This window comes from Hyla sarda, unplaced genomic scaffold (assembly GCF_029499605.1).
Source record: "Hyla sarda isolate aHylSar1 unplaced genomic scaffold, aHylSar1.hap1 scaffold_318, whole genome shotgun sequence".
NCBI lineage: Eukaryota > Metazoa > Chordata > Amphibia > Anura > Hylidae > Hyla > Hyla sarda.
The window spans coordinates 6,307-287,794 of record NW_026609912.1 but is presented as its reverse complement, the minus strand read 5'-3'; the positions used below and the strand labels follow the sequence as shown (position 1 = coordinate 287,794).

The window sequence follows — 281,488 nt, the reverse complement described above, 5'->3', positions numbered from 1 at the left end:
CAGCAGCAAGGCCCACAGGGCTGGCTAGCTGGCTAGCCAGCAAGCAGGTAGCAATGAAAGTAGGAATCTTTCTTTTTAACCCTGTAAGGGGGTGGTGCACTGTACCCGAAGATACTGCCATATCGGGTCAATGCATAGGGCGACGGAAGCAAGCTTCGAAATCGGCCCCCGTTCTCAAAAATCCATTTAATATATGGTCCCCAGATAGGGGACGTATCAGATATTAAACTGATAAGAACAGATACTACACTTGATCTTAGCCAAAAGGCCGAGAAGCGATAACCGTGAAAGGGGCGGGCCCAACAAGGTCCCCTTCATGGGCACTATCACTGCTTGCTGTCAGGGAGGCTGCCAGACAATTTTCCATGCACACTCTGGGCTGGGGGGCAGTCAACCACCAGTACACACAGCAGAACCTAAACCCATACCATTATTGCTAAGCAGCAAGACAGGGGCCCATTGCACTCCCACGGGGCCTTTTTAAATGCAATCCATAACCCGGATTTGCCAGGAACCCTTCTTACTCCTCCTACTTGCATGTGACACTGGGCTTAGGATCTGCATAGGAAACACACACACAAGCACACACCTACCTTTGTTGCCTGCAGATGCCTCCTTGGCTGTCCCCAAACGGTATCAAACCAACACCCACGGGAAGCTGTAAGCATAGAGGACATGCCTGCACCCCATTGGACTTACCTGTGTGGGTTAAACCCGGGTTATTTGACAACCTATGGCGGTGATGGTTCTGCTCAGGCAGAGCAGTGCTGATGCTCCTCATAAAGCTGTCGCTGCTGTGAAGGTTCTAGGTGACATCACAAATCCCTATGGTTACATACACAACAAAGCTGGGTTGTTGTTGTTTACACTCTGCAAGGCCTGTGGAAGTGAGTGACATCATAGCACTGTAGTTCTGAGGGTTCTAGATGGATGCAACAATCTCCTGTTGCTTCTATGAAGGCCATAATAGACGACATCACCAAACAGCTCCATAGTCACATACACAGCAAAGGAGAGATGTTGTTTACACCTAGTGATGTCAGTGGTATTGAGTGACATCACAGCACAGTGCTAAGGCTCCTGGGCCTGGACACAGCAGCGGCTGCAATATCTCAACGGAGAATACGTTTATATATATGTGTGTGTGTGCGCGTATATATATATATATATATATATATATATATATATATATATATATATTTCTCCGCCGAAATCACTTTTAAACCCATTTCCACCTTTTTTTCCCTTCTCTTCCTCTTACTTTTTTTTCACGTTTTTTTACGTTTTTCTCCTTTTCGCCTCTTTTCTGGGCGTATTATTCTTCTTTTTCTTCTTTTTTTTCGTCTAATGCATACCCCATCAGTGCAGCAATGCTTATTCAATACCGCCAGCAGATGGAGACACTGGGGGATAATTTTCTAAGGATTTATACTGATTTTTCCTGTCTGAATTTGTCGCACAGAAAGTTGCAGGCCAAATATGTGTGACATTTCTGCGACTTTAGCTTCTAGAGCATTTTTACAACATTATACATAGGTGCTGAATACATAAAAAGCGACTGTTCAGCGACAGACAAGTCGCATCGGCTGAAAGTAGGCCAGAATGTCAGTCCATGTTGGAGCAGGTTTAGATACAGTCTAAAGCATAGATCTCAAAGTCTGTGCACAGAATTTAGCAAGGGCCTCGCACCTTCTGATGCATCAGGTAGGTGCACAATAGCATAGCCTAACCCTCTGTACTTTGGTCTATATTGATGCGGGACATAGACAGCCAGCTGATGACCAATCCATTAGTGCAATGGATGGCTGGAAGCATTTGTCTTTGCCTTTGCAATACCACAGAAGCAATGCATGGTCAATGTACAGCAATGACACACCTGTGTGAACAGCCAGGAGACCCCCCCCCCCCCATGTTATGTTACATAGTTACATAGTTAGTACGGTCGAAAAAAGACATATGTCCATCAAGTTCAACCAGGGAATTAAGGGGTAGGGGTGTGGCGCGATATTGGGGAAGGGATGAGATTTTATATTTCTTCATAAGCATTAATCTTATTTTGTCAATTAGGAACATTCAGCACCCACCCGCTATCAAGGCAGCTGCCTATCATGTCATGCCCTACCTGCACAGGTGTGCTGGCTACTCAAATGATCCAATTAAGGAGGCCATTTAGTCAGCAGCAGCAGAAGTCCTGTGCCTGGACGCTCCAACAGCGGCCAGACACAAGCAGAAGCAGAAGCAGCAGCAGCACCACCTTTTGTTTTTTGGCTGCAGCAGCAGCAGCAGCAAGGCCCACAGGGCTGGCTAGCTGGCTAGCCAGCAAGCAGGTAGCAATGAAAGTAGGAATCTTTCTTTTTAACCCTGTAAGGGGGTGGTGCACTGTACCCGAAGATACTGCCATATCGGGTCAATGCATAGGGCGACGGAAGCAAGCTTCGAAATCGGCCCCCGTTCTCAAAAATCCATTTAATATATGGTCCCCAGATAGGGGACGTATCAGATATTAAACTGATAAGAACAGATACTACACTTGATCTTAGCCAAAAGGCCGAGAAGCGATAACCGTGAAAGGGGCGGGCCCAACAAGGTCCCCTTCATGGGCACTATCACTGCTTGCTGTCAGGGAGGCTGCCAGACAATTTTCCATGCACACTCTGGGCTGGGGGGCAGTCAACCACCAGTACACACAGCAGAACCTAAACCCATACCATTATTGCTAAGCAGCAAGACAGGGGCCCATTGCACTCCCACGGGGCCTTTTTAAATGCAATCCATAACCCGGATTTGCCAGGAACCCTTCTTACTCCTCCTACTTGCATGTGACACTGGGCTTAGGATCTGCATAGGAAACACACACACAAGCACACACCTACCTTTGTTGCCTGCAGATGCCTCCTTGGCTGTCCCCAAACGGTATCAAACCAACACCCACGGGAAGCTGTAAGCATAGAGGACATGCCTGCACCCCATTGGACTTACCTGTGTGGGTTAAACCCGGGTTATTTGACAACCTATGGCGGTGATGGTTCTGCTCAGGCAGAGCAGTGCTGATGCTCCTCATAAAGCTGTCGCTGCTGTGAAGGTTCTAGGTGACATCACAAATCCCTATGGTTACATACACAACAAAGCTGGGTTGTTGTTGTTTACACTCTGCAAGGCCTGTGGAAGTGAGTGACATCATAGCACTGTAGTTCTGAGGGTTCTAGATGGATGCAACAATCTCCTGTTGCTTCTATGAAGGCCATAATAGACGACATCACCAAACAGCTCCATAGTCACATACACAGCAAAGGAGAGATGTTGTTTACACCTAGTGATGTCAGTGGTATTGAGTGACATCACAGCACAGTGCTAAGGCTCCTGGGCCTGGACACAGCAGCGGCTGCAATATCTCAACGGAGAATACGTTTATATATATGTGTGTGTGTGCGCGTATATATATATATATATATATATATATATATATATATATTCTCCGCCGAAATCACTTTTAAACCCATTTCCACCTTTTTTTCCCTTCTCTTCCTCTTACTTTTTTTTCACGTTTTTTTACGTTTTTCTCCTTTTCGCCTCTTTTCTGGGCGTATTATTCTTCTTTTTCTTCTTTTTTTTCGTCTAATGCATACCCCATCAGTGCAGCAATGCTTATTCAATACCGCCAGCAGATGGAGACACTGGGGGATAATTTTCTAAGGATTTATACTGATTTTTCCTGTCTGAATTTGTCGCACAGAAAGTTGCAGGCCAAATATGTGTGACATTTCTGCGACTTTAGCTTCTAGAGCATTTTTACAACATTATACATAGGTGCTGAATACATAAAAAGCGACTGTTCAGCGACAGACAAGTCGCATCGGCTGAAAGTAGGCCAGAATGTCAGTCCATGTTGGAGCAGGTTTAGATACAGTCTAAAGCATAGATCTCAAAGTCTGTGCACAGAATTTAGCAAGGGCCTCGCACCTTCTGATGCATCAGGTAGGTGCACAATAGCATAGCCTAACCCTCTGTACTTTGGTCTATATTGATGCGGGACATAGACAGCCAGCTGATGACCAATCCATTAGTGCAATGGATGGCTGGAAGCATTTGTCTTTGCCTTTGCAATACCACAGAAGCAATGCATGGTCAATGTACAGCAATGACACACCTGTGTGAACAGCCAGGAGACCCCCCCCCCCATGTTATGTTACATAGTTACATAGTTAGTACGGTCGAAAAAAGACATATGTCCATCAAGTTCAACCAGGGAATTAAGGGGTAGGGGTGTGGCGCGATATTGGGGAAGGGATGAGATTTTATATTTCTTCATAAGCATTAATCTTATTTTGTCAATTAGGAACATTCAGCACCCACCCGCTATCAAGGCAGCTGCCTATCATGTCATGCCCTACCTGCACAGGTGTGCTGGCTACTCAAATGATCCAATTAAGGAGGCCATTTAGTCAGCAGCAGCAGAAGTCCTGTGCCTGGACGCTCCAACAGCGGCCAGACACAAGCAGAAGCAGAAGCAGCAGCAGCACCACCTTTTGTTTTTTGGCTGCAGCAGCAGCAGCAGCAAGGCCCACAGGGCTGGCTAGCTGGCTAGCCAGCAAGCAGGTAGCAATGAAAGTAGGAATCTTTCTTTTTAACCCTGTAAGGGGGTGATGCACTGTACCCGAAGATACTGCCATATCGGGTCAATGCATAGGGCGACGGAAGCAAGCTTCGAAATCGGCCCCCGTTCTCAAAAATCCATTTAATATATGGTCCCCAGATAGGGGACGTATCAGATATTAAACTGATAAGAACAGATTTTTTTTTTTTTTTATCTAAAGCCGAGGAACGTGCTTTCGATTCACCCAAAGTGCAAGAAAAAGTGCAAACGTGTTACACTAAAAAAAACGTGCACAAAGGATGCGGTCTATCGCAAGCCCTTCTCCGATAGGAGAGAGGCCCCCCAACAAACCTTACCCTTCGCCTCCGGACCAAAAGGTACCTGCGAGGTTCCAGGTTCGATGTCCCTTTTCGCCAAAGCTACTAGGGGACCACAAATGCTCCCGGCATCCCCCTTGGCGTTGGCCAAGGTATCTGCCCGCAGAGCCGATTACGGTAGGTACCCTGCCAAAGCAGGGGTACCCGGGGTGTTTGCAGGGAGGTGCGGAACCTAATGGCCACACACACCTCCCCTAGACCGCCAGGAGGGACACCCAGAAGGGCTACCGCATCCTGACAAATCCTGTGAACACACAACACGCAAAAAGTGACACAGTGAGACAAAAAAATAAATAAATAAGTGAATGTGTGCAGATATACTGCCCGGACATCCGGCCGGATCTATAAAAATTTCTCTGATCCTAGCCAGAAGGCCGGGAATCAAGAGGTGAGTGCCACAAGGTGAAGAGATTATGGTGCCCGTGCTTCAACTCAGTGAGCCTATTCTCCCAGTGAGTTTCGGCACCTCGGGGTCACCACTCCCCGAGGCACAAAAGTACCTCGGCTCTAGACCCTCTCAGCCTCATGGCGAGACCCGGAGGGAACAGGTCACATCGGGGCAGCCGTCGAGCTGATTCCTCAGAACCAGCCCCGGAAAGCCCTGGTACACCTGCATCCTCCATGCAGCACCCATCCCCACCAGCATGAAAACTGATAAGAACAGATACTACACTTGATCTTAGCCAAAAGGCCGAGAAGCGATAACCGTGAAAGGGGCGGGCCCAACAAGGTCCCCTTCATGGGCACTATCACTGCTTGCTGTCAGGGAGGCTGCCAGACAATTTTCCATGCACACTCTGGGCTGGGGGGCAGTCAACCACCAGTACACACAGCAGAACCTAAACCCATACCATTATTGCTAAGCAGCAAGACAGGGGCCCATTGCACTCCCACGGGGCCTTTTTAAATGCAATCCATAACCCGGATTTGCCAGGAACCCTTCTTACTCCTCCTACTTGCATGTGACACTGGGCTTAGGATCTGCATAGGAAACACACACACAAGCACACACCTACCTTTGTTGCCTGCAGATGCCTCCTTGGCTGTCCCCAAACGGTATCAAACCAACACCCACGGGAAGCTGTAAGCATAGAGGACATGCCTGCACCCCATTGGACTTACCTGTGTGGGTTAAACCCGGGTTATTTGACAACCTATGGCGGTGATGGTTCTGCTCAGGCAGAGCAGTGCTGATGCTCCTCATAAAGCTGTCGCTGCTGTGAAGGTTCTAGGTGACATCACAAATCCCTATGGTTACATACACAACAAAGCTGGGTTGTTGTTGTTTACACTCTGCAAGGCCTGTGGAAGTGAGTGACATCATAGCACTGTAGTTCTGAGGGTTCTAGATGGATGCAACAATCTCCTGTTGCTTCTATGAAGGCCATAATAGACGACATCACCAAACAGCTCCATAGTCACATACACAGCAAAGGAGAGATGTTGTTTACACCTAGTGATGTCAGTGGTATTGAGTGACATCACAGCACAGTGCTAAGGCTCCTGGGCCTGGACACAGCAGCGGCTGCAATATCTCAACGGAGAATACGTTTATATATATGTGTGTGTGTGCGCGTATATATATATATATATATATATATATATATATATATATATATATTTCTCCGCCGAAATCACTTTTAAACCCATTTCCACCTTTTTTTTCCCTTCTCTTCCTCTTACTTTTTTTTCACGTTTTTTTACGTTTTTCTCCTTTTCGCCTCTTTTCTGGGCGTATTATTCTTCTTTTTCTTCTTTTTTTTCGTCTAATGCATACCCCATCAGTGCAGCAATGCTTATTCAATACCGCCAGCAGATGGAGACACTGGGGGATAATTTTCTAAGGATTTATACTGATTTTTCCTGTCTGAATTTGTCGCACAGAAAGTTGCAGGCCAAATATGTGTGACATTTCTGCGACTTTAGCTTCTAGAGCATTTTTACAACATTATACATAGGTGCTGAATACATAAAAAGCGACTGTTCAGCGACAGACAAGTCGCATCGGCTGAAAGTAGGCCAGAATGTCAGTCCATGTTGGAGCAGGTTTAGATACAGTCTAAAGCATAGATCTCAAAGTCTGTGCACAGAATTTAGCAAGGGCCTCGCACCTTCTGATGCATCAGGTAGGTGCACAATAGCATAGCCTAACCCTCTGTACTTTGGTCTATATTGATGCGGGACATAGACAGCCAGCTGATGACCAATCCATTAGTGCAATGGATGGCTGGAAGCATTTGTCTTTGCCTTTGCAATACCACAGAAGCAATGCATGGTCAATGTACAGCAATGACACACCTGTGTGAACAGCCAGGAGACCCCCCCCCCCATGTTATGTTACATAGTTACATAGTTAGTACGGTCGAAAAAAGACATATGTCCATCAAGTTCAACCAGGGAATTAAGGGGTAGGGGTGTGGCGCGATATTGGGGAAGGGATGAGATTTTATATTTCTTCATAAGCATTAATCTTATTTTGTCAATTAGGAACATTCAGCACCCACCCGCTATCAAGGCAGCTGCCTATCATGTCATGCCCTACCTGCACAGGTGTGCTGGCTACTCAAATGATCCAATTAAGGAGGCCATTTAGTCAGCAGCAGCAGAAGTCCTGTGCCTGGACGCTCCAACAGCGGCCAGACACAAGCAGAAGCAGAAGCAGCAGCAGCACCACCTTTTGTTTTTTGGCTGCAGCAGCAGCAGCAGCAAGGCCCACAGGGCTGGCTAGCTGGCTAGCCAGCAAGCAGGTAGCAATGAAAGTAGGAATCTTTCTTTTTAAAGCCTGTAAGGGGGTGGTGCACTGTACCCGAAGATACTGCCATATCGGGTCAATGCATAGGGCGACGGAAGCAAGCTTCGAAATCGGCCCCCGTTCTCAAAAATCCATTTAATATATGGTCCCCAGATAGGGGACGTATCAGATATTAAACTGATAAGAACAGATACTACACTTGATCTTAGCCAAAAGGCCGAGAAGCGATAACCGTGAAAGGGGCGGGCCCAACAAGGTCCCCTTCATGGGCACTATCACTGCTTGCTGTCAGGGAGGCTGCCAGACAATTTTCCATGCACACTCTGGGCTGGGGGGCAGTCAACCACCAGTACACACAGCAGAACCTAAACCCATACCATTATTGCTAAGCAGCAAGACAGGGGCCCATTGCACTCCCACGGGGCCTTTTTAAATGCAATCCATAACCCGGATTTGCCAGGAACCCTTCTTACTCCTCCTACTTGCATGTGACACTGGGCTTAGGATCTGCATAGGAAACACACACACAAGCACACACCTACCTTTGTTGCCTGCAGATGCCTCCTTGGCTGTCCCCAAACGGTATCAAACCAACACCCACGGGAAGCTGTAAGCATAGAGGACATGCCTGCACCCCATTGGACTTACCTGTGTGGGTTAAACCCGGGTTATTTGACAACCTATGGCGGTGATGGTTCTGCTCAGGCAGAGCAGTGCTGATGCTCCTCATAAAGCTGTCGCTGCTGTGAAGGTTCTAGGTGACATCACAAATCCCTATGGTTACATACACAACAAAGCTGGGTTGTTGTTGTTTACACTCTGCAAGGCCTGTGGAAGTGAGTGACATCATAGCACTGTAGTTCTGAGGGTTCTAGATGGATGCAACAATCTCCTGTTGCTTCTATGAAGGCCATAATAGACGACATCACCAAACAGCTCCATAGTCACATACACAGCAAAGGAGAGATGTTGTTTACACCTAGTGATGTCAGTGGTATTGAGTGACATCACAGCACAGTGCTAAGGCTCCTGGGCCTGGACACAGCAGCGGCTGCAATATCTCAACGGAGAATACGTTTATATATATGTGTGTGTGTGCGCGTATATATATATATATATATATATATATATATATATATATTTCTCCGCCGAAATCACTTTTAAACCCATTTCCACCTTTTTTTCCCTTCTCTTCCTCTTACTTTTTTTTCACGTTTTTTTACGTTTTTCTCCTTTTCGCCTCTTTTCTGGGCGTATTATTCTTCTTTTTCTTCTTTTTTTTCGTCTAATGCATACCCCATCAGTGCAGCAATGCTTATTCAATACCGCCAGCAGATGGAGACACTGGGGGATAATTTTCTAAGGATTTATACTGATTTTTCCTGTCTGAATTTGTCGCACAGAAAGTTGCAGGCCAAATATGTGTGACATTTCTGCGACTTTAGCTTCTAGAGCATTTTTACAACATTATACATAGGTGCTGAATACATAAAAAGCGACTGTTCAGCGACAGACAAGTCGCATCGGCTGAAAGTAGGCCAGAATGTCAGTCCATGTTGGAGCAGGTTTAGATACAGTCTAAAGCATAGATCTCAAAGTCTGTGCACAGAATTTAGCAAGGGCCTCGCACCTTCTGATGCATCAGGTAGGTGCACAATAGCATAGCCTAACCCTCTGTACTTTGGTCTATATTGATGCGGGACATAGACAGCCAGCTGATGACCAATCCATTAGTGCAATGGATGGCTGGAAGCATTTGTCTTTGCCTTTGCAATACCACAGAAGCAATGCATGGTCAATGTACAGCAATGACACACCTGTGTGAACAGCCAGGAGACCCCCCCCCCCATGTTATGTTACATAGTTACATAGTTAGTACGGTCGAAAAAAGACATATGTCCATCAAGTTCAACCAGGGAATTAAGGGGTAGGGGTGTGGCGCGATATTGGGGAAGGGATGAGATTTTATATTTCTTCATAAGCATTAATCTTATTTTGTCAATTAGGAACATTCAGCACCCACCCGCTATCAAGGCAGCTGCCTATCATGTCATGCCCTACCTGCACAGGTGTGCTGGCTACTCAAATGATCCAATTAAGGAGGCCATTTAGTCAGCAGCAGCAGAAGTCCTGTGCCTGGACGCTCCAACAGCGGCCAGACACAAGCAGAAGCAGAAGCAGCAGCAGCACCACCTTTTGTTTTTTGGCTGCAGCAGCAGCAGCAGCAAGGCCCACAGGGCTGGCTAGCTGGCTAGCCAGCAAGCAGGTAGCAATGAAAGTAGGAATCTTTCTTTTTAACCCTGTAAGGGGGTGATGCACTGTACCCGAAGATACTGCCATATCGGGTCAATGCATAGGGCGACGGAAGCAAGCTTCGAAATCGGCCCCCGTTCTCAAAAATCCATTTAATATATGGTCCCCAGATAGGGGACGTATCAGATATTAAACTGATAAGAACAGATACTACACTTGATCTTAGCCAAAAGGCCGAGAAGCGATAACCGTGAAAGGGGCGGGCCCAACAAGGTCCCCTTCATGGGCACTATCACTGCTTGCTGTCAGGGAGGCTGCCAGACAATTTTCCATGCACACTCTGGGCTGGGGGGCAGTCAACCACCAGTACACACAGCAGAACCTAAACCCATACCATTATTGCTAAGCAGCAAGACAGGGGCCCATTGCACTCCCACGGGGCCTTTTTAAATGCAATCCATAACCCGGATTTGCCAGGAACCCTTCTTACTCCTCCTACTTGCATGTGACACTGGGCTTAGGATCTGCATAGGAAACACACACACAAGCACACACCTACCTTTGTTGCCTGCAGATGCCTCCTTGGCTGTCCCCAAACGGTATCAAACCAACACCCACGGGAAGCTGTAAGCATAGAGGACATGCCTGCACCCCATTGGACTTACCTGTGTGGGTTAAACCCGGGTTATTTGACAACCTATGGCGGTGATGGTTCTGCTCAGGCAGAGCAGTGCTGATGCTCCTCATAAAGCTGTCGCTGCTGTGAAGGTTCTAGGTGACATCACAAATCCCTATGGTTACATACACAACAAAGCTGGGTTGTTGTTGTTTACACTCTGCAAGGCCTGTGGAAGTGAGTGACATCATAGCACTGTAGTTCTGAGGGTTCTAGATGGATGCAACAATCTCCTGTTGCTTCTATGAAGGCCATAATAGACGACATCACCAAACAGCTCCATAGTCACATACACAGCAAAGGAGAGATGTTGTTTACACCTAGTGATGTCAGTGGTATTGAGTGACATCACAGCACAGTGCTAAGGCTCCTGGGCCTGGACACAGCAGCGGCTGCAATATCTCAACGGAGAATACGTTTATATATATGTGTGTGTGTGCGCGTATATATATATATATATATATATATATATATATATATATATATATATATATATTTCTCCGCCGAAATCACTTTTAAACCCATTTCCACCTTTTTTTTCCCTTCTCTTCCTCTTACTTTTTTTTCACGTTTTTTTACGTTTTTCTCCTTTTCGCCTCTTTTCTGGGCGTATTATTCTTCTTTTTCTTCTTTTTTTTCGTCTAATGCATACCCCATCAGTGCAGCAATGCTTATTCAATACCGCCAGCAGATGGAGACACTGGGGGATAATTTTCTAAGGATTTATACTGATTTTTCCTGTCTGAATTTGTCGCACAGAAAGTTGCAGGCCAAATATGTGTGACATTTCTGCGACTTTAGCTTCTAGAGCATTTTTACAACATTATACATAGGTGCTGAATACATAAAAAGCGACTGTTCAGCGACAGACAAGTCGCATCGGCTGAAAGTAGGCCAGAATGTCAGTCCATGTTGGAGCAGGTTTAGATACAGTCTAAAGCATAGATCTCAAAGTCTGTGCACAGAATTTAGCAAGGGCCTCGCACCTTCTGATGCATCAGGTAGGTGCACAATAGCATAGCCTAACCCTCTGTACTTTGGTCTATATTGATGCGGGACATAGACAGCCAGCTGATGACCAATCCATTAGTGCAATGGATGGCTGGAAGCATTTGTCTTTGCCTTTGCAATACCACAGAAGCAATGCATGGTCAATGTACAGCAATGACACACCTGTGTGAACAGCCAGGAGACCCCCCCCCCCATGTTATGTTACATAGTTACATAGTTAGTACGGTCGAAAAAAGACATATGTCCATCAAGTTCAACCAGGGAATTAAGGGGTAGGGGTGTGTCGCGATATTGGGGAAGGGATGAGATTTTATATTTCTTCATAAGCATTAATCTTATTTTGTCAATTAGGAACATTCAGCACCCACCCGCTATCAAGGCAGCTGCCTATCATGTCATGCCCTACCTGCACAGGTGTGCTGGCTACTCAAATGATCCAATTAAGGAGGCCATTTAGTCAGCAGCAGCAGAAGTCCTGTGCCTGGACGCTCCAACAGCGGCCAGACACAAGCAGAAGCAGAAGCAGCAGCAGCACCACCTTTTGTTTTTTGGCTGCTGCAGCAGCAGCAGCAGCAAGGCCCACAGGGCTGGCTAGCTGGCTAGCCAGCAAGCAGGTAGCAATGAAAGTAGGAATCTTTCTTTTTAACCCTGTAAGGGGGTGGTGCACTGTACCCGAAGATACTGCCATATCGGGTCAATGCATAGGGCGACGGAAGCAAGCTTCGAAATCGGCCCCCGTTCTCAAAAATCCATTTAATATATGGTCCCCAGATAGGGGACGTATCAGATATTAAACTGATAAGAACAGATACTACACTTGATCTTAGCCAAAAGGCCGAGAAGCGATAACCGTGAAAGGGGCGGGCCCAACAAGGTCCCCTTCATGGGCACTATCACTGCTTGCTGTCAGGGAGGCTGCCAGACAATTTTCCATGCACACTCTGGGCTGGGGGGCAGTCAACCACCAGTACACACAGCAGAACCTAAACCCATACCATTATTGCTAAGCAGCAAGACAGGGGCCCATTGCACTCCCACGGGGCCTTTTTAAATGCAATCCATAACCCGGATTTGCCAGGAACCCTTCTTACTCCTCCTACTTGCATGTGACACTGGGCTTAGGATCTGCATAGGAAACACACACACAAGCACACACCTACCTTTGTTGCCTGCAGATGCCTCCTTGGCTGTCCCCAAACGGTATCAAACCAACACCCACGGGAAGCTGTAAGCATAGAGGACATGCCTGCACCCCATTGGACTTACCTGTGTGGGTTAAACCCGGGTTATTTGACAACCTATGGCGGTGATGGTTCTGCTCAGGCAGAGCAGTGCTGATGCTCCTCATAAAGTTGTCGCTGCTGTGAAGGTTCTAGGTGACATCACAAATCCCTATGGTTACATACACAACAAAGCTGGGTTGTTGTTGTTTACACTCTGCAAGGCCTGTGGAAGTGAGTGACATCATAGCACTGTAGTTCTGAGGGTTCTAGATGGATGCAACAATCTCCTGTTGCTTCTATGAAGGCCATAATAGACGACATCACCAAACAGCTCCATAGTCACATACACAGCAAAGGAGAGATGTTGTTTACACCTAGTGATGTCAGTGGTATTGAGTGACATCACAGCACAGTGCTAAGGCTCCTGGGCCTGGACACAGCAGCGGCTGCAATATCTCAACGGAGAATACGTTTATATATATGTGTGTGTGTGCGCGTATATATATATATATATATATATATATATATATTTCTCCGCCGAAATCACTTTTAAACCCATTTCCACCTTTTTTTCCCTTCTCTTCCTCTTACTTTTTTTTCACGTTTTTTTACGTTTTTCTCCTTTTCGCCTCTTTTCTGGGCGTATTATTCTTCTTTTTCTTCTTTTTTTTCGTCTAATGCATACCCCATCAGTGCAGCAATGCTTATTCAATACCGCCAGCAGATGGAGACACTGGGGGATAATTTTCTAAGGATTTATACTGATTTTTCCTGTCTGAATTTGTCGCACAGAAAGTTGCAGGCCAAATATGTGTGACATTTCTGCGACTTTAGCTTCTAGAGCATTTTTACAACATTATACATAGGTGCTGAATACATAAAAAGCGACTGTTCAGCGACAGACAAGTCGCATCGGCTGAAAGTAGGCCAGAATGTCAGTCCATGTTGGAGCAGGTTTAGATACAGTCTAAAGCATAGATCTCAAAGTCTGTGCACAGAATTTAGCAAGGGCCTCGCACCTTCTGATGCATCAGGTAGGTGCACAATAGCATAGCCTAACCCTCTGTACTTTGGTCTATATTGATGCGGGACATAGACAGCCAGCTGATGACCAATCCATTAGTGCAATGGATGGCTGGAAGCATTTGTCTTTGCCTTTGCAATACCACAGAAGCAATGCATGGTCAATGTACAGCAATGACACACCTGTGTGAACAGCCAGGAGACCCCCCCCCCCCATGTTATGTTACATAGTTACATAGTTAGTACGGTCGAAAAAAGACATATGTCCATCAAGTTCAACCAGGGAATTAAGGGGTAGGGGTGTGGCGCGATATTGGGGAAGGGATGAGATTTTATATTTCTTCATAAGCATTAATCTTATTTTGTCAATTAGGAACATTCAGCACCCACCCGCTATCAAGGCAGCTGCCTATCATGTCATGCCCTACCTGCACAGGTGTGCTGGCTACTCAAATGATCCAATTAAGGAGGCCATTTAGTCAGCAGCAGCAGAAGTCCTGTGCCTGGACGCTCCAACAGCGGCCAGACACAAGCAGAAGCAGAAGCAGCAGCAGCACCACCTTTTGTTTTTTGGCTGCAGCAGCAGCAGCAGCAAGGCCCACAGGGCTGGCTAGCTGGCTAGCCAGCAAGCAGGTAGCAATGAAAGTAGGAATCTTTCTTTTTAACCCTGTAAGGGGGTGGTGCACTGTACCCGAAGATACTGCCATATCGGGTCAATGCATAGGGCGACGGAAGCAAGCTTCGAAATCGGCCCCCGTTCTCAAAAATCCATTTAATATATGGTCCCCAGATAGGGGACGTATCAGATATTAAACTGATAAGAACAGATTTTTTTTTTTTTTTTTTACATTTTTATTGAAAAAACTCAAAAACTTAAATACATCACAAGAAATTTTTACAATATATCAAATACTGTTTTCCATAAATGTAAATTCCACATAGCTAATGCTTTTTTCTGCCCATATCTCTTTTTATCAATTAAATAGTACAAGTAAACTTCACTGTATATCATCTTCAAACATTCTTTTTCACAAATAAAATCTCTTTTGAAGACAAGGATATTACGAACTTTCCATAATACATTTTTTGTACAGTTGATAAAAATCCACAAAATTCTCTCTTTTTCTTTCGTAACTCCATCACTTTTGCCATATAAAACAACTTCATGATTTAAAACTTTTAGACCTGTTAGGAATTTCAATAAAGAACCAATTAGTCTAAAAACCTTTTGTGCAAAATAACAATTCCAGAAAAGGTGCAAAACAGTTTCATCTATATTGCAATTTTCCCGGGGACAGACACATACAGCATTTAGACCTCTTCTATATTGGAAAAATCTTACCGGAAGACACTCATGGATAATCATCCATGCTAAATCCTTGTGCTCATTAAAAAGATATGGCTCATTTACCTTTTTCCATATTTGTACACACCTATTATAAGAAAAATTAGAGACCATACATATTTCTTCTTGCAAATTTAACTGTACTTCTATCTTGCGAGCATCCCTCAAGGTTAACAAGTCAAAGTCTTTAAGGTTATACATACGTATAATTTTTTCTAAGATGGCATAATGTTTAGGCGGAGTTAAAAGTACAGGAGAAGATAATGATAAAAACACCCATTTTCTTCTTCTAAAAATATGTCCCGCAGAGTACTTTAAAAAACAGGACCATACACTTTTCATAAAAAGTCCCCTAAAACACCAACTAAAAAACCTTAAGTATAAAAATTTTCTAATACAGGGAACCTGTTTTCCTCCATTTTTTTGTGACTTATACATAATATCTCTTTTTAATTTTTCTGCTTTAGAACTCCATAGAAACTCAAAGAGAATCCTCTGAAGTTGCCTAGACATAAGTTCATTAGGAGGATAAATCATATTTAAATAGAGCATAATGGGTATAAGCATAGCCTTAATCACCAAAATTTTACCTTCTAAAGATAATTTCCTAAGGGACCAAAAGTCTACCTTCTTCTTTACCTTTTCTTTTACCATTAGCCAACTTTCCTCACCATTGTTATTTTTATCAAAGATGACTCCAAGGATTTTTATTTTTTCTGACTGTAATTTTAGGTTTGGTATTTGCACGTTTTCCCATTTACCTATATAAAAACAGTCACATTTAGATAAATTAAGTTTAAAAGCAGAAGCTTTACAAAAGAAATCAGTAACATCCACAACTCTTTGTAAAGAGAAGGAACTTTCACAAAAAACATTAATATCATCCATATAGCCACACACTTTAAGGGTGGCACTATTACCTCCAGGAACTGGCACTCCTTTTATTATTTTATCATTCCTTATTAAGTTTAACAGAGGTTCTATTGCACATATGAACAGTATAGGAGACAGAGGGCAGCCTTGCTTTACCCCTGATGATAAATTAATAAAATCCGTAAGGAAACCATTTATTAAAATCCTGCTAAAAGAACCTTTATATAAGAGAGCAATTTGCTTAATAAATATGTTAGGAAAACCCATGCGTTGTAAAACCATCCATAAAAAACAATGTGATACTCTATCGAAAGCTTTATGAAAATCTAGAGATAGAATGGCTAGATTTTGATTCCGCTCTTGCTGATACCATATGACGTCCCTAATAGCATTTAAAGGTTCAGCTACACTCCTTCCTGGGACACCACATACCTGATCCACATGGATGACCTTGTACAAAAAAGGCTTCATTCTGTTAACAAAAATTTTTGACATAATCTTATAATCAACATTAAGAAGCGTAATTGGTCTCCAATTTTCTAAGCTGTTCCTATCCCCCTTTTTGGGGATCAGAGACACTATACCACTCCTCCAAGATAAAGGTAGAACATCAGAATTAAAAGCCTCCTTAAAAATATTAAGCAAATCATCTTTAAAAATTTCCCAAAAGGTTTTATAAAACTCTACAGGAAGTCCATCCGAACCTGGTGTTTTACCTGTGGATAAACTTTTAGCAGCAATTTCTAATTCTTGGCATCTTACTTCTGTGCAAAGTGCATCTTGGTCCTCCTTACTTAAACCACAATCTAAAGTGCTTAGGAGAAAATTAGCAGCAGATATATCAATGGGTTTCTCATTAAACAGATCTTGATAAAAGGATTTAGCTTTGGATAACATTCCTACATTAGTAGTTTCATCCTCAATGTTAATCATTAACTTTTTTGTTTCCATTACCTTTTTAAAAAAGAATCTTGTACACTTTTCATCCTTCTCTTTACATTCAACTTTGGAGTTAAAAATTATTTCTTTCCCTTTGTTAGTTATAGCCTTCTGAATATCACTTTTAACACTTAAAATCAGATCGTCTACATATACACCCAGCTCTTTGAGTTGATAATAGGTTTGTAGTTTTGTGTTAAGATCTCTATACCATTTCAATTTCTCTTTTGTTTTTTTAACACCCATCTTAATAAAATACTCTTTAAATTTTACCTTGCAGAATTCCCACCATGCTAAAAGAGAATTAAAATTAGTCTTTGAGGTCTGCAATTTTTTAAAAAGATAGATAAAATTACATTTAATTTCTTCATCTTCAAGCAAAGAGACATTCAGACGCCAGACTCCTTTGGCTCTGCAAACCCCATCAAACTTACATGTAGCAGATAGAATCTTATGATCTGAAAAAAAGGTAGAAGTCAATTGCATATTCCCATAAAATGCAAATCCAGAAGCAAAAATATAATCAATCCTTGACATATAAAGGCTATTCCCCCAGGTATACCCAGGGTCATTAGGGAAAGAGGTTCTCCACAAATCTTTTAAATTAAAATCAACTATAAAATCCTTTAGTTGTTTTTCAGTCTTATCTTTCCTTTGTTCAGATCCTCCAGCCCGCTCCTCTCCTGCCATTATACAATTAAAATCACCGGCGATGATAAGCGGGGATGAACCCGGTAAATAAAACTGAATTTTCTCTAATAAATCAGATCTTTCATCCTTATCTGGAGAGGCATATACATTTAAAAGTCTCATATTCATGTCATTATAAATAATATGAACGAGCAGGGCTCTACCGGGTACAATGTCTGTGAAGGAGGTAACTTTATACTCACTGCTCTTGAACAGTATGCCAACACCAGTCACTTTCCTCTCATTATCCCCTGACCACACAGACGGGCCAAGAGTCCATTCAGATCTCAAAGATGAATAATTGATATCATAATCAATGGCACATTCCTGTAAAAATAAAATGTCTGTAGGCAAAGAAGACAAGAAAGAAAATAAAGCAGCCCTCCTCTCTGGGCTCTTCAAACTCCTCACATTGAAGGAGGAGATATTAACACTTGGTAGCTCCTGGGTCATTCATTATCCTCAGACAAAGAACCCCAATCTGTAGGTGGTGACACAAATTCCTCAATATTAACAGGGTCGGATGCTGTTATAACCTTTTGGCAGACAATCTCCACGTTCCCCTCGTCCGCACTAACTCGACCACTCCTTTTGATGTTAAGGCCCTTTTCCTCTTTCTGGTCTCTGCTTTTCCTCTTTCGCCGTTCTTCTACATCCATCTCCTCTGTATCCCTTCTGGGCGGTCCAGGACCTTCAACTTCCATGAGAGGAGAACCCCTCACTTCTGTCTCAGGTCCCACGACCTTCCCCGGGGACACAATGCTTTTGGAGACATGAGCCACAGCAGGTATCACAGGAATTCCGGTAGCAGAAGACTCAGGCGTCACTTTCAGGGTGTGGGTCTTAGGCACAGGCACAGCATCCATGGAGCTCTTCCTCATCGAGGGACCAGCCGACGTAGCCACAATATTGGCCCAGGAGCGTTGAGGACAATCCTTAAAAGCGTGTCCTTTCTGCTTACACACATTACACAGAATCTCATTTTGACAGTCCAAAGTGGTGTGGCCTTTTTGGCCACATCTTTTGCAAATAACCACTTCCTCTTTGCAAGATTCTTGTGTATGACCATATTCATGGCATTTCCTGCAATAATACGGCATCCCAGGGTAGAATAAATAGCCACGTTTACGCCCAATTAAAAAATTTGCAGGTGGGCGACACAGACCTCCAATTCCTCTCACATCTTCTCTGAACTTAACAGCAAACTTATGCTTTCCAGTCCAAAAGTCCATTGCATTCATTATTTTATGAGAGTATTTGACTTCCGCACAATATTGGTTTAAAAATAAGACAATGTCTCTTATATCCACGTATGGATCGTGCATAGTAACCACCAGTGGAACATCGCCATTAGAATATAGAGCAATGAAAACAAGTCCTTTCATATCCTCCTCATTGGCAAGCTCCCGAACTTTCTCAAACATATGGTCACATGCAGATGCGGAAGTCAAGGTAAGAATGAAAAGTCCTTTACCTGGGTCTTTTAGGCAAAACACATCTTCTCTCTGAATGTGCAATAAATCCAGCATAATTCTCTTGACAAAAAATTCCAAAGTCATCTTCTCCTTTTTCTCCTCATCCACTTCAATACGGAAGGTGTTCTTAATCCGAGTTTCAGTATGCGCAGCAAACCTAAGGGTCGCCATGGGGGATCGCCTTCCCGTTCTTTGTAAGTCCTCCTCCTATAGCAGCATGAGGCTTAAGACGGCTAAAAAACCGCCGATGCCTCAAGGCCGAAGGTTCGACGAACTCAGAGCCCCTTGACAAGATACAAGATCTTAGCCAAAAGGCCGAGAAGCGATAACCGTGAAAGGGGCGGGCCCAACAAGGTCCCCTTCATGGGCACTATCACTGCTTGCTGTCAGGGAGGCTGCCAGACAATTTTCCATGCACACTCTGGGCTGGGGGGCAGTCAACCACCAGTACACACAGCAGAACCTAAACCCATACCATTATTGCTAAGCAGCAAGACAGGGGCCCATTGCACTCCCACGGGGCCTTTTTAAATGCAATCCATAACCCGGATTTGCCAGGAACCCTTCTTACTCCTCCTACTTGCATGTGACACTGGGCTTAGGATCTGCATAGGAAACACACACACAAGCACACACCTACCTTTGTTGCCTGCAGATGCCTCCTTGGCTGTCCCCAAACGGTATCAAACCAACACCCACGGGAAGCTGTAAGCATAGAGGACATGCCTGCACCCCATTGGACTTACCTGTGTGGGTTAAACCCGGGTTATTTGACAACCTATGGCGGTGATGGTTCTGCTCAGGCAGAGCAGTGCTGATGCTCCTCATAAAGCTGTCGCTGCTGTGAAGGTTCTAGGTGACATCACAAATCCCTATGGTTACATACACAACAAAGCTGGGTTGTTGTTGTTTACACTCTGCAAGGCCTGTGGAAGTGAGTGACATCATAGCACTGTAGTTCTGAGGGTTCTAGATGGATGCAACAATCTCCTGTTGCTTCTATGAAGGCCATAATAGACGACATCACCAAACAGCTCCATAGTCACATACACAGCAAAGGAGAGATGTTGTTTACACCTAGTGATGTCAGTGGTATTGAGTGACATCACAGCACAGTGCTAAGGCTCCTGGGCCTGGACACAGCAGCGGCTGCAATATCTCAACGGAGAATACGTTTATATATATGTGTGTGTGTGCGCGTATATATATATATATATATATATATATATATATATATATTTCTCCGCCAAAATCACTTTTAAACCCATTTCCACCTTTTTTTCCCTTCTCTTCCTCTTACTTTTTTTTCACGTTTTTTTACGTTTTTCTCCTTTTCGCCTCTTTTCTGGGCGTATTATTCTTCTTTTTCTTCTTTTTTTTCGTCTAATGCATACCCCATCAGTGCAGCAATGCTTATTCAATACCGCCAGCAGATGGAGACACTGGGGGATAATTTTCTAAGGATTTATACTGATTTTTCCTGTCTGAATTTGTCGCACAGAAAGTTGCAGGCCAAATATGTGTGACATTTCTGCGACTTTAGCTTCTAGAGCATTTTTACAACATTATACATAGGTGCTGAATACATAAAAAGCGACTGTTCAGCGACAGACAAGTCGCATCGGCTGAAAGTAGGCCAGAATGTCAGTCCATGTTGGAGCAGGTTTAGATACAGTCTAAAGCATAGATCTCAAAGTCTGTGCACAGAATTTAGCAAGGGCCTCGCACCTTCTGATGCATCAGGTAGGTGCACAATAGCATAGCCTAACCCTCTGTACTTTGGTCTATATTGATGCGGGACATAGACAGCCAGCTGATGACCAATCCATTAGTGCAATGGATGGCTGGAAGCATTTGTCTTTGCCTTTGCAATACCACAGAAGCAATGCATGGTCAATGTACAGCAATGACACACCTGTGTGAACAGCCAGGAGACCCCCCCCCCATGTTATGTTACATAGTTACATAGTTAGTACGGTCGAAAAAAGACATATGTCCATCAAGTTCAACCAGGGAATTAAGGGGTAGGGGTGTGGCGCGATATTGGGGAAGGGATGAGATTTTATATTTCTTCATAAGCATTAATCTTATTTTGTCAATTAGGAACATTCAGCACCCACCCGCTATCAAGGCAGCTGCCTATCATGTCATGCCCTACCTGCACAGGTGTGCTGGCTACTCAAATGATCCAATTAAGGAGGCCATTTAGTCAGCAGCAGCAGAAGTCCTGTGCCTGGACGCTCCAACAGCGGCCAGACACAAGCAGAAGCAGAAGCAGCAGCAGCACCACCTTTTGTTTTTTGGCTGCAGCAGCAGCAGCAGCAAGGCCCACAGGGCTGGCTAGCTGGCTAGCCAGCAAGCAGGTAGCAATGAAAGTAGGAATCTTTCTTTTTAACCCTGTAAGGGGGTGGTGCACTGTACCCGAAGATACTGCCATATCGGGTCAATGCATAGGGCGACGGAAGCAAGCTTCGAAATCGGCCCCCGTTCTCAAAAATCCATTTAATATATGGTCCCCAGATAGGGGACGTATCAGATATTAAACTGATAAGAACAGATACTACACTTGATCTTAGCCAAAAGGCCGAGAAGCGATAACCATGAAAGGGGCGGGCCCAACAAGGTCCCCTTCATGGGCACTATCACTGCTTGCTGTCAGGGAGGCTGCCAGACAATTTTCCATGCACACTCTGGGCTGGGGGGCAGTCAACCACCAGTACACACAGCAGAACCTAAACCCATACCATTATTGCTAAGCAGCAAGACAGGGGCCCATTGCACTCCCACGGGGCCTTTTTAAATGCAATCCATAACCCGGATTTGCCAGGAACCCTTCTTACTCCTCCTACTTGCATGTGACACTGGGCTTAGGATCTGCATAGGAAACACACACACAAGCACACACCTACCTTTGTTGCCTGCAGATGCCTCCTTGGCTGTCCCCAAACGGTATCAAACCAACACCCACGGGAAGCTGTAAGCATAGAGGACATGCCTGCACCCCATTGGACTTACCTGTGTGGGTTAAACCCGGGTTATTTGACAACCTATGGCGGTGATGGTTCTGCTCAGGCAGAGCAGTGCTGATGCTCCTCATAAAGCTGTCGCTGCTGTGAAGGTTCTAGGTGACATCACAAATCCCTATGGTTACATACACAACAAAGCTGGGTTGTTGTTGTTTACACTCTGCAAGGCCTGTGGAAGTGAGTGACATCATAGCACTGTAGTTCTGAGGGTTCTAGATGGATGCAACAATCTCCTGTTGCTTCTATGAAGGCCATAATAGACGACATCACCAAACAGCTCCATAGTCACATACACAGCAAAGGAGAGATGTTGTTTACACCTAGTGATGTCAGTGGTATTGAGTGACATCACAGCACAGTGCTAAGGCTCCTGGGCCTGGACACAGCAGCGGCTGCAATATCTCAACGGAGAATACGTTTATATATATGTGTGTGTGTGCGCGTATATATATATATATATATATATATATATATATATATATATATTTCTCCGCCGAAATCACTTTTAAACCCATTTCCACCTTTTTTTCCCTTCTCTTCCTCTTACTTTTTTTTCACGTTTTTTTACGTTTTTCTCCTTTTCGCCTCTTTTCTGGGCGTATTATTCTTCTTTTTCTTCTTTTTTTTCGTCTAATGCATACCCCATCAGTGCAGCAATGCTTATTCAATACCGCCAGCAGATGGAGACACTGGGGGATAATTTTCTAAGGATTTATACTGATTTTTCCTGTCTGAATTTGTCGCACAGAAAGTTGCAGGCCAAATATGTGTGACATTTCTGCGACTTTAGCTTCTAGAGCATTTTTACAACATTATACATAGGTGCTGAATACATAAAAAGCGACTGTTCAGCGACAGACAAGTCGCATCGGCTGAAAGTAGGCCAGAATGTCAGTCCATGTTGGAGCAGGTTTAGATACAGTCTAAAGCATAGATCTCAAAGTCTGTGCACAGAATTTAGCAAAGGCCTCGCACCTTCTGATGCATCAGGTAGGTGCACAATAGCATAGCCTAACCCTCTGTACTTTGGTCTATATTGATGCGGGACATAGACAGCCAGCTGATGACCAATCCATTAGTGCAATGGATGGCTGGAAGCATTTGTCTTTGCCTTTGCAATACCACAGAAGCAATGCATGGTCAATGTACAGCAATGACACACCTGTGTGAACAGCCAGGAGACCCCCCCCCCCATGTTATGTTACATAGTTACATAGTTAGTACGGTCGAAAAAAGACATATGTCCATCAAGTTCAACCAGGGAATTAAGGGGTAGGGGTGTGGCGCGATATTGGGGAAGGGATGAGATTTTATATTTCTTCATAAGCATTAATCTTATTTTGTCAATTAGGAACATTCAGCACCCACCCGCTATCAAGGCAGCTGCCTATCATGTCATGCCCTACCTGCACAGGTGTGCTGGCTACTCAAATGATCCAATTAAGGAGGCCATTTAGTCAGCAGCAGCAGAAGTCCTGTGCCTGGACGCTCCAACAGCGGCCAGACACAAGCAGAAGCAGAAGCAGCAGCAGCACCACCTTTTGTTTTTTGGCTGCAGCAGCAGCAGCAGCAAGGCCCACAGGGCTGGCTAGCTGGCTAGCCAGCAAGCAGGTAGCAATGAAAGTAGGAATCTTTCTTTTTAACCCTGTAAGGGGGTGGTGCACTGTACCCGAAGATACTGCCATATCGGGTCAATGCATAGGGCGACGGAAGCAAGCTTCGAAATCGGCCCCCGTTCTCAAAAATCCATTTAATATATGGTCCCCAGATAGGGGACGTATCAGATATTAAACTGATAAGAACAGATACTACACTTGATCTTAGCCAAAAGGCCGAGAAGCGATAACCGTGAAAGGGGCGGGCCCAACAAGGTCCCCTTCATGGGCACTATCACTGCTTGCTGTCAGGGAGGCTGCCAGACAATTTTCCATGCACACTCTGGGCTGGGGGGCAGTCAACCACCAGTACACACAGCAGAACCTAAACCCATACCATTATTGCTAAGCAGCAAGACAGGGGCCCATTGCACTCCCACGGGGCCTTTTTAAATGCATTAAATGCAATCCATAACCCGGATTTGCCAGGAACCCTTCTTACTCCTCCTACTTGCATGTGACACTGGGCTTAGGATCTGCATAGGAAACACACACACAAGCACACACCTACCTTTGTTGCCTGCAGATGCCTCCTTGGCTGTCCCCAAACGGTATCAAACCAACACCCACGGGAAGCTGTAAGCATAGAGGACATGCCTGCACCCCATTGGACTTACCTGTGTGGGTTAAACCCGGGTTATTTGACAACCTATGGCGGTGATGGTTCTGCTCAGGCAGAGCAGTGCTGATGCTCCTCATAAAGCTGTCGCTGCTGTGAAGGTTCTAGGTGACATCACAAATCCCTATGGTTACATACACAACAAAGCTGGGTTGTTGTTGTTTACACTCTGCAAGGCCTGTGGAAGTGAGTGACATCATAGCACTGTAGTTCTGAGGGTTCTAGATGGATGCAACAATCTCCTGTTGCTTCTATGAAGGCCATAATAGACGACATCACCAAACAGCTCCATAGTCACATACACAGCAAAGGAGAGATGTTGTTTACACCTAGTGATGTCAGTGGTATTGAGTGACATCACAGCACAGTGCTAAGGCTCCTGGGCCTGGACACAGCAGCGGCTGCAATATCTCAACGGAGAATACGTTTATATATATGTGTGTGTGTGCGCGTATATATATATATATATATATATATATATATATATTTCTCCGCCGAAATCACTTTTAAACCCATTTCCACCTTTTTTTCCCTTCTCTTCCTCTTACTTTTTTTTCACGTTTTTTTACGTTTTTCTCCTTTTCGCCTCTTTTCTGGGCGTATTATTCTTCTTTTTCTTCTTTTTTTTCATCTAATGCATACCCCATCAGTGCAGCAATGCTTATTCAATACCGCCAGCAGATGGAGACACTGGGGGATAATTTTCTAAGGATTTATACTGATTTTTCCTGTCTGAATTTGTCGCACAGAAAGTTGCAGGCCAAATATGTGTGACATTTCTGCGACTTTAGCTTCTAGAGCATTTTTACAACATTATACATAGGTGCTGAATACATAAAAAGCGACTGTTCAGCGACAGACAAGTCGCATCGGCTGAAAGTAGGCCAGAATGTCAGTCCATGTTGGAGCAGGTTTAGATACAGTCTAAAGCATAGATCTCAAAGTCTGTGCACAGAATTTAGCAAGGGCCTCGCACCTTCTGATGCATCAGGTAGGTGCACAATAGCATAGCCTAACCCTCTGTACTTTGGTCTATATTGATGCGGGACATAGACAGCCAGCTGATGACCAATCCATTAGTGCAATGGATGGCTGGAAGCATTTGTCTTTGCCTTTGCAATACCACAGAAGCAATGCATGGTCAATGTACAGCAATGACACACCTGTGTGAACAGCCAGGAGACCCCCCCCCCCATGTTATGTTACATAGTTACATAGTTAGTACGGTCGAAAAAAGACATATGTCCATCAAGTTCAACCAGGGAATTAAGGGGTAGGGGTGTGGCGCGATATTGGGGAAGGGATGAGATTTTATATTTCTTCATAAGCATTAATCTTATTTTGTCAATTAGGAACATTCAGCACCCACCCGCTATCAAGGCAGCTGCCTATCATGTCATGCCCTACCTGCACAGGTGTGCTGGCTACTCAAATGATCCAATTAAGGAGGCCATTTAGTCAGCAGCAGCAGAAGTCCTGTGCCTGGACGCTCCAACAGCGGCCAGACACAAGCAGAAGCAGAAGCAGCAGCAGCACCACCTTTTGTTTTTTGGCTGCAGCAGCAGCAGCAGCAAGGCCCACAGGGCTGGCTAGCTGGCTAGCCAGCAAGCAGGTAGCAATGAAAGTAGGAATCTTTCTTTTTAACCCTGTAAGGGGGTGGTGCACTGTACCCGAAGATACTGCCATATCGGGTCAATGCATAGGGCGACGGAAGCAAGCTTCGAAATCGGCCCCCGTTCTCAAAAATCCATTTAATATATGGTCCCCAGATAGGGGACGTATCAGATATTAAACTGATAAGAACAGATACTACACTTGATCTTAGCCAAAAGGCCGAGAAGCGATAACCGTGAAAGGGGCGGGCCCAACAAGGTCCCCTTCATGGGCACTATCACTGCTTGCTGTCAGGGAGGCTGCCAGACAATTTTCCATGCACACTCTGGGCTGGGGGGCAGTCAACCACCAGTACACACAGCAGAACCTAAACCCATACCATTATTGCTAAGCAGCAAGACAGGGGCCCATTGCACTCCCACGGGGCCTTTTTAAATGCAATCCATAACCCGGATTTGCCAGGAACCCTTCTTACTCCTCCTACTTGCATGTGACACTGGGCTTAGGATCTGCATAGGAAACACACACACAAGCACACACCTACCTTTGTTGCCTGCAGATGCCTCCTTGGCTGTCCCCAAACGGTATCAAACCAACACCCACGGGAAGCTGTAAGCATAGAGGACATGCCTGCACCCCATTGGACTTACCTGTGTGGGTTAAACCCGGGTTATTTGACAACCTATGGCGGTGATGGTTCTGCTCAGGCAGAGCAGTGCTGATGCTCCTCATAAAGCTGTCGCTGCTGTGAAGGTTCTAGGTGACATCACAAATCCCTATGGTTACATACACAACAAAGCTGGGTTGTTGTTGTTTACACTCTGCAAGGCCTGTGGAAGTGAGTGACATCATAGCACTGTAGTTCTGAGGGTTCTAGATGGATGCAACAATCTCCTGTTGCTTCTATGAAGGCCATAATAGACGACATCACCAAACAGCTCCATAGTCACATACACAGCAAAGGAGAGATGTTGTTTACACCTAGTGATGTCAGTGGTATTGAGTGACATCACAGCACAGTGCTAAGGCTCCTGGGCCTGGACACAGCAGCGGCTGCAATATCTCAACGGAGAATACGTTTATATATATGTGTGTGTGTGCGCGTATATATATATATATATATATATATATATATATATATATTTCTCCGCCGAAATCACTTTTAAACCCATTTCCACCTTTTTTTCCCTTCTCTTCCTCTTACTTTTTTTTCACGTTTTTTTACGTTTTTCTCCTTTTCGCCTCTTTTCTGGGCGTATTATTCTTCTTTTTCTTCTTTTTTTTCGTCTAATGCATACCCCATCAGTGCAGCAATGCTTATTCAATACCGCCAGCAGATGGAGACACTGGGGGATAATTTTCTAAGGATTTATACTGATTTTTCCTGTCTGAATTTGTCGCACAGAAAGTTGCAGGCCAAATATGTGTGACATTTCTGCGACTTTAGCTTCTAGAGCATTTTTACAACATTATACATAGGTGCTGAATACATAAAAAGCGACTGTTCAGCGACAGACAAGTCGCATCGGCTGAAAGTAGGCCAGAATGTCAGTCCATGTTGGAGCAGGTTTAGATACAGTCTAAAGCATAGATCTCAAAGTCTGTGCACAGAATTTAGCAAGGGCCTCGCACCTTCTGATGCATCAGGTAGGTGCACAATAGCATAGCCTAACCCTCTGTACTTTGGTCTATATTGATGCGGGACATAGACAGCCAGCTGATGACCAATCCATTAGTGCAATGGATGGCTGGAAGCATTTGTCTTTGCCTTTGCAATACCACAGAAGCAATGCATGGTCAATGTACAGCAATGACACACCTGTGTGAACAGCCAGGAGACCCCCCCCCCCATGTTATGTTACATAGTTACATAGTTAGTACGGTCGAAAAAAGACATATGTCCATCAAGTTCAACCAGGGAATTAAGGGGTAGGGGTGTGGCGCGATATTGGGGAAGGGATGAGATTTTATATTTCTTCATAAGCATTAATCTTATTTTGTCAATTAGGAACATTCAGCACCCACCCGCTATCAAGGCAGCTGCCTATCATGTCATGCCCTACCTGCACAGGTGTGCTGGCTACTCAAATGATCCAATTAAGGAGGCCATTTAGTCAGCAGCAGCAGAAGTCCTGTGCCTGGACGCTCCAACAGCGGCCAGACACAAGCAGAAGCAGAAGCAGCAGCAGCACCACCTTTTGTTTTTTGGCTGCAGCAGCAGCAGCAGCAAGGCCCACAGGGCTGGCTAGCTGGCTAGCCAGCAAGCAGGTAGCAATGAAAGTAGGAATCTTTCTTTTTAACCCTGTAAGGGGGTGGTGCACTGTACCCGAAGATACTGCCATATCGGGTCAATGCATAGGGCGACGGAAGCAAGCTTCGAAATCGGCCCCCGTTCTCAAAAATCCATTTAATATATGGTCCCCAGATAGGGGACGTATCAGATATTAAACTGATAAGAACAGATACTACACTTGATCTTAGCCAAAAGGCCGAGAAGCGATAACCGTGAAAGGGGCGGGCCCAACAAGGTCCCCTTCATGGGCACTATCACTGCTTGCTGTCAGGGAGGCTGCCAGACAATTTTCCATGCACACTCTGGGCTGGGGGGCAGTCAACCACCAGTGCACACAGCAGAACCTAAACCCATACCATTATTGCTAAGCAGCAAGACAGGGGCCCATTGCACTCCCACGGGGCCTTTTTAAATGCAATCCATAACCCGGATTTGCCAGGAACCCTTCTTACTCCTCCTACTTGCATGTGACACTGGGCTTAGGATCTGCATAGGAAACACACACACAAGCACACACCTACCTTTGTTGCCTGCAGATGCCTCCTTGGCTGTCCCCAAACGGTATCAAACCAACACCCACGGGAAGCTGTAAGCATAGAGGACATGCCTGCACCCCATTGGACTTACCTGTGTGGGTTAAACCCGGGTTATTTGACAACCTATGGCGGTGATGGTTCTGCTCAGGCAGAGCAGTGCTGATGCTCCTCATAAAGCTGTCGCTGCTGTGAAGGTTCTAGGTGACATCACAAATCCCTATGGTTACATACACAACAAAGCTGGGTTGTTGTTGTTTACACTCTGCAAGGCCTGTGGAAGTGAGTGACATCATAGCACTGTAGTTCTGAGGGTTCTAGATGGATGCAACAATCTCCTGTTGCTTCTATGAAGGCCATAATAGACGACATCACCAAACAGCTCCATAGTCACATACACAGCAAAGGAGAGATGTTGTTTACACCTAGTGATGTCAGTGGTATTGAGTGACATCACAGCACAGTGCTAAGGCTCCTGGGCCTGGACACAGCAGCGGCTGCAATATCTCAACGGAGAATACGTTTATATATATGTGTGTGTGTGCGCGTATATATATATATATATATATATATATATATATATATATATATATATTTCTCCGCCGAAATCACTTTTAAACCCATTTCCACCTTTTTTTCCCTTCTCTTCCTCTTACTTTTTTTTCACGTTTTTTTTACGTTTTTCTCCTTTTCGCCTCTTTTCTGGGCGTATTCTTCTTCTTTTTCTTCTTTTTTTTCGTCTAATGCATACCCCATCAGTGCAGCAATGCTTATTCAATACCGCCAGCAGATGGAGACACTGGGGGATAATTTTCTAAGGATTTATACTGATTTTTCCTGTCTGAATTTGTCGCACAGAAAGTTGCAGGCCAAATATGTGTGACATTTCTGCGACTTTAGCTTCTAGAGCATTTTTACAACATTATACATAGGTGCTGAATACATAAAAAGCGACTGTTCAGCGACAGACAAGTCGCATCGGCTGAAAGTAGGCCAGAATGTCAGTCCATGTTGGAGCAGGTTTAGATACAGTCTAAAGCATAGATCTCAAAGTCTGTGCACAGAATTTAGCAAGGGCCTCGCACCTTCTGATGCATCAGGTAGGTGCACAATAGCATAGCCTAACCCTCTGTACTTTGGTCTATATTGATGCGGGACATAGACAGCCAGCTGATGACCAATCCATTAGTGCAATGGATGGCTGGAAGCATTTGTCTTTGCCTTTGCAATACCACAGAAGCAATGCATGGTCAATGTACAGCAATGACACACCTGTGTGAACAGCCAGGAGACCCCCCCCCCATGTTATGTTACATAGTTACATAGTTAGTACGGTCGAAAAAAGACACATGTCCATCAAGTTCAACCAGGGAATTAAGGGGTAGGGGTGTGGCGCGATATTGGGGAAGGGATGAGATTTTATATTTCTTCATAAGCATTAATCTTATTTTGTCAATTAGGAACATTCAGCACCCACCCGCTATCAAGGCAGCTGCCTATCATGTCATGCCCTACCTGCACAGGTGTGCTGGCTACTCAAATGATCCAATTAAGGAGGCCATTTAGTCAGCAGCAGCAGAAGTCCTGTGCCTGGACGCTCCAACAGCGGCCAGACACAAGCAGAAGCAGAAGCAGCAGCAGCACCACCTTTTGTTTTTTGGCTGCAGCAGCAGCAGCAGCAAGGCCCACAGGGCTGGCTAGCTGGCTAGCCAGCAAGCAGGTAGCAATGAAAGTAGGAATCTTTCTTTTTAACCCTGTAAGGGGGTGGTGCACTGTACCCGAAGATACTGCCATATCGGGTCAATGCATAGGGCGACGGAAGCAAGCTTCGAAATCGGCCCCCGTTCTCAAAAATCCATTTAATATATGGTCCCCAGATAGGGGACGTATCAGATATTAAACTGATAAGAACAGATACTACACTTGATCTTAGCCAAAAGGCCGAGAAGCGATAACCGTGAAAGGGGCGGGCCCAACAAGGTCCCCTTCATGGGCACTATCACTGCTTGCTGTCAGGGAGGCTGCCAGACAATTTTCCATGCACACTCTGGGCTGGGGGGCAGTCAACCACCAGTACACACAGCAGAACCTAAACCCATACCATTATTGCTAAGCAGCAAGACAGGGGCCCATTGCACTCCCACGGGGCCTTTTTAAATGCAATCCATAACCCGGATTTGCCAGGAACCCTTCTTACTCCTCCTACTTGCATGTGACACTGGGCTTAGGATCTGCATAGGAAACACACACACAAGCACACACCTACCTTTGTTGCCTGCAGATGCCTCCTTGGCTGTCCCCAAACGGTATCAAACCAACACCCACGGGAAGCTGTAAGCATAGAGGACATGCCTGCACCCCATTGGACTTACCTGTGTGGGTTAAACCCGGGTTATTTGACAACCTATGGCGGTGATGGTTCTGCTCAGGCAGAGCAGTGCTGATGCTCCTCATAAAGCTGTCGCTGCTGTGAAGGTTCTAGGTGACATCACAAATCCCTATGGTTACATACACAACAAAGCTGGGTTGTTGTTGTTTACACTCTGCAAGGCCTGTGGAAGTGAGTGACATCATAGCACTGTAGTTCTGAGGGTTCTAGATGGATGCAACAATCTCCTGTTGCTTCTATGAAGGCCATAATAGACGACATCACCAAACAGCTCCATAGTCACATACACAGCAAAGGAGAGATGTTGTTTACACCTAGTGATGTCAGTGGTATTGAGTGACATCACAGCACAGTGCTAAGGCTCCTGGGCCTGGACACAGCAGCGGCTGCAATATCTCAACGGAGAATACGTTTATATATATGTGTGTGTGTGCGCGTATATATATATATATATATATATATATATATATATATATATTTCTCCGCCGAAATCACTTTTAAACCCATTTCCACCTTTTTTTCCCTTCTCTTCCTCTTACTTTTTTTTCACGTTTTTTTACGTTTTTCTCCTTTTCGCCTCTTTTCTGGGCGTATTATTCTTCTTTTTCTTCTTTTTTTTCGTCTAATGCATACCCCATCAGTGCAGCAATGCTTATTCAATACCGCCAGCAGATGGAGACACTGGGGGATAATTTTCTAAGGATTTATACTGATTTTTCCTGTCTGAATTTGTCGCACAGAAAGTTGCAGGCCAAATATGTGTGACATTTCTGCGACTTTAGCTTCTAGAGCATTTTTACAACATTATACATAGGTGCTGAATACATAAAAAGCGACTGTTCAGCGACAGACAAGTCGCATCGGCTGAAAGTAGGCCAGAATGTCAGTCCATGTTGGAGCAGGTTTAGATACAGTCTAAAGCATAGATCTCAAAGTCTGTGCACAGAATTTAGCAAGGGCCTCGCACCTTCTGATGCATCAGGTAGGTGCACAATAGCATAGCCTAACCCTCTGTACTTTGGTCTATATTGATGCGGGACATAGACAGCCAGCTGATGACCAATCCATTAGTGCAATGGATGGCTGGAAGCATTTGTCTTTGCCTTTGCAATACCACAGAAGCAATGCATGGTCAATGTACAGCAATGACACACCTGTGTGAACAGCCAGGAGACCCCCCCCCCCCATGTTATGTTACATAGTTACATAGTTAGTACGGTCGAAAAAAGACATATGTCCATCAAGTTCAACCAGGGAATTAAGGGGTAGGGGTGTGGCGCGATATTGGGGAAGGGATGAGATTTTATATTTCTTCATAAGCATTAATCTTATTTTGTCAATTAGGAACATTCAGCACCCACCCGCTATCAAGGCAGCTGCCTATCATGTCATGCCCTACCTGCACAGGTGTGCTGGCTACTCAAATGATCCAATTAAGGAGGCCATTTAGTCAGCAGCAGCAGAAGTCCTGTGCCTGGACGCTCCAACAGCGGCCAGACACAAGCAGAAGCAGAAGCAGCAGCAGCACCACCTTTTGTTTTTTGGCTGCAGCAGCAGCAGCAGCAAGGCCCACAGGGCTGGCTAGCTGGCTAGCCAGCAAGCAGGTAGCAATGAAAGTAGGAATCTTTCTTTTTAACCCTGTAAGGGGGTGGTGCACTGTACCCGAAGATACTGCCATATCGGGTCAATGCATAGGGCGACGGAAGCAAGCTTCGAAATCGGCCCCCGTTCTCAAAAATCCATTTAATATATGGTCCCCAGATAGGGGACGTATCAGATATTAAACTGATAAGAACAGATACTACACTTGATCTTAGCCAAAAGGCCGAGAAGCGATAACCGTGAAAGGGGCGGGCCCAACAAGGTCCCCTTCATGGGCACTATCACTGCTTGCTGTCAGGGAGGCTGCCAGACAATTTTCCATGCACACTCTGGGCTGGGGGGCAGTCAACCACCAGTACACACAGCAGAACCTAAACCCATACCATTATTGCTAAGCAGCAAGACAGGGGCCCATTGCACTCCCACGGGGCCTTTTTAAATGCAATCCATAACCCGGATTTGCCAGGAACCCTTCTTACTCCTCCTACTTGCATGTGACACTGGGCTTAGGATCTGCATAGGAAACACACACACAAGCACACACCTACCTTTGTTGCCTGCAGATGCCTCCTTGGCTGTCCCCAAACGGTATCAAACCAACACCCACGGGAAGCTGTAAGCATAGAGGACATGCCTGCACCCCATTGGACTTACCTGTGTGGGTTAAACCCGGGTTATTTGACAACCTATGGCGGTGATGGTTCTGCTCAGGCAGAGCAGTGCTGATGCTCCTCATAAAGCTGTCGCTGCTGTGAAGGTTCTAGGTGACATCACAAATCCCTATGGTTACATACACAACAAAGCTGGGTTGTTGTTGTTTACACTCTGCAAGGCCTGTGGAAGTGAGTGACATCATAGCACTGTAGTTCTGAGGGTTCTAGATGGATGCAACAATCTCCTGTTGCTTCTATGAAGGCCATAATAGACGACATCACCAAACAGCTCCATAGTCACATACACAGCAAAGGAGAGATGTTGTTTACACCTAGTGATGTCAGTGGTATTGAGTGACATCACAGCACAGTGCTAAGGCTCCTGGGCCTGGACACAGCAGCGGCTGCAATATCTCAACGGAGAATACGTTTATATATATGTGTGTGTGTGCGCGTATATATATATATATATATATATATATATATATATATATATATATATTTCTCCGCCGAAATCACTTTTAAACCCATTTCCACCTTTTTTTCCCTTCTCTTCCTCTTACTTTTTTTTCACGTTTTTTTACGTTTTTCTCCTTTTCGCCTCTTTTCTGGGCGTATTATTCTTCTTTTTCTTCTTTTTTTTCGTCTAATGCATACCCCATCAGTGCAGCAATGCTTATTCAATACCGCCAGCAGATGGAGACACTGGGGGATAATTTTCTAAGGATTTATACTGATTTTTCCTGTCTGAATTTGTCGCACAGAAAGTTGCAGGCCAAATATGTGTGACATTTCTGCGACTTTAGCTTCTAGAGCATTTTTACAACATTATACATAGGTGCTGAATACATAAAAAGCGACTGTTCAGCGACAGACAAGTCGCATCGGCTGAAAGTAGGCCAGAATGTCAGTCCATGTTGGAGCAGGTTTAGATACAGTCTAAAGCATAGATCTCAAAGTCTGTGCACAGAATTTAGCAAGGGCCTCGCACCTTCTGATGCATCAGGTAGGTGCACAATAGCATAGCCTAACCCTCTGTACTTTGGTCTATATTGATGCGGGACATAGACAGCCAGCTGATGACCAATCCATTAGTGCAATGGATGGCTGGAAGCATTTGTCTTTGCCTTTGCAATACCACAGAAGCAATGCATGGTCAATGTACAGCAATGACACACCTGTGTGAACAGCCAGGAGACCCCCCCCCCCATGTTATGTTACATAGTTACATAGTTAGTACGGTCGAAAAAAGACATATGTCCATCAAGTTCAACCAGGGAATTAAGGGGTAGGGGTGTGGCGCGATATTGGGGAAGGGATGAGATTTTATATTTCTTCATAAGCATTAATCTTATTTTGTCAATTAGGAACATTCAGCACCCACCCGCTATCAAGGCAGCTGCCTATCATGTCATGCCCTACCTGCACAGGTGTGCTGGCTACTCAAATGATCCAATTAAGGAGGCCATTTAGTCAGCAGCAGCAGAAGTCCTGTGCCTGGACGCTCCAACAGCGGCCAGACACAAGCAGAAGCAGAAGCAGCAGCAGCACCACCTTTTGTTTTTTGGCTGCAGCAGCAGCAGCAGCAAGGCCCACAGGGCTGGCTAGCTGGCTAGCCAGCAAGCAGGTAGCAATGAAAGTAGGAATCTTTCTTTTTAACCCTGTAAGGGGGTGGTGCACTGTACCCGAAGATACTGCCATATCGGGTCAATGCATAGGGCGACGGAAGCAAGCTTCGAAATCGGCCCCCGTTCTCAAAAATCCATTTAATATATGGTCCCCAGATAGGGGACGTATCAGATATTAAACTGATAAGAACAGATACTACACTTGATCTTAGCCAAAAGGCCGAGAAGCGATAACCGTGAAAGGGGCGGGCCCAACAAGGTCCCCTTCATGGGCACTATCACTGCTTGCTGTCAGGGAGGCTGCCAGACAATTTTCCATGCACACTCTGGGCTGGGGGGCAGTCAACCACCAGTACACACAGCAGAACCTAAACCCATACCATTATTGCTAAGCAGCAAGACAGGGGCCCATTGCACTCCCACGGGGCCTTTTTAAATGCAATCCATAACCCGGATTTGCCAGGAACCCTTCTTACTCCTCCTACTTGCATGTGACACTGGGCTTAGGATCTGCATAGGAAACACACACACAAGCACACACCTACCTTTGTTGCCTGCAGATGCCTCCTTGGCTGTCCCCAAACGGTATCAAACCAACACCCACGGGAAGCTGTAAGCATAGAGGACATGCCTGCACCCCATTGGACTTACCTGTGTGGGTTAAACCCGGGTTATTTGACAACCTATGGCGGTGATGGTTCTGCTCAGGCAGAGCAGTGCTGATGCTCCTCATAAAGCTGTCGCTGCTGTGAAGGTTCTAGGTGACATCACAAATCCCTATGGTTACATACACAACAAAGCTGGGTTGTTGTTGTTTACACTCTGCAAGGCCTGTGGAAGTGAGTGACATCATAGCACTGTAGTTCTGAGGGTTCTAGATGGATGCAACAATCTCCTGTTGCTTCTATGAAGGCCATAATAGACGACATCACCAAACAGCTCCATAGTCACATACACAGCAAAGGAGAGATGTTGTTTACACCTAGTGATGTCAGTGGTATTGAGTGACATCACAGCACAGTGCTAAGGCTCCTGGGCCTGGACACAGCAGCGGCTGCAATATCTCAACGGAGAATACGTTTATATATATGTGTGTGTGTGCGCGTATATATATATATATATATATATATATATATATATATATATATATATTTCTCCGCCGAAATCACTTTTAAACCCATTTCCACCTTTTTTTCCCTTCTCTTCCTCTTACTTTTTTTTCACGTTTTTTTACGTTTTTCTCCTTTTCGCCTCTTTTCTGGGCGTATTATTCTTCTTTTTCTTCTTTTTTTTCGTCTAATGCATACCCCATCAGTGCAGCAATGCTTATTCAATACCGCCAGCAGATGGAGACACTGGGGGATAATTTTCTAAGGATTTATACTGATTTTTCCTGTCTGAATTTGTCGCACAGAAAGTTGCAGGCCAAATATGTGTGACATTTCTGCGACTTTAGCTTCTAGAGCATTTTTACAACATTATACATAGGTGCTGAATACATAAAAAGCGACTGTTCAGCGACAGACAAGTCGCATCGGCTGAAAGTAGGCCAGAATGTCAGTCCATGTTGGAGCAGGTTTAGATACAGTCTAAAGCATAGATCTCAAAGTCTGTGCACAGAATTTAGCAAGGGCCTCGCACCTTCTGATGCATCAGGTAGGTGCACAATAGCATAGCCTAACCCTCTGTACTTTGGTCTATATTGATGCGGGACATAGACAGCCAGCTGATGACCAATCCATTAGTGCAATGGATGGCTGGAAGCATTTGTCTTTGCCTTTGCAATACCACAGAAGCAATGCATGGTCAATGTACAGCAATGACACACCTGTGTGAACAGCCAGGAGACCCCCCCCCCATGTTATGTTACATAGTTACATAGTTAGTACGGTCGAAAAAAGACATATGTCCATCAAGTTCAACCAGGGAATTAAGGGGTAGGGGTGTGGCGCGATATTGGGGAAGGGATGAGATTTTATATTTCTTCATAAGCATTAATCTTATTTTGTCAATTAGGAACATTCAGCACCCACCCGCTATCAAGGCAGCTGCCTATCATGTCATGCCCTACCTGCACAGGTGTGCTGGCTACTCAAATGATCCAATTAAGGAGGCCATTTAGTCAGCAGCAGCAGAAGTCCTGTGCCTGGACGCTCCAACAGCGGCCAGACACAAGCAGAAGCAGAAGCAGCAGCAGCACCACCTTTTGTTTTTTGGCTGCAGCAGCAGCAGCAGCAAGGCCCACAGGGCTGGCTAGCTGGCTAGCCAGCAAGCAGGTAGCAATGAAAGTAGGAATCTTTCTTTTTAACCCTGTAAGGGGGTGGTGCACTGTACCCGAAGATACTGCCATATCGGGTCAATGCATAGGGCGACGGAAACAAGCTTCGAAATCGGCCCCCGTTCTCAAAAATCCATTTAATATATGGTCCCCAGATAGGGGACGTATCAGATATTAAACTGATAAGAACAGATACTACACTTGATCTTAGCCAAAAGGCCGAGAAGCGATAACCGTGAAAGGGGCGGGCCCAACAAGGTCCCCTTCATGGGCACTATCACTGCTTGCTGTCAGGGAGGCTGCCAGACAATTTTCCATGCACACTCTGGGCTGGGGGGCAGTCAACCACCAGTACACACAGCAGAACCTAAACCCATACCATTATTGCTAAGCAGCAAGACAGGGTCCCATTGCACTCCCACGGGGCCTTTTTAAATGCAATCCATAACCCGGATTTGCCAGGAACCCTTCTTACTCCTCCTACTTGCATGTGACACTGGGCTTAGGATCTGCATAGGAAACACACACACAAGCACACACCTACCTTTGTTGCCTGCAGATGCCTCCTTGGCTGTCCCCAAACGGTATCAAACCAACACCCACGGGAAGCTGTAAGCATAGAGGACATGCCTGCACCCCATTGGACTTACCTGTGTGGGTTAAACCCGGGTTATTTGACAACCTATGGCGGTGATGGTTCTGCTCAGGCAGAGCAGTGCTGATGCTCCTCATAAAGCTGTCGCTGCTGTGAAGGTTCTAGGTGACATCACAAATCCCTATGGTTACATACACAACAAAGCTGGGTTGTTGTTGTTTACACTCTGCAAGGCCTGTGGAAGTGAGTGACATCATAGCACTGTAGTTCTGAGGGTTCTAGATGGATGCAACAATCTCCTGTTGCTTCTATGAAGGCCATAATAGACGACATCACCAAACAGCTCCATAGTCACATACACAGCAAAGGAGAGATGTTGTTTACACCTAGTGATGTCAGTGGTATTGAGTGACATCACAGCACAGTGCTAAGGCTCCTGGGCCTGGACACAGCAGCGGCTGCAATATCTCAACGGAGAATACGTTTATATATATGTGTGTGTGTGCGCGTATATATATATATATATATATATATATATATATATATATATATTTCTCCGCCGAAATCACTTTTAAACCCATTTCCACCTTTTTTTCCCTTCTCTTCCTCTTACTTTTTTTTCACGTTTTTTTACGTTTTTCTCCTTTTCGCCTCTTTTCTGGGCGTATTATTCTTCTTTTTCTTCTTTTTTTTCGTCTAATGCATACCCCATCAGTGCAGCAATGCTTATTCAATACCGCCAGCAGATGGAGACACTGGGGGATAATTTTCTAAGGATTTATACTGATTTTTCCTGTCTGAATTTGTCGCACAGAAAGTTGCAGGCCAAATATGTGTGACATTTCTGCGACTTTAGCTTCTAGAGCATTTTTACAACATTATACATAGGTGCTGAATACATAAAAAGCGACTGTTCAGCGACAGACAAGTCGCATCGGCTGAAAGTAGGCCAGAATGTCAGTCCATGTTGGAGCAGGTTTAGATACAGTCTAAAGCATAGATCTCAAAGTCTGTGCACAGAATTTAGCAAGGGCCTCGCACCTTCTGATGCATCAGGTAGGTGCACAATAGCATAGCCTAACCCTCTGTACTTTGGTCTATATTGATGCGGGACATAGACAGCCAGCTGATGACCAATCCATTAGTGCAATGGATGGCTGGAAGCATTTGTCTTTGCCTTTGCAATACCACAGAAGCAATGCATGGTCAATGTACAGCAATGACACACCTGTGTGAACAGCCAGGAGACCCCCCCCCCCCATGTTATGTTACATAGTTACATAGTTAGTACGGTCGAAAAAAGACATATGTCCATCAAGTTCAACCAGGGAATTAAGGGGTAGGGGTGTGGCGCGATATTGGGGAAGGGATGAGATTTTATATTTCTTCATAAGCATTAATCTTATTTTGTCAATTAGGAACATTCAGCACCCACCCGCTATCAAGGCAGCTGCCTATCATGTCATGCCCTACCTGCACAGGTGTGCTGGCTACTCAAATGATCCAATTAAGGAGGCCATTTAGTCAGCAGCAGCAGAAGTCCTGTGCCTGGACGCTCCAACAGCGGCCAGACACAAGCAGAAGCAGAAGCAGCAGCAGCACCACCTTTTGTTTTTTGGCTGCAGCAGCAGCAGCAGCAAGGCCCACAGGGCTGGCTAGCTGGCTAGCCAGCAAGCAGGTAGCAATGAAAGTAGGAATCTTTCTTTTTAACCCTGTAAGGGGGTGGTGCACTGTACCCGAAGATACTGCCATATCGGGTCAATGCATAGGGCGACGGAAGCAAGCTTCGAAATCGGCCCCCGTTCTCAAAAATCCATTTAATATATGGTCCCCAGATAGGGGACGTATCAGATATTAAACTGATAAGAACAGATACTACACTTGATCTTAGCCAAAAGGCCGAGAAGCGATAACCGTGAAAGGGGCGGGCCCAACAAGGTCCCCTTCATGGGCACTATCACTGCTTGCTGTCAGGGAGGCTGCCAGACAATTTTCCATGCACACTCTGGGCTGGGGGGCAGTCAACCACCAGTACACACAGCAGAACCTAAACCCATACCATTATTGCTAAGCAGCAAGACAGGGGCCCATTGCACTCCCACGGGGCCTTTTTAAATGCAATCCATAACCCGGATTTGCCAGGAACCCTTCTTACTCCTCCTACTTGCATGTGACACTGGGCTTAGGATCTGCATAGGAAACACACACACAAGCACACACCTACCTTTGTTGCCTGCAGATGCCTCCTTGGCTGTCCCCAAACGGTATCAAACCAACACCCACGGGAAGCTGTAAGCATAGAGGACATGCCTGCACCCCATTGGACTTACCTGTGTGGGTTAAACCCGGGTTATTTGACAACCTATGGCGGTGATGGTTCTGCTCAGGCAGAGCAGTGCTGATGCTCCTCATAAAGCTGTCGCTGCTGTGAAGGTTCTAGGTGACATCACAAATCCCTATGGTTACATACACAACAAAGCTGGGTTGTTGTTGTTTACACTCTGCAAGGCCTGTGGAAGTGAGTGACATCATAGCACTGTAGTTCTGAGGGTTCTAGATGGATGCAACAATCTCCTGTTGCTTCTATGAAGGCCATAATAGACGACATCACCAAACAGCTCCATAGTCACATACACAGCAAAGGAGAGATGTTGTTTACACCTAGTGATGTCAGTGGTATTGAGTGACATCACAGCACAGTGCTAAGGCTCCTGGGCCTGGACACAGCAGCGGCTGCAATATCTCAACGGAGAATACGTTTATATATATGTGTGTGTGTGCGCGTATATATATATATATATATATATATATATATATATATATATATATATTCTCCGCCGAAATCACTTTTAAACCCATTTCCACCTTTTTTTCCCTTCTCTTCCTCTTACTTTTTTTTCACGTTTTTTTACGTTTTTCTCCTTTTCGCCTCTTTTCTGGGCGTATTATTCTTCTTTTTCTTCTTTTTTTTCGTCTAATGCATACCCCATCAGTGCAGCAATGCTTATTCAATACCGCCAGCAGATGGAGACACTGGGGGATAATTTTCTAAGGATTTATACTGATTTTTCCTGTCTGAATTTGTCGCACAGAAAGTTGCAGGCCAAATATGTGTGACATTTCTGCGACTTTAGCTTCTAGAGCATTTTTACAACATTATACATAGGTGCTGAATACATAAAAAGCGACTGTTCAGCGACAGACAAGTCGCATCGGCTGAAAGTAGGCCAGAATGTCAGTCCATGTTGGAGCAGGTTTAGATACAGTCTAAAGCATAGATCTCAAAGTCTGTGCACAGAATTTAGCAAGGGCCTCGCACCTTCTGATGCATCAGGTAGGTGCACAATAGCATAGCCTAACCCTCTGTACTTTGGTCTATATTGATGCGGGACATAGACAGCCAGCTGATGACCAATCCATTAGTGCAATGGATGGCTGGAAGCATTTGTCTTTGCCTTTGCAATACCACAGAAGCAATGCATGGTCAATGTACAGCAATGACACACCTGTGTGAACAGCCAGGAGACCCCCCCCCCCCATGTTATGTTACATAGTTACATAGTTAGTACGGTCGAAAAAAGACATATGTCCATCAAGTTCAACCAGGGAATTAAGGGGTAGGGGTGTGGCGCGATATTGGGGAAGGGATGAGATTTTATATTTCTTCATAAGCATTAATCTTATTTTGTCAATTAGGAACATTCAGCACCCACCCGCTATCAAGGCAGCTGCCTATCATGTCATGCCCTACCTGCACAGGTGTGCTGGCTACTCAAATGATCCAATTAAGGAGGCCATTTAGTCAGCAGCAGCAGAAGTCCTGTGCCTGGACGCTCCAACAGCGGCCAGACACAAGCAGAAGCAGAAGCAGCAGCAGCACCACCTTTTGTTTTTTGGCTGCAGCAGCAGCAGCAGCAAGGCCCACAGGGCTGGCTAGCTGGCTAGCCAGCAAGCAGGTAGCAATGAAAGTAGGAATCTTTCTTTTTAACCCTGTAAGGGGGTGGTGCACTGTACCCGAAGATACTGCCATATCGGGTCAATGCATAGGGCGACGGAAGCAAGCTTCGAAATCGGCCCCCGTTCTCAAAAATCCATTTAATATATGGTCCCCATATAGGGGACGTATCAGATATTAAACTGATAAGAACAGATACTACACTTGATCTTAGCCAAAAGGCCGAGAAGCGATAACCGTGAAAGGGGCGGGCCCAACAAGGTCCCCTTCATGGGCACTATCACTGCTTGCTGTCAGGGAGGCTGCCAGACAATTTTCCATGCACACTCTGGGCTGGGGGGCAGTCAACCACCAGTACACACAGCAGAACCTAAACCCATACCATTATTGCTAAGCAGCAAGACAGGGGCCCATTGCACTCCCACGGGGCCTTTTTAAATGCAATCCATAACCCGGATTTGCCAGGAACCCTTCTTACTCCTCCTACTTGCATGTGACACTGGGCTTAGGATCTGCATAGGAAACACACACACAAGCACACACCTACCTTTGTTGCCTGCAGATGCCTCCTTGGCTGTCCCCAAACGGTATCAAACCAACACCCACGGGAAGCTGTAAGCATAGAGGACATGCCTGCACCCCATTGGACTTACCTGTGTGGGTTAAACCCGGGTTATTTGACAACCTATGGCGGTGATGGTTCTGCTCAGGCAGAGCAGTGCTGATGCTCCTCATAAAGCTGTCGCTGCTGTGAAGGTTCTAGGTGACATCACAAATCCCTATGGTTACATACACAACAAAGCTGGGTTGTTGTTGTTTACACTCTGCAAGGCCTGTGGAAGTGAGTGACATCATAGCACTGTAGTTCTGAGGGTTCTAGATGGATGCAACAATCTCCTGTTGCTTCTATGAAGGCCATAATAGACGACATCACCAAACAGCTCCATAGTCACATACACAGCAAAGGAGAGATGTTGTTTACACCTAGTGATGTCAGTGGTATTGAGTGACATCACAGCACAGTGCTAAGGCTCCTGGGCCTGGACACAGCAGCGGCTGCAATATCTCAACGGAGAATACGTTTATATATATGTGTGTGTGTGCGCGTATATATATATATATATATATATATATATATATATATATATATTTCTCCGCCGAAATCACTTTTAAACCCATTTCCACCTTTTTTTCCCTTCTCTTCCTCTTACTTTTTTTTCACGTTTTTTTACGTTTTTCTCCTTTTCGCCTCTTTTCTGGGCGTATTATTCTTCTTTTTCTTCTTTTTTTTCGTCTAATGCATACCCCATCAGTGCAGCAATGCTTATTCAATACCGCCAGCAGATGGAGACACTGGGGGATAATTTTCTAAGGATTTATACTGATTTTTCCTGTCTGAATTTGTCGCACAGAAAGTTGCAGGCCAAATATGTGTGACATTTCTGCGACTTTAGCTTCTAGAGCATTTTTACAACATTATACATAGGTGCTGAATACATAAAAAGCGACTGTTCAGCGACAGACAAGTCGCATCGGCTGAAAGTAGGCCAGAATGTCAGTCCATGTTGGAGCAGGTTTAGATACAGTCTAAAGCATAGATCTCAAAGTCTGTGCACAGAATTTAGCAAGGGCCTCGCACCTTCTGATGCATCAGGTAGGTGCACAATAGCATAGCCTAACCCTCTGTACTTTGGTCTATATTGATGCGGGACATAGACAGCCAGCTGATGACCAATCCATTAGTGCAATGGATGGCTGGAAGCATTTGTCTTTGCCTTTGCAATACCACAGAAGCAATGCATGGTCAATGTACAGCAATGACACACCTGTGTGAACAGCCAGGAGACCCCCCCCCCCCATGTTATGTTACATAGTTACATAGTTAGTACGGTCGAAAAAAGACATATGTCCATCAAGTTCAACCAGGGAATTAAGGGGTAGGGGTGTGGCGCGATATTGGGGAAGGGATGAGATTTTATATTTCTTCATAAGCATTAATCTTATTTTGTCAATTAGGAACATTCAGCACCCACCCGCTATCAAGGCAGCTGCCTATCATGTCATGCCCTACCTGCACAGGTGTGCTGGCTACTCAAATGATCCAATTAAGGAGGCCATTTAGTCAGCAGCAGCAGAAGTCCTGTGCCTGGACGCTCCAACAGCGGCCAGACACAAGCAGAAGCAGAAGCAGCAGCAGCACCACCTTTTGTTTTTTGGCTGCAGCAGCAGCAGCAGCAAGGCCCACAGGGCTGGCTAGCTGGCTAGCCAGCAAGCAGGTAGCAATGAAAGTAGGAATCTTTCTTTTTAACCCTGTAAGGGGGTGGTGCACTGTACCCGAAGATACTGCCATATCGGGTCAATGCATAGGGCGACGGAAGCAAGCTTCGAAATCGGCCCCCGTTCTCAAAAATCCATTTAATATATGGTCCCCAGATAGGGGACGTATCAGATATTAAACTGATAAGAACAGATACTACACTTGATCTTAGCCAAAAGGCCGAGAAGCGATAACCGTGAAAGGGGCGGGCCCAACAAGGTCCCCTTCATGGGCACTATCACTGCTTGCTGTCAGGGAGGCTGCCAGACAATTTTCCATGCACACTCTGGGCTGGGGGGCAGTCAACCACCAGTACACACAGCAGAACCTAAACCCATACCATTATTGCTAAGCAGCAAGACAGGGGCCCATTGCACTCCCACGGGGCCTTTTTAAATGCAATCCATAACCCGGATTTGCCAGGAACCCTTCTTACTCCTCCTACTTGCATGTGACACTGGGCTTAGGATCTGCATAGGAAACACACACACAAGCACACACCTACCTTTGTTGCCTGCAGATGCCTCCTTGGCTGTCCCCAAACGGTATCAAACCAACACCCACGGGAAGCTGTAAGCATAGAGGACATGCCTGCACCCCATTGGACTTACCTGTGTGGGTTAAACCCGGGTTATTTGACAACCTATGGCGGTGATGGTTCTGCTCAGGCAGAGCAGTGCTGATGCTCCTCATAAAGCTGTCGCTGCTGTGAAGGTTCTAGGTGACATCACAAATCCCTATGGTTACATACACAACAAAGCTGGGTTGTTGTTTACACTCTGCAAGGCCTGTGGAAGTGAGTGACATCATAGCACTGTAGTTCTGAGGGTTCTAGATGGATGCAACAATCTCCTGTTGCTTCTATGAAGGCCATAATAGACGACATCACCAAACAGCTCCATAGTCACATACACAGCAAAGGAGAGATGTTGTTTACACCTAGTGATGTCAGTGGTATTGAGTGACATCACAGCACAGTGCTAAGGCTCCTGGGCCTGGACACAGCAGCGGCTGCAATATCTCAACGGAGAATACGTTTATATATATGTGTGTGTGTGCGCGTATATATATATATATATATATATATATATATATATATATATATATCTCCGCCGAAATCACTTTTAAACCCATTTCCACCTTTTTTTCCCTTCTCTTCCTCTTACTTTTTTTTCACGTTTTTTTACGTTTTTCTCCTTTTCGCCTCTTTTCTGGGCGTATTATTCTTCTTTTTCTTCTTTTTTTTCGTCTAATGCATACCCCATCAGTGCAGCAATGCTTATTCAATACCGCCAGCAGATGGAGACACTGGGGGATAATTTTCTAAGGATTTATACTGATTTTTCCTGTCTGAATTTGTCGCACAGAAAGTTGCAGGCCAAATATGTGTGACATTTCTGCGACTTTAGCTTCTAGAGCATTTTTACAACATTATACATAGGTGCTGAATACATAAAAAGCGACTGTTCAGCGACAGACAAGTCGCATCGGCTGAAAGTAGGCCAGAATGTCAGTCCATGTTGGAGCAGGTTTAGATACAGTCTAAAGCATAGATCTCAAAGTCTGTGCACAGAATTTAGCAAGGGCCTCGCACCTTCTGATGCATCAGGTAGGTGCACAATAGCATAGCCTAACCCTCTGTACTTTGGTCTATATTGATGCGGGACATAGACAGCCAGCTGATGACCAATCCATTAGTGCAATGGATGGCTGGAAGCATTTGTCTTTGCCTTTGCAATACCACAGAAGCAATGCATGGTCAATGTACAGCAATGACACACCTGTGTGAACAGCCAGGAGACCCCCCCCCCCATGTTATGTTACATAGTTACATAGTTAGTACGGTCGAAAAAAGACATATGTCCATCAAGTTCAACCAGGGAATTAAGGGGTAGGGGTGTGGCGCGATATTGGGGAAGGGATGAGATTTTATATTTCTTCATAAGCATTAATCTTATTTTGTCAATTAGGAACATTCAGCACCCACCCGCTATCAAGGCAGCTGCCTATCATGTCATGCCCTACCTGCACAGGTGTGCTGGCTACTCAAATGATCCAATTAAGGAGGCCATTTAGTCAGCAGCAGCAGAAGTCCTGTGCCTGGACGCTCCAACAGCGGCCAGACACAAGCAGAAGCAGAAGCAGCAGCAGCACCACCTTTTGTTTTTTGGCTGCAGCAGCAGCAGCAGCAAGGCCCACAGGGCTGGCTAGCTGGCTAGCCAGCAAGCAGGTAGCAATGAAAGTAGGAATCTTTCTTTTTAACCCTGTAAGGGGGTGGTGCACTGTACCCGAAGATACTGCCATATCGGGTCAATGCATAGGGCGACGGAAGCAAGCTTCGAAATCGGCCCCCGTTCTCAAAAATCCATTTAATATATGGTCCCCAGATAGGGGACGTATCAGATATTAAACTGATAAGAACAGATACTACACTTGATCTTAGCCAAAAGGCCGAGAAGCGATAACCGTGAAAGGGGCGGGCCCAACAAGGTCCCCTTCATGGGCACTATCACTGCTTGCTGTCAGGGAGGCTGCCAGACAATTTTCCATGCACACTCTGGGCTGGGGGGCAGTCAACCACCAGTACACACAGCAGAACCTAAACCCATACCATTATTGCTAAGCAGCAAGACAGGGGCCCATTGCACTCCCACGGGGCCTTTTTAAATGCAATCCATAACCCGGATTTGCCAGGAACCCTTCTTACTCCTCCTACTTGCATGTGACACTGGGCTTAGGATCTGCATAGGAAACACACACACAAGCACACACCTACCTTTGTTGCCTGCAGATGCCTCCTTGGCTGTCCCCAAACGGTATCAAACCAACACCCACGGGAAGCTGTAAGCATAGAGGACATGCCTGCACCCCATTGGACTTACCTGTGTGGGTTAAACCCGGGTTATTTGACAACCTATGGCGGTGATGGTTCTGCTCAGGCAGAGCAGTGCTGATGCTCCTCATAAAGCTGTCGCTGCTGTGAAGGTTCTAGGTGACATCACAAATCCCTATGGTTACATACACAACAAAGCTGGGTTGTTGTTGTTTACACTCTGCAAGGCCTGTGGAAGTGAGTGACATCATAGCACTGTAGTTCTGAGGGTTCTAGATGGATGCAACAATCTCCTGTTGCTTCTATGAAGGCCATAATAGACGACATCACCAAACAGCTCCATAGTCACATACACAGCAAAGGAGAGATGTTGTTTACACCTAGTGATGTCAGTGGTATTGAGTGACATCACAGCACAGTGCTAAGGCTCCTGGGCCTGGACACAGCAGCGGCTGCAATATCTCAACGGAGAATACGTTTATATATATGTGTGTGTGTGCGCGTATATATATATATATATATATATATATATATATATATATATATATATTTCTCCGCCGAAATCACTTTTAAACCCATTTCCACCTTTTTTTCCCTTCTCTTCCTCTTACTTTTTTTCACGTTTTTTTACGTTTTTCTCCTTTTCGCCTCTTTTCTGGGCGTATTATTCTTCTTTTTCTTCTTTTTTTTCGTCTAATGCATACCCCATCAGTGCAGCAATGCTTATTCAATACCGCCAGCAGATGGAGACACTGGGGGATAATTTTCTAAGGATTTATACTGATTTTTCCTGTCTGAATTTGTCGCACAGAAAGTTGCAGGCCAAATATGTGTGACATTTCTGCGACTTTAGCTTCTAGAGCATTTTTACAACATTATACATAGGTGCTGAATACATAAAAAGCGACTGTTCAGCGACAGACAAGTCGCATCGGCTGAAAGTAGGCCAGAATGTCAGTCCATGTTGGAGCAGGTTTAGATACAGTCTAAAGCATAGATCTCAAAGTCTGTGCACAGAATTTAGCAAGGGCCTCGCACCTTCTGATGCATCAGGTAGGTGCACAATAGCATAGCCTAACCCTCTGTACTTTGGTCTATATTGATGCGGGACATAGACAGCCAGCTGATGACCAATCCATTAGTGCAATGGATGGCTGGAAGCATTTGTCTTTGCCTTTGCAATACCACAGAAGCAATGCATGGTCAATGTACAGCAATGACACACCTGTGTGAACAGCCAGGAGACCCCCCCCCCATGTTATGTTACATAGTTACATAGTTAGTACGGTCGAAAAAAGACATATGTCCATCAAGTTCAACCAGGGAATTAAGGGGTAGGGGTGTGGCGCGATATTGGGGAAGGGATGAGATTTTATATTTCTTCATAAGCATTAATCTTATTTTGTCAATTAGGAACATTCAGCACCCACCCGCTATCAAGGCAGCTGCCTATCATGTCATGCCCTACCTGCACAGGTGTGCTGGCTACTCAAATGATCCAATTAAGGAGGCCATTTAGTCAGCAGCAGCAGAAGTCCTGTGCCTGGACGCTCCAACAGCGGCCAGACACAAGCAGAAGCAGAAGCAGCAGCAGCACCACCTTTTGTTTTTTGGCTGCAGCAGCAGCAGCAGCAAGGCCCACAGGGCTGGCTAGCTGGCTAGCCAGCAAGCAGGTAGCAATGAAAGTAGGAATCTTTCTTTTTAACCCTGTAAGGGGGTGGTGCACTGTACCCGAAGATACTGCCATATCGGGTCAATGCATAGGGCGACGGAAGCAAGCTTCGAAATCGGCCCCCGTTCTCAAAAATCCATTTAATATATGGTCCCCAGATAGGGGACGTATCAGATATTAAACTGATAAGAACAGATACTACACTTGATCTTAGCCAAAAGGCCGAGAAGCGATAACCGTGAAAGGGGCGGGCCCAACAAGGTCCCCTTCATGGGCACTATCACTGCTTGCTGTCAGGGAGGCTGCCAGACAATTTTCCATGCACACTCTGGGCTGGGGGGCAGTCAACCACCAGTACACACAGCAGAACCTAAACCCATACCATTATTGCTAAGCAGCAAGACAGGGGCCCATTGCACTCCCACGGGGCCTTTTTAAATGCAATCCATAACCCGGATTTGCCAGGAACCCTTCTTACTCCTCCTACTTGCATGTGACACTGGGCTTAGGATCTGCATAGGAAACACACACACAAGCACACACCTACCTTTGTTGCCTGCAGATGCCTCCTTGGCTGTCCCCAAACGGTATCAAACCAACACCCACGGGAAGCTGTAAGCATAGAGGACATGCCTGCACCCCATTGGACTTACCTGTGTGGGTTAAACCCGGGTTATTTGACAACCTATGGCGGTGATGGTTCTGCTCAGGCAGAGCAGTGCTGATGCTCCTCATAAAGCTGTCGCTGCTGTGAAGGTTCTAGGTGACATCACAAATCCCTATGGTTACATACACAACAAAGCTGGGTTGTTGTTGTTTACACTCTGCAAGGCCTGTGGAAGTGAGTGACATCATAGCACTGTAGTTCTGAGGGTTCTAGATGGATGCAACAATCTCCTGTTGCTTCTATGAAGGCCATAATAGACGACATCACCAAACAGCTCCATAGTCACATACACAGCAAAGGAGAGATGTTGTTTACACCTAGTGATGTCAGTGGTATTGAGTGACATCACAGCACAGTGCTAAGGCTCCTGGGCCTGGACACAGCAGCGGCTGCAATATCTCAACGGAGAATACGTTTATATATATGTGTGTGTGTGCGCGTATATATATATATATATATATATATATATATATTTCTCCGCCGAAATCACTTTTAAACCCATTTCCACCTTTTTTTCCCTTCTCTTCCTCTTACTTTTTTTTCACGTTTTTTTACGTTTTTCTCCTTTTCGCCTCTTTTCTGGGCGTATTATTCTTCTTTTTCTTCTTTTTTTTCGTCTAATGCATACCCCATCAGTGCAGCAATGCTTATTCAATACCGCCAGCAGATGGAGACACTGGGGGATAATTTTCTAAGGATTTATACTGATTTTTCCTGTCTGAATTTGTCGCACAGAAAGTTGCAGGCCAAATATGTGTGACATTTCTGCGACTTTAGCTTCTAGAGCATTTTTACAACATTATACATAGGTGCTGAATACATAAAAAGCGACTGTTCAGCGACAGACAAGTCGCATCGGCTGAAAGTAGGCCAGAATGTCAGTCCATGTTGGAGCAGGTTTAGATACAGTCTAAAGCATAGATCTCAAAGTCTGTGCACAGAATTTAGCAAGGGCCTCGCACCTTCTGATGCATCAGGTAGGTGCACAATAGCATAGCCTAACCCTCTGTACTTTGGTCTATATTGATGCGGGACATAGACAGCCAGCTGATGACCAATCCATTAGTGCAATGGATGGCTGGAAGCATTTGTCTTTGCCTTTGCAATACCACAGAAGCAATGCATGGTCAATGTACAGCAATGACACACCTGTGTGAACAGCCAGGAGACCCCCCCCCCCATGTTATGTTACATAGTTACATAGTTAGTACGGTCGAAAAAAGACATATGTCCATCAAGTTCAACCAGGGAATTAAGGGGTAGGGGTGTGGCGCGATATTGGGGAAGGGATGAGATTTTATATTTCTTCATAAGCATTAATCTTATTTTGTCAATTAGGAACATTCAGCACCCACCCGCTATCAAGGCAGCTGCCTATCATGTCATGCCCTACCTGCACAGGTGTGCTGGCTACTCAAATGATCCAATTAAGGAGGCCATTTAGTCAGCAGCAGCAGAAGTCCTGTGCCTGGACGCTCCAACAGCGGCCAGACACAAGCAGAAGCAGAAGCAGCAGCAGCACCACCTTTTGTTTTTTGGCTGCAGCAGCAGCAGCAGCAAGGCCCACAGGGCTGGCTAGCTGGCTAGCCAGCAAGCAGGTAGCAATGAAAGTAGGAATCTTTCTTTTTAACCCTGTAAGGGGGTGGTGCACTGTACCCGAAGATACTGCCATATCGGGTCAATGCATAGGGCGACGGAAGCAAGCTTCGAAATCGGCCCCCGTTCTCAAAAATCCATTTAATATATGGTCCCCAGATAGGGGACGTATCAGATATTAAACTGATAAGAACAGATACTACACTTGATCTTAGCCAAAAGGCCGAGAAGCGATAACCGTGAAAGGGGCGGGCCCAACAAGGTCCCCTTCATGGGCACTATCACTGCTTGCTGTCAGGGAGGCTGCCAGACAATTTTCCATGCACACTCTGGGCTGGGGGGCAGTCAACCACCAGTACACACAGCAGAACCTAAACCCATACCATTATTGCTAAGCAGCAAGACAGGGGCCCATTGCACTCCCACGGGGCCTTTTTAAATGCAATCCATAACCCGGATTTGCCAGGAACCCTTCTTACTCCTCCTACTTGCATGTGACACTGGGCTTAGGATCTGCATAGGAAACACACACACAAGCACACACCTACCTTTGTTGCCTGCAGATGCCTCCTTGGCTGTCCCCAAACGGTATCAAACCAACACCCACGGGAAGCTGTAAGCATAGAGGACATGCCTGCACCCCATTGGACTTACCTGTGTGGGTTAAACCCGGGTTATTTGACAACCTATGGCGGTGATGGTTCTGCTCAGGCAGAGCAGTGCTGATGCTCCTCATAAAGCTGTCGCTGCTGTGAAGGTTCTAGGTGACATCACAAATCCCTATGGTTACATACACAACAAAGCTGGGTTGTTGTTGTTTACACTCTGCAAGGCCTGTGGAAGTGAGTGACATCATAGCACTGTAGTTCTGAGGGTTCTAGATGGATGCAACAATCTCCTGTTGCTTCTATGAAGGCCATAATAGACGACATCACCAAACAGCTCCATAGTCACATACACAGCAAAGGAGAGATGTTGTTTACACCTAGTGATGTCAGTGGTATTGAGTGACATCACAGCACAGTGCTAAGGCTCCTGGGCCTGGACACAGCAGCGGCTGCAATATCTCAACGGAGAATACGTTTATATATATGTGTGTGTGTGCGCGTATATATATATATATATATATATATATATATATATATATATATATATATATATTTCTCCGCCGAAATCACTTTTAAACCCATTTCCACCTTTTTTTCCCTTCTCTTCCTCTTACTTTTTTTTCACGTTTTTTTACGTTTTTCTCCTTTTCGCCTCTTTTCTGGGCGTATTATTCTTCTTTTTCTTCTTTTTTTTCGTCTAATGCATACCCCATCAGTGCAGCAATGCTTATTCAATACCGCCAGCAGATGGAGACACTGGGGGATAATTTTCTAAGGATTTATACTGATTTTTCCTGTCTGAATTTGTCGCACAGAAAGTTGCAGGCCAAATATGTGTGACATTTCTGCGACTTTAGCTTCTAGAGCATTTTTACAACATTATACATAGGTGCTGAATACATAAAAAGCGACTGTTCAGCGACAGACAAGTCGCATCGGCTGAAAGTAGGCCAGAATGTCAGTCCATGTTGGAGCAGGTTTAGATACAGTCTAAAGCATAGATCTCAAAGTCTGTGCACAGAATTTAGCAAGGGCCTCGCACCTTCTGATGCATCAGGTAGGTGCACAATAGCATAGCCTAACCCTCTGTACTTTGGTCTATATTGATGCGGGACATAGACAGCCAGCTGATGACCAATCCATTAGTGCAATGGATGGCTGGAAGCATTTGTCTTTGCCTTTGCAATACCACAGAAGCAATGCATGGTCAATGTACAGCAATGACACACCTGTGTGAACAGCCAGGAGACCCCCCCCCCCCATGTTATGTTACATAGTTACATAGTTAGTACGGTCGAAAAAAGACATATGTCCATCAAGTTCAACCAGGGAATTAAGGGGTAGGGGTGTGGCGCGATATTGGGGAAGGGATGAGATTTTATATTTCTTCATAAGCATTAATCTTATTTTGTCAATTAGGAACATTCAGCACCCACCCGCTATCAAGGCAGCTGCCTATCATGTCATGCCCTACCTGCACAGGTGTGCTGGCTACTCAAATGATCCAATTAAGGAGGCCATTTAGTCAGCAGCAGCAGAAGTCCTGTGCCTGGACGCTCCAACAGCGGCCAGACACAAGCAGAAGCAGAAGCAGCAGCAGCACCACCTTTTGTTTTTTGGCTGCAGCAGCAGCAGCAGCAGCAAGGCCCACAGGGCTGGCTAGCTGGCTAGCCAGCAAGCAGGTAGCAATGAAAGTAGGAATCTTTCTTTTTAACCCTGTAAGGGGGTGGTGCACTGTACCCGAAGATACTGCCATATCGGGTCAATGCATAGGGCGACGGAAGCAAGCTTCAAAATCGGCCCCCGTTCTCAAAAATCCATTTAATATATGGTCCCCAGATAGGGGACGTATCAGATATTAAACTGATAAGAACAGATACTACACTTGATCTTAGCCAAAAGGCCGAGAAGCGATAACCGTGAAAGGGGCGGGCCCAACAAGGTCCCCTTCATGGGCACTATCACTGCTTGCTGTCAGGGAGGCTGCCAGACAATTTTCCATGCACACTCTGGGCTGGGGGGCAGTCAACCACCAGTACACACAGCAGAACCTAAACCCATACCATTATTGCTAAGCAGCAAGACAGGGGCCCATTGCACTCCCACGGGGCCTTTTTAAATGCAATCCATAACCCGGATTTGCCAGGAACCCTTCTTACTCCTCCTACTTGCATGTGACACTGGGCTTAGGATCTGCATAGGAAACACACACACAAGCACACACCTACCTTTGTTGCCTGCAGATGCCTCCTTGGCTGTCCCCAAACGGTATCAAACCAACACCCACGGGAAGCTGTAAGCATAGAGGACATGCCTGCACCCCATTGGACTTACCTGTGTGGGTTAAACCCGGGTTATTTGACAACCTATGGCGGTGATGGTTCTGCTCAGGCAGAGCAGTGCTGATGCTCCTCATAAAGCTGTCGCTGCTGTGAAGGTTCTAGGTGACATCACAAATCCCTATGGTTACATACACAACAAAGCTGGGTTGTTGTTGTTTACACTCTGCAAGGCCTGTGGAAGTGAGTGACATCATAGCACTGTAGTTCTGAGGGTTCTAGATGGATGCAACAATCTCCTGTTGCTTCTATGAAGGCCATAATAGACGACTTCACCAAACAGCTCCATAGTCACATACACAGCAAAGGAGAGATGTTGTTTACACCTAGTGATGTCAGTGGTATTGAGTGACATCACAGCACAGTGCTAAGGCTCCTGGGCCTGGACACAGCAGCGGCTGCAATATCTCAACGGAGAATACGTTTATATATATGTGTGTGTGTGCGCGTATATATATATATATATATATATATATATATATATATATATATATTTCTCCGCCGAAATCACTTTTAAACCCATTTCCACCTTTTTTTCCCTTCTCTTCCTCTTACTTTTTTTTCACGTTTTTTTACGTTTTTCTCCTTTTCGCCTCTTTTCTGGGCGTATTATTCTTCTTTTTCTTCTTTTTTTTCGTCTAATGCATACCCCATCAGTGCAGCAATGCTTATTCAATACCGCCAGCAGATGGAGACACTGGGGGATAATTTTCTAAGGATTTATACTGATTTTTCCTGTCTGAATTTGTCGCACAGAAAGTTGCAGGCCAAATATGTGTGACATTTCTGCGACTTTAGCTTCTAGAGCATTTTTACAACATTATACATAGGTGCTGAATACATAAAAAGCGACTGTTCAGCGACAGACAAGTCGCATCGGCTGAAAGTAGGCCAGAATGTCAGTCCATGTTGGAGCAGGTTTAGATACAGTCTAAAGCATAGATCTCAAAGTCTGTGCACAGAATTTAGCAAGGGCCTCGCACCTTCTGATGCATCAGGTAGGTGCACAATAGCATAGCCTAACCCTCTGTACTTTGGTCTATATTGATGCGGGACATAGACAGCCAGCTGATGACCAATCCATTAGTGCAATGGATGGCTGGAAGCATTTGTCTTTGCCTTTGCAATACCACAGAAGCAATGCATGGTCAATGTACAGCAATGACACACCTGTGTGAACAGCCAGGAGACCCCCCCCCCCCATGTTATGTTACATAGTTACATAGTTAGTACGGTCGAAAAAAGACATATGTCCATCAAGTTCAACCAGGGAATTAAGGGGTAGGGGTGTGGCGCGATATTGGGGAAGGGATGAGATTTTATATTTCTTCATAAGCATTAATCTTATTTTGTCAATTAGGAACATTCAGCACCCACCCGCTATCAAGGCAGCTGCCTATCATGTCATGCCCTACCTGCACAGGTGTGCTGGCTACTCAAATGATCCAATTAAGGAGGCCATTTAGTCAGCAGCAGCAGAAGTCCTGTGCCTGGACGCTCCAACAGCGGCCAGACACAAGCAGAAGCAGAAGCAGCAGCAGCACCACCTTTTGTTTTTTGGCTGCAGCAGCAGCAGCAGCAAGGCCCACAGGGCTGGCTAGCTGGCTAGCCAGCAAGCAGGTAGCAATGAAAGTAGGAATCTTTCTTTTTAACCCTGTAAGGGGGTGGTGCACTGTACCCGAAGATACTGCCATATCGGGTCAATGCATAGGGCGACGGAAGCAAGCTTCAAATCGGCCCCCGTTCTCAAAAATCCATTTAATATATGGTCCCCAGATAGGGGACGTATCAGATATTAAACTGATAAGAACAGATACTACACTTGATCTTAGCCAAAAGGCCGAGAAGCGATAACCGTGAAAGGGGCGGGCCCAACAAGGTCCCCTTCATGGGCACTATCACTGCTTGCTGTCAGGGAGGCTGCCAGACAATTTTCCATGCACACTCTGGGCTGGGGGGCAGTCAACCACCAGTACACACAGCAGAACCTAAACCCATACCATTATTGCTAAGCAGCAAGACAGGGGCCCATTGCACTCCCACGGGGCCTTTTTAAATGCAATCCATAACCCGGATTTGCCAGGAACCCTTCTTACTCCTCCTACTTGCATGTGACACTGGGCTTAGGATCTGCATAGGAAACACACACACAAGCACACACCTACCTTTGTTGCCTGCAGATGCCTCCTTGGCTGTCCCCAAACGGTATCAAACCAACACCCACGGGAAGCTGTTAAGCATAGAGGACATGCCTGCACCCCATTGGACTTACCTGTGTGGGTTAAACCCGGGTTATTTGACAACCTATGGCGGTGATGGTTCTGCTCAGGCAGAGCAGTGCTGATGCTCCTCATAAAGCTGTCGCTGCTGTGAAGGTTCTAGGTGACATCACAAATCCCTATGGTTACATACACAACAAAGCTGGGTTGTTGTTGTTTACACTCTGCAAGGCCTGTGGAAGTGAGTGACATCATAGCACTGTAGTTCTGAGGGTTCTAGATGGATGCAACAATCTCCTGTTGCTTCTATGAAGGCCATAATAGACGACATCACCAAACAGCTCCATAGTCACATACACAGCAAAGGAGAGATGTTGTTTACACCTAGTGATGTCAGTGGTATTGAGTGACATCACAGCACAGTGCTAAGGCTCCTGGGCCTGGACACAGCAGCGGCTGCAATATCTCAACGGAGAATACGTTTATATATATGTGTGTGTGTGCGCGTATATATATATATATATATATATATATATATATATATATATATATATTTCTCCGCCGAAATCACTTTTAAACCCATTTCCACCTTTTTTTCCCTTCTCTTCCTCTTACTTTTTTTTCACGTTTTTTTACGTTTTTCTCCTTTTCGCCTCTTTTCTGGGCGTATTATTCTTCTTTTTCTTCTTTTTTTTCGTCTAATGCATACCCCATCAGTGCAGCAATGCTTATTCAATACCGCCAGCAGATGGAGACACTGGGGGATAATTTTCTAAGGATTTATACTGATTTTTCCTGTCTGAATTTGTCGCACAGAAAGTTGCAGGCCAAATATGTGTGACATTTCTGCGACTTTAGCTTCTAGAGCATTTTTACAACATTATACATAGGTGCTGAATACATAAAAAGCGACTGTTCAGCGACAGACAAGTCGCATCGGCTGAAAGTAGGCCAGAATGTCAGTCCATGTTGGAGCAGGTTTAGATACAGTCTAAAGCATAGATCTCAAAGTCTGTGCACAGAATTTAGCAAGGGCCTCGCACCTTCTGATGCATCAGGTAGGTGCACAATAGCATAGCCTAACCCTCTGTACTTTGGTCTATATTGATGCGGGACATAGACAGCCAGCTGATGACCAATCCATTAGTGCAATGGATGGCTGGAAGCATTTGTCTTTGCCTTTGCAATACCACAGAAGCAATGCATGGTCAATGTACAGCAATGACACACCTGTGTGAACAGCCAGGAGACCCCCCCCCCCCATGTTATGTTACATAGTTACATAGTTAGTACGGTCGAAAAAAGACATATGTCCATCAAGTTCAACCAGGGAATTAAGGGGTAGGGGTGTGGCGCGATATTGGGGAAGGGATGAGATTTTATATTTCTTCATAAGCATTAATCTTATTTTGTCAATTAGGAACATTCAGCACCCACCCGCTATCAAGGCAGCTGCCTATCATGTCATGCCCTACCTGCACAGGTGTGCTGGCTACTCAAATGATCCAATTAAGGAGGCCATTTAGTCAGCAGCAGCAGAAGTCCTGTGCCTGGACGCTCCAACAGCGGCCAGACACAAGCAGAAGCAGAAGCAGCAGCAGCACCACCTTTTGTTTTTTGGCTGCAGCAGCAGCAGCAGCAAGGCCCACAGGGCTGGCTAGCTGGCTAGCCAGCAAGCAGGTAGCAATGAAAGTAGGAATCTTTCTTTTTAACCCTGTAAGGGGGTGGTGCACTGTACCCGAAGATACTGCCATATCGGGTCAATGCATAGGGCGACGGAAGCAAGCTTCGAAATCGGCCCCCGTTCTCAAAAATCCATTTAATATATGGTCCCCAGATAGGGGACGTATCAGATATTAAACTGATAAGAACAGATACTACACTTGATCTTAGCCAAAAGGCCGAGAAGCGATAACCGTGAAAGGGGCGGGCCCAACAAGGTCCCCTTCATGGGCACTATCACTGCTTGCTGTCAGGGAGGCTGCCAGACAATTTTCCATGCACACTCTGGGCTGGGGGGCAGTCAACCACCAGTACACACAGCAGAACCTAAACCCATACCATTATTGCTAAGCAGCAAGACAGGGGCCCATTGCACTCCCACGGGGCCTTTTTAAATGCAATCCATAACCCGGATTTGCCAGGAACCCTTCTTACTCCTCCTACTTGCATGTGACACTGGGCTTAGGATCTGCATAGGAAACACACACACAAGCACACACCTACCTTTGTTGCCTGCAGATGCCTCCTTGGCTGTCCCCAAACGGTATCAAACCAACACCCACGGGAAGCTGTAAGCATAGAGGACATGCCTGCACCCCATTGGACTTACCTGTGTGGGTTAAACCCGGGTTATTTGACAACCTATGGCGGTGATGGTTCTGCTCAGGCAGAGCAGTGCTGATGCTCCTCATAAAGCTGTCGCTGCTGTGAAGGTTCTAGGTGACATCACAAATCCCTATGGTTACATACACAACAAAGCTGGGTTGTTGTTGTTTACACTCTGCAAGGCCTGTGGAAGTGAGTGACATCATAGCACTGTAGTTCTGAGGGTTCTAGATGGATGCAACAATCTCCTGTTGCTTCTATGAAGGCCATAATAGACGACATCACCAAACAGCTCCATAGTCACATACACAGCAAAGGAGAGATGTTGTTTACACCTAGTGATGTCAGTGGTATTGAGTGACATCACAGCACAGTGCTAAGGCTCCTGGGCCTGGACACAGCAGCGGCTGCAATATCTCAACGGAGAATACGTTTATATATATGTGTGTGTGTGCGCGTATATATATATATATATATATATATATATATATATATATATATATTTCTCCGCCGAAATCACTTTTAAACCCATTTCCACCTTTTTTTCCCTTCTCTTCCTCTTACTTTTTTTTCACGTTTTTTTACGTTTTTCTCCTTTTCGCCTCTTTTCTGGGCGTATTATTCTTCTTTTTCTTCTTTTTTTTCGTCTAATGCATACCCCATCAGTGCAGCAATGCTTATTCAATACCGCCAGCAGATGGAGACACTGGGGGATAATTTTCTAAGGATTTATACTGATTTTTCCTGTCTGAATTTGTCGCACAGAAAGTTGCAGGCCAAATATGTGTGACATTTCTGCGACTTTAGCTTCTAGAGCATTTTTACAACATTATACATAGGTGCTGAATACATAAAAAGCGACTGTTCAGCGACAGACAAGTCGCATCGGCTGAAAGTAGGCCAGAATGTCAGTCCATGTTGGAGCAGGTTTAGATACAGTCTAAAGCATAGATCTCAAAGTCTGTGCACAGAATTTAGCAAGGGCCTCGCACCTTCTGATGCATCAGGTAGGTGCACAATAGCATAGCCTAACCCTCTGTACTTTGGTCTATATTGATGCGGGACATAGACAGCCAGCTGATGACCAATCCATTAGTGCAATGGATGGCTGGAAGCATTTGTCTTTGCCTTTGCAATACCACAGAAGCAATGCATGGTCAATGTACAGCAATGACACACCTGTGTGAACAGCCAGGAGACCCCCCCCCCCATGTTATGTTACATAGTTACATAGTTAGTACGGTCGAAAAAAGACATATGTCCATCAAGTTCAACCAGGGAATTAAGGGGTAGGGGTGTGGCGCGATATTGGGGAAGGGATGAGATTTTATATTTCTTCATAAGCATTAATCTTATTTTGTCAATTAGGAACATTCAGCACCCACCCGCTATCAAGGCAGCTGCCTATCATGTCATGCCCTACCTGCACAGGTGTGCTGGCTACTCAAATGATCCAATTAAGGAGGCCATTTAGTCAGCAGCAGCAGAAGTCCTGTGCCTGGACGCTCCAACAGCGGCCAGACACAAGCAGAAGCAGAAGCAGCAGCAGCACCACCTTTTGTTTTTTGGCTGCAGCAGCAGCAGCAGCAAGGCCCACAGGGCTGGCTAGCTGGCTAGCCAGCAAGCAGGTAGCAATGAAAGTAGGAATCTTTCTTTTTAACCCTGTAAGGGGGTGGTGCACTGTACCCGAAGATACTGCCATATCGGGTCAATGCATAGGGCGACGGAAGCAAGCTTCGAAATCGGCCCCCGTTCTCAAAAATCCATTTAATATATGGTCCCCAGATAGGGGACGTATCAGATATTAAACTGATAAGAACAGATACTACACTTGATCTTAGCCAAAAGGCCGAGAAGCGATAACCGTGAAAGGGGCGGGCCCAACAAGGTCCCCTTCATGGGCACTATCACTGCTTGCTGTCAGGGAGGCTGCCAGACAATTTTCCATGCACACTCTGGGCTGGGGGGCAGTCAACCACCAGTACACACAGCAGAACCTAAACCCATACCATTATTGCTAAGCAGCAAGACAGGGGCCCATTGCACTCCCACGGGGCCTTTTTAAATGCAATCCATAACCCGGATTTGCCAGGAACCCTTCTTACTCCTCCTACTTGCATGTGACACTGGGCTTAGGATCTGCATAGGAAACACACACACAAGCACACACCTACCTTTGTTGCCTGCAGATGCCTCCTTGGCTGTCCCCAAACGGTATCAAACCAACACCCACGGGAAGCTGTAAGCATAGAGGACATGCCTGCACCCCATTGGACTTACCTGTGTGGGTTAAACCCGGGTTATTTGACAACCTATGGCGGTGATGGTTCTGCTCAGGCAGAGCAGTGCTGATGCTCCTCATAAAGCTGTCGCTGCTGTGAAGGTTCTAGGTGACATCACAAATCCCTATGGTTACATACACAACAAAGCTGGGTTGTTGTTGTTTACACTCTGCAAGGCCTGTGGAAGTGAGTGACATCATAGCACTGTAGTTCTGAGGGTTCTAGATGGATGCAACAATCTCCTGTTGCTTCTATGAAGGCCATAATAGACGACATCACCAAACAGCTCCATAGTCACATACACAGCAAAGGAGAGATGTTGTTTACACCTAGTGATGTCAGTGGTATTGAGTGACATCACAGCACAGTGCTAAGGCTCCTGGGCCTGGACACAGCAGCGGCTGCAATATCTCAACGGAGAATACGTTTATATATATGTGTGTGTGTGCGCGTATATATATATATATATATATATATATATATATATATATATATATATATATATATTTCTCCGCCGAAATCACTTTTAAACCCATTTCCACCTTTTTTTCCCTTCTCTTCCTCTTACTTTTTTTTCACGTTTTTTTACGTTTTTCTCCTTTTCGCCTCTTTTCTGGGCGTATTATTCTTCTTTTTCTTCTTTTTTTTCGTCTAATGCATACCCCATCAGTGCAGCAATGCTTATTCAATACCGCCAGCAGATGGAGACACTGGGGGATAATTTTCTAAGGATTTATACTGATTTTTCCTGTCTGAATTTGTCGCACAGAAAGTTGCAGGCCAAATATGTGTGACATTTCTGCGACTTTAGCTTCTAGAGCATTTTTACAACATTATACATAGGTGCTGAATACATAAAAAGCGACTGTTCAGCGACAGACAAGTCGCATCGGCTGAAAGTAGGCCAGAATGTCAGTCCATGTTGGAGCAGGTTTAGATACAGTCTAAAGCATAGATCTCAAAGTCTGTGCACAGAATTTAGCAAGGGCCTCGCACCTTCTGATGCATCAGGTAGGTGCACAATAGCATAGCCTAACCCTCTGTACTTTGGTCTATATTGATGCGGGACATAGACAGCCAGCTGATGACCAATCCATTAGTGCAATGGATGGCTGGAAGCATTTGTCTTTGCCTTTGCAATACCACAGAAGCAATGCATGGTCAATGTACAGCAATGACACACCTGTGTGAACAGCCAGGAGACCCCCCCCCCCATGTTATGTTACATAGTTACATAGTTAGTACGGTCGAAAAAAGACATATGTCCATCAAGTTCAACCAGGGAATTAAGGGGTAGGGGTGTGGCGCGATATTGGGGAAGGGATGAGATTTTATATTTCTTCATAAGCATTAATCTTATTTTGTCAATTAGGAACATTCAGCACCCACCCGCTATCAAGGCAGCTGCCTATCATGTCATGCCCTACCTGCACAGGTGTGCTGGCTACTCAAATGATCCAATTAAGGAGGCCATTTAGTCAGCAGCAGCAGAAGTCCTGTGCCTGGACGCTCCAACAGCGGCCAGACACAAGCAGAAGCAGAAGCAGCAGCAGCACCACCTTTTGTTTTTTGGCTGCAGCAGCAGCAGCAGCAAGGCCCACAGGGCTGGCTAGCTGGCTAGCCAGCAAGCAGGTAGCAATGAAAGTAGGAATCTTTCTTTTTAACCCTGTAAGGGGGTGGTGCACTGTACCCGAAGATACTGCCATATCGGGTCAATGCATAGGGCGACGGAAGCAAGCTTCGAAATCGGCCCCCGTTCTCAAAAATCCATTTAATATATGGTCCCCAGATAGGGGACGTATCAGATATTAAACTGATAAGAACAGATACTACACTTGATCTTAGCCAAAAGGCCGAGAAGCGATAACCGTGAAAGGGGCGGGCCCAACAAGGTCCCCTTCATGGGCACTATCACTGCTTGCTGTCAGGGAGGCTGCCAGACAATTTTCCATGCACACTCTGGGCTGGGGGGCAGTCAACCACCAGTACACACAGCAGAACCTAAACCCATACCATTATTGCTAAGCAGCAAGACAGGGGCCCATTGCACTCCCACGGGGCCTTTTTAAATGCAATCCATAACCCGGATTTGCCAGGAACCCTTCTTACTCCTCCTACTTGCATGTGACACTGGGCTTAGGATCTGCATAGGAAACACACACACAAGCACACACCTACCTTTGTTGCCTGCAGATGCCTCCTTGGCTGTCCCCAAACGGTATCAAACCAACACCCACGGGAAGCTGTAAGCATAGAGGACATGCCTGCACCCCATTGGACTTACCTGTGTGGGTTAAACCCGGGTTATTTGACAACCTATGGCGGTGATGGTTCTGCTCAGGCAGAGCAGTGCTGATGCTCCTCATAAAGCTGTCGCTGCTGTGAAGGTTCTAGGTGACATCACAAATCCCTATGGTTACATACACAACAAAGCTGGGTTGTTGTTGTTTACACTCTGCAAGGCCTGTGGAAGTGAGTGACATCATAGCACTGTAGTTCTGAGGGTTCTAGATGGATGCAACAATCTCCTGTTGCTTCTATGAAGGCCATAATAGACGACATCACCAAACAGCTCCATAGTCACATACACAGCAAAGGAGAGATGTTGTTTACACCTAGTGATGTCAGTGGTATTGAGTGACATCACAGCACAGTGCTAAGGCTCCTGGGCCTGGACACAGCAGCGGCTGCAATATCTCAACGGAGAATACGTTTATATATATGTGTGTGTGTGCGCGTATATATATATATATATATATATATATATATATATATATATATTCTCCGCCGAAATCACTTTTAAACCCATTTCCACCTTTTTTTCCCTTCTCTTCCTCTTACTTTTTTTTCACGTTTTTTTACGTTTTTCTCCTTTTCGCCTCTTTTCTGGGCGTATTATTCTTCTTTTTCTTCTTTTTTTTCGTCTAATGCATACCCCATCAGTGCAGCAATGCTTATTCAATACCGCCAGCAGATGGAGACACTGGGGGATAATTTTCTAAGGATTTATACTGATTTTTCCTGTCTGAATTTGTCGCACAGAAAGTTGCAGGCCAAATATGTGTGACATTTCTGCGACTTTAGCTTCTAGAGCATTTTTACAACATTATACATAGGTGCTGAATACATAAAAAGCGACTGTTCAGCGACAGACAAGTCGCATCGGCTGAAAGTAGGCCAGAATGTCAGTCCATGTTGGAGCAGGTTTAGATACAGTCTAAAGCATAGATCTCAAAGTCTGTGCACAGAATTTAGCAAGGGCCTCGCACCTTCTGATGCATCAGGTAGGTGCACAATAGCATAGCCTAACCCTCTGTACTTTGGTCTATATTGATGCGGGACATAGACAGCCAGCTGATGACCAATCCATTAGTGCAATGGATGGCTGGAAGCATTTGTCTTTGCCTTTGCAATACCACAGAAGCAATGCATGGTCAATGTACAGCAATGACACACCTGTGTGAACAGCCAGGAGACCCCCCCCCCCATGTTATGTTACATAGTTACATAGTTAGTACGGTCGAAAAAAGACATATGTCCATCAAGTTCAACCAGGGAATTAAGGGGTAGGGGTGTGGCGCGATATTGGGGAAGGGATGAGATTTTATATTTCTTCATAAGCATTAATCTTATTTTGTCAATTAGGAACATTCAGCACCCACCCGCTATCAAGGCAGCTGCCTATCATGTCATGCCCTACCTGCACAGGTGTGCTGGCTACTCAAATGATCCAATTAAGGAGGCCATTTAGTCAGCAGCAGCAGAAGTCCTGTGCCTGGACGCTCCAACAGCGGCCAGACACAAGCAGAAGCAGAAGCAGCAGCAGCACCACCTTTTGTTTTTTGGCTGCAGCAGCAGCAGCAGCAAGGCCCACAGGGCTGGCTAGCTGGCTAGCCAGCAAGCAGGTAGCAATGAAAGTAGGAATCTTTCTTTTTAACCCTGTAAGGGGGTGGTGCACTGTACCCGAAGATACTGCCATATCGGGTCAATGCATAGGGCGACGGAAGCAAGCTTCGAAATCGGCCCCCGTTCTCAAAAATCCATTTAATATATGGTCCCCAGATAGGGGACGTATCAGATATTAAACTGATAAGAACAGATACTACACTTGATCTTAGCCAAAAGGCCGAGAAGCGATAACCGTGAAAGGGGCGGGCCCAACAAGGTCCCCTTCATGGGCACTATCACTGCTTGCTGTCAGGGAGGCTGCCAGACAATTTTCCATGCACACTCTGGGCTGGGGGGCAGTCAACCACCAGTACACACAGCAGAACCTAAACCCATACCATTATTGCTAAGCAGCAAGACAGGGGCCCATTGCACTCCCACGGGGCCTTTTTAAATGCAATCCATAACCCGGATTTGCCAGGAACCCTTCTTACTCCTCCTACTTGCATGTGACACTGGGCTTAGGATCTGCATAGGAAACACACACACACAAGCACACACCTACCTTTGTTGCCTGCAGATGCCTCCTTGGCTGTCCCCAAACGGTATCAAACCAACACCCACGGGAAGCTGTAAGCATAGAGGACATGCCTGCACCCCATTGGACTTACCTGTGTGGGTTAAACCCGGGTTATTTGACAACCTATGGCGGTGATGGTTCTGCTCAGGCAGAGCAGTGCTGATGCTCCTCATAAAGCTGTCGCTGCTGTGAAGGTTCTAGGTGACATCACAAATCCCTATGGTTACATACACAACAAAGCTGGGTTGTTGTTGTTTACACTCTGCAAGGCCTGTGGAAGTGAGTGACATCATAGCACTGTAGTTCTGAGGGTTCTAGATGGATGCAACAATCTCCTGTTGCTTCTATGAAGGCCATAATAGACGACATCACCAAACAGCTCCATAGTCACATACACAGCAAAGGAGAGATGTTGTTTACACCTAGTGATGTCAGTGGTATTGAGTGACATCACAGCACAGTGCTAAGGCTCCTGGGCCTGGACACAGCAGCGGCTGCAATATCTCAACGGAGAATACGTTTATATATATGTGTGTGTGTGCGCGTATATATATATATATATATATATATATATATATATATATATATATATATATATTTCTCCGCCGAAATCACTTTTAAACCCATTTCCACCTTTTTTTCCCTTCTCTTCCTCTTACTTTTTTTTCACGTTTTTTTACGTTTTTCTCCTTTTCGCCTCTTTTCTGGGCGTATTATTCTTCTTTTTCTTCTTTTTTTTCGTCTAATGCATACCCCATCAGTGCAGCAATGCTTATTCAATACCGCCAGCAGATGGAGACACTGGGGGATAATTTTCTAAGGATTTATACTGATTTTTCCTGTCTGAATTTGTCGCACAGAAAGTTGCAGGCCAAATATGTGTGACATTTCTGCGACTTTAGCTTCTAGAGCATTTTTACAACATTATACATAGGTGCTGAATACATAAAAAGCGACTGTTCAGCGACAGACAAGTCGCATCGGCTGAAAGTAGGCCAGAATGTCAGTCCATGTTGGAGCAGGTTTAGATACAGTCTAAAGCATAGATCTCAAAGTCTGTGCACAGAATTTAGCAAGGGCCTCGCACCTTCTGATGCATCAGGTAGGTGCACAATAGCATAGCCTAACCCTCTGTACTTTGGTCTATATTGATGCGGGACATAGACAGCCAGCTGATGACCAATCCATTAGTGCAATGGATGGCTGGAAGCATTTGTCTTTGCCTTTGCAATACCACAGAAGCAATGCATGGTCAATGTACAGCAATGACACACCTGTGTGAACAGCCAGGAGACCCCCCCCCCCCATGTTATGTTACATAGTTACATAGTTAGTACGGTCGAAAAAAGACATATGTCCATCAAGTTCAACCAGGGAATTAAGGGGTAGGGGTGTGGCGCGATATTGGGGAAGGGATGAGATTTTATATTTCTTCATAAGCATTAATCTTATTTTGTCAATTAGGAACATTCAGCACCCACCCGCTATCAAGGCAGCTGCCTATCATGTCATGCCCTACCTGCACAGGTGTGCTGGCTACTCAAATGATCCAATTAAGGAGGCCATTTAGTCAGCAGCAGCAGAAGTCCTGTGCCTGGACGCTCCAACAGCGGCCAGACACAAGCAGAAGCAGAAGCAGCAGCAGCAGCAGCACCACCTTTTGTTTTTTGGCTGCAGCAGCAAGGCCCACAGGGCTGGCTAGCTGGCTAGCCAGCAAGCAGGTAGCAATGAAAGTAGGAATCTTTCTTTTTAACCCTGTAAGGGGGTGGTGTACTGTACCCGAAGATACTGCCATATCGGGTCAATGCATAGGGCGACGGAAGCAAGCTTCGAAATCGGCCCCCGTTCTCAAAAATCCATTTAATATATGGTCCCCAGATAGGGGACGTATCAGATATTAAACTGATAAGAACAGATACTACACTTGATCTTAGCCAAAAGGCCGAGAAGCGATAACCGTGAAAGGGGTGGGCCCAACAAGGTCCCCTTCATGGGCACTATCACTGCTTGCTGTCAGGGAGGCTGCCAGACAATTTTCCATGCACACTCTGGGCTGGGGGGCAGTCAACCACCAGTACACACAGCAGAACCTAAACCCATACCATTATTGCTAAGCAGCAAGACAGGGGCCCATTGCACTCCCACGGGGCCTTTTTAAATGCAATCCATAACCCGGATTTGCCAGGAACCCTTCTTACTCCTCCTACTTGCATGTGACACTGGGCTTAGGATCTGCATAGGAAACACACACACAAGCACACACCTACCTTTGTTGCCTGCAGATGCCTCCTTGGCTGTCCCCAAACGGTATCAAACCAACACCCACGGGAAGCTGTAAGCATAGAGGACATGCCTGCACCCCATTGGACTTACCTGTGTGGGTTAAACCCGGGTTATTTGACAACCTATGGCGGTGATGGTTCTGCTCAGGCAGAGCAGTGCTGATGCTCCTCATAAAGCTGTCGCTGCTGTGAAGGTTCTAGGTGACATCACAAATCCCTATGGTTACATACACAACAAAGCTGGGTTGTTGTTGTTTACACTCTGCAAGGCCTGTGGAAGTGAGTGACATCATAGCACTGTAGTTCTGAGGGTTCTAGATGGATGCAACAATCTCCTGTTGCTTCTATGAAGGCCATAATAGACGACATCACCAAACAGCTCCATAGTCACATACACAGCAAAGGAGAGATGTTGTTTACACCTAGTGATGTCAGTGGTATTGAGTGACATCACAGCACAGTGCTAAGGCTCCTGGGCCTGGACACAGCAGCGGCTGCAATATCTCAACGGAGAATACGTTTATATATATGTGTGTGTGTGCGCGTATATATATATATATATATATATATATATATATATATATTTCTCCGCCGAAATCACTTTTAAACCCATTTCCACCTTTTTTTCCCTTCTCTTCCTCTTACTTTTTTTTTTACGTTTTTTTACGTTTTTCTCCTTTTCGCCTCTTTTCTGGGCGTATTATTCTTCTTTTTCTTCTTTTTTTTCGTCTAATGCATACCCCATCAGTGCAGCAATGCTTATTCAATACCGCCAGCAGATGGAGACACTGGGGGATAATTTTCTAAGGATTTATACTGATTTTTCCTGTCTGAATTTGTCGCACAGAAAGTTGCAGGCCAAATATGTGTGACATTTCTGCGACTTTAGCTTCTAGAGCATTTTTACAACATTATACATAGGTGCTGAATACATAAAAAGCGACTGTTCAGCGACAGACAAGTCGCATCGGCTGAAAGTAGGCCAGAATGTCAGTCCATGTTGGAGCAGGTTTAGATACAGTCTAAAGCATAGATCTCAAAGTCTGTGCACAGAATTTAGCAAGGGCCTCGCACCTTCTGATGCATCAGGTAGGTGCACAATAGCATAGCCTAACCCTCTGTACTTTGGTCTATATTGATGCGGGACATAGACAGCCAGCTGATGACCAATCCATTAGTGCAATGGATGGCTGGAAGCATTTGTCTTTGCCTTTGCAATACCACAGAAGCAATGCATGGTCAATGTACAGCAATGACACACCTGTGTGAACAGCCAGGAGACCCCCCCCCCCCCCCATGTTATGTTACATAGTTACATAGTTAGTACGGTCGAAAAAAGACATATGTCCATCAAGTTCAACCAGGGAATTAAGGGGTAGGGGTGTGGCGCGATATTGGGGAAGGGATGAGATTTTATATTTCTTCATAAGCATTAATCTTATTTTGTCAATTAGGAACATTCAGCACCCACCCGCTATCAAGGCAGCTGCCCATCATGTCATGCCCTACCTGCACAGGTGTGCTGGCTACTCAAATGATCCAATTAAGGAGGCCATTTAGTCAGCAGCAGCAGAAGTCCTGTGCCTGGACGCTCCAACAGCGGCCAGACACAAGCAGAAGCAGAAGCAGCAGCAGCACCACCACCTTTTGTTTTTTGGCTGCAGCAGCAGCAGCAGCAAGGCCCACAGGGCTGGCTAGCTGGCTAGCCAGCAAGCAGGTAGCAATGAAAGTAGGAATCTTTCTTTTTAACCCTGTAAGGGGGTGGTGCACTGTACCCGAAGATACTGCCATATCGGGTCAATGCATAGGGCGACGGAAGCAAGCTTCGAAATCGGCCCCCGTTCTCAAAAATCCATTTAATATATGGTCCCCAGATAGGGGACGTATCAGATATTAAACTGATAAGAACAGATACTACACTTGATCTTAGCCAAAAGGCCGAGAAGCGATAACCGTGAAAGGGGCGGGCCCAACAAGGTCCCCTTCATGGGCACTATCACTGCTTGCTGTCAGGGAGGCTGCCAGACAATTTTCCATGCACACTCTGGGCTGGGGGGCAGTCAACCACCAGTACACACAGCAGAACCTAAACCCATACCATTATTGCTAAGCAGCAAGACAGGGGCCCATTGCACTCCCACGGGGCCTTTTTAAATGCAATCCATAACCCGGATTTGCCAGGAACCCTTCTTACTCCTCCTACTTGCATGTGACACTGGGCTTAGGATCTGCATAGGAAACACACACACAAGCACACACCTACCTTTGTTGCCTGCAGATGCCTCCTTGGCTGTCCCCAAACGGTATCAAACCAACACCCACGGGAAGCTGTAAGCATAGAGGACATGCCTGCACCCCATTGGACTTACCTGTGTGGGTTAAACCCGGGTTATTTGACAACCTATGGCGGTGATGGTTCTGCTCAGGCAGAGCAGTGCTGATGCTCCTCATAAAGCTGTCGCTGCTGTGAAGGTTCTAGGTGACATCACAAATCCCTATGGTTACATACACAACAAAGCTGGGTTGTTGTTGTTTACACTCTGCAAGGCCTGTGGAAGTGAGTGACATCATAGCACTGTAGTTCTGAGGGTTCTAGATGGATGCAACAATCTCCTGTTGCTTCTATGAAGGCCATAATAGACGACATCACCAAACAGCTCCATAGTCACATACACAGCAAAGGAGAGATGTTGTTTACACCTAGTGATGTCAGTGGTATTGAGTGACATCACAGCACAGTGCTAAGGCTCCTGGGCCTGGACACAGCAGCGGCTGCAATATCTCAACGGAGAATACGTTTATATATATGTGTGTGTGTGCGCGTATATATATATATATATATATATATATATATATATATATATATATATTTCTCCGCCGAAATCACTTTTAAACCCATTTCCACCTTTTTTTCCCTTCTCTTCCTCTTACTTTTTTTTCACGTTTTTTTACGTTTTTCTCCTTTTCGCCTCTTTTCTGGGCGTATTATTCTTCTTTTTCTTCTTTTTTTTCGTCTAATGCATACCCCATCAGTGCAGCAATGCTTATTCAATACCGCCAGCAGATGGAGACACTGGGGGATAATTTTCTAAGGATTTATACTGATTTTTCCTGTCTGAATTTGTCGCACAGAAAGTTGCAGGCCAAATATGTGTGACATTTCTGCGACTTTAGCTTCTAGAGCATTTTTACAACATTATACATAGGTGCTGAATACATAAAAAGCGACTGTTCAGCGACAGACAAGTCGCATCGGCTGAAAGTAGGCCAGAATGTCAGTCCATGTTGGAGCAGGTTTAGATACAGTCTAAAGCATAGATCTCAAAGTCTGTGCACAGAATTTAGCAAGGGCCTCGCACCTTCTGATGCATCAGGTAGGTGCACAATAGCATAGCCTAACCCTCTGTACTTTGGTCTATATTGATGCGGGACATAGACAGCCAGCTGATGACCAATCCATTAGTGCAATGGATGGCTGGAAGCATTTGTCTTTGCCTTTGCAATACCACAGAAGCAATGCATGGTCAATGTACAGCAATGACACACCTGTGTGAACAGCCAGGAGACCCCCCCCCCCATGTTATGTTACATAGTTACATAGTTAGTACGGTCGAAAAAAGACATATGTCCATCAAGTTCAACCAGGGAATTAAGGGGTAGGGGTGTGGCGCGATATTGGGGAAGGGATGAGATTTTATATTTCTTCATAAGCATTAATCTTATTTTGTCAATTAGGAACATTCAGCACCCACCCGCTATCAAGGCAGCTGCCTATCATGTCATGCCCTACCTGCACAGGTGTGCTGGCTACTCAAATGATCCAATTAAGGAGGCCATTTAGTCAGCAGCAGCAGAAGTCCTGTGCCTGGACGCTCCAACAGCGGCCAGACACAAGCAGAAGCAGAAGCAGCAGCAGCACCACCTTTTGTTTTTTGGCTGCAGCAGCAGCAGCAGCAAGGCCCACAGGGCTGGCTAGCTGGCTAGCCAGCAAGCAGGTAGCAATGAAAGTAGGAATCTTTCTTTTTAACCCTGTAAGGGGGTGGTGCACTGTACCCGAAGATACTGCCATATCGGGTCAATGCATAGGGCGACGGAAGCAAGCTTCGAAATCGGCCCCCGTTCTCAAAAATCCATTTAATATATGGTCCCCAGATAGGGGACGTATCAGATATTAAACTGATAAGAACAGATACTACACTTGATCTTAGCCAAAAGGCCGAGAAGCGATAACCGTGAAAGGGGCGGGCCCAACAAGGTCCCCTTCATGGGCACTATCACTGCTTGCTGTCAGGGAGGCTGCCAGACAATTTTCCATGCACACTCTGGGCTGGGGGGCAGTCAACCACCAGTACACACAGCAGAACCTAAACCCATACCATTATTGCTAAGCAGCAAGACAGGGGCCCATTGCACTCCCACGGGGCCTTTTTAAATGCAATCCATAACCCGGATTTGCCAGGAACCCTTCTTACTCCTCCTACTTGCATGTGACACTGGGCTTAGGATCTGCATAGGAAACACACACACAAGCACACACCTACCTTTGTTGCCTGCAGATGCCTCCTTGGCTGTCCCCAAACGGTATCAAACCAACACCCACGGGAAGCTGTAAGCATAGAGGACATGCCTGCACCCCATTGGACTTACCTGTGTGGGTTAAACCCGGGTTATTTGACAACCTATGGCGGTGATGGTTCTGCTCAGGCAGAGCAGTGCTGATGCTCCTCATAAAGCTGTCGCTGCTGTGAAGGTTCTAGGTGACATCACAAATCCCTATGGTTACATACACAACAAAGCTGGGTTGTTGTTGTTTACACTCTGCAAGGCCTGTGGAAGTGAGTGACATCATAGCACTGTAGTTCTGAGGGTTCTAGATGGATGCAACAATCTCCTGTTGCTTCTATGAAGGCCATAATAGACGACATCACCAAACAGCTCCATAGTCACATACACAGCAAAGGAGAGATGTTGTTTACACCTAGTGATGTCAGTGGTATTGAGTGACATCACAGCACAGTGCTAAGGCTCCTGGGCCTGGACACAGCAGCGGCTGCAATATCTCAACGGAGAATACGTTTATATATATGTGTGTGTGTGCGCGTATATATATATATATATATATATATATATATATATATATATTTCTCCGCCGAAATCACTTTTAAACCCATTTCCACCTTTTTTTCCCTTCTCTTCCTCTTACTTTTTTTTCACGTTTTTTTACGTTTTTCTCCTTTTCGCCTCTTTTCTGGGCGTATTATTCTTCTTTTTCTTCTTTTTTTTCGTCTAATGCATACCCCATCAGTGCAGCAATGCTTATTCAATACCGCCAGCAGATGGAGACACTGGGGGATAATTTTCTAAGGATTTATACTGATTTTTCCTGTCTGAATTTGTCGCACAGAAAGTTGCAGGCCAAATATGTGTGACATTTCTGCGACTTTAGCTTCTAGAGCATGTTTACAACATTATACATAGGTGCTGAATACATAAAAAGCGACTGTTCAGCGACAGACAAGTCGCATCGGCTGAAAGTAGGCCAGAATGTCAGTCCATGTTGGAGCAGGTTTAGATACAGTCTAAAGCATAGATCTCAAAGTCTGTGCACAGAATTTAGCAAGGGCCTCGCACCTTCTGATGCATCAGGTAGGTGCACAATAGCATAGCCTAACCCTCTGTACTTTGGTCTATATTGATGCGGGACATAGACAGCCAGCTGATGACCAATCCATTAGTGCAATGGATGGCTGGAAGCATTTGTCTTTGCCTTTGCAATACCACAGAAGCAATGCATGGTCAATGTACAGCAATGACACACCTGTGTGAACAGCCAGGAGACCCCCCCCCCCATGTTATGTTACATAGTTACATAGTTAGTACGGTCGAAAAAAGACATATGTCCATCAAGTTCAACCAGGGAATTAAGGGGTAGGGGTGTGGCGCGATATTGGGGAAGGGATGAGATTTTATATTTCTTCATAAGCATTAATCTTATTTTGTCAATTAGGAACATTCAGCACCCACCCGCTATCAAGGCAGCTGCCTATCATGTCATGCCCTACCTGCACAGGTGTGCTGGCTACTCAAATGATCCAATTAAGGAGGCCATTTAGTCAGCAGCAGCAGAAGTCCTGTGCCTGGACGCTCCAACAGCGGCCAGACACAAGCAGAAGCAGAAGCAGCAGCAGCACCACCACCTTTTGTTTTTTGGCTGCAGCAGCAGCAGCAGCAAGGCCCACAGGGCTGGCTAGCTGGCTAGCCAGCAAGCAGGTAGCAATGAAAGTAGGAATCTTTCTTTTTAACCCTGTAAGGGGGTGGTGCACTGTACCCGAAGATACTGCCATATCGGGTCAATGCATAGGGCGACGGAAGCAAGCTTCGAAATCGGCCCCCGTTCTCAAAAATCCATTTAATATATGGTCCCCAGATAGGGGACGTATCAGATATTAAACTGATAAGAACAGATACTACACTTGATCTTAGCCAAAAGGCCGAGAAGCGATAACCGTGAAAGGGGCGGGCCCAACAAGGTCCCCTTCATGGGCACTATCACTGCTTGCTGTCAGGGAGGCTGCCAGACAATTTTCCATGCACACTCTGGGCTGGGGGGCAGTCAACCACCAGTACACACAGCAGAACCTAAACCCATACCATTATTGCTAAGCAGCAAGACAGGGGCCCATTGCACTCCCACGGGGCCTTTTTAAATGCAATCCACAACCCGGATTTGCCAGGAACCCTTCTTACTCCTCCTACTTGCATGTGACACTGGGCTTAGGATCTGCATAGGAAACACACACACAAGCACACACCTACCTTTGTTGCCTGCAGATGCCTCCTTGGCTGTCCCCAAACGGTATCAAACCAACACCCACGGGAAGCTGTAAGCATAGAGGACATGCCTGCACCCCATTGGACTTACCTGTGTGGGTTAAACCCGGGTTATTTGACAACCTATGGCGGTGATGGTTCTGCTCAGGCAGAGCAGTGCTGATGCTCCTCATAAAGCTGTCGCTGCTGTGAAGGTTCTAGGTGACATCACAAATCCCTATGGTTACATACACAACAAAGCTGGGTTGTTGTTGTTTACACTCTGCAAGGCCTGTGGAAGTGAGTGACATCATAGCACTGTAGTTCTGAGGGTTCTAGATGGATGCAACAATCTCCTGTTGCTTCTATGAAGGCCATAATAGACGACATCACCAAACAGCTCCATAGTCACATACACAGCAAAGGAGAGATGTTGTTTACACCTAGTGATGTCAGTGGTATTGAGTGACATCACAGCACAGTGCTAAGGCTCCTGGGCCTGGACACAGCAGCGGCTGCAATATCTCAACGGAGAATACGTTTATATATATGTGTGTGTGTGCGCGTATATATATATATATATATATATATATATATATATATTTCTCCGCCGAAATCACTTTTAAACCCATTTCCACCTTTTTTTCCCTTCTCTTCCTCTTACTTTTTTTTCACGTTTTTTTACGTTTTTCTCCTTTTCGCCTCTTTTCTGGGCGTATTATTCTTCTTTTTCTTCTTTTTTTTCGTCTAATGCATACCCCATCAGTGCAGCAATGCTTATTCAATACCGCCAGCAGATGGAGACACTGGGGGATAATTTTCTAAGGATTTATACTGATTTTTCCTGTCTGAATTTGTCGCACAGAAAGTTGCAGGCCAAATATGTGTGACATTTCTGCGACTTTAGCTTCTAGAGCATTTTTACAACATTATACATAGGTGCTGAATACATAAAAAGCGACTGTTCAGCGACAGACAAGTCGCATCGGCTGAAAGTAGGCCAGAATGTCAGTCCATGTTGGAGCAGGTTTAGATACAGTCTAAAGCATAGATCTCAAAGTCTGTGCACAGAATTTAGCAAGGGCCTCGCACCTTCTGATGCATCAGGTAGGTGCACAATAGCATAGCCTAACCCTCTGTACTTTGGTCTATATTGATGCGGGACATAGACAGCCAGCTGATGACCAATCCATTAGTGCAATGGATGGCTGGAAGCATTTGTCTTTGCCTTTGCAATACCACAGAAGCAATGCATGGTCAATGTACAGCAATGACACACCTGTGTGAACAGCCAGGAGACCCCCCCCCCCCATGTTATGTTACATAGTTACATAGTTAGTACGGTCGAAAAAAGACATATGTCCATCAAGTTCAACCAGGGAATTAAGGGGTAGGGGTGTGGCGCGATATTGGGGAAGGGATGAGATTTTATATTTCTTCATAAGCATTAATCTTATTTTGTCAATTAGGAACATTCAGCACCCACCCGCTATCAAGGCAGCTGCCTATCATGTCATGCCCTACCTGCACAGGTGTGCTGGCTACTCAAATGATCCAATTAAGGAGGCCATTTAGTCAGCAGCAGCAGAAGTCCTGTGCCTGGATGCTCCAACAGCGGCCAGACACAAGCAGAAGCAGAAGCAGCAGCAGCACCACCTTTTGTTTTTTGGCTGCAGCAGCAGCAGCAGCAAGGCCCACAGGGCTGGCTAGCTGGCTAGCCAGCAAGCAGGTAGCAATGAAAGTAGGAATCTTTCTTTTTAACCCTGTAAGGGGGTGGTGCACTGTACCCGAAGATACTGCCATATCGGGTCAATGCATAGGGCGACGGAAGCAAGCTTCGAAATCGGCCCCCGTTCTCAAAAATCCATTTAATATATGGTCCCCAGATAGGGGACGTATCAGATATTAAACTGATAAGAACAGATACTACACTTGATCTTAGCCAAAAGGCCGAGAAGCGATAACCGTGAAAGGGGCGGGCCCAACAAGGTCCCCTTCATGGGCACTATCACTGCTTGCTGTCAGGGAGGCTGCCAGACAATTTTCCATGCACACTCTGGGCTGGGGGGCAGTCAACCACCAGTACACACAGCAGAACCTAAACCCATACCATTATTGCTAAGCAGCAAGACAGGGGCCCATTGCACTCCCACGGGGCCTTTTTAAATGCAATCCATAACCCGGATTTGCCAGGAACCCTTCTTACTCCTCCTACTTGCATGTGACACTGGGCTTAGGATCTGCATAGGAAACACACACACAAGCACACACCTACCTTTGTTGCCTGCAGATGCCTCCTTGGCTGTCCCCAAACGGTATCAAACCAACACCCACGGGAAGCTGTAAGCATAGAGGACATGCCTGCACCCCATTGGACTTACCTGTGTGGGTTAAACCCGGGTTATTTGACAACCTATGGCGGTGATGGTTCTGCTCAGGCAGAGCAGTGCTGATGCTCCTCATAAAGCTGTCGCTGCTGTGAAGGTTCTAGGTGACATCACAAATCCCTATGGTTACATACACAACAAAGCTGGGTTGTTGTTGTTTACACTCTGCAAGGCCTGTGGAAGTGAGTGACATCATAGCACTGTAGTTCTGAGGGTTCTAGATGGATGCAACAATCTCCTGTTGCTTCTATGAAGGCCATAATAGACGACATCACCAAACAGCTCCATAGTCACATACACAGCAAAGGAGAGATGTTGTTTACACCTAGTGATGTCAGTGGTATTGAGTGACATCACAGCACAGTGCTAAGGCTCCTGGGCCTGGACACAGCAGCGGCTGCAATATCTCAACGGAGAATACGTTTATATATATGTGTGTGTGTGCGCGTATATATATATATATATATATATATATATATATATATATATATATTTCTCCGCCGAAATCACTTTTAAACCCATTTCCACCTTTTTTTCCCTTCTCTTCCTCTTACTTTTTTTTCACGTTTTTTTAAGTTTTTCTCCTTTTCGCCTCTTTTCTGGGCGTATTATTCTTCTTTTTCTTCTTTTTTTTCGTCTAATGCATACCCCATCAGTGCAGCAATGCTTATTCAATACCGCCAGCAGATGGAGACACTGGGGGATAATTTTCTAAGGATTTATACTGATTTTTCCTGTCTGAATTTGTCGCACAGAAAGTTGCAGGCCAAATATGTGTGACATTTCTGCGACTTTAGCTTCTAGAGCATTTTTACAACATTATACATAGGTGCTGAATACATAAAAAGCGACTGTTCAGCGACAGACAAGTCGCATCGGCTGAAAGTAGGCCAGAATGTCAGTCCATGTTGGAGCAGGTTTAGATACAGTCTAAAGCATAGATCTCAAAGTCTGTGCACAGAATTTAGCAAGGGCCTCGCACCTTCTGATGCATCAGGTAGGTGCACAATAGCATAGCCTAACCCTCTGTACTTTGGTCTATATTGATGCGGGACATAGACAGCCAGCTGATGACCAATCCATTAGTGCAATGGATGGCTGGAAGCATTTGTCTTTGCCTTTGCAATACCACAGAAGCAATGCATGGTCAATGTACAGCAATGACACACCTGTGTGAACAGCCAGGAGACCCCCCCCCCCATGTTATGTTACATAGTTACATAGTTAGTACGGTCGAAAAAAGACATATGTCCATCAAGTTCAACCAGGGAATTAAGGGGTAGGGGTGTGGCGCGATATTGGGGAAGGGATGAGATTTTATATTTCTTCATAAGCATTAATCTTATTTTGTCAATTAGGAACATTCAGCACCCACCCGCTATCAAGGCAGCTGCCTATCATGTCATGCCCTACCTGCACAGGTGTGCTGGCTACTCAAATGATCCAATTAAGGAGGCCATTTAGTCAGCAGCAGCAGAAGTCCTGTGCCTGGACGCTCCAACAGCGGCCAGACACAAGCAGAAGCAGAAGCAGCAGCAGCACCACCTTTTGTTTTTTGGCTGCAGCAGCAGCAGCAGCAAGGCCCACAGGGCTGGCTAGCTGGCTAGCCAGCAAGCAGGTAGCAATGAAAGTAGGAATCTTTCTTTTTAACCCTGTAAGGGGGTGGTGCACTGTACCCGAAGATACTGCCATATCGGGTCAATGCATAGGGCGACGGAAGCAAGCTTCGAAATCGGCCCCCGTTCTCAAAAATCCATTTAATATATGGTCCCCAGATAGGGGACGTATCAGATATTAAACTGATAAGAACAGATACTACACTTGATCTTAGCCAAAAGGCCGAGAAGCGATAACCGTGAAAGGGGCGGGCCCAACAAGGTCCCCTTCATGGGCACTATCACTGCTTGCTGTCAGGGAGGCTGCCAGACAATTTTCCATGCACACTCTGGGCTGGGGGGCAGTCAACCACCAGTACACACAGCAGAACCTAAACCCATACCATTATTGCTAAGCAGCAAGACAGGGGCCCATTGCACTCCCACGGGGCCTTTTTAAATGCAATCCATAACCCGGATTTGCCAGGAACCCTTCTTACTCCTCCTACTTGCATGTGACACTGGGCTTAGGATCTGCATAGGAAACACACACACAAGCACACACCTACCTTTGTTGCCTGCAGATGCCTCCTTGGCTGTCCCCAAACGGTATCAAACCAACACCCACGGGAAGCTGTAAGCATAGAGGACATGCCTGCACCCCATTGGACTTACCTGTGTGGGTTAAACCCGGGTTATTTGACAACCTATGGCGGTGATGGTTCTGCTCAGGCAGAGCAGTGCTGATGCTCCTCATAAAGCTGTCGCTGCTGTGAAGGTTCTAGGTGACATCACAAATCCCTATGGTTACATACACAACAAAGCTGGGTTGTTGTTGTTTACACTCTGCAAGGCCTGTGGAAGTGAGTGACATCATAGCACTGTAGTTCTGAGGGTTCTAGATGGATGCAACAATCTCCTGTTGCTTCTATGAAGGCCATAATAGACGACATCACCAAACAGCTCCATAGTCACATACACAGCAAAGGAGAGATGTTGTTTACACCTAGTGATGTCAGTGGTATTGAGTGACATCACAGCACAGTGCTAAGGCTCCTGGGCCTGGACACAGCAGCGGCTGCAATATCTCAACGGAGAATACGTTTATATATATGTGTGTGTGTGCGCGTATATATATATATATATATATATATATATATATTTCTCCGCCGAAATCACTTTTAAACCCATTTCCACCTTTTTTTCCCTTCTCTTCCTCTTACTTTTTTTTCACGTTTTTTCACGTTTTTCTCCTTTTCGCCTCTTTTCTGGGCGTATTATTCTTCTTTTTCTTCTTTTTTTTCGTCTAATGCATACCCCATCAGTGCAGCAATGCTTATTCAATACCGCCAGCAGATGGAGACACTGGGGGATAATTTTCTAAGGATTTATACTGATTTTTCCTGTCTGAATTTGTCGCACAGAAAGTTGCAGGCCAAATATGTGTGACATTTCTGCGACTTTAGCTTCTAGAGCATTTTTACAACATTATACATAGGTGCTGAATACATAAAAAGCGACTGTTCAGCGACAGACAAGTCGCATCGGCTGAAAGTAGGCCAGAATGTCAGTCCATGTTGGAGCAGGTTTAGATACAGTCTAAAGCATAGATCTCAAAGTCTGTGCACAGAATTTAGCAAGGGCCTCGCACCTTCTGATGCATCAGGTAGGTGCACAATAGCATAGCCTAACCCTCTGTACTTTGGTCTATATTGATGCGGGACATAGACAGCCAGCTGATGACCAATCCATTAGTGCAATGGATGGCTGGAAGCATTTGTCTTTGCCTTTGCAATACCACAGAAGCAATGCATGGTCAATGTACAGCAATGACACACCTGTGTGAACAGCCAGGAGACCCCCCCCCCCATGTTATGTTACATAGTTACATAGTTAGTACGGTCGAAAAAAGACATATGTCCATCAAGTTCAACCAGGGAATTAAGGGGTAGGGGTGTGGCGCGATATTGGGGAAGGGATGAGATTTTATATTTCTTCATAAGCATTAATCTTATTTTGTCAATTAGGAACATTCAGCACCCACCCGCTATCAAGGCAGCTGCCTATCATGTCATGCCCTACCTGCACAGGTGTGCTGGCTACTCAAATGATCCAATTAAGGAGGCCATTTAGTCAGCAGCAGCAGAAGTCCTGTGCCTGGACGCTCCAACAGCGGCCAGACACAAGCAGAAGCAGAAGCAGCAGCAGCACCACCTTTTGTTTTTTGGCTGCAGCAGCAGCAGCAGCAAGGCCCACAGGGCTGGCTAGCTGGCTAGCCAGCAAGCAGGTAGCAATGAAAGTAGGAATCTTTCTTTTTAACCCTGTAAGGGGGTGGTGCACTGTACCCGAAGATACTGCCATATCGGGTCAATGCATAGGGCGACGGAAGCAAGCTTCAAAATCGGCCCCCGTTCTCAAAAATCCATTTAATATATGGTCCCCAGATAGGGGACGTATCAGATATTAAACTGATAAGAACAGATACTACACTTGATCTTAGCCAAAAGGCCGAGAAGCGATAACCGTGAAAGGGGCGGGCCCAACAAGGTCCCCTTCATGGGCACTATCACTGCTTGCTGTCAGGGAGGCTGCCAGACAATTTTCCATGCACACTCTGGGCTGGGGGGCAGTCAACCACCAGTACACACAGCAGAACCTAAACCCATACCATTATTGCTAAGCAGCAAGACAGGGGCCCATTGCACTCCCACGGGGCCTTTTTAAATGCAATCCATAACCCGGATTTGCCAGGAACCCTTCTTACTCCTCCTACTTGCATGTGACACTGGGCTTAGGATCTGCATAGGAAACACACACACAAGCACACACCTACCTTTGTTGCCTGCAGATGCCTCCTTGGCTGTCCCCAAACGGTATCAAACCAACACCCACGGGAAGCTGTAAGCATAGAGGACATGCCTGCACCCCATTGGACTTACCTGTGTGGGTTAAACCCGGGTTATTTGACAACCTATGGCGGTGATGGTTCTGCTCAGGCAGAGCAGTGCTGATGCTCCTCATAAAGCTGTCGCTGCTGTGAAGGTTCTAGGTGACATCACAAATCCCTATGGTTACATACACAACAAAGCTGGGTTGTTGTTGTTTACACTCTGCAAGGCCTGTGGAAGTGAGTGACATCATAGCACTGTAGTTCTGAGGGTTCTAGATGGATGCAACAATCTCCTGTTGCTTCTATGAAGGCCATAATAGACGACATCACCAAACAGCTCCATAGTCACATACACAGCAAAGGAGAGATGTTGTTTACACCTAGTGATGTCAGTGGTATTGAGTGACATCACAGCACAGTGCTAAGGCTCCTGGGCCTGGACACAGCAGCGGCTGCAATATCTCAACGGAGAATACGTTTATATATATGTGTGTGTGTGCGCGTATATATATATATATATATATATATATATATATATATATATTTCTCCGCCGAAATCACTTTTAAACCCATTTCCACCTTTTTTTCCCTTCTCTTCCTCTTACTTTTTTTTCACGTTTTTTTACGTTTTTCTCCTTTTCGCCTCTTTTCTGGGCGTATTATTCTTCTTTTTCTTCTTTTTTTTCGTCTAATGCATACCCCATCAGTGCAGCAATGCTTATTCAATACCGCCAGCAGATGGAGACACTGGGGGATAATTTTCTAAGGATTTATACTGATTTTTCCTGTCTGAATTTGTCGCACAGAAAGTTGCAGGCCAAATATGTGTGACATTTCTGCGACTTTAGCTTCTAGAGCATTTTTACAACATTATACATAGGTGCTGAATACATAAAAAGCGACTGTTCAGCGACAGACAAGTCGCATCGGCTGAAAGTAGGCCAGAATGTCAGTCCATGTTGGAGCAGGTTTAGATACAGTCTAAAGCATAGATCTCAAAGTCTGTGCACAGAATTTAGCAAGGGCCTCGCACCTTCTGATGCATCAGGTAGGTGCACAATAGCATAGCCTAACCCTCTGTACTTTGGTCTATATTGATGCGGGACATAGACAGCCAGCTGATGACCAATCCATTAGTGCAATGGATGGCTGGAAGCATTTGTCTTTGCCTTTGCAATACCACAGAAGCAATGCATGGTCAATGTACAGCAATGACACACCTGTGTGAACAGCCAGGAGACCCCCCCCCCCCATGTTATGTTACATAGTTACATAGTTAGTACGGTCGAAAAAAGACATATGTCCATCAAGTTCAACCAGGGAATTAAGGGGTAGGGGTGTGGCGCGATATTGGGGAAGGGATGAGATTTTATATTTCTTCATAAGCATTAATCTTATTTTGTCAATTAGGAACATTCAGCACCCACCCGCTATCAAGGCAGCTGCCTATCATGTCATGCCCTACCTGCACAGGTGTGCTGGCTACTCAAATGATCCAATTAAGGAGGCCATTTAGTCAGCAGCAGCAGAAGTCCTGTGCCTGGACGCTCCAACAGCGGCCAGACACAAGCAGAAGCAGAAGCAGCAGCAGCACCACCTTTTGTTTTTTGGCTGCAGCAGCAGCAGCAGCAAGGCCCACAGGGCTGGCTAGCTGGCTAGCCAGCAAGCAGGTAGCAATGAAAGTAGGAATCTTTCTTTTTAACCCTGTAAGGGGGTGGTGCACTGTACCCGAAGATACTGCCATATCGGGTCAATGCATAGGGCGACGGAAGCAAGCTTCGAAATCGGCCCCCGTTCTCAAAAATCCATTTAATATATGGTCCCCAGATAGGGGACGTATCAGATATTAAACTGATAAGAACAGATACTACACTTGATCTTAGCCAAAAGGCCGAGAAGCGATAACCGTGAAAGGGGCGGGCCCAACAAGGTCCCCTTCATGGGCACTATCACTGCTTGCTGTCAGGGAGGCTGCCAGACAATTTTCCATGCACACTCTGGGCTGGGGGGCAGTCAACCACCAGTACACACAGCAGAACCTAAACCCATACCATTATTGCTAAGCAGCAAGACAGGGGCCCATTGCACTCCCACGGGGCCTTTTTAAATGCAATCCATAACCCGGATTTGCCAGGAACCCTTCTTACTCCTCCTACTTGCATGTGACACTGGGCTTAGGATCTGCATAGGAAACACACACACAAGCACACACCTACCTTTGTTGCCTGCAGATGCCTCCTTGGCTGTCCCCAAACGGTATCAAACCAACACCCACGGGAAGCTGTAAGCATAGAGGACATGCCTGCACCCCATTGGACTTACCTGTGTGGGTTAAACCCGGGTTATTTGACAACCTATGGCGGTGATGGTTCTGCTCAGGCAGAGCAGTGCTGATGCTCCTCATAAAGCTGTCGCTGCTGTGAAGGTTCTAGGTGACATCACAAATCCCTATGGTTACATACACAACAAAGCTGGGTTGTTGTTGTTTACACTCTGCAAGGCCTGTGGAAGTGAGTGACATCATAGCACTGTAGTTCTGAGGGTTCTAGATGGATGCAACAATCTCCTGTTGCTTCTATGAAGGCCATAATAGACGACATCACCAAACAGCTCCATAGTCACATACACAGCAAAGGAGAGATGTTGTTTACACCTAGTGATGTCAGTGGTATTGAGTGACATCACAGCACAGTGCTAAGGCTCCTGGGCCTGGACACAGCAGCGGCTGCAATATCTCAACGGAGAATACGTTTATATATATGTGTGTGTGTGCGCGTATATATATATATATATATATATATATATATATATATATATATTTCTCCGCCGAAATCACTTTTAAACCCATTTCCACCTTTTTTTCCCTTCTCTTCCTCTTACTTTTTTTTCACGTTTTTTTACGTTTTTCTCCTTTTCGCCTCTTTTCTGGGCGTATTATTCTTCTTTTTCTTCTTTTTTTTCGTCTAATGCATACCCCATCAGTGCAGCAATGCTTATTCAATACCGCCAGCAGATGGAGACACTGGGGGATAATTTTCTAAGGATTTATACTGATTTTTCCTGTCTGAATTTGTCGCACAGAAAGTTGCAGGCCAAATATGTGTGACATTTCTGCGACTTTAGCTTCTAGAGCATTTTTACAACATTATACATAGGTGCTGAATACATAAAAAGCGACTGTTCAGCGACAGACAAGTCGCATCGGCTGAAAGTAGGCCAGAATGTCAGTCCATGTTGGAGCAGGTTTAGATACAGTCTAAAGCATAGATCTCAAAGTCTGTGCACAGAATTTAGCAAGGGCCTCGCACCTTCTGATGCATCAGGTAGGTGCACAATAGCATAGCCTAACCCTCTGTACTTTGGTCTATATTGATGCGGGACATAGACAGCCAGCTGATGACCAATCCATTAGTGCAATGGATGGCTGGAAGCATTTGTCTTTGCCTTTGCAATACCACAGAAGCAATGCATGGTCAATGTACAGCAATGACACACCTGTGTGAACAGCCAGGAGACCCCCCCCCCCATGTTATGTTACATAGTTACATAGTTAGTACGGTCGAAAAAAGACATATGTCCATCAAGTTCAACCAGGGAATTAAGGGGTAGGGGTGTGGCGCGATATTGGGGAAGGGATGAGATTTTATATTTCTTCATAAGCATTAATCTTATTTTGTCAATTAGGAACATTCAGCACCCACCCGCTATCAAGGCAGCTGCCTATCATGTCATGCCCTACCTGCACAGGTGTGCTGGCTACTCAAATGATCCAATTAAGGAGGCCATTTAGTCAGCAGCAGCAGAAGTCCTGTGCCTGGACGCTCCAACAGCGGCCAGACACAAGCAGAAGCAGAAGCAGCAGCACCACCTTTTGTTTTTTGGCTGCAGCAGCAGCAGCAGCAGCAAGGCCCACAGGGCTGGCTAGCTGGCTAGCCAGCAAGCAGGTAGCAATGAAAGTAGGAATCTTTCTTTTTAACCCTGTAAGGGGGTGGTGCACTGTACCCGAAGATACTGCCATATCGGGTCAATGCATAGGGCGACGGAAGCAAGCTTCGAAATCGGCCCCCGTTCTCAAAAATCCATTTAATATATGGTCCCCAGATAGGGGACGTATCAGATATTAAACTGATAAGAACAGATACTACACTTGATCTTAGCCAAAAGGCCGAGAAGCGATAACCGTGAAAGGGGCGGGCCCAACAAGGTCCCCTTCATGGGCACTATCACTGCTTGCTGTCAGGGAGGCTGCCAGACAATTTTCCATGCACACTCTGGGCTGGGGGGCAGTCAACCACCAGTACACACAGCAGAACCTAAACCCATACCATTATTGCTAAGCAGCAAGACAGGGGCCCATTGCACTCCCACGGGGCCTTTTTAAATGCAATCCATAACCCGGATTTGCCAGGAACCCTTCTTACTCCTCCTACTTGCATGTGACACTGGGCTTAGGATCTGCATAGGAAACACACACACAAGCACACACCTACCTTTGTTGCCTGCAGATGCCTCCTTGGCTGTCCCCAAACGGTATCAAACCAACACCCACGGGAAGCTGTAAGCATAGAGGACATGCCTGCACCCCATTGGACTTACCTGTGTGGGTTAAACCCGGGTTATTTGACAACCTATGGCGGTGATGGTTCTGCTCAGGCAGAGCAGTGCTGATGCTCCTCATAAAGCTGTCGCTGCTGTGAAGGTTCTAGGTGACATCACAAATCCCTATGGTTACATACACAACAAAGCTGGGTTGTTGTTGTTTACACTCTGCAAGGCCTGTGGAAGTGAGTGACATCATAGCACTGTAGTTCTGAGGGTTCTAGATGGATGCAACAATCTCCTGTTGCTTCTATGAAGGCCATAATAGACGACATCACCAAACAGCTCCATAGTCACATACACAGCAAAGGAGAGATGTTGTTTACACCTAGTGATGTCAGTGGTATTGAGTGACATCACAGCACAGTGCTAAGGCTCCTGGGCCTGGACACAGCAGCGGCTGCAATATCTCAACGGAGAATACGTTCATATATATGTGTGTGTGTGCGCGTATATATATATATATATATATATATATATATATATATATATATTTCTCCGCCGAAATCACTTTTAAACCCATTTCCACCTTTTTTTCCCTTCTCTTCCTCTTACTTTTTTTTCACGTTTTTTTACGTTTTTCTCCTTTTCGCCTCTTTTCTGGGCGTATTATTCTTCTTTTTCTTCTTTTTTTTCGTCTAATGCATACCCCATCAGTGCAGCAATGCTTATTCAATACCGCCAGCAGATGGAGACACTGGGGGATAATTTTCTAAGGATTTATACTGATTTTTCCTGTCTGAATTTGTCGCACAGAAAGTTGCAGGCCAAATATGTGTGACATTTCTGCGACTTTAGCTTCTAGAGCATTTTTACAACATTATACATAGGTGCTGAATACATAAAAAGCGACTGTTCAGCGACAGACAAGTCGCATCGGCTGAAAGTAGGCCAGAATGTCAGTCCATGTTGGAGCAGGTTTAGATACAGTCTAAAGCATAGATCTCAAAGTCTGTGCACAGAATTTAGCAAGGGCCTCGCACCTTCTGATGCATCAGGTAGGTGCACAATAGCATAGCCTAACCCTCTGTACTTTGGTCTATATTGATGCGGGACATAGACAGCCAGCTGATGACCAATCCATTAGTGCAATGGATGGCTGGAAGCATTTGTCTTTGCCTTTGCAATACCACAGAAGCAATGCATGGTCAATGTACAGCAATGACACACCTGTGTGAACAGCCAGGAGACCCCCCCCCCCATGTTATGTTACATAGTTACATAGTTAGTACGGTCGAAAAAAGACATATGTCCATCAAGTTCAACCAGGGAATTAAGGGGTAGGGGTGTGGCGCGATATTGGGGAAGGGATGAGATTTTATATTTCTTCATAAGCATTAATCTTATTTTGTCAATTAGGAACATTCAGCACCCACCCGCTATCAAGGCAGCTGCCTATCATGTCATGCCCTACCTGCACAGGTGTGCTGGCTACTCAAATGATCCAATTAAGGAGGCCATTTAGTCAGCAGCAGCAGAAGTCCTGTGCCTGGACGCTCCAACAGCGGCCAGACACAAGCAGAAGCAGAAGCAGCAGCAGCACCACCTTTTGTTTTTTGGCTGCAGCAGCAGCAGCAGCAAGGCCCACAGGGCTGGCTAGCTGGCTAGCCAGCAAGCAGGTAGCAATGAAAGTAGGAATCTTTCTTTTTAACCCTGTAAGGGGGTGGTGCACTGTACCCGAAGATACTGCCATATCGGGTCAATGCATAGGGCGACGGAAGCAAGCTTCAAAATCGGCCCCCGTTCTCAAAAATCCATTTAATATATGGTCCCCAGATAGGGGACGTATCAGATATTAAACTGATAAGAACAGATACTACACTTGATCTTAGCCAAAAGGCCGAGAAGCGATAACCGTGAAAGGGGCGGGCCCAACAAGGTCCCCTTCATGGGCACTATCACTGCTTGCTGTCAGGGAGGCTGCCAGACAATTTTCCATGCACACTCTGGGCTGGGGGGCAGTCAACCACCAGTACACACAGCAGAACCTAAACCCATACCATTATTGCTAAGCAGCAAGACAGGGGCCCATTGCACTCCCACGGGGCCTTTTTAAATGCAATCCATAACCCGGATTTGCCAGGAACCCTTCTTACTCCTCCTACTTGCATGTGACACTGGGCTTAGGATCTGCATAGGAAACACACACACAAGCACACACCTACCTTTGTTGCCTGCAGATGCCTCCTTGGCTGTCCCCAAACGGTATCAAACCAACACCCACGGGAAGCTGTAAGCATAGAGGACATGCCTGCACCCCATTGGACTTACCTGTGTGGGTTAAACCCGGGTTATTTGACAACCTATGGCGGTGATGGTTCTGCTCAGGCAGAGCAGTGCTGATGCTCCTCATAAAGCTGTCGCTGCTGTGAAGGTTCTAGGTGACATCACAAATCCCTATGGTTACATACACAACAAAGCTGGGTTGTTGTTGTTTACACTCTGCAAGGCCTGTGGAAGTGAGTGACATCATAGCACTGTAGTTCTGAGGGTTCTAGATGGATGCAACAATCTCCTGTTGCTTCTATGAAGGCCATAATAGACGACATCACCAAACAGCTCCATAGTCACATACACAGCAAAGGAGAGATGTTGTTTACACCTAGTGATGTCAGTGGTATTGAGTGACATCACAGCACAGTGCTAAGGCTCCTGGGCCTGGACACAGCAGCGGCTGCAATATCTCAACGGAGAATACGTTTATATATATGTGTGTGTGTGCGCGTATATATATATATATATATATATATATATATATATATATATATATTTCTCCGCCGAAATCACTTTTAAACCCATTTCCACCTTTTTTTCCCTTCTCTTCCTCTTACTTTTTTTTCACGTTTTTTTACGTTTTTCTCCTTTTCGCCTCTTTTCTGGGCGTATTATTCTTCTTTTTCTTCTTTTTTTTCGTCTAATGCATACCCCATCAGTGCAGCAATGCTTATTCAATACCGCCAGCAGATGGAGACACTGGGGGATAATTTTCTAAGGATTTATACTGATTTTTCCTGTCTGAATTTGTCGCACAGAAAGTTGCAGGCCAAATATGTGTGACATTTCTGCGACTTTAGCTTCTAGAGCATTTTTACAACATTATACATAGGTGCTGAATACATAAAAAGCGACTGTTCAGCGACAGACAAGTCGCATCGGCTGAAAGTAGGCCAGAATGTCAGTCCATGTTGGAGCAGGTTTAGATACAGTCTAAAGCATAGATCTCAAAGTCTGTGCACAGAATTTAGCAAGGGCCTCGCACCTTCTGATGCATCAGGTAGGTGCACAATAGCATAGCCTAACCCTCTGTACTTTGGTCTATATTGATGCGGGACATAGACAGCCAGCTGATGACCAATCCATTAGTGCAATGGATGGCTGGAAGCATTTGTCTTTGCCTTTGCAATACCACAGAAGCAATGCATGGTCAATGTACAGCAATGACACACCTGTGTGAACAGCCAGGAGACCCCCCCCCCCCCCATGTTATGTTACATAGTTACATAGTTAGTACGGTCGAAAAAAGACATATGTCCATCAAGTTCAACCAGGGAATTAAGGGGTAGGGGTGTGGCGCGATATTGGGGAAGGGATGAGATTTTATATTTCTTCATAAGCATTAATCTTATTTTGTCAATTAGGAACATTCAGCACCCACCCGCTATCAAGGCAGCTGCCTATCATGTCATGCCCTACCTGCACAGGTGTGCTGGCTACTCAAATGATCCAATTAAGGAGGCCATTTAGTCAGCAGCAGCAGAAGTCCTGTGCCTGGACGCTCCAACAGCGGCCAGACACAAGCAGAAGCAGAAGCAGCAGCAGCACCACCTTTTGTTTTTTGGCTGCAGCAGCAGCAGCAGCAAGGCCCACAGGGCTGGCTAGCTGGCTAGCCAGCAAGCAGGTAGCAATGAAAGTAGGAATCTTTCTTTTTAACCCTGTAAGGGGGTGGTGCACTGTACCCGAAGATACTGCCATATCGGGTCAATGCATAGGGCGACGGAAGCAAGCTTCAAAATCGGCCCCCGTTCTCAAAAATCCATTTAATATATGGTCCCCAGATAGGGGACGTATCAGATATTAAACTGATAAGAACAGATACTACACTTGATCTTAGCCAAAAGGCCGAGAAGCGATAACCGTGAAAGGGGCGGGCCCAACAAGGTCCCCTTCATGGGCACTATCACTGCTTGCTGTCAGGGAGGCTGCCAGACAATTTTCCATGCACACTCTGGGCTGGGGGGCAGTCAACCACCAGTACACACAGCAGAACCTAAACCCATACCATTATTGCTAAGCAGCAAGACAGGGGCCCATTGCACTCCCACGGGGCCTTTTTAAATGCAATCCATAACCCGGATTTGCCAGGAACCCTTCTTACTCCTCCTACTTGCATGTGACACTGGGCTTAGGATCTGCATAGGAAACACACACACAAGCACACACCTACCTTTGTTGCCTGCAGATGCCTCCTTGGCTGTCCCCAAACGGTATCAAACCAACACCCACGGGAAGCTGTAAGCATAGAGGACATGCCTGCACCCCATTGGACTTACCTGTGTGGGTTAAACCCGGGTTATTTGACAACCTATGGCGGTGATGGTTCTGCTCAGGCAGAGCAGTGCTGATGCTCCTCATAAAGCTGTCGCTGCTGTGAAGGTTCTAGGTGACATCACAAATCCCTATGGTTACATACACAACAAAGCTGGGTTGTTGTTGTTTACACTCTGCAAGGCCTGTGGAAGTGAGTGACATCATAGCACTGTAGTTCTGAGGGTTCTAGATGGATGCAACAATCTCCTGTTGCTTCTATGAAGGCCATAATAGACGACATCACCAAACAGCTCCATAGTCACATACACAGCAAAGGAGAGATGTTGTTTACACCTAGTGATGTCAGTGGTATTGAGTGACATCACAGCACAGTGCTAAGGCTCCTGGGCCTGGACACAGCAGCGGCTGCAATATCTCAACGGAGAATACGTTTATATATATGTGTGTGTGTGCGCGTATATATATATATATATATATATATATATATATATATATTTCTCCGCCGAAATCACTTTTAAACCCATTTCCACCTTTTTTTCCCTTCTCTTCCTCTTACTTTTTTTTCACGTTTTTTTACGTTTTTCTCCTTTTCGCCTCTTTTCTGGGCGTATTATTCTTCTTTTTCTTCTTTTTTTTCGTCTAATGCATACCCCATCAGTGCAGCAATGCTTATTCAATACCGCCAGCAGATGGAGACACTGGGGGATAATTTTCTAAGGATTTATACTGATTTTTCCTGTCTGAATTTGTCGCACAGAAAGTTGCAGGCCAAATATGTGTGACATTTCTGCGACTTTAGCTTCTAGAGCATTTTTACAACATTATACATAGGTGCTGAATACATAAAAAGCGACTGTTCAGCGACAGACAAGTCGCATCGGCTGAAAGTAGGCCAGAATGTCAGTCCATGTTGGAGCAGGTTTAGATACAGTCTAAAGCATAGATCTCAAAGTCTGTGCACAGAATTTAGCAAGGGCCTCGCACCTTCTGATGCATCAGGTAGGTGCACAATAGCATAGCCTAACCCTCTGTACTTTGGTCTATATTGATGCGGGACATAGACAGCCAGCTGATGACCAATCCATTAGTGCAATGGATGGCTGGAAGCATTTGTCTTTGCCTTTGCAATACCACAGAAGCAATGCATGGTCAATGTACAGCAATGACACACCTGTGTGAACAGCCAGGAGACCCCCCCCCCCATGTTATGTTACATAGTTACATAGTTAGTACGGTCGAAAAAAGACATATGTCCATCAAGTTCAACCAGGGAATTAAGGGGTAGGGGTGTGGCACGATATTGGGGAAGGGATGAGATTTTATATTTCTTCATAAGCATTAATCTTATTTTGTCAATTAGGAACATTCAGCACCCACCCGCTATCAAGGCAGCTGCCTATCATGTCATGCCCTACCTGCACAGGTGTGCTGGCTACTCAAATGATCCAATTAAGGAGGCCATTTAGTCAGCAGCAGCAGAAGTCCTGTGCCTGGACGCTCCAACAGCGGCCAGACACAAGCAGAAGCAGAAGCAGCAGCAGCACCACCTTTTGTTTTTTGGCTGCAGCAGCAGCAGCAGCAAGGCCCACAGGGCTGGCTAGCTGGCTAGCCAGCAAGCAGGTAGCAATGAAAGTAGGAATCTTTCTTTTTAACCCTGTAAGGGGTGGTGCACTGTACCCGAAGATACTGCCATATCGGGTCAATGCATAGGGCGACGGAAGCAAGCTTCGAAATCGGCCCCCGTTCTCAAAAATCCATTTAATATATGGTCCCCAGATAGGGGACGTATCAGATATTAAACTGATAAGAACAGATACTACACTTGATCTTAGCCAAAAGGCCGAGAAGCGATAACCGTGAAAGGGGCGGGCCCAACAAGGTCCCCTTCATGGGCACTATCACTGCTTGCTGTCAGGGAGGCTGCCAGACAATTTTCCATGCACACTCTGGGCTGGGGGGCAGTCAACCACCAGTACACACAGCAGAACCTAAACCCATACCATTATTGCTAAGCAGCAAGACAGGGGCCCATTGCACTCCCACGGGGCCTTTTTAAATGCAATCCATAACCCGGATTTGCCAGGAACCCTTCTTACTCCTCCTACTTGCATGTGACACTGGGCTTAGGATCTGCATAGGAAACACACACACAAGCACACACCTACCTTTGTTGCCTGCAGATGCCTCCTTGGCTGTCCCCAAACGGTATCAAACCAACACCCACGGGAAGCTGTAAGCATAGAGGACATGCCTGCACCCCATTGGACTTACCTGTGTGGGTTAAACCCGGGTTATTTGACAACCTATGGCGGTGATGGTTCTGCTCAGGCAGAGCAGTGCTGATGCTCCTCATAAAGCTGTCGCTGCTGTGAAGGTTCTAGGTGACATCACAAATCCCTATGGTTACATACACAACAAAGCTGGGTTGTTGTTGTTTACACTCTGCAAGGCCTGTGGAAGTGAGTGACATCATAGCACTGTAGTTCTGAGGGTTCTAGATGGATGCAACAATCTCCTGTTGCTTCTATGAAGGCCATAATAGACGACATCACCAAACAGCTCCATAGTCACATACACAGCAAAGGAGAGATGTTGTTTACACCTAGTGATGTCAGTGGTATTGAGTGACATCACAGCACAGTGCTAAGGCTCCTGGGCCTGGACACAGCAGCGGCTGCAATATCTCAACGGAGAATACGTTTATATATATGTGTGTGTGTGCGCGTATATATATATATATATATATATATATATATATATATATATATATTCTCCGCCGAAATCACTTTTAAACCCATTTCCACCTTTTTTTCCCTTCTCTTCCTCTTACTTTTTTTTCACGTTTTTTTACGTTTTTCTCCTTTTCGCCTCTTTTCTGGGCGTATTATTCTTCTTTTTCTTCTTTTTTTTCGTCTAATGCATACCCCATCAGTGCAGCAATGCTTATTCAATACCGCCAGCAGATGGAGACACTGGGGGATAATTTTCTAAGGATTTATACTGATTTTTCCTGTCTGAATTTGTCGCACAGAAAGTTGCAGGCCAAATATGTGTGACATTTCTGCGACTTTAGCTTCTAGAGCATTTTTACAACATTATACATAGGTGCTGAATACATAAAAAGCGACTGTTCAGCGACAGACAAGTCGCATCGGCTGAAAGTAGGCCAGAATGTCAGTCCATGTTGGAGCAGGTTTAGATACAGTCTAAAGCATAGATCTCAAAGTCTGTGCACAGAATTTAGCAAGGGCCTCGCACCTTCTGATGCATCAGGTAGGTGCACAATAGCATAGCCTAACCCTCTGTACTTTGGTCTATATTGATGCGGGACATAGACAGCCAGCTGATGACCAATCCATTAGTGCAATGGATGGCTGGAAGCATTTGTCTTTGCCTTTGCAATACCACAGAAGCAATGCATGGTCAATGTACAGCAATGACACACCTGTGTGAACAGCCAGGAGACCCCCCCCCCCATGTTATGTTACATAGTTACATAGTTAGTACGGTCGAAAAAAGACATATGTCCATCAAGTTCAACCAGGGAATTAAGGGGTAGGGGTGTGGCGCGATATTGGGGAAGGGATGAGATTTTATATTTCTTCATAAGCATTAATCTTATTTTGTCAATTAGGAACATTCAGCACCCACCCGCTATCAAGGCAGCTGCCTATCATGTCATGCCCTACCTGCACAGGTGTGCTGGCTACTCAAATGATCCAATTAAGGAGGCCATTTAGTCAGCAGCAGCAGAAGTCCTGTGCCTGGACGCTCCAACAGCGGCCAGACACAAGCAGAAGCAGAAGCAGCAGCAGCACCACCTTTTGTTTTTTGGCTGCAGCAGCAGCAGCAGCAAGGCCCACAGGGCTGGCTAGCTGGCTAGCCAGCAAGCAGGTAGCAATGAAAGTAGGAATCTTTCTTTTTAACCCTGTAAGGGGGTGGTGCACTGTACCCGAAGATACTGCCATATCGGGTCAATGCATAGGGCGACGGAAGCAAGCTTCGAAATCGGCCCCCGTTCTCAAAAATCCATTTAATATATGGTCCCCAGATAGGGGACGTATCAGATATTAAACTGATAAGAACAGATACTACACTTGATCTTAGCCAAAAGGCCGAGAAGCGATAACCGTGAAAGGGGCGGGCCCAACAAGGTCCCCTTCATGGGCACTATCACTGCTTGCTGTCAGGGAGGCTGCCAGACAATTTTCCATGCACACTCTGGGCTGGGGGGCAGTCAACCACCAGTACACACAGCAGAACCTAAACCCATACCATTATTGCTAAGCAGCAAGACAGGGGCCCATTGCACTCCCACGGGGCCTTTTTAAATGCAATCCATAACCCGGATTTGCCAGGAACCCTTCTTACTCCTCCTACTTGCATGTGACACTGGGCTTAGGATCTGCATAGGAAACACACACACAAGCACACACCTACCTTTGTTGCCTGCAGATGCCTCCTTGGCTGTCCCCAAACGGTATCAAACCAACACCCACGGGAAGCTGAAAGCATAGAGGACATGCCTGCACCCCATTGGACTTACCTGTGTGGGTTAAACCCGGGTTATTTGACAACCTATGGCGGTGATGGTTCTGCTCAGGCAGAGCAGTGCTGATGCTCCTCATAAAGCTGTCGCTGCTGTGAAGGTTCTAGGTGACATCACAAATCCCTATGGTTACATACACAACAAAGCTGGGTTGTTGTTGTTTACACTCTGCAAGGCCTGTGGAAGTGAGTGACATCATAGCACTGTAGTTCTGAGGGTTCTAGATGGATGCAACAATCTCCTGTTGCTTCTATGAAGGCCATAATAGACGACATCACCAAACAGCTCCATAGTCACATACACAGCAAAGGAGAGATGTTGTTTACACCTAGTGATGTCAGTGGTATTGAGTGACATCACAGCACAGTGCTAAGGCTCCTGGGCCTGGACACAGCAGCGGCTGCAATATCTCAACGGAGAATACGTTTATATATATGTGTGTGTGTGCGCGTATATATATATATATATATATATATATATATATATATATATATATTCTCCGCCGAAATCACTTTTAAACCCATTTCCACCTTTTTTTTCCCTTCTCTTCCTCTTACTTTTTTTTCACGTTTTTTTACGTTTTTCTCCTTTTCGCCTCTTTTCTGGGCGTATTATTCTTCTTTTTCTTCTTTTTTTTCGTCTAATGCATACCCCATCAGTGCAGCAATGCTTATTCAATACCGCCAGCAGATGGAGACACTGGGGGATAATTTTCTAAGGATTTATACTGATTTTTCCTGTCTGAATTTGTCGCACAGAAAGTTGCAGGCCAAATATGTGTGACATTTCTGCGACTTTAGCTTCTAGAGCATTTTTACAACATTATACATAGGTGCTGAATACATAAAAAGCGACTGTTCAGCGACAGACAAGTCGCATCGGCTGAAAGTAGGCCAGAATGTCAGTCCATGTTGGAGCAGGTTTAGATACAGTCTAAAGCATAGATCTCAAAGTCTGTGCACAGAATTTAGCAAGGGCCTCGCACCTTCTGATGCATCAGGTAGGTGCACAATAGCATAGCCTAACCCTCTGTACTTTGGTCTATATTGATGCGGGACATAGACAGCCAGCTGATGACCAATCCATTAGTGCAATGGATGGCTGGAAGCATTTGTCTTTGCCTTTGCAATACCACAGAAGCAATGCATGGTCAATGTACAGCAATGACACACCTGTGTGAACAGCCAGGAGACCCCCCCCCCCATGTTATGTTACATAGTTACATAGTTAGTACGGTCGAAAAAAGACATATGTCCATCAAGTTCAACCAGGGAATTAAGGGGTAGGGGTGTGGCGCGATATTGGGGAAGGGATGAGATTTTATATTTCTTCATAAGCATTAATCTTATTTTGTCAATTAGGAACATTCAGCACCCACCCGCTATCAAGGCAGCTGCCTATCATGTCATGCCCTACCTGCACAGGTGTGCTGGCTACTCAAATGATCCAATTAAGGAGGCCATTTAGTCAGCAGCAGCAGAAGTCCTGTGCCTGGACGCTCCAACAGCGGCCAGACACAAGCAGAAGCAGAAGCAGCAGCAGCACCACCTTTTGTTTTTTGGCTGCAGCAGCAGCAGCAGCAAGGCCCACAGGGCTGGCTAGCTGGCTAGCCAGCAAGCAGGTAGCAATGAAAGTAGGAATCTTTCTTTTTAACCCTGTAAGGGGGTGGTGCACTGTACCCGAAGATACTGCCATATCGGGTCAATGCATAGGGCGACGGAAGCAAGCTTCGAAATCGGCCCCCGTTCTCAAAAATCCATTTAATATATGGTCCCCAGATAGGGGACGTATCAGATATTAAACTGATAAGAACAGATACTACACTTGATCTTAGCCAAAAGGCCGAGAAGCGATAACCGTGAAAGGGGCAGGCCCAACAAGGTCCCCTTCATGGGCACTATCACTGCTTGCTGTCAGGGAGGCTGCCAGACAATTTTCCATGCACACTCTGGGCTGGGGGGCAGTCAACCACCAGTACACACAGCAGAACCTAAACCCATACCATTATTGCTAAGCAGCAAGACAGGGGCCCATTGCACTCCCACGGGGCCTTTTTAAATGCAATCCATAACCCGGATTTGCCAGGAACCCTTCTTACTCCTCCTACTTGCATGTGACACTGGGCTTAGGATCTGCATAGGAAACACACACACAAGCACACACCTACCTTTGTTGCCTGCAGATGCCTCCTTGGCTGTCCCCAAACGGTATCAAACCAACACCCACGGGAAGCTGTAAGCATAGAGGACATGCCTGCACCCCATTGGACTTACCTGTGTGGGTTAAACCCGGGTTATTTGACAACCTATGGCGGTGATGGTTCTGCTCAGGCAGAGCAGTGCTGATGCTCCTCATAAAGCTGTCGCTGCTGTGAAGGTTCTAGGTGACATCACAAATCCCTATGGTTACATACACAACAAAGCTGGGTTGTTGTTGTTTACACTCTGCAAGGCCTGTGGAAGTGAGTGACATCATAGCACTGTAGTTCTGAGGGTTCTAGATGGATGCAACAATCTCCTGTTGCTTCTATGAAGGCCATAATAGACGACATCACCAAACAGCTCCATAGTCACATACACAGCAAAGGAGAGATGTTGTTTACACCTAGTGATGTCAGTGGTATTGAGTGACATCACAGCACAGTGCTAAGGCTCCTGGGCCTGGACACAGCAGCGGCTGTAATATCTCAACGGAGAATACGTTTATATATATGTGTGTGTGTGCGCGTATATATATATATATATATATATATATATATATATATATATTTCTCCGCCGAAATCACTTTTAAACCCATTTCCACCTTTTTTTCCCTTCTCTTCCTCTTACTTTTTTTTCACGTTTTTTTACGTTTTTCTCCTTTTCGCCTCTTTTCTGGGCGTATTATTCTTCTTTTTCTTCTTTTTTTTCGTCTAATGCATACCCCATCAGTGCAGCAATGCTTATTCAATACCGCCAGCAGATGGAGACACTGGGGGATAATTTTCTAAGGATTTATACTGATTTTTCCTGTCTGAATTTGTCGCACAGAAAGTTGCAGGCCAAATATGTGTGACATTTCTGCGACTTTAGCTTCTAGAGCATTTTTACAACATTATACATAGGTGCTGAATACATAAAAAGCGACTGTTCAGCGACAGACAAGTCGCATCGGCTGAAAGTAGGCCAGAATGTCAGTCCATGTTGGAGCAGGTTTAGATACAGTCTAAAGCATAGATCTCAAAGTCTGTGCACAGAATTTAGCAAGGGCCTCGCACCTTCTGATGCATCAGGTAGGTGCACAATAGCATAGCCTAACCCTCTGTACTTTGGTCTATATTGATGCGGGACATAGACAGCCAGCTGATGACCAATCCATTAGTGCAATGGATGGCTGGAAGCATTTGTCTTTGCCTTTGCAATACCACAGAAGCAATGCATGGTCAATGTACAGCAATGACACACCTGTGTGAACAGCCAGGAGACCCCCCCCCCCCCCCCATGTTATGTTACATAGTTACATAGTTAGTACGGTCGAAAAAAGACATATGTCCATCAAGTTCAACCAGGGAATTAAGGGGTAGGGGTGTGGCGCGATATTGGGGAAGGGATGAGATTTTATATTTCTTCATAAGCATTAATCTTATTTTGTCAATTAGGAACATTCAGCACCCACCCGCTATCAAGGCAGCTGCCTATCATGTCATGCCCTACCTGCACAGGTGTGCTGGCTACTCAAATGATCCAATTAAGGAGGCCATTTAGTCAGCAGCAGCAGAAGTCCTGTGCCTGGACGCTCCAACAGCGGCCAGACACAAGCAGAAGCAGAAGCAGCAGCAGCACCACCTTTTGTTTTTTGGCTGCAGCAGCAGCAGCAGCAAGGCCCACAGGGCTGGCTAGCTGGCTAGCCAGCAAGCAGGTAGCAATGAAAGTAGGAATCTTTCTTTTTAACCCTGTAAGGGGGTGGTGCACTGTACCCGAAGATACTGCCATATCGGGTCAATGCATAGGGCGACGGAAGCAAGCTTCGAAATCGGCCCCCGTTCTCAAAAATCCATTTAATATATGGTCCCCAGATAGGGGACGTATCAGATATTAAACTGATAAGAACAGATTTTTTATCTAAAGCCGAGGAACGTGCTTTCGATTCACCCAAAGTGCAAGAAAAAGTGCAAACGTGTTACACTAAAAAAACGTGCACAAAGGATGCGGTCTATCGCAAGCCCTTCTCCGATAGGAGAGAGGCCCCCCAACAAACCTTACCCTTCGCCTCCGGACCAAAAGGTACCTGCGAGGTTCCAGGTTCGATGTCCCTTTTCGCCGAAGCTACTAGGGGACCACAAATGCTCCCGGCATCCCCCTTGGCGCTAGCCAAGGTATCTGCCCGCAGAGCCGATTACGGTAGGTACCCTGCCAAAGCAGGAGTACCCGGGGTGTTTGCAGGGAGGTGCGGAACCTAATGGCCACACACACCTCCCCTAGACCGCCAGGAGGGACACCCAGAAGGGCAACCGCATCCTGACAAATCCTGTGAACACACAACACGCAAAAAGTGACACAGTGAGACAAAAAAGAAATAAATAAGTGAATGTGTGCAGATATACTGCCCGGACATCCGGCCGGATCTATAAAAATTTCTCTGATCCTAGCCAGAAGGCCGGGAATCAAGAGGTGAGTGCCACAAGGTGAAGAGATTATGGTGCCCGTGCTTCAACCCAGTGAGTCTATTCTCCCAGTGAGTTTCGGCACCTCGGGGTCACCACTCCCCGAGGCACAAAAGTACCTCGGCTCTAGACCCTCTCAGCCTCATGGCGAGACCCGGAGGGAACAGGTCACATCGGGGCAGCCGTCGAGCTGATTCCTCAGAACCAGCCCCGGAAAGCCCTGGTACACCTGCATCCTCCATGCAGCACCCATCCCCACCAGCATGAAAACTGATAAGAACAGATACTACACTTGATCTTAGCCAAAAGGCCGAGAAGCGATAACCGTGAAAGGGGCGGGCCCAACAAGGTCCCCTTCATGGGCACTATCACTGCTTGCTGTCAGGGAGGCTGCCAGACAATTTTCCATGCACACTCTGGGCTGGGGGGCAGTCAACCACCAGTACACACAGCAGAACCTAAACCCATACCATTATTGCTAAGCAGCAAGACAGGGGCCCATTGCACTCCCACGGGGCCTTTTTAAATGCAATCCATAACCCGGATTTGCCAGGAACCCTTCTTACTCCTCCTACTTGCATGTGACACTGGGCTTAGGATCTGCATAGGAAACACACACACAAGCACACACCTACCTTTGTTGCCTGCAGATGCCTCCTTGGCTGTCCCCAAACGGTATCAAACCAACACCCACGGGAAGCTGTAAGCATAGAGGACATGCCTGCACCCCATTGGACTTACCTGTGTGGGTTAAACCCGGGTTATTTGACAACCTATGGAGGTGATGGTTCTGCTCAGGCAGAGCAGTGCTGATGCTCCTCATAAAGCTGTCGCTGCTGTGAAGGTTCTAGGTGACATCACAAATCCCTATGGTTACATACACAACAAAGCTGGGTTGTTGTTGTTTACACTCTGCAAGGCCTGTGGAAGTGAGTGACATCATAGCACTGTAGTTCTGAGGGTTCTAGATGGATGCAACAATCTCCTGTTGCTTCTATGAAGGCCATAATAGACGACATCACCAAACAGCTCCATAGTCACATACACAGCAAAGGAGAGATGTTGTTTACACCTAGTGATGTCAGTGGTATTGAGTGACATCACAGCACAGTGCTAAGGCTCCTGGGCCTGGACACAGCAGCGGCTGCAATATCTCAACGGAGAATACGTTTATATATATGTGTGTGTGTGCGCGTATATATATATATATATATATATATATATATATATATATTTCTCCGCCGAAATCACTTTTAAACCCATTTCCACCTTTTTTTCCCTTCTCTTCCTCTTACTTTTTTTTCACGTTTTTTTACGTTTTTCTCCTTTTCGCCTCTTTTCTGGGCGTATTATTCTTCTTTTTCTTCTTCTTTTTCGTCTAATGCATACCCCATCAGTGCAGCAATGCTTATTCAATACCGCCAGCAGATGGAGACACTGGGGGATAATTTTCTAAGGATTTATACTGATTTTTCCTGTCTGAATTTGTCGCACAGAAAGTTGCAGGCCAAATATGTGTGACATTTCTGCGACTTTAGCTTCTAGAGCATTTTTACAACATTATACATAGGTGCTGAATACATAAAAAGCGACTGTTCAGCGACAGACAAGTCGCATCGGCTGAAAGTAGGCCAGAATGTCAGTCCATGTTGGAGCAGGTTTAGATACAGTCTAAAGCATAGATCTCAAAGTCTGTGCACAGAATTTAGCAAGGGCCTCGCACCTTCTGATGCATCAGGTAGGTGCACAATAGCATAGCCTAACCCTCTGTACTTTGGTCTATATTGATGCGGGACATAGACAGCCAGCTGATGACCAATTCATTAGTGCAATGGATGGCTGGAAGCATTTGTCTTTGCCTTTGCAATACCACAGAAGCAATGCATGGTCAATGTACAGCAATGACACACCTGTGTGAACAGCCAGGAGACCCCCCCCCCCCATGTTATGTTACATAGTTACATAGTTAGTACGGTCGAAAAAAGACATATGTCCATCAAGTTCAACCAGGGAATTAAGGGGTAGGGGTGTGGCGCGATATTGGGGAAGGGATGAGATTTTATATTTCTTCATAAGCATTAATCTTATTTTGTCAATTAGGAACATTCAGCACCCACCCGCTATCAAGGCAGCTGCCTATCATGTCATGCCCTACCTGCACAGGTGTGCTGGCTACTCAAATGATCCAATTAAGGAGGCCATTTAGTCAGCAGCAGCAGAAGTCCTGTGCCTGGACGCTCCAACAGCGGCCAGACACAAGCAGAAGCAGAAGCAGAAGCAGCAGCAGCACCACCTTTTGTTTTTTGGCTGCAGCAGCAGCAGCAGCAAGGCCCACAGGGCTGGCTAGCTGGCTAGCCAGCAAGCAGGTAGCAATGAAAGTAGGAATCTTTCTTTTTAACCCTGTAAGGGGGTGGTGCACTGTACCCGAAGATACTGCCATATCGGGTCAATGCATAGGGCGACGGAAGCAAGCTTCGAAATCGGCCCCCGTTCTCAAAAATCCATTTAATATATGGTCCCCAGATAGGGGACGTATCAGATATTAAACTGATAAGAACAGATACTACACTTGATCTTAGCCAAAAGGCCGAGAAGCGATAACCGTGAAAGGGGCGGGCCCAACAAGGTCCCCTTCATGGGCACTATCACTGCTTGCTGTCAGGGAGGCTGCCAGACAATTTTCCATGCACACTCTGGGCTGGGGGGCAGTCAACCACCAGTACACACAGCAGAACCTAAACCCATACCATTATTGCTAAGCAGCAAGACAGGGGCCCATTGCACTCCCACGGGGCCTTTTTAAATGCAATCCATAACCCGGATTTGCCAGGAACCCTTCTTACTCCTCCTACTTGCATGTGACACTGGGCTTAGGATCTGCATAGGAAACACACACACAAGCACACACCTACCTTTGTTGCCTGCAGATGCCTCCTTGGCTGTCCCCAAACGGTATCAAACCAACACCCACGGGAAGCTGTAAGCATAGAGGACATGCCTGCACCCCATTGGACTTACCTGTGTGGGTTAAACCCGGGTTATTTGACAACCTATGGCGGTGATGGTTCTGCTCAGGCAGAGCAGTGCTGATGCTCCTCATAAAGCTGTCGCTGCTGTGAAGGTTCTAGGTGACATCACAAATCCCTATGGTTACATACACAACAAAGCTGGGTTGTTGTTGTTTACACTCTGCAAGGCCTGTGGAAGTGAGTGACATCATAGCACTGTAGTTCTGAGGGTTCTAGATGGATGCAACAATCTCCTGTTGCTTCTATGAAGGCCATAATAGACGACATCACCAAACAGCTCCATAGTCACATACACAGCAAAGGAGAGATGTTGTTTACACCTAGTGATGTCAGTGGTATTGAGTGACATCACAGCACAGTGCTAAGGCTCCTGGGCCTGGACACAGCAGCGGCTGCAATATCTCAACGGAGAATACGTTTATATATATGTGTGTGTGTGCGCGTATATATATATATATATATATATATATATATATATATATATATTCTCCGCCGAAATCACTTTTAAACCCATTTCCACCTTTTTTTCCCTTCTCTTCCTCTTACTTTTTTTTCACGTTTTTTTACGTTTTTCTCCTTTTCGCCTCTTTTCTGGGCGTATTATTCTTCTTTTTCTTCTTTTTTTTCGTCTAATGCATACCCCATCAGTGCAGCAATGCTTATTCAATACCGCCAGCAGATGGAGACACTGGGGGATAATTTTCTAAGGATTTATACTGATTTTTCCTGTCTGAATTTGTCGCACAGAAAGTTGCAGGCCAAATATGTGTGACATTTCTGCGACTTTAGCTTCTAGAGCATTTTTACAACATTATACATAGGTGCTGAATCATAAAAAGCGACTGTTCAGCGACAGACAAGTCGCATCGGCTGAAAGTAGGCCAGAATGTCAGTCCATGTTGGAGCAGGTTTAGATACAGTCTAAAGCATAGATCTCAAAGTCTGTGCACAGAATTTAGCAAGGGCCTCGCACCTTCTGATGCATCAGGTAGGTGCACAATAGCATAGCCTAACCCTCTGTACTTTGGTCTATATTGATGCGGGACATAGACAGCCAGCTGATGACCAATCCATTAGTGCAATGGATGGCTGGAAGCATTTGTCTTTGCCTTTGCAATACCACAGAAGCAATGCATGGTCAATGTACAGCAATGACACACCTGTGTGAACAGCCAGGAGACCCCCCCCCCCCCATGTTATGTTACATAGTTACATAGTTAGTACGGTCGAAAAAAGACATATGTCCATCAAGTTCAACCAGGGAATTAAGGGGTAGGGGTGTGGCGCGATATTGGGGAAGGGATGAGATTTTATATTTCTTCATAAGCATTAATCTTATTTTGTCAATTAGGAACATTCAGCACCCACCCGCTATCAAGGCAGCTGCCTATCATGTCATGCCCTACCTGCACAGGTGTGCTGGCTACTCAAATGATCCAATTAAGGAGGCCATTTAGTCAGCAGCAGCAGAAGTCCTGTGCCTGGACGCTCCAACAGCGGCCAGACACAAGCAGAAGCAGAAGCAGCAGCAGCACCACCTTTTGTTTTTTGGCTGCAGCAGCAGCAGCAGCAAGGCCCACAGGGCTGGCTAGCTGGCTAGCCAGCAAGCAGGTAGCAATGAAAGTAGGAATCTTTCTTTTTAACCCTGTAAGGGGGTGGTGCACTGTACCCGAAGATACTGCCATATCGGGTCAATGCATAGGGCGACGGAAGCAAGCTTCGAAATCGGCCCCTGTTCTCAAAAATCCATTTAATATATGGTCCCCAGATAGGGGACGTATCAGATATTAAACTGATAAGAACAGATACTACACTTGATCTTAGCCAAAAGGCCGAGAAGCGATAACCGTGAAAGGGGCGGGCCCAACAAGGTCCCCTTCATGGGCACTATCACTGCTTGCTGTCAGGGAGGCTGCCAGACAATTTTCCATGCACACTCTGGGCTGGGGGGCAGTCAACCACCAGTACACACAGCAGAACCTAAACCCATACCATTATTGCTAAGCAGCAAGACAGGGGCCCATTGCACTCCCACGGGGCCTTTTTAAATGCAATCCATAACCCGGATTTGCCAGGAACCCTTCTTACTCCTCCTACTTGCATGTGACACTGGGCTTAGGATCTGCATAGGAAACACACACACAAGCACACACCTACCTTTGTTGCCTGCAGATGCCTCCTTGGCTGTCCCCAAACGGTATCAAACCAACACCCACGGGAAGCTGTAAGCATAGAGGACATGCCTGCACCCCATTGGACTTACCTGTGTGGGTTAAACCCGGGTTATTTGACAACCTATGGCGGTGATGGTTCTGCTCAGGCAGAGCAGTGCTGATGCTCCTCATAAAGCTGTCGCTGCTGTGAAGGTTCTAGGTGACATCACAAATCCCTATGGTTACATACACAACAAAGCTGGGTTGTTGTTGTTTACACTCTGCAAGGCCTGTGGAAGTGAGTGACATCATAGCACTGTAGTTCTGAGGGTTCTAGATGGATGCAACAATCTCCTGTTGCTTCTATGAAGGCCATAATAGACGACATCACCAAACAGCTCCATAGTCACATACACAGCAAAGGAGAGATGTTGTTTACACCTAGTGATGTCAGTGGTATTGAGTGACATCACAGCACAGTGCTAAGGCTCCTGGGCCTGGACACAGCAGCGGCTGCAATATCTCAACGGAGAATACGTTTATATATATGTGTGTGTGTGCGCGTATATATATATATATATATATATATATTTCTCCGCCGAAATCACTTTTAAACCCATTTCCACCTTTTTTTCCCTTCTCTTCCTCTTACTTTTTTTTCACGTTTTTTTACGTTTTTCTCCTTTTCGCCTCTTTTCTGGGCGTATTATTCTTCTTTTTCTTCTTTTTTTTCGTCTAATGCATACCCCATCAGTGCAGCAATGCTTATTCAATACCGCCAGCAGATGGAGACACTGGGGGATAATTTTCTAAGGATTTATACTGATTTTTCCTGTCTGAATTTGTCGCACAGAAAGTTGCAGGCCAAATATGTGTGACATTTCTGCGACTTTAGCTTCTAGAGCATTTTTACAACATTATACATAGGTGCTGAATACATAAAAAGCGACTGTTCAGCGACAGACAAGTCGCATCGGCTGAAAGTAGGCCAGAATGTCAGTCCATGTTGGAGCAGGTTTAGATACAGTCTAAAGCATAGATCTCAAAGTCTGTGCACAGAATTTAGCAAGGGCCTCGCACCTTCTGATGCATCAGGTAGGTGCACAATAGCATAGCCTAACCCTCTGTACTTTGGTCTATATTGATGCGGGACATAGACAGCCAGCTGATGACCAATTCATTAGTGCAATGGATGGCTGGAAGCATTTGTCTTTGCCTTTGCAATACCACAGAAGCAATGCATGGTCAATGTACAGCAATGACACACCTGTGTGAACAGCCAGGAGACCCCCCCCCCCATGTTATGTTACATAGTTACATAGTTAGTACGGTCGAAAAAAGACATATGTCCATCAAGTTCAACCAGGGAATTAAGGGGTAGGGGTGTGGCGCGATATTGGGGAAGGGATGAGATTTTATATTTCTTCATAAGCATTAATCTTATTTTGTCAATTAGGAACATTCAGCACCCACCCGCTATCAAGGCAGCTGCCTATCATGTCATGCCCTACCTGCACAGGTGTGCTGGCTACTCAAATGATCCAATTAAGGAGGCCATTTAGTCAGCAGCAGCAGAAGTCCTGTGCCTGGACGCTCCAACAGCGGCCAGACACAAGCAGAAGCAGAAGCAGCAGCAGCACCACCTTTTGTTTTTTGGCTGCAGCAGCAGCAGCAGCAAGGCCCACAGGGCTGGCTAGCTGGCTAGCCAGCAAGCAGGTAGCAATGAAAGTAGGAATCTTTCTTTTTAACCCTGTAAGGGGGTGGTGCACTGTACCCGAAGATACTGCCATATCGGGTCAATGCATAGGGCGACGGAAGCAAGCTTCGAAATCGGCCCCCGTTCTCAAAAATCCATTTAATATATGGTCCCCAGATAGGGGACGTATCAGATATTAAACTGATAAGAACAGATACTACACTTGATCTTAGCCAAAAGGCCGAGAAGCGATAACCGTGAAAGGGGCGGGCCCAACAAGGTCCCCTTCATGGGCACTATCACTGCTTGCTGTCAGGGAGGCTGCCAGACAATTTTCCATGCACACTCTGGGCTGGGGGGCAGTCAACCACCAGTACACACAGCAGAACCTAAACCCATACCATTATTGCTAAGCAGCAAGACAGGGGCCCATTGCACTCCCACGGGGCCTTTTTAAATGCAATCCATAACCCGGATTTGCCAGGAACCCTTCTTACTCCTCCTACTTGCATGTGACACTGGGCTTAGGATCTGCATAGGAAACACACACACAAGCACACACCTACCTTTGTTGCCTGCAGATGCCTCCTTGGCTGTCCCCAAACGGTATCAAACCAACACCCACGGGAAGCTGTAAGCATAGAGGACATGCCTGCACCCCATTGGACTTACCTGTGTGGGTTAAACCCGGGTTATTTGACAACCTATGGCGGTGATGGTTCTGCTCAGGCAGAGCAGTGCTGATGCTCCTCATAAAGCTGTCGCTGCTGTGAAGGTTCTAGGTGACATCACAAATCCCTATGGTTACATACACAACAAAGCTGGGTTGTTGTTGTTTACACTCTGCAAGGCCTGTGGAAGTGAGTGACATCATAGCACTGTAGTTCTGAGGGTTCTAGATGGATGCAACAATCTCCTGTTGCTTCTATGAAGGCCATAATAGACGACATCACCAAACAGCTCCATAGTCACATACACAGCAAAGGAGAGATGTTGTTTACACCTAGTGATGTCAGTGGTATTGAGTGACATCACAGCACAGTGCTAAGGCTCCTGGGCCTGGACACAGCAGCGGCTGCAATATCTCAACGGAGAATACGTTTATATATATGTGTGTGTGTGCGCGTATATATATATATATATATATATATATATATATATATATATATTCTCCGCCGAAATCACTTTTAAACCCATTTCCACCTTTTTTTCCCTTCTCTTCCTCTTACTTTTTTTTCACGTTTTTTTACGTTTTTCTCCTTTTCGCCTCTTTTCTGGGCGTATTATTCTTCTTTTTCTTCTTTTTTTTCGTCTAATGCATACCCCATCAGTGCAGCAATGCTTATTCAATACCGCCAGCAGATGGAGACACTGGGGGATAATTTTCTAAGGATTTATACTGATTTTTCCTGTCTGAATTTGTCGCACAGAAAGTTGCAGGCCAAATATGTGTGACATTTCTGCGACTTTAGCTTCTAGAGCATTTTTACAACATTATACATAGGTGCTGAATACATAAAAAGCGACTGTTCAGCGACAGACAAGTCGCATCGGCTGAAAGTAGGCCAGAATGTCAGTCCATGTTGGAGCAGGTTTAGATACAGTCTAAAGCATAGATCTCAAAGTCTGTGCACAGAATTTAGCAAGGGCCTCGCACCTTCTGATGCATCAGGTAGGTGCACAATAGCATAGCCTAACCCTCTGTACTTTGGTCTATATTGATGCGGGACATAGACAGCCAGCTGATGACCAATCCATTAGTGCAATGGATGGCTGGAAGCATTTGTCTTTGCCTTTGCAATACCACAGAAGCAATGCATGGTCAATGTACAGCAATGACACACCTGTGTGAACAGCCAGGAGACCCCCCCCCCCCATGTTATGTTACATAGTTACATAGTTAGTACGGTCGAAAAAAGACATATGTCCATCAAGTTCAACCAGGGAATTAAGGGGTAGGGGTGTGGCGCGATATTGGGGAAGGGATGAGATTTTATATTTCTTCATAAGCATTAATCTTATTTTGTCAATTAGGAACATTCAGCACCCACCCGCTATCAAGGCAGCTGCCTATCATGTCATGCCCTACCTGCACAGGTGTGCTGGCTACTCAAATGATCCAATTAAGGAGGCCATTTAGTCAGCAGCAGCAGAAGTCCTGTGCCTGGACGCTCCAACAGCGGCCAGACACAAGCAGAAGCAGAAGCAGCAGCAGCACCACCTTTTGTTTTTTGGCTGCAGCAGCAGCAGCAGCAGCAAGGCCCACAGGGCTGGCTAGCTGGCTAGCCAGCAAGCAGGTAGCAATGAAAGTAGGAATCTTTCTTTTTAACCCTGTAAGGGGGTGGTGCACTGTACCCGAAGATACTGCCATATCGGGTCAATGCATAGGGCGACGGAAGCAAGCTTCGAAATCGGCCCCTGTTCTCAAAAATCCATTTAATATATGGTCCCCAGATAGGGGACGTATCAGATATTAAACTGATAAGAACAGATACTACACTTGATCTTAGCCAAAAGGCCGAGAAGCGATAACCGTGAAAGGGGCGGGCCCAACAAGGTCCCCTTCATGGGCACTATCACTGCTTGCTGTCAGGGAGGCTGCCAGACAATTTTCCATGCACACTCTGGGCTGGGGGGCAGTCAACCACCAGTACACACAGCAGAACCTAAACCCATACCATTATTGCTAAGCAGCAAGACAGGGGCCCATTGCACTCCCACGGGGCCTTTTTAAATGCAATCCATAACCCGGATTTGCCAGGAACCCTTCTTACTCCTCCTACTTGCATGTGACACTGGGCTTAGGATCTGCATAGGAAACACACACACAAGCACACACCTACCTTTGTTGCCTGCAGATGCCTCCTTGGCTGTCCCCAAACGGTATCAAACCAACACCCACGGGAAGCTGTAAGCATAGAGGACATGCCTGCACCCCATTGGACTTACCTGTGTGGGTTAAACCCGGGTTATTTGACAACCTATGGCGGTGATGGTTCTGCTCAGGCAGAGCAGTGCTGATGCTCCTCATAAAGCTGTCGCTGCTGTGAAGGTTCTAGGTGACATCACAAATCCCTATGGTTACATACACAACAAAGCTGGGTTGTTGTTGTTTACACTCTGCAAGGCCTGTGGAAGTGAGTGACATCATAGCACTGTAGTTCTGAGGGTTCTAGATGGATGCAACAATCTCCTGTTGCTTCTATGAAGGCCATAATAGACGACATCACCAAACAGCTCCATAGTCACATACACAGCAAAGGAGAGATGTTGTTTACACCTAGTGATGTCAGTGGTATTGAGTGACATCACAGCACAGTGCTAAGGCTCCTGGGCCTGGACACAGCAGCGGCTGCAATATCTCAACGGAGAATACGTTTATATATATGTGTGTGTGTGCGCGTATATATATATATATATATATATATATATATATATATATTTCTCCGCCGAAATCACTTTTAAACCCATTTCCACCTTTTTTTCCCTTCTCTTCCTCTTACTTTTTTTTCACGTTTTTTTACGTTTTTCTCCTTTTCGCCTCTTTTCTGGGCGTATTATTCTTCTTTTTCTTCTTTTTTTTCGTCTAATGCATACCCCATCAGTGCAGCAATGCTTATTCAATACCGCCAGCAGATGGAGACACTGGGGGATAATTTTCTAAGGATTTATACTGATTTTTCCTGTCTGAATTTGTCGCACAGAAAGTTGCAGGCCAAATATGTGTGACATTTCTGCGACTTTAGCTTCTAGAGCATTTTTACAACATTATACATAGGTGCTGAATACATAAAAAGTGACTGTTCAGCGACAGACAAGTCGCATCGGCTGAAAGTAGGCCAGAATGTCAGTCCATGTTGGAGCAGGTTTAGATACAGTCTAAAGCATAGATCTCAAAGTCTGTGCACAGAATTTAGCAAGGGCCTCACACCTTCTGATGCATCAGGTAGGTGCACAATAGCATAGCCTAACCCTCTGTACTTTGGTCTATATTGATGCGGGACATAGACAGCCAGCTGATGACCAATCCATTAGTGCAATGGATGGCTGGAAGCATTTGTCTTTGCCTTTGCAATACCACAGAAGCAATGCATGGTCAATGTACAGCAATGACACACCTGTGTGAACAGCCAGGAGACCCCCCCCCCCCATGTTATGTTACATAGTTACATAGTTAGTACGGTCGAAAAAAGACATATGTCCATCAAGTTCAACCAGGGAATTAAGGGGTAGGGGTGTGGCGCGATATTGGGGAAGGGATGAGATTTTATATTTCTTCATAAGCATTAATCTTATTTTGTCAATTAGGAACATTCAGCACCCACCCGCTATCAAGGCAGCTGCCTATCATGTCATGCCCTACCTGCACAGGTGTGCTGGCTACTCAAATGATCCAATTAAGGAGGCCATTTAGTCAGCAGCAGCAGAAGTCCTGTGCCTGGACGCTCCAACAGCGGCCAGACACAAGCAGAAGCAGAAGCAGCAGCAGCACCACCTTTTGTTTTTTGGCTGCAGCAGCAGCAGCAGCAAGGCCCACAGGGCTGGCTAGCTGGCTAGCCAGCAAGCAGGTAGCAATGAAAGTAGGAATCTTTCTTTTTAACCCTGTAAGGGGGTGGTGCACTGTACCCGAAGATACTGCCATATCGGGTCAATGCATAGGGCGACGGAAGCAAGCTTCGAAATCGGCCCCTGTTCTCAAAAATCCATTTAATATATGGTCCCCAGATAGGGGACGTATCAGATATTAAACTGATAAGAACAGATACTACACTTGATCTTAGCCAAAAGGCCGAGAAGCGATAACCGTGAAAGGGGCGGGCCCAACAAGGTCCCCTTCATGGGCACTATCACTGCTTGCTGTCAGGGAGGCTGCCAGACAATTTTCCATGCACACTCTGGGCTGGGGGGCAGTCAACCACCAGTACACACAGCAGAACCTAAACCCATACCATTATTGCTAAGCAGCAAGACAGGGGCCCATTGCACTCCCACGGGGCCTTTTTAAATGCAATCCATAACCCGGATTTGCCAGGAACCCTTCTTACTCCTCCTACTTGCATGTGACACTGGGCTTAGGATCTGCATAGGAAACACACACACAAGCACACACCTACCTTTGTTGCCTGCAGATGCCTCCTTGGCTGTCCCCAAACGGTATCAAACCAACACCCACGGGAAGCTGTAAGCATAGAGGACATGCCTGCACCCCATTGGACTTACCTGTGTGGGTTAAACCCGGGTTATTTGACAACCTATGGCGGTGATGGTTCTGCTCAGGCAGAGCAGTGCTGATGCTCCTCATAAAGCTGTCGCTGCTGTGAAGGTTCTAGGTGACATCACAAATCCCTATGGTTACATACACAACAAAGCTGGGTTGTTGTTGTTTACACTCTGCAAGGCCTGTGGAAGTGAGTGACATCATAGCACTGTAGTTCTGAGGGTTCTAGATGGATGCAACAATCTCCTGTTGCTTCTATGAAGGCCATAATAGACGACATCACCAAACAGCTCCATAGTCACATACACAGCAAAGGAGAGATGTTGTTTACACCTAGTGATGTCAGTGGTATTGAGTGACATCACAGCACAGTGCTAAGGCTCCTGGGCCTGGACACAGCAGCGGCTGCAATATCTCAACGGAGAATACGTTTATATATATGTGTGTGTGTGCGCGTATATATATATATATATATATATATATATATATATATATATTTCTCCGCCGAAATCACTTTTAAACCCATTTCCACCTTTTTTTCCCTTCTCTTCCTCTTACTTTTTTTTCACGTTTTTTTACGTTTTTCTCCTTTTCGCCTCTTTTCTGGGCGTATTATTCTTCTTTTTCTTCTTTTTTTTCGTCTAATGCATACCCCATCAGTGCAGCAATGCTTATTCAATACCGCCAGCAGATGGAGACACTGGGGGATAATTTTCTAAGGATTTATACTGATTTTTCCTGTCTGAATTTGTCGCACAGAAAGTTGCAGGCCAAATATGTGTGACATTTCTGCGACTTTAGCTTCTAGAGCATTTTTACAACATTATACATAGGTGCTGAATACATAAAAAGCGACTGTTCAGCGACAGACAAGTCGCATCGGCTGAAAGTAGGCCAGAATGTCAGTCCATGTTGGAGCAGGTTTAGATACAGTCTAAAGCATAGATCTCAAAGTCTGTGCACAGAATTTAGCAAGGGCCTCGCACCTTCTGATGCATCAGGTAGGTGCACAATAGCATAGCCTAACCCTCTGTACTTTGGTCTATATTGATGCGGGACATAGACAGCCAGCTGATGACCAATCCATTAGTGCAATGGATGGCTGGAAGCATTTGTCTTTGCCTTTGCAATACCACAGAAGCAATGCATGGTCAATGTACAGCAATGACACACCTGTGTGAACAGCCAGGAGACCCCCCCCCCCCATGTTATGTTACATAGTTACATAGTTAGTACGGTCGAAAAAAGACATATGTCCATCAAGTTCAACCAGGGAATTAAGGGGTAGGGGTGTGGCGCGATATTGGGGAAGGGATGAGATTTTATATTTCTTCATAAGCATTAATCTTATTTTGTCAATTAGGAACATTCAGCACCCACCCGCTATCAAGGCAGCTGCCTATCATGTCATGCCCTACCTGCACAGGTGTGCTGGCTACTCAAATGATCCAATTAAGGAGGCCATTTAGTCAGCAGCAGCAGAAGTCCTGTGCCTGGACGCTCCAACAGCGGCCAGACACAAGCAGAAGCAGAAGCAGCAGCAGCACCACCTTTTGTTTTTTGGCTGCAGCAGCAGCAGCAGCAAGGCCCACAGGGCTGGCTAGCTGGCTAGCCAGCAAGCAGGTAGCAATGAAAGTAGGAATCTTTCTTTTTAACCCTGTAAGGGGGTGGTGCACTGTACCCGAAGATACTGCCATATCGGGTCAATGCATAGGGCGACGGAAGCAAGCTTCGAAATCGGCCCCCGTTCTCAAAAATCCATTTAATATATGGTCCCCAGATAGGGGACGTATCAGATATTAAACTGATAAGAACAGATACTACACTTGATCTTAGCCAAAAGGCCGAGAAGCGATAACCGTGAAAGGGGCGGGCCCAACAAGGTCCCCTTCATGGGCACTATCACTGCTTGCTGTCAGGGAGGCTGCCAGACAATTTTCCATGCACACTCTGGGCTGGGGGGCAGTCAACCACCAGTACACACAGCAGAACCTAAACCCATACCATTATTGCTAAGCAGCAAGACAGGGGCCCATTGCACTCCCACGGGGCCTTTTTAAATGCAATCCATAACCCGGATTTGCCAGGAACCCTTCTTACTCCTCCTACTTGCATGTGACACTGGGCTTAGGATCTGCATAGGAAACACACACACAAGCACACACCTACCTTTGTTGCCTGCAGATGCCTCCTTGGCTGTCCCCAAACGGTATCAAACCAACACCCACGGGAAGCTGTAAGCATAGAGGACATGCCTGCACCCCATTGGACTTACCTGTGTGGGTTAAACCCGGGTTATTTGACAACCTATGGCGGTGATGGTTCTGCTCAGGCAGAGCAGTGCTGATGCTCCTCATAAAGCTGTCGCTGCTGTGAAGGTTCTAGGTGACATCACAAATCCCTATGGTTACATACACAACAAAGCTGGGTTGTTGTTGTTTACACTCTGCAAGGCCTGTGGAAGTGAGTGACATCATAGCACTGTAGTTCTGAGGGTTCTAGATGGATGCAACAATCTCCTGTTGCTTCTATGAAGGCCATAATAGACGACATCACCAAACAGCTCCATAGTCACATACACAGCAAAGGAGAGATGTTGTTTACACCTAGTGATGTCAGTGGTATTGAGTGACATCACAGCACAGTGCTAAGGCTCCTGGGCCTGGACACAGCAGCGGCTGCAATATCTCAACGGAGAATACGTTTATATATATGTGTGTGTGTGCGCGTATATATATATATATATATATATATATATATATATATATATATATTTCTCCGCCGAAATCACTTTTAAACCCATTTCCACCTTTTTTTCCCTTCTCTTCCTCTTACTTTTTTTTCACGTTTTTTTACGTTTTTCTCCTTTTCGCCTCTTTTCTGGGCGTATTATTCTTCTTTTTCTTCTTTTTTTTCGTCTAATGCATACCCCATCAGTGCAGCAATGCTTATTCAATACCGCCAGCAGATGGAGACACTGGGGGATAATTTTCTAAGGATTTATACTGATTTTTCCTGTCTGAATTTGTCGCACAGAAAGTTGCAGGCCAAATATGTGTGACATTTCTGCGACTTTAGCTTCTAGAGCATTTTTACAACATTATACATAGGTGCTGAATACATAAAAAGCGACTGTTCAGCGACAGACAAGTCGCATCGGCTGAAAGTAGGCCAGAATGTCAGTCCATGTTGGAGCAGGTTTAGATACAGTCTAAAGCATAGATCTCAAAGTCTGTGCACAGAATTTAGCAAGGGCCTCGCACCTTCTGATGCATCAGGTAGGTGCACAATAGCATAGCCTAACCCTCTGTACTTTGGTCTATATTGATGCGGGACATAGACAGCCAGCTGATGACCAATCCATTAGTGCAATGGATGGCTGGAAGCATTTGTCTTTGCCTTTGCAATACCACAGAAGCAATGCATGGTCAATGTACAGCAATGACACACCTGTGTGAACAGCCAGGAGACCCCCCCCCCATGTTATGTTACATAGTTACATAGTTAGTACGGTCGAAAAAAGACATATGTCCATCAAGTTCAACCAGGGAATTAAGGGGTAGGGGTGTGGCGCGATATTGGGGAAGGGATGAGATTTTATATTTCTTCATAAGCATTAATCTTATTTTGTCAATTAGGAACATTCAGCACCCACCCGCTATCAAGGCAGCTGCCTATCATGTCATGCCCTACCTGCACAGGTGTGCTGGCTACTCAAATGATCCAATTAAGGAGGCCATTTAGTCAGCAGCAGCAGAAGTCCTGTGCCTGGACGCTCCAACAGCGGCCAGACACAAGCAGAAGCAGAAGCAGCAGCAGCACCACCTTTTGTTTTTTGGCTGCAGCAGCAGCAGCAGCAAGGCCCACAGGGCTGGCTAGCTGGCTAGCCAGCAAGCAGGTAGCAATGAAAGTAGGAATCTTTCTTTTTAACCCTGTAAGGGGGTGGTGCACTGTACCCGAAGATACTGCCATATCGGGTCAATGCATAGGGCGACGGAAGCAAGCTTCGAAATCGGCCCCCGTTCTCAAAAATCCATTTAATATATGGTCCCCAGATAGGGGACGTATCAGATATTAAACTGATAAGAACAGATACTACACTTGATCTTAGCCAAAAGGCCGAGAAGCGATAACCGTGAAAGGGGCGGGCCCAACAAGGTCCCCTTCATGGGCACTATCACTGCTTGCTGTCAGGGAGGCTGCCAGACAATTTTCCATGCACACTCTGGGCTGGGGGGCAGTCAACCACCAGTACACACAGCAGAACCTAAACCCATACCATTATTGCTAAGCAGCAAGACAGGGGCCCATTGCACTCCCACGGGGCCTTTTTAAATGCAATCCATAACCCGGATTTGCCAGGAACCCTTCTTACTCCTCCTACTTGCATGTGACACTGGGCTTAGGATCTGCATAGGAAACACACACACAAGCACACACCTACCTTTGTTGCCTGCAGATGCCTCCTTGGCTGTCCCCAAACGGTATCAAACCAACACCCACGGGAAGCTGTAAGCATAGAGGACATGCCTGCACCCCATTGGACTTACCTGTGTGGGTTAAACCCGGGTTATTTGACAACCTATGGCGGTGATGGTTCTGCTCAGGCAGAGCAGTGCTGATGCTCCTCATAAAGCTGTCGCTGCTGTGAAGGTTCTAGGTGACATCACAAATCCCTATGGTTACATACACAACAAAGCTGGGTTGTTGTTGTTTACACTCTGCAAGGCCTGTGGAAGTGAGTGACATCATAGCACTGTAGTTCTGAGGGTTCTAGATGGATGCAACAATCTCCTGTTGCTTCTATGAAGGCCATAATAGACGACATCACCAAACAGCTCCATAGTCACATACACAGCAAAGGAGAGATGTTGTTTACACCTAGTGATGTCAGTGGTATTGAGTGACATCACAGCACAGTGCTAAGGCTCCTGGGCCTGGACACAGCAGCGGCTGCAATATCTCAACGGAGAATACGTTTATATATATGTGTGTGTGTGCGCGTATATATATATATATATATATATATATATATATATATATATATATTTCTCCGCCGAAATCACTTTTAAACCCATTTCCACCTTTTTTTCCCTTCTCTTCCTCTTACTTTTTTTTCACGTTTTTTTACGTTTTTCTCCTTTTCGCCTCTTTTCTGGGCGTATTATTCTTCTTTTTCTTCTTTTTTTTCGTCTAATGCATACCCCATCAGTGCAGCAATGCTTATTCAATACCGCCAGCAGATGGAGACACTGGGGGATAATTTTCTAAGGATTTATACTGATTTTTCCTGTCTGAATTTGTCGCACAGAAAGTTGCAGGCCAAATATGTGTGACATTTCTGCGACTTTAGCTTCTAGAGCATTTTTACAACATTATACATAGGTGCTGAATACATAAAAAGCGACTGTTCAGCGACAGACAAGTCGCATCGGCTGAAAGTAGGCCAGAATGTCAGTCCATGTTGGAGCAGGTTTAGATACAGTCTAAAGCATAGATCTCAAAGTCTGTGCACAGAATTTAGCAAGGGCCTCGCACCTTCTGATGCATCAGGTAGGTGCACAATAGCATAGCCTAACCCTCTGTACTTTGGTCTATATTGATGCGGGACATAGACAGCCAGCTGATGACCAATCCATTAGTGCAATGGATGGCTGGAAGCATTTGTCTTTGCCTTTGCAATACCACAGAAGCAATGCATGGTCAATGTACAGCAATGACACACCTGTGTGAACAGCCAGGAGACCCCCCCCCCCCATGTTATGTTACATAGTTACATAGTTAGTACGGTCGAAAAAAGACATATGTCCATCAAGTTCAACCAGGGAATTAAGGGGTAGGGGTGTGGCGCGATATTGGGGAAGGGATGAGATTTTATATTTCTTCATAAGCATTAATCTTATTTTGTCAATTAGGAACATTCAGCACCCACCCGCTATCAAGGCAGCTGCCTATCATGTCATGCCCTACCTGCACAGGTGTGCTGGCTACTCAAATGATCCAATTAAGGAGGCCATTTAGTCAGCAGCAGCAGAAGTCCTGTGCCTGGACGCTCCAACAGCGGCCAGACACAAGCAGAAGCAGAAGCAGCAGCAGCACCACCTTTTGTTTTTTGGCTGCAGCAGCAGCAGCAGCAAGGCCCACAGGGCTGGCTAGCTGGCTAGCCAGCAAGCAGGTAGCAATGAAAGTAGGAATCTTTCTTTTTAACCCTGTAAGGGGGTGGTGCACTGTACCCGAAGATACTGCCATATCGGGTCAATGCATAGGGCGACGGAAGCAAGCTTCGAAATCGGCCCCCGTTCTCAAAAATCCATTTAATATATGGTCCCCAGATAGGGGACGTATCAGATATTAAACTGATAAGAACAGATACTACACTTGATCTTAGCCAAAAGGCCGAGAAGCGATAACCGTGAAAGGGGCGGGCCCAACAAGGTCCCCTTCATGGGCACTATCACTGCTTGCTGTCAGGGAGGCTGCCAGACAATTTTCCATGCACACTCTGGGCTGGGGGGCAGTCAACCACCAGTACACACAGCAGAACCTAAACCCATACCATTATTGCTAAGCAGCAAGACAGGGGCCCATTGCACTCCCACGGGGCCTTTTTAAATGCAATCCATAACCCGGATTTGCCAGGAACCCTTCTTACTCCTCCTACTTGCATGTGACACTGGGCTTAGGATCTGCATAGGAAACACACACACAAGCACACACCTACCTTTGTTGCCTGCAGATGCCTCCTTGGCTGTCCCCAAACGGTATCAAACCAACACCCACGGGAAGCTGTAAGCATAGAGGACATGCCTGCACCCCATTGGACTTACCTGTGTGGGTTAAACCCGGGTTATTTGACAACCTATGGCGGTGATGGTTCTGCTCAGGCAGAGCAGTGCTGATGCTCCTCATAAAGCTGTCGCTGCTGTGAAGGTTCTAGGTGACATCACAAATCCCTATGGTTACATACACAACAAAGCTGGGTTGTTGTTGTTTACACTCTGCAAGGCCTGTGGAAGTGAGTGACATCATAGCACTGTAGTTCTGAGGGTTCTAGATGGATGCAACAATCTCCTGTTGCTTCTATGAAGGCCATAATAGACGACATCACCAAACAGCTCCATAGTCACATACACAGCAAAGGAGAGATGTTGTTTACACCTAGTGATGTCAGTGGTATTGAGTGACATCACAGCACAGTGCTAAGGCTCCTGGGCCTGGACACAGCAGCGGCTGCAATATCTCAACGGAGAATACGTTTATATATATGTGTGTGTGTGCGCGTATATATATATATATATATATATATATATATATATATATATTTCTCCGCCGAAATCACTTTTAAACCCATTTCCACCTTTTTTTCCCTTCTCTTCCTCTTACTTTTTTTTCACGTTTTTTTACGTTTTTCTCCTTTTCGCCTCTTTTCTGGGCGTATTATTCTTCTTTTTCTTCTTTTTTTTCGTCTAATGCATACCCCATCAGTGCAGCAATGCTTATTCAATACCGCCAGCAGATGGAGACACTGGGGGATAATTTTCTAAGGATTTATACTGATTTTTCCTGTCTGAATTTGTCGCACAGAAAGTTGCAGGCCAAATATGTGTGACATTTCTGCGACTTTAGCTTCTAGAGCATTTTTACAACATTATACATAGGTGCTGAATACATAAAAAGCGACTGTTCAGCGACAGACAAGTCGCATCGGCTGAAAGTAGGCCAGAATGTCAGTCCATGTTGGAGCAGGTTTAGATACAGTCTAAAGCATAGATCTCAAAGTCTGTGCACAGAATTTAGCAAGGGCCTCGCACCTTCTGATGCATCAGGTAGGTGCACAATAGCATAGCCTAACCCTCTGTACTTTGGTCTATATTGATGCGGGACATAGACAGCCAGCTGATGACCAATCCATTAGTGCAATGGATGGCTGGAAGCATTTGTCTTTGCCTTTGCAATACCACAGAAGCAATGCATGGTCAATGTACAGCAATGACACACCTGTGTGAACAGCCAGGAGACCCCCCCCCCCATGTTATGTTACATAGTTACATAGTTAGTACGGTCGAAAAAAGACATATGTCCATCAAGTTCAACCAGGGAATTAAGGGGTAGGGGTGTGGCGCGATATTGGGGAAGGGATGAGATTTTATATTTCTTCATAAGCATTAATCTTATTTTGTCAATTAGGAACATTCAGCACCCACCCGCTATCAAGGCAGCTGCCTATCATGTCATGCCCTACCTGCACAGGTGTGCTGGCTACTCAAATGATCCAATTAAGGAGGCCATTTAGTCAGCAGCAGCAGAAGTCCTGTGCCTGGACGCTCCAACAGCGGCCAGACACAAGCAGAAGCAGAAGCAGCAGCAGCACCACCTTTTGTTTTTTGGCTGCAGCAGCAGCAGCAGCAAGGCCCACAGGGCTGGCTAGCTGGCTAGCCAGCAAGCAGGTAGCAATGAAAGTAGGAATCTTTCTTTTTAACCCTGTAAGGGGGTGGTGCACTGTACCCGAAGATACTGCCATATCGGGTCAATGCATAGGGCGACGGAAGCAAGCTTCGAAATCGGCCCCCGTTCTCAAAAATCCATTTAATATATGGTCCCCAGATAGGGGACGTATCAGATATTAAACTGATAAGAACAGATACTACACTTGATCTTAGCCAAAAGGCCGAGAAGCGATAACCGTGAAAGGGGCGGGCCCAACAAGGTCCCCTTCATGGGCACTATCACTGCTTGCTGTCAGGGAGGCTGCCAGACAATTTTCCATGCACACTCTGGGCTGGGGGGCAGTCAACCACCAGTACACACAGCAGAACCTAAACCCATACCATTATTGCTAAGCAGCAAGACAGGGGCCCATTGCACTCCCACGGGGCCTTTTTAAATGCAATCCATAACCCGGATTTGCCAGGAACCCTTCTTACTCCTCCTACTTGCATGTGACACTGGGCTTAGGATCTGCATAGGAAACACACACACAAGCACACACCTACCTTTGTTGCCTGCAGATGCCTCCTTGGCTGTCCCCAAACGGTATCAAACCAACACCCACGGGAAGCTGTAAGCATAGAGGACATGCCTGCACCCCATTGGACTTACCTGTGTGGGTTAAACCCGGGTTATTTGACAACCTATGGCGGTGATGGTTCTGCTCAGGCAGAGCAGTGCTGATGCTCCTCATAAAGCTGTCGCTGCTGTGAAGGTTCTAGGTGACATCACAAATCCCTATGGTTACATACACAACAAAGCTGGGTTGTTGTTGTTTACACTCTGCAAGGCCTGTGGAAGTGAGTGACATCATAGCACTGTAGTTCTGAGGGTTCTAGATGGATGCAACAATCTCCTGTTGCTTCTATGAAGGCCATAATAGACGACATCACCAAACAGCTCCATAGTCACATACACAGCAAAGGAGAGATGTTGTTTACACCTAGTGATGTCAGTGGTATTGAGTGACATCACAGCACAGTGCTAAGACTCCTGGGCCTGGACACAGCAGCGGCTGCAATATCTCAACGGAGAATACGTTTATATATATGTGTGTGTGTGCGCGTATATATATATATATATATATATATATATATATATATATATTTCTCCGCCGAAATCACTTTTAAACCCATTTCCACCTTTTTTTCCCTTCTCTTCCTCTTACTTTTTTTTCACGTTTTTTTACGTTTTTCTCCTTTTCGCCTCTTTTCTGGGCGTATTATTCTTCTTTTTCTTCTTTTTTTTCGTCTAATGCATACCCCATCAGTGCAGCAATGCTTATTCAATACCGCCAGCAGATGGAGACACTGGGGGATAATTTTCTAAGGATTTATACTGATTTTTCCTGTCTGAATTTGTCGCACAGAAAGTTGCAGGCCAAATATGTGTGACATTTCTGCGACTTTAGCTTCTAGAGCATTTTTACAACATTATACATAGGTGCTGAATACATAAAAAGCGACTGTTCAGCGACAGACAAGTCGCATCGGCTGAAAGTAGGCCAGAATGTCAGTCCATGTTGGAGCAGGTTTAGATACAGTCTAAAGCATAGATCTCAAAGTCTGTGCACAGAATTTAGCAAGGGCCTCGCACCTTCTGATGCATCAGGTAGGTGCACAATAGCATAGCCTAACCCTCTGTACTTTGGTCTATATTGATGCGGGACATAGACAGCCAGCTGATGACCAATCCATTAGTGCAATGGATGGCTGGAAGCATTTGTCTTTGCCTTTGCAATACCACAGAAGCAATGCATGGTCAATGTACAGCAATGACACACCTGTGTGAACAGCCAGGAGACCCCCCCCCCCATGTTATGTTACATAGTTACATAGTTAGTACGGTCGAAAAAAGACATATGTCCATCAAGTTCAACCAGGGAATTAAGGGGTAGGGGTGTGGCGCGATATTGGGGAAGGGATGAGATTTTATATTTCTTCATAAGCATTAATCTTATTTTGTCAATTAGGAACATTCAGCACCCACCCGCTATCAAGGCAGCTGCCTATCATGTCATGCCCTACCTGCACAGGTGTGCTGGCTACTCAAATGATCCAATTAAGGAGGCCATTTAGTCAGCAGCAGCAGAAGTCCTGTGCCTGGACGCTCCAACAGCGGCCAGACACAAGCAGAAGCAGAAGCAGCAGCAGCACCACCTTTTGTTTTTTGGCTGCAGCAGCAGCAGCAGCAAGGCCCACAGGGCTGGCTAGCTGGCTAGCCAGCAAGCAGGTAGCAATGAAAGTAGGAATCTTTCTTTTTAACCCTGTAAGGGGGTGGTGCACTGTACCCGAAGATACTGCCATATCGGGTCAATGCATAGGGCGACGGAAGCAAGCTTCGAAATCGGCCCCCGTTCTCAAAAATCCATTTAATATATGGTCCCCAGATAGGGGACGTATCAGATATTAAACTGATAAGAACAGATACTACACTTGATCTTAGCCAAAAGGCCGAGAAGCGATAACCGTGAAAGGGGCGGGCCCAACAAGGTCCCCTTCATGGGCACTATCACTGCTTGCTGTCAGGGAGGCTGCCAGACAATTTTCCATGCACACTCTGGGCTGGGGGGCAGTCAACCACCAGTACACACAGCAGAACCTAAACCCATACCATTATTGCTAAGCAGCAAGACAGGGGCCCATTGCACTCCCACGGGGCCTTTTTAAATGCAATCCATAACCCGGATTTGCCAGGAACCCTTCTTACTCCTCCTACTTGCATGTGACACTGGGCTTAGGATCTGCATAGGAAACACACACACAAGCACACACCTACCTTTGTTGCCTGCAGATGCCTCCTTGGCTGTCCCCAAACGGTATCAAACCAACACCCACGGGAAGCTGTAAGCATAGAGGACATGCCTGCACCCCATTGGACTTACCTGTGTGGGTTAAACCCGGGTTATTTGACAACCTATGGCGGTGATGGTTCTGCTCAGGCAGAGCAGTGCTGATGCTCCTCATAAAGCTGTCGCTGCTGTGAAGGTTCTAGGTGACATCACAAATCCCTATGGTTACATACACAACAAAGCTGGGTTGTTGTTGTTTACACTCTGCAAGGCCTGTGGAAGTGAGTGACATCATAGCACTGTAGTTCTGAGGGTTCTAGATGGATGCAACAATCTCCTGTTGCTTCTATGAAGGCCATAATAGACGACATCACCAAACAGCTCCATAGTCACATACACAGCAAAGGAGAGATGTTGTTTACACCTAGTGATGTCAGTGGTATTGAGTGACATCACAGCACAGTGCTAAGGCTCCTGGGCCTGGACACAGCAGCGGCTGCAATATCTCAACGGAGAATACGTTTATATATATGTGTGTGTGTGCGCGTATATATATATATATATATATATATATATATATATATATATATATATATTTCTCCGCCGAAATCACTTTTAAACCCATTTCCACCTTTTTTTCCCTTCTCTTCCTCTTACTTTTTTTTCACGTTTTTTTACGTTTTTCTCCTTTTCGCCTCTTTTCTGGGCGTATTATTCTTCTTTTTCTTCTTTTTTTTCGTCTAATGCATACCCCATCAGTGCAGCAATGCTTATTCAATACCGCCAGCAGATGGAGACACTGGGGGATAATTTTCTAAGGATTTATACTGATTTTTCCTGTCTGAATTTGTCGCACAGAAAGTTGCAGGCCAAATATGTGTGACATTTCTGCGACTTTAGCTTCTAGAGCATTTTTACAACATTATACATAGGTGCTGAATACATAAAAAGCGACTGTTCAGCGACAGACAAGTCGCATCGGCTGAAAGTAGGCCAGAATGTCAGTCCATGTTGGAGCAGGTTTAGATACAGTCTAAAGCATAGATCTCAAAGTCTGTGCACAGAATTTAGCAAGGGCCTCGCACCTTCTGATGCATCAGGTAGGTGCACAATAGCATAGCCTAACCCTCTGTACTTTGGTCTATATTGATGCGGGACATAGACAGCCAGCTGATGACCAATCCATTAGTGCAATGGATGGCTGGAAGCATTTGTCTTTGCCTTTGCAATACCACAGAAGCAATGCATGGTCAATGTACAGCAATGACACACCTGTGTGAACAGCCAGGAGACCCCCCCCCCCCATGTTATGTTACATAGTTACATAGTTAGTACGGTCGAAAAAAGACATATGTCCATCAAGTTCAACCAGGGAATTAAGGGGTAGGGGTGTGGCGCGATATTGGGGAAGGGATGAGATTTTATATTTCTTCATAAGCATTAATCTTATTTTGTCAATTAGGAACATTCAGCACCCACCCGCTATCAAGGCAGCTGCCTATCATGTCATGCCCTACCTGCACAGGTGTGCTGGCTACTCAAATGATCCAATTAAGGAGGCCATTTAGTCAGCAGCAGCAGAAGTCCTGTGCCTGGACGCTCCAACAGCGGCCAGACACAAGCAGAAGCAGAAGCAGCAGCAGCACCACCTTTTGTTTTTTGGCTGCAGCAGCAGCAGCAGCAAGGCCCACAGGGCTGGCTAGCTGGCTAGCCAGCAAGCAGGTAGCAATGAAAGTAGGAATCTTTCTTTTTAACCCTGTAAGGGGGTGGTGCACTGTACCCGAAGATACTGCCATATCGGGTCAATGCATAGGGCGACGGAAGCAAGCTTCGAAATCGGCCCCCGTTCTCAAAAATCCATTTAATATATGGTCCCCAGATAGGGGACGTATCAGATATTAAACTGATAAGAACAGATACTACACTTGATCTTAGCCAAAAGGCCGAGAAGCGATAACCGTGAAAGGGGCGGGCCCAACAAGGTCCCCTTCATGGGCACTATCACTGCTTGCTGTCAGGGAGGCTGCCAGACAATTTTCCATGCACACTCTGGGCTGGGGGGCAGTCAACCACCAGTACACACAGCAGAACCTAAACCCATACCATTATTGCTAAGCAGCAAGACAGGGGCCCATTGCACTCCCACGGGGCCTTTTTAAATGCAATCCATAACCCGGATTTGCCAGGAACCCTTCTTACTCCTCCTACTTGCATGTGACACTGGGCTTAGGATCTGCATAGGAAACACACACACAAGCACACACCTACCTTTGTTGCCTGCAGATGCCTCCTTGGCTGTCCCCAAACGGTATCAAACCAACACCCACGGGAAGCTGTAAGCATAGAGGACATGCCTGCACCCCATTGGACTTACCTGTGTGGGTTAAACCCGGGTTATTTGACAACCTATGGCGGTGATGGTTCTGCTCAGGCAGAGCAGTGCTGATGCTCCTCATAAAGCTGTCGCTGCTGTGAAGGTTCTAGGTGACATCACAAATCCCTATGGTTACATACACAACAAAGCTGGGTTGTTGTTGTTTACACTCTGCAAGGCCTGTGGAAGTGAGTGACATCATAGCACTGTAGTTCTGAGGGTTCTAGATGGATGCAACAATCTCCTGTTGCTTCTATGAAGGCCATAATAGACGACATCACCAAACAGCTCCATAGTCACATACACAGCAAAGGAGAGATGTTGTTTACACCTAGTGATGTCAGTGGTATTGAGTGACATCACAGCACAGTGCTAAGGCTCCTGGGCCTGGACACAGCAGCGGCTGCAATATCTCAACGGAGAATACGTTTATATATATGTGTGTGTGTGCGCGTATATATATATATATATATATATATATATATATATATATATTTCTCCGCCGAAATCACTTTTAAACCCATTTCCACCTTTTTTTCCCTTCTCTTCCTCTTACTTTTTTTTCACGTTTTTTTACGTTTTTCTCCTTTTCGCCTCTTTTCTGGGCGTATTATTCTTCTTTTTCTTCTTTTTTTTCGTCTAATGCATACCCCATCAGTGCAGCAATGCTTATTCAATACCGCCAGCAGATGGAGACACTGGGGGATAATTTTCTAAGGATTTATACTGATTTTTCCTGTCTGAATTTGTCGCACAGAAAGTTGCAGGCCAAATATGTGTGACATTTCTGCGACTTTAGCTTCTAGAGCATTTTTACAACATTATACATAGGTGCTGAATACATAAAAAGCGACTGTTCAGCGACAGACAAGTCGCATCGGCTGAAAGTAGGCCAGAATGTCAGTCCATGTTGGAGCAGGTTTAGATACAGTCTAAAGCATAGATCTCAAAGTCTGTGCACAGAATTTAGCAAGGGCCTCGCACCTTCTGATGCATCAGGTAGGTGCACAATAGCATAGCCTAACCCTCTGTACTTTGGTCTATATTGATGCGGGACATAGACAGCCAGCTGATGACCAATCCATTAGTGCAATGGATGGCTGGAAGCATTTGTCTTTGCCTTTGCAATACCACAGAAGCAATGCATGGTCAATGTACAGCAATGACACACCTGTGTGAACAGCCAGGAGACCCCCCCCCCCATGTTATGTTACATAGTTACATAGTTAGTACGGTCGAAAAAAGACATATGTCCATCAAGTTCAACCAGGGAATTAAGGGGTAGGGGTGTGGCGCGATATTGGGGAAGGGATGAGATTTTATATTTCTTCATAAGCATTAATCTTATTTTGTCAATTAGGAACATTCAGCACCCACCCGCTATCAAGGCAGCTGCCTATCATGTCATGCCCTACCTGCACAGGTGTGCTGGCTACTCAAATGATCCAATTAAGGAGGCCATTTAGTCAGCAGCAGCAGAAGTCCTGTGCCTGGACGCTCCAACAGCGGCCAGACACAAGCAGAAGCAGAAGCAGCAGCAGCACCACCTTTTGTTTTTTGGCTGCAGCAGCAGCAGCAGCAAGGCCCACAGGGCTGGCTAGCTGGCTAGCCAGCAAGCAGGTAGCAATGAAAGTAGGAATCTTTCTTTTTAACCCTGTAAGGGGGTGGTGCACTGTACCCGAAGATACTGCCATATCGGGTCAATGCATAGGGCGACGGAAGCAAGCTTCGAAATCGGCCCCCGTTCTCAAAAATCCATTTAATATATGGTCCCCAGATAGGGGACGTATCAGATATTAAACTGATAAGAACAGATACTACACTTGATCTTAGCCAAAAGGCCGAGAAGCGATAACCGTGAAAGGGGCGGGCCCAACAAGGTCCCCTTCATGGGCACTATCACTGCTTGCTGTCAGGGAGGCTGCCAGACAATTTTCCATGCACACTCTGGGCTGGGGGGCAGTCAACCACCAGTACACACAGCAGAACCTAAACCCATACCATTATTGCTAAGCAGCAAGACAGGGGCCCATTGCACTCCCACGGGGCCTTTTTAAATGCAATCCATAACCCGGATTTGCCAGGAACCCTTCTTACTCCTCCTACTTGCATGTGACACTGGGCTTAGGATCTGCATAGGAAACACACACACAAGCACACACCTACCTTTGTTGCCTGCAGATGCCTCCTTGGCTGTCCCCAAACGGTATCAAACCAACACCCACGGGAAGCTGTAAGCATAGAGGACATGCCTGCACCCCATTGGACTTACCTGTGTGGGTTAAACCCGGGTTATTTGACAACCTATGGCGGTGATGGTTCTGCTCAGGCAGAGCAGTGCTGATGCTCCTCATAAAGCTGTCGCTGCTGTGAAGGTTCTAGGTGACATCACAAATCCCTATGGTTACATACACAACAAAGCTGGGTTGTTGTTGTTTACACTCTGCAAGGCCTGTGGAAGTGAGTGACATCATAGCACTGTAGTTCTGAGGGTTCTAGATGGATGCAACAATCTCCTGTTGCTTCTATGAAGGCCATAATAGACGACATCACCAAACAGCTCCATAGTCACATACACAGCAAAGGAGAGATGTTGTTTACACCTAGTGATGTCAGTGGTATTGAGTGACATCACAGCACAGTGCTAAGGCTCCTGGGCCTGGACACAGCAGCGGCTGCAATATCTCAACGGAGAATACGTTTATATATATGTGTGTGTGTGCGCGTACATATATATATATATATATATATATATATATATATATATATATATTTCTCCGCCGAAATCACTTTTAAACCCATTTCCACCTTTTTTTCCCTTCTCTTCCTCTTACTTTTTTTTCACGTTTTTTTACGTTTTTCTCCTTTTCGCCTCTTTTCTGGGCGTATTATTCTTCTTTTTCTTCTTTTTTTTCGTCTAATGCATACCCCATCAGTGCAGCAATGCTTATTCAATACCGCCAGCAGATGGAGACACTGGGGGATAATTTTCTAAGGATTTATACTGATTTTTCCTGTCTGAATTTGTCGCACAGAAAGTTGCAGGCCAAATATGTGTGACATTTCTGCGACTTTAGCTTCTAGAGCATTTTTACAACATTATACATAGGTGCTGAATACATAAAAAGCGACTGTTCAGCGACAGACAAGTCGCATCGGCTGAAAGTAGGCCAGAATGTCAGTCCATGTTGGAGCAGGTTTAGATACAGTCTAAAGCATAGATCTCAAAGTCTGTGCACAGAATTTAGCAAGGGCCTCGCACCTTCTGATGCATCAGGTAGGTGCACAATAGCATAGCCTAACCCTCTGTACTTTGGTCTATATTGATGCGGGACATAGACAGCCAGCTGATGACCAATCCATTAGTGCAATGGATGGCTGGAAGCATTTGTCTTTGCCTTTGCAATACCACAGAAGCAATGCATGGTCAATGTACAGCAATGACACACCTGTGTGAACAGCCAGGAGACCCCCCCCCCCATGTTATGTTACATAGTTACATAGTTAGTACGGTCGAAAAAAGACATATGTCCATCAAGTTCAACCAGGGAATTAAGGGGTAGGGGTGTGGCGCGATATTGGGGAAGGGATGAGATTTTATATTTCTTCATAAGCATTAATCTTATTTTGTCAATTAGGAACATTCAGCACCCACCCGCTATCAAGGCAGCTGCCTATCATGTCATGCCCTACCTGCACAGGTGTGCTGGCTACTCAAATGATCCAATTAAGGAGGCCATTTAGTCAGCAGCAGCAGAAGTCCTGTGCCTGGACGCTCCAACAGCGGCCAGACACAAGCAGAAGCAGAAGCAGCAGCAGCACCACCTTTTGTTTTTTGGCTGCAGCAGCAGCAGCAGCAAGGCCCACAGGGCTGGCTAGCTGGCTAGCCAGCAAGCAGGTAGCAATGAAAGTAGGAATCTTTCTTTTTAACCCTGTAAGGGGGTGGTGCACTGTACCCGAAGATACTGCCATATCGGGTCAATGCATAGGGCGACGGAAGCAAGCTTCGAAATCGGCCCCCGTTCTCAAAAATCCATTTAATATATGGTCCCCAGATAGGGGACGTATCAGATATTAAACTGATAAGAACAGATACTACACTTGATCTTAGCCAAAAGGCCGAGAAGCGATAACCGTGAAAGGGGCGGGCCCAACAAGGTCCCCTTCATGGGCACTATCACTGCTTGCTGTCAGGGAGGCTGCCAGACAATTTTCCATGCACACTCTGGGCTGGGGGGCAGTCAACCACCAGTACACACAGCAGAACCTAAACCCATACCATTATTGCTAAGCAGCAAGACAGGGGCCCATTGCACTCCCACGGGGCCTTTTTAAATGCAATCCATAACCCGGATTTGCCAGGAACCCTTCTTACTCCTCCTACTTGCATGTGACACTGGGCTTAGGATCTGCATAGGAAACACACACACAAGCACACACCTACCTTTGTTGCCTGCAGATGCCTCCTTGGCTGTCCCCAAACGGTATCAAACCAACACCCACGGGAAGCTGTAAGCATAGAGGACATGCCTGCACCCCATTGGACTTACCTGTGTGGGTTAAACCCGGGTTATTTGACAACCTATGGCGGTGATGGTTCTGCTCAGGCAGAGCAGTGCTGATGCTCCTCATAAAGCTGTCGCTGCTGTGAAGGTTCTAGGTGACATCACAAATCCCTATGGTTACATACACAACAAAGCTGGGTTGTTGTTGTTTACACTCTGCAAGGCCTGTGGAAGTGAGTGACATCATAGCACTGTAGTTCTGAGGGTTCTAGATGGATGCAACAATCTCCTGTTGCTTCTATGAAGGCCATAATAGACGACATCACCAAACAGCTCCATAGTCACATACACAGCAAAGGAGAGATGTTGTTTACACCTAGTGATGTCAGTGGTATTGAGTGACATCACAGCACAGTGCTAAGGCTCCTGGGCCTGGACACAGCAGCGGCTGCAATATCTCAACGGAGAATACGTTTATATATATGTGTGTGTGTGCGCGTATATATATATATATATATATATATATATATATATATATATATATTTCTCCGCCGAAATCACTTTTAAACCCATTTCCACCTTTTTTTCCCTTCTCTTCCTCTTACTTTTTTTTCACGTTTTTTTACGTTTTTCTCCTTTTCGCCTCTTTTCTGGGCGTATTATTCTTCTTTTTCTTCTTTTTTTTCGTCTAATGCATACCCCATCAGTGCAGCAATGCTTATTCAATACCGCCAGCAGATGGAGACACTGGGGGATAATTTTCTAAGGATTTATACTGATTTTTCCTGTCTGAATTTGTCGCACAGAAAGTTGCAGGCCAAATATGTGTGACATTTCTGCGACTTTAGCTTCTAGAGCATTTTTACAACATTATACATAGGTGCTGAATACATAAAAAGCGACTGTTCAGCGACAGACAAGTCGCATCGGCTGAAAGTAGGCCAGAATGTCAGTCCATGTTGGAGCAGGTTTAGATACAGTCTAAAGCATAGATCTCAAAGTCTGTGCACAGAATTTAGCAAGGGCCTCGCACCTTCTGATGCATCAGGTAGGTGCACAATAGCATAGCCTAACCCTCTGTACTTTGGTCTATATTGATGCGGGACATAGACAGCCAGCTGATGACCAATCCATTAGTGCAATGGATGGCTGGAAGCATTTGTCTTTGCCTTTGCAATACCACAGAAGCAATGCATGGTCAATGTACAGCAATGACACACCTGTGTGAACAGCCAGGAGACCCCCCCCCCCCATGTTATGTTACATAGTTACATAGTTAGTACGGTCGAAAAAAGACATATGTCCATCAAGTTCAACCAGGGAATTAAGGGGTAGGGGTGTGGCGCGATATTGGGGAAGGGATGAGATTTTATATTTCTTCATAAGCATTAATCTTATTTTGTCAATTAGGAACATTCAGCACCCACCCGCTATCAAGGCAGCTGCCTATCATGTCATGCCCTACCTGCACAGGTGTGCTGGCTACTCAAATGATCCAATTAAGGAGGCCATTTAGTCAGCAGCAGCAGAAGTCCTGTGCCTGGACGCTCCAACAGCGGCCAGACACAAGCAGAAGCAGAAGCAGCAGCAGCACCACCTTTTGTTTTTTGGCTGCAGCAGCAGCAGCAGCAAGGCCCACAGGGCTGGCTAGCTGGCTAGCCAGCAAGCAGGTAGCAATGAAAGTAGGAATCTTTCTTTTTAACCCTGTAAGGGGGTGGTGCACTGTACCCGAAGATACTGCCATATCGGGTCAATGCATAGGGCGACGGAAGCAAGCTTCGAAATCGGCCCCCGTTCTCAAAAATCCATTTAATATATGGTCCCCAGATAGGGGACGTATCAGATATTAAACTGATAAGAACAGATACTACACTTGATCTTAGCCAAAAGGCCGAGAAGCGATAACCGTGAAAGGGGCGGGCCCAACAAGGTCCCCTTCATGGGCACTATCACTGCTTGCTGTCAGGGAGGCTGCCAGACAATTTTCCATGCACACTCTGGGCTGGGGGGCAGTCAACCACCAGTACACACAGCAGAACCTAAACCCATACCATTATTGCTAAGCAGCAAGACAGGGGCCCATTGCACTCCCACGGGGCCTTTTTAAATGCAATCCATAACCCGGATTTGCCAGGAACCCTTCTTACTCCTCCTACTTGCATGTGACACTGGGCTTAGGATCTGCATAGGAAACACACACACAAGCACACACCTACCTTTGTTGCCTGCAGATGCCTCCTTGGCTGTCCCCAAACGGTATCAAACCAACACCCACGGGAAGCTGTAAGCATAGAGGACATGCCTGCACCCCATTGGACTTACCTGTGTGGGTTAAACCCGGGTTATTTGACAACCTATGGCGGTGATGGTTCTGCTCAGGCAGAGCAGTGCTGATGCTCCTCATAAAGCTGTCGCTGCTGTGAAGGTTCTAGGTGACATCACAAATCCCTATGGTTACATACACAACAAAGCTGGGTTGTTGTTGTTTACACTCTGCAAGGCCTGTGGAAGTGAGTGACATCATAGCACTGTAGTTCTGAGGGTTCTAGATGGATGCAACAATCTCCTGTTGCTTCTATGAAGGCCATAATAGACGACATCACCAAACAGCTCCATAGTCACATACACAGCAAAGGAGAGATGTTGTTTACACCTAGTGATGTCAGTGGTATTGAGTGACATCACAGCACAGTGCTAAGGCTCCTGGGCCTGGACACAGCAGCGGCTGCAATATCTCAACGGAGAATACGTTTATATATATGTGTGTGTGTGCGCGTATATATATATATATATATATATATATATATATATATATATATATATTTCTCCGCCGAAATCACTTTTAAACCCATTTCCACCTTTTTTTCCCTTCTCTTCCTCTTACTTTTTTTTCACGTTTTTTTACGTTTTTCTCCTTTTCGCCTCTTTTCTGGGCGTATTATTCTTCTTTTTCTTCTTTTTTTTCATCTAATGCATACCCCATCAGTGCAGCAATGCTTATTCAATACCGCCAGCAGATGGAGACACTGGGGGATAATTTTCTAAGGATTTATACTGATTTTTCCTGTCTGAATTTGTCGCACAGAAAGTTGCAGGCCAAATATGTGTGACATTTCTGCGACTTTAGCTTCTAGAGCATTTTTACAACATTATACATAGGTGCTGAATACATAAAAAGCGACTGTTCAGCGACAGACAAGTCGCATCGGCTGAAAGTAGGCCAGAATGTCAGTCCATGTTGGAGCAGGTTTAGATACAGTCTAAAGCATAGATCTCAAAGTCTGTGCACAGAATTTAGCAAGGGCCTCGCACCTTCTGATGCATCAGGTAGGTGCACAATAGCATAGCCTAACCCTCTGTACTTTGGTCTATATTGATGCGGGACATAGACAGCCAGCTGATGACCAATCCATTAGTGCAATGGATGGCTGGAAGCATTTGTCTTTGCCTTTGCAATACCACAGAAGCAATGCATGGTCAATGTACAGCAATGACACACCTGTGTGAACAGCTAGGAGACCCCCCCCCCCATGTTATGTTACATAGTTACATAGTTAGTACGGTCGAAAAAAGACATATGTCCATCAAGTTCAACCAGGGAATTAAGGGGTAGGGGTGTGGCGCGATATTGGGGAAGGGATGAGATTTTATATTTCTTCATAAGCATTAATCTTATTTTGTCAATTAGGAACATTCAGCACCCACCCGCTATCAAGGCAGCTGCCTATCATGTCATGCCCTACCTGCACAGGTGTGCTGGCTACTCAAATGATCCAATTAAGGAGGCCATTTAGTCAGCAGCAGCAGAAGTCCTGTGCCTGGACGCTCCAACAGCGGCCAGACACAAGCAGAAGCAGAAGCAGCAGCAGCACCACCTTTTGTTTTTTGGCTGCAGCAGCAGCAGCAGCAAGGCCCACAGGGCTGGCTAGCTGGCTAGCCAGCAAGCAGGTAGCAATGAAAGTAGGAATCTTTCTTTTTAACCCTGTAAGGGGGTGGTGCACTGTACCCGAAGATACTGCCATATCGGGTCAATGCATAGGGCGACGGAAGCAAGCTTCGAAATCGGCCCCCGTTCTCAAAAATCCATTTAATATATGGTCCCCAGATAGGGGACGTATCAGATATTAAACTGATAAGAACAGATACTACACTTGATCTTAGCCAAAAGGCCGAGAAGCGATAACCGTGAAAGGGGCGGGCCCAACAAGGTCCCCTTCATGGGCACTATCACTGCTTGCTGTCAGGGAGGCTGCCAGACAATTTTCCATGCACACTCTGGGCTGGGGGGCAGTCAACCACCAGTACACACAGCAGAACCTAAACCCATACCATTATTGCTAAGCAGCAAGACAGGGGCCCATTGCACTCCCACGGGGCCTTTTTAAATGCAATCCATAACCCGGATTTGCCAGGAACCCTTCTTACTCCTCCTACTTGCATGTGACACTGGGCTTAGGATCTGCATAGGAAACACACACACAAGCACACACCTACCTTTGTTGCCTGCAGATGCCTCCTTGGCTGTCCCCAAACGGTATCAAACCAACACCCACGGGAAGCTGTAAGCATAGAGGACATGCCTGCACCCCATTGGACTTACCTGTGTGGGTTAAACCCGGGTTATTTGACAACCTATGGCGGTGATGGTTCTGCTCAGGCAGAGCAGTGCTGATGCTCCTCATAAAGCTGTCGCTGCTGTGAAGGTTCTAGGTGACATCACAAATCCCTATGGTTACATACACAACAAAGCTGGGTTGTTGTTGTTTACACTCTGCAAGGCCTGTGGAAGTGAGTGACATCATAGCACTGTAGTTCTGAGGGTTCTAGATGGATGCAACAATCTCCTGTTGCTTCTATGAAGGCCATAATAGACGACATCACCAAACAGCTCCATAGTCACATACACAGCAAAGGAGAGATGTTGTTTACACCTAGTGATGTCAGTGGTATTGAGTGACATCACAGCACAGTGCTAAGGCTCCTGGGCCTGGACACAGCAGCGGCTGCAATATCTCAACGGAGAATACGTTTATATATATGTGTGTGTGTGCGCGTATATATATATATATATATATATATATATATATATATATATTTCTCCGCCGAAATCACTTTTAAACCCATTTCCACCTTTTTTTCCCTTCTCTTCCTCTTACTTTTTTTTCACGTTTTTTTACGTTTTTCTCCTTTTCGCCTCTTTTCTGGGCGTATTATTCTTCTTTTTCTTCTTTTTTTTCGTCTAATGCATACCCCATCAGTGCAGCAATGCTTATTCAATACCGCCAGCAGATGGAGACACTGGGGGATAATTTTCTAAGGATTTATACTGATTTTTCCTGTCTGAATTTGTCGCACAGAAAGTTGCAGGCCAAATATGTGTGACATTTCTGCGACTTTAGCTTCTAGAGCATTTTTACAACATTATACATAGGTGCTGAATACATAAAAAGCGACTGTTCAGCGACAGACAAGTCGCATCGGCTGAAAGTAGGCCAGAATGTCAGTCCATGTTGGAGCAGGTTTAGATACAGTCTAAAGCATAGATCTCAAAGTCTGTGCACAGAATTTAGCAAGGGCCTCGCACCTTCTGATGCATCAGGTAGGTGCACAATAGCATAGCCTAACCCTCTGTACTTTGGTCTATATTGATGCGGGACATAGACAGCCAGCTGATGACCAATCCATTAGTGCAATGGATGGCTGGAAGCATTTGTCTTTGCCTTTGCAATACCACAGAAGCAATGCATGGTCAATGTACAGCAATGACACACCTGTGTGAACAGCCAGGAGACCCCCCCCCCCATGTTATGTTACATAGTTACATAGTTAGTACGGTCGAAAAAAGACATATGTCCATCAAGTTCAACCAGGGAATTAAGGGGTAGGGGTGTGGCGCGATATTGGGGAAGGGATGAGATTTTATATTTCTTCATAAGCATTAATCTTATTTTGTCAATTAGGAACATTCAGCACCCACCCGCTATCAAGGCAGCTGCCTATCATGTCATGCCCTACCTGCACAGGTGTGCTGGCTACTCAAATGATCCAATTAAGGAGGCCATTTAGTCAGCAGCAGCAGAAGTCCTGTGCCTGGACGCTCCAACAGCGGCCAGACACAAGCAGAAGCAGAAGCAGCAGCAGCACCACCTTTTGTTTTTTGGCTGCAGCAGCAGCAGCAGCAAGGCCCACAGGGCTGGCTAGCTGGCTAGCCAGCAAGCAGGTAGCAATGAAAGTAGGAATCTTTCTTTTTAACCCTGTAAGGGGGTGGTGCACTGTACCCGAAGATACTGCCATATCGGGTCAATGCATAGGGCGACGGAAGCAAGCTTCGAAATCGGCCCCCGTTCTCAAAAATCCATTTAATATATGGTCCCCAGATAGGGGACGTATCAGATATTAAACTGATAAGAACAGATACTACACTTGATCTTAGCCAAAAGGCCGAGAAGCGATAACCGTGAAAGGGGCGGGCCCAACAAGGTCCCCTTCATGGGCACTATCACTGCTTGCTGTCAGGGAGGCTGCCAGACAATTTTCCATGCACACTCTGGGCTGGGGGGCAGTCAACCACCAGTACACACAGCAGAACCTAAACCCATACCATTATTGCTAAGCAGCAAGACAGGGGCCCATTGCACTCCCACGGGGCCTTTTTAAATGCAATCCATAACCCGGATTTGCCAGGAACCCTTCTTACTCCTCCTACTTGCATGTGACACTGGGCTTAGGATCTGCATAGGAAACACACACACAAGCACACACCTACCTTTGTTGCCTGCAGATGCCTCCTTGGCTGTCCCCAAACGGTATCAAACCAACACCCACGGGAAGCTGTAAGCATAGAGGACATGCCTGCACCCCATTGGACTTACCTGTGTGGGTTAAACCCGGGTTATTTGACAACCTATGGCGGTGATGGTTCTGCTCAGGCAGAGCAGTGCTGATGCTCCTCATAAAGCTGTCGCTGCTGTGAAGGTTCTAGGTGACATCACAAATCCCTATGGTTACATACACAACAAAGCTGGGTTGTTGTTGTTTACACTCTGCAAGGCCTGTGGAAGTGAGTGACATCATAGCACTGTAGTTCTGAGGGTTCTAGATGGATGCAACAATCTCCTGTTGCTTCTATGAAGGCCATAATAGACGACATCACCAAACAGCTCCATCACATACACAGCAAAGGAGAGATGTTGTTTACACCTAGTGATGTCAGTGGTATTGAGTGACATCACAGCACAGTGCTAAGGCTCCTGGGCCTGGACACAGCAGCGGCTGCAATATCTCAACGGAGAATACGTTTATATATATGTGTGTGTGTGCGCGTATATATATATATATATATATATATATATATATATATATATATATTTCTCCGCCGAAATCACTTTTAAACCCATTTCCACCTTTTTTTCCCTTCTCTTCCTCTTACTTTTTTTTCACGTTTTTTTACGTTTTTCTCCTTTTCGCCTCTTTTCTGGGCGTATTATTCTTCTTTTTCTTCTTTTTTTTCGTCTAATGCATACCCCATCAGTGCAGCAATGCTTATTCAATACCGCCAGCAGATGGAGACACTGGGGGATAATTTTCTAAGGATTTATACTGATTTTTCCTGTCTGAATTTGTCGCACAGAAAGTTGCAGGCCAAATATGTGTGACATTTCTGCGACTTTAGCTTCTAGAGCATTTTTACAACATTATACATAGGTGCTGAATACATAAAAAGCGACTGTTCAGCGACAGACAAGTCGCATCGGCTGAAAGTAGGCCAGAATGTCAGTCCATGTTGGAGCAGGTTTAGATACAGTCTAAAGCATAGATCTCAAAGTCTGTGCACAGAATTTAGCAAGGGCCTCGCACCTTCTGATGCATCAGGTAGGTGCACAATAGCATAGCCTAACCCTCTGTACTTTGGTCTATATTGATGCGGGACATAGACAGCCAGCTGATGACCAATCCATTAGTGCAATGGATGGCTGGAAGCATTTGTCTTTGCCTTTGCAATACCACAGAAGCAATGCATGGTCAATGTACAGCAATGACACACCTGTGTGAACAGCCAGGAGACCCCCCCCCCCCATGTTATGTTACATAGTTACATAGTTAGTACGGTCGAAAAAAGACATATGTCCATCAAGTTCAACCAGGGAATTAAGGGGTAGGGGTGTGGCGCGATATTGGGGAAGGGATGAGATTTTATATTTCTTCATAAGCATTAATCTTATTTTGTCAATTAGGAACATTCAGCACCCACCCGCTATCAAGGCAGCTGCCTATCATGTCATGCCCTACCTGCACAGGTGTGCTGGCTACTCAAATGATCCAATTAAGGAGGCCATTTAGTCAGCAGCAGCAGAAGTCCTGTGCCTGGACGCTCCAACAGCGGCCAGACACAAGCAGAAGCAGAAGCAGCAGCAGCACCACCTTTTGTTTTTTGGCTGCAGCAGCAGCAGCAGCAAGGCCCACAGGGCTGGCTAGCTGGCTAGCCAGCAAGCAGGTAGCAATGAAAGTAGGAATCTTTCTTTTTAACCCTGTAAGGGGGTGGTGCACTGTACCCGAAGATACTGCCATATCGGGTCAATGCATAGGGCGACGGAAGCAAGCTTCGAAATCGGCCCCCGTTCTCAAAAATCCATTTAATATATGGTCCCCAGATAGGGGACGTATCAGATATTAAACTGATAAGAACAGATACTACACTTGATCTTAGCCAAAAGGCCGAGAAGCGATAACCGTGAAAGGGGCGGGCCCAACAAGGTCCCCTTCATGGGCACTATCACTGCTTGCTGTCAGGGAGGCTGCCAGACAATTTTCCATGCACACTCTGGGCTGGGGGGCAGTCAACCACCAGTACACACAGCAGAACCTAAACCCATACCATTATTGCTAAGCAGCAAGACAGGGGCCCATTGCACTCCCACGGGGCCTTTTTAAATGCAATCCATAACCCGGATTTGCCAGGAACCCTTCTTACTCCTCCTACTTGCATGTGACACTGGGCTTAGGATCTGCATAGGAAACACACACACAAGCACACACCTACCTTTGTTGCCTGCAGATGCCTCCTTGGCTGTCCCCAAACGGTATCAAACCAACACCCACGGGAAGCTGTAAGCATAGAGGACATGCCTGCACCCCATTGGACTTACCTGTGTGGGTTAAACCCGGGTTATTTGACAACCTATGGCGGTGATGGTTCTGCTCAGGCAGAGCAGTGCTGATGCTCCTCATAAAGCTGTCGCTGCTGTGAAGGTTCTAGGTGACATCACAAATCCCTATGGTTACATACACAACAAAGCTGGGTTGTTGTTGTTTACACTCTGCAAGGCCTGTGGAAGTGAGTGACATCATAGCACTGTAGTTCTGAGGGTTCTAGATGGATGCAACAATCTCCTGTTGCTTCTATGAAGGCCATAATAGACGACATCACCAAACAGCTCCATAGTCACATACACAGCAAAGGAGAGATGTTGTTTACACCTAGTGATGTCAGTGGTATTGAGTGACATCACAGCACAGTGCTAAGGCTCCTGGGCCTGGACACAGCAGCGGCTGCAATATCTCAACGGAGAATACGTTTATATATATGTGTGTGTGTGCGTATATATATATATATATATATATATATATATATATATATATATATATTTCTCCGCCGAAATCACTTTTAAACCCATTTCCACCTTTTTTTCCCTTCTCTTCCTCTTACTTTTTTTTCACGTTTTTTTACGTTTTTCTCCTTTTCGCCTCTTTTCTGGGCGTATTATTCTTCTTTTTCTTCTTTTTTTTCGTCTAATGCATACCCCATCAGTGCAGCAATGCTTATTCAATACCGCCAGCAGATGGAGACACTGGGGGATAATTTTCTAAGGATTTATACTGATTTTTCCTGTCTGAATTTGTCGCACAGAAAGTTGCAGGCCAAATATGTGTGACATTTCTGCGACTTTAGCTTCTAGAGCATTTTTACAACATTATACATAGGTGCTGAATACATAAAAAGCGACTGTTCAGCGACAGACAAGTCGCATCGGCTGAAAGTAGGCCAGAATGTCAGTCCATGTTGGAGCAGGTTTAGATACAGTCTAAAGCATAGATCTCAAAGTCTGTGCACAGAATTTAGCAAGGGCCTCGCACCTTCTGATGCATCAGGTAGGTGCACAATAGCATAGCCTAACCCTCTGTACTTTGGTCTATATTGATGCGGGACATAGACAGCCAGCTGATGACCAATCCATTAGTGCAATGGATGGCTGGAAGCATTTGTCTTTGCCTTTGCAATACCACAGAAGCAATGCATGGTCAATGTACAGCAATGACACACCTGTGTGAACAGCCAGGAGACCCCCCCCCCCCCATGTTATGTTACATAGTTACATAGTTAGTACGGTCGAAAAAAGACATATGTCCATCAAGTTCAACCAGGGAATTAAGGGGTAGGGGTGTGGCGCGATATTGGGGAAGGGATGAGATTTTATATTTCTTCATAAGCATTAATCTTATTTTGTCAATTAGGAACATTCAGCACCCACCCGCTATCAAGGCAGCTGCCTATCATGTCATGCCCTACCTGCACAGGTGTGCTGGCTACTCAAATGATCCAATTAAGGAGGCCATTTAGTCAGCAGCAGCAGAAGTCCTGTGCCTGGACGCTCCAACAGCGGCCAGACACAAGCAGAAGCAGAAGCAGCAGCAGCACCACCTTTTGTTTTTTGGCTGCAGCAGCAGCAGCAGCAAGGCCCACAGGGCTGGCTAGCTGGCTAGCCAGCAAGCAGGTAGCAATGAAAGTAGGAATCTTTCTTTTTAACCCTGTAAGGGGGTGGTGCACTGTACCCGAAGATACTGCCATATCGGGTCAATGCATAGGGCGACGGAAGCAAGCTTCGAAATCGGCCCCCGTTCTCAAAAATCCATTTAATATATGGTCCCCAGATAGGGGACGTATCAGATATTAAACTGATAAGAACAGATACTACACTTGATCTTAGCCAAAAGGCCGAGAAGCGATAACCGTGAAAGGGGCGGGCCCAACAAGGTCCCCTTCATGGGCACTATCACTGCTTGCTGTCAGGGAGGCTGCCAGACAATTTTCCATGCACACTCTGGGCTGGGGGGCAGTCAACCACCAGTACACACAGCAGAACCTAAACCCATACCATTATTGCTAAGCAGCAAGACAGGGGCCCATTGCACTCCCACGGGGCCTTTTTAAATGCAATCCATAACCCGGATTTGCCAGGAACCCTTCTTACTCCTCCTACTTGCATGTGACACTGGGCTTAGGATCTGCATAGGAAACACACACACAAGCACACACCTACCTTTGTTGCCTGCAGATGCCTCCTTGGCTGTCCCCAAACGGTATCAAACCAACACCCACGGGAAGCTGTAAGCATAGAGGACATGCCTGCACCCCATTGGACTTACCTGTGTGGGTTAAACCCGGGTTATTTGACAACCTATGGCGGTGATGGTTCTGCTCAGGCAGAGCAGTGCTGATGCTCCTCATAAAGCTGTCGCTGCTGTGAAGGTTCTAGGTGACATCACAAATCCCTATGGTTACATACACAACAAAGCTGGGTTGTTGTTGTTTACACTCTGCAAGGCCTGTGGAAGTGAGTGACATCATAGCACTGTAGTTCTGAGGGTTCTAGATGGATGCAACAATCTCCTGTTGCTTCTATGAAGGCCATAATAGACGACATCACCAAACAGCTCCATAGTCACATACACAGCAAAGGAGAGATGTTGTTTACACCTAGTGATGTCAGTGGTATTGAGTGACATCACAGCACAGTGCTAAGGCTCCTGGGCCTGGACACAGCAGCGGCTGCAATATCTCAACGGAGAATACGTTTATATATATGTGTGTGTGTGCGCGTATATATATATATATATATATATATATATATATATATATATATATATTTCTCCGCCGAAATCACTTTTAAACCCATTTCCACCTTTTTTTCCCTTCTCTTCCTCTTACTTTTTTTTCACGTTTTTTTACGTTTTTCTCCTTTTCGCCTCTTTTCTGGGCGTATTATTCTTCTTTTTCTTCTTTTTTTTCGTCTAATGCATACCCCATCAGTGCAGCAATGCTTATTCAATACCGCCAGCAGATGGAGACACTGGGGGATAATTTTCTAAGGATTTATACTGATTTTTCCTGTCTGAATTTGTCGCACAGAAAGTTGCAGGCCAAATATGTGTGACATTTCTGCGACTTTAGCTTCTAGAGCATTTTTACAACATTATACATAGGTGCTGAATACATAAAAAGCGACTGTTCAGCGACAGACAAGTCGCATCGGCTGAAAGTAGGCCAGAATGTCAGTCCATGTTGGAGCAGGTTTAGATACAGTCTAAAGCATAGATCTCAAAGTCTGTGCACAGAATTTAGCAAGGGCCTCGCACCTTCTGATGCATCAGGTAGGTGCACAATAGCATAGCCTAACCCTCTGTACTTTGGTCTATATTGATGCGGGACATAGACAGCCAGCTGATGACCAATCCATTAGTGCAATGGATGGCTGGAAGCATTTGTCTTTGCCTTTGCAATACCACAGAAGCAATGCATGGTCAATGTACAGCAATGACACACCTGTGTGAACAGCCAGGAGACCCCCCCCCCCCCATGTTATGTTACATAGTTACATAGTTAGTACGGTCGAAAAAAGACATATGTCCATCAAGTTCAACCAGGGAATTAAGGGGTAGGGGTGTGGCGCGATATTGGGGAAGGGATGAGATTTTATATTTCTTCATAAGCATTAATCTTATTTTGTCAATTAGGAACATTCAGCACCCACCCGCTATCAAGGCAGCTGCCTATCATGTCATGCCCTACCTGCACAGGTGTGCTGGCTACTCAAATGATCCAATTAAGGAGGCCATTTAGTCAGCAGCAGCAGAAGTCCTGTGCCTGGACGCTCCAACAGCGGCCAGACACAAGCAGAAGCAGAAGCAGCAGCAGCACCACCTTTTGTTTTTTGGCTGCAGCAGCAGCAGCAGCAAGGCCCACAGGGCTGGCTAGCTGGCTAGCCAGCAAGCAGGTAGCAATGAAAGTAGGAATCTTTCTTTTTAACCCTGTAAGGGGGTGGTGCACTGTACCCGAAGATACTGCCATATCGGGTCAATGCATAGGGCGACGGAAGCAAGCTTCGAAATCGGCCCCCGTTCTCAAAAATCCATTTAATATATGGTCCCCAGATAGGGGACGTATCAGATATTAAACTGATAAGAACAGATACTACACTTGATCTTAGCCAAAAGGCCGAGAAGCGATAACCGTGAAAGGGGCGGGCCCAACAAGGTCCCCTTCATGGGCACTATCACTGCTTGCTGTCAGGGAGGCTGCCAGACAATTTTCCATGCACACTCTGGGCTGGGGGGCAGTCAACCACCAGTACACACAGCAGAACCTAAACCCATACCATTATTGCTAAGCAGCAAGACAGGGGCCCATTGCACTCCCACGGGGCCTTTTTAAATGCAATCCATAACCCGGATTTGCCAGGAACCCTTCTTACTCCTCCTACTTGCATGTGACACTGGGCTTAGGATCTGCATAGGAAACACACACACAAGCACACACCTACCTTTGTTGCCTGCAGATGCCTCCTTGGCTGTCCCCAAACGGTATCAAACCAACACCCACGGGAAGCTGTAAGCATAGAGGACATGCCTGCACCCCATTGGACTTACCTGTGTGGGTTAAACCCGGGTTATTTGACAACCTATGGCGGTGATGGTTCTGCTCAGGCAGAGCAGTGCTGATGCTCCTCATAAAGCTGTCGCTGCTGTGAAGGTTCTAGGTGACATCACAAATCCCTATGGTTACATACACAACAAAGCTGGGTTGTTGTTGTTTACACTCTGCAAGGCCTGTGGAAGTGAGTGACATCATAGCACTGTAGTTCTGAGGGTTCTAGATGGATGCAACAATCTCCTGTTGCTTCTATGAAGGCCATAATAGACGACATCACCAAACAGCTCCATAGTCACATACACAGCAAAGGAGAGATGTTGTTTACACCTAGTGATGTCAGTGGTATTGAGTGACATCACAGCACAGTGCTAAGGCTCCTGGGCCTGGACACAGCAGCGGCTGCAATATCTCAACGGAGAATACGTTTATATATATGTGTGTGTGTGCGCGTATATATATATATATATATATATATATATATATATATTTCTCCGCCGAAATCACTTTTAAACCCATTTCCACCTTTTTTTCCCTTCTCTTCCTCTTACTTTTTTTTCACGTTTTTTTACGTTTTTCTCCTTTTCGCCTCTTTTCTGGGCGTATTATTCTTCTTTTTCTTCTTTTTTTTCGTCTAATGCATACCCCATCAGTGCAGCAATGCTTATTCAATACCGCCAGCAGATGGAGACACTGGGGGATAATTTTCTAAGGATTTATACTGATTTTTCCTGTCTGAATTTGTCGCACAGAAAGTTGCAGGCCAAATATGTGTGACATTTCTGCGACTTTAGCTTCTAGAGCATTTTTACAACATTATACATAGGTGCTGAATACATAAAAAGCGACTGTTCAGCGACAGACAAGTCGCATCGGCTGAAAGTAGGCCAGAATGTCAGTCCATGTTGGAGCAGGTTTAGATACAGTCTAAAGCATAGATCTCAAAGTCTGTGCACAGAATTTAGCAAGGGCCTCGCACCTTCTGATGCATCAGGTAGGTGCACAATAGCATAGCCTAACCCTCTGTACTTTGGTCTATATTGATGCGGGACATAGACAGCCAGCTGATGACCAATCCATTAGTGCAATGGATGGCTGGAAGCATTTGTCTTTGCCTTTGCAATACCACAGAAGCAATGCATGGTCAATGTACAGCAATGACACACCTGTGTGAACAGCCAGGAGACCCCCCCCCCCCCCATGTTATGTTACATAGTTACATAGTTAGTACGGTCGAAAAAAGACATATGTCCATCAAGTTCAACCAGGGAATTAAGGGGTAGGGGTGTGGCGCGATATTGGGGAAGGGATGAGATTTTATATTTCTTCATAAGCATTAATCTTATTTTGTCAATTAGGAACATTCAGCACCCACCCGCTATCAAGGCAGCTGCCTATCATGTCATGCCCTACCTGCACAGGTGTGCTGGCTACTCAAATGATCCAATTAAGGAGGCCATTTAGTCAGCAGCAGCAGAAGTCCTGTGCCTGGACGCTCCAACAGCGGCCAGACACAAGCAGAAGCAGAAGCAGCAGCAGCACCACCTTTTGTTTTTTGGCTGCAGCAGCAGCAGCAGCAAGGCCCACAGGGCTGGCTAGCTGGCTAGCCAGCAAGCAGGTAGCAATGAAAGTAGGAATCTTTCTTTTTAACCCTGTAAGGGGGTAGTGCACTGTACCCGAAGATACTGCCATATCGGGTCAATGCATAGGGCGACGGAAGCAAGCTTCGAAATCGGCCCCCGTTCTCAAAAATCCATTTAATATATGGTCCCCAGATAGGGGACGTATCAGATATTAAACTGATAAGAACAGATACTACACTTGATCTTAGCCAAAAGGCCGAGAAGCGATAACCGTGAAAGGGGCGGGCCCAACAAGGTCCCCTTCATGGGCACTATCACTGCTTGCTGTCAGGGAGGCTGCCAGACAATTTTCCATGCACACTCTGGGCTGGGGGGCAGTCAACCACCAGTACACACAGCAGAACCTAAACCCATACCATTATTGCTAAGCAGCAAGACAGGGGCCCATTGCACTCCCACGGGGCCTTTTTAAATGCAATCCATAACCCGGATTTGCCAGGAACCCTTCTTACTCCTCCTACTTGCATGTGACACTGGGCTTAGGATCTGCATAGGAAACACACACACAAGCACACACCTACCTTTGTTGCCTGCAGATGCCTCCTTGGCTGTCCCCAAACGGTATCAAACCAACACCCACGGGAAGCTGTAAGCATAGAGGACATGCCTGCACCCCATTGGACTTACCTGTGTGGGTTAAACCCGGGTTATTTGACAACCTATGGCGGTGATGGTTCTGCTCAGGCAGAGCAGTGCTGATGCTCCTCATAAAGCTGTCGCTGCTGTGAAGGTTCTAGGTGACATCACAAATCCCTATGGTTACATACACAACAAAGCTGGGTTGTTGTTGTTTACACTCTGCAAGGCCTGTGGAAGTGAGTGACATCATAGCACTGTAGTTCTGAGGGTTCTAGATGGATGCAACAATCTCCTGTTGCTTCTATGAAGGCCATAATAGACGACATCACCAAACAGCTCCATAGTCACATACACAGCAAAGGAGAGATGTTGTTTACACCTAGTGATGTCAGTGGTATTGAGTGACATCACAGCACAGTGCTAAGGCTCCTGGGCCTGGACACAGCAGCGGCTGCAATATCTCAACGGAGAATACGTTTATATATATGTGTGTGTGTGCGCGTATATATATATATATATATATATATATATATATATATATATATTTCTCCGCCGAAATCACTTTTAAACCCATTTCCACCTTTTTTTCCCTTCTCTTCCTCTTACTTTTTTTTCACGTTTTTTTACGTTTTTCTCCTTTTCGCCTCTTTTCTGGGCGTATTATTCTTCTTTTTCTTCTTTTTTTTCGTCTAATGCATACCCCATCAGTGCAGCAATGCTTATTCAATACCGCCAGCAGATGGAGACACTGGGGGATAATTTTCTAAGGATTTATACTGATTTTTCCTGTCTGAATTTGTCGCACAGAAAGTTGCAGGCCAAATATGTGTGACATTTCTGCGACTTTAGCTTCTAGAGCATTTTTACAACATTATACATAGGTGCTGAATACATAAAAAGCGACTGTTCAGCGACAGACAAGTCGCATCGGCTGAAAGTAGGCCAGAATGTCAGTCCATGTTGGAGCAGGTTTAGATACAGTCTAAAGCATAGATCTCAAAGTCTGTGCACAGAATTTAGCAAGGGCCTCGCACCTTCTGATGCATCAGGTAGGTGCACAATAGCATAGCCTAACCCTCTGTACTTTGGTCTATATTGATGCGGGACATAGACAGCCAGCTGATGACCAATCCATTAGTGCAATGGATGGCTGGAAGCATTTGTCTTTGCCTTTGCAATACCACAGAAGCAATGCATGGTCAATGTACAGCAATGACACACCTGTGTGAACAGCCAGGAGACCCCCCCCCCCCCCATGTTATGTTACATAGTTACATAGTTAGTACGGTCGAAAAAAGACATATGTCCATCAAGTTCAACCAGGGAATTAAGGGGTAGGGGTGTGGCGCGATATTGGGGAAGGGATGAGATTTTATATTTCTTCATAAGCATTAATCTTATTTTGTCAATTAGGAACATTCAGCACCCACCCGCTATCAAGGCAGCTGCCTATCATGTCATGCCCTACCTGCACAGGTGTGCTGGCTACTCAAATGATCCAATTAAGGAGGCCATTTAGTCAGCAGCAGCAGAAGTCCTGTGCCTGGACGCTCCAACAGCGGCCAGACACAAGCAGAAGCAGAAGCAGCAGCAGCAGCAGCACCACCTTTTGTTTTTTGGCTGCAGCAGCAGCAGCAGCAAGGCCCACAGGGCTGGCTAGCTGGCTAGCCAGCAAGCAGGTAGCAATGAAAGTAGGAATCTTTCTTTTTAACCCTGTAAGGGGGTGGTGCACTGTACCCGAAGATACTGCCATATCGGGTCAATGCATAGGGCGACGGAAGCAAGCTTCGAAATCGGCCCCCGTTCTCAAAAATCCATTTAATATATGGTCCCCAGATAGGGGACGTATCAGATATTAAACTGATAAGAACAGATACTACACTTGATCTTAGCCAAAAGGCCGAGAAGCGATAACCGTGAAAGGGGCGGGCCCAACAAGGTCCCCTTCATGGGCACTATCACTGCTTGCTGTCAGGGAGGCTGCCAGACAATTTTCCATGCACACTCTGGGCTGGGGGGCAGTCAACCACCAGTACACACAGCAGAACCTAAACCCATACCATTATTGCTAAGCAGCAAGACAGGGGCCCATTGCACTCCCACGGGGCCTTTTTAAATGCAATCCATAACCCGGATTTGCCAGGAACCCTTCTTACTCCTCCTACTTGCATGTGACACTGGGCTTAGGATCTGCATAGGAAACACACACACAAGCACACACCTACCTTTGTTGCCTGCAGATGCCTCCTTGGCTGTCCCCAAACGGTATCAAACCAACACCCACGGGAAGCTGTAAGCATAGAGGACATGCCTGCACCCCATTGGACTTACCTGTGTGGGTTAAACCCGGGTTATTTGACAACCTATGGCGGTGATGGTTCTGCTCAGGCAGAGCAGTGCTGATGCTCCTCATAAAGCTGTCGCTGCTGTGAAGGTTCTAGGTGACATCACAAATCCCTATGGTTACATACACAACAAAGCTGGGTTGTTGTTGTTTACACTCTGCAAGGCCTGTGGAAGTGAGTGACATCATAGCACTGTAGTTCTGAGGGTTCTAGATGGATGCAACAATCTCCTGTTGCTTCTATGAAGGCCATAATAGACGACATCACCAAACAGCTCCATAGTCACATACACAGCAAAGGAGAGATGTTGTTTACACCTAGTGATGTCAGTGGTATTGAGTGACATCACAGCACAGTGCTAAGGCTCCTGGGCCTGGACACAGCAGCGGCTGCAATATCTCAACGGAGAATACGTTTATATATATGTGTGTGTGTGCGCGTATATATATATATATATATATATATATATATATTTCTCCGCCGAAATCACTTTTAAACCCATTTCCACCTTTTTTTCCCTTCTCTTCCTCTTACTTTTTTTTCACGTTTTTTTACGTTTTTCTCCTTTTCGCCTCTTTTCTGGGCGTATTATTCTTCTTTTTCTTCTTTTTTTTCGTCTAATGCATACCCCATCAGTGCAGCAATGCTTATTCAATACCGCCAGCAGATGGAGACACTGGGGGATAATTTTCTAAGGATTTATACTGATTTTTCCTGTCTGAATTTGTCGCACAGAAAGTTGCAGGCCAAATATGTGTGACATTTCTGCGACTTTAGCTTCTAGAGCATTTTTACAACATTATACATAGGTGCTGAATACATAAAAAGCGACTGTTCAGCGACAGACAAGTCGCATCGGCTGAAAGTAGGCCAGAATGTCAGTCCATGTTGGAGCAGGTTTAGATACAGTCTAAAGCATAGATCTCAAAGTCTGTGCACAGAATTTAGCAAGGGCCTCGCACCTTCTGATGCATCAGGTAGGTGCACAATAGCATAGCCTAACCCTCTGTACTTTGGTCTATATTGATGCGGGACATAGACAGCCAGCTGATGACCAATCCATTAGTGCAATGGATGGCTGGAAGCATTTGTCTTTGCCTTTGCAATACCACAGAAGCAATGCATGGTCAATGTACAGCAATGACACATCTGTGTGAACAGCCAGGAGACCCCCCCCCCCCCCATGTTATGTTACATAGTTACATAGTTAGTACGGTCGAAAAAAGACATATGTCCATCAAGTTCAACCAGGGAATTAAGGGGTAGGGGTGTGGCGCGATATTGGGGAAGGGATGAGATTTTATATTTCTTCATAAGCATTAATCTTATTTTGTCAATTAGGAACATTCAGCACCCACCCGCTATCAAGGCAGCTGCCTATCATGTCATGCCCTACCTGCACAGGTGTGCTGGCTACTCAAATGATCCAATTAAGGAGGCCATTTAGTCAGCAGCAGCAGAAGTCCTGTGCCTGGACGCTCCAACAGCGGCCAGACACAAGCAGAAGCAGAAGCAGCAGCAGCAGCAGCACCACCTTTTGTTTTTTGGCTGCAGCAGCAGCAGCAGCAAGGCCCACAGGGCTGGCTAGCTGGCTAGCCAGCAAGCAGGTAGCAATGAAAGTAGGAATCTTTCTTTTTAACCCTGTAAGGGGGTGGTGCACTGTACCCGAAGATACTGCCATATCGGGTCAATGCATAGGGCGACGGAAGCAAGCTTCGAAATCGGCCCCCGTTCTCAAAAATCCATTTAATATATGGTCCCCAGATAGGGGACGTATCAGATATTAAACTGATAAGAACAGATACTACACTTGATCTTAGCCAAAAGGCCGAGAAGCGATAACCGTGAAAGGGGCGGGCCCAACAAGGTCCCCTTCATGGGCACTATCACTGCTTGCTGTCAGGGAGGCTGCCAGACAATTTTCCATGCACACTCTGGGCTGGGGGGCAGTCAACCACCAGTACACACAGCAGAACCTAAACCCATACCATTATTGCTAAGCAGCAAGACAGGGGCCCATTGCACTCCCACGGGGCCTTTTTAAATGCAATCCATAACCCGGATTTGCCAGGAACCCTTCTTACTCCTCCTACTTGCATGTGACACTGGGCTTAGGATCTGCATAGGAAACACACACACAAGCACACACCTACCTTTGTTGCCTGCAGATGCCTCCTTGGCTGTCCCCAAACGGTATCAAACCAACACCCACGGGAAGCTGTAAGCATAGAGGACATGCCTGCACCCCATTGGACTTACCTGTGTGGGTTAAACCCGGGTTATTTGACAACCTATGGCGGTGATGGTTCTGCTCAGGCAGAGCAGTGCTGATGCTCCTCATAAAGCTGTCGCTGCTGTGAAGGTTCTAGGTGACATCACAAATCCCTATGGTTACATACACAACAAAGCTGGGTTGTTGTTGTTTACACTCTGCAAGGCCTGTGGAAGTGAGTGACATCATAGCACTGTAGTTCTGAGGGTTCTAGATGGATGCAACAATCTCCTGTTGCTTCTATGAAGGCCATAATAGACGACATCACCAAACAGCTCCATAGTCACATACACAGCAAAGGAGAGATGTTGTTTACACCTAGTGATGTCAGTGGTATTGAGTGACATCACAGCACAGTGCTAAGGCTCCTGGGCCTGGACACAGCAGCGGCTGCAATATCTCAACGGAGAATACGTTTATATATATGTGTGTGTGTGCGCGTATATATATATATATATATATATATATATATATATATATATATTTCTCCGCCGAAATCACTTTTAAACCCATTTCCACCTTTTTTTCCCTTCTCTTCCTCTTACTTTTTTTTCACGTTTTTTTACGTTTTTCTCCTTTTCGCCTCTTTTCTGGGCGTATTATTCTTCTTTTTCTTCTTTTTTTTCGTCTAATGCATACCCCATCAGTGCAGCAATGCTTATTCAATACCGCCAGCAGATGGAGACACTGGGGGATAATTTTCTAAGGATTTATACTGATTTTTCCTGTCTGAATTTGTCGCACAGAAAGTTGCAGGCCAAATATGTGTGACATTTCTGCGACTTTAGCTTCTAGAGCATTTTTACAACATTATACATAGGTGCTGAATACATAAAAAGCGACTGTTCAGCGACAGACAAGTCGCATCGGCTGAAAGTAGGCCAGAATGTCAGTCCATGTTGGAGCAGGTTTAGATACAGTCTAAAGCATAGATCTCAAAGTCTGTGCACAGAATTTAGCAAGGGCCTCGCACCTTCTGATGCATCAGGTAGGTGCACAATAGCATAGCCTAACCCTCTGTACTTTGGTCTATATTGATGCGGGACATAGACAGCCAGCTGATGACCAATCCATTAGTGCAATGGATGGCTGGAAGCATTTGTCTTTGCCTTTGCAATACCACAGAAGCAATGCATGGTCAATGTACAGCAATGACACACCTGTGTGAACAGCCAGGAGACCCCCCCCCCCCATGTTATGTTACATAGTTACATAGTTAGTACGGTCGAAAAAAGACATATGTCCATCAAGTTCAACCAGGGAATTAAGGGGTAGGGGTGTGGCGCGATATTGGGGAAGGGATGAGATTTTATATTTCTTCATAAGCATTAATCTTATTTTGTCAATTAGGAACATTCAGCACCCACCCGCTATCAAGGCAGCTGCCTATCATGTCATGCCCTACCTGCACAGGTGTGCTGGCTACTCAAATGATCCAATTAAGGAGGCCATTTAGTCAGCAGCAGCAGAAGTCCTGTGCCTGGACGCTCCAACAGCGGCCAGACACAAGCAGAAGCAGAAGCAGCAGCAGCACCACCTTTTGTTTTTTGGCTGCAGCAGCAGCAGCAAGGCCCACAGGGCTGGCTAGCTGGCTAGCCAGCAAGCAGGTAGCAATGAAAGTAGGAATCTTTCTTTTTAACCCTGTAAGGGGGTGGTGCACTGTACCCGAAGATACTGCCATATCGGGTCAATGCATAGGGCGACGGAAGCAAGCTTCGAAATCGGCCCCCGTTCTCAAAAATCCATTTAATATATGGTCCCCAGATAGGGGACGTATCAGATATTAAACTGATAAGAACAGATACTACACTTGATCTTAGCCAAAAGGCCGAGAAGCGATAACCGTGAAAGGGGCGGGCCCAACAAGGTCCCCTTCATGGGCACTATCACTGCTTGCTGTCAGGGAGGCTGCCAGACAATTTTCCATGCACACTCTGGGCTGGGGGGCAGTCAACCACCAGTACACACAGCAGAACCTAAACCCATACCATTATTGCTAAGCAGCAAGACAGGGGCCCATTGCACTCCCACGGGGCCTTTTTAAATGCAATCCATAACCCGGATTTGCCAGGAACCCTTCTTACTCCTCCTACTTGCATGTGACACTGGGCTTAGGATCTGCATAGGAAACACACACACAAGCACACACCTACCTTTGTTGCCTGCAGATGCCTCCTTGGCTGTCCCCAAACGGTATCAAACCAACACCCACGGGAAGCTGTAAGCATAGAGGACATGCCTGCACCCCATTGGACTTACCTGTGTGGGTTAAACCCGGGTTATTTGACAACCTATGGCGGTGATGGTTCTGCTCAGGCAGAGCAGTGCTGATGCTCCTCATAAAGCTGTCGCTGCTGTGAAGGTTCTAGGTGACATCACAAATCCCTATGGTTACATACACAACAAAGCTGGGTTGTTGTTGTTTACACTCTGCAAGGCCTGTGGAAGTGAGTGACATCATAGCACTGTAGTTCTGAGGGTTCTAGATGGATGCAACAATCTCCTGTTGCTTCTATGAAGGCCATAATAGACGACATCACCAAACAGCTCCATAGTCACATACACAGCAAAGGAGAGATGTTGTTTACACCTAGTGATGTCAGTGGTATTGAGTGACATCACAGCACAGTGCTAAGGCTCCTGGGCCTGGACACAGCAGCGGCTGCAATATCTCAACGGAGAATACGTTTATATATATGTGTGTGTGTGCGCGTATATATATATATATATATATATATATATATATATATATATATATTTCTCCGCCGAAATCACTTTTAAACCCATTTCCACCTTTTTTTCCCTTCTCTTCCTCTTACTTTTTTTTCACGTTTTTTTACGTTTTTCTCCTTTTCGCCTCTTTTCTGGGCGTATTATTCTTCTTTTTCTTCTTTTTTTTCGTCTAATGCATACCCCATCAGTGCAGCAATGCTTATTCAATACCGCCAGCAGATGGAGACACTGGGGGATAATTTTCTAAGGATTTATACTGATTTTTCCTGTCTGAATTTGTCGCACAGAAAGTTGCAGGCCAAATATGTGTGACATTTCTGCGACTTTAGCTTCTAGAGCATTTTTACAACATTATACATAGGTGCTGAATACATAAAAAGCGACTGTTCAGCGACAGACAAGTCGCATCGGCTGAAAGTAGGCCAGAATGTCAGTCCATGTTGGAGCAGGTTTAGATACAGTCTAAAGCATAGATCTCAAAGTCTGTGCACAGAATTTAGCAAGGGCCTCGCACCTTCTGATGCATCAGGTAGGTGCACAATAGCATAGCCTAACCCTCTGTACTTTGGTCTATATTGATGCGGGACATAGACAGCCAGCTGATGACCAATCCATTAGTGCAATGGATGGCTGGAAGCATTTGTCTTTGCCTTTGCAATACCACAGAAGCAATGCATGGTCAATGTACAGCAATGACACACCTGTGTGAACAGCCAGGAGACCCCCCCCCCCCATGTTATGTTACATAGTTACATAGTTAGTACGGTCGAAAAAAGACATATGTCCATCAAGTTCAACCAGGGAATTAAGGGGTAGGGGTGTGGCGCGATATTGGGGAAGGGATGAGATTTTATATTTCTTCATAAGCATTAATCTTATTTTGTCAATTAGGAACATTCAGCACCCACCCGCTATCAAGGCAGCTGCCTATCATGTCATGCCCTACCTGCACAGGTGTGCTGGCTACTCAAATGATCCAATTAAGGAGGCCATTTAGTCAGCAGCAGCAGAAGTCCTGTGCCTGGACGCTCCAACAGCGGCCAGACACAAGCAGAAGCAGAAGCAGCAGCAGCACCACCTTTTGTTTTTTGGCTGCAGCAGCAGCAGCAAGGCCCACAGGGCTGGCTAGCTGGCTAGCCAGCAAGCAGGTAGCAATGAAAGTAGGAATCTTTCTTTTTAACCCTGTAAGGGGGTGGTGCACTGTACCCGAAGATACTGCCATATCGGGTCAATGCATAGGGCGACGGAAGCAAGCTTCGAAATCGGCCCCCGTTCTCAAAAATCCATTTAATATATGGTCCCCAGATAGGGGACGTATCAGATATTAAACTGATAAGAACAGATACTACACTTGATCTTAGCCAAAAGGCCGAGAAGCGATAACCGTGAAAGGGGCGGGCCCAACAAGGTCCCCTTCATGGGCACTATCACTGCTTGCTGTCAGGGAGGCTGCCAGACAATTTTCCATGCACACTCTGGGCTGGGGGGCAGTCAACCACCAGTACACACAGCAGAACCTAAACCCATACCATTATTGCTAAGCAGCAAGACAGGGGCCCATTGCACTCCCACGGGGCCTTTTTAAATGCAATCCATAACCCGGATTTGCCAGGAACCCTTCTTACTCCTCCTACTTGCATGTGACACTGGGCTTAGGATCTGCATAGGAAACACACACACAAGCACACACCTACCTTTGTTGCCTGCAGATGCCTCCTTGGCTGTCCCCAAACGGTATCAAACCAACACCCACGGGAAGCTGTAAGCATAGAGGACATGCCTGCACCCCATTGGACTTACCTGTGTGGGTTAAACCCGGGTTATTTGACAACCTATGGCGGTGATGGTTCTGCTCAGGCAGAGCAGTGCTGATGCTCCTCATAAAGCTGTCGCTGCTGTGAAGGTTCTAGGTGACATCACAAATCCCTATGGTTACATACACAACAAAGCTGGGTTGTTGTTGTTTACACTCTGCAAGGCCTGTGGAAGTGAGTGACATCATAGCACTGTAGTTCTGAGGGTTCTAGATGGATGCAACAATCTCCTGTTGCTTCTATGAAGGCCATAATAGACGACATCACCAAACAGCTCCATAGTCACATACACAGCAAAGGAGAGATGTTGTTTACACCTAGTGATGTCAGTGGTATTGAGTGACATCACAGCACAGTGCTAAGGCTCCTGGGCCTGGACACAGCAGCGGCTGCAATATCTCAACGGAGAATACGTTTATATATATGTGTGTGTGTGCGCGTATATATATATATATATATATATATATATATATATATATATATATTTCTCCGCCGAAATCACTTTTAAACCCATTTCCACCTTTTTTTCCCTTCTCTTCCTCTTACTTTTTTTTCACGTTTTTTTACGTTTTTCTCCTTTTCGCCTCTTTTCTGGGCGTATTATTCTTCTTTTTCTTCTTTTTTTTCGTCTAATGCATACCCCATCAGTGCAGCAATGCTTATTCAATACCGCCAGCAGATGGAGACACTGGGGGATAATTTTCTAAGGATTTATACTGATTTTTCCTGTCTGAATTTGTCGCACAGAAAGTTGCAGGCCAAATATGTGTGACATTTCTGCGACTTTAGCTTCTAGAGCATTTTTACAACATTATACATAGGTGCTGAATACATAAAAAGCGACTGTTCAGCGACAGACAAGTCGCATCGGCTGAAAGTAGGCCAGAATGTCAGTCCATGTTGGAGCAGGTTTAGATACAGTCTAAAGCATAGATCTCAAAGTCTGTGCACAGAATTTAGCAAGGGCCTCGCACCTTCTGATGCATCAGGTAGGTGCACAATAGCATAGCCTAACCCTCTGTACTTTGGTCTATATTGATGCGGGACATAGACAGCCAGCTGATGACCAATCCATTAGTGCAATGGATGGCTGGAAGCATTTGTCTTTGCCTTTGCAATACCACAGAAGCAATGCATGGTCAATGTACAGCAATGACACACCTGTGTGAACAGCCAGGAGACCCCCCCCCCCCATGTTATGTTACATAGTTACATAGTTAGTACGGTCGAAAAAAGACATATGTCCATCAAGTTCAACCAGGGAATTAAGGGGTAGGGGTGTGGCGCGATATTGGGGAAGGGATGAGATTTTATATTTCTTCATAAGCATTAATCTTATTTTGTCAATTAGGAACATTCAGCACCCACCCGCTATCAAGGCAGCTGCCTATCATGTCATGCCCTACCTGCACAGGTGTGCTGGCTACTCAAATGATCCAATTAAGGAGGCCATTTAGTCAGCAGCAGCAGAAGTCCTGTGCCTGGACGCTCCAACAGCGGCCAGACACAAGCAGAAGCAGAAGCAGCAGCAGCACCACCTTTTGTTTTTTGGCTGCAGCAGCAGCAGCAGCAAGGCCCACAGGGCTGGCTAGCTGGCTAGCCAGCAAGCAGGTAGCAATGAAAGTAGGAATCTTTCTTTTTAACCCTGTAAGGGGGTGGTGCACTGTACCCGAAGATACTGCCATATCGGGTCAATGCATAGGGCGACGGAAGCAAGCTTCGAAATCGGCCCCCGTTCTCAAAAATCCATTTAATATATGGTCCCCAGATAGGGGACGTATCAGATATTAAACTGATAAGAACAGATACTACACTTGATCTTAGCCAAAAGGCCGAGAAGCGATAACCGTGAAAGGGGCGGGCCCAACAAGGTCCCCTTCATGGGCACTATCACTGCTTGCTGTCAGGGAGGCTGCCAGACAATTTTCCATGCACACTCTGGGCTGGGGGGCAGTCAACCACCAGTACACACAGCAGAACCTAAACCCATACCATTATTGCTAAGCAGCAAGACAGGGGCCCATTGCACTCCCACGGGGCCTTTTTAAATGCAATCCATAACCCGGATTTGCCAGGAACCCTTCTTACTCCTCCTACTTGCATGTGACACTGGGCTTAGGATCTGCATAGGAAACACACACACAAGCACACACCTACCTTTGTTGCCTGCAGATGCCTCCTTGGCTGTCCCCAAACGGTATCAAACCAACACCCACGGGAAGCTGTAAGCATAGAGGACATGCCTGCACCCCATTGGACTTACCTGTGTGGGTTAAACCCGGGTTATTTGACAACCTATGGCGGTGATGGTTCTGCTCAGGCAGAGCAGTGCTGATGCTCCTCATAAAGCTGTCGCTGCTGTGAAGGTTCTAGGTGACATCACAAATCCCTATGGTTACATACACAACAAAGCTGGGTTGTTGTTGTTTACACTCTGCAAGGCCTGTGGAAGTGAGTGACATCATAGCACTGTAGTTCTGAGGGTTCTAGATGGATGCAACAATCTCCTGTTGCTTCTATGAAGGCCATAATAGACGACATCACCAAACAGCTCCATAGTCACATACACAGCAAAGGAGAGATGTTGTTTACACCTAGTGATGTCAGTGGTATTGAGTGACATCACAGCACAGTGCTAAGGCTCCTGGGCCTGGACACAGCAGCGGCTGCAATATCTCAACGGAGAATACGTTTATATATATGTGTGTGTGTGCGCGTATATATATATATATATATATATATATATATATATATTTCTCCGCCGAAATCACTTTTAAACCCATTTCCACCTTTTTTTCCCTTCTCTTCCTCTTACTTTTTTTTCACGTTTTTTTACGTTTTTCTCCTTTTCGCCTCTTTTCTGGGCGTATTATTCTTCTTTTTCTTCTTTTTTTTCGTCTAATGCATACCCCATCAGTGCAGCAATGCTTATTCAATACCGCCAGCAGATGGAGACACTGGGGGATAATTTTCTAAGGATTTATACTGATTTTTCCTGTCTGAATTTGTCGCACAGAAAGTTGCAGGCCAAATATGTGTGACATTTCTGCGACTTTAGCTTCTAGAGCATTTTTACAACATTATACATAGGTGCTGAATACATAAAAAGCGACTGTTCAGCGACAGACAAGTCGCATCGGCTGAAAGTAGGCCAGAATGTCAGTCCATGTTGGAGCAGGTTTAGATACAGTCTAAAGCATAGATCTCAAAGTCTGTGCACAGAATTTAGCAAGGGCCTCGCACCTTCTGATGCATCAGGTAGGTGCACAATAGCATAGCCTAACCCTCTGTACTTTGGTCTATATTGATGCGGGACATAGACAGCCAGCTGATGACCAATCCATTAGTGCAATGGATGGCTGGAAGCATTTGTCTTTGCCTTTGCAATACCACAGAAGCAATGCATGGTCAATGTACAGCAATGACACACCTGTGTGAACAGCCAGGAGACCCCCCCCCCCATGTTATGTTACATAGTTACATAGTTAGTACGGTCGAAAAAAGACATATGTCCATCAAGTTCAACCAGGGAATTAAGGGGTAGGGGTGTGGCGCAATATTGGGGAAGGGATGAGATTTTATATTTCTTCATAAGCATTAATCTTATTTTGTCAATTAGGAACATTCAGCACCCACCCGCTGTCAAGGCAGCTGCCTATCATGTCATGCCCTACCTGCACAGGTGTGCTGGCTACTCAAATGATCCAATTAAGGAGGCCATTTAGTCAGCAGCAGCAGAAGTCCTGTGCCTGGACGCTCCAACAGCGGCCAGACACAAGCAGAAGCAGAAGCAGCAGCAGCACCACCTTTTGTTTTTTGGCTGCAGCAGCAGCAGCAGCAGCAAGGCCCACAGGGCTGGCTAGCTGGCTAGCCAGCAAGCAGGTAGCAATGAAAGTAGGAATCTTTCTTTTTAACCCTGTAAGGGGGTGGTGCACTGTACCCGAAGATACTGCCATATCGGGTCAATGCATAGGGCGACGGAAGCAAGCTTCGAAATCGGCCCCCGTTCTCAAAAATCCATTTAATATATGGTCCCCAGATAGGGGACGTATCAGATATTAAACTGATAAGAACAGATTTTTTTTTTTTTTTTTTTTTTTTATTGAAAAGGAAATATACAATACATAACCAAGTAAATCATTCACAAAATTACATATTCATCTGAAAACACATGAATAACACATATTTGACATATACAATATATACAGGAAGCATGTCTTTACATGTACATATAACAAAAAGCTTTCCCTTCATGACTTTCCCTCAGAAAAAATAAATTGCAGCGGATTCTGTCCCTCCAACTGTCCCTTCATATCAAGATATAATCTGTAAGAAAAGAAAAAGAAAGACAAATAAGAATACAATCATAACCAGTACTTCCATTTTTTGTGTTTCCAGATCCCCTCTGCATCATCAGAACCATAGTTTTTCCTATCACATAATACGTAAAGGTAAATTTTACCACGGATCATGCCCAGACACTCCTTCACACTTACTTCAGTTTGATTGAAAATCCTAATATTCCTTACATCCCACAGAACCTCTTTTACACAATTTACTATGAACCATAACACTCTTGCCTTCTCTTTCTCCACTGCACACAAACCAAACATCATCATATTAAAGGATAAGATTTCAATTCCAGTAAGATTTTTAATTAGACCAGACATTCTTCTCCACACAGACTTCGCATAACCACACTCCCAAAACACATGTACATAATTTTCACATCCACCGCAACCATCCCTGGGACACACTTCACTGTCTACCAATCTCCTTCTCCTCTGAAATTCCCTTGTTGGCAGACACCCATGAGCTAACATCCAAGACAAGTCCTTTTGTTTATTTGTCAGTTCCTTGTGACTGACATTTTTCCACACTACCTTACAATCCTTCTCAGACAGACCTCCCACACATTCCACTGTTTCTCTCTGCTCCAACACTTTCATCACCTTCTTACTATCATTCCATTCAGTCACACATTCCAGATTATTTTTCCTGACACACCGCCCTATTCTCTGATAGAACCAAGGAACCTCAAAACTTACAGGTACCCTTAAGTCCCTTTCCATTAGCTTATATTTCAACAACACATTACCAGCCAAATACCTTACCATGCACCCAAACACACATTCCTTCTTACTTATAGCGAGACAAAAACTGACATACTTCACAGCCAGGAACACTTCCACATTCATCATTCCTTTACCACCATGCATTCTGCTTTTCACCACCTTCCCACGACTCAATTTCTCCATCCTTGAATTCCATAAGAAAACAAAGATCTGCCTGATAATTCTTGCCAGACACCTATCCGGTGGAGGAAACACATAATTAACATAAAGCAAAATAGGAATTATAACAGCTTTAATAACCAGAATCCTTCCCTCAATCGATAAAGTCCTTAAAGACCAGAAGTTTATTTTATTCCCCACCCTCCCCAAAACCCTCTCCCAACTTTCTTTCCCATACAAATCATTATCAAACACCACCCCAAGCACTTCCACACCCCCCTCTCTCACAGGCCACTCGCACAACCCACTCTCTCCCCACCCCTCAAAAAATTTACAACCACTCTTCCCAACATTAAGCTTAAACCCACTCATTAAACAGAAACACTCAATCAATAACTTAGCACGCCTTACCCCTGCCATTGACTTACATACAACAGTAACATCATCCATGTAACCAATCACTCGCATATCCTTCCCATGACTACCAGGTATTTCTATACCCCGCATCACCTTATCTCTCCTAATCATCCCCAACAAAGGCTCAATCATACAAATAAAAAGAATTGGCGACAGGGGACACCCCTGCCGCACTCCAGATTTTATACTCACCTCCCTACTCAGAAAACCATTGACCTGAATCTTACTATAAATGTCCCTATACAAACATTCAATCCACTTCACCATTCTGTCCGGCACATTCATCCTCCTCAAAACCCTAAACAATAAATCATGCACCACCCTATCATACGCTTTTTCAAAATCCACCGTAACAACAGCCACACCTTGCTTCCTAGTTTTACAGTCCCACAATACATCCCTCAGACCTAACAGACATTCAGAAATCCTACGATCAGGCACTGCACACATTTGCTCCTCACCTACCATACAATCAATCACATCCTTTAACCTATTCGCAATAACTTTAGCAATAATTTTGTAATCACAATTCAAGAGCGCTATAGGCCTCCAATTTTTAAGATCCCTCTTATCCCCTTTTTTAAACAATAACACAGTCACACTCTCACTCATACTTTTAGATAACTTCCCTCTCCTAAGTACTTCCTTACACACCTCCCATACATAATCCCCTAACATATCCCAAAACACAAGATAAAATTCCACAGGCAAACCATCACTCCCTGCCACCTTTCCTTTCTTCATCCCATTCACAGCATCCTCCACCTCACTCTTCCTCACATCCTCTTCCATAAAGAACCCATCAATTTCATCCAAACGCTTATCCACATATCCCAAACATTCCTCCTCTAGAGTCACGTCCCGCTCCTTCTCCGTGAATAAATCAGAATAAAACTTCCACACTTCCTCTAACACCTCATCCTTACCAAAGACCTCTACCCCATCATTCTTAAAAACACTCATCATCTCAGTTTTTTTACTGAATGCCTTTTTAAAGAAAAATTTGCTACATTTCTCATCCTTCTCTTTCACTTCAACCCTAGCCTGTGCAATAATCTTCCTTCCATTCCTCTCCAGACACTCATTCACACTTCCACGAGCTTCCTCAATCTCCTTCTCAACACTCATCCCCAAACGCCTCAATTCATACAAATACTCTAACCTTCTTTGCCATCTCTCATACTCTTCTCTATCTTTCCTCCCTTTCTCACACCCTTTTTTAATAAAAAACCTTTTAGTCTCTAACTTCACCCACTCCCACCACTCAACCACACTATAAAATGCATCCTTCCTCAACACCCATCCATCAAAACGCTCCCTATATTCTTGTAATACACATTCATTATCCAATAAAGACACATTCAACTTCCAAACACCCTTTCCATACTCACTTAGACCACCACCTTTTACCACACACTCAATCCAGGCATGATCCGTGAACGGTAACCTCCTCCGTCTGAAATTAGAAACAGACATTAGTTTTGAGACAAAAATGAAATCAATACGCGAACTTGTATTGTTAGAAAAATATGTATAACCGATAGTACCATCATTATGGGCAACAAAGGAATCCTTTAACCCAAATAAATTTACAATCTCTTTAAGCTGCTTACTAGTACTGTCTAAACCAGACCCACCACCCACCGTAGTACTACTCCTATCCCCCTCTGTTATTATACAATTGAAATCCCCTATAAGGAACACATCATCCCTCCCACTCAAAAAGAAATATAATTTCTCAAACACCTCCCCTCTTTCCTTCCTCCCAGTTGGAGCATAAACATTAATTACTTTATATGTGAAACCCCTGAAAATAAAATGCACTAATAATACCCTACCCGGAACAATATGGACAACTTTTTTAACAACAAACTCATTACTTTTGAACAAAATCCCCACCCCCGAATTACGTTCCATTGAACCAGACCATACCGATTGCCCATAAGGCCAGGAGATATTTGGCTCCCCATCCAAGCAGCACTCCTGGAGACCTAAAACATCAAAAGAATATCCAGAAAGTAAATCAAAAATGGCGGATCTCCTTTCTAAAGATCTAATACTGCGGACATTTAGAGAACCAATTGTTAAACTCATTCAAACATTTGAAGGAAAAAAAGGAAATACAAAATCAAGCATTATCAAAAGGAGGCCTAGCCTTTCCCCGACCTCTACCCTTATTTTTTGCCTCCCCTTCCTTAAACTTAAGAGTCTTTGTCAATTTTTTGACTGAACATTCCTCCAAATAACCTGTGCCCAGGGAGGATAAAGAGGAGTCAGAATCAATCTGACATGACGACCCTCCACCTGCCTCCTCCCTTCCCGGGCTAGGAAAGTCCTCAATCCTTTGACTCTGAGGAGTCGGACAGTCATCCTCCGATTCTTCCACCGGCATCTTTCTCTTCAAGGATTCTTTGTCCACAGTCATCTCCTCTGGGGGATCAGAGGCCTCCGAAACAGATGCCCCCGAAACAGACTCCGCCTTCTCCCCCTCTGCCACCAAAGCATCCGGAACAGACCTAGAAATGGAAGGAAAAACAGGGGCAGACTCTGCTTCACTGGTCAGCACGCTAACCTCTGCATCGCCTGCCCTGGCAGCATTGGAGTCCTCAGGAACTGTCCCACCTCGAAGAGCCATTGCATATGATCGGGGTGCCCCGGACTGGTAAGTGGGGCAACTCCTAGCCAGGTGATCCGAAGAACCACAGAAATGACACTTGCGTTTCTCGGGACAGTCTGCAGTGCGGTGATCAGGCTTGTGGCAGTTCCTGCAAACTTGCCCGGTTGTACAGTTCTCTCTGGTATGACCAAAGCAAAAACAGTCCCGGCAAAAACTTGGCATCCCCGGGTAGTGCAGAAACCCCCTGTTGTTCCCTATCGCAAAGTTCTGCGGGGGGTGACAAAAACCTTCAGCACCACCCTCGGGGGCAGGCCTAAACTCCACCCAAAAACGTCTCATGCCTGTGAAAGTCCCCAGGATGTTATTTTTCCTCTCCGCACCAGAAACAGACACACAATACCTTCTTAGAAAGGTCTGGATCTCCTCATCCCGCACAAAAGGGTTGTACATATGCACTACCACTGGAACTTTCTTAGGCCGAGCCTCGCAGGAAATGAATCGGATCCCTTGTAGGTCAGGGTGAGAAGCATTCTCCTTACTCCGGTAGAGACAGGTACGGAGATCATCCAGGTTGTAGAAGGTCACGTCAAAGAATCCTTGGCTGGGAAAGACCTGGACACAGAAGATGGAAGCATGCGGCATCCTCAGCACTCCCTCCACGACCTTCTGCTGGACATGCAAAATCCCGTAGGCACTCCTCTTTTCCTCCTCGATAAACAGCCGTACTGTATTAGGAGCGTTCGGCGCATTAGCCATCCTCTCCGGCAGACCCGTCCTCCGATGATCACCTTCCCGTTATCCTGGGACTAAGCCCTCTCCCCAATAGCAGCAGGTGGGTGAAGCCCAGGCAATAAACCTGGGCGATCCCACAAGGCCGAGGAGAGGGGTACCCGAATACCTTAGGGCAAGACACTTGATCTTAGCCAAAAGGCCGAGAAGCGATAACCGTGAAAGGGGCGGGCCCAACAAGGTCCCCTTCATGGGCACTATCACTGCTTGCTGTCAGGGAGGCTGCCAGACAATTTTCCATGCACACTCTGGGCTGGGGGGGCAGTCAACCACCAGTACACACAGCAGAACCTAAACCCATACCATTATTGCTAAGCAGCAAGACAGGGGCCCATTGCACTCCCACGGGGCCTTTTTAAATGCAATCCATAACCCGGATTTGCCAGGAACCCTTCTTACTCCTCCTACTTGCATGTGACACTGGGCTTAGGATCTGCATAGGAAACACACACACAAGCACACACCTACCTTTGTTGCCTGCAGATGCCTCCTTGGCTGTCCCCAAACGGTATCAAACCAACACCCACGGGAAGCTGTAAGCATAGAGGACATGCCTGCACCCCATTGGACTTACCTGTGTGGGTTAAACCCGGGTTATTTGACAACCTATGGCGGTGATGGTTCTGCTCAGGCAGAGCAGTGCTGATGCTCCTCATAAAGCTGTCGCTGCTGTGAAGGTTCTAGGTGACATCACAAATCCCTATGGTTACATACACAACAAAGCTGGGTTGTTGTTGTTTACACTCTGCAAGGCCTGTGGAAGTGAGTGACATCATAGCACTGTAGTTCTGAGGGTTCTAGATGGATGCAACAATCTCCTGTTGCTTCTATGAAGGCCATAATAGACGACATCACCAAACAGCTCCATAGTCACATACACAGCAAAGGAGAGATGTTGTTTACACCTAGTGATGTCAGTGGTATTGAGTGACATCACAGCACAGTGCTAAGGCTCCTGGGCCTGGACACAGCAGCGGCTGCAATATCTCAACGGAGAATACGTTTATATATATGTGTGTGTGTGCGTATATATATATATATATATATATATATATATATATATATATATATATTTCTCCGCCGAAATCACTTTTAAACCCATTTCCACCTTTTTTTCCCTTCTCTTCCTCTTACTTTTTTTTCACGTTTTTTTACGTTTTTCTCCTTTTCGCCTCTTTTCTGGGCGTATTATTCTTCTTTTTCTTCTTTTTTTTCGTCTAATGCATACCCCATCAGTGCAGCAATGCTTATTCAATACCGCCAGCAGATGGAGACACTGGGGGATAATTTTCTAAGGATTTATACTGATTTTTCCTGTCTGAATTTGTCGCACAGAAAGTTGCAGGCCAAATATGTGTGACATTTCTGCGACTTTAGCTTCTAGAGCATTTTTACAACATTATACATAGGTGCTGAATACATAAAAAGCGACTGTTCAGCGACAGACAAGTCGCATCGGCTGAAAGTAGGCCAGAATGTCAGTCCATGTTGGAGCAGGTTTAGATACAGTCTAAAGCATAGATCTCAAAGTCTGTGCACAGAATTTAGCAAGGGCCTCGCACCTTCTGATGCATCAGGTAGGTGCACAATAGCATAGCCTAACCCTCTGTACTTTGGTCTATATTGATGCGGGACATAGACAGCCAGCTGATGACCAATCCATTAGTGCAATGGATGGCTGGAAGCATTTGTCTTTGCCTTTGCAATACCACAGAAGCAATGCATGGTCAATGTACAGCAATGACACACCTGTGTGAACAGCCAGGAGACCCCCCCCCCCATGTTATGTTACATAGTTACATAGTTAGTACGGTCGAAAAAAGACATATGTCCATCAAGTTCAACCAGGGAATTAAGGGGTAGGGGTGTGGCGCGATATTGGGGAAGGGATGAGATTTTATATTTCTTCATAAGCATTAATCTTATTTTGTCAATTAGGAACATTCAGCACCCACCCGCTATCAAGGCAGCTGCCTATCATGTCATGCCCTACCTGCACAGGTGTGCTGGCTACTCAAATGATCCAATTAAGGAGGCCATTTAGTCAGCAGCAGCAGAAGTCCTGTGCCTGGACGCTCCAACAGCGGCCAGACACAAGCAGAAGCAGAAGCAGCAGCAGCACCACCTTTTGTTTTTTGGCTGCAGCAGCAGCAGCAGCAAGGCCCACAGGGCTGGCTAGCTGGCTAGCCAGCAAGCAGGTAGCAATGAAAGTAGGAATCTTTCTTTTTAACCCTGTAAGGGGGTGGTGCACTGTACCCGAAGATACTGCCATATCGGGTCAATGCATAGGGCGACGGAAGCAAGCTTCGAAATCGGCCCCCGTTCTCAAAAATCCATTTAATATATGGTCCCCAGATAGGGGACGTATCAGATATTAAACTGATAAGAACAGATACTACACTTGATCTTAGCCAAAAGGCCGAGAAGCGATAACCGTGAAAGGGGCGGGCCCAACAAGGTCCCCTTCATGGGCACTATCACTGCTTGCTGTCAGGGAGGCTGCCAGACAATTTTCCATGCACACTCTGGGCTGGGGGGCAGTCAACCACCAGTACACACAGCAGAACCTAAACCCATACCATTATTGCTAAGCAGCAAGACAGGGGCCCATTGCACTCCCACGGGGCCTTTTTAAATGCAATCCATAACCCGGATTTGCCAGGAACCCTTCTTACTCCTCCTACTTGCATGTGACACTGGGCTTAGGATCTGCATAGGAAACACACACACAAGCACACACCTACCTTTGTTGCCTGCAGATGCCTCCTTGGCTGTCCCCAAACGGTATCAAACCAACACCCACGGGAAGCTGTAAGCATAGAGGACATGCCTGCACCCCATTGGACTTACCTGTGTGGGTTAAACCCGGGTTATTTGACAACCTATGGCGGTGATGGTTCTGCTCAGGCAGAGCAGTGCTGATGCTCCTCATAAAGCTGTCGCTGCTGTGAAGGTTCTAGGTGACATCACAAATCCCTATGGTTACATACACAACAAAGCTGGGTTGTTGTTGTTTACACTCTGCAAGGCCTGTGGAAGTGAGTGACATCATAGCACTGTAGTTCTGAGGGTTCTAGATGGATGCAACAATCTCCTGTTGCTTCTATGAAGGCCATAATAGACGACATCACCAAACAGCTCCATAGTCACATACACAGCAAAGGAGAGATGTTGTTTACACCTAGTGATGTCAGTGGTATTGAGTGACATCACAGCACAGTGCTAAGGCTCCTGGGCCTGGACACAGCAGCGGCTGCAATATCTCAACGGAGAATACGTTTATATATATGTGTGTGTGTGCGCGTATATATATATATATATATATATATATATATATATATATATATATTTCTCCGCCGAAATCACTTTTAAACCCATTTCCACCTTTTTTTCCCTTCTCTTCCTCTTACTTTTTTTTCACGTTTTTTTACGTTTTTCTCCTTTTCGCCTCTTTTCTGGGCGTATTATTCTTCTTTTTCTTCTTTTTTTTCGTCTAATGCATACCCCATCAGTGCAGCAATGCTTATTCAATACCGCCAGCAGATGGAGACACTGGGGGATAATTTTCTAAGGATTTATACTGATTTTTCCTGTCTGAATTTGTCGCACAGAAAGTTGCAGGCCAAATATGTGTGACATTTCTGCGACTTTAGCTTCTAGAGCATTTTTACAACATTATACATAGGTGCTGAATACATAAAAAGCGACTGTTCAGCGACAGACAAGTCGCATCGGCTGAAAGTAGGCCAGAATGTCAGTCCATGTTGGAGCAGGTTTAGATACAGTCTAAAGCATAGATCTCAAAGTCTGTGCACAGAATTTAGCAAGGGCCTCGCACCTTCTGATGCATCAGGTAGGTGCACAATAGCATAGCCTAACCCTCTGTACTTTGGTCTATATTGATGCGGGACATAGACAGCCAGCTGATGACCAATCCATTAGTGCAATGGATGGCTGGAAGCATTTGTCTTTGCCTTTGCAATACCACAGAAGCAATGCATGGTCAATGTACAGCAATGACACACCTGTGTGAACAGCCAGGAGACCCCCCCCCCCATGTTATGTTACATAGTTACATAGTTAGTACGGTCGAAAAAAGACATATGTCCATCAAGTTCAACCAGGGAATTAAGGGGTAGGGGTGTGGCGCGATATTGGGGAAGGGATGAGATTTTATATTTCTTCATAAGCATTAATCTTATTTTGTCAATTAGGAACATTCAGCACCCACCCGCTGTCAAGGCAGCTGCCTATCATGTCATGCCCTACCTGCACAGGTGTGCTGGCTACTCAAATGATCCAATTAAGGAGGCCATTTAGTCAGCAGCAGCAGAAGTCCTGTGCCTGGACGCTCCAACAGCGGCCAGACACAAGCAGAAGCAGAAGCAGCAGCAGCACCACCTTTTGTTTTTTGGCTGCAGCAGCAGCAGCAGCAAGGCCCACAGGGCTGGCTAGCTGGCTAGCCAGCAAGCAGGTAGCAATGAAAGTAGGAATCTTTCTTTTTAACCCTGTAAGGGGGTGGTGCACTGTACCCGAAGATACTGCCATATCGGGTCAATGCATAGGGCGACGGAAGCAAGCTTCGAAATCGGCCCCCGTTCTCAAAAATCCATTTAATATATGGTCCCCAGATAGGGGACGTATCAGATATTAAACTGATAAGAACAGATACTACACTTGATCTTAGCCAAAAGGCCGAGAAGCGATAACCGTGAAAGGGGCGGGCCCAACAAGGTCCCCTTCATGGGCACTATCACTGCTTGCTGTCAGGGAGGCTGCCAGACAATTTTCCATGCACACTCTGGGCTGGGGGGGCAGTCAACCACCAGTACACACAGCAGAACCTAAACCCATACCATTATTGCTAAGCAGCAAGACAGGGGCCCATTGCACTCCCACGGGGCCTTTTTAAATGCAATCCATAACCCGGATTTGCCAGGAACCCTTCTTACTCCTCCTACTTGCATGTGACACTGGGCTTAGGATCTGCATAGGAAACACACACACAAGCACACACCTACCTTTGTTGCCTGCAGATGCCTCCTTGGCTGTCCCCAAACGGTATCAAACCAACACCCACGGGAAGCTGTAAGCATAGAGGACATGCCTGCACCCCATTGGACTTACCTGTGTGGGTTAAACCCGGGTTATTTGACAACCTATGGCGGTGATGGTTCTGCTCAGGCAGAGCAGTGCTGATGCTCCTCATAAAGCTGTCGCTGCTGTGAAGGTTCTAGGTGACATCACAAATCCCTATGGTTACATACACAACAAAGCTGGGTTGTTGTTGTTTACACTCTGCAAGGCCTGTGGAAGTGAGTGACATCATAGCACTGTAGTTCTGAGGGTTCTAGATGGATGCAACAATCTCCTGTTGCTTCTATGAAGGCCATAATAGACGACATCACCAAACAGCTCCATAGTCACATACACAGCAAAGGAGAGATGTTGTTTACACCTAGTGATGTCAGTGGTATTGAGTGACATCACAGCACAGTGCTAAGGCTCCTGGGCCTGGACACAGCAGCGGCTGCAATATCTCAACGGAGAATACGTTTATATATATGTGTGTGTGTGCGTATATATATATATATATATATATATATATATATATATATATATATATTTCTCCGCCGAAATCACTTTTAAACCCATTTCCACCTTTTTTTCCCTTCTCTTCCTCTTACTTTTTTTTCACGTTTTTTTACGTTTTTCTCCTTTTCGCCTCTTTTCTGGGCGTATTATTCTTCTTTTTCTTCTTTTTTTTCGTCTAATGCATACCCCATCAGTGCAGCAATGCTTATTCAATACCGCCAGCAGATGGAGACACTGGGGGATAATTTTCTAAGGATTTATACTGATTTTTCCTGTCTGAATTTGTCGCACAGAAAGTTGCAGGCCAAATATGTGTGACATTTCTGCGACTTTAGCTTCTAGAGCATTTTTACAACATTATACATAGGTGCTGAATACATAAAAAGCGACTGTTCAGCGACAGACAAGTCGCATCGGCTGAAAGTAGGCCAGAATGTCAGTCCATGTTGGAGCAGGTTTAGATACAGTCTAAAGCATAGATCTCAAAGTCTGTGCACAGAATTTAGCAAGGGCCTCGCACCTTCTGATGCATCAGGTAGGTGCACAATAGCATAGCCTAACCCTCTGTACTTTGGTCTATATTGATGCGGGACATAGACAGCCAGCTGATGACCAATCCATTAGTGCAATGGATGGCTGGAAGCATTTGTCTTTGCCTTTGCAATACCACAGAAGCAATGCATGGTCAATGTACAGCAATGACACACCTGTGTGAACAGCCAGGAGACCCCCCCCCCCCCATGTTATGTTACATAGTTACATAGTTAGTACGGTCGAAAAAAGACATATGTCCATCAAGTTCAACCAGGGAATTAAGGGGTAGGGGTGTGGCGCGATATTGGGGAAGGGATGAGATTTTATATTTCTTCATAAGCATTAATCTTATTTTGTCAATTAGGAACATTCAGCACCCACCCGCTATCAAGGCAGCTGCCTATCATGTCATGCCCTACCTGCACAGGTGTGCTGGCTACTCAAATGATCCAATTAAGGAGGCCATTTAGTCAGCAGCAGCAGAAGTCCTGTGCCTGGACGCTCCAACAGCGGCCAGACACAAGCAGAAGCAGAAGCAGCAGCAGCACCACCTTTTGTTTTTTGGCTGCAGCAGCAGCAGCAGCAAGGCCCACAGGGCTGGCTAGCTGGCTAGCCAGCAAGCAGGTAGCAATGAAAGTAGGAATCTTTCTTTTTAACCCTGTAAGGGGGTGGTGCACTGTACCCGAAGATACTGCCATATCGGGTCAATGCATAGGGCGACGGAAGCAAGCTTCGAAATCGGCCCCCGTTCTCAAAAATCCATTTAATATATGGTCCCCAGATAGGGGACGTATCAGATATTAAACTGATAAGAACAGATACTACACTTGATCTTAGCCAAAAGGCCGAGAAGCGATAACCGTGAAAGGGGCGGGCCCAACAAGGTCCCCTTCATGGGCACTATCACTGCTTGCTGTCAGGGAGGCTGCCAGACAATTTTCCATGCACACTCTGGGCTGGGGGGCAGTCAACCACCAGTACACACAGCAGAACCTAAACCCATACCATTATTGCTAAGCAGCAAGACAGGGGCCCATTGCACTCCCACGGGGCCTTTTTAAATGCAATCCATAACCCGGATTTGCCAGGAACCCTTCTTACTCCTCCTACTTGCATGTGACACTGGGCTTAGGATCTGCATAGGAAACACACACACAAGCACACACCTACCTTTGTTGCCTGCAGATGCCTCCTTGGCTGTCCCCAAACGGTATCAAACCAACACCCACGGGAAGCTGTAAGCATAGAGGACATGCCTGCACCCCATTGGACTTACCTGTGTGGGTTAAACCCGGGTTATTTGACAACCTATGGCGGTGATGGTTCTGCTCAGGCAGAGCAGTGCTGATGCTCCTCATAAAGCTGTCGCTGCTGTGAAGGTTCTAGGTGACATCACAAATCCCTATGGTTACATACACAACAAAGCTGGGTTGTTGTTGTTTACACTCTGCAAGGCCTGTGGAAGTGAGTGACATCATAGCACTGTAGTTCTGAGGGTTCTAGATGGATGCAACAATCTCCTGTTGCTTCTATGAAGGCCATAATAGACGACATCACCAAACAGCTCCATAGTCACATACACAGCAAAGGAGAGATGTTGTTTACACCTAGTGATGTCAGTGGTATTGAGTGACATCACAGCACAGTGCTAAGGCTCCTGGGCCTGGACACAGCAGCGGCTGCAATATCTCAACGGAGAATACGTTTATATATATGTGTGTGTGTGCGCGTATATATATATATATATATATATATATATATATATATATATATATATATTTCTCCGCCGAAATCACTTTTAAACCCATTTCCACCTTTTTTTCCCTTCTCTTCCTCTTACTTTTTTTTCACGTTTTTTTACGTTTTTCTCCTTTTCGCCTCTTTTCTGGGCGTATTATTCTTCTTTTTCTTCTTTTTTTTCGTCTAATGCATACCCCATCAGTGCAGCAATGCTTATTCAATACCGCCAGCAGATGGAGACACTGGGGGATAATTTTCTAAGGATTTATACTGATTTTTCCTGTCTGAATTTGTCGCACAGAAAGTTGCAGGCCAAATATGTGTGACATTTCTGCGACTTTAGCTTCTAGAGCATTTTTACAACATTATACATAGGTGCTGAATACATAAAAAGCGACTGTTCAGCGACAGACAAGTCGCATCGGCTGAAAGTAGGCCAGAATGTCAGTCCATGTTGGAGCAGGTTTAGATACAGTCTAAAGCATAGATCTCAAAGTCTGTGCACAGAATTTAGCAAGGGCCTCGCACCTTCTGATGCATCAGGTAGGTGCACAATAGCATAGCCTACCCTCTGTACTTTGGTCTATATTGATGCGGGACATAGACAGCCAGCTGATGACCAATCCATTAGTGCAATGGATGGCTGGAAGCATTTGTCTTTGCCTTTGCAATACCACAGAAGCAATGCATGGTCAATGTACAGCAATGACACACCTGTGTGAACAGCCAGGAGACCCCCCCCCCCCATGTTATGTTACATAGTTACATAGTTAGTACGGTCGAAAAAAGACATATGTCCATCAAGTTCAACCAGGGAATTAAGGGGTAGGGGTGTGGCGCGATATTGGGGAAGGGATGAGATTTTATATTTCTTCATAAGCATTAATCTTATTTTGTCAATTAGGAACATTCAGCACCCACCCGCTATCAAGGCAGCTGCCTATCATGTCATGCCCTACCTGCACAGGTGTGCTGGCTACTCAAATGATCCAATTAAGGAGGCCATTTAGTCAGCAGCAGCAGAAGTCCTGTGCCTGGACGCTCCAACAGCGGCCAGACACAAGCAGAAGCAGAAGCAGCAGCAGCACCACCTTTTGTTTTTTGGCTGCAGCAGCAGCAGCAGCAAGGCCCACAGGGCTGGCTAGCTGGCTAGCCAGCAAGCAGGTAGCAATGAAAGTAGGAATCTTTCTTTTTAACCCTGTAAGGGGGTGGTGCACTGTACCCGAAGATACTGCCATATCGGGTCAATGCATAGGGCGACGGAAGCAAGCTTCGAAATCGGCCCCCGTTCTCAAAAATCCATTTAATATATGGTCCCCAGATAGGGGACGTATCAGATATTAAACTGATAAGAACAGATACTACACTTGATCTTAGCCAAAAGGCCGAGAAGCGATAACCGTGAAAGGGGCGGGCCCAACAAGGTCCCCTTCATGGGCACTATCACTGCTTGCTGTCAGGGAGGCTGCCAGACAATTTTCCATGCACACTCTGGGCTGGGGGGCAGTCAACCACCAGTACACACAGCAGAACCTAAACCCATACCATTATTGCTAAGCAGCAAGACAGGGGCCCATTGCACTCCCACGGGGCCTTTTTAAATGCAATCCATAACCCGGATTTGCCAGGAACCCTTCTTACTCCTCCTACTTGCATGTGACACTGGGCTTAGGATCTGCATAGGAAACACACACACAAGCACACACCTACCTTTGTTGCCTGCAGATGCCTCCTTGGCTGTCCCCAAACGGTATCAAACCAACACCCACGGGAAGCTGTAAGCATAGAGGACATGCCTGCACCCCATTGGACTTACCTGTGTGGGTTAAACCCGGGTTATTTGACAACCTATGGCGGTGATGGTTCTGCTCAGGCAGAGCAGTGCTGATGCTCCTCATAAAGCTGTCGCTGCTGTGAAGGTTCTAGGTGACATCACAAATCCCTATGGTTACATACACAACAAAGCTGGGTTGTTGTTGTTTACACTCTGCAAGGCCTGTGGAAGTGAGTGACATCATAGCACTGTAGTTCTGAGGGTTCTAGATGGATGCAACAATCTCCTGTTGCTTCTATGAAGGCCATAATAGACGACATCACCAAACAGCTCCATAGTCACATACACAGCAAAGGAGAGATGTTGTTTACACCTAGTGATGTCAGTGGTATTGAGTGACATCACAGCACAGTGCTAAGGCTCCTGGGCCTGGACACAGCAGCGGCTGCAATATCTCAACGGAGAATACGTTTATATATATGTGTGTGTGTGCGCGTATATATATATATATATATATATATATATATATATATATATATATTTCTCCGCCGAAATCACTTTTAAACCCATTTCCACCTTTTTTTCCCTTCTCTTCCTCTTACTTTTTTTTCACGTTTTTTTACGTTTTTCTCCTTTTCGCCTCTTTTCTGGGCGTATTATTCTTCTTTTTCTTCTTTTTTTTCGTCTAATGCATACCCCATCAGTGCAGCAATGCTTATTCAATACCGCCAGCAGATGGAGACACTGGGGGATAATTTTCTAAGGATTTATACTGATTTTTCCTGTCTGAATTTGTCGCACAGAAAGTTGCAGGCCAAATATGTGTGACATTTCTGCGACTTTAGCTTCTAGAGCATTTTTACAACATTATACATAGGTGCTGAATACATAAAAAGCGACTGTTCAGCGACAGACAAGTCGCATCGGCTGAAAGTAGGCCAGAATGTCAGTCCATGTTGGAGCAGGTTTAGATACAGTCTAAAGCATAGATCTCAAAGTCTGTGCACAGAATTTAGCAAGGGCCTCGCACCTTCTGATGCATCAGGTAGGTGCACAATAGCATAGCCTAACCCTCTGTACTTTGGTCTATATTGATGCGGGACATAGACAGCCAGCTGATGACCAATCCATTAGTGCAATGGATGGCTGGAAGCATTTGTCTTTGCCTTTGCAATACCACAGAAGCAATGCATGGTCAATGTACAGCAATGACACACCTGTGTGAACAGCCAGGAGACCCCCCCCCCCCCATGTTATGTTACATAGTTACATAGTTAGTACGGTCGAAAAAAGACATATGTCCATCAAGTTCAACCAGGGAATTAAGGGGTAGGGGTGTGGCGCGATATTGGGGAAGGGATGAGATTTTATATTTCTTCATAAGCATTAATCTTATTTTGTCAATTAGGAACATTCAGCACCCACCCGCTATCAAGGCAGCTGCCTATCATGTCATGCCCTACCTGCACAGGTGTGCTGGCTACTCAAATGATCCAATTAAGGAGGCCATTTAGTCAGCAGCAGCAGAAGTCCTGTGCCTGGACGCTCCAACAGCGGCCAGACACAAGCAGAAGCAGAAGCAGCAGCAGCACCACCTTTTGTTTTTTGGCTGCAGCAGCAGCAGCAGCAAGGCCCACAGGGCTGGCTAGCTGGCTAGCCAGCAAGCAGGTAGCAATGAAAGTAGGAATCTTTCTTTTTAACCCTGTAAGGGGGTGGTGCACTGTACCCGAAGATACTGCCATATCGGGTCAATGCATAGGGCGACGGAAGCAAGCTTCGAAATCGGCCCCCGTTCTCAAAAATCCATTTAATATATGGTCCCCAGATAGGGGACGTATCAGATATTAAACTGATAAGAACAGATACTACACTTGATCTTAGCCAAAAGGCCGAGAAGCGATAACCGTGAAAGGGGCGGGCCCAACAAGGTCCCCTTCATGGGCACTATCACTGCTTGCTGTCAGGGAGGCTGCCAGACAATTTTCCATGCACACTCTGGGCTGGGGGGCAGTCAACCACCAGTACACACAGCAGAACCTAAACCCATACCATTATTGCTAAGCAGCAAGACAGGGGCCCATTGCACTCCCACGGGGCCTTTTTAAATGCAATCCATAACCCGGATTTGCCAGGAACCCTTCTTACTCCTCCTACTTGCATGTGACACTGGGCTTAGGATCTGCATAGGAAACACACACACAAGCACACACCTACCTTTGTTGCCTGCAGATGCCTCCTTGGCTGTCCCCAAACGGTATCAAACCAACACCCACGGGAAGCTGTAAGCATAGAGGACATGCCTGCACCCCATTGGACTTACCTGTGTGGGTTAAACCCGGGTTATTTGACAACCTATGGCGGTGATGGTTCTGCTCAGGCAGAGCAGTGCTGATGCTCCTCATAAAGCTGTCGCTGCTGTGAAGGTTCTAGGTGACATCACAAATCCCTATGGTTACATACACAACAAAGCTGGGTTGTTGTTGTTTACACTCTGCAAGGCCTGTGGAAGTGAGTGACATCATAGCACTGTAGTTCTGAGGGTTCTAGATGGATGCAACAATCTCCTGTTGCTTCTATGAAGGCCATAATAGACGACATCACCAAACAGCTCCATAGTCACATACACAGCAAAGGAGAGATGTTGTTTACACCTAGTGATGTCAGTGGTATTGAGTGACATCACAGCACAGTGCTAAGGCTCCTGGGCCTGGACACAGCAGCGGCTGCAATATCTCAACGGAGAATACGTTTATATATATGTGTGTGTGTGCGCGTATATATATATATATATATATATATATATATATATATATATATATATTTCTCCGCCGAAATCACTTTTAAACCCATTTCCACCTTTTTTTCCCTTCTCTTCCTCTTACTTTTTTTTCACGTTTTTTTACGTTTTTCTCCTTTTCGCCTCTTTTCTGGGCGTATTATTCTTCTTTTTCTTCTTTTTTTTCGTCTAATGCATACCCCATCAGTGCAGCAATGCTTATTCAATACCGCCAGCAGATGGAGACACTGGGGGATAATTTTCTAAGGATTTATACTGATTTTTCCTGTCTGAATTTGTCGCACAGAAAGTTGCAGGCCAAATATGTGTGACATTTCTGCGACTTTAGCTTCTAGAGCATTTTTACAACATTATACATAGGTGCTGAATACATAAAAAGCGACTGTTCAGCGACAGACAAGTCGCATCGGCTGAAAGTAGGCCAGAATGTCAGTCCATGTTGGAGCAGGTTTAGATACAGTCTAAAGCATAGATCTCAAAGTCTGTGCACAGAATTTAGCAAGGGCCTCGCACCTTCTGATGCATCAGGTAGGTGCACAATAGCATAGCCTAACCCTCTGTACTTTGGTCTATATTGATGCGGGACATAGACAGCCAGCTGATGACCAATCCATTAGTGCAATGGATGGCTGGAAGCATTTGTCTTTGCCTTTGCAATACCACAGAAGCAATGCATGGTCAATGTACAGCAATGACACACCTGTGTGAACAGCCAGGAGACACCCCCCCCCATGTTATGTTACATAGTTACATAGTTAGTACGGTCGAAAAAAGACATATGTCCATCAAGTTCAACCAGGGAATTAAGGGGTAGGGGTGTGGCGCGATATTGGGGAAGGGATGAGATTTTATATTTCTTCATAAGCATTAATCTTATTTTGTCAATTAGGAACATTCAGCACCCACCCGCTATCAAGGCAGCTGCCTATCATGTCATGCCCTACCTGCACAGGTGTGCTGGCTACTCAAATGATCCAATTAAGGAGGCCATTTAGTCAGCAGCAGCAGAAGTCCTGTGCCTGGACGCTCCAACAGCGGCCAGACACAAGCAGAAGCAGAAGCAGCAGCAGCACCACCTTTTGTTTTTTGGCTGCAGCAGCAGCAGCAGAAGCAAGGCCCACAGGGCTGGCTAGCTGGCTAGCCAGCAAGCAGGTAGCAATGAAAGTAGGAATCTTTCTTTTTAACCCTGTAAGGGGGTGGTGCACTGTACCCGAAGATACTGCCATATCGGGTCAATGCATAGGGCGACGGAAGCAAGCTTCGAAATCGGCCCCCGTTCTCAAAAATCCATTTAATATATGGTCCCCAGATAGGGGACGTATCAGATATTAAACTGATAAGAACAGATACTACACTTGATCTTAGCTAAAAGGCCGAGAAGCGATAACCGTGAAAGGGGCGGGCCCAACAAGGTCCCCTTCATGGGCACTATCACTGCTTGCTGTCAGGGAGGCTGCCAGACAATTTTCCATGCACACTCTGGGCTGGGGGGCAGTCAACCACCAGTACACACAGCAGAACCTAAACCCATACCATTATTGCTAAGCAGCAAGACAGGGGCCCATTGCACTCCCACGGGGCCTTTTTAAATGCAATCCATAACCCGGATTTGCCAGGAACCCTTCTTACTCCTCCTACTTGCATGTGACACTGGGCTTAGGATCTGCATAGGAAACACACACACAAGCACACACCTACCTTTGTTGCCTGCAGATGCCTCCTTGGCTGTCCCCAAACGGTATCAAACCAACACCCACGGGAAGCTGTAAGCATAGAGGACATGCCTGCACCCCATTGGACTTACCTGTGTGGGTTAAACCCGGGTTATTTGACAACCTATGGCGGTGATGGTTCTGCTCAGGCAGAGCAGTGCTGATGCTCCTCATAAAGCTGTCGCTGCTGTGAAGGTTCTAGGTGACATCACAAATCCCTATGGTTACATACACAACAAAGCTGGGTTGTTGTTGTTTACACTCTGCAAGGCCTGTGGAAGTGAGTGACATCATAGCACTGTAGTTCTGAGGGTTCTAGATGGATGCAACAATCTCCTGTTGCTTCTATGAAGGCCATAATAGACGACATCACCAAACAGCTCCATAGTCACATACACAGCAAAGGAGAGATGTTGTTTACACCTAGTGATGTCAGTGGTATTGAGTGACATCACAGCACAGTGCTAAGGCTCCTGGGCCTGGACACAGCAGCGGCTGCAATATCTCAACGGAGAATACGTTTATATATATGTGTGTGTGTGCGCGTATATATATATATATATATATATATATATATATATATATATTTCTCCGCCGAAATCACTTTTAAACCCATTTCCACCTTTTTTTCCCTTCTCTTCCTCTTACTTTTTTTTCACGTTTTTTTACGTTTTTCTCCTTTTCGCCTCTTTTCTGGGCGTATTATTCTTCTTTTTCTTCTTTTTTTTCGTCTAATGCATACCCCATCAGTGCAGCAATGCTTATTCAATACCGCCAGCAGATGGAGACACTGGGGGATAATTTTCTAAGGATTTATACTGATTTTTCCTGTCTGAATTTGTCGCACAGAAAGTTGCAGGCCAAATATGTGTGACATTTCTGCGACTTTAGCTTCTAGAGCATTTTTACAACATTATACATAGGTGCTGAATACATAAAAAGCGACTGTTCAGCGACAGACAAGTCGCATCGGCTGAAAGTAGGCCAGAATGTCAGTCCATGTTGGAGCAGGTTTAGATACAGTCTAAAGCATAGATCTCAAAGTCTGTGCACAGAATTTAGCAAGGGCCTCGCACCTTCTGATGCATCAGGTAGGTGCACAATAGCATAGCCTAACCCTCTGTACTTTGGTCTATATTGATGCGGGACATAGACAGCCAGCTGATGACCAATCCATTAGTGCAATGGATGGCTGGAAGCATTTGTCTTTGCCTTTGCAATACCACAGAAGCAATGCATGGTCAATGTACAGCAATGACACACCTGTGTGAACAGCCAGGAGACCCCCCCCCCCCATGTTATGTTACATAGTTACATAGTTAGTACGGTCGAAAAAAGACATATGTCCATCAAGTTCAACCAGGGAATTAAGGGGTAGGGGTGTGGCGCGATATTGGGGAAGGGATGAGATTTTATATTTCTTCATAAGCATTAATCTTATTTTGTCAATTAGGAACATTCAGCACCCACCCGCTATCAAGGCAGCTGCCTATCATGTCATGCCCTACCTGCACAGGTGTGCTGGCTACTCAAATGATCCAATTAAGGAGGCCATTTAGTCAGCAGCAGCAGAATTCCTGTGCCTGGACGCTCCAACAGCGGCCAGACACAAGCAGAAGCAGAAGCAGCAGCAGCAGCAGCAGCACCACCTTTTGTTTTTTGGCTGCAGCAGCAGCAGCAGCAGCAAGGCCCACAGGGCTGGCTAGCTGGCTAGCCAGCAAGCAGGTAGCAATGAAAGTAGGAATCTTTCTTTTTAACCCTGTAAGGGGGTGGTGCACTGTACCCGAAGATACTGCCATATCGGGTCAATGCATAGGGCGACGGAAGCAAGCTTCGAAATCGGCCCCCGTTCTCAAAAATCCATTTAATATATGGTCCCCAGATAGGGGACGTATCAGATATTAAACTGATAAGAACAGATACTACACTTGATCTTAGCCAAAAGGCCGAGAAGCGATAACCGTGAAAGGGGCGGGCCCAACAAGGTCCCCTTCATGGGCACTATCACTGCTTGCTGTCAGGGAGGCTGCCAGACAATTTTCCATGCACACTCTGGGCTGGGGGGCAGTCAACCACCAGTACACACAGCAGAACCTAAACCCATACCATTATTGCTAAGCAGCAAGACAGGGGCCCATTGCACTCCCACGGGGCCTTTTTAAATGCAATCCATAACCCGGATTTGCCAGGAACCCTTCTTACTCCTCCTACTTGCATGTGACACTGGGCTTAGGATCTGCATAGGAAACACACACACAAGCACACACCTACCTTTGTTGCCTGCAGATGCCTCCTTGGCTGTCCCCAAACGGTATCAAACCAACACCCACGGGAAGCTGTAAGCATAGAGGACATGCCTGCACCCCATTGGACTTACCTGTGTGGGTTAAACCCGGGTTATTTGACAACCTATGGCGGTGATGGTTCTGCTCAGGCAGAGCAGTGCTGATGCTCCTCATAAAGCTGTCGCTGCTGTGAAGGTTCTAGGTGACATCACAAATCCCTATGGTTACATACACAACAAAGCTGGGTTGTTGTTGTTTACACTCTGCAAGGCCTGTGGAAGTGAGTGACATCATAGCACTGTAGTTCTGAGGGTTCTAGATGGATGCAACAATCTCCTGTTGCTTCTATGAAGGCCATAATAGACGACATCACCAAACAGCTCCATAGTCACATACACAGCAAAGGAGAGATGTTGTTTACACCTAGTGATGTCAGTGGTATTGAGTGACATCACAGCACAGTGCTAAGGCTCCTGGGCCTGGACACAGCAGCGGCTGCAATATCTCAACGGAGAATACGTTTATATATATGTGTGTGTGTGCGCGTATATATATATATATATATATATATATATATATATATATATATATTTCTCCGCCGAAATCACTTTTAAACCCATTTCCACCTTTTTTTCCCTTCTCTTCCTCTTACTTTTTTTTCACGTTTTTTTACGTTTTTCTCCTTTTCGCCTCTTTTCTGGGCGTATTATTCTTCTTTTTCTTCTTTTTTTTCGTCTAATGCATACCCCATCAGTGCAGCAATGCTTATTCAATACCGCCAGCAGATGGAGACACTGGGGGATAATTTTCTAAGGATTTATACTGATTTTTCCTGTCTGAATTTGTCGCACAGAAAGTTGCAGGCCAAATATGTGTGACATTTCTGCGACTTTAGCTTCTAGAGCATTTTTACAACATTATACATAGGTGCTGAATACATAAAAAGCGACTGTTCAGCGACAGACAAGTCGCATCGGCTGAAAGTAGGCCAGAATGTCAGTCCATGTTGGAGCAGGTTTAGATACAGTCTAAAGCATAGATCTCAAAGTCTGTGCACAGAATTTAGCAAGGGCCTCGCACCTTCTGATGCATCAGGTAGGTGCACAATAGCATAGCCTAACCCTCTGTACTTTGGTCTATATTGATGCGGGACATAGACAGCCAGCTGATGACCAATCCATTAGTGCAATGGATGGCTGGAAGCATTTGTCTTTGCCTTTGCAATACCACAGAAGCAATGCATGGTCAATGTACAGCAATGACACACCTGTGTGAACAGCCAGGAGACCCCCCCCCCCATGTTATGTTACATAGTTACATAGTTAGTACGGTCGAAAAAAGACATATGTCCATCAAGTTCAACCAGGGAATTAAGGGGTAGGGGTGTGGCGCGATATTGGGGAAGGGATGAGATTTTATATTTCTTCATAAGCATTAATCTTATTTTGTCAATTAGGAACATTCAGCACCCACCCGCTATCAAGGCAGCTGCCTATCATGTCATGCCCTACCTGCACAGGTGTGCTGGCTACTCAAATGATCCAATTAAGGAGGTCATTTAGTCAGCAGCAGCAGAAGTCCTGTGCCTGGACGCTCCAACAGCGGCCAGACACAAGCAGAAGCAGAAGCAGCAGCAGCACCACCTTTTGTTTTTTGGCTGCAGCAGCAGCAGCAGCAAGGCCCACAGGGCTGGCTAGCTGGCTAGCCAGCAAGCAGGTAGCAATGAAAGTAGGAATCTTTCTTTTTAACCCTGTAAGGGGGTGGTGCACTGTACCCGAAGATACTGCCATATCGGGTCAATGCATAGGGCGACGGAAGCAAGCTTCGAAATCGGCCCCCGTTCTCAAAAATCCATTTAATATATGGTCCCCAGATAGGGGACGTATCAGATATTAAACTGATAAGAACAGATACTACACTTGATCTTAGCCAAAAGGCCGAGAAGCGATAACCGTGAAAGGGGCGGGCCCAACAAGGTCCCCTTCATGGGCACTATCACTGCTTGCTGTCAGGGAGGCTGCCAGACAATTTTCCATGCACACTCTGGGCTGGGGGGCAGTCAACCACCAGTACACACAGCAGAACCTAAACCCATACCATTATTGCTAAGCAGCAAGACAGGGGCCCATTGCACTCCCACGGGGCCTTTTTAAATGCAATCCATAACCCGGATTTGCCAGGAACCCTTCTTACTCCTCCTACTTGCATGTGACACTGGGCTTAGGATCTGCATAGGAAACACACACACAAGCACACACCTACCTTTGTTGCCTGCAGATGCCTCCTTGGCTGTCCCCAAACGGTATCAAACCAACACCCACGGGAAGCTGTAAGCATAGAGGACATGCCTGCACCCCATTGGACTTACCTGTGTGGGTTAAACCCGGGTTATTTGACAACCTATGGCGGTGATGGTTCTGCTCAGGCAGAGCAGTGCTGATGCTCCTCATAAAGCTGTCGCTGCTGTGAAGGTTCTAGGTGACATCACAAATCCCTATGGTTACATACACAACAAAGCTGGGTTGTTGTTGTTTACACTCTGCAAGGCCTGTGGAAGTGAGTGACATCATAGCACTGTAGTTCTGAGGGTTCTAGATGGATGCAACAATCTCCTGTTGCTTCTATGAAGGCCATAATAGACGACATCACCAAACAGCTCCATAGTCACATACACAGCAAAGGAGAGATGTTGTTTACACCTAGTGATGTCAGTGGTATTGAGTGACATCACAGCACAGTGCTAAGGCTCCTGGGCCTGGACACAGCAGCGGCTGCAATATCTCAACGGAGAATACGTTTATATATATGTGTGTGTGTGCGCGTATATATATATATATATATATATATATATATATATATTTCTCCGCCGAAATCACTTTTAAACCCATTTCCACCTTTTTTTCCCTTCTCTTCCTCTTACTTTTTTTTCACGTTTTTTTACGTTTTTCTCCTTTTCGCCTCTTTTCTGGGCGTATTATTCTTCTTTTTCTTCTTTTTTTTCGTCTAATGCATACCCCATCAGTGCAGCAATGCTTATTCAATACCGCCAGCAGATGGAGACACTGGGGGATAATTTTCTAAGGATTTATACTGATTTTTCCTGTCTGAATTTGTCGCACAGAAAGTTGCAGGCCAAATATGTGTGACATTTCTGCGACTTTAGCTTCTAGAGCATTTTTACAACATTATACATAGGTGCTGAATACATAAAAAGCGACTGTTCAGCGACAGACAAGTCGCATCGGCTGAAAGTAGGCCAGAATGTCAGTCCATGTTGGAGCAGGTTTAGATACAGTCTAAAGCATAGATCTCAAAGTCTGTGCACAGAATTTAGCAAGGGCCTCGCACCTTCTGATGCATCAGGTAGGTGCACAATAGCATAGCCTAACCCTCTGTACTTTGGTCTATATTGATGCGGGACATAGACAGCCAGCTGATGACCAATCCATTAGTGCAATGGATGGCTGGAAGCATTTGTCTTTGCCTTTGCAATACCACAGAAGCAATGCATGGTCAATGTACAGCAATGACACACCTGTGTGAACAGCCAGGAGACCCCCCCCCCCCATGTTATGTTACATAGTTACATAGTTAGTACGGTCGAAAAAAGACATATGTCCATCAAGTTCAACCAGGGAATTAAGGGGTAGGGGTGTGGCGCGATATTGGGGAAGGGATGAGATTTTATATTTCTTCATAAGCATTAATCTTATTTTGTCAATTAGGAACATTCAGCACCCACCCGCTATCAAGGCAGCTGCCTATCATGTCATGCCCTACCTGCACAGGTGTGCTGGCTACTCAAATGATCCAATTAAGGAGGCCATTTAGTCAGCAGCAGCAGAAGTCCTGTGCCTGGACGCTCCAACAGCGGCCAGACACAAGCAGAAGCAGAAGCAGCAGCAGCACCACCTTTTGTTTTTTGGCTGCAGCAGCAGCAGCAGCAAGGCCCACAGGGCTGGCTAGCTGGCTAGCCAGCAAGCAGGTAGCAATGAAAGTAGGAATCTTTCTTTTTAACCCTGTAAGGGGGTGGTGCACTGTACCCGAAGATACTGCCATATCGGGTCAATGCATAGGGCGACGGAAGCAAGCTTCGAAATCGGCCCCCGTTCTCAAAAATCCATTTAATATATGGTCCCCAGATAGGGGACGTATCAGATATTAAACTGATAAGAACAGATACTACACTTGATCTTAGCCAAAAGGCCGAGAAGCGATAACCGTGAAAGGGGCGGGCCCAACAAGGTCCCCTTCATGGGCACTATCACTGCTTGCTGTCAGGGAGGCTGCCAGACAATTTTCCATGCACACTCTGGGCTGGGGGGCAGTCAACCACCAGTACACACAGCAGAACCTAAACCCATACCATTATTGCTAAGCAGCAAGACAGGGGCCCATTGCACTCCCACGGGGCCTTTTTAAATGCAATCCATAACCCGGATTTGCCAGGAACCCTTCTTACTCCTCCTACTTGCATGTGACACTGGGCTTAGGATCTGCATAGGAAACACACACACAAGCACACACCTACCTTTGTTGCCTGCAGATGCCTCCTTGGCTGTCCCCAAACGGTATCAAACCAACACCCACGGGAAGCTGTAAGCATAGAGGACATGCCTGCACCCCATTGGACTTACCTGTGTGGGTTAAACCCGGGTTATTTGACAACCTATGGCGGTGATGGTTCTGCTCAGGCAGAGCAGTGCTGATGCTCCTCATAAAGCTGTCGCTGCTGTGAAGGTTCTAGGTGACATCACAAATCCCTATGGTTACATACACAACAAAGCTGGGTTGTTGTTGTTTACACTCTGCAAGGCCTGTGGAAGTGAGTGACATCATAGCACTGTAGTTCTGAGGGTTCTAGATGGATGCAACAATCTCCTGTTGCTTCTATGAAGGCCATAATAGACGACATCACCAAACAGCTCCATAGTCACATACACAGCAAAGGAGAGATGTTGTTTACACCTAGTGATGTCAGTGGTATTGAGTGACATCACAGCACAGTGCTAAGGCTCCTGGGCCTGGACACAGCAGCGGCTGCAATATCTCAACGGAGAATACGTTTATATATATGTGTGTGTGTGCGCGTATATATATATATATATATATATATATATATATATATATATATATTTCTCCGCCGAAATCACTTTTAAACCCATTTCCACCTTTTTTTCCCTTCTCTTCCTCTTACTTTTTTTTCACGTTTTTTTACGTTTTTCTCCTTTTCGCCTCTTTTCTGGGCGTATTATTCTTCTTTTTCTTCTTTTTTTTCGTCTAATGCATACCCCATCAGTGCAGCAATGCTTATTCAATACCGCCAGCAGATGGAGACACTGGGGGATAATTTTCTAAGGATTTATACTGATTTTTCCTGTCTGAATTTGTCGCACAGAAAGTTGCAGGCCAAATATGTGTGACATTTCTGCGACTTTAGCTTCTAGAGCATTTTTACAACATTATACATAGGTGCTGAATACATAAAAAGCGACTGTTCAGCGACAGACAAGTCGCATCGGCTGAAAGTAGGCCAGAATGTCAGTCCATGTTGGAGCAGGTTTAGATACAGTCTAAAGCATAGATCTCAAAGTCTGTGCACAGAATTTAGCAAGGGCCTCGCACCTTCTGATGCATCAGGTAGGTGCACAATAGCATAGCCTAACCCTCTGTACTTTGGTCTATATTGATGCGGGACATAGACAGCCAGCTGATGACCAATCCATTAGTGCAATGGATGGCTGGAAGCATTTGTCTTTACCTTTGCAATACCACAGAAGCAATGCATGGTCAATGTACAGCAATGACACACCTGTGTGAACAGCCAGGAGACCCCCCCCCCCCATGTTATGTTACATAGTTACATAGTTAGTACGGTCGAAAAAAGACATATGTCCATCAAGTTCAACCAGGGAATTAAGGGGTAGGGGTGTGGCGCGATATTGGGGAAGGGATGAGATTTTATATTTCTTCATAAGCATTAATCTTATTTTGTCAATTAGGAACATTCAGCACCCACCCGCTATCAAGGCAGCTGCCTATCATGTCATGCCCTACCTGCACAGGTGTGCTGGCTACTCAAATGATCCAATTAAGGAGGCCATTTAGTCAGCAGCAGCAGAAGTCCTGTGCCTGGACGCTCCAACAGCGGCCAGACACAAGCAGAAGCAGAAGCAGCAGCAGCACCACCTTTTGTTTTTTGGCTGCAGCAGCAGCAGCAGCAAGGCCCACAGGGCTGGCTAGCTGGCTAGCCAGCAAGCAGGTAGCAATGAAAGTAGGAATCTTTCTTTTTAACCCTGTAAGGGGGTGGTGCACTGTACCCGAAGATACTGCCATATCGGGTCAATGCATAGGGCGACGGAAGCAAGCTTCGAAATCGGCCCCCGTTCTCAAAAATCCATTTAATATATGGTCCCCAGATAGGGGACGTATCAGATATTAAACTGATAAGAACAGATACTACACTTGATCTTAGCCAAAAGGCCGAGAAGCGATAACCGTGAAAGGGGCGGGCCCAACAAGGTCCCCTTCATGGGCACTATCACTGCTTGCTGTCAGGGAGGCTGCCAGACAATTTTCCATGCACACTCTGGGCTGGGGGGCAGTCAACCACCAGTACACACAGCAGAACCTAAACCCATACCATTATTGCTAAGCAGCAAGACAGGGGCCCATTGCACTCCCACGGGGCCTTTTTAAATGCAATCCATAACCCGGATTTGCCAGGAACCCTTCTTACTCCTCCTACTTGCATGTGACACTGGGCTTAGGATCTGCATAGGAAACACACACACAAGCACACACCTACCTTTGTTGCCTGCAGATGCCTCCTTGGCTGTCCCCAAACGGTATCAAACCAACACCCACGGGAAGCTGTAAGCATAGAGGACATGCCTGCACCCCATTGGACTTACCTGTGTGGGTTAAACCCGGGTTATTTGACAACCTATGGCGGTGATGGTTCTGCTCAGGCAGAGCAGTGCTGATGCTCCTCATAAAGCTGTCGCTGCTGTGAAGGTTCTAGGTGACATCACAAATCCCTATGGTTACATACACAACAAAGCTGGGTTGTTGTTGTTTACACTCTGCAAGGCCTGTGGAAGTGAGTGACATCATAGCACTGTAGTTCTGAGGGTTCTAGATGGATGCAACAATCTCCTGTTGCTTCTATGAAGGCCATAATAGACGACATCACCAAACAGCTCCATAGTCACATACACAGCAAAGGAGAGATGTTGTTTACACCTAGTGATGTCAGTGGTATTGAGTGACATCACAGCACAGTGCTAAGGCTCCTGGGCCTGGACACAGCAGCGGCTGCAATATCTCAACGGAGAATACGTTTATATATATGTGTGTGTGTGCGCGTATATATATATATATATATATATATATTTCTCCGCCGAAATCACTTTTAAACCCATTTCCACCTTTTTTTCCCTTCTCTTCCTCTTACTTTTTTTTCACGTTTTTTTACGTTTTTCTCCTTTTCGCCTCTTTTCTGGGCGTATTATTCTTCTTTTTCTTCTTTTTTTTCGTCTAATGCATACCCCATCAGTGCAGCAATGCTTATTCAATACCGCCAGCAGATGGAGACACTGGGGGATAATTTTCTAAGGATTTATACTGATTTTTCCTGTCTGAATTTGTCGCACAGAAAGTTGCAGGCCAAATATGTGTGACATTTCTGCGACTTTAGCTTCTAGAGCATTTTTACAACATTATACATAGGTGCTGAATACATAAAAAGCGACTGTTCAGCGACAGACAAGTCGCATCGGCTGAAAGTAGGCCAGAATGTCAGTCCATGTTGGAGCAGGTTTAGATACAGTCTAAAGCATAGATCTCAAAGTCTGTGCACAGAATTTAGCAAGGGCCTCGCACCTTCTGATGCATCAGGTAGGTGCACAATAGCATAGCCTAACCCTCTGTACTTTGGTCTATATTGATGCGGGACATAGACAGCCAGCTGATGACCAATCCATTAGTGCAATGGATGGCTGGAAGCATTTGTCTTTGCCTTTGCAATACCACAGAAGCAATGCATGGTCAATGTACAGCAATGACACACCTGTGTGAACAGCCAGGAGACCCCCCCCCCCCATGTTATGTTACATAGTTACATAGTACGGTCGAAAAAAGACATATGTCCATCAAGTTCAACCAGGGAATTAAGGGGTAGGGGTGTGGCGCGATATTGGGGAAGGGATGAGATTTTATATTTCTTCATAAGCATTAATCTTATTTTGTCAATTAGGAACATTCAGCACCCACCCGCTATCAAGGCAGCTGCCTATCATGTCATGCCCTACCTGCACAGGTGTGCTGGCTACTCAAATGATCCAATTAAGGAGGCCATTTAGTCAGCAGCAGCAGAAGTCCTGTGCCTGGACGCTCCAACAGCGGCCAGACACAAGCAGAAGCAGAAGCAGCAGCAGCACCACCTTTTGTTTTTTGGCTGCAGCAGCAGCAGCAGCAAGGCCCACAGGGCTGGCTAGCTGGCTAGCCAGCAAGCAGGTAGCAATGAAAGTAGGAATCTTTCTTTTTAACCCTGTAAGGGGGTGGTGCACTGTACCCGAAGATACTGCCATATCGGGTCAATGCATAGGGCGACGGAAGCAAGCTTCGAAATCGGCCCCCGTTCTCAAAAATCCATTTAATATATGGTCCCCAGATAGGGGACGTATCAGATATTAAACTGATAAGAACAGATTTTTTTTTTTAACTTGGCTACCCCTGAGGGGTATCTTTTTATTTAGAATTCATAACATTTTACAAAGTGCATTACGATTTATAAATATAATTTTTTTTCAATAAAAACAAATTTTGATAATAAAATCACATATAACAATAAAAGTTCACATAAATACAATCATAATACACTTAAAATGGGCACTTGGTGGCTTTACAAAAGGGCGTTCCATTCATTAAAATACCATTTTCTAGCTAATAAAGGATAATATTTCTTGTCTAATAAAAAGTACTGGTACATATCACTAAAACAAAGAGCTAAAACATCATTCACAGATAAAATCTCATGTTTAAAAAGTAAAATGTTTCTGGCATTCCATAGAGCTGCTTTAACACAGTTTATGATCTTCCATGCCATTGTCTCTTGAGTCCGTATTGGGCATTCCAGACATCCATAAAAAACAGCTGCAGAGTTTAAGTCCTTTATTTCTGTTATCTTCTTCACCAGAGGGAGTATTTTAGTCCATATCCTTTTTGCATAAAAACAAGTCCAGAAAAGGTGGTACACGGTCTCGGGTTCCTGGCAGCCCTCCCTCGGGCATACTGCAGTGTTGGCCATCCTTCTTCGGTGCTGGAATGCCCGGCATGGAAGACACTCGTGTATGCAGCTCCAGGCCAGATCTTTCTGTGAATTAAAAAGATAAATCATATTTGCCATCTTCCATATTTTCCTGCATTTCTCTTCATTAAAATTATTCACAGGGGCAATAAAACCACTTTCTTTAATATATTTTAACATTTTTTTGCTATTAGTTACTTCATTAATACTTTTTCCGTTAAAGTTGTACAAGTTGAAAATTTTCTCTAAAATCTTGTATTGTTGGGGAAGATTAAAAGCATAAGGACAGCTTAAAACAGTTTTAAACCACCCATTCCTCCTCATAAAAAAACCTGTATTAAAACGGATAAAATATGACCAGTAACTATCCTTAAAAAGTGTGCTAACACACATGCTAAAAAACTTGGTAAAAAGGAACGCCCTGATGTCGGGGAAGTCCTTTCCACCCATACCCTTTGGCATCATGACGATCTCTCTTCTCAATTTTTCACTCTTGGAGCTCCATAAAAAGGTAAAACATGCTTTAATAATTTTATTTAAAATCATTTCGGGGGGTGGAAAGACCATGCCAAGATACAATAAAATGGGTAAAATCACCATCTTTGTAACTAAAACCTTCCCCTCCATCGTTAGCTTTCTCATGTTCCACACACAAATTTTTGTGTTTATTTTTTGAGCCACCAAGTCCCAGCTATTAAAACCATTGTTTGACTCACTGAAGGAGACCCCTAAAATCTGCACAGACTCAGACACAGGAATGGGTAAATCCCTTAAAAACAGTCCTCCTATATTTAAAACACTGCTTTTATTAAAATTTACCTTAAAACCGGAGGCACAACAAAAAAATTCAACTTGCTTTAGGGCTTTTTGAAGCGATGGGGTGTCCCTTCCAAGCACTGCCACATCGTCCATGTACCCCACTACTTTAGCCTCTAGTCCCCCTCCTCCCGGCAGGGGGACCCCTCTTATTTGCTTATCTCTCCTCAAGGTGCATAGTAGAGGCTCAAGCGCACATATGAAAAGTAGTGGGGACAAAGGACACCCCTGCTTCACTCCGGAATTTAAAATCACATCCTGTGTCTTAAAACCGTTAACTAAAATCTTGCTTGTGCAGTTTTTATAAAAGGCCTTAAGAGACAATAAAAAGCCTTCAGGTATACCCATTTTCTCTAAAACCTTAAAAAGATAAAAATGTGACACTCTGTCAAAAGCCTTCTCGAAGTCTAAGGATAAAATGGCTAGTTTTCCGTTTCTAGACTTTGTGTCACTAATCACATCTTTTAAAAGGTTAAGATTTTCCCATATGCTCCTCCCAGGCACCCCACAGACCTGATTTGAATGGATTATTTTCTCTATTACACTTTTTAATCTATTTGCGCACAGTTTTGCCATCACTTTGTAGTCACAGTTGAGGAGGGTGATTGGTCTCCAGTTCTTTAGATCTGACCGGTCTCCCTTTTTGAACAGCAGGGAGACATCACCCTTCCTCCATGAACCTGGGAGGGCTTTTGTTTTAAATACTTCTGTAAAAAGGGAAAAAAGGTCATCTTTTAAAACACCATAAAAAATGACATAAAACTCAATGGGTATACCGTCAGGACCAGGCACCTTACCGGATTTAAAACTCCTGATCGTCTCTAAAACCTCCTGTTCCGAGATCTCCCTCTGTAAAAGAGACTGGGACACAGGGTCTAAAACATTGGTAATCTCCTTCAATGAGTCATTCATAAAATCAATATCAATATTTTTTGTATTAAAAAGATCCGCATAAAATGAATGTACCCTTTTTAAAATACCCTGTACATCTTTTTCTCCTTGTATATTATCAATTAAAACCTTTTTATCCGTTACTTTCTTAAAAAAGTACCTGGAGCAGGTCTCGTTCTCTTCAAGGTGCTTTATTTTGGATCTGAAAATTATCTCTTTTCCCTTCTGCTCCAGGCACTGTTTTATTTCTTTTTTTAAGTCAGTAATTTCTCTATAAACCTCTATACCATTGTCTCTGAATTTGTACAGGGTTTGCAGACGGGTATTTAGAAGGGAGTAAAACTCACGCTTCTCTTTAGCTCTAGAGATCCCTACTCTAATAAAAAACTCTTTTATTTTTATTTTCATTTTCTCCCACCATATACTGATGGGAGTGTTAGGATCTCTTACCCGTCTGCAGTCCTTGTAGAAGTTGATAAAATCGGATAAAACCTGCGGATCTTCTAAAAGGGATACATTCATCTTCCAGGCATTCCTCCCAGTCTTTTTTCTAAAATCACTCTTCACCTTAAAAGATAAAAGTTTGTGATCAGAAAAAACATTGGTTAAAACATCACACTTAAAAGGCAGTACTTGATAAGAACAGAAGATAAAATCGATCCTGGAGCTGCAGTTTGCGTTGCTCCAGGTCACACCGTCTCTTTCTGGTAAAATACTATTGCATTTCTTAAAAACATCAGTAAGTCTAAAATCAATAATCATATTTTTTAACATAGAAGATGTTTTATCATAGTTTCTACTTACTGAATTGGTAAAACGGTGCTCCCCCCTTAAAATACAATTAAAATCACCTGCTAAAATAAGAGGTTCAGAATCATTGATAAAAAGGGGTAAAATCTCTAACATCCGTGCTCTATCATTTTTATTGGGTGAACCATAAAAATTTAAAAACTGCCATTTAATACCATCAATAAAAGCTTTAACCAATAAAATTCTGCCTGGTAAAATCTCATGAATAAAATCAATAAAAGCATTTCCTTTAAAAAGTATGGCGACCCCTGCTGATCTGGATTCGTTAGATCCAGACCAGACTGATGGACCGTGTACCCAATCTTTTTTATACTTTTCATAATTTAAACTATGCGGGATGCCGCACTCCTGCAGGAAAACCACAGAAGCAGCAAAAATAGACAAGTAGTTAAAAAGGGCAACCCGTTTCGCTCGTGAACTTATACTTCTTACATTCATAGACAATCCGGACAACTCAGCCATTGGAGATGTAAAAAAAAGGGAGGCTCAGATAACAAACTAAAAACCAGATTGCGCACTGGAGCTCTCGTTACCCCCCACCTCTGACTCTACCGTACACATAGAGGAAGCCGGAGAGGAACCACCATCGCTCGAGCAGCCCCCCTCTTCCAAGACCACAGGTGTATAGACGGAGTACATTGGTAAGAACAGCTTCTGGGCTCCATTCTCTTTTTCGGCGTCCACCTCTTGCCCCTCCATAGGGGTCGGGTGCGTACTTAGGTCCGTTTCCGGGACCTCGGAGATGGTCACCCCTGAAACCTCCTCCTGGCTGGGAGGAGGAGGGGTATCCACCGCTGGGACCTGTGGAGGAGCTTCACTTGGAGCCCCCGTCACGACAGGAACTTCCATCTGCTCCTCCTGGACCACCTCCGAGTCCGGACGCCCTTTGGAGCCCCTTCGTCTTTTCACCTTTGCTACTCCGTCCGGGTTTTCACACTCAGGGGGACCCCGAGCAGGAGGACCTTCCGGGGTGGAATCGGGCACCTCTCGCTCTTCCACCTTCTCTGAGGTATCTGCCCGATCCCCTCTCGCATTTCTCTTCCCCGGCCTCCTCTCATTTGGGGTCCCCCTTTCCACCTGTGCCTCTTTCTCCTGGGGTTCTTTTGGGGGGGCCGTGGTCTCCATCTCACAGCTTACCTCTTCTTGTGGGGGGTGCTCCTCCTCTCTGGCTTTTCCCCAGGCTGGTCTCCGGACGTCTCTCTTGGGTTGCCCTTGCTGTTCTGTGGTTTTTTTTGGTCTGTGGGGACAGAAAGCATACACGTGACCAAAGTGACGGCAAAAATTACATCTCAAACCCTTATCACATTTTTCTGTTTCATGTTGCATGCTTCCACATTTCTTACAGGAACTTTCACAATTTTCCTTTATGTGCCCATAACGTTGGCACCTTCTGCAGAAGTTTGGCATTCCCGCAAAAAAGAGGTCGCCACACACATTGTTTAATTTAAAACGAGCAGGCGGTAATAGTATCCCCCCTGGGAGGGTGGGGTCTTTGTTGCACGTGACTTGATATCGCCATTTTGAGGTCCAGACACCACAGTCGTTCATGATTTTTCCTCTGAACTCCACCTTTTTAAAGTAGGCTGCCAGGAACCCATCGATCTCTCTCTGATTTACAAAAGGGGAGTACATCTTCACGACAATCAACTTGGTTTCATCTAGGACGTGCTCGACAATTTGGATACCCTTAAGCCTCGGATCATCTTGCTTTGGAATTTTCATTACTGCATCTAAGAATACGCCTTCCCCTATGAAAGTGCAGTCGTAGATCCTCCGCTTAGGGTAATCCTGGATGGCCAAAATCTCTCGCTTACGAACATTAAGAATCTTGTCGAGCACGTCCTCTATCACGAACCTCATGCCACGTGCATCCGCCGCATCACCTGTGAGAATGACCCGCACAGTGTGTTTAATCCGGGCATAAGCCGGTACCGAACCAGGATCTAGATCTTCATCCATGGTTCATTCGTGTTTTGGTCTGGTTCTCTCCGCTCCAACCAACCAGCCAATTCGCTCAAACCTCTCTCCACCCGAAGGCTTTGAGAGGCGATCGCAACCCGTTACCCTGGGACTAAGCCCTCTCCCCAATAGCAACAAGTGGGTGAAGCCCAGGCAATAAACCTGGGCGATCCCACAAGGCCGAGGAGAGGGGTACCCGAGTACCTTCTGACCAGATCTCCTGTATTACTACACTTGATCTTAGCCAAAAGGCCGAGAAGCGATAACCGTGAAAGGGGCGGGCCCAACAAGGTCCCCTTCATGGGCACTATCACTGCTTGCTGTCAGGGAGGCTGCCAGACAATTTTCCATGCACACTCTGGGCTGGGGGGCAGTCAACCACCAGTACACACAGCAGAACCTAAACCCATACCATTATTGCTAAGCAGCAAGACAGGGGCCCATTGCACTCCCACGGGGCCTTTTTAAATGCAATCCATAACCCGGATTTGCCAGGAACCCTTCTTACTCCTCCTACTTGCATGTGACACTGGGCTTAGGATCTGCATAGGAAACACACACACAAGCACACACCTACCTTTGTTGCCTGCAGATGCCTCCTTGGCTGTCCCCAAACGGTATCAAACCAACACCCACGGGAAGCTGTAAGCATAGAGGACATGCCTGCACCCCATTGGACTTACCTGTGTGGGTTAAACCCGGGTTATTTGACAACCTATGGCGGTGATGGTTCTGCTCAGGCAGAGCAGTGCTGATGCTCCTCATAAAGCTGTCGCTGCTGTGAAGGTTCTAGGTGACATCACAAATCCCTATGGTTACATACACAACAAAGCTGGGTTGTTGTTGTTTACACTCTGCAAGGCCTGTGGAAGTGAGTGACATCATAGCACTGTAGTTCTGAGGGTTCTAGATGGATGCAACAATCTCCTGTTGCTTCTATGAAGGCCATAATAGACGACATCACCAAACAGCTCCATAGTCACATACACAGCAAAGGAGAGATGTTGTTTACACCTAGTGATGTCAGTGGTATTGAGTGACATCACAGCACAGTGCTAAGGCTCCTGGGCCTGGACACAGCAGCGGCTGCAATATCTCAACGGAGAATACGTTTATATATATGTGTGTGTGTGCGCGTATATATATATATATATATATATATATATATATATATATTTCTCCGCCGAAATCACTTTTAAACCCATTTCCACCTTTTTTTCCCTTCTCTTCCTCTTACTTTTTTTTCACGTTTTTTTACGTTTTTCTCCTTTTCGCCTCTTTTCTGGGCGTATTATTCTTCTTTTTCTTCTTTTTTTTCGTCTAATGCATACCCCATCAGTGCAGCAATGCTTATTCAATACCGCCAGCAGATGGAGACACTGGGGGATAATTTTCTAAGGATTTATACTGATTTTTCCTGTCTGAATTTGTCGCACAGAAAGTTGCAGGCCAAATATGTGTGACATTTCTGCGACTTTAGCTTCTAGAGCATTTTTACAACATTATACATAGGTGCTGAATACATAAAAAGCGACTGTTCAGCGACAGACAAGTCGCATCGGCTGAAAGTAGGCCAGAATGTCAGTCCATGTTGGAGCAGGTTTAGATACAGTCTAAAGCATAGATCTCAAAGTCTGTGCACAGAATTTAGCAAGGGCCTCGCACCTTCTGATGCATCAGGTAGGTGCACAATAGCATAGCCTAACCCTCTGTACTTTGGTCTATATTGATGCGGGACATAGACAGCCAGCTGATGACCAATCCATTAGTGCAATGGATGGCTGGAAGCATTTGTCTTTGCCTTTGCAATACCACAGAAGCAATGCATGGTCAATGTACAGCAATGACACACCTGTGTGAACAGCCAGGAGACCCCCCCCCCCCCCCCCCATGTTATGTTACATAGTTACATAGTTAGTACGGTCGAAAAAAGACATATGTCCATCAAGTTCAACCAGGGAATTAAGGGGTAGGGGTGTGGCGCGATATTGGGGAAGGGATGAGATTTTATATTTCTTCATAAGCATTAATCTTATTTTGTCAATTAGGAACATTCAGCACCCACCCGCTATCAAGGCAGCTGCCTATCATGTCATGCCCTACCTGCACAGGTGTGCTGGCTACTCAAATGATCCAATTAAGGAGGCCATTTAGTCAGCAGCAGCAGAAGTCCTGTGCCTGGACGCTCCAACAGCGGCCAGACACAAGCAGAAGCAGAAGCAGCAGCAGCACCACCTTTTGTTTTTTGGCTGCAGCAGCAGCAGCAGCAAGGCCCACAGGGCTGGCTAGCTGGCTAGCCAGCAAGCAGGTAGCAATGAAAGTAGGAATCTTTCTTTTTAACCCTGTAAGGGGGTGGTGCACTGTACCCGAAGATACTGCCATATCGGGTCAATGCATAGGGCGACGGAAGCAAGCTTCGAAATCGGCCCCCGTTCTCAAAAATCCATTTAATATATGGTCCCCAGATAGGGGACGTATCAGATATTAAACTGATAAGAACAGATACTACACTTTATCTTAGCCAAAAGGCCGAGAAGCGATAACCGTGAAAGGGGCGGGCCCAACAAGGTCCCCTTCATGGGCACTATCACTGCTTGCTGTCAGGGAGGCTGCCAGACAATTTTCCATGCACACTCTGGGCTGGGGGGCAGTCAACCACCAGTACACACAGCAGAACCTAAACCCATACCATTATTGCTAAGCAGCAAGACAGGGGCCCATTGCACTCCCACGGGGCCTTTTTAAATGCAATCCATAACCCGGATTTGCCAGGAACCCTTCTTACTCCTCCTACTTGCATGTGACACTGGGCTTAGGATCTGCATAGGAAACACACACACAAGCACACACCTACCTTTGTTGCCTGCAGATGCCTCCTTGGCTGTCCCCAAACGGTATCAAACCAACACCCACGGGAAGCTGTAAGCATAGAGGACATGCCTGCACCCCATTGGACTTACCTGTGTGGGTTAAACCCGGGTTATTTGACAACCTATGGCGGTGATGGTTCTGCTCAGGCAGAGCAGTGCTGATGCTCCTCATAAAGCTGTCGCTGCTGTGAAGGTTCTAGGTGACATCACAAATCCCTATGGTTACATACACAACAAAGCTGGGTTGTTGTTGTTTACACTCTGCAAGGCCTGTGGAAGTGAGTGACATCATAGCACTGTAGTTCTGAGGGTTCTAGATGGATGCAACAATCTCCTGTTGCTTCTATGAAGGCCATAATAGACGACATCACCAAACAGCTCCATAGTCACATACACAGCAAAGGAGAGATGTTGTTTACACCTAGTGATGTCAGTGGTATTGAGTGACATCACAGCACAGTGCTAAGGCTCCTGGGCCTGGACACAGCAGCGGCTGCAATATCTCAACGGAGAATACGTTTATATATATGTGTGTGTGTGCGCGTATATATATATATATATATATATATATATATATATATATATATTTCTCCGCCGAAATCACTTTTAAACCCATTTCCACCTTTTTTTCCCTTCTCTTCCTCTTACTTTTTTTTCACGTTTTTTTACGTTTTTCTCCTTTTCGCCTCTTTTCTGGGCGTATTATTCTTCTTTTTCTTCTTTTTTTTCGTCTAATGCATACCCCATCAGTGCAGCAATGCTTATTCAATACCGCCAGCAGATGGAGACACTGGGGGATAATTTTCTAAGGATTTATACTGATTTTTCCTGTCTGAATTTGTCGCACAGAAAGTTGCAGGCCAAATATGTGTGACATTTCTGCGACTTTAGCTTCTAGAGCATTTTTACAACATTATACATAGGTGCTGAATACATAAAAAGCGACTGTTCAGCGACAGACAAGTCGCATCGGCTGAAAGTAGGCCAGAATGTCAGTCCATGTTGGAGCAGGTTTAGATACAGTCTAAAGCATAGATCTCAAAGTCTGTGCACAGAATTTAGCAAGGGCCTCGCACCTTCTGATGCATCAGGTAGGTGCACAATAGCATAGCCTAACCCTCTGTACTTTGGTCTATATTGATGCGGGACATAGACAGCCAGCTGATGACCAATCCATTAGTGCAATGGATGGCTGGAAGCATTTGTCTTTGCCTTTGCAATACCACAGAAGCAATGCATGGTCAATGTACAGCAATGACACACCTGTGTGAACAGCCAGGAGACCCCCCCCCCCCCATGTTATGTTACATAGTTACATAGTTAGTACGGTCGAAAAAAGACATATGTCCATCAAGTTCAACCAGGGAATTAAGGGGTAGGGGTGTGGCGCGATATTGGGGAAGGGATGAGATTTTATATTTCTTCATAAGCATTAATCTTATTTTGTCAATTAGGAACATTCAGCACCCACCCGCTATCAAGGCAGCTGCCTATCATGTCATGCCCTACCTGCACAGGTGTGCTGGCTACTCAAATGATCCAATTAAGGAGGCCATTTAGTCAGCAGCAGCAGAAGTCCTGTGCCTGGACGCTCCAACAGCGGCCAGACACAAGCAGAAGCAGAAGCAGCAGCAGCACCACCTTTTGTTTTTTGGCTGCAGCAGCAGCAGCAGCAAGGCCCACAGGGCTGGCTAGCTGGCTAGCCAGCAAGCAGGTAGCAATGAAAGTAGGAATCTTTCTTTTTAACCCTGTAAGGGGGTGGTGCACTGTACCCGAAGATACTGCCATATCGGGTCAATGCATAGGGCGACGGAAGCAAGCTTCGAAATCGGCCCCCGTTCTCAAAAATCCATTTAATATATGGTCCCCAGATAGGGGACGTATCAGATATTAAACTGATAAGAACAGATACTACACTTGATCTTAGCCAAAAGGCCGAGAAGCGATAACCGTGAAAGGGGCGGGCCCAACAAGGTCCCCTTCATGGGCACTATCACTGCTTGCTGTCAGGGAGGCTGCCAGACAATTTTCCATGCACACTCTGGGCTGGGGGGCAGTCAACCACCAGTACACACAGCAGAACCTAAACCCATACCATTATTGCTAAGCAGCAAGACAGGGGCCCATTGCACTCCCACGGGGCCTTTTTAAATGCAATCCATAACCCGGATTTGCCAGGAACCCTTCTTACTCCTCCTACTTGCATGTGACACTGGGCTTAGGATCTGCATAGGAAACACACACACAAGCACACACCTACCTTTGTTGCCTGCAGATGCCTCCTTGGCTGTCCCCAAACGGTATCAAACCAACACCCACGGGAAGCTGTAAGCATAGAGGACATGCCTGCACCCCATTGGACTTACCTGTGTGGGTTAAACCCGGGTTATTTGACAACCTATGGCGGTGATGGTTCTGCTCAGACAGAGCAGTGCTGATGCTCCTCATAAAGCTGTCGCTGCTGTGAAGGTTCTAGGTGACATCACAAATCCCTATGGTTACATACACAACAAAGCTGGGTTGTTGTTGTTTACACTCTGCAAGGCCTGTGGAAGTGAGTGACATCATAGCACTGTAGTTCTGAGGGTTCTAGATGGATGCAACAATCTCCTGTTGCTTCTATGAAGGCCATAATAGACGACATCACCAAACAGCTCCATAGTCACATACACAGCAAAGGAGAGATGTTGTTTTCACCTAGTGATGTCAGTGGTATTGAGTGACATCACAGCACAGTGCTAAGGCTCCTGGGCCTGGACACAGCAGCGGCTGCAATATCTCAACGGAGAATACGTTTATATATATGTGTGTGTGTGCGCGTATATATATATATATATATATATATATATATATATATATATTTCTCCGCCGAAATCACTTTTAAACCCATTTCCACCTTTTTTTCCCTTCTCTTCCTCTTACTTTTTTTTCACGTTTTTTTACGTTTTTCTCCTTTTCGCCTCTTTTCTGGGCGTATTATTCTTCTTTTTCTTCTTTTTTTTCGTCTAATGCATACCCCATCAGTGCAGCAATGCTTATTCAATACCGCCAGCAGATGGAGACACTGGGGGATAATTTTCTAAGGATTTATACTGATTTTTCCTGTCTGAATTTGTCGCACAGAAAGTTGCAGGCCAAATATGTGTGACATTTCTGCGACTTTAGCTTCTAGAGCATTTTTACAACATTATACATAGGTGCTGAATACATAAAAAGCGACTGTTCAGCGACAGACAAGTCGCATCGGCTGAAAGTAGGCCAGAATGTCAGTCCATGTTGGAGCAGGTTTAGATACAGTCTAAAGCATAGATCTCAAAGTCTGTGCACAGAATTTAGCAAGGGCCTCGCACCTTCTGATGCATCAGGTAGGTGCACAATAGCATAGCCTAACCCTCTGTACTTTGGTCTATATTGATGCGGGACATAGACAGCCAGCTGATGACCAATCCATTAGTGCAATGGATGGCTGGAAGCATTTGTCTTTGCCTTTGCAATACCACAGAAGCAATGCATGGTCAATGTACAGCAATGACACACCTGTGTGAACAGCCAGGAGACCCCCCCCCCCCATGTTATGTTACATAGTTACATAGTTAGTACGGTCGAAAAAAGACATATGTCCATCAAGTTCAACCAGGGAATTAAGGGGTAGGGGTGTGGCGCGATATTGGGGAAGGGATGAGATTTTATATTTCTTCATAAGCATTAATCTTATTTTGTCAATTAGGAACATTCAGCACCCACCCGCTATCAAGGCAGCTGCCTATCATGTCATGCCCTCCCTGCACAGGTGTGCTGGCTACTCAAATGATCCAATTAAGGAGGCCATTTAGTCAGCAGCAGCAGAAGTCCTGTGCCTGGACGCTCCAACAGTGGCCAGACACAAGCAGAAGCAGAAGCAGCAGCAGCACCACCTTTTGTTTTTTGGCTGCAGCAGCAGCAGCAGCAAGGCCCACAGGGCTGGCTAGCTGGCTAGCCAGCAAGCAGGTAGCAATGAAAGTAGGAATCTTTCTTTTTAACCCTGTAAGGGGGTGGTGCACTGTACCCGAAGATACTGCCATATCGGGTCAATGCATAGGGCGACGGAAGCAAGCTTCGAAATCGGCCCCCGTTCTCAAAAATCCATTTAATATATGGTCCCCAGATAGGGGACGTATCAGATATTAAACTGATAAGAACAGATACTACACTTGATCTTAGCCAAAAGGCCGAGAAGCGATAACCGTGAAAGGGGCGGGCCCAACAAGGTCCCCTTCATGGGCACTATCACTGCTTGCTGTCAGGGAGGCTGCCAGACAATTTTCCATGCACACTCTGGGCTGGGGGGCAGTCAACCACCAGTACACACAGCAGAACCTAAACCCATACCATTATTGCTAAGCAGCAAGACAGGGGCCCATTGCACTCCCACGGGGCCTTTTTAAATGCAATCCATAACCCGGATTTGCCAGGAACCCTTCTTACTCCTCCTACTTGCATGTGACACTGGGCTTAGGATCTGCATAGGAAACACACACACAAGCACACACCTACCTTTGTTGCCTGCAGATGCCTCCTTGGCTGTCCCCAAACGGTATCAAACCAACACCCACGGGAAGCTGTAAGCATAGAGGACATGCCTGCACCCCATTGGACTTACCTGTGTGGGTTAAACCCGGGTTATTTGACAACCTATGGCGGTGATGGTTCTGCTCAGGCAGAGCAGTGCTGATGCTCCTCATAAAGCTGTCGCTGCTGTGAAGGTTCTAGGTGACATCACAAATCCCTATGGTTACATACACAACAAAGCTGGGTTGTTGTTGTTTACACTCTGCAAGGCCTGTGGAAGTGAGTGACATCATAGCACTGTAGTTCTGAGGGTTCTAGATGGATGCAACAATCTCCTGTTGCTTCTATGAAGGCCATAATAGACGACATCACCAAACAGCTCCATAGTCACATACACAGCAAAGGAGAGATGTTGTTTACACCTAGTGATGTCAGTGGTATTGAGTGACATCACAGCACAGTGCTAAGGCTCCTGGGCCTGGACACAGCAGCGGCTGCAATATCTCAACGGAGAATACGTTTATATATATGTGTGTGTGTGCGCGTATATATATATATATATATATATATATATATATATTTCTCCGCCGAAATCACTTTTAAACCCATTTCCACCTTTTTTTCCCTTCTCTTCCTCTTACTTTTTTTTCACGTTTTTTTTACGTTTTTCTCCTTTTCGCCTCTTTTCTGGGCGTATTATTCTTCTTTTTCTTCTTTTTTTTCGTCTAATGCATACCCCATCAGTGCAGCAATGCTTATTCAATACCGCCAGCAGATGGAGACACTGGGGGATAATTTTCTAAGGATTTATACTGATTTTTCCTGTCTGAATTTGTCGCACAGAAAGTTGCAGGCCAAATATGTGTGACATTTCTGCGACTTTAGCTTCTAGAGCATTTTTACAACATTATACATAGGTGCTGAATACATAAAAAGCGACTGTTCACCGACAGACAAGTCGCATCGGCTGAAAGTAGGCCAGAATGTCAGTCCATGTTGGAGCAGGTTTAGATACAGTCTAAAGCATAGATCTCAAAGTCTGTGCACAGAATTTAGCAAGGGCCTCGCACCTTCTGATGCATCAGGTAGGTGCACAATAGCATAGCCTAACCCTCTGTACTTTGGTCTATATTGATGCGGGACATAGACAGCCAGCTGATGACCAATCCATTAGTGCAATGGATGGCTGGAAGCATTTGTCTTTGCCTTTGCAATACCACAGAAGCAATGCATGGTCAATGTACAGCAATGACACACCTGTGTGAACAGCCAGGAGACCCCCCCCCCCCATGTTATGTTACATAGTTACATAGTTAGTACGGTCGAAAAAAGACATATGTCCATCAAGTTCAACCAGGGAATTAAGGGGTAGGGGTGTGGCGCGATATTGGGGAAGGGATGAGATTTTATATTTCTTCATAAGCATTAATCTTATTTTGTCAATTAGGAACATTCAGCACCCACCCGCTATCAAGGCAGCTGCCTATCATGTCATGCCCTACCTGCACAGGTGTGCTGGCTACTCAAATGATCCAATTAAGGAGGCCATTTAGTCAGCAGCAGCAGAAGTCCTGTGCCTGGACGCTCCAACAGCGGCCAGACACAAGCAGAAGCAGAAGCAGCAGCAGCACCACCTTTTGTTTTTTGGCTGCAGCAGCAGCAGCAGCAAGGCCCACAGGGCTGGCTAGCTGGCTAGCCAGCAAGCAGGTAGCAATGAAAGTAGGAATCTTTCTTTTTAACCCTGTAAGGGGGTGGTGCACTGTACCCGAAGATACTGCCATATCGGGTCAATGCATAGGGCGACGGAAGCAAGCTTCGAAATCGGCCCCCGTTCTCAAAAATCCATTTAATATATGGTCCCCAGATAGGGGACGTATCAGATATTAAACTGATAAGAACAGATTTTTTTTTTTTTTTTTTATCTAAAGCCGAGGAACGTGCTTTCGATTCACCCAAAGTGCAAGAAAAAGTGCAAACGTGTTACACTAAAAAAACGTGCACAAAGGATGCGGTCTATCGCAAGCCCTTCTCCGATAGGAGAGAGGCCCCCCAACAAACCTTACCCTTCGCCTCCGGACCAAGAGGTACCTGCGAGGTTCCAGGTTCGATGTCCCTTTTCGCCGAAGCTACTAGGAGACCACAAATGCTCCCGGCATCCCCCTTGGCGTTAGCCAAGGTATCTGCCCGCAGAGCCGATTACGGTAGGTACCCTGCGAAGCAGGAGTACCCGGGGTGTTTGCAGGGAGGTGCGGAACCTAATGGCCACACACACCTCCCCTAGACCGCCAGGAGGGACACCCAGAAGGGCTACCGCATCCTGACAAATCCTGTGAACACACAACACGCAAAAAGTGACACAGTGAGACAAAAAATAAATAAATAAGTGAATGTGTGCAGATATACTGCCCGGACATCCGGCCGGATCTATAAAAATTTCTCTGATCCTAGCCAGAAGGCCGGGAATCAAGAGGTGAGTGCCACAAGGTGAAGAGATTATGGTGCCCGTGCTTCAACTCAGTGAGCCTATTCTCCCAGTGAGTTTCGGCACCTCGGGGTCACCACTCCCCGAGGCACAAAAGTACCTCGGCTCTAGACCCTCTCAGCCTCATGGCGAGACCCGGAGGGAACAGGTCACATCGGGGCAGCCGTCGAGCTGATTCCTCAGAACCAGCCCCGGAAAGCCCTGGTACACCTGCATCCTCCATGCAGCACCCATCCCCACCAGCATGAAAACTGATAAGAACAGATACTACACTTGATCTTAGCCAAAAGGCCGAGAAGCGATAACCGTGAAAGGGGCGGGCCCAACAAGGTCCCCTTCATGGGCACTATCACTGCTTGCTGTCAGGGAGGCTGCCAGACAATTTTCCATGCACACTCTGGGCTGGGGGGCAGTCAACCACCAGTACACACAGCAGAACCTAAACCCATACCATTATTGCTAAGCAGCAAGACAGGGGCCCATTGCACTCCCACGGGGCCTTTTTAAATGCAATCCATAACCCGGATTTGCCAGGAACCCTTCTTACTCCTCCTACTTGCATGTGACACTGGGCTTAGGATCTGCATAGGAAACACACACACAAGCACACACCTCCCTTTGTTGCCTGCAGATGCCTCCTTGGCTGTCCCCAAACGGTATCAAACCAACACCCACGGGAAGCTGTAAGCATAGAGGACATGCCTGCACCCCATTGGACTTACCTGTGTGGGTTAAACCCGGGTTATTTGACAACCTATGGCGGTGATGGTTCTGCTCAGGCAGAGCAGTGCTGATGCTCCTCATAAAGCTGTCGCTGCTGTGAAGGTTCTAGGTGACATCACAAATCCCTATGGTTACATACACAACAAAGCTGGGTTGTTGTTGTTTACACTCTGCAAGGCCTGTGGAAGTGAGTGACATCATAGCACTGTAGTTCTGAGGGTTCTAGATGGATGCAACAATCTCCTGTTGCTTCTATGAAGGCCATAATAGACGACATCACCAAACAGCTCCATAGTCACATACACAGCAAAGGAGAGATGTTGTTTACACCTAGTGATGTCAGTGGTATTGAGTGACATCACAGCTGTTACGCCGAGCGCTCCGGGTCCCCGCTCCTCCCCGGAGCGCTCGCTACACTTCCCTCACTGCAGCGCCCCGGTCGGTTCCACGGACCCGGGGCGCTGCGTTACCACCTCCGGCCGGGATGCGATTCGCGATGCGGGTAGCGCCCGCTCGCGATGCGCACCCCGGCTCCCGTACCTGACTCGCTCCCCGTCAGTTCTGTCCCGGCGCGCGCGGCCCCGCTCCCTAGGGCGCGCGCGCGCCGGGTCTTTGCGATTTAAAGGGCCACTGCACCGCTGATTGGTGCAGTGGTTCCAATTAGTGTTTACACCTGTGCACTTCCCTATATCACCTCACTTCCCCTTCACTCCCTCGCCGGATCTTGTTGCCCTAGTGCCAGTGAAAGCGTTCCTTGTGTGTTCCTTGCCTGTGATTCCAGACCTTCTGCCGTTGCCCCTGACTACGATCCTTGCTGCCTGCCCCGACCTTCTGCTACGTCCGACCTTGCTTCTGTCTACTCCCTTGTACCGCGCCTATCTTCAGCAGCCAGAGAGGTTGAGCCGTTGCTAGGGGATACGACCTGGTCACTACCGCCGCAGCAAGACCATCCCGCTTTGCGGCGGGCTCTGGTGAAAACCAGTAGTGACTTAGAACCGATCCTCTAGCACGGTCCACGCCAATCCCTCTCTGGCACAGAGGATCCACCACCTGCCAGCCGGCATCGTGACAGTAGATCCGGCCATGGATCCCGCTGAAGTTCCTCTGCCAGTTGTCGCTGACCTCACCACGGTGGTCGCCCAGCAGTCACAACAGATTGCGCAACAAGGCCAACAGCTGTCTCAACTGACTGTTATGCTACAACAGTTACTACCACAGCTCCAGCAATCATCTCCTCCGCCAGCTCCTGTACCTCCTCCGCAGCGAGTGGCCGCTTCTGGAATACGACTATCCTTGCCGGATAAATTTGATGGGGACTCTAAGTTTTGCCGTGGCTTTCTTTCCCAATGTTCATTACACTTGGAGATGATGTCGGACCAGTTCCCCACTGAAAGGTCTAAGGTGGCTTTCGTAGTCAGCCTGCTGTCTGGAAAAGCCCTGGCTTGGGCCACACCGCTCTGGGACCGCAATGACCCCGTCACTGCCTCTGTACACTCCTTCTTCTCGGAAATTCGAAGTGTCTTTGAGGAACCTGCCCGAGCCTCTTCTGCTGAGACTGCCCTGTTGAACCTGGTCCAGGGTAATTCTTCCGTTGGCGAGTATGCCGTACAGTTCCGTACCCTTGCTTCAGAATTATCCTGGAATAATGAGGCACTCTGCGCGACCTTTAAAAAAGGCCTATCCAGCAACATTAAAGATGTTCTGGCCGCACGAGAAATCCCTGCTAACCTACATGAACTCATCCATCTTGCCACTCGCATTGACATGCGTTTTTCCGAACGGCGTCAGGAGCTCCGCCAGGATATGGACTCTGTTCGCACGAGGCGTTTCTTCTCCCCGGCTCCTCTCTCCTCTGGTCCCCTGCAACCTGTTCCTGTGCCTCCCGCCGTGGAGGCTATGCAGGTCGACCGGTCTCGCCTGACACCCCAAGAGAGGACACGACGCCGCATGGAGAATCTCTGCCTGTACTGTGCTAGTACCGAACACTTCCTGAAGGATTGTCCTATCCGTCCTCCCCGCCTGGAAAGACGTCCGCTGACTCCGCACAAAGGTGAGACAGTCCTTGATGTCTACTCTGCTTCTCCACGTCTTACTGTGCCTGTGCGGATGTCTGCCTCTGCCTTCTCCTTCTCTGCTGTGGCCTTCTTGGACTCTGGATCTGCAGGAAATTTTATCTTGGCCTCTCTCGTCAACAGGTTCAACATCCCGGTGACCAGTCTCGCCAGACCCCTCTACATCAATTGTGTAAACAATGAAAGATTGGACTGTACTATACGTTTCCGCACGGAGCCCCTTCTAATGCGCATCGGATCTCATCACGAGAGGATTGAACTGTTGGTCCTCCCCAATTGCACTTCTGAAATCCTTCTTGGACTTCCCTGGCTTCAACTCCATTCCCCAATCCTGGATTGGTCCACTGGGGAGATCAAGAGTTGGGGGCCCTCTTGTTCCAAGGACTGCTTAAAACCGGTTCCCAGTAAACCTTGCCGTGTCCCTGTGCTTCCTCATGTAACCGGTCTCCCTAAGGCCTATATGGACTTTGCGGACGTTTTTTGCAAAAAACAAGCTGAGACTCTACCTCCTCACAGGCCTTATGATTGTCCCATTGACCTCCTCCCGGGCACTACTCCACCCCGGGGCAGAATCTATCCTCTGTCCGTCCCAGAGACTCTTGCCATGTCTGAATACGTCCAAGAAAATTTAAAAAAGGGCTTTATCCGTAAATCCTCCTCTCCTGCCGGAGCCGGATTTTTCTTTGTGTCCAAAAAAGATGGCTCTCTACGTCCTTGCATTGACTACCGCGGTCTTAATAAAATCACGGTTAAGAACCGCTACCCCCTACCCCTCATCTCTGAACTCTTTGATCGTCTCCAAGGTGCCCATATTTTTACCAAACTGGACTTAAGAGGTGCTTATAATCTCATCCGCATCAGAGAGGGGGATGAATGGAAAACGGCATTTAACACCAGAGATGGACACTTTGAGTATCTGGTCATGCCCTTTGGTCTATGCAACGCCCCTGCCGTCTTCCAAGACTTTGTTAATGAAATTTTTCGTGATCTCCTATACTCCTGTGTTGTTGTATATCTGGACGATATCCTGATTTTTTCTGCCAATCTTGAAGAACACCGCCAGCATGTCCGTATGGTTCTTCAGAGACTTCGTGATAATCAACTCTATGCCAAAATAGAGAAATGTCTGTTTGAATGCCAATCTCTTCCTTTTCTAGGATACTTGGTCTCTGGCCAGGGACTACAAATGGACCCAGATAAACTCTCTGCCGTCTTAGATTGGCCACGCCCCTCCGGACTCCGTGCCATCCAACGTTTTTTGGGGTTCGCCAATTATTACAGGCAATTTATTCCACATTTTTCTACCATTGTGGCTCCTATTGTGGCTTTAACAAAAAAAAATGCCGATCCCAAGTCTTGGCCTCCTCAAGCGGAAGACGCCTTTAAACGACTCAAGTCTGCCTTTTCTTCGGCTCCCGTGCTCTCCAGACCTGACCCATCTAAACCCTTCCTATTGGAGGTTGATGCCTCCTCAGTGGGAGCTGGAGCTGTCCTTCTACAAAAAAACTCTTCCGGGCATGCTGTTACTTGTGGTTTTTTTTCCAGGACCTTCTCTCCGGCGGAGAGGAACTACTCCATCGGGGATCGAGAGCTTCTAGCCATTAAATTAGCACTTGAGGAATGGAGGCATCTGCTGGAGGGATCAAGATTTCCAGTTATTATTTACACCGATCACAAGAACCTCTCCTACCTCCAGTCTGCCCAACGGCTGAATCCTCGTCAGGCCAGGTGGTCTCTGTTCTTTGCCCGATTTAATTTTGAAATTCACTTTCGGCCTGCTGATAAGAACATTAGGGCCGATGCTCTCTCTCGTTCCTCAGATGCCTCTGAAATTGAACTCTCTCCTCAACACATCATTCCTCCTGACTGCCTGATTTCCACTTCTCCAGCCTCCATCAGGCAAACTCCTCCAGGAAAGACCTTTGTTTCTCCACGCCAACGCCTTGGGATCCTCAAATGGGGTCACTCCTCCCATCTCGCAGGTCATGCGGGCATTAAGAAATCTGTGCAACTCATCTCTCGCTTCTATTGGTGGCCGACTCTAGAGACTGATGTGGTGGACTTTGTGCGAGCCTGCACTATCTGTGCCCGGGATAAGACTCCTCGCCAGAAGCCCGCTGGTTTTCTTCATCCTCTACCTGTCCCCGAACAACCTTGGTCTCTGATTGGTATGGATTTTATTACTGACTTACCCCCATCCCATGGCAACACTGTTATTTGGGTGGTCGTTGATCGATTCTCCAAAATGGCACATTTCATCCCTCTTCCTGGTCTTCCTTCAGCGCCTCAGTTGGCTAAACAATTTTTTGTACACATTTTTCGTCTTCACGGGTTGCCTACACAGATCGTCTCGGATAGAGGCGTCCAATTTGTGTCTAAATTCTGGAGGGCTCTCTGTAAACAACTCAAGATTAAATTAAATTTTTCTTCTGCATACCATCCTCAATCCAATGGACAAGTAGAGAGAATTAACCAGATCTTGGGTGACTATTTACGACATTTTGTTTCCTCCCGCCAGGATGACTGGGCAGATCTTCTACCTTGGGCCGAATTCTCGTATAATTTCAGAATCTCTGAATCTTCCTCCAAATCTCCGTTTTTCGTGGTGTACGGCCGTCACCCTCTTCCCCCCCTCCCTACCCCCTTGCCCTCTGGTCTGCCCGCTGTGGATGAAATTTCTCGTGATCTTTCCACCATATGGAAAGAGACCCAAAATTCTCTCTTACAGGCTTCTTCTCGCATGAAGAGATTCGCAGATAAGAAAAGAAGAGCTCCTCCCATTTTTTCCCCTGGAGACAAGGTATGGCTCTCCGCTAAATATGTCCGTTTCCGTGTCCCGAGCTATAAGTTGGGACCACGCTATCTTGGTCCTTTTAAAGTTTTGTGTCAAATTAATCCTGTCTCTTACAAACTTCTTCTTCCTCCTTCTCTTCGTATCCCTAATGCCTTTCACGTCTCTCTTCTTAAACCTCTCATCCTCAACCGTTTTTCTCCTAAATCTGTTCCTCCCACTCCTGTTTCCGGCTCCTCGGACATCTTCTCTGTCAAAGAGATCTTGGCCTCTAAAAAGGTCAGAGGAAAAACTTTTTTTTTAGTGGATTGGGAGGGTTGTGGTCCAGAAGAGAGGTCCTGGGAACCTGAGGACAATATCCTGGACAAAAGTCTGATCCTCAGGTTCTCAGGCCCCAAGAAGAGGGGGAGACCCAAGGGGGGGGGTACTGTTACGCCGAGCGCTCCGGGTCCCCGCTCCTCCCCGGAGCGCTCGCTACACTTCCCTCACTGCAGCGCCCCGGTCGGTTCCACGGACCCGGGGCGCTGCGTTACCACCTCCGGCCGGGATGCGATTCGCGATGCGGGTAGCGCCCGCTCGCGATGCGCACCCCGGCTCCCGTACCTGACTCGCTCCCCGTCAGTTCTGTCCCGGCGCGCGCGGCCCCGCTCCCTAGGGCGCGCGCGCGCCGGGTCTTTGCGATTTAAAGGGCCACTGCACCGCTGATTGGTGCAGTGGTTCCAATTAGTGTTTACACCTGTGCACTTCCCTATATCACCTCACTTCCCCTTCACTCCCTCGCCGGATCTTGTTGCCCTAGTGCCAGTGAAAGCGTTCCTTGTGTGTTCCTTGCCTGTGATTCCAGACCTTCTGCCGTTGCCCCTGACTACGATCCTTGCTGCCTGCCCCGACCTTCTGCTACGTCCGACCTTGCTTCTGTCTACTCCCTTGTACCGCGCCTATCTTCAGCAGCCAGAGAGGTTGAGCCGTTGCTAGGGGATACGACCTGGTCACTACCGCCGCAGCAAGACCATCCCGCTTTGCGGCGGGCTCTGGTGAAAACCAGTAGTGACTTAGAACCGATCCTCTAGCACGGTCCACGCCAATCCCTCTCTGGCACAGAGGATCCACCACCTGCCAGCCGGCATCGTGACAACAGCACAGTGCTAAGGCTCCTGGGCCTGGACACAGCAGCGGCTGCAATATCTCAACGGAGAATACGTTTATATATATGTGTGTGTGTGCGCGTATATATATATATATATATATATATATATATATATATATATATTTCTCCGCCAAAATCACTTTTAAACCCATTTCCACCTTTTTTTCCCTTCTCTTCCTCTTACTTTTTTTTCACGTTTTTTTACGTTTTTCTCCTTTTCGCCTCTTTTCTGGGCGTATTATTCTTCTTTTTCTTCTTTTTTTTCGTCTAATGCATACCCCATCAGTGCAGCAATGCTTATTCAATACCGCCAGCAGATGGAGACACTGGGGGATAATTTTCTAAGGATTTATACTGATTTTTCCTGTCTGAATTTGTCGCACAGAAAGTTGCAGGCCAAATATGTGTGACATTTCTGCGACTTTAGCTTCTAGAGCATTTTTACAACATTATACATAGGTGCTGAATACATAAAAAGCGACTGTTCAGCGACAGACAAGTCGCATCGGCTGAAAGTAGGCCAGAATGTCAGTCCATGTTGGAGCAGGTTTAGATACAGTCTAAAGCATAGATCTCAAAGTCTGTGCACAGAATTTAGCAAGGGCCTCGCACCTTCTGATGCATCAGGTAGGTGCACAATAGCATAGCCTAACCCTCTGTACTTTGGTCTATATTGATGCGGGACATAGACAGCCAGCTGATGACCAATCCATTAGTGCAATGGATGGCTGGAAGCATTTGTCTTTGCCTTTGCAATACCACAGAAGCAATGCATGGTCAATGTACAGCAATGACACACCTGTGTGAACAGCCAGGAGACCCCCCCCCCCCCATGTTATGTTACATAGTTACATAGTTAGTACGGTCGAAAAAAGACATATGTCCATCAAGTTCAACCAGGGAATTAAGGGGTAGGGGTGTGGCGCGATATTGGGGAAGGGATGAGATTTTATATTTCTTCATAAGCATTAATCTTATTTTGTCAATTAGGAACATTCAGCACCCACCCGCTATCAAGGCAGCTGCCTATCATGTCATGCCCTACCTGCACAGGTGTGCTGGCTACTCAAATGATCCAATTAAGGAGGCCATTTAGTCAGCAGCAGCAGAAGTCCTGTGCCTGGACGCTCCAACAGTGGCCAGACACAAGCAGAAGCAGAAGCAGCAGCAGCACCACCTTTTGTTTTTTGGCTGCAGCAGCAGCAGCAGCAAGGCCCACAGGGCTGGCTAGCTGGCTAGCCAGCAAGCAGGTAGCAATGAAAGTAGGAATCTTTCTTTTTAACCCTGTAAGGGGGTGGTGCACTGTACCCAAAGATACTGCCATATCGGGTCAATGCATAGGGCGACGGAAGCAAGCTTCGAAATCGGCCCCCGTTCTCAAAAATCCATTTAATATATGGTCCCCAGATAGGGGACGTATCAGATATTAAACTGATAAGAACAGATACTACACTTGATCTTAGCCAAAAGGCCGAGAAGCGATAACCGTGAAAGGGGCGGGCCCAACAAGGTCCCCTTCATGGGCACTATCACTGCTTGCTGTCAGGGAGGCTGCCAGACAATTTTCCATGCACACTCTGGGCTGGGGGGCAGTCAACCACCAGTACACACAGCAGAACCTAAACCCATACCATTATTGCTAAGCAGCAAGACAGGGGCCCATTGCACTCCCACGGGGCCTTTTTAAATGCAATCCATAACCCGGATTTGCCAGGAACCCTTCTTACTCCTCCTACTTGCATGTGACACTGGGCTTAGGATCTGCATAGGAAACACACACACAAGCACACACCTACCTTTGTTGCCTGCAGATGCCTCCTTGGCTGTCCCCAAACGGTATCAAACCAACACCCACGGGAAGCTGTAAGCATAGAGGACATGCCTGCACCCCATTGGACTTACCTGTGTGGGTTAAACCCGGGTTATTTGACAACCTATGGCGGTGATGGTTCTGCTCAGGCAGAGCAGTGCTGATGCTCCTCATAAAGCTGTCGCTGCTGTGAAGGTTCTAGGTGACATCACAAATCCCTATGGTTACATACACAACAAAGCTGGGTTGTTGTTGTTTACACTCTGCAAGGCCTGTGGAAGTGAGTGACATCATAGCACTGTAGTTCTGAGGGTTCTAGATGGATGCAACAATCTCCTGTTGCTTCTATGAAGGCCATAATAGACGACATCACCAAACAGCTCCATAGTCACATACACAGCAAAGGAGAGATGTTGTTTACACCTAGTGATGTCAGTGGTATTGAGTGACATCACAGCACAGTGCTAAGGCTCCTGGGCCTGGACACAGCAGCGGCTGCAATATCTCAACGGAGAATACGTTTATATATATGTGTGTGTGTGCGCGTATATATATATATATATATATATATATATATATATATATATATATATATTTCTCCGCCGAAATCACTTTTAAACCCATTTCCACCTTTTTTTCCCTTCTCTTCCTCTTACTTTTTTTTCACGTTTTTTTTACGTTTTTCTCCTTTTCGCCTCTTTTCTGGGCGTATTATTCTTCTTTTTCTTCTTTTTTTTCGTCTAATGCATACCCCATCAGTGCAGCAATGCTTATTCAATACCGCCAGCAGATGGAGACACTGGGGGATAATTTTCTAAGGATTTATACTGATTTTTCCTGTCTGAATTTGTCGCACAGAAAGTTGCAGGCCAAATATGTGTGACATTTCTGCGACTTTAGCTTCTAGAGCATTTTTACAACATTATACATAGGTGCTGAATACATAAAAAGCGACTGTTCAGCGACAGACAAGTCGCATCGGCTGAAAGTAGGCCAGAATGTCAGTCCATGTTGGAGCAGGTTTAGATACAGTCTAAAGCATAGATCTCAAAGTCTGTGCACAGAATTTAGCAAGGGCCTCGCACCTTCTGATGCATCAGGTAGGTGCACAATAGCATAGCCTAACCCTCTGTACTTTGGTCTATATTGATGCGGGACATAGACAGCCAGCTGATGACCAATCCATTAGTGCAATGGATGGCTGGAAGCATTTGTCTTTGCCTTTGCAATACCACAGAAGCAATGCATGGTCAATGTACAGCAATGACACACCTGTGTGAACAGCCAGGAGACCCCCCCCCCCCCATGTTATGTTACATAGTTACATAGTTAGTACGGTCGAAAAAAGACATATGTCCATCAAGTTCAACCAGGGAATTAAGGGGTAGGGGTGTGGCGCGATATTGGGGAAGGGATGAGATTTTATATTTCTTCATAAGCATTCATCTTATTTTGTCAATTAGGAACATTCAGCACCCACCCGCTATCAAGGCAGCTGCCTATCATGTCATGCCCTACCTGCACAGGTGTGCTGGCTACTCAAATGATCCAATTAAGGAGGCCATTTAGTCAGCAGCAGCAGAAGTCCTGTGCCTGGACGCTCCAACAGCGGCCAGACACAAGCAGAAGCAGAAGCAGCAGCAGCACCACCTTTTGTTTTTTGGCTGCAGCAGCAGCAGCAGCAAGGCCCACAGGGCTGGCTAGCTGGCTAGCCAGCAAGCAGGTAGCAATGAAAGTAGGAATCTTTCTTTTTAACCCTGTAAGGGGGTGGTGCACTGTACCCGAAGATACTGCCATATCGGGTCAATGCATAGGGCGACGGAAGCAAGCTTCGAAATCGGCCCCCGTTCTCAAAAATCCATTTAATATATGGTCCCCAGATAGGGGACGTATCAGATATTAAACTGATAAGAACAGATACTACACTTGATCTTAGCCAAAAGGCCGAGAAGCGATAACCGTGAAAGGGGCGGGCCCAACAAGGTCCCCTTCATGGGCACTATCACTGCTTGCTGTCAGGGAGGCTGCCAGACAATTTTCCATGCACACTCTGGGCTGGGGGGCAGTCAACCACCAGTACACACAGCAGAACCTAAACCCATACCATTATTGCTAAGCAGCAAGACAGGGGCCCATTGCACTCCCACGGGGCCTTTTTAAATGCAATCCATAACCCGGATTTGCCAGGAACCCTTCTTACTCCTCCTACTTGCATGTGACACTGGGCTTAGGATCTGCATAGGAAACACACACACAAGCACACACCTCCCTTTGTTGCCTGCAGATGCCTCCTTGGCTGTCCCCAAACGGTATCAAACCAACACCCACGGGAAGCTGTAAGCATAGAGGACATGCCTGCACCCCATTGGACTTACCTGTGTGGGTTAAACCCGGGTTATTTGACAACCTATGGCGGTGATGGTTCTGCTCAGGCAGAGCAGTGCTGATGCTCCTCATAAAGCTGTCGCTGCTGTGAAGGTTCTAGGTGACATCACAAATCCCTATGGTTACATACACAACAAAGCTGGGTTGTTGTTGTTTACACTCTGCAAGGCCTGTGGAAGTGAGTGACATCATAGCACTGTAGTTCTGAGGGTTCTAGATGGATGCAACAATCTCCTGTTGCTTCTATGAAGGCCATAATAGACGACATCACCAAACAGCTCCATAGTCACATACACAGCAAAGGAGAGATGTTGTTTACACCTAGTGATGTCAGTGGTATTGAGTGACATCACAGCACAGTGCTAAGGCTCCTGGGCCTGGACACAGCAGCGGCTGCAATATCTCAACGGAGAATACGTTTATATATATGTGTGTGTGTGCGCGTATATATATATATATATATATATATATATATATATATATATATATATATTTCTCCGCCGAAATCACTTTTAAACCCATTTCCACCTTTTTTTCCCTTCTCTTCCTCTTACTTTTTTTTCACGTTTTTTTACGTTTTTCTCCTTTTCGCCTCTTTTCTGGGCGTATTATTCTTCTTTTTCTTCTTTTTTTTCGTCTAATGCATACCCCATCAGTGCAGCAATGCTTATTCAATACCGCCAGCAGATGGAGACACTGGGGGATAATTTTCTAAGGATTTATACTGATTTTTCCTGTCTGAATTTGTCGCACAGAAAGTTGCAGGCCAAATATGTGTGACATTTCTGCGACTTTAGCTTCTAGAGCATTTTTACAACATTATACATAGGTGCTGAATACATAAAAAGCGACTGTTCAGCGACAGACAAGTCGCATCGGCTGAAAGTAGGCCAGAATGTCAGTCCATGTTGGAGCAGGTTTAGATACAGTCTAAAGCATAGATCTCAAAGTCTGTGCACAGAATTTAGCAAGGGCCTCGCACCTTCTGATGCATCAGGTAGGTGCACAATAGCATAGCCTAACCCTCTGTACTTTGGTCTATATTGATGCGGGACATAGACAGCCAGCTGATGACCAATCCATTAGTGCAATGGATGGCTGGAAGCATTTGTCTTTGCCTTTGCAATACCACAGAAGCAATGCATGGTCAATGTACAGCAATGACACACCTGTGTGAACAGCCAGGAGACCCCCCCCCCCATGTTATGTTACATAGTTACATAGTTAGTACGGTCGAAAAAAGACATATGTCCATCAAGTTCAACCAGGGAATTAAGGGGTAGGGGTGTGGCGCGATATTGGGGAAGGGATGAGATTTTATATTTCTTCATAAGCATTAATCTTATTTTGTCAATTAGGAACATTCAGCACCCACCCGCTATCAAGGCAGCTGCCTATCATGTCATGCCCTACCTGCACAGGTGTGCTGGCTACTCAAATGATCCAATTAAGGAGGCCATTTAGTCAGCAGCAGCAGAAGTCCTGTGCCTGGACGCTCCAACAGCGGCCAGACACAAGCAGAAGCAGAAGCAGCAGCAGCACCACCTTTTGTTTTTTGGCTGCAGCAGCAGCAGCAGCAAGGCCCACAGGGCTGGCTAGCTGGCTAGCCAGCAAGCAGGTAGCAATGAAAGTAGGAATCTTTCTTTTTAACCCTGTAAGGGGGTGGTGCACTGTACCCGAAGATACTGCCATATCGGGTCAATGCATAGGGCGACGGAAGCAAGCTTCGAAATCGGCCCCCGTTCTCAAAAATCCATTTAATATATGGTCCCCAGATAGGGGACGTATCAGATATTAAACTGATAAGAACAGATACTACACTTGATCTTAGCCAAAAGGCCGAGAAGCGATAACCGTGAAAGGGGCGGGCCCAACAAGGTCCCCTTCATGGGCACTATCACTGCTTGCTGTCAGGGAGGCTGCCAGACAATTTTCCATGCACACTCTGGGCTGGGGGGCAGTCAACCACCAGTACACACAGCAGAACCTAAACCCATACCATTATTGCTAAGCAGCAAGACAGGGGCCCATTGCACTCCCACGGGGCCTTTTTAAATGCAATCCATAACCCGGATTTGCCAGGAACCCTTCTTACTCCTCCTACTTGCATGTGACACTGGGCTTAGGATCTGCATAGGAAACACACACACAAGCACACACCTACCTTTGTTGCCTGCAGATGCCTCCTTGGCTGTCCCCAAACGGTATCAAACCAACACCCACGGGAAGCTGTAAGCATAGAGGACATGCCTGCACCCCATTGGACTTACCTGTGTGGGTTAAACCCGGGTTATTTGACAACCTATGGCGGTGATGGTTCTGCTCAGGCAGAGCAGTGCTGATGCTCCTCATAAAGCTGTCGCTGCTGTGAAGGTTCTAGGTGACATCACAAATCCCTATGGTTACATACACAACAAAGCTGGGTTGTTGTTGTTTACACTCTGCAAGGCCTGTGGAAGTGAGTGACATCATAGCACTGTAGTTCTGAGGGTTCTAGATGGATGCAACAATCTCCTGTTGCTTCTATGAAGGCCATAATAGACGACATCACCAAACAGCTCCATAGTCACATACACAGCAAAGGAGAGATGTTGTTTACACCTAGTGATGTCAGTGGTATTGAGTGACATCACAGCACAGTGCTAAGGCTCCTGGGCCTGGACACAGCAGCGGCTGCAATATCTCAACGGAGAATACGTTTATATATATGTGTGTGTGTGCGCGTATATATATATATATATATATATATATATATATATTTCTCCGCCGAAATCACTTTTAAACCCATTTCCACCTTTTTTTCCCTTCTCTTCCTCTTACTTTTTTTTCACGTTTTTTTACGTTTTTCTCCTTTTCGCCTCTTTTCTGGGCGTATTATTCTTCTTTTTCTTCTTTTTTTTCGTCTAATGCATACCCCATCAGTGCAGCAATGCTTATTCAATACCGCCAGCAGATGGAGACACTGGGGGATAATTTTCTAAGGATTTATACTGATTTTTCCTGTCTGAATTTGTCGCACAGAAAGTTGCAGGCCAAATATGTGTGACATTTCTGCGACTTTAGCTTCTAGAGCATTTTTACAACATTATACATAGGTGCTGAATACATAAAAAGCGACTGTTCAGCGACAGACAAGTCGCATCGGCTGAAAGTAGGCCAGAATGTCAGTCCATGTTGGAGCAGGTTTAGATACAGTCTAAAGCATAGATCTCAAAGTCTGTGCACAGAATTTAGCAAGGGCCTCGCACCTTCTGATGCATCAGGTAGGTGCACAATAGCATAGCCTAACCCTCTGTACTTTGGTCTATATTGATGCGGGACATAGACAGCCAGCTGATGACCAATCCATTAGTGCAATGGATGGCTGGAAGCATTTGTCTTTGCCTTTGCAATACCACAGAAGCAATGCATGGTCAATGTACAGCAATGACACACCTGTGTGAACAGCCAGGAGACCCCCCCCCCCATGTTATGTTACATAGTTACATAGTTAGTACGGTCGAAAAAAGACATATGTCCATCAAGTTCAACCAGGGAATTAAGGGGTAGGGGTGTGGCGCGATATTGGGGAAGGGATGAGATTTTATATTTCTTCATAAGCATTCATCTTATTTTGTCAATTAGGAACATTCAGCACCCACCCGCTATCAAGGCAGCTGCCTATCATGTCATGCCCTACCTGCACAGGTGTGCTGGCTACTCAAATGATCCAATTAAGGAGGCCATTTAGTCAGCAGCAGCAGAAGTCCTGTGCCTGGACGCTCCAACAGCGGCCAGACACAAGCAGAAGCAGAAGCAGCAGCAGCACCACCTTTTGTTTTTTGGCTGCAGCAGCAGCAGCAGCAAGGCCCACAGGGCTGGCTAGCTGGCTAGCCAGCAAGCAGGTAGCAATGAAAGTAGGAATCTTTCTTTTTAACCCTGTAAGGGGGTGGTGCACTGTACCCGAAGATACTGCCATATCGGGTCAATGCATAGGGCGACGGAAGCAAGCTTCGAAATCGGCCCCCGTTCTCAAAAATCCATTTAATATATGGTCCCCAGATAGGGGACGTATCAGATATTAAACTGATAAGAACAGATTTTTTTTTTTTTTTTTTTTTTTTATCTAAAGCCGAGGAACGTGCTTTCGATTCACCCAAAGTGCAAGAAAAAGTGCAAACGTGTTACACTAAAAAAAACGTGCACAAAGGATGCGGTCTATCGCAAGCCCTTCTCCGATAGGAGAGAGGCCCCCCAACAAACCTTACCCTTCGCCTCCGGACCAAAAGGTACCTGCGAGGTTCCAGGTTCGATGTCCCTTTTCGCCAAAGCTACTAGGGGACCACAAATGCTCCCGGCATCCCCCTTGGCGTTGGCCAAGGTATCTGCCCGCAGAGCCGATTACGGTAGGTACCCTGCCAAAGCAGGGGTACCCGGGGTGTTTGCAGGGAGGTGCGGAACCTAATGGCCACACACACCTCCCCTAGACCGCCAGGAGGGACACCCAGAAGGGCTACCGCATCCTGACAAATCCTGTGAACACACAACACGCAAAAAGTGACACAGTGAGACAAAAAAATAAATAAATAAGTGAATGTGTGCAGATATACTGCCCAGACATCCGGCCGGATCTATAAAAATTTCTCTGATCCTAGCCAGAAGGCCGGGAATCAAGAGGTGAGTGCCACAAGGTGAAGAGATTATGGTGCCCGTGCTTCAACTCAGTGAGCCTATTCTCCCAGTGAGTTTCGGCACCTCGGGGTCACCACTCCCCGAGGCACAAAAGTACCTCGGCTCTAGACCCTCTCAGCCTCATGGCGAGACCCGGAGGGAACAGGTCACATCGGGGCAGCCGTCGAGCTGATTCCTCAGAACCAGCCCCGGAAAGCCCTGGTACACCTGCATCCTCCATGCAGCACCCATCCCCACCAGCATGAAAACTGATAAGAACAGATACTACACTTGATCTTAGCCAAAAGGCCGAGAAGCGATAACCGTGAAAGGGGCGGGCCCAACAAGGTCCCCTTCATGGGCACTATCACTGCTTGCTGTCAGGGAGGCTGCCAGACAATTTTCCATGCACACTCTGGGCTGGGGGGCAGTCAACCACCAGTACACACAGCAGAACCTAAACCCATACCATTATTGCTAAGCAGCAAGACAGGGGCCCATTGCACTCCCACGGGGCCTTTTTAAATGCAATCCATAACCCGGATTTGCCAGGAACCCTTCTTACTCCTCCTACTTGCATGTGACACTGGGCTTAGGATCTGCATAGGAAACACACACACAAGCACACACCTACCTTTGTTGCCTGCAGATGCCTCCTTGGCTGTCCCCAAACGGTATCAAACCAACACCCACGGGAAGCTGTAAGCATAGAGGACATGCCTGCACCCCATTGGACTTACCTGTGTGGGTTAAACCCGGGTTATTTGACAACCTATGGCGGTGATGGTTCTGCTCAGGCAGAGCAGTGCTGATGCTCCTCATAAAGCTGTCGCTGCTGTGAAGGTTCTAGGTGACATCACAAATCCCTATGGTTACATACACAACAAAGCTGGGTTGTTGTTGTTTACACTCTGCAAGGCCTGTGGAAGTGAGTGACATCATAGCACTGTAGTTCTGAGGGTTCTAGATGGATGCAACAATCTCCTGTTGCTTCTATGAAGGCCATAATAGACGACATCACCAAACAGCTCCATAGTCACATACACAGCAAAGGAGAGATGTTGTTTACACCTAGTGATGTCAGTGGTATTGAGTGACATCACAGCACAGTGCTAAGGCTCCTGGGCCTGGACACAGCAGCGGCTGCAATATCTCAACGGAGAATACGTTTATATATATGTGTGTGTGTGCGCGTATATATATATATATATATATATATATATATATATATATATTTCTCCGCCGAAATCACTTTTAAACCCATTTCCACCTTTTTTTCCCTTCTCTTCCTCTTACTTTTTTTTCACGTTTTTTTACGTTTTTCTCCTTTTCGCCTCTTTTCTGGGCGTATTATTCTTCTTTTTCTTCTTTTTTTTCGTCTAATGCATACCCCATCAGTGCAGCAATGCTTATTCAATACCGCCAGCAGATGGAGACACTGGGGGATAATTTTCTAAGGATTTATACTGATTTTTCCTGTCTGAATTTGTCGCACAGAAAGTTGCAGGCCAAATATGTGTGACATTTCTGCGACTTTAGCTTCTAGAGCATTTTTACAACATTATACATAGGTGCTGAATACATAAAAAGCGACTGTTCAGCGACAGACAAGTCGCATCGGCTGAAAGTAGGCCAGAATGTCAGTCCATGTTGGAGCAGGTTTAGATACAGTCTAAAGCATAGATCTCAAAGTCTGTGCACAGAATTTAGCAAGGGCCTCGCACCTTCTGATGCATCAGGTAGGTGCACAATAGCATAGCCTAACCCTCTGTACTTTGGTCTATATTGATGCGGGACATAGACAGCCAGCTGATGACCAATCCATTAGTGCAATGGATGGCTGGAAGCATTTGTCTTTGCCTTTGCAATACCACAGAAGCAATGCATGGTCAATGTACAGCAATGACACACCTGTGTGAACAGCCAGGAGACCCCCCCCCCCCATGTTATGTTACATAGTTACATAGTTAGTACGGTCGAAAAAAGACATATGTCCATCAAGTTCAACCAGGGAATTAAGGGGTAGGGGTGTGGCGCGATATTGGGGAAGGGATGAGATTTTATATTTCTTCATAAGCATTAATCTTATTTTGTCAATTAGGAACATTCAGCACCCACCCGCTATCAAGGCAGCTGCCTATCATGTCATGCCCTACCTGCACAGGTGTGCTGGCTACTCAAATGATCCAATTAAGGAGGCCATTTAGTCAGCAGCAGCAGAAGTCCTGTGCCTGGACGCTCCAACAGCGGCCAGACACAAGCAGAAGCAGAAGCAGCAGCAGCACCACCTTTTGTTTTTTGGCTGCAGCAGCAGCAGCAGCAAGGCCCACAGGGCTGGCTAGCTGGCTAGCTAGCAAGCAGGTAGCAATGAAAGTAGGAATCTTTCTTTTTAACCCTGTAAGGGGGTGGTGCACTGTACCCGAAGATACTGCCATATCGGGTCAATGCATAGGGCGACGGAAGCAAGCTTCGAAATCGGCCCCCGTTCTCAAAAATCCATTTAATATATGGTCCCCAGATAGGGGACGTATCAGATATTAAACTGATAAGAACAGATACTACACTTGATCTTAGCCAAAAGGCCGAGAAGCGATAACCGTGAAAGGGGCGGGCCCAACAAGGTCCCCTTCATGGGCACTATCACTGCTTGCTGTCAGGGAGGCTGCCAGACAATTTTCCATGCACACTCTGGGCTGGGGGGCAGTCAACCACCAGTACACACAGCAGAACCTAAACCCATACCATTATTGCTAAGCAGCAAGACAGGGGCCCATTGCACTCCCACGGGGCCTTTTTAAATGCAATCCATAACCCGGATTTGCCAGGAACCCTTCTTACTCCTCCTACTTGCATGTGACACTGGGCTTAGGATCTGCATAGGAAACACACACACAAGCACACACCTACCTTTGTTGCCTGCAGATGCCTCCTTGGCTGTCCCCAAACGGTATCAAACCAACACCCACGGGAAGCTGTAAGCATAGAGGACATGCCTGCACCCCATTGGACTTACCTGTGTGGGTTAAACCCGGGTTATTTGACAACCTATGGCGGTGATGGTTCTGCTCAGGCAGAGCAGTGCTGATGCTCCTCATAAAGCTGTCGCTGCTGTGAAGGTTCTAGGTGACATCACAAATCCCTATGGTTACATACACAACAAAGCTGGGTTGTTGTTGTTTACACTCTGCAAGGCCTGTGGAAGTGAGTGACATCATAGCACTGTAGTTCTGAGGGTTCTAGATGGATGCAACAATCTTCATAATAGACGACATCACCAAACAGCTCCATAGTCACATACACAGCAAAGGAGAGATGTTGTTTACACCTAGTGATGTCAGTGGTATTGAGTGACATCACAGCACAGTGCTAAGGCTCCTGGGCCTGGACACAGCAGCGGCTGCAATATCTCAACGGAGAATACGTTTATATATATGTGTGTGTGTGCGCGTATATATATATATATATATATTATATATATATATATATTTCTCCGCCGAAATCACTTTTAAACCCATTTCCACCTTTTTTTCCCTTCTCTTCCTCTTACTTTTTTTTCACGTTTTTTTACGTTTTTCTCCTTTTCGCCTCTTTTCTGGGCGTATTATTCTTCTTTTTCTTCTTTTTTTTCGTCTAATGCATACCCCATCAGTGCAGCAATGCTTATTCAATACCGCCAGCAGATGGAGGACACTGGGGGATAATTTTCTAAGGATTTATACTGATTTTTCCTGTCTGAATTTGTCGCACAGAAAGTTGCAGGCCAAATATGTGTGACATTTCTGCGACTTTAGCTTCTAGAGCATTTTTACAACATTATACATAGGTGCTGAATACATAAAAAGCGACTGTTCAGCGACAGACAAGTCGCATCGGCTGAAAGTAGGCCAGAATGTCAGTCCATGTTGGGAGCAGGTTTAGATACAGTCTAAAGCATAGATCTCAAAGTCTGTGCACAGAATTTAGCAAGGGCCTCGCACCTTCTGATGCATCAGGTAGGTGCACAATAGCATAGCCTAACCCTCTGTACTTTGGTCTATATTGAATGCGGGACATAGACAGCCAGCTGATGACCAATCCATTAGTGCAATGGATGGCTGGAAGCATTTGTCTTTGCCTTTGCAATACCACAGAAGCAATGCATGGTCAATGTACAGCAATGACACACCTGTGTGAACAGCCAGGAGACCCCCCCCCCCATGTTATGTTACATAGTTACATAGTTAGTACGGTCGAAAAAAGACATATGTCCATCAAGTTCAACCAGGGGAATTAAGGGGTAGGGGTGTGGCGCGATATTGGGGAAGGGATGAGATTTTATATTTCTTCATCAAGCATTAATCTTATTTTGTCAATTAGGAACATTCAGCACCCACCCGCTATCAAGCAGCTGCCTATCATGTCATGCCCTACCTGCACAGGTGTGCTGCTACTCAAATGATCCAATTAAGGAGGCCATTTAGTCTGCAGCAGCAGAAGTCCTGTGCCTGGACGCTCCAACAGCGGCCAGGACACAAGCAGAAGCAGAAGCAGCAGCAGCACCACCTTTTGTTTTTGGCCTGCAGCCAGCAGCAGCAGCAAGGCCCACAGGGCTGGCTAGCTGGCTAGCCAGCAAGCAGGTAGCAATGAAAGTAGTGAATCTTTCTTTTTAACCCTGTAAGGGGGTGGTGCACTGTACCCGAAGATACTGCCATATCGGGTCAATGCATAGGGCGACGGAAGCAAGCTTCGAAATCGGCCCCCGTTCTCAAAATCCATTTAATATATGGTCCCCAGATAGGGGACGTATCAGATATTAAACTGATAAGAACAGATACTACACTTGATCTTAGCGAAAAGGCCGGAGAAGCGATAACCGTGAAAGGGGGCGGCCCAACAAGGTCCCCTTCATGGGCACTATCACTGCTTGCTGTCAGGGAGGCTGCCAGACAATTTTTCCATGCACACTCTGGGCTGGGGGGCAGTCAACCACCAGTACACACAGCAGAACCTAAACCCATACCATTATTGCTAAGCAGCAAGACAGGGGCCCATTGCACTCCCACGGGGCCTTTTTAAATCGCAATCCATAACCCGGATTTGCCAGGAACCCTTCTTACTCCTCCTACTTGCATGTGACACTGGGCCTTAGGATCTGCATAGGAAACAACACACAAGCACACACCTACCTTTGTTGCCTGCAGATGCCTCCTTGGCTGTCCCCAAACGGTATCAAACCAACACCCACGGGAAGCTGTAAGCATAGAGGACATGCCTGCACCCCATTGGACTTACCTGTGTGGGTTAACCCGGGTTATTTGACAACCTATGGCGGTGATGGTTCTGCTCAGACAGAGCAGTGCTGATGCTCCTCATAAAGCTGTCGCTGCTGTGAAGGTTCTAGGTGACATCACAAATCCCTATGGTTACATACACAACAAAGCTGGGTTGTTGTTTGTTTACACTCTGCAAGGCCTGTGGAAGTGAGTGACATCATAGCACTGTAGTTCTGAGGGTTCTAGATGGATGCAACAATCTCCTGTTGCTTCTATGAAGGCCATAATAGACGACATCACCAAACAGCTCCATAGTCACATACACAGCAAAGGAGAGATGTTGTTTACACCTAGTGATGTCAGTGGTATTGAGTGACATCACAGCACAGTGCTAAGGCTCCTGGGCCTGGACCACAGCAGCGGCTGCAATATCTCAACGGAGAATACGTTTATTATAAGTGTGTGTGTGCGCGTATATATATATATATATATATATATATATATATATATATATATATTTCTCCGCCGAAATCACTTTTAAACCATTTCCACCTTTTTTTCCCCTTCTCTTCCTCTTACTTTTTTTTCACGTTTTTTTACGTTTTTCTCCTTTTCGCCTCTTTTCTGGGCGTATTATTCTTCTTTTTCTTCTTTTTTTTCGTCTAATGCATACCCCATCAGTGCAGCAATGCTTATTCAATACCGCCAGCAGATGGAGACACTGGGGGATAATTTTCTAAGGATTTATACTGATTTTTCCTGTCTGAATTTGTCGCACAGAAAGTTGCAGGCCAAATATGTGTGACATTTCTGCGACTTTAGCTTCTAGAGCATTTTTACAACATTATACATAGGTGCTGAATACATAAAAAGCGACTGTTCAGCGACATGACAAGTCGCATCGGCTGAAAGTAGGCCAGAATGTCAGTCCCATGTTGGAGCAGGGTTTAGATACAGTCTAAAGCATAGATCTCAAAGTCTGTGCACAGAATTTAGCAAGGGCCTCGCACCTTCTGATGCATCAGGTAGGTGCACAATAGCATAGCCTAACCCTCTGTACTTTGTCTATATTGATGCGGGACATAGACAGCCAGCTGATGACCAATCCATTAGTGCAATGGATGGCTGGAAGCATTTGTCTTTGCCTTTTGCCATACAATACCACAGAAGCAATGCATGGTCAATGTACAGCAATGACACACCTGTGTGAACAGCCAGGAGACCCCCCCCCCCATGTTATGTTACATAGTTACATAGTTAGTACGGTCGAAAAAAGACATATGTCCATCAAGTTCAACCAGGGAATTAAGGGGTAGGGGTGTGTGCGGCCATATTGGGGAAGGGATGAGATTTTATATTTCTTCATAAGCATTAATCTTATTTTGTCAATTAGGAACATTCAGCACCCACCCGCTATCAAGGCAGCTGCCTATCATGTCATTGCCCTACCTGCACAGGGTGTGCTGGCTACTCAAATGATCCAATTAAGGAGGCCATTTAGTCAGCAGCAGCAGAAGTCCTGTGCCTGGACGCTCCAACAGCGGCCAGACACAAGGCAGAAGCAGAAGCAGCAGCAGCACCACCTTTTGTTTTTTGGCTGCAGCAGCAGCAGCAGCAAGGCCCACAGGGCTGGCTAGCTGGCTAGCCAGCAAGCAGGTAGCAATGAAAGTAGGAATCTTTCTTTTTAACCCTGTAAGGGGGTGGTGCACTGTACCCGAAGATACTGCCATATCGGGTCAATGCATAGGGCGACGGAAGCAAGCTTCGAAATCGGCCCCCGTTCTCAAAAATCCATTTAATATATGGCCCCAGATAGGGGACGTATCAGATATTAAACTGATAAGAACAGATACTACACTTGATCTTAGCCAAAAGGCCGGAGAAGCGATAACCGTGAAAGGGGCGGGCCCAACAAGGTCCCCTTCATGGGCACTATCACTGCTTGCTGTCAGGGAGGGCTGCCAGACAATTTTCCATGGCACACTCTGGGCTGGGGGGCAGTCAACACCAGTACACACAGCAGAACCTAAACCCATACCATTATTGCTAAGCAGCAAGACAGGGGCCCATTTGCACTCCCACGGGGCCTTTTTAAATGCAATCCATAACCCGGATTTGCCAGGAACCTTCTTACTCCTCCTACTTGCATGTGACACGGGCTTAGGATCTGCATAGGAAACACACACACAAGCACACACCTACCTTTGTTGCCTGCAGATGCCTCCTTGGCTGTCCCAAAACGGTATCAAACCAACAACCACTGGAAGCTGTAAGCATAGAGGGACATGCCTGCACCCCATTGGACCTTACCTGTGTGGGTTAAACCCGGGTTATTTGACAACCTATGGCGGGTGATGGTTCTGCTCAGGCAGAGCAGTGCTGATGCTCCTCATAAAGCTGTCGCTGCTGTGAAGGTTCTAGGTGACATCACAAATCCCTATGGTTACATACACAACAAAGCTGGGTTGTTGTTGTTTACACTCTGCAAGGCCTGTGGAAGTGAGTGACATCATTAGCAACTGTAGTTCTGAGGGTTCTAGATGGATGCAACAATCTCCTGTTGCTTCTATGAAGGCCATAATAGACGACATCACCAAACAGCTCCATAGTCACATACACAGCAAAGGAGAGATGTTGTTTACACCTAGTGATGTCAGTGGTATTGAGTGACATCACAGCACAGTGCTAAGGCTCCTGGGCCTGGACACAGCAGCGGCTGCAATATCTCAACGGAGAATACGTTTATATATATGTGTGTGTGTGCCGCGTATATATATATATATATATATATATATATATATATATATATATATATTTCTCCGCCGAAATCACTTTTAAACCCATTTCCACCTTTTTTTCCCTTCTCTTCCTCTTACTTTTTTTTCACGTTTTTTTTACGTTTTTCTCCTTTCGCCTCTTTTCTGGGCGTATTATTCTTCTTTTCTTCTTTTTTTCGTCTAATGCATACCCCATCAGTGCAGCAATGCTTATTCAATACCGCCAGCAGATGGAGACACTGGGGGATAATTTTCTAAGGATTTATACTGATTTTTCCTGTCTGAATTTGTCGCACAGAAAGTTGCAGGCCAAATATGTGTGACATTTCTGCGACTTTAGCTTCTAGAGCATTTTTACAACATTATACATAGGTGCTGAATACATAAAAAGCGACTGTCAGCGACAGACAAGTCGCATCGGCTGAAAGTAGGCCAGAATGTCAGTCCATGTTGGAGCAGGTTTAGATACAGTCTAAAGCATAGATCTCAAAGTCTGTGCACAGAATTTAGCAAGGGCCTCGCACCTTCTGATGCATCAGGTAGGTGCACAATAGCATAGCCTAACCCTCTGTACTTTGGTCTATATTGATGCGGGACATAGACAGCCAGCTGATGACCAATCCATTAGTGCAATGGATGGCTGGAAGCATTTGTCTTTGCCTTTGCAATACCACAGAAGCAATGCATGGTCAATGTACAGCAATGACACACCTGTGTGAACAGCCAGGAGACCCCCCCCCCCATGTTATGTTACATAGTTACATAGTTAGTACGGTCGAAAAAAGACATATGTCCATCAAGTTCAACCAGGGAATTAAGGGGTAGGGGTGTGGCGCGATATTGGGGAAGGGATGAGATTTTATATTTCTTCATAAGCATTCATCTTATTTTGTCAATTAGGAACATTCAGCACCCACCCGCTATCAAGGCAGCTGCCTATCATGTCATGCCCTACCTGCACAGGTGTGCTGGCTACTCAAATGATCCAATTAAGGAGGCCATTTAGTCAGCAGCAGCAGAAGTCCTGTGCCTGGACGCTCCAACAGCGGCCAGACACAAGCAGAAGCAGAAGCAGCAGCAGCACCACCTTTTGTTTTTTGGCTGCAGCAGCAGCAGCAGCAAGGCCCACAGGGCTGGCTAGCTGGCTAGCCAGCAAGCAGGTAGCAATGAAAGTAGGAATCTTTCTTTTTAACCCTGTAAGGGGGTGGTGCACTGTACCCGAAGATACTGCCATATCGGGTCAATGCATAGGGCGACGGAAGCAAGCTTCGAAATCGGCCCCCGTTCTCAAAAATCCATTTAATATATGGTCCCCAGATAGGGGACGTATCAGATATTAAACTGATAAGAACAGATACTACACTTGATCTTAGCCAAAAGGCCGAGAAGCGATAACCGTGAAAGGGGCGGGCCCAACAAGGTCCCCTTCATGGGCACTATCACTGCTTGCTGTCAGGGAGGCTGCCAGACAATTTTCCATGCACACTCTGGGCTGGGGGGCAGTCAACCACCAGTACACACAGCAGAACCTAAACCCATACCATTATTGCTAAGCAGCAAGACAGGGGCCCATTGCACTCCCACGGGGCCTTTTTAAATGCAATCCATAACCCGGATTTGCCAGGAACCCTTCTTACTCCTCCTACTTGCATGTGACACTGGGCTTAGGATCTGCATAGGAAACACACACACAAGCACACACCTACCTTTGTTGCCTGCAGATGCCTCCTTGGCTGTCCCCAAACGGTATCAAACCAACACCCACGGGAAGCTGTAAGCATAGAGGACATGCCTGCACCCCATTGGACTTACCTGTGTGGGTTAAACCCGGGTTATTTGACAACCTATGGCGGTGATGGTTCTGCTCAGGCAGAGCAGTGCTGATGCTCCTCATAAAGCTGTCGCTGCTGTGAAGGTTCTAGGTGACATCACAAATCCCTATGGTTACATACACAACAAAGCTGGGTTGTTGTTGTTTACACTCTGCAAGGCCTGTGGAAGTGAGTGACATCATAGCACTGTAGTTCTGAGGGTTCTAGATGGATGCAACAATCTCCTGTTGCTTCTATGAAGGCCATAATAGACGACATCACCAAACAGCTCCATAGTCACATACACAGCAAAGGAGAGATGTTGTTTACACCTAGTGATGTCAGTGGTATTGAGTGACATCACAGCACAGTGCTAAGGCTCCTGGGCCTGGACACAGCAGCGGCTGCAATATCTCAACGGAGAATACGTTTATATATATGTGTGTGTGTGCGCGTATATATATATATATATATATATATATATATATATATATATATTTCTCCGCCGAAATCACTTTTAAACCCATTTCCACCTTTTTTTCCCTTCTCTTCCTCTTACTTTTTTTTCACGTTTTTTTACGTTTTTCTCCTTTTCGCCTCTTTTCTGGGCGTATTATTCTTCTTTTTCTTCTTTTTTTTCGTCTAATGCATACCCCATCAGTGCAGCAATGCTTATTCAATACCGCCAGCAGATGGAGACACTGGGGGATAATTTTCTAAGGATTTATACTGATTTTTCCTGTCTGAATTTGTCGCACAGAAAGTTGCAGGCCAAATATGTGTGACATTTCTGCGACTTTAGCTTCTAGAGCATTTTTACAACATTATACATAGGTGCTGAATACATAAAAAGCGACTGTTCAGCGACAGACAAGTCGCATCGGCTGAAAGTAGGCCAGAATGTCAGTCCATGTTGGAGCAGGTTTAGATACAGTCTAAAGCATAGATCTCAAAGTCTGTGCACAGAATTTAGCAAGGGCCTCGCACCTTCTGATGCATCAGGTAGGTGCACAATAGCATAGCCTAACCCTCTGTACTTTGGTCTATATTGATGCGGGACATAGACAGCCAGCTGATGACCAATCCATTAGTGCAATGGATGGCTGGAAGCATTTGTCTTTGCCTTTGCAATACCACAGAAGCAATGCATGGTCAATGTACAGCAATGACACACCTGTGTGAACAGCCAGGAGACCCCCCCCCCCCCATGTTATGTTACATAGTTACATAGTTAGTACGGTCGAAAAAAGACATATGTCCATCAAGTTCAACCAGGGAATTAAGGGGTAGGGGTGTGGCGCGATATTGGGGAAGGGATGAGATTTTATATTTCTTCATAAGCATTAATCTTATTTTGTCAATTAGGAACATTCAGCACCCACCCGCTATCAAGGCAGCTGCCTATCATGTCATGCCCTACCTGCACAGGTGTGCTGGCTACTCAAATGATCCAATTAAGGAGGCCATTTAGTCAGCAGCAGCAGAAGTCCTGTGCCTGGACGCTCCAACAGCGGCCAGACACAAGCAGAAGCAGAAGCAGCAGCAGCACCACCTTTTGTTTTTTGGCTGCAGCAGCAGCAGCAGCAAGGCCCACAGGGCTGGCTAGCTGGCTAGCCAGCAAGCAGGTAGCAATGAAAGTAGGAATCTTTCTTTTTAACCCTGTAAGGGGGTGGTGCACTGTACCCGAAGATACTGCCATATCGGGTCAATGCATAGGGCGACGGAAGCAAGCTTCGAAATCGGCCCCCGTTCTCAAAAATCCATTTAATATATGGTCCCCAGATAGGGGACGTATCAGATATTAAACTGATAAGAACAGATACTACACTTGATCTTAGCCAAAAGGCCGAGAAGCGATAACCGTGAAAGGGGCGGGCCCAACAAGGTCCCCTTCATGGGCACTATCACTGCTTGCTGTCAGGGAGGCTGCCAGACAATTTTCCATGCACACTCTGGGCTGGGGGGCAGTCAACCACCAGTACACACAGCAGAACCTAAACCCATACCATTATTGCTAAGCAGCAAGACAGGGGCCCATTGCACTCCCACGGGGCCTTTTTAAATGCAATCCATAACCCGGATTTGCCAGGAACCCTTCTTACTCCTCCTACTTGCATGTGACACTGGGCTTAGGATCTGCATAGGAAACACACACACAAGCACACACCTACCTTTGTTGCCTGCAGATGCCTCCTTGGCTGTCCCCAAACGGTATCAAACCAACACCCACGGGAAGCTGTAAGCATAGAGGACATGCCTGCACCCCATTGGACTTACCTGTGTGGGTTAAACCCGGGTTATTTGACAACCTATGGCGGTGATGGTTCTGCTCAGGCAGAGCAGTGCTGATGCTCCTCATAAAGCTGTCGCTGCTGTGAAGGTTCTAGGTGACATCACAAATCCCTATGGTTACATACACAACAAAGCTGGGTTGTTGTTGTTTACACTCTGCAAGGCCTGTGGAAGTGAGTGACATCATAGCACTGTAGTTCTGAGGGTTCTAGATGGATGCAACAATCTCCTGTTGCTTCTATGAAGGCCATAATAGACGACATCACCAAACAGCTCCATAGTCACATACACAGCAAAGGAGAGATGTTGTTTACACCTAGTGATGTCAGTGGTATTGAGTGACATCACAGCACAGTGCTAAGGCTCCTGGGCCTGGACACAGCAGCGGCTGCAATATCTCAACGGAGAATACGTTTATATATATGTGTGTGTGTGCGCGTATATATATATATATATATATATATATATATATATTTCTCCGCCGAAATCACTTTTAAACCCATTTCCACCTTTTTTTCCCTTCTCTTCCTCTTACTTTTTTTTCACGTTTTTTTACGTTTTTCTCCTTTTCGCCTCTTTTCTGGGCGTATTATTCTTCTTTTTCTTCTTTTTTTTCGTCTAATGCATACCCCATCAGTGCAGCAATGCTTATTCAATACCGCCAGCAGATGGAGACACTGGGGAATAATTTTCTAAGGATTTATACTGATTTTTCCTGTCTGAATTTGTCGCACAGAAAGTTGCAGGCCAAATATGTGTGACATTTCTGCGACTTTAGCTTCTAGAGCATTTTTACAACATTATACATAGGTGCTGAATACATAAAAAGCGACTGTTCAGCGACAGACAAGTCGCATCGGCTGAAAGTAGGCCAGAATGTCAGTCCATGTTGGAGCAGGTTTAGATACAGTCTAAAGCATAGATCTCAAAGTCTGTGCACAGAATTTAGCAAGGGCCTCGCACCTTCTGATGCATCAGGTAGGTGCACAATAGCATAGCCTAACCCTCTGTACTTTGGTCTATATTGATGCGGGACATAGACAGCCAGCTGATGACCAATCCATTAGTGCAATGGATGGCTGGAAGCATTTGTCTTTGCCTTTGCAATACCACAGAAGCAATGCATGGTCAATGTACAGCAATGACACACCTGTGTGAACAGCCAGGAGACCCCCCCCCCCCATGTTATGTTACATAGTTACATAGTTAGTACGGTCGAAAAAAGACATATGTCCATCAAGTTCAACCAGGGAATTAAGGGGTAGGGGTGTGGCGCGATATTGGGGAAGGGATGAGATTTTATATTTCTTCATAAGCATTAATCTTATTTTGTCAATTAGGAACATTCAGCACCCACCCGCTATCAAGGCAGCTGCCTATCATGTCATGCCCTACCTGCACAGGTGTGCTGGCTACTCAAATGATCCAATTAAGGAGGCCATTTAGTCAGCAGCAGCAGAAGTCCTGTGCCTGGACGCTCCAACAGCGGCCAGACACAAGCAGAAGCAGAAGCAGCAGCAGCACCACCTTTTGTTTTTTGGCTGCAGCAGCAGCAGCAGCAAGGCCCACAGGGCTGGCTAGCTGGCTAGCCAGCAAGCAGGTAGCAATGAAAGTAGGAATCTTTCTTTTTAACCCTGTAAGGGGGTGGTGCACTGTACCCGAAGATACTGCCATATCGGGTCAATGCATAGGGCGACGGAAGCAAGCTTCGAAATCGGCCCCCGTTCTCAAAAATCCATTTAATATATGGTCCCCAGATAGGGGACGTATCAGATATTAAACTGATAAGAACAGATACTACACTTGATCTTAGCCAAAAGGCCGAGAAGCGATAACCGTGAAAGGGGCGGGCCCAACAAGGTCCCCTTCATGGGCACTATCACTGCTTGCTGTCAGGGAGGCTGCCAGACAATTTTCCATGCACACTCTGGGCTGGGGGGCAGTCAACCACCAGTACACACAGCAGAACCTAAACCCATACCATTATTGCTAAGCAGCAAGACAGGGGCCCATTGCACTCCCACGGGGCCTTTTTAAATGCAATCCATAACCCGGATTTGCCAGGAACCCTTCTTACTCCTCCTACTTGCATGTGACACTGGGCTTAGGATCTGCATAGGAAACACACACACAAGCACACACCTACCTTTGTTGCCTGCAGATGCCTCCTTGGCTGTCCCCAAACGGTATCAAACCAACACCCACGGGAAGCTGTAAGCATAGAGGACATGCCTGCACCCCATTGGACTTACCTGTGTGGGTTAAACCCGGGTTATTTGACAACCTATGGCGGTGATGGTTCTGCTCAGGCAGAGCAGTGCTGATGCTCCTCATAAAGCTGTCGCTGCTGTGAAGGTTCTAGGTGACATCACAAATCCCTATGGTTACATACACAACAAAGCTGGGTTGTTGTTGTTTACACTCTGCAAGGCCTGTGGAAGTGAGTGACATCATAGCACTGTAGTTCTGAGGGTTCTAGATGGATGCAACAATCTCCTGTTGCTTCTATGAAGGCCATAATAGATGACATCACCAAACAGCTCCATAGTCACATACACAGCAAAGGAGAGATGTTGTTTACACCTAGTGATGTCAGTGGTATTGAGTGACATCACAGCACAGTGCTAAGGCTCCTGGGCCTGGACACAGCAGCGGCTGCAATATCTCAACGGAGAATACGTTTATATATATGTGTGTGTGTGCGCGTATATATATATATATATATATATATATATATATATATTTCTCCGCCGAAATCACTTTTAAACCCATTTCCACCTTTTTTTCCCTTCTCTTCCTCTTACTTTTTTTTCACGTTTTTTTACGTTTTTCTCCTTTTCGCCTCTTTTCTGGGCGTATTATTCTTCTTTTTCTTCTTTTTTTTCGTCTAATGCATACCCCATCAGTGCAGCAATGCTTATTCAATACCGCCAGCAGATGGAGACACTGGGGGATAATTTTCTAAGGATTTATACAGATTTTTCCTGTCTGAATTTGTCGCACAGAAAGTTGCAGGCCAAATATGTGTGACATTTCTGCGACTTTAGCTTCTAGAGCATTTTTACAACATTATACATAGGTGCTGAATACATAAAAAGCGACTGTTCAGCGACAGACAAGTCGCATCGGCTGAAAGTAGGCCAGAATGTCAGTCCATGTTGGAGCAGGTTTAGATACAGTCTAAAGCATAGATCTCAAAGTCTGTGCACAGAATTTAGCAAGGGCCTCGCACCTTCTGATGCATCAGGTAGGTGCACAATAGCATAGCCTAACCCTCTGTACTTTGGTCTATATTGATGCGGGACATAGACAGCCAGCTGATGACCAATCCATTAGTGCAATGGATGGCTGGAAGCATTTGTCTTTGCCTTTGCAATACCACAGAAGCAATGCATGGTCAATGTACAGCAATGACACACCTGTGTGAACAGCCAGGAGACCCCCCCCCCCCCATGTTATGTTACATAGTTACATAGTTAGTACGGTCGAAAAAAGACATATGTCCATCAAGTTCAACCAGGGAATTAAGGGGTAGGGGTGTGGCGCGATATTGGGGAAGGGATGAGATTTTATATTTCTTCATAAGCATTAATCTTATTTTGTCAATTAGGAACATTCAGCACCCACCCGCTATCAAGGCAGCTGCCTATCATGTCATGCCCTACCTGCACAGGTGTGCTGGCTACTCAAATGATCCAATTAAGGAGGCCATTTAGTCAGCAGCAGCAGAAGTCCTGTGCCTGGACGCTCCAACAGCGGCCAGACACAAGCAGAAGCAGCAGCAGCACCACCTTTTGTTTTTTGGCTGCAGCAGCAGCAGCAGCAAGGCCCACAGGGCTGGCTAGCTGGCTAGCCAGCAAGCAGGTAGCAATGAAAGTAGGAATCTTTCTTTTTAACCCTGTAAGGGGGTGGTGCACTGTACCCGAAGATACTGCCATATCGGGTCAATGCATAGGGCAACGGAAGCAAGCTTCAAAATCGGCCCCCGTTCTCAAAAATCCATTTAATATATGGTCCCCAGATAGGGGACGTATCAGATATTAAACTGATAAGAACAGATACTACACTTGATCTTAGCCAAAAGGCCGAGAAGCGATAACCGTGAAAGGGGCGGGCCCAACAAGGTCCCCTTCATGGGCACTATCACTGCTTGCTGTCAGGGAGGCTGCCAGACAATTTTCCATGCACACTCTGGGCTGGGGGGCAGTCAACCACCAGTACACACAGCAGAACCTAAACCCATACCATTATTGCTAAGCAGCAAGACAGGGGCCCATTGCACTCCCACGGGGCCTTTTTAAATGCAATCCATAACCCGGATTTGCCAGGAACCCTTCTTACTCCTCCTACTTGCATGTGACACTGGGCTTAGGATCTGCATAGGAAACACACACACAAGCACACACCTACCTTTGTTGCCTGCAGATGCCTCCTTGGCTGTCCCCAAACGGTATCAAACCAACACCCACGGGAAGCTGTAAGCATAGAGGACATGCCTGCACCCCATTGGACTTACCTGTGTGGGTTAAACCCGGGTTATTTGACAACCTATGGCGGTGATGGTTCTGCTCAGGCAGAGCAGTGCTGATGCTCCTCATAAAGCTGTCGCTGCTGTGAAGGTTCTAGGTGACATCACAAATCCCTATGGTTACATACACAACAAAGCTGGGTTGTTGTTGTTTACACTCTGCAAGGCCTGTGGAAGTGAGTGACATCATAGCACTGTAGTTCTGAGGGTTCTAGATGGATGCAACAATCTCCTGTTGCTTCTATGAAGGCCATAATAGACGACATCACCAAACAGCTCCATAGTCACATACACAGCAAAGGAGAGATGTTGTTTACACCTAGTGATGTCAGTGGTATTGAGTGACATCACAGCACAGTGCTAAGGCTCCTGGGCCTGGACACAGCAGCGGCTGCAATATCTCAACGGAGAATACGTTTATATATATGTGTGTGTGTGCGCGTATATATATATATATATATATATATATATATATATATATATATTTCTCCGCCGAAATCACTTTTAAACCCATTTCCACCTTTTTTTCCCTTCTCTTCCTCTTACTTTTTTTTCACGTTTTTTTACGTTTTTCTCCTTTTCGCCTCTTTTCTGGGCGTATTATTCTTCTTTTTCTTCTTTTTTTTCGTCTAATGCATACCCCATCAGTGCAGCAATGCTTATTCAATACCGCCAGCAGATGGAGACACTGGGGGATAATTTTCTAAGGATTTATACTGATTTTTCCTGTCTGAATTTGTCGCACAGAAAGTTGCAGGCCAAATATGTGTGACATTTCTGCGACTTTAGCTTCTAGAGCATTTTTACAACATTATACATAGGTGCTGAATACATAAAAAGCGACTGTTCAGCGACAGACAAGTCGCATCGGCTGAAAGTAGGCCAGAATGTCAGTCCATGTTGGAGCAGGTTTAGATACAGTCTAAAGCATAGATCTCAAAGTCTGTGCACAGAATTTAGCAAGGGCCTCGCACCTTCTGATGCATCAGGTAGGTGCACAATAGCATAGCCTAACCCTCTGTACTTTGGTCTATATTGATGCGGGACATAGACAGCCAGCTGATGACCAATCCATTAGTGCAATGGATGGCTGGAAGCATTTGTCTTTGCCTTTGCAATACCACAGAAGCAATGCATGGTCAATGTACAGCAATGACACACCTGTGTGAACAGCCAGGAGACCCCCCCCCCCCATGTTATGTTACATAGTTACATAGTTAGTACGGTCGAAAAAAGACATATGTCCATCAAGTTCAACCAGGGAATTAAGGGGTAGGGGTGTGGCGCGATATTGGGGAAGGGATGAGATTTTATATTTCTTCATAAGCATTAATCTTATTTTGTCAATTAGGAACATTCAGCACCCACCCGCTATCAAGGCAGCTGCCTATCATGTCATGCCCTACCTGCACAGGTGTGCTGGCTACTCAAATGATCCAATTAAGGAGGCCATTTAGTCAGCAGCAGCAGAAGTCCTGTGCCTGGACGCTCCAACAGCGGCCAGACACAAGCAGAAGCAGAAGCAGCAGCAGCAGCACCACCTTTTGTTTTTTGGCTGCAGCAGCAGCAGCAGCAAGGCCCACAGGGCTGGCTAGCTGGCTAGCCAGCAAGCAGGTAGCAATGAAAGTAGGAATCTTTCTTTTTAACCCTGTAAGGGGGTGGTGCACTGTACCCGAAGATACTGCCATATCGGGTCAATGCATAGGGCGACGGAAGCAAGCTTCGAAATCGGCCCCCGTTCTCAAAAATCCATTTAATATATGGTCCCCAGATAGGGGACGTATCAGATATTAAACTGATAAGAACAGATACTACACTTGATCTTAGCCAAAAGGCCGAGAAGCGATAACCGTGAAAGGGGCGGGCCCAACAAGGTCCCCTTCATGGGCACTATCACTGCTTGCTGTCAGGGAGGCTGCCAGACAATTTTCCATGCACACTCTGGGCTGGGGGGCAGTCAACCACCAGTACACACAGCAGAACCTAAACCCATACCATTATTGCTAAGCAGCAAGACAGGGGCCCATTGCACTCCCACGGGGCCTTTTTAAATGCAATCCATAACCCGGATTTGCCAGGAACCCTTCTTACTCCTCCTACTTGCATGTGACACTGGGCTTAGGATCTGCATAGGAAACACACACACAAGCACACACCTACCTTTGTTGCCTGCAGATGCCTCCTTGGCTGTCCCCAAACGGTATCAAACCAACACCCACGGGAAGCTGTAAGCATAGAGGACATGCCTGCACCCCATTGGACTTACCTGTGTGGGTTAAACCCGGGTTATTTGACAACCTATGGCGGTGATGGTTCTGCTCAGGCAGAGCAGTGCTGATGCTCCTCATAAAGCTGTCGCTGCTGTGAAGGTTCTAGGTGACATCACAAATCCCTATGGTTACATACACAACAAAGCTGGGTTGTTGTTGTTTACACTCTGCAAGGCCTGTGGAAGTGAGTGACATCATAGCACTGTAGTTCTGAGGGTTCTAGATGGATGCAACAATCTCCTGTTGCTTCTATGAAGGCCATAATAGACGACATCACCAAACAGCTCCATAGTCACATACACAGCAAAGGAGAGATGTTGTTTACACCTAGTGATGTCAGTGGTATTGAGTGACATCACAGCACAGTGCTAAGGCTCCTGGGCCTGGACACAGCAGCGGCTGCAATATCTCAACGGAGAATACGTTTATATATATGTGTGTGTGTGCGCGTATATATATATATATATATATATATATATATATATATATATATATATTTCTCCGCCGAAATCACTTTTAAACCCATTTCCACCTTTTTTTCCCTTCTCTTCCTCTTACTTTTTTTTCACGTTTTTTTACGTTTTTCTCCTTTTCGCCTCTTTTCTGGGCGTATTATTCTTCTTTTTCTTCTTTTTTTTCGTCTAATGCATACCCCATCAGTGCAGCAATGCTTATTCAATACCGCCAGCAGATGGAGACACTGGGGGATAATTTTCTAAGGATTTATACTGATTTTTCCTGTCTGAATTTGTCGCACAGAAAGTTGCAGGCCAAATATGTGTGACATTTCTGCGACTTTAGCTTCTAGAGCATTTTTACAACATTATACATAGGTGCTGAATACATAAAAAGCGACTGTTCAGCGACAGACAAGTCGCATCGGCTGAAAGTAGGCCAGAATGTCAGTCCATGTTGGAGCAGGTTTAGATACAGTCTAAAGCATAGATCTCAAAGTCTGTGCACAGAATTTAGCAAGGGCCTCGCACCTTCTGATGCATCAGGTAGGTGCACAATAGCATAGCCTAACCCTCTGTACTTTGGTCTATATTGATGCGGGACATAGACAGCCAGCTGATGACCAATCCATTAGTGCAATGGATGGCTGGAAGCATTTGTCTTTGCCTTTGCAATACCACAGAAGCAATGCATGGTCAATGTACAGCAATGACACACCTGTGTGAACAGCCAGGAGACCCCCCCCCCCCATGTTATGTTACATAGTTACATAGTTAGTACGGTCGAAAAAAGACATATGTCCATCAAGTTCAACCAGGGAATTAAGGGGTAGGGGTGTGGCGCGATATTGGGGAAGGGATGAGATTTTATATTTCTTCATAAGCATTAATCTTATTTTGTCAATTAGGAACATTCAGCACCCACCCGCTATCAAGGCAGCTGCCTATCATGTCATGCCCTACCTGCACAGGTGTGCTGGCTACTCAAATGATCCAATTAAGGAGGCCATTTAGTCAGCAGCAGCAGAAGTCCTGTGCCTGGACGCTCCAACAGCGGCCAGACACAAGCAGAAGCAGAAGCAGCAGCAGCACCACCTTTTGTTTTTTGGCTGCAGCAGCAGCAGCAGCAAGGCCCACAGGGCTGGCTAGCTGGCTAGCCAGCAAGCAGGTAGCAATGAAAGTAGGAATCTTTCTTTTTAACCCTGTAAGGGGGTGGTGCACTGTACCCGAAGATACTGCCATATCGGGTCAATGCATAGGGCGACGGAAGCAAGCTTCGAAATCGGCCCCCGTTCTCAAAAATCCATTTAATATATGGTCCCCAGATAGGGGACGTATCAGATATTAAACTGATAAGAACAGATACTACACTTGATCTTAGCCAAAAGGCCGAGAAGCGATAACCGTGAAAGGGGCGGGCCCAACAAGGTCCCCTTCATGGGCACTATCACTGCTTGCTGTCAGGGAGGCTGCCAGACAATTTTCCATGCACACTCTGGGCTGGGGGGCAGTCAACCACCAGTACACACAGCAGAACCTAAACCCATACCATTATTGCTAAGCAGCAAGACAGGGGCCCATTGCACTCCCACGGGGCCTTTTTAAATGCAATCCATAACCCGGATTTGCCAGGAACCCTTCTTACTCCTCCTACTTGCATGTGACACTGGGCTTAGGATCTGCATAGGAAACACACACACAAGCACACACCTACCTTTGTTGCCTGCAGATGCCTCCTTGGCTGTCCCCAAACGGTATCAAACCAACACCCACGGGAAGCTGTAAGCATAGAGGACATGCCTGCACCCCATTGGACTTACCTGTGTGGGTTAAACCCGGGTTATTTGACAACCTATGGCGGTGATGGTTCTGCTCAGGCAGAGCAGTGCTGATGCTCCTCATAAAGCTGTCGCTGCTGTGAAGGTTCTAGGTGACATCACAAATCCCTATGGTTACATACACAACAAAGCTGGGTTGTTGTTGTTTACACTCTGCAAGGCCTGTGGAAGTGAGTGACATCATAGCACTGTAGTTCTGAGGGTTCTAGATGGATGCAACAATCTCCTGTTGCTTCTATGAAGGCCATAATAGACGACATCACCAAACAGCTCCATAGTCACATACACAGCAAAGGAGAGATGTTGTTTACACCTAGTGATGTCAGTGGTATTGAGTGACATCACAGCACAGTGCTAAGGCTCCTGGGCCTGGACACAGCAGCGGCTGCAATATCTCAACGGAGAATACGTTTATATATATGTGTGTGTGTGCGCGTATATATATATATATATATATATATATATATATATATATTTCTCCGCCGAAATCACTTTTAAACCCATTTCCACCTTTTTTTCCCTTCTCTTCCTCTTACTTTTTTTTCACGTTTTTTTACGTTTTTCTCCTTTTCGCCTCTTTTCTGGGCGTATTATTCTTCTTTTTCTTCTTTTTTTTCGTCTAATGCATACCCCATCAGTGCAGCAATGCTTATTCAATACCGCCAGCAGATGGAGACACTGGGGGATAATTTTCTAAGGATTTATACTGATTTTTCCTGTCTGAATTTGTCGCACAGAAAGTTGCAGGCCAAATATGTGTGACATTTCTGCGACTTTAGCTTCTAGAGCATTTTTACAACATTATACATAGGTGCTGAATACATAAAAAGCGACTGTTCAGCGACAGACAAGTCGCATCGGCTGAAAGTAGGCCAGAATGTCAGTCCATGTTGGAGCAGGTTTAGATACAGTCTAAAGCATAGATCTCAAAGTCTGTGCACAGAATTTAGCAAGGGCCTCGCACCTTCTGATGCATCAGGTAGGTGCACAATAGCATAGCCTAACCCTCTGTACTTTGGTCTATATTGATGCGGGACATAGACAGCCAGCTGATGACCAATCCATTAGTGCAATGGATGGCTGGAAGCATTTGTCTTTGCCTTTGCAATACCACAGAAGCAATGCATGGTCAATGTACAGCAATGACACACCTGTGTGAACAGCCAGGAGACCCCCCCCCCCCCCCATGTTATGTTACATAGTTACATAGTTAGTACGGTCGAAAAAAGACATATGTCCATCAAGTTCAACCAGGGAATTAAGGGGTAGGGGTGTGGCGCGATATTGGGGAAGGGATGAGATTTTATATTTCTTCATAAGCATTAATCTTATTTTGTCAATTAGGAACATTCAGCACCCACCCGCTATCAAGGCAGCTGCCTATCATGTCATGCCCTACCTGCACAGGTGTGCTGGCTACTCAAATGATCCAATTAAGGAGGCCATTTAGTCAGCAGCAGCAGAAGTCCTGTGCCTGGACGCTCCAACAGCGGCCAGACACAAGCAGAAGCAGAAGCAGCAGCAGCAGCACCACCTTTTGTTTTTTGGCTGCAGCAGCAGCAGCAAGGCCCACAGGGCTGGCTAGCTGGCTAGCCAGCAAGCAGGTAGCAATGAAAGTAGGAATCTTTCTTTTTAACCCTGTAAGGGGGTGGTGCACTGTACCCGAAGATACTGCCATATCGGGTCAATGCATAGGGCGACGGAAGCAAGCTTCGAAATCGGCCCCCGTTCTCAAAAATCCATTTAATATATGGTCCCCAGATAGGGGACGTATCAGATATTAAACTGATAAGAACAGATACTACACTTGATCTTAGCCAAAAGGCTGAGAAGCGATAACCGTGAAAGGGGCGGGCCCAACAAGGTCCCCTTCATGGGCACTATCACTGCTTGCTGTCAGGGAGGCTGCCAGACAATTTTCCATGCACACTCTGGGCTGGGGGGCAGTCAACCACCAGTACACACAGCAGAACCTAAACCCATACCATTATTGCTAAGCAGCAAGACAGGGGCCCATTGCACTCCCACGGGGCCTTTTTAAATGCAATCCATAACCCGGATTTGCCAGGAACCCTTCTTACTCCTCCTACTTGCATGTGACACTGGGCTTAGGATCTGCATAGGAAACACACACACAAGCACACACCTACCTTTGTTGCCTGCAGATGCCTCCTTGGCTGTCCCCAAACGGTATCAAACCAACACCCACGGGAAGCTGTAAGCATAGAGGACATGCCTGCACCCCATTGGACTTACCTGTGTGGGTTAAACCCGGGTTATTTGACAACCTATGGCGGTGATGGTTCTGCTCAGGCAGAGCAGTGCTGATGCTCCTCATAAAGCTGTCGCTGCTGTGAAGGTTCTAGGTGACATCACAAATCCCTATGGTTACATACACAACAAAGCTGGGTTGTTGTTGTTTACACTCTGCAAGGCCTGTGGAAGTGAGTGACATCATAGCACTGTAGTTCTGAGGGTTCTAGATGGATGCAACAATCTCCTGTTGCTTCTATGAAGGCCATAATAGACGACATCACCAAACAGCTCCATAGTCACATACACAGCAAAGGAGAGATGTTGTTTACACCTAGTGATGTCAGTGGTATTGAGTGACATCACAGCACAGTGCTAAGGCTCCTGGGCCTGGACACAGCAGCGGCTGCAATATCTCAACGGAGAATACGTTTATATATATGTGTGTGTGTGCGCGTATATATATATATATATATATATATATATATATATATATATATTTCTCCGCCGAAATCACTTTTAAACCCATTTCCACCTTTTTTTCCCTTCTCTTCCTCTTACTTTTTTTTCACGTTTTTTTACGTTTTTCTCCTTTTCGCCTCTTTTCTGGGCGTATTATTCTTCTTTTTCTTCTTTTTTTTCGTCTAATGCATACCCCATCAGTGCAGCAATGCTTATTCAATACCGCCAGCAGATGGAGACACTGGGGGATAATTTTCTAAGGATTTATACTGATTTTTCCTGTCTGAATTTGTCGCACAGAAAGTTGCAGGCCAAATATGTGTGACATTTCTGCGACTTTAGCTTCTAGAGCATTTTTACAACATTATACATAGGTGCTGAATACATAAAAAGCGACTGTTCAGCGACAGACAAGTCGCATCGGCTGAAAGTAGGCCAGAATGTCAGTCCATGTTGGAGCAGGTTTAGATACAGTCTAAAGCATAGATCTCAAAGTCTGTGCACAGAATTTAGCAAGGGCCTCGCACCTTCTGATGCATCAGGTAGGTGCACAATAGCATAGCCTAACCCTCTGTACTTTGGTCTATATTGATGCGGGACATAGACAGCCAGCTGATGACCAATCCATTAGTGCAATGGATGGCTGGAAGCATTTGTCTTTGCCTTTGCAATACCACAGAAGCAATGCATGGTCAATGTACAGCAATGACACACCTGTGTGAACAGCCAGGAGACCCCCCCCCCCCATGTTATGTTACATAGTTACATAGTTAGTACGGTCGAAAAAAGACATATGTCCATCAAGTTCAACCAGGGAATTAAGGGGTAGGGGTGTGGCGCGATATTGGGGAAGGGATGAGATTTTATATTTCTTCATAAGCATTAATCTTATTTTGTCAATTAGGAACATTCAGCACCCACCCGCTATCAAGGCAGCTGCCTATCATGTCATGCCCTACCTGCACAGGTGTGCTGGCTACTCAAATGATCCAATTAAGGAGGCCATTTAGTCAGCAGCAGCAGAAGTCCTGTGCCTGGACGCTCCAACAGCGGCCAGACACAAGCAGAAGCAGAAGCAGCAGCAGCACCACCTTTTGTTTTTTGGCTGCAGCAGCAGCAGCAGCAAGGCCCACAGGGCTGGCTAGCTGGCTAGCCAGCAAGCAGGTAGCAATGAAAGTAGGAATCTTTCTTTTTAACCCTGTAAGGGGGTGGTGCACTGTACCCGAAGATACTGCCATATCGGGTCAATGCATAGGGCGACGGAAGCAAGCTTCGAAATCGGCCCCCGTTCTCAAAAATCCATTTAATATATGGTCCCCAGATAGGGGACGTATCAGATATTAAACTGATAAGAACAGATACTACACTTGATCTTAGCCAAAAGGCCGAGAAGCGATAACCGTGAAAGGGGCGGGCCCAACAAGGTCCCCTTCATGGGCACTATCACTGCTTGCTGTCAGGGAGGCTGCCAGACAATTTTCCATGCACACTCTGGGCTGGGGGGCAGTCAACCACCAGTACACACAGCAGAACCTAAACCCATACCATTATTGCTAAGCAGCAAGACAGGGGCCCATTGCACTCCCACGGGGCCTTTTTAAATGCAATCCATAACCCGGATTTGCCAGGAACCCTTCTTACTCCTCCTACTTGCATGTGACACTGGGCTTAGGATCTGCATAGGAAACACACACACAAGCACACACCTACCTTTGTTGCCTGCAGATGCCTCCTTGGCTGTCCCCAAACGGTATCAAACCAACACCCACGGGAAGCTGTAAGCATAGAGGACATGCCTGCACCCCATTGGACTTACCTGTGTGGGTTAAACCCGGGTTATTTGACAACCTATGGCGGTGATGGTTCTGCTCAGGCAGAGCAGTGCTGATGCTCCTCATAAAGCTGTCGCTGCTGTGAAGGTTCTAGGTGACATCACAAATCCCTATGGTTACATACACAACAAAGCTGGGTTGTTGTTGTTTACACTCTGCAAGGCCTGTGGAAGTGAGTGACATCATAGCACTGTAGTTCTGAGGGTTCTAGATGGATGCAACAATCTCCTGTTGCTTCTATGAAGGCCATAATAGACGACATCACCAAACAGCTCCATAGTCACATACACAGCAAAGGAGAGATGTTGTTTACACCTAGTGATGTCAGTGGTATTGAGTGACATCACAGCACAGTGCTAAGGCTCCTGGGCCTGGACACAGCAGCGGCTGCAATATCTCAACGGAGAATACGTTTATATATATGTGTGTGTGTGCGCGTATATATATATATATATATATATATATATATATATATATATATATATATTTCTCCTCCGAAATCACTTTTAAACCCATTTCCACCTTTTTTTCCCTTCTCTTCCTCTTACTTTTTTTTCACGTTTTTTTACGTTTTTCTCCTTTTCGCCTCTTTTCTGGGCGTATTATTCTTCTTTTTCTTCTTTTTTTTCGTCTAATGCATACCCCATCAGTGCAGCAATGCTTATTCAATACCGCCAGCAGATGGAGACACTGGGGGATAATTTTCTAAGGATTTATACTGATTTTTCCTGTCTGAATTTGTCGCACAGAAAGTTGCAGGCCAAATATGTGTGACATTTCTGCGACTTTAGCTTCTAGAGCATTTTTACAACATTATACATAGGTGCTGAATACATAAAAAGCGACTGTTCAGCGACAGACAAGTCGCATCGGCTGAAAGTAGGCCAGAATGTCAGTCCATGTTGGAGCAGGTTTAGATACAGTCTAAAGCATAGATCTCAAAGTCTGTGCACAGAATTTAGCAAGGGCCTCGCACCTTCTGATGCATCAGGTAGGTGCACAATAGCATAGCCTAACCCTCTGTACTTTGGTCTATATTGATGCGGGACATAGACAGCCAGCTGATGACCAATCCATTAGTGCAATGGATGGCTGGAAGCATTTGTCTTTGCCTTTGCAATACCACAGAAGCAATGCATGGTCAATGTACAGCAATGACACACCTGTGTGAACAGCCAGGAGACCCCCCCCCCCATGTTATGTTACATAGTTACATAGTTAGTACGGTCGAAAAAAGACATATGTCCATCAAGTTCAACCAGGGAATTAAGGGGTAGGGGTGTGGCGCGATATTGGGGAAGGGATGAGATTTTATATTTCTTCATAAGCATTAATCTTATTTTGTCAATTAGGAACATTCAGCACCCACCCGCTATCAAGGCAGCTGCCTATCATGTCATGCCCTACCTGCACAGGTGTGCTGGCTACTCAAATGATCCAATTAAGGAGGCCATTTAGTCAGCAGCAGCAGAAGTCCTGTGCCTGGACGCTCCAACAGCGGCCAGACACAAGCAGAAGCAGAAGCAGCAGCAGCACCACCTTTTGTTTTTTGGCTGCAGCAGCAGCAGCAGCAAGGCCCACAGGGCTGGCTAGCTGGCTAGCCAGCAAGCAGGTAGCAATGAAAGTAGGAATCTTTCTTTTTAACCCTGTAAGGGGGTGGTGCACTGTACCCGAAGATACTGCCATATCGGGTCAATGCATAGGGCGACGGAAGCAAGCTTCGAAATCGGCCCCCGTTCTCAAAAATCCATTTAATATATGGTCCCCAGATAGGGGACGTATCAGATATTAAACTGATAAGAACAGATACTACACTTGATCTTAGCCAAAAGGCCGAGAAGCGATAACCGTGAAAGGGGCGGGCCCAACAAGGTCCCCTTCATGGGCACTATCACTGCTTGCTGTCAGGGAGGCTGCCAGACAATTTTCCATGCACACTCTGGGCTGGGGGGCAGTCAACCACCAGTACACACAGCAGAACCTAAACCCATACCATTATTGCTAAGCAGCAAGACAGGGGCCCATTGCACTCCCACGGGGCCTTTTTAAATGCAATCCATAACCCGGATTTGCCAGGAACCCTTCTTACTCCTCCTACTTGCATGTGACACTGGGCTTAGGATCTGCATAGGAAACACACACACAAGCACACACCTACCTTTGTTGCCTGCAGATGCCTCCTTGGCTGTCCCCAAACGGTATCAAACCAACACCCACGGGAAGCTGTAAGCATAGAGGACATGCCTGCACCCCATTGGACTTACCTGTGTGGGTTAAACCCGGGTTATTTGACAACCTATGGCGGTGATGGTTCTGCTCAGGCAGAGCAGTGCTGATGCTCCTCATAAAGCTGTCGCTGCTGTGAAGGTTCTAGGTGACATCACAAATCCCTATGGTTACATACACAACAAAGCTGGGTTGTTGTTGTTTACACTCTGCAAGGCCTGTGGAAGTGAGTGACATCATAGCACTGTAGTTCTGAGGGTTCTAGATGGATGCAACAATCTCCTGTTGCTTCTATGAAGGCCATAATAGACGACATCACCAAACAGCTCCATAGTCACATACACAGCAAAGGAGAGATGTTGTTTACACCTAGTGATGTCAGTGGTATTGAGTGACATCACAGCACAGTGCTAAGGCTCCTGGGCCTGGACACAGCAGCGGCTGCAATATCTCAACGGAGAATACGTTTATATATATGTGTGTGTGTGCGCGTATATATATATATATATATATATATATATATATATATTTCTCCGCCGAAATCACTTTTAAACCCATTTCCACCTTTTTTTCCCTTCTCTTCCTCTTACTTTTTTTTCACGTTTTTTTACGTTTTTCTCCTTTTCGCCTCTTTTCTGGGCGTATTATTCTTCTTTTTCTTCTTTTTTTTCGTCTAATGCATACCCCATCAGTGCAGCAATGCTTATTCAATACCGCCAGCAGATGGAGACACTGGGGGATAATTTTCTAAGGATTTATACTGATTTTTCCTGTCTGAATTTGTCGCACAGAAAGTTGCAGGCCAAATATGTGTGACATTTCTGCGACTTTAGCTTCTAGAGCATTTTTACAACATTATACATAGGTGCTGAATACATAAAAAGCGACTGTTCAGCGACAGACAAGTCGCATCGGCTGAAAGTAGGCCAGAATGTCAGTCCATGTTGGAGCAGGTTTAGATACAGTCTAAAGCATAGATCTCAAAGTCTGTGCACAGAATTTAGCAAGGGCCTCGCACCTTCTGATGCATCAGGTAGGTGCACAATAGCATAGCCTAACCCTCTGTACTTTGGTCTATATTGATGCGGGACATAGACAGCCAGCTGATGACCAATCCATTAGTGCAATGGATGGCTGGAAGCATTTGTCTTTGCCTTTGCAATACCACAGAAGCAATGCATGGTCAATGTACAGCAATGACACACCTGTGTGAACAGCCAGGAGACCCCCCCCCCCCATGTTATGTTACATAGTTACATAGTTAGTACGGTCGAAAAAAGACATATGTCCATCAAGTTCAACCAGGGAATTAAGGGGTAGGGGTGTGGCGCGATATTGGGGAAGGGATGAGATTTTATATTTCTTCATAAGCATTAATCTTATTTTGTCAATTAGGAACATTCAGCACCCACCCGCTATCAAGGCAGCTGCCTATCATGTCATGCCCTACCTGCACAGGTGTGCTGGCTACTCAAATGATCCAATTAAGGAGGCCATTTAGTCAGCAGCAGCAGAAGTCCTGTGCCTGGACGCTCCAACAGCGGCCAGACACAAGCAGAAGCAGAAGCAGCAGCAGCACCACCTTTTGTTTTTTGGCTGCAGCAGCAGCAGCAGCAAGGCCCACAGGGCTGGCTAGCTGGCTAGCCAGCAAGCAGGTAGCAATGAAAGTAGGAATCTTTCTTTTTAACCCTGTAAGGGGGTGGTGCACTGTACCCGAAGATACTGCCATATCGGGTCAATGCATAGGGCGACGGAAGCAAGCTTCGAAATCGGCCCCCGTTCTCAAAAATCCATTTAATATATGGTCCCCAGATAGGGGACGTATCAGATATTAAACTGATAAGAACAGATACTACACTTGATCTTAGCCAAAAGGCCGAGAAGCGATAACCGTGAAAGGGGCGGGCCCAACAAGGTCCCCTTCATGGGCACTATCACTGCTTGCTGTCAGGGAGGCTGCCAGACAATTTTCCATGCACACTCTGGGCTGGGGGGCAGTCAACCACCAGTACACACAGCAGAACCTAAACCCATACCATTATTGCTAAGCAGCAAGACAGGGGCCCATTGCACTCCCACGGGGCCTTTTTAAATGCAATCCATAACCCGGATTTGCCAGGAACCCTTCTTACTCCTCCTACTTGCATGTGACACTGGGCTTAGGATCTGCATAGGAAACACACACACAAGCACACACCTACCTTTGTTGCCTGCAGATGCCTCCTTGGCTGTCCCCAAACGGTATCAAACCAACACCCACGGGAAGCTGTAAGCATAGAGGACATGCCTGCACCCCATTGGACTTACCTGTGTGGGTTAAACCCGGGTTATTTGACAACCTATGGCGGTGATGGTTCTGCTCAGGCAGAGCAGTGCTGATGCTCCTCATAAAGCTGTCGCTGCTGTGAAGGTTCTAGGTGACATCACAAATCCCTATGGTTACATACACAACAAAGCTGGGTTGTTGTTGTTTACACTCTGCAAGGCCTGTGGAAGTGAGTGACATCATAGCACTGTAGTTCTGAGGGTTCTAGATGGATGCAACAATCTCCTGTTGCTTCTATGAAGGCCATAATAGACGACATCACCAAACAGCTCCATAGTCACATACACAGCAAAGGAGAGATGTTGTTTACACCTAGTGATGTCAGTGGTATTGAGTGACATCACAGCACAGTGCTAAGGCTCCTGGGCCTGGACACAGCAGCGGCTGCAATATCTCAACGGAGAATACGTTTATATATATGTGTGTGTGTGCGCGTATATATATATATATATATATATATATATATATATATTTCTCCGCCGAAATCACTTTTAAACCCATTTCCACCTTTTTTTCCCTTCTCTTCCTCTTACTTTTTTTTCACGTTTTTTTACGTTTTTCTCCTTTTCGCCTCTTTTCTGGGCGTATTATTCTTCTTTTTCTTCTTTTTTTTCGTCTAATGCATACCCCATCAGTGCAGCAATGCTTATTCAATACCGCCAGCAGATGGAGACACTGGGGGATAATTTTCTAAGGATTTATACTGATTTTTCCTGTCTGAATTTGTCGCACAGAAAGTTGCAGGCCAAATATGTGTGACATTTCTGCGACTTTAGCTTCTAGAGCATTTTTACAACATTATACATAGGTGCTGAATACATAAAAAGCGACTGTTCAGCGACAGACAAGTCGCATCGGCTGAAAGTAGGCCAGAATGTCAGTCCATGTTGGAGCAGGTTTAGATACAGTCTAAAGCATAGATCTCAAAGTCTGTGCACAGAATTTAGCAAGGGCCTCGCACCTTCTGATGCATCAGGTAGGTGCACAATAGCATAGCCTAACCCTCTGTACTTTGGTCTATATTGATGCGGGACATAGACAGCCAGCTGATGACCAATCCATTAGTGCAATGGATGGCTGGAAGCATTTGTCTTTGCCTTTGCAATACCACAGAAGCAATGCATGGTCAATGTACAGCAATGACACACCTGTGTGAACAGCCAGGAGACCCCCCCCCCCATGTTATGTTACATAGTTACATAGTTAGTACGGTCGAAAAAAGACATATGTCCATCAAGTTCAACCAGGGAATTAAGGGGTAGGGGTGTGGCGCAATATTGGGGAAGGGATGAGATTTTATATTTCTTCATAAGCATTAATCTTATTTTGTCAATTAGGAACATTCAGCACCCACCCGCTATCAAGGCAGCTGCCTATCATGTCATGCCCTACCTGCACAGGTGTGCTGGCTACTCAAATGATCCAATTAAGGAGGCCATTTAGTCAGCAGCAGCAGAAGTCCTGTGCCTGGACGCTCCAACAGCGGCCAGACACAAGCAGAAGCAGAAGCAGCAGCAGCACCACCTTTTGTTTTTTGGCTGCAGCAGCAGCAGCAGCAAGGCCCACAGGGCTGGCTAGCTGGCTAGCCAGCAAGCAGGTAGCAATGAAAGTAGGAATCTTTCTTTTTAACCCTGTAAGGGGGTGGTGCACTGTACCCGAAGATACTGCCATATCGGGTCAATGCATAGGGCGACGGAAGCAAGCTTCGAAATCGGCCCCCGTTCTCAAAAATCCATTTAATATATGGTCCCCAGATAGGGGACGTATCAGATATTAAACTGATAAGAACAGATACTACACTTGATCTTAGCCAAAAGGCCGAGAAGCGATAACCGTGAAAGGGGCGGGCCCAACAAGGTCCCCTTCATGGGCACTATCACTGCTTGCTGTCAGGGAGGCTGCCAGACAATTTTCCATGCACACTCTGGGCTGGGGGGCAGTCAACCACCAGTACACACAGCAGAACCTAAACCCATACCATTATTGCTAAGCAGCAAGACAGGGGCCCATTGCACTCCCACGGGGCCTTTTTAAATGCAATCCATAACCCGGATTTGCCAGGAACCCTTCTTACTCCTCCTACTTGCATGTGACACTGGGCTTAGGATCTGCATAGGAAACACACACACAAGCACACACCTACCTTTGTTGCCTGCAGATGCCTCCTTGGCTGTCCCCAAACGGTATCAAACCAACACCCACGGGAAGCTGTAAGCATAGAGGACATGCCTGCACCCCATTGGACTTACCTGTGTGGGTTAAACCCGGGTTATTTGACAACCTATGGCGGTGATGGTTCTGCTCAGGCAGAGCAGTGCTGATGCTCCTCATAAAGCTGTCGCTGCTGTGAAGGTTCTAGGTGACATCACAAATCCCTATGGTTACATACACAACAAAGCTGGGTTGTTGTTGTTTACACTCTGCAAGGCCTGTGGAAGTGAGTGACATCATAGCACTGTAGTTCTGAGGGTTCTAGATGGATGCAACAATCTCCTGTTGCTTCTATGAAGGCCATAATAGACGACATCACCAAACAGCTCCATAGTCACATACACAGCAAAGGAGAGATGTTGTTTACACCTAGTGATGTCAGTGGTATTGAGTGACATCACAGCACAGTGCTAAGGCTCCTGGGCCTGGACACAGCAGCGGCTGCAATATCTCAACGGAGAATACGTTTATATATATGTGTGTGTGTGCGCGTATATATATATATATATATATATATATATATATATATATATATATTTCTCCGCCGAAATCACTTTTAAACCCATTTCCACCTTTTTTTCCCTTCTCTTCCTCTTACTTTTTTTTCACGTTTTTTTACGTTTTTCTCCTTTTCGCCTCTTTTCTGGGCGTATTATTCTTCTTTTTCTTCTTTTTTTTCGTCTAATGCATACCCCATCAGTGCAGCAATGCTTATTCAATACCGCCAGCAGATGGAGACACTGGGGGATAATTTTCTAAGGATTTATACTGATTTTTCCTGTCTGAATTTGTCGCACAGAAAGTTGCAGGCCAAATATGTGTGACATTTCTGCGACTTTAGCTTCTAGAGCATTTTTACAACATTATACATAGGTGCTGAATACATAAAAAGCGACTGTTCAGCGACAGACAAGTCGCATCGGCTGAAAGTAGGCCAGAATGTCAGTCCATGTTGGAGCAGGTTTAGATACAGTCTAAAGCATAGATCTCAAAGTCTGTGCACAGAATTTAGCAAGGGCCTCGCACCTTCTGATGCATCAGGTAGGTGCACAATAGCATAGCCTAACCCTCTGTACTTTGGTCTATATTGATGCGGGACATAGACAGCCAGCTGATGACCAATCCATTAGTGCAATGGATGGCTGGAAGCATTTGTCTTTGCCTTTGCAATACCACAGAAGCAATGCATGGTCAATGTACAGCAATGACACACCTGTGTGAACAGCCAGGAGACCCCCCCCCCCCCATGTTATGTTACATAGTTACATAGTTAGTACGGTCGAAAAAAGACATATGTCCATCAAGTTCAACCAGGGAATTAAGGGGTAGGGGTGTGGCGCGATATTGGGGAAGGGATGAGATTTTATATTTCTTCATAAGCATTAATCTTATTTTGTCAATTAGGAACATTCAGCACCCACCCGCTATCAAGGCAGCTGCCTATCATGTCATGCCCTACCTGCACAGGTGTGCTGGCTACTCAAATGATCCAATTAAGGAGGCCATTTAGTCAGCAGCAGCAGAAGTCCTGTGCCTGGACGCTCCAACAGCGGCCAGACACAAGCAGAAGCAGAAGCAGCAGCAGCACCACCTTTTGTTTTTTGGCTGCAGCAGCAGCAGCAGCAAGGCCCACAGGGCTGGCTAGCTGGCTAGCCAGCAAGCAGGTAGCAATGAAAGTAGGAATCTTTCTTTTTAACCCTGTAAGGGGGTGGTGCACTGTACCCGAAGATACTGCCATATCGGGTCAATGCATAGGGCGACGGAAGCAAGCTTCGAAATCGGCCCCCGTTCTCAAAAATCCATTTAATATATGGTCCCCAGATAGGGGACGTATCAGATATTAAACTGATAAGAACAGATACTACACTTGATCTTAGCCAAAAGGCCGAGAAGCGATAACCGTGAAAGGGGCGGGCCCAACAAGGTCCCCTTCATGGGCACTATCACTGCTTGCTGTCAGGGAGGCTGCCAGACAATTTTCCATGCACACTCTGGGCTGGGGGGCAGTCAACCACCAGTACACACAGCAGAACCTAAACCCATACCATTATTGCTAAGCAGCAAGACAGGGGCCCATTGCACTCCCACGGGGCCTTTTTAAATGCAATCCATAACCCGGATTTGCCAGGAACCCTTCTTACTCCTCCTACTTGCATGTGACACTGGGCTTAGGATCTGCATAGGAAACACACACACAAGCACACACCTACCTTTGTTGCCTGCAGATGCCTCCTTGGCTGTCCCCAAACGGTATCAAACCAACACCCACGGGAAGCTGTAAGCATAGAGGACATGCCTGCACCCCATTGGACTTACCTGTGTGGGTTAAACCCGGGTTATTTGACAACCTATGGCGGTGATGGTTCTGCTCAGGCAGAGCAGTGCTGATGCTCCTCATAAAGCTGTCGCTGCTGTGAAGGTTCTAGGTGACATCACAAATCCCTATGGTTACATACACAACAAAGCTGGGTTGTTGTTGTTTACACTCTGCAAGGCCTGTGGAAGTGAGTGACATCATAGCACTGTAGTTCTGAGGGTTCTAGATGGATGCAACAATCTCCTGTTGCTTCTATGAAGGCCATAATAGACGACATCACCAAACAGCTCCATAGTCACATACACAGCAAAGGAGAGATGTTGTTTACACCTAGTGATGTCAGTGGTATTGAGTGACATCACAGCACAGTGCTAAGGCTCCTGGGCCTGGACACAGCAGCGGCTGCAATATCTCAACGGAGAATACGTTTATATATATGTGTGTGTGTGCGCGTATATATATATATATATATATATATATATATATATATATATTTCTCCGCCGAAATCACTTTTAAACCCATTTCCACCTTTTTTTCCCTTCTCTTCCTCTTACTTTTTTTTCACGTTTTTTTACGTTTTTCTCCTTTTCGCCTCTTTTCTGGGCGTATTATTCTTCTTTTTCTTCTTTTTTTTCGTCTAATGCATACCCCATCAGTGCAGCAATGCTTATTCAATACCGCCAGCAGATGGAGACACTGGGAGATAATTTTCTAAGGATTTATACTGATTTTTCCTGTCTGAATTTGTCGCACAGAAAGTTGCAGGCCAAATATGTGTGACATTTCTGCGACTTTAGCTTCTAGAGCATTTTTACAACATTATACATAGGTGCTGAATACATAAAAAGCGACTGTTCAGCGACAGACAAGTCGCATCGGCTGAAAGTAGGCCAGAATGTCAGTCCATGTTGGAGCAGGTTTAGATACAGTCTAAAGCATAGATCTCAAAGTCTGTGCACAGAATTTAGCAAGGGCCTCGCACCTTCTGATGCATCAGGTAGGTGCACAATAGCATAGCCTAACCCTCTGTACTTTGGTCTATATTGATGCGGGACATAGACAGCCAGCTGATGACCAATCCATTAGTGCAATGGATGGCTGGAAGCATTTGTCTTTGCCTTTGCAATACCACAGAAGCAATGCATGGTCAATGTACAGCAATGACACACCTGTGTGAACAGCCAGGAGACCCCCCCCCCCCATGTTATGTTACATAGTTACATAGTTAGTACGGTCGAAAAAAGACATATGTCCATCAAGTTCAACCAGGGAATTAAGGGGTAGGGGTGTGGCGCGATATTGGGGAAGGGATGAGATTTTATATTTCTTCATAAGCATTAATCTTATTTTGTCAATTAGGAACATTCAGCACCCACCCGCTATCAAGGCAGCTGCCTATCATGTCATGCCCTACCTGCACAGGTGTGCTGGCTACTCAAATGATCCAATTAAGGAGGCCATTTAGTCAGCAGCAGCAGAAGTCCTGTGCCTGGACGCTCCAACAGCGGCCAGACACAAGCAGAAGCAGAAGCAGCAGCAGCACCACCTTTTGTTTTTTGGCTGCAGCAGCAGCAGCAGCAAGGCCCACAGGGCTGGCTAGCTGGCTAGCCAGCAAGCAGGTAGCAATGAAAGTAGGAATCTTTCTTTTTAACCCTGTAAGGGGGTGGTGCACTGTACCCGAAGATACTGCCATATCGGGTCAATGCATAGGGCGACGGAAGCAAGCTTCGAAATCGGCCCCCGTTCTCAAAAATCCATTTAATATATGGTCCCCAGATAGGGGACGTATCAGATATTAAACTGATAAGAACAGATACTACACTTGATCTTAGCCAAAAGGCCGAGAAGCGATAACCGTGAAAGGGGCGGGCCCAACAAGGTCCCCTTCATGGGCACTATCACTGCTTGCTGTCAGGGAGGCTGCCAGACAATTTTCCATGCACACTCTGGGCTGGGGGGCAGTCAACCACCAGTACACACAGCAGAACCTAAACCCATACCATTATTGCTAAGCAGCAAGACAGGGGCCCATTGCACTCCCACGGGGCCTTTTTAAATGCAATCCATAACCCGGATTTGCCAGGAACCCTTCTTACTCCTCCTACTTGCATGTGACACTGGGCTTAGGATCTGCATAGGAAACACACACACAAGCACACACCTACCTTTGTTGCCTGCAGATGCCTCCTTGGCTGTCCCCAAACGGTATCAAACCAACACCCACGGGAAGCTGTAAGCATAGAGGACATGCCTGCACCCCATTGGACTTACCTGTGTGGGTTAAACCCGGGTTATTTGACAACCTATGGCGGTGATGGTTCTGCTCAGGCAGAGCAGTGCTGATGCTCCTCATAAAGCTGTCGCTGCTGTGAAGGTTCTAGGTGACATCACAAATCCCTATGGTTACATACACAACAAAGCTGGGTTGTTGTTGTTTACACTCTGCAAGGCCTGTGGAAGTGAGTGACATCATAGCACTGTAGTTCTGAGGGTTCTAGATGGATGCAACAATCTCCTGTTGCTTCTATGAAGGCCATAATAGACGACATCACCAAACAGCTCCATAGTCACATACACAGCAAAGGAGAGATGTTGTTTACACCTAGTGATGTCAGTGGTATTGAGTGACATCACAGCACAGTGCTAAGGCTCCTGGGCCTGGACACAGCAGCGGCTGCAATATCTCAACGGAGAATACGTTTATATATATGTGTGTGTGTGCGCGTATATATATATATATATATATATATATATATATATATATATTTCTCCGCCGAAATCACTTTTAAACCCATTTCCACCTTTTTTTCCCTTCTCTTCCTCTTACTTTTTTTTCACGTTTTTTTACGTTTTTCTCCTTTTCGCCTCTTTTCTGGGCGTATTATTCTTCTTTTTCTTCTTTTTTTTCGTCTAATGCATACCCCATCAGTGCAGCAATGCTTATTCAATACCGCCAGCAGATGGAGACACTGGGGGATAATTTTCTAAGGATTTATACTGATTTTTCCTGTCTGAATTTGTCGCACAGAAAGTTGCAGGCCAAATATGTGTGACATTTCTGCGACTTTAGCTTCTAGAGCATTTTTACAACATTATACATAGGTGCTGAATACATAAAAAGCGACTGTTCAGCGACAGACAAGTCGCATCGGCTGAAAGTAGGCCAGAATGTCAGTCCATGTTGGAGCAGGTTTAGATACAGTCTAAAGTATAGATCTCAAAGTCTGTGCACAGAATTTAGCAAGGGCCTCGCACCTTCTGATGCATCAGGTAGGTGCACTATAGCATAGCCTAACCCTCTGTACTTTGGTCTATATTGATGCGGGACATAGACAGCCAGCTGATGACCAATCCATTAGTGCAATGGATGGCTGGAAGCATTTGTCTTTGCCTTTGCAATACCACAGAAGCAATGCATGGTCAATGTACAGCAATGACACACCTGTGTGAACAGCCAGGAGACCCCCCCCCCCCATGTTATGTTACATAGTTACATAGTTAGTACGGTCGAAAAAAGACATATGTCCATCAAGTTCAACCAGGGAATTAAGGGGTAGGGGTGTGGCGCGATATTGGGGAAGGGATGAGATTTTATATTTCTTCATAAGCATTAATCTTATTTTGTCAATTAGGAACATTCAGCACCCACCCGCTATCAAGGCAGCTGCCTATCATGTCATGCCCTACCTGCACAGGTGTGCTGGCTACTCAAATGATCCAATTAAGGAGGCCATTTAGTCAGCAGCAGCAGAAGTCCTGTGCCTGGACGCTCCAACAGCGGCCAGACACAAGCAGAAGCAGAAGCAGCAGCAGCACCACCTTTTGTTTTTTGGCTGCAGCAGCAGCAGCAGCAAGGCCCACAGGGCTGGCTAGCTGGCTAGCCAGCAAGCAGGTAGCAATGAAAGTAGGAATCTTTCTTTTTAACCCTGTAAGGGGGTGGTGCACTGTACCCGAAGATACTGCCATATCGGGTCAATGCATAGGGCGACGGAAGCAAGCTTCGAAATCGGCCCCCGTTCTCAAAAATCCATTTAATATATGGTCCCCAGATAGGGGACGTATCAGATATTAAACTGATAAGAACAGATACTACACTTGATCTTAGCCAAAAGGCCGAGAAGCGATAACCGTGAAAGGGGCGGGCCCAACAAGGTCCCCTTCATGGGCACTATCACTGCTTGCTGTCAGGGAGGCTGCCAGACAATTTTCCATGCACACTCTGGGCTGGGGGGCAGTCAACCACCAGTACACACAGCAGAACCTAAACCCATACCATTATTGCTAAGCAGCAAGACAGGGGCCCATTGCACTCCCACGGGGCCTTTTTAAATGCAATCCATAACCCGGATTTGCCAGGAACCCTTCTTACTCCTCCTACTTGCATGTGACACTGGGCTTAGGATCTGCATAGGAAACACACACACAAGCACACACCTACCTTTGTTGCCTGCAGATGCCTCCTTGGCTGTCCCCAAACGGTATCAAACCAACACCCACGGGAAGCTGTAAGCATAGAGGACATGCCTGCACCCCATTGGACTTACCTGTGTGGGTTAAACCCGGGTTATTTGACAACCTATGGCGGTGATGGTTCTGCTCAGGCAGAGCAGTGCTGATGCTCCTCATAAAGCTGTCGCTGCTGTGAAGGTTCTAGGTGACATCACAAATCCCTATGGTTACATACACAACAAAGCTGGGTTGTTGTTGTTTACACTCTGCAAGGCCTGTGGAAGTGAGTGACATCATAGCACTGTAGTTCTGAGGGTTCTAGATGGATGCAACAATCTCCTGTTGCTTCTATGAAGGCCATAATAGACGACATCACCAAACAGCTCCATAGTCACATACACAGCAAAGGAGAGATGTTGTTTACACCTAGTGATGTCAGTGGTATTGAGTGACATCACAGCACAGTGCTAAGGCTCCTGGGCCTGGACACAGCAGCGGCTGCAATATCTCAACGGAGAATACGTTTATATATATGTGTGTGTGTGCGCGTATATATATATATATATATATATATATATATATATATATATTTCTCCGCCGAAATCACTTTTAAACCCATTTCCACCTTTTTTTCCCTTCTCTTCCTCTTACTTTTTTTTCACGTTTTTTTACGTTTTTCTCCTTTTCGCCTCTTTTCTGGGCGTATTATTCTTCTTTTTCTTCTTTTTTTTCGTCTAATGCATACCCCATCAGTGCAGCAATGCTTATTCAATACCGCCAGCAGATGGAGACACTGGGAGATAATTTTCTAAGGATTTATACTGATTTTTCCTGTCTGAATTTGTCGCACAGAAAGTTGCAGGCCAAATATGTGTGACATTTCTGCGACTTTAGCTTCTAGAGCATTTTTACAACATTATACATAGGTGCTGAATACATAAAAAGCGACTGTTCAGCGACAGACAAGTCGCATCGGCTGAAAGTAGGCCAGAATGTCAGTCCATGTTGGAGCAGGTTTAGATACAGTCTAAAGCATAGATCTCAAAGTCTGTGCACAGAATTTAGCAAGGGCCTCGCACCTTCTGATGCATCAGGTAGGTGCACAATAGCATAGCCTAACCCTCTGTACTTTGGTCTATATTGATGCGGGACATAGACAGCCAGCTGATGACCAATCCATTAGTGCAATGGATGGCTGGAAGCATTTGTCTTTGCCTTTGCAATACCACAGAAGCAATGCATGGTCAATGTACAGCAATGACACACCTGTGTGAACAGCCAGGAGACCCCCCCCCCCATGTTATGTTACATAGTTACATAGTTAGTACGGTCGAAAAAAGACATATGTCCATCAAGTTCAACCAGGGAATTAAGGGGTAGGGGTGTGGCGCGATATTGGGGAAGGGATGAGATTTTATATTTCTTCATAAGCATTAATCTTATTTTGTCAATTAGGAACATTCAGCACCCACCCGCTATCAAGGCAGCTGCCTATCATGTCATGCCCTACCTGCACAGGTGTGCTGGCTACTCAAATGATCCAATTAAGGAGGCCATTTAGTCAGCAGCAGCAGAAGTCCTGTGCCTGGACGCTCCAACAGCGGCCAGACACAAGCAGAAGCAGAAGCAGCAGCAGCACCACCTTTTGTTTTTTGGCTGCAGCAGCAGCAGCAGCAAGGCCCACAGGGCTGGCTAGCTGGCTAGCCAGCAAGCAGGTAGCAATGAAAGTAGGAATCTTTCTTTTTAACCCTGTAAGGGGGTGGTGCACTGTACCCGAAGATACTGCCATATCGGGTCAATGCATAGGGCGACGGAAGCAAGCTTCGAAATCGGCCCCCGTTCTCAAAAATCCATTTAATATATGGTCCCCAGATAGGGGACGTATCAGATATTAAACTGATAAGAACAGATACTACACTTGATCTTAGCCAAAAGGCCGAGAAGCGATAACCGTGAAAGGGGCGGGCCCAACAAGGTCCCCTTCATGGGCACTATCACTGCTTGCTGTCAGGGAGGCTGCCAGACAATTTTCCATGCACACTCTGGGCTGGGGGGCAGTCAACCACCAGTACACACAGCAGAACCTAAACCCATACCATTATTGCTAAGCAGCAAGACAGGGGCCCATTGCACTCCCACGGGGCCTTTTTAAATGCAATCCATAACCCGGATTTGCCAGGAACCCTTCTTACTCCTCCTACTTGCATGTGACACTGGGCTTAGGATCTGCATAGGAAACACACACACAAGCACACACCTACCTTTGTTGCCTGCAGATGCCTCCTTGGCTGTCCCCAAACGGTATCAAACCAACACCCACGGGAAGCTGTAAGCATAGAGGACATGCCTGCACCCCATTGGACTTACCTGTGTGGGTTAAACCCGGGTTATTTGACAACCTATGGCGGTGATGGTTCTGCTCAGGCAGAGCAGTGCTGATGCTCCTCATAAAGCTGTCGCTGCTGTGAAGGTTCTAGGTGACATCACAAATCCCTATGGTTACATACACAACAAAGCTGGGTTGTTGTTGTTTACACTCTGCAAGGCCTGTGGAAGTGAGTGACATCATAGCACTGTAGTTCTGAGGGTTCTAGATGGATGCAACAATCTCCTGTTGCTTCTATGAAGGCCATAATAGACGACATCACCAAACAGCTCCATAGTCACATACACAGCAAAGGAGAGATGTTGTTTACACCTAGTGATGTCAGTGGTATTGAGTGACATCACAGCACAGTGCTAAGGCTCCTGGGCCTGGACACAGCAGCGGCTGCAATATCTCAACGGAGAATACGTTTATATATATGTGTGTGTGTGCGCGTATATATATATATATATATATATATATATATATATATATATATATTTCTCCGCCGAAATCACTTTTAAACCCATTTCCACCTTTTTTTCCCTTCTCTTCCTCTTACTTTTTTTTCACGTTTTTTTACGTTTTTCTCCTTTTCGCCTCTTTTCTGGGCGTATTATTCTTCTTTTTCTTCTTTTTTTTCGTCTAATGCATACCCCATCAGTGCAGCAATGCTTATTCAATACCGCCAGCAGATGGAGACACTGGGGGATAATTTTCTAAGGATTTATACTGATTTTTCCTGTCTGAATTTGTCGCACAGAAAGTTGCAGGCCAAATATGTGTGACATTTCTGCGACTTTAGCTTCTAGAGCATTTTTACAACATTATACATAGGTGCTGAATACATAAAAAGCGACTGTTCAGCGACAGACAAGTCGCATCGGCTGAAAGTAGGCCAGAATGTCAGTCCATGTTGGAGCAGGTTTAGATACAGTCTAAAGCATAGATCTCAAAGTCTGTGCACAGAATTTAGCAAGGGCCTCGCACCTTCTGATGCATCAGGTAGGTGCACAATAGCATAGCCTAACCCTCTGTACTTTGGTCTATATTGATGCGGGACATAGACAGCCAGCTGATGACCAATCCATTAGTGCAATGGATGGCTGGAAGCATTTGTCTTTGCCTTTGCAATACCACAGAAGCAATGCATGGTCAATGTACAGCAATGACACACCTGTGTGAACAGCCAGGAGACCCCCCCCCCCCATGTTATGTTACATAGTTACATAGTTAGTACGGTCGAAAAAAGACATATGTCCATCAAGTTCAACCAGGGAATTAAGGGGTAGGGGTGTGGCGCGATATTGGGGAAGGGATGAGATTTTATATTTCTTCATAAGCATTAATCTTATTTTGTCAATTAGGAACATTCAGCACCCACCCGCTATCAAGGCAGCTGCCTATCATGTCATGCCCTACCTGCACAGGTGTGCTGGCTACTCAAATGATCCAATTAAGGAGGCCATTTAGTCAGCAGCAGCAGAAGTCCTGTGCCTGGACGCTCCAACAGCGGCCAGACACAAGCAGAAGCAGAAGCAGCAGCAGCACCACCTTTTGTTTTTTGGCTGCAGCAGCAGCAGCAGCAAGGCCCACAGGGCTGGCTAGCTGGCTAGCCAGCAAGCAGGTAGCAATGAAAGTAGGAATCTTTCTTTTTAACCCTGTAAGGGGGTGGTGCACTGTACCCGAAGATACTGCCATATCGGGTCAATGCATAGGGCGACGGAAGCAAGCTTCGAAATCGGCCCCCGTTCTCAAAAATCCATTTAATATATGGTCCCCAGATAGGGGACGTATCAGATATTAAACTGATAAGAACAGATACTACACTTGATCTTAGCCAAAAGGCCGAGAAGCGATAACCGTGAAAGGGGCGGGCCCAACAAGGTCCCCTTCATGGGCACTATCACTGCTTGCTGTCAGGGAGGCTGCCAGACAATTTTCCATGCACACTCTGGGCTGGGGGGCAGTCAACCACCAGTACACACAGCAGAACCTAAACCCATACCATTATTGCTAAGCAGCAAGACAGGGGCCCATTGCACTCCCACGGGGCCTTTTTAAATGCAATCCATAACCCGGATTTGCCAGGAACCCTTCTTACTCCTCCTACTTGCATGTGACACTGGGCTTAGGATCTGCATAGGAAACACACACACAAGCACACACCTACCTTTGTTGCCTGCAGATGCCTCCTTGGCTGTCCCCAAACGGTATCAAACCAACACCCACGGGAAGCTGTAAGCATAGAGGACATGCCTGCACCCCATTGGACTTACCTGTGTGGGTTAAACCCGGGTTATTTGACAACCTATGGCGGTGATGGTTCTGCTCAGGCAGAGCAGTGCTGATGCTCCTCATAAAGCTGTCGCTGCTGTGAAGGTTCTAGGTGACATCACAAATCCCTATGGTTACATACACAACAAAGCTGGGTTGTTGTTGTTTACACTCTGCAAGGCCTGTGGAAGTGAGTGACATCATAGCACTGTAGTTCTGAGGGTTCTAGATGGATGCAACAATCTCCTGTTGCTTCTATGAAGGCCATAATAGACGACATCACCAAACAGCTCCATAGTCACATACACAGCAAAGGAGAGATGTTGTTTACACCTAGTGATGTCAGTGGTATTGAGTGACATCACAGCACAGTGCTAAGGCTCCTGGGCCTGGACACAGCAGCGGCTGCAATATCTCAACGGAGAATACGTTTATATATATGTGTGTGTGTGCGCGTATATATATATATATATATATATATATATATATATATATATATATATTCTCCGCCGAAATCACTTTTAAACCCATTTCCACCTTTTTTTCCCTTCTCTTCCTCTTACTTTTTTTTCACGTTTTTTTACGTTTTTCTCCTTTTCGCCTCTTTTCTGGGCGTATTATTCTTCTTTTTCTTCTTTTTTTTCGTCTAATGCATACCCCATCAGTGCAGCAATGCTTATTCAATACCGCCAGCAGATGGAGACACTGGGGGATAATTTTCTAAGGATTTATACTGATTTTTCCTGTCTGAATTTGTCGCACAGAAAGTTGCAGGCCAAATATGTGTGACATTTCTGCGACTTTAGCTTCTAGAGCATTTTTACAACATTATACATAGGTGCTGAATACATAAAAAGCGACTGTTCAGCGACAGACAAGTCGCATCGGCTGAAAGTAGGCCAGAATGTCAGTCCATGTTGGAGCAGGTTTAGATACAGTCTAAAGCATAGATCTCAAAGTCTGTGCACAGAATTTAGCAAGGGCCTCGCACCTTCTGATGCATCAGGTAGGTGCACAATAGCATAGCCTAACCCTCTGTACTTTGGTCTATATTGATGCGGGACATAGACAGCCAGCTGATGACCAATCCATTAGTGCAATGGATGGCTGGAAGCATTTGTCTTTGCCTTTGCAATACCACAGAAGCAATGCATGGTCAATGTACAGCAATGACACACCTGTGTGAACAGCCAGGAGACCCCCCCCCCCCATGTTATGTTACATAGTTACATAGTTAGTACGGTCGAAAAAAGACATATGTCCATCAAGTTCAACCAGGGAATTAAGGGGTAGGGGTGTGGCGCGATATTGGGGAAGGGATGAGATTTTATATTTCTTCATAAGCATTAATCTTATTTTGTCAATTAGGAACATTCAGCACCCACCCGCTATCAAGGCAGCTGCCTATCATGTCATGCCCTACCTGCACAGGTGTGCTGGCTACTCAAATGATCCAATTAAGGAGGCCATTTAGTCAGCAGCAGCAGAAGTCCTGTGCCTGGACGCTCCAACAGCGGCCAGACACAAGCAGAAGCAGAAGCAGCAGCAGCACCACCTTTTGTTTTTTGGCTGCAGCAGCAGCAGCAGCAAGGCCCACAGGGCTGGCTAGCTGGCTAGCCAGCAAGCAGGTAGCAATGAAAGTAGGAATCTTTCTTTTTAACCCTGTAAGGGGGTGGTGCACTGTACCCGAAGATACTGCCATATCGGGTCAATGCATAGGGCGACGGAAGCAAGCTTCGAAATCGGCCCCCGTTCTCAAAAATCCATTTAATATATGGTCCCCAGATAGGGGACGTATCAGATATTAAACTGATAAGAACAGATACTACACTTGATCTTAGCCAAAAGGCCGAGAAGCGATAACCGTGAAAGGGGCGGGCCCAACAAGGTCCCCTTCATGGGCACTATCACTGCTTGCTGTCAGGGAGGCTGCCAGACAATTTTCCATGCACACTCTGGGCTGGGGGGCAGTCAACCACCAGTACACACAGCAGAACCTAAACCCATACCATTATTGCTAAGCAGCAAGACAGGGGCCCATTGCACTCCCACGGGGCCTTTTTAAATGCAATCCATAACCCGGATTTGCCAGGAACCCTTCTTACTCCTCCTACTTGCATGTGACACTGGGCTTAGGATCTGCATAGGAAACACACACACAAGCACACACCTACCTTTGTTGCCTGCAGATGCCTCCTTGGCTGTCCCCAAACGGTATCAAACCAACACCCACGGGAAGCTGTAAGCATAGAGGACATGCCTGCACCCCATTGGACTTACCTGTGTGGGTTAAACCCGGGTTATTTGACAACCTATGGCGGTGATGGTTCTGCTCAGGCAGAGCAGTGCTGATGCTCCTCATAAAGCTGTCGCTGCTGTGAAGGTTCTAGGTGACATCACAAATCCCTATGGTTACATACACAACAAAGCTGGGTTGTTGTTGTTTACACTCTGCAAGGCCTGTGGAAGTGAGTGACATCATAGCACTGTAGTTCTGAGGGTTCTAGATGGATGCAACAATCTCCTGTTGCTTCTATGAAGGCCATAATAGACGACATCACCAAACAGCTCCATAGTCACATACACAGCAAAGGAGAGATGTTGTTTACACCTAGTGATGTCAGTGGTATTGAGTGACATCACAGCACAGTGCTAAGGCTCCTGGGCCTGGACACAGCAGCGGCTGCAATATCTCAACGGAGAATACGTTTATATATATGTGTGTGTGTGCGCGTATATATATATATATATATATATATATATATATATTTCTCCGCCGAAATCACTTTTAAACCCATTTCCACCTTTTTTTCCCTTCTCTTCCTCTTACTTTTTTTTCACGTTTTTTTACGTTTTTCTCCTTTTCGCCTCTTTTCTGGGCGTATTATTCTTCTTTTTCTTCTTTTTTTTCGTCTAATGCATACCCCATCAGTGCAGCAATGCTTATTCAATACCGCCAGCAGATGGAGACACTGGGGGATAATTTTCTAAGGATTTATACTGATTTTTCCTGTCTGAATTTGTCGCACAGAAAGATGCAGGCCAAATATGTGTGACATTTCTGCGACTTTAGCTTCTAGAGCATTTTTACAACATTATACATAGGTGCTGAATACATAAAAAGCGACTGTTCAGCGACAGACAAGTCGCATCGGCTGAAAGTAGGCCAGAATGTCAGTCCATGTTGGAGCAGGTTTAGATACAGTCTAAAGCATAGATCTCAAAGTCTGTGCACAGAATTTAGCAAGGGCCTCGCACCTTCTGATGCATCAGGTAGGTGCACAATAGCATAGCCTAACCCTCTGTACTTTGGTCTATATTGATGCGGGACATAGACAGCCAGCTGATGACCAATCCATTAGTGCAATGGATGGCTGGAAGCATTTGTCTTTGCCTTTGCAATACCACAGAAGCAATGCATGGTCAATGTACAGCAATGACACACCTGTGTGAACAGCCAGGAGACCCCCCCCCCCCATGTTATGTTACATAGTTACATAGTTAGTACGGTCGAAAAAAGACATATGTCCATCAAGTTCAACCAGGGAATTAAGGGGTAGGGGTGTGGCGCGATATTGGGGAAGGGATGAGATTTTATATTTCTTCATAAGCATTAATCTTATTTTGTCAATTAGGAACATTCAGCACCCACCCGCTATCAAGGCAGCTGCCTATCATGTCATGCCCTACCTGCACAGGTGTGCTGGCTACTCAAATGATCCAATTAAGGAGGCCATTTAGTCAGCAGCAGCAGAAGTCCTGTGCCTGGACGCTCCAACAGCGGCCAGACACAAGCAGAAGCAGAAGCAGCAGCAGCACCACCTTTTGTTTTTTGGCTGCAGCAGCAGCAGCAGCAGCAAGGCCCACAGGGCTGGCTAGCTGGCTAGCCAGCAAGCAGGTAGCAATGAAAGTAGGAATCTTTCTTTTTAACCCTGTAAGGGGGTGGTGCACTGTACCCGAAGATACTGCCATATCGGGTCAATGCATAGGGCGACGGAAGCAAGCTTCGAAATCGGCCCCCGTTCTCAAAAATCCATTTAATATATGGTCCCCAGATAGGGGACGTATCAGATATTAAACTGATAAGAACAGATACTACACTTGATCTTAGCCAAAAGGCCGAGAAGCGATAACCGTGAAAGGGGCGGGCCCAACAAGGTCCCCTTCATGGGCACTATCACTGCTTGCTGTCAGGGAGGCTGCCAGACAATTTTCCATGCACACTCTGGGCTGGGGGGCAGTCAACCACCAGTACACACAGCAGAACCTAAACCCATACCATTATTGCTAAGCAGCAAGACAGGGGCCCATTGCACTCCCACGGGGCCTTTTTAAATGCAATCCATAACCCGGATTTGCCAGGAACCCTTCTTACTCCTCCTACTTGCATGTGACACTGGGCTTAGGATCTGCATAGGAAACACACACACAAGCACACACCTACCTTTGTTGCCTGCAGATGCCTCCTTGGCTGTCCCCAAACGGTATCAAACCAACACCCACGGGAAGCTGTAAGCATAGAGGACATGCCTGCACCCCATTGGACTTACCTGTGTGGGTTAAACCCGGGTTATTTGACAACCTATGGCGGTGATGGTTCTGCTCAGGCAGAGCAGTGCTGATGCTCCTCATAAAGCTGTCGCTGCTGTGAAGGTTCTAGGTGACATCACAAATCCCTATGGTTACATACACAACAAAGCTGGGTTGTTGTTGTTTACACTCTGCAAGGCCTGTGGAAGTGAGTGACATCATAGCACTGTAGTTCTGAGGGTTCTAGATGGATGCAACAATCTCCTGTTGCTTCTATGAAGGCCATAATAGACGACATCACCAAACAGCTCCATAGTCACATACACAGCAAAGGAGAGATGTTGTTTACACCTAGTGATGTCAGTGGTATTGAGTGACATCACAGCACAGTGCTAAGGCTCCTGGGCCTGGACACAGCAGCGGCTGCAATATCTCAACGGAGAATACGTTTATATATATGTGTGTGTGTGCGCGTATATATATATATATATATATATATATATATATATATATATTTCTCAGCCGAAATCACTTTTAAACCCATTTCCACCTTTTTTTCCCTTCTCTTCCTCTTACTTTTTTTTCACGTTTTTTTACGTTTTTCTCCTTTTCGCCTCTTTTCTGGGCGTATTATTCTTCTTTTTCTTCTTTTTTTTCGTCTAATGCATACCCCATCAGTGCAGCAATGCTTATTCAATACCGCCAGCAGATGGAGACACTGGGGGATAATTTTCTAAGGATTTATACTGATTTTTCCTGTCTGAATTTGTCGCACAGAAAGTTGCAGGCCAAATATGTGTGACATTTCTGCGACTTTAGCTTCTAGAGCATTTTTACAACATTATACATAGGTGCTGAATACATAAAAAGCGACTGTTCAGCGACAGACAAGTCGCATCGGCTGAAAGTAGGCCAGAATGTCAGTCCATGTTGGAGCAGGTTTAGATACAGTCTAAAGCATAGATCTCAAAGTCTGTGCACAGAATTTAGCAAGGGCCTCGCACCTTCTGATGCATCAGGTAGGTGCACAATAGCATAGCCTAACCCTCTGTACTTTGGTCTATATTGATGCGGGACATAGACAGCCAGCTGATGACCAATCCATTAGTGCAATGGATGGCTGGAAGCATTTGTCTTTGCCTTTGCAATACCACAGAAGCAATGCATGGTCAATGTACAGCAATGACACACCTGTGTGAACAGCCAGGAGACCCCCCCCCCCCCCCATGTTATGTTACATAGTTACATAGTTAGTACGGTCGAAAAAAGACATATGTCCATCAAGTTCAACCAGGGAATTAAGGGGTAGGGGTGTGGCGCGATATTGGGGAAGGGATGAGATTTTATATTTCTTCATAAGCATTAATCTTATTTTGTCAATTAGGAACATTCAGCACCCACCCGCTATCAAGGCAGCTGCCTATCATGTCATGCCCTACCTGCACAGGTGTGCTGGCTACTCAAATGATCCAATTAAGGAGGCCATTTAGTCAGCAGCAGCAGAAGTCCTGTGCCTGGACGCTCCAACAGCGGCCAGACACAAGCAGAAGCAGAAGCAGCAGCACCACCTTTTGTTTTTTGGCTGCAGCAGCAGCAGCAGCAAGGCCCACAGGGCTGGCTAGCTGGCTAGCCAGCAAGCAGGTAGCAATGAAAGTAGGAATCTTTCTTTTTAACCCTGTAAGGGGGTGGTGCACTGTACCCGAAGATACTGCCATATCGGGTCAATGCATAGGGCGACGGAAGCAAGCTTCGAAATCGGCCCCCGTTCTCAAAAATCCATTTAATATATGGTCCCCAGATAGGGGACGTATCAGATATTAAACTGATAAGAACAGATACTACACTTGATCTTAGCCAAAAGGCCGAGAAGCGATAACCGTGAAAGGGGCGGGCCCAACAAGGTCCCCTTCATGGGCACTATCACTGCTTGCTGTCAGGGAGGCTGCCAGACAATTTTCCATGCACACTCTGGGCTGGGGGGCAGTCAACCACCAGTACACACAGCAGAACCTAAACCCATACCATTATTGCTAAGCAGCAAGACAGGGGCCCATTGCACTCCCACGGGGCCTTTTTAAATGCAATCCATAACCCGGATTTGCCAGGAACCCTTCTTACTCCTCCTACTTGCATGTGACACTGGGCTTAGGATCTGCATAGGAAACACACACACAAGCACACACCTACCTTTGTTGCCTGCAGATGCCTCCTTGGCTGTCCCCAAACGGTATCAAACCAACACCCACGGGAAGCTGTAAGCATAGAGGACATGCCTGCACCCCATTGGACTTACCTGTGTGGGTTAAACCCGGGTTATTTGACAACCTATGGCGGTGATGGTTCTGCTCAGGCAGAGCAGTGCTGATGCTCCTCATAAAGCTGTCGCTGCTGTGAAGGTTCTAGGTGACATCACAAATCCCTATGGTTACATACACAACAAAGCTGGGTTGTTGTTGTTTACACTCTGCAAGGCCTGTGGAAGTGAGTGACATCATAGCACTGTAGTTCTGAGGGTTCTAGATGGATGCAACAATCTCCTGTTGCTTCTATGAAGGCCATAATAGACGACATCACCAAACAGCTCCATAGTCACATACACAGCAAAGGAGAGATGTTGTTTACACCTAGTGATGTCAGTGGTATTGAGTGACATCACAGCACAGTGCTAAGGCTCCTGGGCCTGGACACAGCAGCGGCTGCAATATCTCAACGGAGAATACGTTTATATATATGTGTGTGTGTGCGCGTATATATATATATATATATATATATATATATATATTTCTCCGCCGAAATCACTTTTAAACCCATTTCCACCTTTTTTTCCCTTCTCTTCCTCTTACTTTTTTTTCACGTTTTTTTACGTTTTTCTCCTTTTCGCCTCTTTTCTGGGCGTATTATTCTTCTTTTTCTTCTTTTTTTTCGTCTAATGCATACCCCATCAGTGCAGCAATGCTTATTCAATACCGCCAGCAGATGGAGACACTGGGGGATAATTTTCTAAGGATTTATACTGATTTTTCCTGTCTGAATTTGTCGCACAGAAAGTTGCAGGCCAAATATGTGTGACATTTCTGCGACTTTAGCTTCTAGAGCATTTTTACAACATTATACATAGGTGCTGAATACATAAAAAGCGACTGTTCAGCGACAGACAAGTCGCATCGGCTGAAAGTAGGCCAGAATGTCAGTCCATGTTGGAGCAGGTTTAGATACAGTCTAAAGCATAGATCTCAAAGTCTGTGCACAGAATTTAGCAAGGGCCTCGCACCTTCTGATGCATCAGGTAGGTGCACAATAGCATAGCCTAACCCTCTGTACTTTGGTCTATATTGATGCGGGACATAGACAGCCAGCTGATGACCAATCCATTAGTGCAATGGATGGCTGGAAGCATTTGTCTTTGCCTTTGCAATACCACAGAAGCAATGCATGGTCAATGTACAGCAATGACACACCTGTGTGAACAGCCAGGAGACCCCCCCCCCCATGTTATGTTACATAGTTACATAGTTAGTACGGTCGAAAAAAGACATATGTCCATCAAGTTCAACCAGGGAATTAAGGGGTAGGGGTGTGGCGCGATATTGGGGAAGGGATGAGATTTTATATTTCTTCATAAGCATTAATCTTATTTTGTCAATTAGGAACATTCAGCACCCACCCGCTATCAAGGCAGCTGCCTATCATGTCATGCCCTACCTGCACAGGTGTGCTGGCTACTCAAATGATCCAATTAAGGAGGCCATTTAGTCAGCAGCAGCAGAAGTCCTGTGCCTGGACGCTCCAACAGCGGCCAGACACAAGCAGAAGCAGAAGCAGCAGCAGCACCACCTTTTGTTTTTTGGCTGCAGCAGCAGCAGCAGCAAGGCCCACAGGGCTGGCTAGCTGGCTAGCCAGCAAGCAGGTAGCAATGAAAGTAGGAATCTTTCTTTTTAACCCTGTAAGGGGGTGGTGCACTGTACCCGAAGATACTGCCATATCGGGTCAATGCATAGGGCGACGGAAGCAAGCTTCGAAATCGGCCCCCGTTCTCAAAAATCCATTTAATATATGGTCCCCAGATAGGGGACGTATCAGATATTAAACTGATAAGAACAGATTTTTTTTTTTTTTAAGTTAGCCCTCAGAACTCAATCAGAGCTCCAAGATCTTATATGGACTCGATTGTTTTGTTCATCATCAGGTAACAGTTTTATTTATTCCTAAAATAAAAAAGACAAATTGAAATAAATATTATAACAACAATAAAAATAATAAACATTCCAAAATTATAACAAATTCATTCCCTTTCTCCGGGCGTAAACTGCCAAGTAATCAATTAAACCATAGCTTAAGCTTCCTTTTTCCATTTCCCTTTTTACTGGGATGGCCAACCAGGCCGGTATTTTATAAGTTACCATAAATCGATCCACGTCAAGGCGAAAAGAATCATAAACTTTGTTTCTTACTGCAGGCAACTGGGCTTTAAAGGTGGATAATAGATTATCCAGGTCCTGTAAGAACAATTCTCTTTCCTCATCTGGAGCTCTCTCCAAAATAGTTTGGAAAGACCCTGAATATCCTCTTAAATTTCTCACCGGCTCTTCATTTTTCTTTTTACTCTTATGCTCTCCAATGTTCTTTTCTTCTACTATCATCTCTTTTCCAACAATTTTTGGCTCTTGGGTTACCACAGATCTTTTAATTTCTGGCTCTTGTTCAGAAACTTCTTCTTCTCTTTTCTTCTTCCTCTTTGGACAGTTCACATACATGTGACCAATTTTGTTACATAAATTACATTTACTTTTTTGGCTACAGGATTCAATTTCATGACCTTCTTTTTGGCATTTTTGGCACCACATTGAGGTGCACTGTTCCTTTAAATGGCCATATTTCTTGCATTTTCTACAGAAATTCTGCATACCTGCAAAAAACATATCTCCATTGATAACCCCTATTTTAAAACGGGCAGGGGGATAAAGAACTCTTCCATCTGCGTCTTCCTTGAACTTTACTTTAAATCTCCACTTTGTTGTCCAGACTCCATACTGATTATAAATTTTGCCAAGTGGCGCAATTTCCTCACAAAATTGGGTCAAAAGAATTATAATATCCTCCTCAGGGACGTAAGGACTATACATCCTCACCGTTAAAATTCTTTCTCTCCTGGGAAAGTGGGGAATGACTTCCACGCCCTCCCACACTGGATCAGACTTGATTGTCTCAAATTTCTTCCAAAATAAATCATAATCCTCTTCGGAAACCAAAATAACATCAAAGCACCCTTTCTTTGGAAATTCCAACATGGAAAGGATTTGTGTCATTGCAATTTCCAAAACTCCAAAAAGAATTTCCTCCATTACAAAGGAAAGTCCTCTTCTTTTCTTCTCAAGGTCTTTCAGCAGGATCCGGACCCCATTCTTGATATCTTCCCAAAAAAAGGAACCTCCTCTCCAGCAGATTGAGAGGTGTCCATGATCTCTTCCATCTTCAATAGGCGTGTCCAGGCAGGGACAGAAAAACACTCCCCCACCAAAGAGTGGGCAGTGAAGGGTGATCGCCTCCCGTTGTCTGGGGACTAAGCCGGCTCCCTAATAGCAGCAGGGGGGTGAAGTCCCTCCGTTAAGAAGGACGATCCCCCCAGGCCAAGGAGCCGGGTACCCCAGACACCCTCTGACCAGACCAAGTGAGCAGATACTACACTTGATCTTAGCCAAAAGGCCGAGAAGCGATAACCGTGAAAGGGGCGGGCCCAACAAGGTCCCCTTCATGGGCACTATCACTGCTTGCTGTCAGGGAGGCTGCCAGACAATTTTCCATGCACACTCTGGGCTGGGGGGCAGTCAACCACCAGTACACACAGCAGAACCTAAACCCATACCATTATTGCTAAGCAGCAAGACAGGGGCCCATTGCACTCCCACGGGGCCTTTTTAAATGCAATCCATAACCCGGATTTGCCAGGAACCCTTCTTACTCCTCCTACTTGCATGTGACACTGGGCTTAGGATCTGCATAGGAAACACACACACAAGCACACACCTACCTTTGTTGCCTGCAGATGCCTCCTTGGCTGTCCCCAAACGGTATCAAACCAACACCCACGGGAAGCTGTAAGCATAGAGGACATGCCTGCACCCCATTGGACTTACCTGTGTGGGTTAAACCCGGGTTATTTGACAACCTATGGCGGTGATGGTTCTGCTCAGGCAGAGCAGTGCTGATGCTCCTCATAAAGCTGTCGCTGCTGTGAAGGTTCTAGGTGACATCACAAATCCCTATGGTTACATACACAACAAAGCTGGGTTGTTGTTGTTTACACTCTGCAAGGCCTGTGGAAGTGAGTGACATCATAGCACTGTAGTTCTGAGGGTTCTAGATGGATGCAACAATCTCCTGTTGCTTCTATGAAGGCCATAATAGACGACATCACCAAACAGCTCCATAGTCACATACACAGCAAAGGAGAGATGTTGTTTACACCTAGTGATGTCAGTGGTATTGAGTGACATCACAGCACAGTGCTAAGGCTCCTGGGCCTGGACACAGCAGCGGCTGCAATATCTCAACGGAGAATACGTTTATATATATGTGTGTGTGTGCGCGTATATATATATATATATATATATATATATATATATATATATATTTCTCCGCCGAAATCACTTTTAAACCCATTTCCACCTTTTTTTCCCTTCTCTTCCTCTTACTTTTTTTTCACGTTTTTTTACGTTTTTCTCCTTTTCGCCTCTTTTCTGGGCGTATTATTCTTCTTTTTCTTCTTTTTTTTCGTCTAATGCATACCCCATCAGTGCAGCAATGCTTATTCAATACCGCCAGCAGATGGAGACACTGGGGGATAATTTTCTAAGGATTTATACTGATTTTTCCTGTCTGAATTTGTCGCACAGAAAGTTGCAGGCCAAATATGTGTGACATTTCTGCGACTTTAGCTTCTAGAGCATTTTTACAACATTATACATAGGTGCTGAATACATAAAAAGCGACTGTTCAGCGACAGACAAGTCGCATCGGCTGAAAGTAGGCCAGAATGTCAGTCCATGTTGGAGCAGGTTTAGATACAGTCTAAAGCATAGATCTCAAAGTCTGTGCACAGAATTTAGCAAGGGCCTCGCACCTTCTGATGCATCAGGTAGGTGCACAATAGCATAGCCTAACCCTCTGTACTTTGGTCTATATTGATGCGGGACATAGACAGCCAGCTGATGACCAATCCATTAGTGCAATGGATGGCTGGAAGCATTTGTCTTTGCCTTTGCAATACCACAGAAGCAATGCATGGTCAATGTACAGCAATGACACACCTGTGTGAACAGCCAGGAGACCCCCCCCCCCCCATGTTATGTTACATAGTTACATAGTTAGTACGGTCGAAAAAAGACATATGTCCATCAAGTTCAACCAGGGAATTAAGGGGTAGGGGTGTGGCGCGATATTGGGGAAGGGATGAGATTTTATATTTCTTCATAAGCATTAATCTTATTTTGTCAATTAGGAACATTCAGCACCCACCCGCTATCAAGGCAGCTGCCTATCATGTCATGCCCTACCTGCACAGGTGTGCTGGCTACTCAAATGATCCAATTAAGGAGGCCATTTAGTCAGCAGCAGCAGAAGTCCTGTGCCTGGACGCTCCAACAGCGGCCAGACACAAGCAGAAGCAGAAGCAGCAGCAGCACCACCTTTTGTTTTTTGGCTGCAGCAGCAGCAGCAGCAAGGCCCACAGGGCTGGCTAGCTGGCTAGCCAGCAAGCAGGTAGCAATGAAAGTAGGAATCTTTCTTTTTAACCCTGTAAGGGGGTGGTGCACTGTACCCGAAGATACTGCCATATCGGGTCAATGCATAGGGCGACGGAAGCAAGCTTCGAAATCGGCCCCCGTTCTCAAAAATCCATTTAATATATGGTCCCCAGATAGGGGACGTATCAGATATTAAACTGATAAGAACAGATACTACACTTGATCTTAGCCAAAAGGCCGAGAAGCGATAACCGTGAAAGGGGCGGGCCCAACAAGGTCCCCTTCATGGGCACTATCACTGCTTGCTGTCAGGGAGGCTGCCAGACAATTTTCCATGCACACTCTGGGCTGGGGGGCAGTCAACCACCAGTACACACAGCAGAACCTAAACCCATACCATTATTGCTAAGCAGCAAGACAGGGGCCCATTGCACTCCCACGGGGCCTTTTTAAATGCAATCCATAACCCGGATTTGCCAGGAACCCTTCTTACTCCTCCTACTTGCATGTGACACTGGGCTTAGGATCTGCATAGGAAACACACACACAAGCACACACCTACCTTTGTTGCCTGCAGATGCCTCCTTGGCTGTCCCCAAACGGTATCAAACCAACACCCACGGGAAGCTGTAAGCATAGAGGACATGCCTGCACCCCATTGGACTTACCTGTGTGGGTTAAACCCGGGTTATTTGACAACCTATGGCGGTGATGGTTCTGCTCAGGCAGAGCAGTGCTGATGCTCCTCATAAAGCTGTCGCTGCTGTGAAGGTTCTAGGTGACATCACAAATCCCTATGGTTACATACACAACAAAGCTGGGTTGTTGTTGTTTACACTCTGCAAGGCCTGTGGAAGTGAGTGACATCATAGCACTGTAGTTCTGAGGGTTCTAGATGGATGCAACAATCTCCTGTTGCTTCTATGAAGGCCATAATAGACGACATCACCAAACAGCTCCATAGTCACATACACAGCAAAGGAGAGATGTTGTTTACACCTAGTGATGTCAGTGGTATTGAGTGACATCACAGCACAGTGCTAAGGCTCCTGGGCCTGGACACAGCAGCGGCTGCAATATCTCAACGGAGAATACGTTTATATATATGTGTGTGTGTGCGCGTATATATATATATATATATATATATATATATATATATATATATATATATTCTCCGCCGAAATCACTTTTAAACCCATTTCCACCTTTTTTTCCCTTCTCTTCCTCTTACTTTTTTTTCACGTTTTTTTACGTTTTTCTCCTTTTCGCCTCTTTTCTGGGCGTATTATTCTTCTTTTTCTTCTTTTTTTTCGTCTAATGCATACCCCATCAGTGCAGCAATGCTTATTCAATACCGCCAGCAGATGGAGACACTGGGGGATAATTTTCTAAGGATTTATACTGATTTTTCCTGTCTGAATTTGTCGCACAGAAAGTTGCAGGCCAAATATGTGTGACATTTCTGCGACTTTAGCTTCTAGAGCATTTTTACAACATTATACATAGGTGCTGAATACATAAAAAGCGACTGTTCAGCGACAGACAAGTCGCATCGGCTGAAAGTAGGCCAGAATGTCAGTCCATGTTGGAGCAGGTTTAGATACAGTCTAAAGCATAGATCTCAAAGTCTGTGCACAGAATTTAGCAAGGGCCTCGCACCTTCTGATGCATCAGGTAGGTGCACAATAGCATAGCCTAACCCTCTGTACTTTGGTCTATATTGATGCGGGACATAGACAGCCAGCTGATGACCAATCCATTAGTGCAATGGATGGCTGGAAGCATTTGTCTTTGCCTTTGCAATACCACAGAAGCAATGCATGGTCAATGTACAGCAATGACACACCTGTGTGAACAGCCAGGAGACCCCCCCCCCCCATGTTATGTTACATAGTTACATAGTTAGTACGGTCGAAAAAAGACATATGTCCATCAAGTTCAACCAGGGAATTAAGGGGTAGGGGTGTGGCGCGATATTGGGGAAGGGATGAGATTTTATATTTCTTCATAAGCATTAATCTTATTTTGTCAATTAGGAACATTCAGCACCCACCCGCTATCAAGGCAGCTGCCTATCATGTCATGCCCTACCTGCACAGGTGTGCTGGCTACTCAAATGATCCAATTAAGGAGGCCATTTAGTCAGCAGCAGCAGAAGTCCTGTGCCTGGACGCTCCAACAGCGGCCAGACACAAGCAGAAGCAGAAGCAGCAGCAGCACCACCTTTTGTTTTTTGGCTGCAGCAGCAGCAGCAGCAAGGCCCACAGGGCTGGCTAGCTGGCTAGCCAGCAAGCAGGTAGCAATGAAAGTAGGAATCTTTCTTTTTAACCCTGTAAGGGGGTGGTGCACTGTACCCGAAGATACTGCCATATCGGGTCAATGCATAGGGCGACGGAAGCAAGCTTCGAAATCGGCCCCCGTTCTCAAAAATCCATTTAATATATGGTCCCCAGATAGGGGACGTATCAGATATTAAACTGATAAGAACAGATACTACACTTGATCTTAGCCAAAAGGCCGAGAAGCGATAACCGTGAAAGGGGCGGGCCCAACAAGGTCCCCTTCATGGGCACTATCACTGCTTGCTGTCAGGGAGGCTGCCAGACAATTTTCCATGCACACTCTGGGCTGGGGGGCAGTCAACCACCAGTACACACAGCAGAACCTAAACCCATACCATTATTGCTAAGCAGCAAGACAGGGGCCCATTGCACTCCCACGGGGCCTTTTTAAATGCAATCCATAACCCGGATTTGCCAGGAACCCTTCTTACTCCTCCTACTTGCATGTGACACTGGGCTTAGGATCTGCATAGGAAACACACACACAAGCACACACCTACCTTTGTTGCCTGCAGATGCCTCCTTGGCTGTCCCCAAACGGTATCAAACCAACACCCACGGGAAGCTGTAAGCATAGAGGACATGCCTGCACCCCATTGGACTTACCTGTGTGGGTTAAACCCGGGTTATTTGACAACCTATGGCGGTGATGGTTCTGCTCAGGCAGAGCAGTGCTGATGCTCCTCATAAAGCTGTCGCTGCTGTGAAGGTTCTAGGTGACATCACAAATCCCTATGGTTACATACACAACAAAGCTGGGTTGTTGTTGTTTACACTCTGCAAGGCCTGTGGAAGTGAGTGACATCATAGCACTGTAGTTCTGAGGGTTCTAGATGGATGCAACAATCTCCTGTTGCTTCTATGAAGGCCATAATAGACGACATCACCAAACAGCTCCATAGTCACATACACAGCAAAGGAGAGATGTTGTTTACACCTAGTGATGTCAGTGGTATTGAGTGACATCACAGCACAGTGCTAAGGCTCCTGGGCCTGGACACAGCAGCGGCTGCAATATCTCAACGGAGAATACGTTTATATATATGTGTGTGTGTGCGCGTATATATATATATATATATATATATATATATATATATATATTCTCCGCCGAAATCACTTTTAAACCCATTTCCACCTTTTTTTCCCTTCTCTTCCTCTTACTTTTTTTTCACGTTTTTTTACGTTTTTCTCCTTTTCGCCTCTTTTCTGGGCGTATTATTCTTCTTTTTCTTCTTTTTTTTCGTCTAATGCATACCCCATCAGTGCAGCAATGCTTATTCAATACCGCCAGCAGATGGAGACACTGGGGGATAATTTTCTAAGGATTTATACTGATTTTTCCTGTCTGAATTTGTCGCACAGAAAGTTGCAGGCCAAATATGTGTGACATTTCTGCGACTTTAGCTTCTAGAGCATTTTTACAACATTATACATAGGTGCTGAATACATAAAAAGCGACTGTTCAGCGACAGACAAGTCGCATCGGCTGAAAGTAGGCCAGAATGTCAGTCCATGTTGGAGCAGGTTTAGATACAGTCTAAAGCATAGATCTCAAAGTCTGTGCACAGAATTTAGCAAGGGCCTCGCACCTTCTGATGCATCAGGTAGGTGCACAATAGCATAGCCTAACCCTCTGTACTTTGGTCTATATTGATGCGGGACATAGACAGCCAGCTGATGACCAATCCATTAGTGCAATGGATGGCTGGAAGCATTTGTCTTTGCCTTTGCAATACCACAGAAGCAATGCATGGTCAATGTACAGCAATGACACACCTGTGTGAACAGCCAGGAGACCCCCCCCCCCCCATGTTATGTTACATAGTTACATAGTTAGTACGGTCGAAAAAAGACATATGTCCATCAAGTTCAACCAGGGAATTAAGGGGTAGGGGTGTGGCGCGATATTGGGGAAGGGATGAGATTTTATATTTCTTCATAAGCATTAATCTTATTTTGTCAATTAGGAACATTCAGCACCCACCCGCTATCAAGGCAGCTGCCTATCATGTCATGCCCTACCTGCACAGGTGTGCTGGCTACTCAAATGATCCAATTAAGGAGGCCATTTAGTCAGCAGCAGCAGAAGTCCTGTGCCTGGACGCTCCAACAGCGGCCAGACACAAGCAGAAGCAGAAGCAGCAGCAGCACCACCTTTTGTTTTTTGGCTGCAGCAGCAGCAGCAGCAAGGCCCACAGGGCTGGCTAGCTGGCTAGCCAGCAAGCAGGTAGCAATGAAAGTAGGAATCTTTCTTTTTAACCCTGTAAGGGGGTGGTGCACTGTACCCGAAGATACTGCCATATCGGGTCAATGCATAGGGCGACGGAAGCAAGCTTCGAAATCGGCCCCCGTTCTCAAAAATCCATTTAATATATGGTCCCCAGATAGGGGACGTATCAGATATTAAACTGATAAGAACAGATACTACACTTGATCTTAGCCAAAAGGCCGAGAAGCGATAACCGTGAAAGGGGCGGGCCCAACAAGGTCCCCTTCATGGGCACTATCACTGCTTGCTGTCAGGGAGGCTGCCAGACAATTTTCCATGCACACTCTGGGCTGGGGGGCAGTCAACCACCAGTACACACAGCAGAACCTAAACCCATACCATTATTGCTAAGCAGCAAGACAGGGGCCCATTGCACTCCCACGGGGCCTTTTTAAATGCAATCCATAACCCGGATTTGCCAGGAACCCTTCTTACTCCTCCTACTTGCATGTGACACTGGGCTTAGGATCTGCATAGGAAACACACACACAAGCACACACCTACCTTTGTTGCCTGCAGATGCCTCCTTGGCTGTCCCCAAACGGTATCAAACCAACACCCACGGGAAGCTGTAAGCATAGAGGACATGCCTGCACCCCATTGGACTTACCTGTGTGGGTTAAACCCGGGTTATTTGACAACCTATGGCGGTGATGGTTCTGCTCAGGCAGAGCAGTGCTGATGCTCCTCATAAAGCTGTCGCTGCTGTGAAGGTTCTAGGTGACATCACAAATCCCTATGGTTACATACACAACAAAGCTGGGTTGTTGTTGTTTACACTCTGCAAGGCCTGTGGAAGTGAGTGACATCATAGCACTGTAGTTCTGAGGGTTCTAGATGGATGCAACAATCTCCTGT

The 281,488-nt window shown here is 46.0% G+C and overlaps 110 non-coding genes and 9 pseudogenes across 110 annotated transcripts; all 119 read right to left on the bottom strand.

The window, feature by feature from the left end:
- Positions 1-89: 89 nt before the first annotated feature.
- LOC130329484 (U2 spliceosomal RNA) lies at positions 90-280 on the bottom strand. Its single transcript, XR_008873045.1, has one exon. It is a non-coding gene; the product is annotated as a U2 spliceosomal RNA (small nuclear RNA).
- Positions 281-2,369: 2,089 nt separating this feature from the next.
- On the bottom strand, positions 2,370-2,560 carry LOC130329482 (U2 spliceosomal RNA). The gene has a single exon (XR_008873043.1). It is a non-coding gene; the product is annotated as a U2 spliceosomal RNA (small nuclear RNA).
- Positions 2,561-4,638: 2,078 nt separating this feature from the next.
- LOC130329533 (U2 spliceosomal RNA) lies at positions 4,639-4,819 on the bottom strand (annotated as a pseudogene).
- Positions 4,820-5,514: 695 nt separating this feature from the next.
- Positions 5,515-5,674, bottom strand: LOC130329539 (U2 spliceosomal RNA; annotated as a pseudogene).
- Positions 5,675-7,761: 2,087 nt separating this feature from the next.
- On the bottom strand, positions 7,762-7,952 carry LOC130329480 (U2 spliceosomal RNA). The gene has a single exon (XR_008873042.1). It is a non-coding gene; the product is annotated as a U2 spliceosomal RNA (small nuclear RNA).
- Positions 7,953-10,031: 2,079 nt separating this feature from the next.
- On the bottom strand, positions 10,032-10,222 carry LOC130329510 (U2 spliceosomal RNA). Its single transcript, XR_008873069.1, has one exon. It is a non-coding gene; the product is annotated as a U2 spliceosomal RNA (small nuclear RNA).
- A 2,097-nt stretch (positions 10,223-12,319) lies between these two features.
- On the bottom strand, positions 12,320-12,510 carry LOC130329479 (U2 spliceosomal RNA). Its single transcript, XR_008873041.1, has one exon. It is a non-coding gene; the product is annotated as a U2 spliceosomal RNA (small nuclear RNA).
- A 2,074-nt stretch (positions 12,511-14,584) lies between these two features.
- Positions 14,585-14,777, bottom strand: LOC130329530 (U2 spliceosomal RNA). Its single transcript, XR_008873085.1, has one exon. It is a non-coding gene; the product is annotated as a U2 spliceosomal RNA (small nuclear RNA).
- A 6,859-nt stretch (positions 14,778-21,636) lies between these two features.
- LOC130329478 (U2 spliceosomal RNA) lies at positions 21,637-21,827 on the bottom strand. Its single transcript, XR_008873040.1, has one exon. It is a non-coding gene; the product is annotated as a U2 spliceosomal RNA (small nuclear RNA).
- Positions 21,828-23,910: 2,083 nt separating this feature from the next.
- LOC130329477 (U2 spliceosomal RNA) lies at positions 23,911-24,101 on the bottom strand. Its single transcript, XR_008873039.1, has one exon. It is a non-coding gene; the product is annotated as a U2 spliceosomal RNA (small nuclear RNA).
- Positions 24,102-26,185: 2,084 nt separating this feature from the next.
- Positions 26,186-26,376, bottom strand: LOC130329476 (U2 spliceosomal RNA). The gene has a single exon (XR_008873038.1). It is a non-coding gene; the product is annotated as a U2 spliceosomal RNA (small nuclear RNA).
- Positions 26,377-28,455: 2,079 nt separating this feature from the next.
- Positions 28,456-28,646, bottom strand: LOC130329475 (U2 spliceosomal RNA). Its single transcript, XR_008873037.1, has one exon. It is a non-coding gene; the product is annotated as a U2 spliceosomal RNA (small nuclear RNA).
- Positions 28,647-30,733: 2,087 nt separating this feature from the next.
- On the bottom strand, positions 30,734-30,924 carry LOC130329474 (U2 spliceosomal RNA). The gene has a single exon (XR_008873036.1). It is a non-coding gene; the product is annotated as a U2 spliceosomal RNA (small nuclear RNA).
- A 2,082-nt stretch (positions 30,925-33,006) lies between these two features.
- LOC130329473 (U2 spliceosomal RNA) lies at positions 33,007-33,197 on the bottom strand. Its single transcript, XR_008873035.1, has one exon. It is a non-coding gene; the product is annotated as a U2 spliceosomal RNA (small nuclear RNA).
- A 2,087-nt stretch (positions 33,198-35,284) lies between these two features.
- LOC130329472 (U2 spliceosomal RNA) lies at positions 35,285-35,475 on the bottom strand. Its single transcript, XR_008873034.1, has one exon. It is a non-coding gene; the product is annotated as a U2 spliceosomal RNA (small nuclear RNA).
- Positions 35,476-37,561: 2,086 nt separating this feature from the next.
- LOC130329517 (U2 spliceosomal RNA) lies at positions 37,562-37,752 on the bottom strand. The gene has a single exon (XR_008873075.1). It is a non-coding gene; the product is annotated as a U2 spliceosomal RNA (small nuclear RNA).
- A 2,084-nt stretch (positions 37,753-39,836) lies between these two features.
- Positions 39,837-40,027, bottom strand: LOC130329469 (U2 spliceosomal RNA). The gene has a single exon (XR_008873032.1). It is a non-coding gene; the product is annotated as a U2 spliceosomal RNA (small nuclear RNA).
- A 2,087-nt stretch (positions 40,028-42,114) lies between these two features.
- Positions 42,115-42,305, bottom strand: LOC130329508 (U2 spliceosomal RNA). The gene has a single exon (XR_008873067.1). It is a non-coding gene; the product is annotated as a U2 spliceosomal RNA (small nuclear RNA).
- A 2,084-nt stretch (positions 42,306-44,389) lies between these two features.
- Positions 44,390-44,580, bottom strand: LOC130329468 (U2 spliceosomal RNA). Its single transcript, XR_008873031.1, has one exon. It is a non-coding gene; the product is annotated as a U2 spliceosomal RNA (small nuclear RNA).
- A 2,080-nt stretch (positions 44,581-46,660) lies between these two features.
- On the bottom strand, positions 46,661-46,851 carry LOC130329467 (U2 spliceosomal RNA). The gene has a single exon (XR_008873030.1). It is a non-coding gene; the product is annotated as a U2 spliceosomal RNA (small nuclear RNA).
- Positions 46,852-48,936: 2,085 nt separating this feature from the next.
- LOC130329466 (U2 spliceosomal RNA) lies at positions 48,937-49,127 on the bottom strand. The gene has a single exon (XR_008873029.1). It is a non-coding gene; the product is annotated as a U2 spliceosomal RNA (small nuclear RNA).
- Positions 49,128-51,200: 2,073 nt separating this feature from the next.
- On the bottom strand, positions 51,201-51,391 carry LOC130329465 (U2 spliceosomal RNA). The gene has a single exon (XR_008873028.1). It is a non-coding gene; the product is annotated as a U2 spliceosomal RNA (small nuclear RNA).
- A 2,097-nt stretch (positions 51,392-53,488) lies between these two features.
- On the bottom strand, positions 53,489-53,679 carry LOC130329567 (U2 spliceosomal RNA). The gene has a single exon (XR_008873112.1). It is a non-coding gene; the product is annotated as a U2 spliceosomal RNA (small nuclear RNA).
- Positions 53,680-55,765: 2,086 nt separating this feature from the next.
- On the bottom strand, positions 55,766-55,955 carry LOC130329512 (U2 spliceosomal RNA). The gene has a single exon (XR_008873071.1). It is a non-coding gene; the product is annotated as a U2 spliceosomal RNA (small nuclear RNA).
- Positions 55,956-58,044: 2,089 nt separating this feature from the next.
- LOC130329464 (U2 spliceosomal RNA) lies at positions 58,045-58,235 on the bottom strand. Its single transcript, XR_008873027.1, has one exon. It is a non-coding gene; the product is annotated as a U2 spliceosomal RNA (small nuclear RNA).
- Positions 58,236-60,320: 2,085 nt separating this feature from the next.
- On the bottom strand, positions 60,321-60,511 carry LOC130329463 (U2 spliceosomal RNA). Its single transcript, XR_008873026.1, has one exon. It is a non-coding gene; the product is annotated as a U2 spliceosomal RNA (small nuclear RNA).
- A 2,095-nt stretch (positions 60,512-62,606) lies between these two features.
- LOC130329462 (U2 spliceosomal RNA) lies at positions 62,607-62,797 on the bottom strand. The gene has a single exon (XR_008873025.1). It is a non-coding gene; the product is annotated as a U2 spliceosomal RNA (small nuclear RNA).
- A 2,082-nt stretch (positions 62,798-64,879) lies between these two features.
- Positions 64,880-65,070, bottom strand: LOC130329461 (U2 spliceosomal RNA). The gene has a single exon (XR_008873024.1). It is a non-coding gene; the product is annotated as a U2 spliceosomal RNA (small nuclear RNA).
- Positions 65,071-67,163: 2,093 nt separating this feature from the next.
- On the bottom strand, positions 67,164-67,354 carry LOC130329520 (U2 spliceosomal RNA). The gene has a single exon (XR_008873078.1). It is a non-coding gene; the product is annotated as a U2 spliceosomal RNA (small nuclear RNA).
- Positions 67,355-69,441: 2,087 nt separating this feature from the next.
- LOC130329460 (U2 spliceosomal RNA) lies at positions 69,442-69,632 on the bottom strand. Its single transcript, XR_008873023.1, has one exon. It is a non-coding gene; the product is annotated as a U2 spliceosomal RNA (small nuclear RNA).
- Positions 69,633-71,719: 2,087 nt separating this feature from the next.
- LOC130329457 (U2 spliceosomal RNA) lies at positions 71,720-71,910 on the bottom strand. Its single transcript, XR_008873021.1, has one exon. It is a non-coding gene; the product is annotated as a U2 spliceosomal RNA (small nuclear RNA).
- A 2,084-nt stretch (positions 71,911-73,994) lies between these two features.
- Positions 73,995-74,185, bottom strand: LOC130329456 (U2 spliceosomal RNA). Its single transcript, XR_008873020.1, has one exon. It is a non-coding gene; the product is annotated as a U2 spliceosomal RNA (small nuclear RNA).
- Positions 74,186-76,263: 2,078 nt separating this feature from the next.
- LOC130329455 (U2 spliceosomal RNA) lies at positions 76,264-76,454 on the bottom strand. The gene has a single exon (XR_008873019.1). It is a non-coding gene; the product is annotated as a U2 spliceosomal RNA (small nuclear RNA).
- Positions 76,455-78,539: 2,085 nt separating this feature from the next.
- Positions 78,540-78,730, bottom strand: LOC130329454 (U2 spliceosomal RNA). Its single transcript, XR_008873018.1, has one exon. It is a non-coding gene; the product is annotated as a U2 spliceosomal RNA (small nuclear RNA).
- Positions 78,731-80,803: 2,073 nt separating this feature from the next.
- LOC130329555 (U2 spliceosomal RNA) lies at positions 80,804-80,994 on the bottom strand. Its single transcript, XR_008873101.1, has one exon. It is a non-coding gene; the product is annotated as a U2 spliceosomal RNA (small nuclear RNA).
- Positions 80,995-83,076: 2,082 nt separating this feature from the next.
- LOC130329453 (U2 spliceosomal RNA) lies at positions 83,077-83,267 on the bottom strand. Its single transcript, XR_008873017.1, has one exon. It is a non-coding gene; the product is annotated as a U2 spliceosomal RNA (small nuclear RNA).
- Positions 83,268-85,350: 2,083 nt separating this feature from the next.
- On the bottom strand, positions 85,351-85,541 carry LOC130329452 (U2 spliceosomal RNA). The gene has a single exon (XR_008873016.1). It is a non-coding gene; the product is annotated as a U2 spliceosomal RNA (small nuclear RNA).
- A 2,083-nt stretch (positions 85,542-87,624) lies between these two features.
- LOC130329543 (U2 spliceosomal RNA) lies at positions 87,625-87,815 on the bottom strand. Its single transcript, XR_008873090.1, has one exon. It is a non-coding gene; the product is annotated as a U2 spliceosomal RNA (small nuclear RNA).
- Positions 87,816-89,903: 2,088 nt separating this feature from the next.
- LOC130329428 (U2 spliceosomal RNA) lies at positions 89,904-90,094 on the bottom strand. The gene has a single exon (XR_008872994.1). It is a non-coding gene; the product is annotated as a U2 spliceosomal RNA (small nuclear RNA).
- A 2,078-nt stretch (positions 90,095-92,172) lies between these two features.
- Positions 92,173-92,363, bottom strand: LOC130329451 (U2 spliceosomal RNA). Its single transcript, XR_008873015.1, has one exon. It is a non-coding gene; the product is annotated as a U2 spliceosomal RNA (small nuclear RNA).
- A 2,084-nt stretch (positions 92,364-94,447) lies between these two features.
- Positions 94,448-94,638, bottom strand: LOC130329450 (U2 spliceosomal RNA). The gene has a single exon (XR_008873014.1). It is a non-coding gene; the product is annotated as a U2 spliceosomal RNA (small nuclear RNA).
- Positions 94,639-96,723: 2,085 nt separating this feature from the next.
- On the bottom strand, positions 96,724-96,914 carry LOC130329449 (U2 spliceosomal RNA). The gene has a single exon (XR_008873013.1). It is a non-coding gene; the product is annotated as a U2 spliceosomal RNA (small nuclear RNA).
- Positions 96,915-99,000: 2,086 nt separating this feature from the next.
- Positions 99,001-99,210, bottom strand: LOC130329526 (U2 spliceosomal RNA; annotated as a pseudogene).
- Positions 99,211-99,865: 655 nt separating this feature from the next.
- Positions 99,866-100,025, bottom strand: LOC130329538 (U2 spliceosomal RNA; annotated as a pseudogene).
- Positions 100,026-102,111: 2,086 nt separating this feature from the next.
- LOC130329447 (U2 spliceosomal RNA) lies at positions 102,112-102,302 on the bottom strand. The gene has a single exon (XR_008873012.1). It is a non-coding gene; the product is annotated as a U2 spliceosomal RNA (small nuclear RNA).
- A 2,083-nt stretch (positions 102,303-104,385) lies between these two features.
- Positions 104,386-104,576, bottom strand: LOC130329458 (U2 spliceosomal RNA). The gene has a single exon (XR_008873022.1). It is a non-coding gene; the product is annotated as a U2 spliceosomal RNA (small nuclear RNA).
- A 2,067-nt stretch (positions 104,577-106,643) lies between these two features.
- LOC130329445 (U2 spliceosomal RNA) lies at positions 106,644-106,834 on the bottom strand. The gene has a single exon (XR_008873010.1). It is a non-coding gene; the product is annotated as a U2 spliceosomal RNA (small nuclear RNA).
- Positions 106,835-108,920: 2,086 nt separating this feature from the next.
- LOC130329446 (U2 spliceosomal RNA) lies at positions 108,921-109,111 on the bottom strand. Its single transcript, XR_008873011.1, has one exon. It is a non-coding gene; the product is annotated as a U2 spliceosomal RNA (small nuclear RNA).
- A 2,080-nt stretch (positions 109,112-111,191) lies between these two features.
- LOC130329434 (U2 spliceosomal RNA) lies at positions 111,192-111,382 on the bottom strand. Its single transcript, XR_008873000.1, has one exon. It is a non-coding gene; the product is annotated as a U2 spliceosomal RNA (small nuclear RNA).
- Positions 111,383-113,464: 2,082 nt separating this feature from the next.
- LOC130329444 (U2 spliceosomal RNA) lies at positions 113,465-113,655 on the bottom strand. Its single transcript, XR_008873009.1, has one exon. It is a non-coding gene; the product is annotated as a U2 spliceosomal RNA (small nuclear RNA).
- Positions 113,656-115,739: 2,084 nt separating this feature from the next.
- On the bottom strand, positions 115,740-115,930 carry LOC130329443 (U2 spliceosomal RNA). The gene has a single exon (XR_008873008.1). It is a non-coding gene; the product is annotated as a U2 spliceosomal RNA (small nuclear RNA).
- A 2,086-nt stretch (positions 115,931-118,016) lies between these two features.
- On the bottom strand, positions 118,017-118,207 carry LOC130329442 (U2 spliceosomal RNA). Its single transcript, XR_008873007.1, has one exon. It is a non-coding gene; the product is annotated as a U2 spliceosomal RNA (small nuclear RNA).
- Positions 118,208-120,288: 2,081 nt separating this feature from the next.
- Positions 120,289-120,479, bottom strand: LOC130329441 (U2 spliceosomal RNA). The gene has a single exon (XR_008873006.1). It is a non-coding gene; the product is annotated as a U2 spliceosomal RNA (small nuclear RNA).
- Positions 120,480-122,560: 2,081 nt separating this feature from the next.
- On the bottom strand, positions 122,561-122,751 carry LOC130329440 (U2 spliceosomal RNA). Its single transcript, XR_008873005.1, has one exon. It is a non-coding gene; the product is annotated as a U2 spliceosomal RNA (small nuclear RNA).
- A 2,090-nt stretch (positions 122,752-124,841) lies between these two features.
- Positions 124,842-125,032, bottom strand: LOC130329439 (U2 spliceosomal RNA). The gene has a single exon (XR_008873004.1). It is a non-coding gene; the product is annotated as a U2 spliceosomal RNA (small nuclear RNA).
- A 2,081-nt stretch (positions 125,033-127,113) lies between these two features.
- Positions 127,114-127,304, bottom strand: LOC130329438 (U2 spliceosomal RNA). The gene has a single exon (XR_008873003.1). It is a non-coding gene; the product is annotated as a U2 spliceosomal RNA (small nuclear RNA).
- A 2,087-nt stretch (positions 127,305-129,391) lies between these two features.
- On the bottom strand, positions 129,392-129,582 carry LOC130329436 (U2 spliceosomal RNA). Its single transcript, XR_008873002.1, has one exon. It is a non-coding gene; the product is annotated as a U2 spliceosomal RNA (small nuclear RNA).
- Positions 129,583-131,668: 2,086 nt separating this feature from the next.
- On the bottom strand, positions 131,669-131,859 carry LOC130329435 (U2 spliceosomal RNA). The gene has a single exon (XR_008873001.1). It is a non-coding gene; the product is annotated as a U2 spliceosomal RNA (small nuclear RNA).
- Positions 131,860-133,946: 2,087 nt separating this feature from the next.
- LOC130329433 (U2 spliceosomal RNA) lies at positions 133,947-134,137 on the bottom strand. Its single transcript, XR_008872999.1, has one exon. It is a non-coding gene; the product is annotated as a U2 spliceosomal RNA (small nuclear RNA).
- Positions 134,138-136,218: 2,081 nt separating this feature from the next.
- On the bottom strand, positions 136,219-136,409 carry LOC130329432 (U2 spliceosomal RNA). The gene has a single exon (XR_008872998.1). It is a non-coding gene; the product is annotated as a U2 spliceosomal RNA (small nuclear RNA).
- A 2,083-nt stretch (positions 136,410-138,492) lies between these two features.
- Positions 138,493-138,683, bottom strand: LOC130329431 (U2 spliceosomal RNA). Its single transcript, XR_008872997.1, has one exon. It is a non-coding gene; the product is annotated as a U2 spliceosomal RNA (small nuclear RNA).
- Positions 138,684-140,770: 2,087 nt separating this feature from the next.
- Positions 140,771-140,961, bottom strand: LOC130329430 (U2 spliceosomal RNA). The gene has a single exon (XR_008872996.1). It is a non-coding gene; the product is annotated as a U2 spliceosomal RNA (small nuclear RNA).
- Positions 140,962-143,050: 2,089 nt separating this feature from the next.
- LOC130329429 (U2 spliceosomal RNA) lies at positions 143,051-143,241 on the bottom strand. The gene has a single exon (XR_008872995.1). It is a non-coding gene; the product is annotated as a U2 spliceosomal RNA (small nuclear RNA).
- A 2,080-nt stretch (positions 143,242-145,321) lies between these two features.
- On the bottom strand, positions 145,322-145,512 carry LOC130329509 (U2 spliceosomal RNA). The gene has a single exon (XR_008873068.1). It is a non-coding gene; the product is annotated as a U2 spliceosomal RNA (small nuclear RNA).
- A 2,092-nt stretch (positions 145,513-147,604) lies between these two features.
- LOC130329585 (U2 spliceosomal RNA) lies at positions 147,605-147,795 on the bottom strand. The gene has a single exon (XR_008873128.1). It is a non-coding gene; the product is annotated as a U2 spliceosomal RNA (small nuclear RNA).
- Positions 147,796-149,877: 2,082 nt separating this feature from the next.
- Positions 149,878-150,068, bottom strand: LOC130329584 (U2 spliceosomal RNA). The gene has a single exon (XR_008873127.1). It is a non-coding gene; the product is annotated as a U2 spliceosomal RNA (small nuclear RNA).
- Positions 150,069-152,149: 2,081 nt separating this feature from the next.
- Positions 152,150-152,340, bottom strand: LOC130329583 (U2 spliceosomal RNA). Its single transcript, XR_008873126.1, has one exon. It is a non-coding gene; the product is annotated as a U2 spliceosomal RNA (small nuclear RNA).
- A 2,083-nt stretch (positions 152,341-154,423) lies between these two features.
- LOC130329582 (U2 spliceosomal RNA) lies at positions 154,424-154,614 on the bottom strand. Its single transcript, XR_008873125.1, has one exon. It is a non-coding gene; the product is annotated as a U2 spliceosomal RNA (small nuclear RNA).
- A 2,086-nt stretch (positions 154,615-156,700) lies between these two features.
- LOC130329581 (U2 spliceosomal RNA) lies at positions 156,701-156,891 on the bottom strand. Its single transcript, XR_008873124.1, has one exon. It is a non-coding gene; the product is annotated as a U2 spliceosomal RNA (small nuclear RNA).
- Positions 156,892-158,971: 2,080 nt separating this feature from the next.
- LOC130329527 (U2 spliceosomal RNA) lies at positions 158,972-159,161 on the bottom strand. The gene has a single exon (XR_008873083.1). It is a non-coding gene; the product is annotated as a U2 spliceosomal RNA (small nuclear RNA).
- A 7,183-nt stretch (positions 159,162-166,344) lies between these two features.
- LOC130329578 (U2 spliceosomal RNA) lies at positions 166,345-166,535 on the bottom strand. The gene has a single exon (XR_008873122.1). It is a non-coding gene; the product is annotated as a U2 spliceosomal RNA (small nuclear RNA).
- A 2,085-nt stretch (positions 166,536-168,620) lies between these two features.
- On the bottom strand, positions 168,621-168,811 carry LOC130329577 (U2 spliceosomal RNA). The gene has a single exon (XR_008873121.1). It is a non-coding gene; the product is annotated as a U2 spliceosomal RNA (small nuclear RNA).
- Positions 168,812-170,899: 2,088 nt separating this feature from the next.
- LOC130329576 (U2 spliceosomal RNA) lies at positions 170,900-171,090 on the bottom strand. Its single transcript, XR_008873120.1, has one exon. It is a non-coding gene; the product is annotated as a U2 spliceosomal RNA (small nuclear RNA).
- Positions 171,091-173,179: 2,089 nt separating this feature from the next.
- On the bottom strand, positions 173,180-173,370 carry LOC130329575 (U2 spliceosomal RNA). Its single transcript, XR_008873119.1, has one exon. It is a non-coding gene; the product is annotated as a U2 spliceosomal RNA (small nuclear RNA).
- Positions 173,371-175,457: 2,087 nt separating this feature from the next.
- LOC130329574 (U2 spliceosomal RNA) lies at positions 175,458-175,648 on the bottom strand. Its single transcript, XR_008873118.1, has one exon. It is a non-coding gene; the product is annotated as a U2 spliceosomal RNA (small nuclear RNA).
- A 2,090-nt stretch (positions 175,649-177,738) lies between these two features.
- On the bottom strand, positions 177,739-177,929 carry LOC130329521 (U2 spliceosomal RNA). The gene has a single exon (XR_008873079.1). It is a non-coding gene; the product is annotated as a U2 spliceosomal RNA (small nuclear RNA).
- A 2,094-nt stretch (positions 177,930-180,023) lies between these two features.
- LOC130329573 (U2 spliceosomal RNA) lies at positions 180,024-180,214 on the bottom strand. The gene has a single exon (XR_008873117.1). It is a non-coding gene; the product is annotated as a U2 spliceosomal RNA (small nuclear RNA).
- Positions 180,215-182,299: 2,085 nt separating this feature from the next.
- Positions 182,300-182,490, bottom strand: LOC130329572 (U2 spliceosomal RNA). The gene has a single exon (XR_008873116.1). It is a non-coding gene; the product is annotated as a U2 spliceosomal RNA (small nuclear RNA).
- Positions 182,491-184,568: 2,078 nt separating this feature from the next.
- LOC130329571 (U2 spliceosomal RNA) lies at positions 184,569-184,759 on the bottom strand. The gene has a single exon (XR_008873115.1). It is a non-coding gene; the product is annotated as a U2 spliceosomal RNA (small nuclear RNA).
- A 2,086-nt stretch (positions 184,760-186,845) lies between these two features.
- On the bottom strand, positions 186,846-187,036 carry LOC130329570 (U2 spliceosomal RNA). Its single transcript, XR_008873114.1, has one exon. It is a non-coding gene; the product is annotated as a U2 spliceosomal RNA (small nuclear RNA).
- A 2,064-nt stretch (positions 187,037-189,100) lies between these two features.
- LOC130329528 (U2 spliceosomal RNA) lies at positions 189,101-189,288 on the bottom strand. The gene has a single exon (XR_008873084.1). It is a non-coding gene; the product is annotated as a U2 spliceosomal RNA (small nuclear RNA).
- Positions 189,289-194,458: 5,170 nt separating this feature from the next.
- Positions 194,459-194,591, bottom strand: LOC130329541 (U2 spliceosomal RNA; annotated as a pseudogene).
- Positions 194,592-196,677: 2,086 nt separating this feature from the next.
- LOC130329522 (U2 spliceosomal RNA) lies at positions 196,678-196,868 on the bottom strand. Its single transcript, XR_008873080.1, has one exon. It is a non-coding gene; the product is annotated as a U2 spliceosomal RNA (small nuclear RNA).
- Positions 196,869-198,953: 2,085 nt separating this feature from the next.
- LOC130329568 (U2 spliceosomal RNA) lies at positions 198,954-199,144 on the bottom strand. Its single transcript, XR_008873113.1, has one exon. It is a non-coding gene; the product is annotated as a U2 spliceosomal RNA (small nuclear RNA).
- Positions 199,145-201,226: 2,082 nt separating this feature from the next.
- On the bottom strand, positions 201,227-201,417 carry LOC130329566 (U2 spliceosomal RNA). Its single transcript, XR_008873111.1, has one exon. It is a non-coding gene; the product is annotated as a U2 spliceosomal RNA (small nuclear RNA).
- A 2,077-nt stretch (positions 201,418-203,494) lies between these two features.
- On the bottom strand, positions 203,495-203,678 carry LOC130329532 (U2 spliceosomal RNA). The gene has a single exon (XR_008873087.1). It is a non-coding gene; the product is annotated as a U2 spliceosomal RNA (small nuclear RNA).
- A 692-nt stretch (positions 203,679-204,370) lies between these two features.
- Positions 204,371-204,530, bottom strand: LOC130329537 (U2 spliceosomal RNA; annotated as a pseudogene).
- Positions 204,531-212,252: 7,722 nt separating this feature from the next.
- Positions 212,253-212,443, bottom strand: LOC130329516 (U2 spliceosomal RNA). The gene has a single exon (XR_008873074.1). It is a non-coding gene; the product is annotated as a U2 spliceosomal RNA (small nuclear RNA).
- Positions 212,444-214,535: 2,092 nt separating this feature from the next.
- Positions 214,536-214,726, bottom strand: LOC130329565 (U2 spliceosomal RNA). Its single transcript, XR_008873110.1, has one exon. It is a non-coding gene; the product is annotated as a U2 spliceosomal RNA (small nuclear RNA).
- Positions 214,727-216,815: 2,089 nt separating this feature from the next.
- Positions 216,816-217,006, bottom strand: LOC130329564 (U2 spliceosomal RNA). Its single transcript, XR_008873109.1, has one exon. It is a non-coding gene; the product is annotated as a U2 spliceosomal RNA (small nuclear RNA).
- A 2,075-nt stretch (positions 217,007-219,081) lies between these two features.
- On the bottom strand, positions 219,082-219,271 carry LOC130329534 (U2 spliceosomal RNA). Its single transcript, XR_008873088.1, has one exon. It is a non-coding gene; the product is annotated as a U2 spliceosomal RNA (small nuclear RNA).
- Positions 219,272-219,966: 695 nt separating this feature from the next.
- On the bottom strand, positions 219,967-220,126 carry LOC130329535 (U2 spliceosomal RNA; annotated as a pseudogene).
- A 2,082-nt stretch (positions 220,127-222,208) lies between these two features.
- LOC130329563 (U2 spliceosomal RNA) lies at positions 222,209-222,399 on the bottom strand. The gene has a single exon (XR_008873108.1). It is a non-coding gene; the product is annotated as a U2 spliceosomal RNA (small nuclear RNA).
- A 2,065-nt stretch (positions 222,400-224,464) lies between these two features.
- LOC130329524 (U2 spliceosomal RNA) lies at positions 224,465-224,655 on the bottom strand. Its single transcript, XR_008873082.1, has one exon. It is a non-coding gene; the product is annotated as a U2 spliceosomal RNA (small nuclear RNA).
- Positions 224,656-226,755: 2,100 nt separating this feature from the next.
- On the bottom strand, positions 226,756-226,946 carry LOC130329523 (U2 spliceosomal RNA). Its single transcript, XR_008873081.1, has one exon. It is a non-coding gene; the product is annotated as a U2 spliceosomal RNA (small nuclear RNA).
- Positions 226,947-229,036: 2,090 nt separating this feature from the next.
- On the bottom strand, positions 229,037-229,227 carry LOC130329562 (U2 spliceosomal RNA). Its single transcript, XR_008873107.1, has one exon. It is a non-coding gene; the product is annotated as a U2 spliceosomal RNA (small nuclear RNA).
- A 2,085-nt stretch (positions 229,228-231,312) lies between these two features.
- LOC130329561 (U2 spliceosomal RNA) lies at positions 231,313-231,503 on the bottom strand. Its single transcript, XR_008873106.1, has one exon. It is a non-coding gene; the product is annotated as a U2 spliceosomal RNA (small nuclear RNA).
- Positions 231,504-233,579: 2,076 nt separating this feature from the next.
- On the bottom strand, positions 233,580-233,770 carry LOC130329560 (U2 spliceosomal RNA). The gene has a single exon (XR_008873105.1). It is a non-coding gene; the product is annotated as a U2 spliceosomal RNA (small nuclear RNA).
- A 2,073-nt stretch (positions 233,771-235,843) lies between these two features.
- On the bottom strand, positions 235,844-236,034 carry LOC130329579 (U2 spliceosomal RNA). Its single transcript, XR_008873123.1, has one exon. It is a non-coding gene; the product is annotated as a U2 spliceosomal RNA (small nuclear RNA).
- Positions 236,035-238,121: 2,087 nt separating this feature from the next.
- On the bottom strand, positions 238,122-238,312 carry LOC130329559 (U2 spliceosomal RNA). The gene has a single exon (XR_008873104.1). It is a non-coding gene; the product is annotated as a U2 spliceosomal RNA (small nuclear RNA).
- A 2,088-nt stretch (positions 238,313-240,400) lies between these two features.
- LOC130329557 (U2 spliceosomal RNA) lies at positions 240,401-240,591 on the bottom strand. Its single transcript, XR_008873103.1, has one exon. It is a non-coding gene; the product is annotated as a U2 spliceosomal RNA (small nuclear RNA).
- Positions 240,592-242,674: 2,083 nt separating this feature from the next.
- Positions 242,675-242,865, bottom strand: LOC130329511 (U2 spliceosomal RNA). The gene has a single exon (XR_008873070.1). It is a non-coding gene; the product is annotated as a U2 spliceosomal RNA (small nuclear RNA).
- A 2,084-nt stretch (positions 242,866-244,949) lies between these two features.
- Positions 244,950-245,140, bottom strand: LOC130329556 (U2 spliceosomal RNA). Its single transcript, XR_008873102.1, has one exon. It is a non-coding gene; the product is annotated as a U2 spliceosomal RNA (small nuclear RNA).
- A 2,089-nt stretch (positions 245,141-247,229) lies between these two features.
- On the bottom strand, positions 247,230-247,420 carry LOC130329554 (U2 spliceosomal RNA). Its single transcript, XR_008873100.1, has one exon. It is a non-coding gene; the product is annotated as a U2 spliceosomal RNA (small nuclear RNA).
- Positions 247,421-249,498: 2,078 nt separating this feature from the next.
- Positions 249,499-249,689, bottom strand: LOC130329553 (U2 spliceosomal RNA). The gene has a single exon (XR_008873099.1). It is a non-coding gene; the product is annotated as a U2 spliceosomal RNA (small nuclear RNA).
- Positions 249,690-251,766: 2,077 nt separating this feature from the next.
- LOC130329552 (U2 spliceosomal RNA) lies at positions 251,767-251,957 on the bottom strand. Its single transcript, XR_008873098.1, has one exon. It is a non-coding gene; the product is annotated as a U2 spliceosomal RNA (small nuclear RNA).
- Positions 251,958-254,044: 2,087 nt separating this feature from the next.
- LOC130329551 (U2 spliceosomal RNA) lies at positions 254,045-254,235 on the bottom strand. The gene has a single exon (XR_008873097.1). It is a non-coding gene; the product is annotated as a U2 spliceosomal RNA (small nuclear RNA).
- Positions 254,236-256,317: 2,082 nt separating this feature from the next.
- On the bottom strand, positions 256,318-256,508 carry LOC130329550 (U2 spliceosomal RNA). The gene has a single exon (XR_008873096.1). It is a non-coding gene; the product is annotated as a U2 spliceosomal RNA (small nuclear RNA).
- Positions 256,509-258,590: 2,082 nt separating this feature from the next.
- On the bottom strand, positions 258,591-258,781 carry LOC130329549 (U2 spliceosomal RNA). Its single transcript, XR_008873095.1, has one exon. It is a non-coding gene; the product is annotated as a U2 spliceosomal RNA (small nuclear RNA).
- Positions 258,782-260,862: 2,081 nt separating this feature from the next.
- LOC130329548 (U2 spliceosomal RNA) lies at positions 260,863-261,053 on the bottom strand. The gene has a single exon (XR_008873094.1). It is a non-coding gene; the product is annotated as a U2 spliceosomal RNA (small nuclear RNA).
- Positions 261,054-263,139: 2,086 nt separating this feature from the next.
- LOC130329546 (U2 spliceosomal RNA) lies at positions 263,140-263,330 on the bottom strand. The gene has a single exon (XR_008873093.1). It is a non-coding gene; the product is annotated as a U2 spliceosomal RNA (small nuclear RNA).
- Positions 263,331-265,417: 2,087 nt separating this feature from the next.
- LOC130329545 (U2 spliceosomal RNA) lies at positions 265,418-265,608 on the bottom strand. The gene has a single exon (XR_008873092.1). It is a non-coding gene; the product is annotated as a U2 spliceosomal RNA (small nuclear RNA).
- A 2,079-nt stretch (positions 265,609-267,687) lies between these two features.
- Positions 267,688-267,878, bottom strand: LOC130329544 (U2 spliceosomal RNA). Its single transcript, XR_008873091.1, has one exon. It is a non-coding gene; the product is annotated as a U2 spliceosomal RNA (small nuclear RNA).
- Positions 267,879-269,960: 2,082 nt separating this feature from the next.
- On the bottom strand, positions 269,961-270,151 carry LOC130329542 (U2 spliceosomal RNA). The gene has a single exon (XR_008873089.1). It is a non-coding gene; the product is annotated as a U2 spliceosomal RNA (small nuclear RNA).
- A 2,075-nt stretch (positions 270,152-272,226) lies between these two features.
- LOC130329529 (U2 spliceosomal RNA) lies at positions 272,227-272,400 on the bottom strand (annotated as a pseudogene).
- A 1,455-nt stretch (positions 272,401-273,855) lies between these two features.
- Positions 273,856-273,992, bottom strand: LOC130329540 (U2 spliceosomal RNA; annotated as a pseudogene).
- Positions 273,993-276,077: 2,085 nt separating this feature from the next.
- On the bottom strand, positions 276,078-276,268 carry LOC130329531 (U2 spliceosomal RNA). Its single transcript, XR_008873086.1, has one exon. It is a non-coding gene; the product is annotated as a U2 spliceosomal RNA (small nuclear RNA).
- A 2,089-nt stretch (positions 276,269-278,357) lies between these two features.
- LOC130329519 (U2 spliceosomal RNA) lies at positions 278,358-278,548 on the bottom strand. Its single transcript, XR_008873077.1, has one exon. It is a non-coding gene; the product is annotated as a U2 spliceosomal RNA (small nuclear RNA).
- Positions 278,549-280,630: 2,082 nt separating this feature from the next.
- On the bottom strand, positions 280,631-280,821 carry LOC130329507 (U2 spliceosomal RNA). Its single transcript, XR_008873066.1, has one exon. It is a non-coding gene; the product is annotated as a U2 spliceosomal RNA (small nuclear RNA).
- Positions 280,822-281,488: the final 667 nt, after the last annotated feature.